Genomic DNA, 276,133 nt, shown 5'->3' on the forward strand with positions numbered 1-276,133 from the left:
AAGTATAGAGTAAGAATGGAATGCGACACTAAAGTGAAGAAGAGGTCCTATGGTGACTCATGACCCAAAAAGATCGGATTTGGGTCGCATTTGCCTGCAGTGTGAACGTAGCGTGTGTGCTCGCCACTTGTGGAACTATTTTTGTAGGCGGAGCAAAATGATTAAATAAACAAACAAATCATAATCTTCTCGCTTATTACTGTTAACTAATAAAATGTGCTTGTTGAACTGTATAAAAGCAATATCACACTCAAGGTCATGCTGTTGTGCTGAAATATCAACACTGCTGTGATTATCTATGACAGTGTTTTTTTTAAATGGAGGTAAGTGAACCCATAGGGGTACGCGATGGCACTACAGGGGGTACAGAGAGAGAGAGAATGGAAAATGAACAAAGAAAGCATTAAAAATATGGGGTTTATAATTTTCATTCCTAGCTAAAAATGATAATCATAATAATGATGATGAAAATTATCTCGATTAGAACATGAACTGAAAATACAAAAGTCAGTCTTGGTCCCACATAATGCGAGAGATTACGGAATTCATAAAAACTATAGAAATAAACCTATTTATGAGGCACTAAATACTGTTTCATTCCACTTATTACTCCGCCAAGCGTGGAGTGCAGAAGCGGCACAAAGCGCTGCTGCGCGCGAAACGGTTATGTTTTACCTTCCGTTTATTTGTCTGTCAGTCAGTCTGTTAGCAAGATAACTTGAAAAGATATGAACGGATTTGGATGAAATTTTCAGGAAACTTGATAAATGGGACAAGGAACAGGTAATTAAATTTTGGTGATATATATATATATATGTACATCCCATTCATTTTCCAATTCACACTGTGGAATTTCTTGTTGATGATGTCATAAGTTGTCTCAGAGACAACTCAATGTTGACAGGTAGTCATGGTAATCCTGAGTTTTACCATGTTACCGTGACTGGAACGTGTTAGCTGAGCTTGAGCTCCTTAGTGGAGGTCTGCACTCTCCGAGTGCTTTTCTAGTTTACACTGGGATTCTTCCAAATGTTTGTTAACACCAATTCATTCCATCATTGTGCTCTGCAGTTGTTGTTTTTTTAAAGTATTCCGAGCAAAATATTGTGTTCGGACAAAGGGGGTACTTGGACTCAGGTCTTCCGCCTTGTGCCTATGACTGAATCACACCAGTGCAGATATTTGTCTACCTTTTGAGCTTTGATATTATTTTATATTTACTTCCACACTCACCCCTTCCCTTTCTGTCTCAGACCTCCTCAGGACATGAAGGTCAGCGTGGCAGATAGGAGGGGTGTTTGATCGATAAGCACCACCCCCCTTACAGCTCACTGACAGCTCTTGTCAAGTATCCAGCAGGAGTCCCCCCCCCTCTTCTCCCATTACCCCCCTCACTTTAAAGGAAAACTGTCACTAACTGCCACTGTCACATAGCAGTCAGGTGTTTTCAACGCACTGATAGTGTGCCAAGGAATGTCAGCACGTGTGTGTGTTAGAGGAGGAGTTGTTGAAAGTCGGCCCACGTTGTGTGAGACAGTGTGTGTTTGTTGTGTGTGTTTGACCTTTCACAACCCAGTTGCTTCTTATCATTTTGATCCGAGCTAAGAAAAATATTTGGTTCTCTGACAGGTTTGTGTTGTTTAGTCAGCATGTGGAGGAGCATCCCTGAAGTGTGACGATAGAAGGTTTATGCTGAAGATGAAAGGAAAGAGGTCATCACTGGATGGGGGGGTTTATTCATGTTTAAGGAGCAGTTTTGTGTAGTGAAGGTTGTAGGAAAAGTTCTTTAAGCTGTGATTTCAGTGCCAACTTTTTGAAAATCAACCATGGAGCACGTGTAAGTCTTTACAAGAACATTCAGAGGTGGACTGGTTATCTGGCATACATGGCATCGTACCGGTGGGCCGTTGACCCGAAATGGGCTAGTCTGGTCCACTACATTTTTTTGTTGTTGTTTTGTACGAGCGAGTGTAGGCAGACATGGTAACAGGTGGCCAAAAATGGTCCAAAAGTGGCAAATATGTGTCAAGAAAAGAGTGAGCTTTTGGTCACTAAAATGGACCAAAAGCAGTCAAGAGTGGCCAAAAAATGGGCAAATAAAAAGGAACCAGGTGGTATGTAATGACAAAGTGTAGCAAACAATAGGGAAAAAAGGGATTTTTATTGGCAAAAGGGAGCAAAAGTCTGAAAAAAGTGTCAACATTTTTGAAAAGGGGCAAAAAATGGCCAAATTAAATAGGTAAAAAGAGGTTAAAAAGTTTTTTTGTCCCAGTCCACCCCGTGTACATTTATTTATTGATTAGTAACTTTTCTTACAAGAACACATTTTAACTGAGGTCCTTCACACACAGGATGGATTTGGAACTATTAGGGCTTTAAAATCTGCTTTCCGTCGATAAGGATACACATCTTTTGGTGCCCCAAATGGTTATTTAATGAGAAAATCCTGCTTCCTCTCTTCATGAGTAGAAAGACAGAAAAAAACACATTACGAAAAAGGAAACAAAATGCATATGTTGCCCATTTCCAACTGAGATTTGGTTAAAGACATTTGTGATTTTCCATGATTTGGAAAGTGGGAAGACATTAGAGTACCCTGAGAAAACACTCTCATTTTACTACTACTATTCAAGTGAATTATCTTCCAAGTTCTTGCAGCAGAAAAGCATCCCCATAGCATGATGCTGCCACCACCATGCTTCACAGTTGGTATAGCATTAACCAGGTGACAAGCAGTGCCTCGTCCTCAGATATTACGTCAGCAGTTTAGGCCAAAAAGTGTTTTATGAAGGAAGAACTGCCCACCAATAACTCCCTCTATTTATAAATAATCAAACTTAATCATGACCACAGTAAATTAACCTAACGCCAAATTTACCTAAACTTTAATGTCTTTGTGCTAATATTATTATTTCAAGAGCCTATTTTCTCAATGAATACATATTATTAGTTTAAAAGTACAATTAGACAAAGTAATCTATTAATGCATTAACAAAGCTGCTGGAGATGAAAAAAAAATTCATCAAATAGATATAGGCCTCATAGATCAATAAATCAAACATCATTTGCTCGAAAAAAAATGTTGAAATTGTTACTAAAAACTTTGTTTTGTTTTCCGTAATACTCTGATTATTGACATTGTCAGAAAAGTTTCACGCATTGTGTAGTGGGATGTAGAGTCCCATAGTCGGAGTGTTTTTACTTCATTCTTAGTGTGATTCCTTGCGTTGGCTCAAAAAAAACTCTGCTAAAGTGAGTTCCAAACACATTTCTAGTGTTTTCATGGACTGAAAGTTGTGGCAGGTTTACATGTCGAAATTGAATGTCTTCCAGAGGGAGGTGATATCACGGGGACTAGCGAGAACACTCTAGAACATAAATGGTGTCAAGGAAATCACTGTCCATTTTGTCTGGCAAAGAAACCTAAGATTAGAAACACTTCTTTCCATCCGTTTACGGGACTCCACATCCCACCATGCAATGTGTCAAACTTTTCCCTAAATGTCAATTAGAGTGTTTTACGGTGGAGTATAGAAAACTTAAAGGGCAATTTTAATCTTTTATGATATCTTTATCTGATTAAGATTCTAATTACCATCACTTTTAATATTGAAAACGATATTTGAATGACAAAATACTTAAAGTGGAGGTATTCCCTAAATCAGCACGTATGACTGTTTTTATTGTTAAAAAAGGATCTAAACCATAAACCTTTGATCAGTTGTGTGTAAAAACACTGAAATGAGTTAAACGGGTGGAAACACGCACTTCAAATGCTTCCCTAAAACCTCCTAAGAGAATCTGCTCATGTCGGTATGTCACCAAAGAAGAGGCACTTTCCAGTGACCCACATCACAGATGTCGGTGGTGGAGGAGACCTTTGTGCAAAGTCTGAGAAAAACTGTGTTTGTGTGTCCTACGCCGGCCATACGGCCTGCATTCTTCTGTGCTTAACACACATCGACGATCACGTCCTCAAGCTGAGATGCAGCAAAGCGGGCCGCCAGTTCTCAGAGCTGGTGTGTGAGTTTGTGAGATTGGAGGAGGGGGGGGGGTTTGGGGTGACGAGGAGATAGCATTGCTGACTGACACGTGAAGAGGAACTAAAAAATGGTCCCCTCAGGAATGCGACAATCTCTCAGTGTCCTATGTTGCCCCGCGTTGGACGGCAAATTGTTAAAAGCATTCCTGACAGTTGGGGTGAGGATGAAAAGAGGGTGAGAGGAGACGGTCTGGTGCTAAAAGGCAAATTTGTGGGTGAATTTTGAAGCCAATTTTGCAACATTGGAGCATAGAAATAATCTGGGACAAGACCAGTCCACTACATTATCATAGGACACCATGTAGAAGCCGATATTAAGTTAGTGATGTTCAACATGTGGCTCTTTATGTCTTAATTTCATTTATGGTTCCGCCAGAAAACCTTAAAAGGGGGAAACTTTTTAAACCCCTTTTTCAGCTATTTCCTTTGTCCCATTTTTGTCCCTTTTCAAAATGTTTTGGCCTTTATCCAAAAAATATCCCTTTTTTCCTATTTTTTGTCCATTTTTGCAAGTTCTTTTTGACACTTTCATCCTGTTTTTGTGCTTTCTTTCTTTTTTTCATCTAAATACCACTGGTTTCATTTTTTCTCTACATTTTTGCCTCTTTTTTATTCCACATTTTGCCTCTTTTTATTCCACATTTTTGCCCCTTTTCACTAATTGTTTGCCACATTTTGCCAATTTAAGCTACCCTTTGCCATTACATACCCCCTGGTTCCTCTTTATTTGCCATTTTTAGTCGCTCTTGACTGCTTTTGGCCCATTTTAGTAACTTTTCAGTCTTTTCTTGCCACGTTTGGACCATTTTTGGCCACTTGCTACCATGTTTGCCTCCACTTGCTTGTCAAAAAAAAACGTATTGGACCAAACTAGGGATGTCCCGATACAACTTTTTCACTTCCGATATGATGCCGATATTGCAGCCTTGGGTATCGGTCGATACAGATATTGATCCGATATGATATCGGCACAAATTATACATACTTTTATTACATATTTTGCCGTGTGGAATGTTAGAAAAAGCTTGATCAAGTGATGTTACTTAAACATAGAACAATAGTCAGCAACAGTAGGTTACTTTGTTGGAGTGTGAACCACAGTCACCTATGGATAGAAGTGCTGGAGCTGAAAATGTTATTGGAGCGCTTATATCTGTGATTTTAGATGCAGTCTGAAAAAATTCGATTTTCGTTTTTGGGCTGATATCGGACCGATATCCGATATCAATAACAGATCGGGACACCTCTAGACCAAATCAGCCCACTTCAAGTCAACGGCCCACTATTACAATGCCCCGTATGCCAGATGGCCAGTCCACCCATGTGTGTGGTGGATACCCTTTTATTTTTAATGTTGTCCTGTGAACATTTCAATAGCCAAGCTAACATTTGGCAAAGGACATGGGTTCAAAGGAAGGTTGGTGGTCCCACTGCTCTGACAGTCACATACAAGCCCCCCCACCCCCACCCCACCTCCACCATGCACACAACCATTACCAGCATTACCCTGAACCCACACACAGAGGCTCTGCAAGGTGGTGGTCACGCTATGAGGAAAGGTCCTGGTGGAGCAACAGGTTAAAGCGACCACACGACAAGGCCAAAAGGCCTCCGCTTACAACGTCTAATTGGTTCCACAGGTTGCAGACCACAGAAAAAAGTGTGTGTGGAGCAGAGGGGGACAGTGAAGAAAACGTAGGGTGGGGGAAGCACAGCCAGGATTGACAGATGTAAATAGAGGAAGGGGGAAAGACGCAGGGAGGAATTTTGGAGATGAGGAGCAAATGGGACAAAGCAGGAAAATAGAGAGGAGAAAAAAAGATTTTAAAGAAATACACAAAAGAGCAATGAAGAGAATAAAAGTGAAGGATTGGAGTGAGAACTCAGAGGAGACCATCTTTCCATCAGGAAACTTTATTACAGTGTATTTAACTGCAGCACTGAGGAGCTGAGGGACCATGACTCAATTCACAGAAGAAAGCATCAGAAGTTGTCAAAAAAGTTTCTTTGAACTTGTGAGTTCATAATGCAGACTGATCACTTAAAGCACATGTGTCAAACTCAAGGCCCGGGGACCAAATACGGCCCCCTAGAGCAGTGATTCTCTTTTTTCTGACTCCAAGTCCCCCCTTTTTTATGACTACATTTTGCTCAGAATACTATGAAAAACAACTGTAGAGCACAATGATGGAATTAATGAGTGTTAACAAAGATCTCTATTTGTAAATGAGTGAGTGATTTATTTCTATAATTTTTATCATTTCTACCACCAAGACCCTTGTATTTTCAGTTCATGTTCTAATCAAGATAATTTCCATCATCATTATTATGATTATTATTATTTTTTTACTAAAAAATAAATATAATCATATTTTTATTGTTATCGTTTGTTGATTTTCCACTTTCTCTCTCTCAAGTAGTGCAGTGTCATGGCGTACCCATATGTGAGAAACACTGCTTTAGAGCATCAACTGAGACTGAGATGTCAGAAGCTAATGGGGATCTTAATAAAATGAAATTAAAAAGTAAAGATTATCAAAACATTTTGTAAAAGACCAACCAAATGCAGTTGTAGATATATCAGCCCCTCCAAATTTAAAAAATGCAATTCAAATAATTAAGAGCAAAGTTTTCCACTTCTGATATCACATGACGGCAGTCATTTTTAATCTCATATTGTGGAAGAACTATCAATTTTTTCAAAAACTGGCAATTTTTTTTCAAATTAGTTCACAAAGTTTTCCCAAATTCCCAAAATCAGGGTCAATTTTGTGAACTTCCTTTAGTGACTGATATCTCACATACTTTATAATTTATACATAATTTATATGTGGAAGTGCAAACCAGGGCACATTAATGTTAAATTTGCTTTTTTTTTTCACCTAAAATCTGTGGCCCACTTGAGATTAAACTGGTCCATATTTGGCCCCTGAACTAACTTAAGTTCGACATCCCTGGATTAAAGTGTGTTAATGCTACAACACATAATTCAGTTGTAGCTATATTTCAGCCCCTCCAATTATACATTGATATAATAAATTTCCCATGCTTATATCACATGATTAGTCTTTTTTTTTTTTTTTTTTTAAATCTCAAATCGATGAAAAAAAACTATAGTTTTTTTCCAAATCCTGCAAATTATCTCATATTACTATACTATAATATACTAAATTAAATAACAATTCTTCATAATATCAAGGAACTGTAAGTACATTTAAGTTTTAGGTCACTAAATGTTTGGTTATTGCTGGTCTCTCATATACTTCGTGTAATTTATACCTGGAAGCACAAACTAGAGCACATTAATGTTGAAATTGTCAAAAATTTGTGGCCCACTTGAGATGAAACTGGTCTATATTTGGCTCCTGAACTGAAATAAGTTTGAGACCCCTGCTTTAGAAAATGTATACATAAATAGGAGCTTCCATTAACAGCTGATCAGCTGTCATACTTTATCAGTTGACTTTAAAACTGATACTGGACTAATGGATGATGGGAGGATAAATGGACTCAAAGTCAATAATATTTATCTTAATACAGCCATCAAAGCGCCACTGGACTGGCTAAAAATGTGGCACATTTATGACTTTATAATCTCTGTTTTATGCAGTTTTATTTCTTCAATTCATACAAATCCTGCAATCAACGTGACAAAGAACAAGTCAACCCCACAGCTGCAAATCACTGAATGAAACCTGCAAACTGCCATGCCATTGAGAGAGGGAAAGAAAAAAAAATCTGGAATGTTTCAGCAGATGAAGGAGTGACTTTGTGAGTCCTCTGAGTATTTATTTCTTTTCATACCTCGACAAGCTTTAGTCAGGATTATTGGTAGTTACGGAGCAGAAAATGATATTCCCAGAAAAAGCACCCTGTGTGCGGGGTACACAGCGGGAAGATCTACAAGTCATTTAATCTTGTTAGAACTCTGAAAATATTGTTTCTCTGAAGGAAGGCCGTTTGAAAAATGGCCGTCATGAGGGAGTGATAAGTCTTCATATGTTTTATAAAAACCCAAATCCCGTTAATGCCTTTGGCAAATCACTGAGGGACATTTTAACAAATACAATTTCATACCAATTAAGAAAACTGCGGGGGTCAATTGTAAAATATCATGTGCGTATTCTAGAAAACTGACCAAAAACATGCAATTACCTGAATCTGTTCCCATTTTATGAACATTTTTCTCATGCTCGTAAAGCCTCACACCTTCTGCTGTGCTCCCCGACACCCTCACCATCGTGTATAGTTCATTTTTTTATGGAGCAAGTCCACTTTTACATCTCCATGACATCTGTCCTAGACTGTCTAGACCATAGTAATAACATATATAAATTCCTTAAGTGAGTGGCATTTCAATTTGATGTAAAATGATCTGCACGGACGACATGAACAAGTTCAGTATCTATTTTAAAGGTAATCGCTTTAAGTTTTAATAAACATTATTTCTGAGATTTTGCAGCTAAATTGACAGACTATGAAAGAACCAAACGTATCAGTGAAGCTTCCCAAACAACAAACTGATCTGGTTGAATGTTTTATATCACTAATATTTTTCTGGCTCAACTCATGTACTGTATGTATCAGAGTTGAACTTATATTTTCTAATTGTCGTCAGATCTAAAGACTTAAAGGTAGGGTAGGTAATTTTTGAAAACTAGCATGATTTTGAAAGTAGCATCCTCCGAGTGCTCTTCTTTTACCCGCCCCCTCCATCCTGTGCTCCCTCTAAAGCCACGCCCCTCACAAACATGCACGAGCGCCGGTGCTTTTCCACTGTCTTTCTTTTTTTGCCCTTGTTAGCAAGGGCAAGCCGTCACCAGTACACGTGGAACGAGTCATTTCTCCGTCATTCTACGGTCAACTTGCAGCGTCAACGCTAACTCCGTTTTAAACTCTGTCACCGGTGACGTGCTTTGAGTGTGGGCTAGTGCACGCAAGAACGAGCAGGGAGACAGGGAGACGTGATTGGTTAGAAAAAAACGAACCGTCTTCCGTCATTGGTCGATGTTTTTACAGGCTTACAGATGCTACAGATGATGGATTTTCTTTGTTCCTTTTTCAGAGCACATAAGATCTTCATTTCTGTCAGGATATGAAGACAATTCAACAAAAAACTTAAAAAGTGTTTCTGGAGGAAATTACCTACCCTACCTTTAAGTTTAGGCGTCAAATATTGACAACAAATATTGGTGGACAACAGTCATTTAACTTCCATAGTTGCCCAGCTCTAGAGGTGAAAGTAATGTGTATAAGTACTCATGTTACTGTAGTTGAGTTGGTTTTATGGGTACTTGTATTTCTTTGAGTATATTTCCAAATCAGTAATTTTACCTGTACTTAATTACGTTTTGAAAGGACAGTAATTTGTTACATTTCTACACCCAACTGTTACTGAGCAATTTTTTTATTCAAATGCATCACATCATAGCTGACCAACCTGATTCATCGTAATGCACCGCGCCAAAACAGCAATGAATGCTGGTTATTTTTCCACTTTCTTGAGTTCAGGTTGGGGTTTCTACCTATTATGTTGTTACCCACATAGTGCATTTTACATGGCAGTGTTTTTAAGTTCATAAATGTAGCTATACTTAGAGCAAGAGAGTTTTTTATTTTTAATTTTTAATTGAATTCATTGGTGTTATTTTATAAAAAAATTAAAAAAAAAGAATTGTACATTTTGAGAAACCTTTTATTTTATACAGATGCCTTTGTGGAAAATATTTTAAGTTCCAATTGTCCAAAATTTGGTCTCTTCCTTTTTACGTTTATACATAAGATGTTTACTGTATGCAAGGGAATCGTGGCAAGATTTACAAACCTGATCTAACAAAAGATATCTACTGGACATTTATTGGTCATCACAATAAACAAAAGCACTCAGAAATGCAAACACCCACCAAGAGCCAAATCTGGATCAGTGATCCTGATCATGTACTATGATCATTTACACTGTAAAGGCTTGGAATACATTTCTATCCCCGTTAATAATGATACAGAAGGTCCAACTGGACATTTGTTTTGAGATCTCTGTGAAGATTAAGATTTAGGTGACCTCAGGAGAGTTATTTACAGCATGCAACACGTCGCTGCTTCAAAGCGAGCACTGCTGAATGCTTGTCCCCAGTGGGCTGTAACACCAAAAGCTACTTTATCTTAACCAACTGACAAGTGTACTGATGATATATATATATTTAATTTAATTTAATTCATTTGACAGGGACCATGTACAGGAGCATTAATCATAATATGAAAAGATGCTTTGTATCAGACTTTAGCTCTTGGAGCTAATTTCCATCTGCTATTTACGATATGTAAACTTACTTTGTCTTGAAATGACAGTTTGGAACTCGCTGCTACATTTACTTCATCTATACCAGGGGTGTCAAACTCATTTTAGTTCAGGGGCCAAATACAAAGGAGTTTGATCTCAAGTGGGCCACAGGTTTAAGGCAGTAAATCAAGTAATTTCCACATTATTGTGCCCCAGTTTGCACTTCTACGTATACATAAATATACTGAATATGTAAGAAACTGAAAATTTCTTAGATTTTGTGACCAATTTCTATTTAATTAAGGGAAATATTATGTAATACTTTGAATAAATTGAAGGATTCTGTAAGAATTTGGAGTTTAACAGTTTAAATCTAAAAATGAGGGCAACATTAGCACCAAGAGTGTTGAGTTTCATTTACACAATGATTTGTGTTTTTTTAATGTAATTTTTACTTTCTCCTGTGATAGAAGTGGATGCACCAAAGGGCCGGATTTGGCCCCCGGGCCATAAGTTTGACACATGTGATCTATACACTCTGTGTGCTGCTGTCTCCTTTTTTTTTTTTTTTTTTTTTTTTTGCGTCTGCACACTTCATAGACTCTTGATAAAATATCATTGCCACTAGTAGTTCAGTCATTGACGTGAATTCAACTTGAGATCAAGATGTAGTATTTCACTTTTGATTGTATCACAAATCATGGATGTCAATGATGAAATACTTTCCTTTAACTTCCTGATTTGCCTTTTTTTTTATGGGAGTTTAAAACCTAAATCTCAGATGAGCTCTGCGTTTGTGGGAAAGAGTTAAGCCTCCAGTTGTGTAGATAGTGAATCCTGCCGTCCCTACAGGCTCAGGATGGTAAAATAATTAAGGCTGCCTTTGAAGCGGACTAAACAAACACAACAGCACTCAACACCAGCCATGTCCCCTCTCCTCTGCCGCCTTGCCTAAAAGTGGCCTTTCCTTCTCTGTTGTCTCACTCTGCCATACTTAGACCCTCCTGTTAACCAGCCGCACTCTTGACCACATGTATATATATATATATATACAGAGGCGTAAAGAGTATTGATATACCCTACTCAAGTAGAAGTACTGTTACTTGATTGAACTTGTACTCAAGTACAAGTAAGTCCTACATAAAATACTCAAGTACAAGTAAAAAGTAGCTCAATTAAATAGTACTCAAAGTAAAAGTTATGAGTTACTTTCACCCCCCCCCCCCCCCCCCCCCCCCCCCACGTCTATTTTAGGCAGTGGCTATCCGTACGGTTGCCGTATCAATATACCGACATTCTATCCATATGCAGCACCCCTATTTGGCCAGTTTGGGTTACGTGACTAAGACTAAATCTTACCCTAACTCTAACTCTAACCCTAAAAATTGTTGCGATATTGGTTTATAACCTAACCCTAACACTAAACCTAATCCTAAAACGCTACATACGTGTACTTCGGAAACCGTAACATTAGCACCTGGGGCTTGTCCATATGGCAACCGTACAAATAGGCACTTTCTTTATTTTAGGTAATAAACCTTGCCACGGTTTTGCATACAGTAAACATCTCATGTATAAAATTAAAGAGGAAGAGACCAAATCTTGCACAATTAGAACTTAATTTATTTTCCACAAAGGCATCTGTATAAATAAAAGGTTTGTCAAAATGTACAATTCTTTTTTAAATAAAGTAACAGTAATGAATTCAATTTTTAGTATAGATAAAGTTATGAACAGTGCCATGCCAAATGTGACATGTGGGTAACAGCATTAACAGCTATAAACCACAACCTGAACCAAAGAAAGTTGCTGGGCGTTGATCAGAAATGACTAAAAACACATGTATTATGTTCAATGTTCAATGTGCCATGAAATGGAAATTAAAAAATAATCACAAAATATAATAACTTGCTCGGTTGGGTGTAGAAATGTAACAAATGACTTTACTTCTACAAGGTCTCCTGGGTGGGGGGGAGGAGGTGGAGGCGAAAAAAGAGCAGGGACGAGAACGTTTTTCACATCTTCACAGGTTGGCTTAGAACTTTAGTGGTGGGGGGTGGGGGGTGGGGGGGATGTTGCTGTTGAAATACTTATCTCAAATTCCAAAAGCATTCTGATATCCTCAAAGTCTTCTTCAGCAAACGTTTAAAAAGCTGCACCAAGAAAAAGAAATATAGATCTGATAGGAATTTCAGGTTTGGTTTGTTATGATAGAGCAAAAACGTATGAAAGAAAATAACGAGACAAAGTATTATTATGTAGAAATGTATAAAAACATAAACCACTTAGTAAATGTAAGAACTGGTTATCGCTATAATGTCTCCAGCCTAATTGTTGTCAACACTCATATCATGATGGATTATCTTATAAGTGGATGTCAATCATGTTGCACTTTGGACAAATTAAAGCACGTGTCAAACTCAAGGCCCGGGGGCTAAATCTGGCCCTTTAGAGCATCTAATTTGGGCCGCTCGAGAAAGTGAAAATGGTAGAAAAAAAAAACATGAAACATTTTGTAAATGACCAACTAATTCAGTTGTAGATATCTCAGCCACTCCAAATACAAAAACTCAATTAAAAGCACCAATATCGGCAGTTATTTTATATTTCAAATTACTGAAAGTACTCTCAATTTTTACAAAATCTGGCAAATTTTCCTCAAATTATTCCACAAAATTTTCCTGAATTCTTAAAATTCGGGAAATTTAAGTGAAGTTCAGAGACTGATATACTCACATACTTTATCAATTATATATTATTCATATGTGGAAGTGCAAATCAGGGCACATTAATGTTGAATTTGCTCTTTTTCACACCAAAAATCTGTTGCCCACTTATGGTCAAACTGGTCTGTATTTGGCCTCTGAACTAAAATGAGTTTGACACTCCTGGAATAAATTGTTCCATAACAAACTAGAGCCCTCGGAGAGCGCAGACCTCCACTAAGGTTGAAAGGTTATGAACAGATTTGGATGAAATGATCAGAAAATGTTGATAATGGGACAAGGAACAGGTGATTACATGTTGATGATGTTCTGGCGTTCCAAAAATGAGAAAGTACCAAAAAACTCGGAAAATAGGAGCCGTGCGTGAGCCTGCACCTTTAAGCGCGGTGGCTTATGGGTAATGTAGTCGTGGTAGGGAAGTCATTATGAAGTCAACCACTAGCTAACAAGCTAACTCAGTGAACTAAATGAGAACTAACCTGACATAACTGAGTCAAATTTTATTAAGATTGGTCATTCATGAACCGAGACATCATTTTTTGAAATTTCGCCAATGATGAGAGAATCTTTTTGATCCAGAGACAGTGTATTGATTAGGATCCCCTTTAAGATTTAATGGAATCTTCATTGGCGTACTGCTAACAGAGTAAAAACTAATAAATAAACAAATGCTGGTGAAAATGATATAAATATATAAATAAATAAATAAATATATTATATAATATACTTTGACGGAGCTAATAATACAAATATGGTAAGAATGTCCTATTATAATGCTGTATATAAAAAATGTTACATGACATTACATTATATTATATTATAGTATATTCTATTATCATAAAAAAAAGGAGAAAATAAATACATTTTAAAAGGAAAAAATACAAAAGTTAAATCCCTTATTAAACTTCTGCCACATATTGAATAAAAGTCTCGATTCCTCTGATTATATGGAAGTTTATAACACAGGTTTATGGCAAAACAAGATGTATACAGGTAAAAAAAAAACCTAACCTCTGGCCCTTATATAGACTATATTTATTTTAAAAAGAAAAAGGTATAAATCATAGTGCAGTGATGGAAATATGGAAACCAATTTGTCACTTCCACATTATCAAATGTTCAGTGTTCAATGTGCTTCCTGCTCGTATTTCCTCATACATTCCAACTGCAGAGTAACAGTAACTGCTCACTGAAAGCAATCTAAAGCATTCATCAACCACAGTCACAGCTCTGATACATCCCAGCAGCCTCGGCTCCATCCAAACAGTCAGTGTACATGTACAGACAACCATCAATAGGATCAGAAAGCCTCAAACAGAGAAGTTATAAAAACAGAAACGTAGCGTATTCCAGCAGCACCCGTAGGAATGGAACAGATTCCCACCATTTGCTTCATGATTTTATACCCCACCTCCTGGAGGAGTTTGAGAAATTTCAAAACCATCCCAGTGATCTCACCCTGGAGTGAACTAATGGTGATGAAGCATCAGGGACATGATGACGTTCACCTCCAAAACTCCAGCTTCTCTGTTTGATTTTTTAAGAGCTGAGGCTGAAAATCATTATTGCTGCACATGCCTAATTTCTCTATTGGTCACACGACAAGAACTAAAACAGGGTTTTGGCTTCGTCAGCAGCTGCACACAGCTAGTATTTAGCATTAGTAATGGTGGATTTGGACAGAATTTATAGCACAGATATTAGATTTGAAGTTATTCAGTTTTGAGTGTGTTGGTTTTGGTTTGATTATCTTGAAAATGCCACAACTACAAAATTACAATGAGTGAATATGAGGTAGGCTAAACAATGTACACTAGGGTTTCTCAAATGGGGGTACATGTACCCCTAGAGGTACGCAATGGCATTACATACTTGAGAGAGAGAAATTAACAAATAAAGTGTCAGTTTTGGTCCCACCCCAGGTGTGTGATGACCAGAAATGATAAAACTATAGAAATAAATCTATTCAGGAGCCACTAAATCAGGGTTTTTCAACCTTGGGGTTGGGATCCCATGTGGGGGTCGCCTGAAAGTTTTGAAAAATGTAAATATATTTTGACATTTTTATAATTATTATTATAATTATTATTATTATTATTATTATTAAAACAACACACAATCTTAAACAACTGTATTACTATACTTTCCCTTTGTGATCTGAGCTCAAACATGATCAAAACTAATTTTTTGAAGTCACCAGAAATTCTTGATATCAAAATGGGGTCACGATCCAAAAAAGGATGGGAACCACTGATAGTAAAAATGTTCTATATTGCCAATATACGATTTGTCGATAACACTTAATTTCGGTATTGAAATATGCATAAGCCCCCTCCTCCAATGGAATTTTTGTTCACAATATATATATATATATATATATATATATATATATATATACTTCAGTAATGGGAAAATTGCCATATTTATTTTTTACATGTCTCGAATAACAGCACATATCGGTTTTTCAATATTGGTGAAAAAACCAATGCTTTAAAATGATATTACATTTTATGTCAAAAATAAGCCTTGGGTATTCAGTCAATTTCTTTTTTGGTTGCTTTTTGATAAATTCTGTTGTAAAAACATGTTTTTAATTTCGTTTTTTTTTAAACCGAAATAAAAGCATTCATTCATTCAAATATCTGATGATTATATCAGAGGGCAGATAATATTGTTAACCTCTAGGAAAAAAAGTAATAAAGGAAGGATGTTAGCTGATAAAGAGGGTTAAATGAATTACAGAATGGATAATTATCAGACCACCATCTAAAAATAACAATAAACACATTTTTAACCAAATCTCCATTTATTCACTTTTATTTTAAAGTTTACGTTACCATTTTTAAGTGCATAATTTAGTGAACATCTATGAACATCTCAACAACACACTGTGATGGAGATGGTAACAAAACAAAAATTAAAAAAACACACATATATGACATTATAAGGTTGAATATTGATCAATAAGTGAATTTCCTGCAGAGCTCCTTAACTTTGTAAAATTCATAATTCCATCTTTCTTTTTTTAAAGAAGTCTGAAAAATATAAAGGGGACAATAAATTGGAAAGTATATTTAGAATTTTTTTATTTTTTTTTTTCATTGAATTTATTTATTTAGCACACATTAAACATGTATAAGATGTATGTATAAGAGCTCCACCCCTTTCGAAACACACAAACAATCTAAAAGTTCAGGTTAAAAATTCATGTCAATAAAATATGAATCAATCAAGGACATGAAGGGTTTTTTTGTTTTCATGCTGTTTCCCTGTTTCAAATCATCATGAAATTCTGGGGGGGAAAAAACATGTTGCCTACAAGAAAAACAGAATAACTACATTATGGTTGAGATAAAAACTTGATGGTCGCCAAGAAACAGCAAAATAAAGAAATAGCAGACGCAGAGAATGGTGGAAAGAAAGAGGGAGAGAGGAATGGGGAGGAATGATTCCCAATAGACCATTGAATTTCACGTTTTTTTTCTCCTTTCTTCTCTGCGTTTTTCATGGTCTTCTCACTCCCAGTTCAGCACAGCTGTTTCAGGGCTGGGGGCTTCTTTCTCCAGAGCCCAGATGAAAGAGCCGCCGTTAGCAGCCCTGCAGGTAGGGCTGGTAAAGCCATTGCTCTGTCTGTCCACCGCCCAACACATGAACGACAGAGAAAGAGGGTTGGGGTGGGAGGGTCGGAGGGTGTGGGGGTGGGGGATTATTGAGAATAGAGAGAAAAGCAGCAGAGTGCACAGATGACAGACATGCAGTAGAGATGGAGATGAAGCGATGTAGAGAGACGGAGGGAGGGGGGGCTACCTGGGCCTCTTCTCCACAGCCCCCTGATAGGAATGATGTCTGCTTTTATTGACTTTGTTAAACCATTTTCAATGCTACTTCTTATGTGTTTACAAGACAGTAAATCACGCTCCGTTCAGGGTGGGGGGCAACAGCCTGAAATACAGCTGAAACATCCACAGGAAGGAAGCCTGCTTTGACCAAAGCCCCGACTACTTAGCAGCTTTATGCTACACTGCCATAGACACACTTAGACACACACACACATCTTTCCACATGAGGGGTTTACAGGGGGATTGGGGAAGAGCAGAATGAGTAATTTAAGACCCATTGGATGATAAGATTGTTGTTGAGATTTTTTCAAAGCAAAGCAGAGCTGCTCCACTCAACACTTGTTAAGAGCTTCAGCAGAGAGGCTTATTTAGTGCCATGAGGAACGCCACTCAAGGTCATTACACAAACACATTCGAGTTATGGCAAAACTGGGTTCCCTTAATCACTTCTGCACTACGGGGTCATTCCCAGACTGATGTTTCATCCAGTTTAATAGACGATTGGGCGCCCTGCCTTGCTTAAACAAGAGGGTGAGTATGGGGTGCAGAATGTAAAAACGTGGTCACTGATTCATAGCAGACATATTTTAAACATTTAGCCTACTTTCCTCACATTGAGCTGATTTTTCTTTCATTTGAGTCAAATTCATGTAAAACACTATGTTCTATATTCTTGTTAAAAATGTGTACACATGACAAATCAAATTCTAAATGGTAAATCAAAATGCAAATGCTAAATTTAAATGTTAAATCTAAATGTTAAATCGGTCGCCAAGTGTAAAGCTAAATTTTTTGAAATTATACAACATGGGCAGGTCAGCACCTGTCGATCACGACATTTAGCTTTACACTTGGCGACCGATTAAACATTTAGATTTACATTTAACATTTACATTTAAATTTAAAATTTTCTCATGTGTACACATTTTTAACAATTATAGAACTTGCTGTTATACATGAATTTCTGTCTCAAATGAAAGAAAAATGAGCTAATTGTGAGGAAAGTGAGCTAAATGTTCAAAACATGTCAGCTATAAAACAGTGACTGAGTTTTTACATTCTGCACCCCATAGGTGAGTCCTTCAAATGGTGTTTAATGGCTTTTCTTTACACATTTTCTCACTATAACGATTTTCTCAGGCTCCACACATAGAAATCTATGCACACACACACACGCACACAGTGAGTAAACCATTGGTGTGACTGCACTGCTCGGTGAAAGGTCGACCGACACCCCCCACTCCACCCCATTACTTCATTTTATTAGCACAGTTGTAATTCTTCTTTGTCATTCCATGATAAAACTGTCATTCCTATGATGTGGATTAAAAAACTAAAAAAATCATCATTACCTGCATTTGCTTGGTTTTTCAGAATGAATAGGTGGGTCTGCTGGTGCCTATCCCAGCTGTCAATCGGCTCCAGGCAAGGGTTCACCATGGACAGGGCGCAAGTCCATCGCAGGGCAACACACAGACGACCACTCACAGTCACTATAGGCACAATAGAGACTCCAATCAACCATCATGTTTTTGGATGGTGGCACAGGGAGAACATGCAAACTCCACACAGAAAGGACCAAAGTACCCACCCCAGGGCAAGCCACAATATTAGCATCCAACATTAATTTGACAACAACTTTCAAGCAGTTGACACCAGAAATGTGAGGTCACACTGGCTTCTTCTTTATATTTCCACTCAGTGGAGGTGGCAGTTAGCATCTCTGTCTCCTAGTGCAGAGATCATGGGTTCAAGCTCCTCTGACTCCAATCTCTCTCTGTGAACTTTACCCTCTTTTCCCAGATATTGCAGTTTCCTCCAAAAAAGAGAAGTATAAATGTTAGTGGTAACTACCACCCTGTCCAACCTCTCACCCTAAGTTTGCAGGGATATGAACACAATTAGACTTACTTTGGGTTTTGCTTGAAGACATTTAATTTCTTCTTCTGAACTGAGGACGCCTTTTGGATTTGAGTTTAAACATCGTCAAGTCCAACTAAGACCTGTGGCTTTGCAAAGCTACTACAAATATTACCATGACCTGGAAGACTGAGAACCATCACTGACTTCTAAAAAGTGAACGTAAACAAGGTGTGGTCACAGTAAAGGATACACTTTCTGTACATGACACAGAGACCAACAAGCAGTCCAAAGCTCACTCATAACTCTAGCACACATGTAGTGGACTCTGGGAAGAAACCAGACTATTTAAAAGATACTCATGCATGATCACAAAACAACATGCATACTCACAGAGAGACCACAACCATAAATAATGTACTTCTAAAAACAGACCCTATAAAACAGCGTAATGATTCTTGTTCCTTCAAAACAGACAGAAACAAGTCGTAAGGATCTGTGTTGCAGATCCGAGCCAGCTCAAGTTAAGCTACTTACGCAATGACATGTTACAAGTGCATTGTGCAGTTGTGTGGTGGTACAATACTCCAAAAGGTGGTTGAAATGTTATTTTCCCTTAAAAACCTCTTAAGTTTGGGCAGCAGTGACAGCGTGACAGCAGTGATCAGATGGCAGTAGATGAACCACAGCACCTTGCTTCTCTTTCCACTCACATATACTCTACTTTTCCCTCTCTTCGTCTGTGGTGTCTACCTTTCCACTGACTCTGCCTCATGCAACAATGTGTGTGTTTCTGTCTCACATTAGCAAGAAGGAATAATACCTCCAACTAAATGGAAGTCTGCTCCTAGGCTTTTTCAGACATTCAGTCACTCCTTGTCTAAGAATAACCAGCAAGTCACTTTGCCAAAAGGCTCTTCTCGCTGATACTTCTTTTCTCACAGAGATGCCGTCTTTGTAGCTTTCTCCCAAACACCGAGGCCTTAGCGAGCCCAGATCCAAATGAGAAAAGCAGCGTTGAGAGACAAACAGACAGTCAAAGGAGAGAGGGCAAAACTTGGACCTGAGTCAACTCTTCCCAAAATCATTAAAAGGCCAGAAAAGCTCCTCGACAGAGAATCTGAGGAGTGAGGCAGCAGAGGGATCGGTATGTAGGAAAAGCAAAGCAAGAAACGATAGCTTTTGATCAGGTTTCACAAGAAACCTTTCATGTTCAGCCTGGAGAATTTTAGGCCAACCTGCCTGACAGCTCACCTTAACCAAACGTCACTTAGGCTTGCAGAGACAGAATTGTTTCTAAATTGTACATGGCTGCTGGAGACTGCTGCGAAATGTAAAAGAAGTATTGACTGTGCAGTCAGGGACCAAAGGTTTAAAAGCAGTGTTTGGAGAAGAGAGCGGGTATTACATATGGGGGGAAACACCTGAGGAATGCAGATAGAAACTAAGCTCTATATAAAGAATATACTTGTAATTAAAGTAACTCCTTCTTCATGAATAAATATTGGCTACAGATAATTAACAAACCAGTTGTTGACTAACAAATGAGCTAGTGTTGTACTCAAGATCACACTATCCAAGACCAAGACTTGCCCCAGACCAGAAAGCAACAAGACTTTTTTGAGTCAAGATAGAGTAAAGAGCAAGACTATAAAAATCTGTATTTCAAAAAACATGGCAGGGTTGAACAGTTAAAGAGCTTTCTGTCTTTAATTTTAGTTTTATTTTAAATACAGTTGACAAACCAAAACCAGGTATCTATCAACATACGACACTTAATGACAGCCTTCACGACACCTTATTCATGCTAATGACAGTGATATGTCATAATAATGACAGCGTAATGTCACCGTTACGTATAAAACTTCAAGTAAGCACATTATCAAACACAAGGCAACAAGTGATCATTAACACAAGCGTGCTGATGTGTCTGAACCTGGCCCAAGCCTGTCAGTATTGTCGGGTCCCATCTGGCTAGGGTCGGGTCTGACAGTCTTTGACTGTTTAGCGTTCATCAGAGTGACAACCTGGGGGTAAAAACTGTTGTTATGACGGTTTGTTTTGGCGTACAGTGATCTGTAACTCCTGCCGTGAGGGGAGGAGTTTGAACAGTTTATGTCCAGGGTGTGAGGGGTTTGCAGTGACGTAAGCCTCCCATTTCCGGACCCTGGACGGGTATAAGTCCTGGATGGGGGGAAGTTTGACACTGATTATCTTTTCTGTAGTCTTGATTGTCAGTTGCAGTCTGTCAGACTAGTTTGGTTGCAGATCCAAACCAGACAGTGATGGAGGTGCATAGAACAGACTGAATGATGGAGGTGTAGAACATGATCAACAGCTCCTGGAGCAGGTTTAACTTCCTCAACTGACGCAGGAAGTAGCTGTGCCTTCTTTCTAATTGTGGCTATCTGGGAGGTCCACTTCAGGTCCCGTGAGATTGTGGATCCCAGGAACCTGAAAGAGTCCACAGTAGACACTGTGCTGTTCAGAATGGTGAGTGTTGAAGTGAGGGGGGGCTTCTCCTGCAGTCCACTGTCACCTCCACAGTCTTGAGTGGGTTCAGCTCCAGAAGGTTCTGACTGCACCACAGAGCCAGCTGTTCCATCTCCCGTCTGAAGGCAGACTTGTCATCGTCCTGGATGAAACCAATGACGGTGGTGTCGTCTGCGAACTTCAAGTGTTTCACAGAAGGTTCCCCTTGAGGTGCAGTCGTTACTTACATACTGTAATTACCCTGAATAACTCCAAAAAAAAAATTGTAGCAATCTGGTGTGTGGTAGATTATGTGGTATATTTTTTTATCGGACTCCATCCTCATGATACTACTAGTAATCTCGACAATACATCTTATGACTTCTTAGTCTTGTGATTTCTTGTTGCTCGATATATGATCCCACCTTTAATAATTACATAATTACATGGCCCTCTTTGTACGCCGATAACCCTCTAATATGATTTCAAGATTCCCACAAGCATTTCATTTTGTATGAAAGACAGTAATAAAATATATGATGAGGAGACTATGTTCTATATTGTTGTCTATAACACAAAAAAAAAACTGGATAAACAATGCACATTGTACCATATATTCGCCTTCTAAAATTGAACTTTTAACTTGTTCGTTCACACACACAAAAGCTTGAATCTGATTGCCTTCCTGGTGAGCTAAAGCAGCTATTTGGTCTTTGAATTTACGTTAAAGACATGGCGAAGTCTGCTCGGTTTCTCTGTGTGAACAAAATGAAAAAAAAAGTTGGCACTCCACACTCAGAGCAGCTGTATGAGAGTAGAATATATAATTATAGGAATATGGTCCATCTCCTAGCTGTAAATCAGTCATTTTAACCAATGCAGGGGATTTAGAGGGTGAAAATGGACTGCCTTATTAGTTCCAGTGGGACACTGCATTAGGTGACTTTCCCACCTGGAACAATTCAGCGCGTTGTTCTGTAGAAGTTTGACCTTGATGAAGCAATGGTTGCACGCCCTGATATAAAACCACTAATTAAAACAATCAAGTTTTATTGGGACCACACAATGAACCATCAAAAGTGCTTGTTCTACCGTGTGAACTCACTCGTGTCCATTAGCGAGTTGTTTTAAAGAAAGCAAAGAAAACATAAAGTCACAGATGGTACGACTTTGCACATCTGAACCTGACGATTGACATTTACGACAAAAATTCTTCCTGCAGAACATTGTGATATGTTTGCTTAAGTGGTTGGGGACTACTAATGTTTTATTGGAACAAAAACATTTTAAGAGCATCTTAGCAAAAGATTTTGTGCCTTAAACCCATTCATGATCTTTTTAAACATAAACACACGTTATAATCATCCTCACATTGACCAAAATGTTTTATATTTTTGGATTTTGCAGTTTGTGCGTTTCTTTCAAAATCGGAAATCAGTAAATCCTGTTCAATGTACATCATCCAATTATAAGGCAGCTATATAATAAACAAGCTTTTTGTTCCAAACGACCCTTCCTCATTGCAACAGGACTAGAATTTATTTTTTAAAAGATAAAGTATTACCAAATGCACTGCACCACACCATCCGCCTTAAATAATGCACCTGAAAGAGTTAATTTTAACAGAAAATGTTGTTTTAGTCTTAAAATACAACTTAGTTCAAGATGACTAAAATATAGAGCACAAGTTTATTCTTTTTTTTTTTTCTTTTTTGCAAATTCAAATAACATTTTACAACTTCAAATGGGATGGTATTAGTAACTTTCAGCAAGTTCATTTCTCTTCTTTTTTTTAAAATAACATGTTGTAGTTTCATTTATTCAGCAAAACGTGATAGATCCTGACAGGGTCTTCACTTTAAATTTCCTAGAATTTGTTGCCAATTTCAAAGTTGAAACCAGAAGTTTACATACACTGTACAAAAAGACATAACACTTTTTTGAAGTGTTATGAAGTGTTACTAAACCTCTCCTGTTCCAGGTCAGTTAGGATTACCAAAATTAATTCATTTTGCTAAATGCCATAATAATGAGAGAGAATTTCTGAGAGAATTTTTTATTACTTTCTTTGAGATCAAAAGTTTACATACTGTACATGTCCTTAGGAGCATTGCTTTTGAACTGCATGACTTGGGTCAAACGTTTTGGGTTTCCTTCCACAAGCTTCTCACAGTATTCTGCTGGAATTCTGGCCCATTCCTCCTGACAGAACTGGTGTAAGTTAACTGAGTCAGGTTTGTCGGTCACCTCGCTCACACACCCCTTTTCAGATCTGCCCACAAGTTTTCCATGGGATTCAGATCAGGGCTTCATTATGGCCACTCCTAGACATTGACATTGTTGTCCTCAAGCCACTTTTTAACTATGTTGGCAGTATGCTAGGGTCATTGTCCATTTGGAAAACCCATTTGCGCCCAAGTTTTAGCTTCCTGGCTGATGTCTTGAGAAGATGCCCTAATTTTTCCACGTAATGTTCTTTCTTCATGATGCCGTCTATTTTATGAAGAGCTCCAGTTCCTGCTGCAGCAAAACAGCCCCACAACATGATGCAGCCACCTCCGTGCTTCACAGTTGATATGGTGTTCTCAGGTCTACAAACTTCCCCCGGTAATCATTATGGCCAAACAGCTGCACTTTAGTTTCATCAGACCACAGGACAAGTTTCCGGAAGTCAAGGTCTTTGTCTTGGTGTCTTTTTGCAAACTGTAATCTGACTTTTTTATGTTTCTTTAGGAATAATGGCTTCTTCCTCGCTGAGTAGCCTTTCAGCCCATGTCAGTGCAGTACTTGTTTCACTGTGGATAATGACACTTTCTTACCAGCTTCAGTCAGCATCTTCACAAGGTCTTTTTTTTCTGGGTTTTATTTTTTTTTTTTGGACCAAAACACGTTCATCTCTGGGACACGGAGCCCGTCTCCTTCCTGAGCGGTGTGATGGCTGGACATTCCCCTGATGTTTATACTTACATATAATTGTTTGAACAGATGAACATGGCACCTTCAAGCATCTGGAAATTGCACCCAAGGATGAACAAGACTTATGGAGCTCCATGATTCTCTCCCTGATTTCTTGGCAAATTTCTTTTGATTTTCTCATGATTTCAAACAAGGAAGCGGAGTGTTTGAGGTGTGGCCTTAAAATACTTCCCCAGGTGTGCCTTCAATTACCTCACATGTTGTCAGTTAACCAATCAGGAGCTTCCAAAGCCATGACATCATCAGCTGGGCTTCCCCATGTTGTTTAAAGACATAGTACTTTTTGTGTATGTAAACTTTTGACCTCAAAAAAAGTAATACAAAATTATCTCAGAAATTGTCATCTCATAATTGTGGTATTTAGCAAAATGAAATAATTTTGGTAATCCTAACTGACCTGAAAGAGGAGAGTTTTAGTCTGATTTAACTTCAGACGATATGAAAAAAAGTGTTGTGTGTCTTATTGCACAGTGTATGTAAACTTCTGGTTTCAACTGTAGTTATATAAGGGGAATATTATGACATAATTGGAGGAAAATTCAAACATTTTGTAAGAATTTTGAGTTTTTACAACTGTTTAACATAAAAAATTACTGCAGTCATGGAATATAAGTACTATAAGCCCCTGCAAATATTGTTGAGTTTCAGTTACACAATGATTCACGTTTTCTCTATAATTTTAACTTTCTCCTGCGGGCCGAATTGGATGCTCCAAATGTCCGAATTTGGCTCCCGGGCCATGAGTTTGACACATGTGAGTTAGAGTACCACATGCTTCCCAAAAAAACAAACCCGCTCTGTTCCAAAGTTGCAGAGCAGTGATGGTGAGTCTCAGAGCATTTGAAACCAAAGGCTTTAGAAGTTATGTGAAAACCATTCTGTGTTATGTGTTCACATGGAATACATATTACTTACACATGTTAGGATGAAGAAGTACAATGCTGGGTGTCCTGAGGGATCACCAAACAACCTCCAACCTGCAGCCAGAGAATCAGTTAATGTAACAGTAGATTCTCTTAAGTAGCTACATGCCAGGAGGTTTTTCCAAAGAGAACCTTCCTAAGTGCAGCATTTTTACATGAAATAATGAAATATTCCCACATGTATGCAGACTACATTGTGTTATTGTTTAAAATGACAAAATGTCATATGCAGAGGTGAAAGTAACTGATATGTGTAATTTTGTTGTCCGTTTGTGTATTTTTATTGTTGTTGTTGGTGTTTCTGTCATTTTTGTGAGTTTACTTTGGGGGCCGCACGAAAGTAAACCAAGGCCCTGCACGTGGTCCCTGGGGCGACTGTTGCCCATGTCTGCTTTAAAATGAGACAAATGGCCAATGCAATAACCATATTGAGATATTTACATTATTGTATAAAGAAAAGTGAGCTTTGCAGTCATTCTCCATTTGTATCCACTGTAACCTTTACAAGCAAAGAATAGGAATGACAAGAGGTCATTAGTATACTCATATGACTGTAAATCAGTTGCTTTTATGGGTACTTGTACTTTTTGAGTAGATTTCCAAATCAGTAATTTTACTTGTACTTACGTATTACATTTCTACGCCCAACTATTACCACGTAAATAACTTTTTTTTTTTGTTTTAAAATGATTAACAGATATTGTAAAACTACAAAAAATGAAATGATCAGTCATTGAATGCTGGTTATTTCCTCAGTTTTAGAGTTCATAAATTATAGCTAAACTTAGAGCCTGATCATTTTTCCATTTTGAATTGAATTCATTGGTGTTATTTTATCTTAAATAAAAAATAATTGCACATTTTGACAAACTTTTTTATATTACACAATTATAATTGTGCAAAATGTTATCTTTTCCTGACCAAAAATAAGGAACTAGTAACTTTTACTTTGAGTGCTGGTCATAAGCTTTTTACATGATTATTTACTACAACAACAAAAAGAGGCGCAGACTGGAAATCACAGCATGTTCTTTTATAATATGCGTAATTATGGAACCCATTAATGATTGTCATGTTTATGTGAGAATACAGTTGTATGCTAAGGGTCTTTATTTAAGGATTCCGTTTCAGTTTTGGCTCCAGCCGGAACGCTCCGCCTGCCCCTCGCAGGAGATTGACTTTCGCGCAAGTTAAAGTATTTAAATGTGCTGAGGGCCCCAGTCTGCTGATGCGTGTGGACTGGGGCCAGCCGCAACAAACACTTTGTGTGGGTGGGAAGGTTGACGTTGGATTTGGTCACTTATTATCAGCGCATCTAATTGCAAGAGCAGCAGCAGCAGCAGCGAAGCGGTGTCACTTTTATGCCCACTTTTTTCTTCTTCTTCTTCTATTTCTCACAATTTGAGGATCATTTCTGCTGGTGTCGTTTACGCCGATGCGTAAAAATCCGTGCGTAAAATCCATTATCTACATCAACTGCAATGTGAGAGCAAGTCACCGTGGAGGCTCCTCTTTTTTTTTTTTTTTTTTTTTTTTAATGATTTATTCCAAATAATGAGTGATGGAGGTGCTTTTGGTGACAGCGACACTTCTTCTTCTTCTTCATCCTGCTCTTGGATTAGCACCGCAACGCCTTTGAATCCACTCGAACATTTTTAATCCCATCAACAGGCAAAGAGAGCCGAGCCTGTGTGTAGAATATACGAGCACCGGACTGACAGATTTTGGATCTCTTCATTTTCCTCAGTATCACTTCCTTTTGTGCGACAAGAGAGGGATTTAAAAAAAAAAAAAAACTCATCTGAGATCTTCATCAGGAGGAACTTTTATATTTACCAGAGCTCCCAGTGAAGAACCAGTGGAGTATTCATGAAGCAATATTTGATCTATTACAAGATGAGGCTGAGAACATCGAGGTTAGGTTATCTGTAAGTAGACGCGTAAACACTGTTTGGCTGTAAATGCACCATTGATGACCAAAATAGACTTTCACTTTTTTTTTTTTTAAACTTGCTTGTGTTGCAGGTTACTCCAACTGGCGGCACTTTGCTTTTACGCACAGGTAATTTAACATTTTTACTTCATTAAAAATAATAATAGTAAAAATAATAATAATAATTACACTTTCATTACAAAAATCATCTGCCCTGCCACACACACACACACACACACACATATATATATATATATACACACACACATATATATATACACACACACACACACACACACACATATATATATATATATATATATATATATATATATATATATATATATATATATATATATATATATATATATATATATATATATATATATTATAGGCGCTTGTACAATCCAGCGTCTCCACTTCTGCAATAACAGTGAAAAGGCTTTTATTATGAGTGCTATGGCAATTGGCAACAATTCAAACATCTTGAAAAGAGGTAAGCTGTGGCCCTAAAGGTGATTGTTAAAACACATGTGGATGGAGAAGGGTTGAAATAGGAGGGGGCGAGAGGAGGAGAAGAAGTCAGGACGGGATGAAAGATCATCGGTGGTAAAAAAATAAATAAATAAATAATAATGAAAAATAAAATAAAATAATAAAACACAAAAGAGCCCCTTAAAAAATCTAATAAATATATGAATTGACAAGGAGTGATTAAATCAGTAATGTGAAACCTGGACAAAATAACAAAAAAAAAAAAAACAGTAAACTGTGATGCGTTCAATGTCATATCAGGTGATCTGTGTCTCCCTTTGTCCGGCAGGACTCTGTGCAGTCTGCCCCTAATTTCAAGCACCATGTCACTGAGCAGAGCCGGCTCTCGGACCGGATGAGCCGCAGACTGACGCGCACCTACCAGCTGTACAGCAGGACCAGCGGGAAACACGTCCAGGTTCTAGGCAACAAACGGGTCAACGCTAACGGGGACGACGGAGCGGTTCACGGTGAGAAATACAGTAGAAATACTGAAAAGCGACCGATTCCACAATAAAGGGCTCAGCTTTCATCACACATTGTCTGTAATTCACACTCCTGTCAGCATTAATGGACATTGATAACAAATAAACACATTTGAAAGTAATAGATTAAGTACTCACGTTACTGTAATACAGTAGCTTTTATGGGTACTTTTTAAAAATATATTTCTAAATTAGTCATTTTACTTGTACTTGGTACATTTTAAAATAAGTAAAGTCATTAGTTACATTTCTATACATATACCAACCGTTGGTAAATTATAGTTTTTTGTGATAATTTGTTTTATTTGCATTTCATGGCACATTGAACATAATCCATATGTTCTTAGTCGTGCCATTTCTGAGCGATTTTGAATTGAATTTATTTTTAAAAGAATTGCACATTTTGACAAATCTTTTCATTTCCTTTGTGGAAAATGAATTAAGTTCCAATTGTGCAAGATTTGGTCTCTTCCTTTTAAAGTTTATACATGAGATGTTTACTGTACATAAGGAAACTGTGGCAAGATTTAATACCAAAAATAAACTTGGGGGGTGAAAGTAACTAGTAACTTTTACTTTGAGTACTATTTAATTGAGCTACTTTTTACTTGTACTTGAGTATTTTATGTATTATATGACTCACTGCATTTCAGTCACGTAACAATACTTCACCTTGAGGATATATCAGTATTCTGTACACCTCTGCAAATAATTACCTTAAAAAATCCTTTTTAATATAAAACATATTTGTTTAATATACATTTATACATTTGTTTAATCATTGTACATTCCTCTTTTCTTTTTTGTCTTCATTTTTTACCAGTTTATCTCATTTGAAGCTGTACTTTTTTTTTTTTTTTTTTAAGTAAATTAAAAATAAAATTATAATATTATATGGACTCTTAGCATTTTCAACACTAATCTTATTAGGAATAATGCAGTGAATATTAAATCACAAAGACCAAGAGATAATGCATTAATATCTTAGTTGTGTTGGCTCTCAACTCCATCGTAAAATTCTAAAGATGTAAACGACTACTTCAAATATTGGTTACATTCTGTAAATTAAAACATGTCTTTATTTCTAAATATATTATTATTATGTAATTGAGAGGTTTTGATACATGTCTGGCAGATGTTTGGTAATATACACTGTAGGCTATGACTGTAATAGATTCTTTATGTGTTTATTGTAAAGCAGAGATAGGCAACTTTTGTCTCAGTGAGGTCACAAAAATGTGATCTTATGATCCGAGGGTCAAGATTATCAAATGTAATGTCAGCTGTTGGAGCAATGACTAATAAGGGCATTGTTAAAAGTTAAAAAAAACAATGGGTTTGGTTTATTTTTCTGACATTTTCTGTATTTTCGTTTGTCATATTGTGCATTCACTTTAAAGGCCACACAGAATTCGAGGACCCCATGCATGTTTCCCATGTTTGTTTTAAGGCATTCACAATCCCAACACAGCTGCCCAGTGTTGCTTTTTTAAAGAATTATGCAAAAACAAAACAACAACAACAACAACAACAAAAATAAAAACAACAACAAAAAATGTAACATTCTAGCAAAATGAAGTCATTCCATTGGCTGAATTTGTTGAGTCACACCTGGGATAAAATTCTAGATAACCAAATTGATTAAAACACACTGACAGCTATTCCAACTTGAGATTTCTTTATCTTCAAATGTTGAGAAAACATTTTTAAAGGCTAAAAGTGATGGGAATTGTTTGGGTTCAGCAGCGCGTGGTGCGATGCTGAAAAGCAGGATAAAATGATGTCGTTTTTGGCAGGCTACGCCAACATGCTGGAGCCAGGAGAAACAGTAGCAGCAATTGTAAACATTGTTAGTGGCATCAGTGTGGCCATCTTTTCAATGGCCTTATACAGAGGATTTATGTCCCCCTGAGTGCTGGTGGTCCAAACCTTGACACCTGTTATGATAGACTCAAGATGGGACTTTTCTTTTTTTCTTGCAGGGGAAAGCATCTTAAATTCTAAGGGATCTGTATTCCCTTCTTTAAAAATAGATTTTATGTCTGTCTGGCCATCTTTCTTTATTTACCATCCATCCATTTCTTGGTGCCTTCTTCTCAGAGCTTGGTTTTAACAGAAGGTTTCATTGCAATGTATGGCTCAATCATCTGCCTCTGTTATCCTCTTGAATGGTGAAAGTAACGGATTACATGTACTCACGTTACTGTAATTGAGTTGCTTTTATGGGTACTTGTACTTTTTTGAGTATATTCTAAATCATTAATTTTACTTGTACTTAAGTACGTTTTAACCGAAGTAAAGTCATTTGTTACATTTCTAAACCCAACCATTACTTTTTGTTTTAAAATGATCAACAGACATTGTGAAACTCCAAAAAATGAAATGACCAGACATGCATCACATCACCAATCAGAGTAAATAAATGCTTTGAATGAGTTCATATATGTATCTATCCTTGGAGCCTGATATATATATATATATATATATATATTTTTTTTTAAATTGAAGCCATTGGTGTTATTTTATTCAAAAAAGAATTGTACAATTTGACAAAACTTTTATTTTATAGATGCCTTTGTTGAGGGAAGTTCCAATTGTGCAATATTTGGTCTCTTCCTTTTTTAGGTTTATACATGAGATGTTTACTGTATGTAAGGGAATCGTGGCAAGATTTAACACCAAAAATAAACATGGACTGTGATAGTATAGTAACTTTTACTTTGAGCACTATTTAATTGAGCGACTTTTTACTTGTACTTGAGTAATTTCTGTATGACTTACTTGTACTTGTGAATAATTTCTATCAAGTAACAGTACTTCTACTTGAGTAGGATATATCAGTACTCTTTACACCTCTGCTGAATGCACTCTTGACATTTCTCCTGCTTTATGGTCTCACAGTCACATTCACAGAGAGGGAGTTCTTCATGACCAAAGCAGCTCCACGTTCTGAGTGGGTGTCACTGTTGAAACTGTAATCCGACTGATTCTCTGGGCTTGTGGCCGTGTCTCTGACTGCAGGGTTCTTCTCACTCTCCTTTCATTCACACCCCGAGCTGCATCACAGTGCAGCATTCACTTAAACAGTTGCCCTGTGCCAGACCCTAAACATTTGATGCCATTTTGCTTGCTCTTTGGTTAGAGAGTGACTGCTGAATGTTATAGTCTATGTTTGAGTTTCTTTCTTAATGCTTCACGAAAGTTCAGTGTTTGTTAAAGATGACATATTACGGGTCATTACCAGAGGTGTAAAGAGTACAATATATCATACTCAAGTAGAAGTAGTGGTACGTGATGTACTGAAGTACAATTAAATAGTACTCAAACTATAAAGTTATGAATTACTTTCACCCCCCACCTTTATTTTTGAAACAAAATCTTTGCAGCACAATTGGAACTTAATTTGTTTTCCACAAAGGTGTCTGTATAAAATAAAAGGTTTCTAAAAATGTATAATTCTTTTTTAAATTAAAAAACACCAATAAATTTAATTAAATAATAATAAAAAATTATCTCGCTCTAATAGGGCAGCTCGATTATAGAAAAAATGATAATCACAGTGATTTTAGCCGTAATTGAAATCACGATTATTCAAACGATTATTTGTCAACCAAAAAGTGATTTATTTTTTGTACAAAACAATGTAAAATATATTCCTTAAACATGAATAAAGTTATTCAAACACTAAAATCAAGTAACGTTCACTTTCGCGCAAAACAAATCAGTTTTTGCATGTGATGTCTTTGCTCTAGATCTTCATCATCAAACCCAATACAAGAGAATTTGACTTGCCTTGCTTGTTTACCAAGTGTTTACATATGTTTTTATGTTATTTAGCAAATAAAACATTTGTAAAATAAAATAAACACACACACATATATATATATATATAATAGTCATTTTTTCTTAATGTTATTTTTGTAATCGTTGGGTGTAATAATCAAAATCGTAATCTAATTTTGAGTAATTGCACAGCCCTATGCTCTAAGTATAGTTACGTTTATGAACTCTAAAACTGAGAAAATAACCGGCATTCAATGTTGTTTTGGCGTGGTGCATTATTCTGGTTGCTGTCTGGTCATTTCATTTTTTGTAGTTTCACAATGTCCGTTGATCATTTTAAAATAAAAAAAAATTATTTCCTCAGTACGGTTGGGTGTAGAAATGTAACGAATGACTTCACTTCTTTTAAAATGTACAAGTAAAATTACTGATTTAAACAAATACTCAAAAAAGTACAAGTACCCATAAAAGCAACTCAGTTACAGTAATGTAAGTACTTGTAATCCGTTACTTTCACCCCTGGTCATTACTATTATTTGCATGTAAAGATTACAGTGGATACAAATGGAGAACGACCGCAAAGTTCACTTTCCTTTATACGATAATGTAAATATCTCAATATGGTTATTGCATTGGACATTTGTCTCATTTTAAAGCAGACATGGGCAACAGTCGCCCCAGGGACCACGTGCAGGGCCTTGGTTTACTTTTGTGCGGCCCCCAAAGTAAACACACAAAAAAATGGCAGAAATATACCAACAACAACAGTAAAAATACACAAACGGACAACAAAATTACACGAATCAGTTACTTTCACCTCTGCTTATGACATTTTGTAATTTTAAACAATAACACAATTAAGTCTGCATTTTAAAGCAGACATGGGCAGCTGTCGGCCCAGGGGCCACATGCGGGCCCCTGGTTTACTTTCATGCAGCCCCCAAAGACAACTCACAAAAATGACAGAAATACCAACAACAACAATAAAAATACACAAAAAGACTAGAATATTACACTGAAAAGACTCCAAAATAACTAAATGATAACCAAAATACACAAAAAATGACTCCAAAAACACACACAAAAGGATAAAAAATATGCAAGACAACAGCAAAAATATACATAATAATAACAAAAATACATATAAATGTCTCTAAAAACACACAATGGGACAGAAAAACAAAATGGTTCCAAAAATACACAAAACCTTACTTATGACACACAAAATGACAGAAATGACAGAAATATACACCACAGCAAAAATAAATAAAAAGAATCTGAACATAAAAAAAACACAAAAATACACAAGAATGACTCAAAAAATGACAAGATGACCCACAAAAACACACAATTAGAGTGAAATACACAAAATGACTTTAAAAACACACAAAACCACAACAAAAACATTCAGAAACCCTTTGTTATTTCCTATATTAACGCTCAGATTGCTCATTATTCTAAATACTCAGATAAATGTTGATAATGTGGCCCTCGGATCAGACAATCACATTTTTGTGGCCGCCGCTGTGTGATAAAAGTTGCTCATCTCTGTTTTAAAGTCTAAAGTCGGCAGATTTGACCCAATGGATGTCTTTTTTATTTAGTTTTTCTGCCTAATAATAGGCCTACACTGTGGTAATGAAACCCTAACATGACATTGAGGTATTTTCTTCCTTAGTATTGCTGGTGGTTGGAAGTCAGCCAGTTTTAGCTTTCATGATAACGGGTTTTAGTACGACATTAAATGGTTCAATGACGTATAAGGATTCACTGCATTATATTTCATGAAATGACTGGTTTTCATGAATGTGATTATGGAAATAAAAATAGAAATACTTTGAAAACTTAGACTGGAATAGAAAACAGGAAATTGTACCAAATAGGGCAGAAAATACATCTAAATCGATTTAGAGTGATTTTAAAGATGTTTTCAAAACAGCAGTCATGGTCGGACAGTTGCATCACATGATATTTTGACACTTATAAAAAAACAGAATGCAAAAAAATGACAAGAAATAAAATTGAGTGACTGCATTTATCAGATATTTTGAACAAATAAACTTTTTCAACTGAAAGAAATGCAGTTGGATTGAAAATGTTGGCGTTTTATCATCATTGACGTTTATATAGGTATTAAAAAAAAATTCCGATGAAAATCTCATTTTAGGAACATTTTAAATACTTGTTGGGAGCAGGTTTGGTTTGATGGTGGTGTTTGAAAATGAAAATGAAAATGCTCGGTGAGCTCATTATATTTTGACAAAAGGGTTTTGTCTTCCTGTGTTTAGGGTTGAGTATTTTATTTTTTTTCAAATGAAATCAACATCCAAAAAAGATTGTAAATCCAAACCATTAATAATGATTATGAAAAGACTCGGCTCCAAAAACATGTTTACCCAGGTTAATGTTTGGTGATAATGCTTTGTCATTCAAACAAATGATAATCCATCCATCATGACAAAAATAAGCTGTGTTTAGTTGTTCAACATTACTTAACTGAATCTTTTCCCTGTGCAGCTAAACTGGAGGTGGAGACAGACTCCTTTGGAAGTCGTGTTCGCATTAAAGGAGTGAAGACGGGATACTACATATGCATGAACAAGAGAGGGAAGCTGATTGGCAAAGTAAGCTAAAATAGAATATTTGTATTTCCTGAAAAAAATGCAAGCGAGGATGCAGGTGCTGGCCCGTGTCATTGAACACGGCATTAGCATTAACCTGGCATTACTATTAGCCGAGTATTAGCTAGCATTAGCGTTAACCTAACATTAACATTAGCCAGCATTCGCATTAACCCTGCTATTTCAAAAGAATTAGAAATTGATGTTTATTTAGTTATTTTGGTTTTTATTTTATTTTTTGTTTGGTTTTTGATTGTCAATGTTGTGTATTGTGTTTTGATTCGTTTTTGTATATTTCGTCTTGAGGTGGTATTTCATTTTTGTCTTTTTAAAAAATAAACAATTAAAAACACACAAAAAATAGTCACATATTTAAATGTATACTATTAAAATATTTAACAAACACCGTATGGTCAGTTTACATTCAAATATCACGTCCCAGGAGATCTGTCGTAATGATTGCAAGTGAAGGAAGTGACGTAGTCTACGTGCATGCATTTAAAGGATCCGAAAAGATTAGGCCTGTGAAAGGATCAGGCACTGACACGAGCATTAACCCAATAAAAAAAAATAAAATAAAGTGAATGTAACCATGTCGGAAATAAACTGAATAAATGAATAAATAAATAATATTAGCATTAGCCTAGAATTAACATTAACATAAAATTAGCATTAGCCTAGCATTAACATTAGCCCAACTGTCACTACCTAATCCTTTCCCAGATTTCTTCAATCTTTGCGCGTAGACTACGTCAATTCCTTTAATAGTGCACATGTAAATATGTGACTGTTTCGCTCAAAACATAAATTTCTAATTCTTTTTAAATAGCAGGGTTTCAAACTTTTAAATAGTACATGAACTAAAATAAAATAGGCCGACCGGATGTAGACGCGTCTCGCGCATGCGTTGAAAGGATCTGAAAGGATTCGCTCCATGAAAAGATTAGCTAGTGATGCTAACATTAGCATTAGCCTAACATTAACTTAGCAATAGCATTAGCCAGCATTACCCTAACATTAGCATTTGTCTACCATATAATTAGCCTAGCATTAGCCATCAGACAGCTGAATATTTTAAAAGTTGAATGGTGGAAATCCGTTGAAGAATGGCTAAACAGCTGAAGTTAATAGTTGAAGCCATTAAATCTTAAAATGCTGAAATTCCAAATCAAAATGAATGGGCTAATTTTTGAACGAAAAAATTTATTGAAAAAAAAATGATAAAAGTTACAAATTATAAAAAATACAAGCATCCCTGGTTGAATTTTTGATACGTTTTGATATCTTCATTGTCAAGATCGGTCGAATGCAGAAGGAGTTGAAACGTGCTAAAATTCTGTGATGAAAGGAAAAATTACCTATAAATTGAAGTGATTTGTCTTTGCAGGCATTATATGTTCTGAAAGTGTATTTGATTAGAAATAAAAGTGCTTTTTCCTGCTTTCTTTTGGTTCCAGAGGAAAGGTCGAGGCAAAGACTGCATCTTCACCGAGATCGTCCTGGAGAACAACTACACTGCACTCCAGAACGCAAAGTACGAAGGCTGGTACATGGCCTTCACACGTAAGGGCCGCCCCCGGAAGGCCTCCAGGACCAAGCAGCACCAGAGGGAGGCCCACTTCATGAAGCGTCTTCCCAGGGGCCACTTGATAAGTGATAGAAGGCCTTTCGATGTCCTCCCTTTACCTGTGCACCCTTTCAACAAGCGGACTAAACATTCCCAACATAAGCGCGCAGGGGAACGCTGAGGCTCTGAACCACTGAGAGAGAACCAGCTCAGAAGAACCACTACGGGAACAAAATGTGCTCTACTCAAGTGTTACAGTCAAGTGCCCATACACTTTTTTTTGCCTCATTGATGGACTTGTAATGTAATTCATTGTACTGGATTGTATGTAAACTATGTGTCTATCTAATCTGCTAGTTATTTTCAATTCAGTCAGACTGTAGTAAGAATATTTTCTTATTAAATTGGGGGACATTTAAAGGACTGAATAGGCAAATAAATCTTGCTGAATGAAAAAAAAAAACTTTGGTTGAGAGTTAGCCAGCTCAGCAACAATGAATGTGTAAGAGTTGAAATACATGTAAGTCAATGAAGCTAGACGTGGCAGCTATCTGCAGTTACAGCATCAAAAGTCTCACTTGACATCATTTCCTGCCTTCTGGAGGCAATTTTTTTGAGAACGTGTAACGTAACTGTTTTTTTTTTTTTTGTTGTTGTATTTTTTACATATATGAATATATTTTTGCTGTAAAAATGTAAATTACTTCAAATGATGAAAAATATTTATTGTAGAGTGTTTATTAAAACCACTAAGGAATCAGTTTAAAAAGCTGTTTTCTTTTGTGGGGTTTGTTTTTTTGGATGAAAGCGGGTGCACAATGCCGGTATAGCCCTCAAAAACAGTTGCTTTTTTCCTTCAAACTGGAGACCCAGATAACTGAGGGGCAATATCTGTGACAGGCTACTGAATTCAATGTGCTCAGCAAGTGAGACTTTGGCCTGAATGGCCCGAGCTATGCATTAAAAGCGATGAGGTCAGCCCACCATTTTGGCCCAAACAAAGGTTACCACCATGTAGTTGCATTTCTCACGATCGCACACCGTAACCCTCTGATCAAATGGGTCCTTTGTGGAACCTCATATAAAAGGGCATGTTATACAATAGTGGGTTCGAAAAATAACACGAGGAGGGGTCAGTTATCAAAAAGAAGCCAGTCACACAGGGAGGGGTAAGGGTTTTTTTTTGGGGAGGGGAGGGGGTTGGGGTGTTGAAAAAGCATCGGGGTCTGTGTGGCAAACTGTGGCATCGACTGAAAGAGGGAGAATGGCTGGGAAGAGACGTTCGGGAATGAAAGGGAGGCAGAAAAGAAGCCCTCTTCCCAGGAGCAGTTGAGCATGACCGTCAGAGGCCAAATGGCAGGGGAGGAAGAAGACCCTGAACAGAGGGACTCAGCTGCTCCCACAAAGCACGAGCTGGATGTCCAATTTGTTCGTCGGCGTCTGCTGAGACAAGAATTTGTTGACAGCAGCTCAACTTCCAAATATTTCCATTTTCTTTTAATTAATGAAAGCTTCTGTTTCAACACAACAGTTCTATGTTAAGGTTTCATTTATTCAGACAACTTTCTGTCTTCTTGAGAAGACAAAACTAACTTTCTGGCATTATGACGCAGAAGTAAAAAACATCAAAGCAATCAGCAGACGCCTCTGAAAAAGACTGGCAGCTGATAGTCAAAACATGTCAGATCAAAATAAATTTCCTGAAAAAAAGTTGCCTGAATAAAATGAAACCCTAACATATTCAAAAAGAAGACAAAATGAACTTGCTGGAATTATTATGTGGAAGTCAAAAATTATCAAAGCAAACACCAGATGCCTCTGAAGAAGACTGGCAGTCAACACAACAGTTATATGTTAAGGTTTCATTTATTCATACAACTTTCTGTTTTCCTCAGAAGACAAAATGAACTTAATGGAATTATTACCCGGAAGTCAAGAAAATATCAAAGTGATCAGCAGACGCCTCTGAAAAAGACTAGCAGCTGATAGTCCAAACATCAGGAGATCAAAGTAAATTTCCTGAAAAAAGTGGTCTGAATAAATGAAACCTTAACATATTATTCAAAAATAAGACAAAATAAACTTGCTGGAATGCAATTAGCAGACACCTCTGAAGAAGACTGGCAGTTGACAATTGAAACATGTCACGAGATCAAAGTAAATTTCCTGAAAAAAAGGTGCCTGAATAAATGAAAGGCGTATTTAATTTATTCAGACAACTTTCTGTCTTTGTAAGAAGACAAAATGAACTTGATGGAATCATTACACAGAAGTCAAGAAAACATCAAAGCAATCAGCGAATGCCTCTGAATAAGACTGGCAGTTGACAGTTGAAACATGTCAGGAGTTTAGAGTAAATTTCCTGGATGAAAAAAAAGTCTGAAAAAATGAAACCTTAACATATTATTCAAAGAGAACATTCTGGAATTACCACAACAGTTCTCTTAATCTAAACCAATTTACACTTAATCTGACCTGAATTTACAAAACAACAGGGCAGGTACGTTTCAGAAATGTTTTCCACCGTCCCTGTTTTTTCCATCTATGAGAGGACAAAGCACAATGAGCCTGTGGGGGGTTTTTTCTCTGCCGTCTCCACTTGCTCTCTGAGTTCAAACAAGAAAGGAAAAAAAAGCTGAAAAATCACCAGGTTGAAACAAAACTGCATTAAAAAAAAAAGAAAGCCAAACTCTCATCTAAACAATTCTAACTCCTCAGAAAGTGTCCTTAAACTGAAGTCAGTGAAATGATCCCAATGAAAATACTTCCTTCTGTTTATGTCACACATTGTGTACAAATATCTCCATCGTTCCTCTGCTCAGATTCATCAGAGAAAGTCGAGACATGACTCACAACAGTTGCATCTATTTGTGTCCGACCACTGAGTCAGAGCGACCCTAGCTTGAAATGGGAAATGGTAACACTAGTTTCAGTAATGGCTTTCATGGTGGCCCACAGCATGTAAGGAACACGCGGGTATTCATTTAACACAAATGGGGATGTCCTCGTAACTCTGACCTCGAAGTGAACAGGAATGAACCGTTGTGTGTTTTTGAGTGTTTTACAAGGACATCAATGAAAGGAGGGTGGGCAGGTTATGTGACCCCAGCAAATAGCTCCAGAGTAGGTTGGAGGAGGAGGAAAAAAACATGTGCAAATTAGGGCTGGGCAATATGGACCAAAACTCACATCTCAATATTTTTTTCTAAAAATGGCGATGTAGGATATCTCGATATTTTTAACTCAATAAAGTCTTACCAGAAAGACAATTCTGGGTTAAATTTGCTGACAAAAAATGCCACACAGGCGTATTTATTAACAAACAGCTGCACAATATGTGCCACTTTTGGCTTTTTTTCCTATTAGAGACAGCATGTGTGAGTGAGTTCTGTAGTGTAGCGTGTTTAGGGGTAAAGTCTGGGTTAGGACACACTCAGAAATCCATCTAACTGAGCTTTTTATGATGTTCAGAGAAGTAAAGAAAGCAGAGACTCCTTAAACGAGTATTTTTTGAAGAAATCAGCTGTGGAATACAAATATAAATATAAAAAAATTGTAAAGGACACTGTTTAATTGTACCCTATGAATAATATTAAATACTTGTATGATGTGATTGGAATAAATCAAAACAAAAAAGACATATCACAATATAGACCAGTGTTTCTCAAATGGGGTATGATACTACATGGGGTACTTGAGAGAGTGGGAAATAGAAATAGAAAACTCGATATATTGTCAAGCTCTAGTACAAAAAAAGAGAAAGTTTTCACTTGTTTTTATATCATAAATGATTGTACATGGACATGTATTTAACTAAAAAGCTGTTCTGTGATTCTGTCACTGGGTTTTGCAGTCCATGTCGCCCTCAGCAGCTCCTTTCAGCCTCTTCAGCTCCTTCAGCAGCTCTTGCTCAAGGTTCAGGATCTCTTTGGGCTTCTTGTACTGTTCACGAGAGAAGAAGAACCATCACATGGAGAATTTAAGGAGAGCGTATTAGAAAGAAAGAAAAAAAAAAAAAAATAGTATTTTTTTTGCCAAAAAGAGAAAACTGCATTTGATATGAATTATAATAATGAAATAACTAACCCAGGGGTAACCAACACTGTTAGCCCGCATGGACCATGTGAGGAACCCTCAGAAGCTCTCGTCACCAATGGATTCAAACTCACAAAGATAAATACATACGTATGACAGATTTAGATATTACTTTGCAGAGTTAAATACCGCTGCACCTGATAAAGTTTTAGTATTAAATTAACTTTCTATAAATGTTTATTTTCACTGAAACATTGTGACAAATGTTTTTAAGTGTTGCAGATTTGGTGTATGGGTTGTGGTATGCTATATATAATATGATATATAACATGTATTTTTAAAAACGCAAGGTGTATTTTCATAAAATATAACATGAGTTTTACATTTTACAAATGATATACATATTGTTACATTTTATACGATTAGTTAAAGTTGTTTGTTAGGAGCCAGTAAAATAGGAAGATGATCATTTCCTATAAAATATAATGAAAATGAAACAATTGCATAAATTAGAAGAAATAAAAGCGTTGATGCATGTTGAAACTTCAACATTTTCTACCTTTTTATGCTACTGCTCTATCCTTCCTCATTATCTTAGCATCTAATTAAAGTGAAACCGTGAACATTTGGTATTTAAGCCCTTGGAACTGTTCAGTACCTATGAAGTAGCTCACAGTTTTAGAAAGGTTGGTGATCCTTGACCGAGGCTATTACGTAAAACAAAGCAGGTACAGAAAGATAAATGAATGAATGCAAATATAAGTATTGATTTTTATTTCAGTTCATTGAGTGACACTTACACTAATGATTAGGGTGTTGTTGGCATGAGAGAAACTCAGTGCAGAGTCTTCTAATGGGATGTGAGTTCGCTCCAGATCAGGAATAGTAAACTTCTTATAATACCTGAAGACACACAGACAGCCATGAGCAAAACAACAAAGGTTGCTATTACATTTTAAACAGCACCATCTACAGGGAAGGATTAAAGCCTACTTTCTCAAATGGGGGTACGTGTACCCCTAGGGGTATGCGATGGCACTACAGGGGGTACGTGACAGAGAGAGTGGAAAATTAAAAAATGAAAGCATTAAAATATAGGGTTGTATAATGTTTATTTCTAGTGAAAAAAATCATAATCATACTAAATATTACAAGCAACTCACAAAACAACGACAAAAACGCGCAAAAAATAAGAGAAAAATATACTGGATAAAAAAGAACAGACAAACAACAACAAAATACACAAATTGACACCTAAAACACACACATGCACGAAGAGAGAAATACACTTACTATTACCAGCAACACACACAACAACAACAACAACAAAGACACACTAAATGAAAGAAAAGTACACAAGATCACTACAAAATACACAAAAATCACAGAGAAACATACAAAATGACACCAAAAACACACACTGAAAGGTATTAATTCAAATAATACCAACAACAACACCACAAAAAGACAAAAAAACACAGAAAATAAGAGAAAAATATACAGAATAATAAAAAAGAACAAGAAACAACAACATACACAAAATAACAAAAACACACAAAATGATGATAGAAATGATCTTGACAAGAACATGAACTGTAAATACAAGGATCAGTCTTGGTCCCACATCAACTATAGCAGGGGTCTGCAACCTGTGGCTCTGGAGCCTCATGTGGCTATATATATTAGAATGAATTGTTATTTCTTACAGATGGTATTGATGATTAATGACATTAACTTCAAATAAAATTAGGACAAAAAAAAAAATCACATTGAGCAACAACTCAGGCATCTTCCTACTTCACCTCCTGTAACCTCTACAGACCATCAATTTTCCTTGCAATTAAGATAATTTAGCTAACAAAAAGATTATTCTGTAAGAAAATGAAGATTTTATTTGTGTGGGGATAGATTTATTTAATTGCAAACATGCCGGCTTACAATGCAAGCTGGATAGGTTGCAAGAAATTAGCAATTAGCATACTGTATGTTGACCGACATGATCATGTGTTATAAAATTCAAGTTTATTTTTGTCGCTTAACAATTTAATTAACTCGGAAAATTATTTGAACTGTATAGAAATTTATACACTGTATTGTCTTCATTGAGAATGGATTTTTTTTTGCTCTGGAAGGACTTTAATCCTGGCGAGATTAGGAAAAATGGCTCTTTTGAGAGTAAAGGTTGCAGACCCCTAAACTATAAACTTGAGCCTATAAAGTTTGGGAACCACTGAGTTAGAGCAATGACGCCATACACTTACTTTTTGTTGGAGGTTTTGATGATAATACACTTCTCGGACTGCTCCACAGACACACTGAAGACATCTTTGGGGTAGCAAAGGTTGCGTATTCTCCACTGAAAGCTAGTCTTTGTGTCTTTGCGCAAAAACAAAGGCTAAAAAACACGAAAAATCTGTATAAAAACATGAACATTCAATATTTAAGTGTTAAATTAAAAAACAAGCATACATTGGAAGAGTTTTCTTTCAATAACTCAGAGTCTAAAGATGAAGTAGAGCCTGTGATTGGCTCGCCGACCTCCACCTGCCACAGGCCCTGTCCACCAAGACTGCTTTTCTGTCGCCATTTCCGCACTGAAATATGCAAGATGTTACTTTAGATACAAACAACATGTGCCCTTTAGAGCAACCAATTTGGCCCACAGGAGACAGTAAAAATGACAGAGATCACATGAATTATTGTGTAAATTACCAAATAATTTAGTTATTTTTTCAGTTATAAGTGAGCCCTTTTAAATACACTAATTCAATGAAACTTCACAATATTTTATTTTATCATCACATGACTGCAGTCATTTTAAATCTGAAATTTTTCAAAGGACTCAATCGTCCTGAAATAATTTGTCATCATTTCCCAAAATTAAATAAAAATGAGTCACAATATAAATTAAATTTAAAAGAGAAAATCCTGTAGGGCCTGATATCTGTCACTTATTGCTTGGATATTGTCGGCGTATTTATATACTGTTTTTTTTTATACGTCAAAGTGCAACTTGGGGAAATTATTGTTGAAATTGCTTGTTTTCTCATCTACTTAAGATCAAACTACTTTATATTCGGCCCCTGAACTAAAATGAGTGTGACATTCCTGATGTTAAAGCAGAAATAAGTAACTTGCACTTAGAGCTCCTCTTAAAGGTTCCTTTTGGTTATGTCATTGTCATGAACACTCCGCACCCCACAGCTACATACGCACCTTTGTTCTACCAAGACAGTAGCAACCGATCACTGAAAAATCCTAATTCAACAGTGACACTAAGGGTGCTTTCACACGTATAGTCCCATGTGACCATGTGAACAGTATGAGGAAGAGAGACGAGTAAAATAAAATAATGATGTGGGATAAATACAGAAGGGAGTGTGGAAATGTGTGTGTTTGTGTGCTGACAAAGCAGCTCTGAAGATGGATAGATAGATAGATAGATGGCCATTTGTGTGTGTGCTGCCTGATGGAGTGCTGGGTTGCGAATGTGTGCGCGTGCCTGCTGCCGTGACGACAGTGTGTGTGATTGCTGCGTGTTGCTGCTGAGCTGTCACTGCATGGAGTTGCTCCGTTCCTCTGACAAAGGTCTTCTCTACCTTTTTTTTTGCTGGCTCCGCCCTGATATAAGTTGGATAAAAGTGAATTTGTAGACAACCGCGTGCATAATATAGCATTAGTTTGTATTGGGCTGCCGTAAAACAATACGTCTTGCCACCGGGTCGGAGGCTGGGAAATTTGCAAGTGCGTTTTTCTGGCCAGAGACAGCAGGGGGGGATGAAAGACCCCCCGTTCACCCCATAAACACTTGTATTACCCTCACAGGGACTATGAGAAGGATTTATTAAGGTGAAATAGTTACTTAGTTCTGCTTTAACCATTGCACCAACCCAGCTGTATATTAAAAAAAGAAGCTGCGCCTCTAACCAATAAGCTCATCTGTCTTTAGGTCATACTCCTCTGCCATTTCCTTTCCATCTGTGAAGAGGTAGTGGATCTTCCTTTTACCTGCAGTGAAGGTTTGGGAAATAGACACACACAAATGATAATAAAGTATATATCTATAGTATCTATTCATCTATCCATATATCTATCTATACAACAAGCACATTAATGGCTACCGATAGATTTCAAACTTTCAATTATAAATGTCATATTTTATTACATTCCAACAATCCATTTTTATTCCAGACCAGAGACAGAGCAGAATGCAAAAATAGACCAACAAACGCTCATTAAAACAAATGTTTCTGTATTTTACTTCGTATTTTCTTTACAAAGCATAGTTTTACACAGTGGTGGCGCCTGCTTGTTGCCTAGCAACGCTAACATTAGCATCAAAGCTAGCTGCTAAAGTAACTCGAGTTAAACAACCAGCACCGCGACATAAAGACAACAAGCTATCGCAGTAATTTTAACCCGAGAAGAACCCGTTAACCTGTAACACTCACCGTCATCTATCAGCGCAGTTTTCTTGGAAGATTTTAAGGCATCAATCCAGCTCTGAACAGCCATGTTTCCTGAGATGTTTCATCCACTCACGCTGCTTCCGGTCTCAATACGTCACGTAAACGTCAGAGTAACGAAATATTAATTCGTAGCAGAATTTAAAATATACTCCGAAAGCTAATTTTATTGTATTTCTTTAAAGGAAAAAAAAAAACTATGATAATGTGAAGTAATGCCTACGTGTATTTTCAAAAACAAAATGTACAACCCGGAAGTAAAACAATTGTACTCAAGCTTCCGGTAGGATCGTTTTCAACTGAGCAGGGGTAAGACCCAAACTCAAACAAATTAAACCGTTTATAATGAGCTAAACTCAAATATACTCTGTAAATCTTGCACCGGGTAGTGTTAGGTTTATACGGTAAAGGTTAACAGTGATTTAAAAACTAAATACTTTTATAATTAATTAATAATCGAAAGCTACAAATAACGAGCTAAGCTAATTCCAGAAAGCGGGTTATGTTCAAACTCTGAGTATATTCAGGCTCAAATGAGGGAAACTGTTTTTCCTGATTCTTGGAAGAGAGGTACGTTCAAATATGACGAGTATGTCAGTCACCATGGCAACATTCTCCGTGAACTGAACGTGGTCGCTGACAGGCAGGGGCGTAGCACCATATTTTGGGCCCTAGGTACAAATCATCTTGTTGGGCCCCTACTATGTTATGTACACTTAGTTTCACCCGGAAACTATACAAGTATTCTTACACTTTGTTTTTTTTTTTTTTTTTTTACCATTCAGTAGTCATGTTAGGCGACCCCACATGGGGTCCTAACCCCAAGATTGAAAAAAAAAAAACCTGCAATAACCTACTTACTAACCTACGACATACCTTTGCTACAATTTTATAGGCAGCTGCTAATTATTATAGATATTCTCGGATCGATTTAAAATGCATCCATATCGATTTATTTATTTATCTACCTTTATTTAACCAGGAGACCACTGCAGGAGACATTGTAACTGCACAAAGAAGTTGAAATATGGACATGTTGACCAGCTTGTGTTTAAAAAAAAAAAAAAAAATCTAAAAAGAAAGTACTAACTTTCTGCATTTATTTGTTGTTCTAGGCATATACTGTACCTCTGTTAAGTTGCACTAAAGTCACGTTGCATTAAAGTCAAAGTTGGCTTAAAAACCACAGGCAGATTGTATGTTATTTTTTTATTTTAAGTTGTTGGCACATGGCATGTTAAAGCCAATGTTTTGAGTGTAAAATATGCCAATAAAATAAATTTCATACATAATGTTCTCATGAAGGTGTACACATTTACAGATTAATTGTTTCTTAAATCATATATTTAAAAAAAATTGCAATAATTGCCTTGTGAAATATCTTGATACATCGATATATCACAATATTTTCTCGCACAATCGATAATTGATATGCTCGCGCTATCAAATTTTTTTATTTTTTTTAATTTTTTTTGTTTTGGAGATTTAAGATTTATTTTATTATTTTCAAAACCTTTTCTGCTTTTTCACTAAAATGTGCAGGTAGGTCTTCACAGAAATTTTGTCACTGTTTGTTGAAGGAATCAATATATTGTTTAGTGGAATATTGCACTATGATGGTGTCACTGGTAAGAAAGACCCTATTTATTGTTTACACAAAGCACTATTGGAGATAGTTATCATTTACATTGGTATGTTGACACTTATTTACAGAAATGTTACACTAAAATAGTGCCACTGTTCATAGGACACTTTTTCATATTTATTGTCTTTCAGAGATATAAAATAAAAAAATTATTTTTTCACTTAATCTTTTTCTTGTTATGTCATAGATTATCGTAGATTGATTTCTGACCAATATATTGATAATTGCAGTATTGTCATATCGTGAGAATCATTATCGTGAGGTTTGTATCGTTTATCGTATCGTGAGGTACCCAGAAGTTCCCAACCCTACAGGCAATACACACCCCTAATGCAGTGATTCTCAACTGGTGGGTCGGGACCCAAAAGTGGGTCGTTGACCTCTACTGGGTGGGTCGTGACCAGCCGGTCAAAAATAAATAAATTCTTGATATCTCTCATGTTGGACTTGTCTTTTACTTTGAAAGAACATGTTCTTTTGACAGGCATGCTGTGAAATGCATGTTGCACAGGAAAATATATGGATTCATGTTTAAAAAAGATTATATATGTGTGTTTACAACAACTATTTTTAAAAAACAAAATTTGGTTCTAAAAAGAAAGTGGGAAAATGTGGGTCAAAGGGTGAGAAATGTTGAGAATCCCTGCTCTAATGACTTACTTGTACTTGTACTTTGAGTATAATTTCAATCAAATAACTGCCTCCACTTAAGTATGATATATAAGTACTTTTTACACCTCTGCTCTTTTCTACCTCAGGCCAGCGGCTCCAGGTCTCTCCAGATGACATGGAGCCTCTTCATGGGATCAGGAAAGCTTTCCCCAAAGTGAAACGAGTCAAAGTTTTGCAGGGAGCGGAAACACTTCCACTGAAGAAGAAGAAAAAGGAGGAGGAGGAAGCTAAGGAACACAATGTCACAGGTGGTCTGTGTGTTTTGTTTATTAGATTGATGGATATACCGTTTTATGAGCTGCTGATGTCCTTCTCTTCTGGCTTAGGATACTTGTTCAAAGGTGTCACCGTCTACGTCCTGCCAGCTGGAATTGGAAACGCTCGATGCCAGATCTTCCAAACACAAATTCAGAGTAATGGAGGACAAACGGTGGCTTCTCTGTGTGAAAAGGTTACTCATGTGGTGGTTGATGACAACATGGATTGTGACAGGGCACTGCGTTTGCTGAAAGTGGATAGTATGCCCCCTGGAGTTGAACTGGTGAAATGCTCCTGGCTGAGTTTGTGCATCAGTGAGAAACAACTGGTGGAAACGGGCAGCTACAGCCTCCTTTTAACCAAAAGGTGGGAGATCTTACCTAACGCTGCATTTTGTCATCACATCAGTGCTTCAAAGCTGTGTCATCACTCTGTGAAATAATATCTGGCCTAGATACAAAAACACTACTTCTGAGCTTAATAATACAAGTAAAATTCATCCTGCCTTAAATCACTTTGTGTAAAGTATCCATTTAAAATAATGTCCTGTACCCCTTCAGACCTTTAACCTAAAGCCATGTACCCCCTACTCTGGCACACTTAAAAAACATAATCATGTAATGACAAATACAATGTAGCCCTACAGTGAAATTTGTCCATGAATTTTACCTATCTTGTTGATATGGAAGCCCATTTTTGCTCTCATATTTATGAGATAGAAAGTCATAATTATGAGATACAAACTGAGCATTTGCTGCAGTCTACCAACATTGGCTGTCATTCTTAATTACACTTTGAATAATAATTTATTAATTAAAAACATATTTTGGCTGTTTTTTCAGTTCTTACATTTCAACACATGGTACACAGTGTAGAAAATAGTGGAAGTAAAAAAATAAGTATTTATTGCAAAATGATTCTGTCACATTTCTGTATGTTTCTTTGCAAATTTGCATTAGAAATAAATTAAATTATGACTTTCTTTCTCATAATTATACATTTCTATCTCATAATTATGAATTTATTAACTCAATAATGACTTTCCATAGTGATTTTTTTTTTATTTTTTTAGTGTTGGAAACAGGCTTCCATAAGTTGGTGAATAAGATATAATAATTATTATCAGTAATAAACAAATCTCTTTTTAAAAAAATAAATAAATCTACCAATCATTAGTTGATTGAACATAAAGCAGTAATGCAACATATTCATCACCCTGAAACTGTGAAATACAACTTGCTACAACTTTGATGAGAAGGGTGAGGTTGAGATCTCTGCAATGTTTGGCTGAATTTGGGAAAGTCTGAGTCTTAAATCATTCTCCACACAAAGTCTTGTTCTGTATTTACTTTGTAATCCTTGTCACCACTAGAGGGTAATCTTAATGTGTAATTTGTGGCAATGTATGGAGGCTCCTGACTGCTAGTCGATTTATATTCAAGTTTCCAATGTTGTCACGCTGGTTCTTAATTATTTTTTTATTTTCACGTACCCCCTATGACAATTTGCATACCCCACTTTGGGAATATATATGTTTGGGAAGGGGTGTCAAATTCATTTTAATTCAGGGGTCAAATATGGAGCAGTTTGATCTGAAGTAGGCCACAGATTTTATGTGGGAAAACTAGTAATTTCAACATTATTGTGTCCTAGTTTATACAGAAAATACAAAATATGTAAGAAACCCACCATATCCAAGCAATAAGTGACAGATATCAGTCCCCACAGGGTCTTCACGTTTAATTTCCTAGATTTTGTGACCAATTTCTATTTGATTAAGGGAAATATTATGTCATAATTTCAGGAAAATTGAAGGATTTTGGAAAAAGTTTGAGTTTTTTCAACTGTTTAAACAATTAAAGATGACTTCCATCATGCGATATAAGCACCGGGAAAAATACGAGCCCCTGCAAATATTGTTCAATTTCATTTAAGCAATGATTCATGTTTTCTCTGTCATTTATACTTACTCCTGCGGGCCGAAGGATGCTACAAAGGGATGGATTTGGCCCACGGGCCACGAGTTTGACACATGTGCTAGGAGATCTAAATTGATTTGAGGAGTGAACATATGTGTTTGTGTACTGGGGACCTGTCAAGGGTTCAATGCTCGCGTGAATCAGACAGACGTGGGAATATGAAATTAGATAGAGTAATTTGATTAATAGATGTATTATTTACCGTCAAAGATCATTTCCAACATTTTTGATGTTATTCAGTTTGACACTGTTGTTTTTTTTTTCATTGAAGCAGAACTGAAAATGAACTCCTAAAGGAGGACTTGCAAAATGTTACAGCGGTTCCAGATGTTGTTTTTGAGGTTGGGAGTGAAATGACCAAACAAGAGGTAATAAACGCTGTACATTTAAACAACATTACAATCATATTCTTTCATTTTAACTCCTTCAGTCATTTTGGTGGAGGTTAAAATGGTCATTGGATTTTTCAACTCATACATCTATGGTATATTTCTCCCCCCAGACAATCACAGAAGGTAAGGGTGAGGTGCGAGATGAAGACGGTGTCTCTCAAAACGACCTGGAAGCTCTTCTCACAGGCCTGAACCCCAAAGAGGGGGGTCCTGCTGCCCCCACCATCGACGAGCCAGGTCCACACACTGCTCCTCAGAAGCCAGTTTCAGGAAAGTGGGTCTGCGCTCAGTCTTCTCAATCTAAAAGCAACAACTTCAACAAGCACATCACAGACAAACTGGAAGTGCTGGCCAAGGCCTACACACATCAGGGAGACAAGTGGAGAGCACTGGGTTACTCCAAAGCTGTCAACGCCCTCAAGAGTTACCACAAACCTGTCACTTCCTATCAGGTAACCTGATCCAGACGCCAGAAATATACCTGTAACAACACGGGTGATAGCTGTGGTTGTGACTGGGTTTAGTTTTTATCCTCATGAGTACAACTCTGTCCCACGGTTTCAGGAAGCCTGTCAGATCCCAGGAATAGGAAAACGCATGGCCGACAAAATTGATGAGATCATGGAGAGCGGTCACTTACGGAAGCTTGATCACATCGGGGAGGCCGTGCCTGTGCTGGAGCTGTTCACCAACATCTGGGGCGCAGGGGCCAAAACTGCACAGCTGTGGTATCAACAGGTAAAAATGTGGTAACACTTCATACATAAGGTTGATATTACACTGTCATGATTATGATATAACACCTGTCATTAGCCTGATAAAGGTGTCATGAAGGCTGTCGTTAAGTGTCGTTCTGTACCCTAACCCTAACCCTTCGTTACCCTAACCACAACCCCAAACCCTAACCCCACTAGATCCCTCCACCTAACCCCAAAAATGCCAACATAGCTCCAAAGGTTCCTGAGGAGAGCTCTTCTTCTCTGTTTCGTTGTCTACTACAATTCCGCAGAGTTGGAACTGTCGCCCCCTGCGGTCACGGATATTTTTGGGTCACAACTGTTTATATCCTCTTTCGGTAAAATCAACATCTTTAACTTTTCCTGGTTTTTTAGAGCAACTAAAAGCAGCACAAGTTGGCATTTTGACCGAAAAAGCTACTTAATGATCTAAAAAGCAGACTGAATGCAGTGGGTGCGTGTGATGTCATCAATCACATGATTTCAAGATGGTGGAACACAGGCTCTAGAACTGTAAAGTAGTCCCATTTTTTAAAAAAAAGATGAATATGGGGCATAAAAATGTGTTTGTTAGGAATAGATGGAGGATCCCTTTAAGGCCTCATGAGGACTTTAACTAAAAGAGAAAACACTTTTTACTTTACTGGAGAGAGTGGGAAATTCTAATATCAACCTTATTCCCAGGTGAGCGCCTATGGATTGAAATAATGTAAACGAGGAGCTTTTATTGTCAAAATACAAAAGATTAATTATCAAAACCAATTGTCTAAAAGCTGGAATTGAACCCGGTCCTATTAGGCTTCAAAGCTTTTCAGAGGGTTTAAAAGTTTTATAGCTTTTTATTTATTTATGGAAATCAGAACCAGAAATACTTCAATAAACCAAAGGGGGAAATTTCTTTTGTTACAGTGGCTGCAAGTAGAAATTATAACAAGGTTGAAAGTAAACATAGAGACCAAGACAATGATTATATAAACTCAAGAATAAGGATTAATTATTAAATAAGGATTAAATACGAATAATCAGGATTAAACAGGTGTGCAAATATAACGCAAAACAAGAAAACACGTGTAATCAGACGTCTACAAAGTAAAATAATGAATTTAGTTAATAATAATTAAATAATAATAATTTAGTTAATTAATTCATTAATTAATTAAACCAAACAAAATCTGTTCCAGGAAATGTTACAAATCGAAAGTATGGCATTAATTTACCTTCGTGCTTCATCCGTATTTTTTCAACACAATTATAGTAAATGATGGATTTTTAACGAATACAACTTTACAATGCATAAGGTAATCCAATATTGAATTCACAATTTTTTTTTTAAATGTTCCTTTTCTCTCAGGGTTTTCGTACTCTGGATGACATCCGCACTAAAGCCCATCTCACCCACACTCAGAAAATTGGACTTCAGCACTACGATGACTTCTTAGACCGAATGCCACGAGCGGAGGCTGCAGCTATTGAGAAAGTGGTAATGTATCCAGCCATCGTCTCGCAGTCTGTAAATAAAAAAAAAAATTATTCCAGATATTCCAGCCTTTCTTGTTGTACACTGTGGAAATGAATAAACCAGGCTTGAGTCGGATCAAATCATTTGACTGGAAGGAAATGAGAAAATTCAAGATTTTGCCACATTTTAGCTCTGCCAGAGAAATCTCTTCAGCACAGAGTGTTTTGTACATGAGTTGTTTTCATATTGAATTACGTGGATTTTCTTTTTCCTTCAAAGTTGCCAGTGAAAGACGGATAGCTAAAGCATGTGTGCGCTCCCTCAGGCTTTTAAAAATGATGTGGGATGCTTCGATATGCACACACAAAAGTTCTGTAAATGCACATGTTAACTATTTTCATGCTATGCCACGATCAGGTGAGGGATGCCACACAGGCCATAGACCCAGGACTGGTGGCGATGGCGTGCGGTTCCTACCGCCGTGGAAAGGCCACGTGTGGAGATGTGGATGTGCTCATAACGCACCCCAATGGCAAATCCCACAAAGGCGTGTTCAGCAAAGTGTTACAGCGCCTTCACGAAACTGGTGAGTCTCATCTTTTTAAAGGCGAGGCAAGGCTAATTTATTTTTCATTTATTTAATTTCATACACAAGGCAGTTCAGTATGCTTTACATGTAGAGAAAGTGCAACAGAAAACATTCAACAGCTTCAAAATCAATAAGAACATTAACATCAGCAGAAAAACATTAAATCAACAATATTATGATTAAAAATGTCCCTCAGTCATACGCAGTCGAGAAAAACTTGGATTTAAAAATGATTATAATATATTGTGGTTCAAAATATATCTGGTTTTCTATTTTGTCGATATAGAAAATGACAATATCGCCTATATCGAGATATATCTATATATATAATCTTAATTTTATTTATACAATCACATAGTAAAAATCACATCACACAAGTGTTTAATATTGTTCATAGAGTACAGTCAGACAGTGTCCTTCTTTACAATTCATATTTCTGAAATATATATATTTTAAAGCTTATTTTGTATTAAAATACTCTTTTCATGAGCCACTGCTTTTTCTACTTTTCAGAACAGCATAAAAAGCACAGTTAGATGATTTCTGAGTGCGTTCTAACCCAGATTTTCCCCTAAACAAGCCACACTACAGAACTCACTCACACGTGCTGTCCCTTAGAGGAGAAAAAGCCAAAAGTGACACATGTTGTGCAGCTGTTTGTAAATAAATGTGCCTGTGTAGCATTTTGCATTAGCAAATTTAACCCAGAATTGTCTTTCTGGTAAGACTTTATTGAGTTAAAAAATATTGAGATTGATGTTGTATATCGCCATTTTCAGAAAAAATGTCAAGTTATGACTAGTTTTGGTCCATATCGCCCAGCTCTAACTCCAGCCTGTTTCCTTTGAAGGGTTCCTAACGGACGACCTGGTGAGCCACGAGGAGAACGGAGAGCAGAAGAAGTACATGGGTGTTTGCCGCCTGCCAGGAGCAGAAAGCCACCGCCACCGCAGGCTGGACATCATCGTGGTGCCGTACGACGAGTTCGCCTGTGCTATCATGTATTTCACTGGATCGGCACATTTTAACCGCTCAATGAGAGCCCTCGCAAAAACCAAACAGATGAGCCTGTCGGAGCACTCGCTGAACAAGGACGTGGTGCGTCACGGTAGCGCAAAGGTGCACAATGGCACCCCACTCCACACACTGACGGAGAAGGATGTTTTCAGCTTGTTAGGAATACCGTTCAGACAGCCTCATGAAAGAGACTGGTGATGATCACGAGGTCATGTCTGATTTTTTTTAAACCTAATATTAATGAGTTTTAACTGAGCTGCTTTATGAATTTATGAGACACTACGGATCATGTTGGAGCTGTATTTAACCTGGAAAGATTACCTGATCAATGGATCTGTCAGGAATTAAGAACAGGTTCAATAATTTTGGTAAAACACTACATTTTGAATGTAAGTAATTGCGGTAAAAGCTCATTTTAAATTATACAACTTCCCAATATATTCTATAAAAAACATATTATTAATAATAAAACACTATTATGTCATTGATCTGTGCATGGTCTGCTTTATTTTGAAGACTTTTCCTGTTTATTAAGAATGGTTTGTCCTTTTAAAGCCTAAATCTGTCTGAATGTATAAACATGTTTTAATATAAAAGCCCTAATTCAATCAGTAACTATTGTCACGCCCACAAATTGAAAATAATGTTCATCATCTACAACATCCTTTTCATGTGAATTTCACAATAAAATAAAGAAAATACACTTTAAAGTTATTAGGTTGCATTATGACTCATTTATTTTTTATCAGTTGGTATTAGTAAATCTCCTTACATTTGTACATTTGATTTCATTGGTGACAAGCAGGGTTGGGGTCAATGATAATTGTAATTGATAATTACAATTATGCCATAATTATAGTTATAATTGTTATTCTAAAAATGTGTTGCTATTGTGTTTGTAATGAAATTGTAATTGAGTTCAGATAATTCACTTTGTAATTGTGATTGCCATGGAAATGTTATAAAAATTGTCAATGAGAATGTAACACAAAACTGAGGAACCATGTTACACTTCTTCACATATAGTTAACAATTATTAAAATATGTTTCATATCAAGCTTTCCCATATTTTAGTATTAAAAGATAAATAAATCTAGGGGTATACAGACACAAAAAAGGCTTAGATGGAATTGACTTTCTGAGGATAAAAAGAATAATTGTAATTGGGAAAAATGCTGGTCACCGTGATTGTAATTAACATGGGTAAATGAAAATGTAATTCTGACTGAAAAATGTAATTGACCCCAACCCTGCAAGACCCATGGTGTCCTGGCTAACAGAATCAGATGTTCCACAAGCACCCATCTGTATTCAAACTAGTTGTTCATCATGGTCATTGAAGAATACTTGGAGCAGAGGAAGGGAAACACATTCATTTCTTGACTATTCAACCTGATAAAAGTTTTTCTAAAAAAGAGAGAACCTATGTTGCAACTGCACACAGAGAACTCCAGAACTCAAACTCACACACTGGCAACCAACCAGGTTAAATAAAAAAAGGAAATGTTGCTGCAACCAGGCAGCTCATATGGGTCCTCAAGTGGCTATTGTTGGGTTACTGCTTCATACAAAACAAATGAAGCTACTTAGTGTTTTCATTTCTTCTTGCGTATGTCTTCAGAACCTCAGCTCTGTTGCAGCAAGCCATTCCAGCATCTCATCATCCTGGTTCATTGGGCCAAGGTCACCGTTTGGTGGCCGGTGTTTGGGGCAACTGGTCAACAGTCTGTAGGGGGTCTCCACAATCACAGTGGGCACTGTTTGCAAGGCCCAATCACTGCATTGATTCTCCGAAATGTCCCACACCTGTCCTCAGGCCGTTGAGGGTTGTCCACTGCTTTCGGGGTAGGTGCTTGCCAGGGACATATGTGGGGTCCTCAATGTAGCAGTGGAGCCTGGATGGTTCTGTTGCTCTCCACTGTTCCCGCCATCTTGCCTTGAACCAGGAAGCTCTTCTGGTGTCAGCTGGTGTAGTGCTGAGCAATTCCTGGGCATGTATGGCAAATGGCTGTGCGGTCTCTAAGTGATGATCCTGTGGAGTATAGTGGGATTCACTCATCTGTGCCTTCAGAGCGAGAGCCAGCATAGCTCCTTCTCGTCTGACCTCGGCTGAGGTTATTACAGCTAGGACAGGTAGTTGGTGGGTTGTGGTGGCTCAGGCATCCAGAGATCGTGCGAAGGGCATCTTTGAGGACAGTGTTGAGTTTTTAGGCCGGGCTACTGGACTCAAAATTGTTGTTGTATACATTATAGTTAAAATCACTACTCTTCTGCAATCCGTGAACGGATCAGGCTGAAATTTGGCAGGTATAATCTATGGATGTGTACACATCGACACTCAGAGTTTGATTTTTTATTTGGGGTCCAGGGCCCGAAAAAAAAAAGCCGATTTCTCATTTATTTGCGGGTAAAATATTACAACGGTTGGTGGTACTGAATCATTGACACATACCAATATATGAATGGGGCCCATTACGCTGTGTGTGCCACAGGGGCACCAGGGGACCCTGGTGGCCCCATTTTTCAAATGACTACTCCTCCGTTAATGCTTGTTGAATCGGGCTATAATTTGACATGGATATTCTATGAGCGGATGTCAAGAGTCTCTGGGAGACCTTTGTTTACTTGGTGAAACCGAGTCATTTGACTAAATTCTCGAGAACGTGGGACGTGCTATTGTTATCTTTCTGTTAGCGTCTCTTATGATAACGGGTTAGTTTGTCTTAAATCATTTGTCAAATACACTAAAAAAAATATTATCTTTCATCCAATTTGCTTTTCATCTCTTGTTTTCTTTGTGAGGCTTGCTTATCCATCAAACTATTAGTATGAATCTTTTTGGTCCGGGTGTCTGAGCCTTTTTCTCTCTGTATAACTCTAGATTTATCTGTTTTTAAATGGTAAAATGGTCTTCAAGTGAACTCACAGGTAGTGGAAAAAGTTCATATGAAACATATTTTAATCATTGTTAACTACAAAGAACTGTAACATGGTTCCGTAGTTTTGCGTTTCATTATATAGTAATTGACAGTTTTTTTTTAATAGAATTTCCATGCCAATTACAATTACAAAGTCAATTATCTGAACTTATATACAATTCAATTATGATTACAACAGAAAGAGGTTTTTCAATTACAGTTTTAATTATAATTACGTCATAAATTGTAATTAATGATCAATTACACAATTATAATTATAATTGAGCCCAACCCTGGTGGGAATCAAGTGGACTTCGACTTTTTTTTACGTTGACTATAATTACGCCATAATTGTAATTAATTATCAATTACGCGATTACAATTGTAATTGACCCCAACCCTGGTGTTGTCTACTGCCCTGTCTTTGTCCGTCTGTGAACGTGTTTCCCATGAAAGTGAGACGAGTCCACGGACGGAGATAAAAAAAAAAACACTTCGCAGTGGAGACGCACCGAACGCGGATTGGCTGTCCTCTCCCCGGTAGTTCCCCCAGCTGGCCAATCACCAATCAGTCCGCAAAACCAGTACTGATTCCCGCAGCTCAACGCACGTCACGTTGCACGCATGGATCGGGTCTGTCTGTCTGACCACGTCGCCACACCCAGCTGACCGAGGCGGTGTGCCCTATCCTTATAGCCGGAGGGGCGGCTTGTGTAACAGCTGTATCCGGCTGTGTGTCGGACCAGCCGCCTGCAGGAGCAGCAGCAGCACCGGGCCTGGCATGTCCGCTGAGCCGAGGAGGCGGCGCATACAGCGGCCTGTCAGGGCGGCGGGGGCTGACAACTAGTTGAGGATACTCAGCTTGAGTGCCTATGTTTTTATCGCAGCTGTAGCTACCACGGACGGAGGAATGAGAGGCGTTTGCTCGGGCTTCACAATGGGTCTGTTTCTGCACGCCGTCGGCTCCGTTACCCCCACCGAGTCCGCGGCAGACAGGGTAAGAAGAACCGCAGCTCCAGCTCCGGGTGCTACTAGCTTGGTTGCTGTTCACCCAAGTCACTCCAAACTGGCAATTCACGCATTTAAACACACCTTGTTCCACTTTTAATACACACGTTTATCATACTATTGGCTGTTTACTTGTTTTAACTTGCTTTGCCACTTAGGAAGTAGTTAGCAACGCTGCCAAGCTCGACTGTTAGCCATGGATGCTAACAGCCGGGCTCGCAGGGCCCGGTATCTCTGTTTATGGTCGAGAGTTGACATTTAGTCAGACGTGAGTGGTATAAACAAGGTGGAAAGTTTTTCATGTGAGACACAGGTCGACAAAATAATGCGGACTTACAGGAACAAGTTAATATTAGCTTGTGAAAAAACAACAACTTGGTAATGACACAGTGACACTATAAAGTTGAGTTTACTTCACCTGGGTCGAGGTAAACACTAAAAACACATGACCATGAACCTACATGTTATGTTTGTTAATCCGCAAACTGTGGTCATGTTTATCTTCATTTAACTACATTTTCAGCTGTGCCAGATTGTTTTTTTTTTTAGCACAGCAATGAATCCACAAGTGTAAATGTATATAATAAAGTATCTGTACATTTATATTTAGAAGCAATCAGACAGATATACAAGTAATTTAGCTTTCTTTAATAAAATAAAATAAAAAAGTTTTAGAAAATTCCAGTTTGTCTTCCTAGATGCATTAAAAGTAAAGGCGGTGGTGAAACAGGAAGTAAACATGTTGGTGACAACAACAAAGAGGCTTCAAAAGATGACTGTAAATGTACTTTAACTTTAAATGCAAAACAAATGGAAGATAATTTGTCATATCTGTGCAAAGCACAACTGAAGTGTACAATAGAAAAGTCCAAAGTCATCACTTTTAAAGATTTAAAAAAAAAAAAAAAAACTATTTAAGCCAATTAAAAAGCAACAAATAAACATTTGTCGTGCTAAACAGACACCTTTTCCTTGTACTTTTGATATTTCACTGGTTTAAAAAGACATTTTTATTCATTTAACAACAAGTGGCATTGTGTATTTATGTTATGTTTGCTACTTATTGTTGCTTTAATTTTCTTTTTCTTTCTTTCTTTTTTTTAAATTTTATTTATTTATTTATTTTTGCATTATTTCTCTAAAGTAGTGAATTGTCTTTTTTCCTCAGTGTTTTTGATAGAAAAAATAGCTCACATGCATGTCTTTGGACAATATCACACAATTACGCTATTTTTCACTGAAAACAGACAACTGGATGTGTAATAAGTGTTTTAGTAATTGTAGAATATGGCCAATTTCACTCATAATCCTGTTCCAAATGTCACGCTACATGATCACACAGCTGCCTGTGATTTCGTGCAAAATGAAATGAAAATATCTATGACACAGAATAAACCCTCACGCACATGTTATGGGACCATATCACCCGTTACAAAGGTATTTTCATTTTAACCCTATATAGAAGTTTTGGTATGACTTGTGGAAGTTTAATAGCCAGTAAAGTCATCTAAATAAGGACAGGTGATGGAACACAAATTAAATAGAAATATAACTAGAATGATGCAAAACTGGGTGCATTCTGAATCTGAAATGGAATTTAGTAATATAATAATCTAAACTCATGCTTGTTGACATTTTTAACTGATATTATTAATGTCCATCTTATTATTTGAATAAACAGTATATATATATATATATATATATATACAGTTTTGGTTAAAAGGTTTAAGTGTATAATTTTCATTGTCAGTGGTGTCTTTTGTCTATACAAGCATAAATGAGTATGCCTTTGGAGGGCAGACACAGTGACCTGTTTTGCTGGTTGACATTTTGTGAACACACTTTTGTTTCATTGAGATAGACAGAAAAATGTGCCTGAAGACAAACAAAAATATGAAAACAAATCCACACGGGTATTTTGTGTTTAAGTTTCTTTATGAAATGTTAAGATAATTTAATACAATATCAAAAATATCATAAAAGCAGTTGAAGTACAGAAAAACAAATATTTTCTAATAATAAAATGTAGGGGTGGGAATCTTTAGGCATCTCATGATTCGATTCAAGGGGCTTCGATATGATTCTAAATCAATTATTATTGTATTTTGATGCATGTTTTATTCACAAAATATCTGTTGTATTCACTGTATCTGTGTATAAAAATATATATTATTTGTAGTTAGAAAAAAAGAGATACATTATCCTTCATTATCCTTTATTACACTAATGGAAGAAGTATGTGAACTGAAAATGTACACGTTTTTGAAACAAAGGTAGGAGCAGCCTTCCTTGTAACATAACTTCAATTGAAAAAAAAAAATAAAAAAATGACGTATTACATTAGCTTCCAGTCGTTTGAGATAAAGTGTGTGGATATAAGATGTCCATGCGTCACATGTCACTGCTATCCTACCCACTTTCTGCAGTGCTGCTGTGACTTCTGTTTGGGTTGGTTGTAAAGCTTCAGGATGGCCGTATCATTAAAGTACCATCAAGAAGACATGGTATATCTTGGCTCCAAGTATGCAGCAGCAAACGAAAGTCATGGTTTTCCACGACTGAGTAAGGACGTAAATCCTTAGCAATAAATGTTGCAAACGACTTGTTAATCCACTTTACCTTTTCCGAAGAGGGTGGAAGCTTTGTTGTGACTTGTTCGATTGTTCTCTGGTTAGCAGAGGTACTTTTAGCCACAGCAGCAGCCGACTTTGCCTCCTCCTCCGGGTGAAAGCGTGCTATATGGCTTCTCATGTTTTTGTTGTGTTCCCAAAGTACTTAATTTTAGTGTAACAGAGCTTACATACAGCGTGGCTCTTGTCCAGTTCACTTCCACCGTGGACATTAAAGAAACATCAGATTTTAAGCTGCACGGGGCTGGTCTTAACTCCCACACGTCCATGCTTCCTTGTTGTGGTGCTCTCTTTAAAGTGTCCCTCTGGAAATGCGCTTCACGCCACAGTTCTGCAGCCTTTTTGTTCCGCCTTTTTGTGCAGACTTTTGCAATATAATCTGGATTGTACAATCCTATGAATAATTGACAGCATGAAATAGTTTGACATCAACAGATGAGATATGCTGGGTGCAGTTTAATAAACTTTCCTGGTGTGTTGTTGACACACACTGATGGACTCAAACTGTCACGTCTGGCTTTTCATTGTTCCTCAGAAAATAAGTTCAAAAAGCACATTTGGCTCTTGGTTATGTACCACAGGAGTAGTTCGGAAGCATGTGCCTCATGCTGGAGGATTAGTTGGTGTGGAGTTAACCAGGGTTAGGCGTCAGTTACATTTTTCAGTTACAAATACATTTTTGAATCACCCATGTTCAATTACGATTAGTGACCAGCATTTTTTCCAATCACAATTATTTTTGTATCCTCAGAAAGTCAATTACGTTCTCAATTGTGTGTGTCTGCCTGCATGTGTTACAATTTTCAAGGGGCGCTATTGAGTCATTTTGTACGGTGGCTGGGAAGTGTCAGGTGAATGCATTTACAGAAACGAACACAAACAGGTCACAACACGAATGCAAACCGGCCACAACGGAAGTGTTTCCGACGGACCGGTATTACAGACGGACGGGTATTATGATATGATAGCCTGATATGAAAAATATAAGAGTATCCTAATCAACTTTCACTTACTTTCATACGCATTTCGATGTCTTCTTCTTGTTCTTAACTGTTCTGGTGGGTTAAAAACATCTGCCAGAAACGTGTCCGTCTGTAATACCGGTCCGTCGGAAACACTTCCGTTGCGGAAACCCGGTGGCCGGGAAGTGTCAGGTGAATGCATTTAAAGAAATGAACACAAATGCAAAAAGGTCACCACGAATGCAAAATGGCCACAACGGAAGTGTTTCCGACGGACCGGTATTACAGACGGACACGTTTCTGGCGGATGTTTTTAACCCACCAGAACAGAGAAGAACAAGAAGAAGACATCGAAACGCGTATGAAAGTAAGTGAAAGTTGATTAGGATACTCATATATTTTTCATATCAGGCTATCATATCATAATACCAGTCCGACTGTAATACCTGTCCGTCGGAAACACTATCGTTGTGGCCGGTTTGCATTCATGTTGTGACCTGTTTGCATTTGTGTTCGTTTCTGTAAATGCATTCACCTGACACTTCCCAGCCACCGTAGTTTTGCCATTCACATGTGCAATTCCCCCAAAATATCACATTTTTCGCCAGTCCTGATATGTGTTCAAATTTTCATGAGTTTTTGAACGAGTTGAGGCCCGAAAAAAATGCAATCACTTTTTTTTGAAATAATAATACTGTAATTAAAAAAAACATGGTGCAGTACAATAGGGTGGTGCTCGGGCCCTAATAATCACAATTACTGAGCCTGAAATAACATATTAAAAATTTACCTTCCTCTTCTGTTAGCATCTCTTACGGGTTCTAAATCAGCTGTGAAATACACTAAAAACAAATATCTATCATCTAATTTATTTCCAAGCTACATTATTAGGCTTCGTAATCGATGAAAATGTTTTTTTCAATTTTTGGTGTGGGCATCTGATTCTTTTTTGTCTTACTACTATACCACTCGATTTTATTTGATTTTAAATGGTAAAACATTTTAAAGCTTGATATGAAACACATTTTAACAATTGTAAACTACACATGTATAGAACTGTACATAGAACTGTAACATGGTTCCATAGTTTTGTGTTAAATTATAATTTAATTTTCATGGCAATTACAACAAAAAGTCTATTATTTAAACTCAATTACAATTTAATTATAATTATGACAGGAACAGAGTTTTTTAAATTACAATTTTTACTCCACCATAATTGTAATGAATTAATATTTACGTAATGATAAATATAATTGACCCCAACCCTGGAGTTAACTATACTATAGTTGTTTTTTCTATTCCAAATACAGGCAAATGTACATTTCTCTGTGTCTTTAATGTTTGATTTAACTAGTAAAATGTCAAAGCTCAAGTCCTAGTTTAGCACACTTTCATTGTGTGGGTATAATGATAGAAACACTTCAACTTTTTAGTTTGTTTTGCTTTTACGCTGCACTCGAGCTGACCTAGATCAATGTTACACACAGCTACAAAAGCAGCTATTGTCTGGTGTGATGTGCACCGCACAGGAAGACACTGTACCGGCATGTCTGTCAAGTCCAATAATATTTTGAGCTCCACCATGAAGGACATGGTAACCTCTGCTAGCAGTAGCAGCATATCACCAACCTGTCCTTATTCAAACCCTAACTGATCGACATGCTTTTAAGTCTCCCTTACAGTTAAAAAAAAAAAAAAACCGTGAAATAACCCAAATTTCTAACACTGCATACATTATAGGTGGTTAATCAGTCTAATTTCCTGATTTGATTCTGATTATAGAATAGAAGAATCCTTTTTATTGTCATTGCACTAGGGCTGGGCGATTTTTGCCTAAAAAAAAAAAATCTCTTTTTTTTTTAAAGAAAAAATTGATTTTCGATATTTATTTTTTTTAATACACTTAAAAATGACTGCAGACATCAGATTTATTGTCAAAAGTGCAACTTTATTGCTGTGATTGTCGTCAAGAGTTAAAATGCATAGAACAATCCCAAAATTAAAAGTAAATGAGGTTCTGTCATTCAACTATTTCAAGTTTTAACTCAGGTTTAAGCAAAAGTGCAACAGCAACTTCACAGTAGCTTCAATTTTCTGATTAAGAAATCAGATAACTACATATTTTATAGCATATAACATTACAATTAAAAAAATAATAAACTGTTCCCTTAGCATCTCAGCATTGTGCGGATAAGAAAATAAACATGCCTGTGGCGCACACATAGCCTACTCAAAGAGTAAACACATGTAAACAGAGAGGGGGCTGGCTCACATCGGAACGCGAAAAAGGCCGAAAAAACTGTGGTGGGAAAAAAGAAAAATGTAAAAAAATAATTAAAAAAATTATTTATTTTTTTTTTCCCAGCCCTACATTGCACATTACTCAAGTCTTGATTCGCTTACAAACTGATTTTCCATTATTCACGATTTTTTGAATTTTTGCTAATTGTTGATTTTTCCATTTAAAAAAATTGAAGAATATTATTATTTTTTTTAATCACACTTAAATTTTATGATTTGATGTAACTTTTTTCTGTTTGAAGCTTATGAAAATACTTCTAAAACTCGCCCAATCAAAGTGAATGCAGAACTGTTTACGTAAACAAGGCCGCGGGTCACAACAGCAAACAGGTAAATATGATTTTGGCTCTTACATGACCCATAGACCTTTATCAATGTGACCTGGTTATGTTCCGTGATGCGCGTGCATAAAAGTAGAGGCGTGGCTTCTGGTACATTGGCAGAGGCAGTGAGAGGAAGTGAGGCTGTTTAGGGCGGGACATCGAGACATTTCTCAGAAACTCCGTATATCAGCTTTAAAGTGGCGAGGATGCACTAATTAGCCCAAACTTCATGGATTAACATTTCACTAATTAAGAGGGTGTGAGCTAAAATAAGTGAGTAGAAACCCTAAACAGATGAAGGAAAGTTCTTGGTTGATTTGACACAGCAAACTGAGGGAGAATAGTTTAGTTCACCTGTACTTGCTTATTTCACCAGGTTTTCATTAGTTTGGGTAATTATGATTTGATGTGATGTGCCACTGATATTAGAGGCAGTTGCCAGTTCTGTTGTAAACCTACCTGTGCAGACTAAAGAGTTCAGTGTTTCAACGTTGGCAGCTTAGATGCAAGAGAAGAAAATCAAGTTAATCTGGATTCTTTTCTCTGCCACTGTAAGATTGTTTTGAAAATTCATAACTGTGGGAAGATGTTGGATTTGAAAACAGCTGCTTTGTTTTAGGCCTTGACAATATATCAAGCTTCAAGATATATCTGGATTTCTATTTTAGTGACATGAAAAAAAATTACAATATTGCTTATAATGATACTTTTTAAATCTTATTTTGAATTAAAATACTTGTTTTAGGAGTCGCTGCGTCGTGTTGCGATTGCATTCTAACCCAGACCTTCATCTAAACAAGCCACACTACAGAACTCACTCACATGCTGTCCCTTAGAGGAGAAACAGACTAACGTGGCACATATTGATCAGCTGTTTGTTAATAAATGTACCTGTGTGGTAGGGGTGTTGAAAAAAATTTATACGGCGATATATTGCGATACTACGTCGCGCGATTCTCGGATCTATTCAAAATGCATCCATATCGATTTTTTTTTTTTTTTTGTTTAATTTTTTTTTTTTTTTTAAACCTTTATTTAACCAGGAACGTCTTTTCCACGCAGGAGACATTGTAACTGCACAAAGAAGTGAGCTCAAACGTGTTTTTTTTTTTTTTTCAATAAAACTTAAAAAGAAAGTACTAACTTTCTGCATTTATTTGTTGTTCTTGGCATATACCTCAGTTAAGTTGCACTAAAGTCAAAGTTGGTTTAAAAACCACAGGCAGATTGTATGTTGTTTTTTAATTTTAAGTTGTTGGCACATGGCATGTTAAAGCCAATGTTTCGAGTGTAAAATATGCCAATAAAATATATTTCATACATAATGTTCTCATGAAGGTGTACACATTTACAGATTACAAGTTGTTTCTGAAGTCATATATAACAAAATTGCAATAATTGGCTTATACTTTAATATTGGGATGTATCGTATCGTGACCTATGTATCGGGATAAGAATTGTATTGCCAGATGCCAGGCAATACACATCCCTAGTGTGTGGCATTTGACATCAGCAAACTTAACCCAGGCCCTTAACCATAACACATTTTTGCTACTAAACGTTACACACTCACAGAGCTGTTACACTAGTACGCTGGAAAGGTCCGCTCATTTTTAGGCTCTAATGGTCTTGAATAGATCTTAGTGGTCATGTAAATTTGGTAAAATATTTTGGAAACGTTTTGAAAAACAATTGTGAAAAAAGTGTGGGAAACCTGTTTGTTAGTTTAAAAAAAATTGAGATTTTTTTTTATCATATATTGCCATTTGTAGAAAAAATATCGAGATATGAGTTTTGGTTTATATCTACCAGCCCTGCTCTGCTTGTGGCAGATTGCCAGACTGTGAGATTGAGCAGTTGTTGAAATTGTGCAAATTGTCAAAGTAATTTGTAAGTCAGTGAAAACAGCTGAGGTCGTCATAAAACAAGCTGAGGAGGACGACATGAAGTGATCATCATGCAGAATAAAATGTCTGCGTCACGTTTGAAGAAAAACCTCTTGTTGATAAACGTGTGATGATCCATCGGGTTTTGGGCTGAGGCAACACTTTGACGTCAGCAGATTGTTTTTTGCTGACTTATTTATCACATTTATCATGACAGGTTGTTCCTGTCGTAACGTTCTGCACATTTTGGTTTCTCTTTCTCTGCTGCGCACTGAACCTTTTTATCACACATCAGCCCAGTTAGAAGCCTGCGCTTAGCTGCTGCTTGGAAAATTCCGTAAAGCAATTCTTCCCCCCAGTTTTGTGTGTGTGTGTGTGTGTGTGTGTGTGTGTGTGTGTGTGTGTGTGTGTGTGTGTGTGTGTGTGTGTGTGTGTGTGTGTGTGTGTGTGTGTGTGTGTGTGTGTGTGTGTGTGTGTGTGTGTGTGTGTGTGTGTGTGTGTGTGTGTGTGTGTGTGTGTGTGTGTGTGTGTGCGTACAAATTTTTGGAGTCACTGCTTTCTCTGCTTTTCAAAACAGCATGAAAATCACAGTTGGATGGATTTCTAATTGTGTCCTAGCCCAGATCTATCACTAAACAAGCCACACTACAGAACTCACTCACACGTGCTGTCCCTTAGAGAAAAGGCCAAACGTGACTCATATTGTGTAGCTGTGTCTTTTTGGAATTTTGTATCAACAAATTTAAGCCAGAATTGTCTCTGTGGTAAGACTATTTGAATGAAAGTGACCGTGATTTAAAATATTGAGATATGTGAGTCAACATCGTCCAGCCCTAACCTGAGATATTGCTGAGTTGTTTTGCTCCTCTTTACTCCTTCCATGTCTATCCTGAAGCTCCTGGTAATTTATGAACAACCTTCTCTAAAATTTTCAGAAACGTTGTCAGTTAAAACCCTGAATATAACTTCACGTTTTTCTTTTTTTTTGACTCTGTTCTCAACTGTCAACAATGATTTGTATCTATCTTGTATCTCCTCCTAATTTAACCTTTATTTATGCACTTTTCTAAGGATAAATGTGTCACTCGTGGGCTGTTTTGACCCTTAAATCTTGTAACAAACCCCTGGGGTGTTTACATAAATCCCTAATTGCTTTTTAAAGTCGAGCAGAGTTCTTTGCCAGATACCCTTTGACATTTTCATCTGTCTCTTCTGACCTCTGTCGAAGTTTGAAGTTGAAACTTTGTAACAGATCTGGGGCAGCGTCCTGGATGTTGTCCTGGCAGGGATTCAAAAAGTTAGCACTTGATATGGGCCTTAAAGACGCACCAACTTGTTTACTTCATTGTACATGATCTGCAATGTTACTGCTAATCCCTTTAGGATTGATTTAGTACTTGGTTTAATATAGCAGTTGTTTAACCGTGAAGGCTGATCAAACATTTCTGTTTACATCTTTTTATTATCTGTTCTTATTAACCAATAAATCTATTGATTCTACATTTCCTTTGTGGAGCATGATGATATCCAAGGCTTTGAATAATGTAATAATGAAATATGGGCTTTATTCTAATGCACTCGACTACTGTTGATGTAATGTAACTTGCAAATGCTCATTCAAAGCCGTTTTATTTTTCATCTTTACACTTAGTTGTAATTTTTAGCAGAGTTTAGCTTTTGTTTTTGTGATATGAAACACAGGTGTGTGTTTTGTACCAAGTGCCCGCACTGACTAATGCATTAAGCAGGTGAGCCCATTACAATAGGAGACTCTTTAGTCACCACGGATTAGGTTGTCATTAAACTCACCGCAGACGTTTTTTAGTATATCGCATACATCAGCCATGGGCAACTGGGTCTAATTTTGTGTGGGCCCTCAAAGTAAACGCACAGATCTACTTTACTTAGATATTTACAAAAAAAAAAGACACAAAATGACAACAAATATTCATAAAAATGACTCCAGAAACACAATTGACAACCAAAATCCATAACCTGACTCATAACACATAACACAACAACAAATGAAAATGACAGTGAAATACACAAAGCTAGGTATCGCCAGGTACCTCACGATACGATATATCGCGATGTTGTTTTTTTTACGATGTGTTATTGAAGAAATTCAGAATTTATCTACAGCGCTGAATCAATTTCACAGGAATTACAAAACATTGTCAATCAATCAAGTCTATCCTGCACAGTGGCTGTTCTTAAAACACACACTGTAAATTTGTAAATATCTACTCCTCACCTATTGTCTCATTGTATGTGTACTGCATTATCTCTGTATCGTGTGTGTGTGTGTATATATATATATATATATATATATATATATATATATATATATATATATATATATATATATATATATATATATATATATATATATTGTTTTTGTCATGTCTTGTATGTTGCAATTTAAAACAAATAAATGATATTTGGTGCCAGTGAATCGATAACGTATCGTAAGACGGAACCTCGTGATATACAGTCGTATCAATATTTTAACACACCACTACACAAACGACTTCAAAAACTCACAAAATTACCAAAAACAGACTGAAAATGGCAACTAATATTCACAAAATGACGACAAAAATGCACAAGACAAATAACAAAAGTCCACAAAAAAGGAGGAAAATACACAAAACTACCCCCAAAATAGCACAAAATTACACCGAAAACACACTACATGACAACAATCACACTCAAAGCATCAACAAAAGCCTTTGTTCTTTCCTGTATTAATGCACAGATTGGTCAGTTTTATAAATTCTGACATAAATGTTGATAATGTGGCCCTTGAATTGGATCAGGTGATCACATTTTTAAGGTTGCCCATCCATGGCATACGTCTTTAATTTTTAGTTGAATTATTTCCAATGTCTCTGAAGCATTAATGTCATAAAAATGTTCCGTTCTTTTCTTTTTTGATTTGAACCTTTATTGAACCAGGATAGTCTCATTGAGATTAAGAATCTGTTGTTGCAGAGTCTGCTGCAGTGCGAAGGTGTTAACAACCAGAGCTACACCTGTGAGTCTGGCCACTGCTGCGGGGAGTCGCAGTGCTGCAGTTACTACTATGAACTCTGGTGTAAGTCCCAGTTTTTTCTATTCTTTCTTCAATGCCACTGATTTTTGACTGCGTCATTGATCAACTCCTTTGTAATACATGTTGGATATGTTGCAAATAGACCCAAAGGTGCTACTCATCAGCCAGTAAATGGAATAACGTGTTTATGACGTGTTTATCTTTCTTTGCTCGGAACGGTCATTATTCTAAATGCTGATGTGAATTTTTAATAATGAAGCCCTTGGATCAGGCAATCACATTTTTGTGGCCGCCCACTGTGATAAATATTGAGATTAGACTTTTTATGGTTGCAGTCATTATTGCATTAAAGGGTTATTTGAGGTGATGGCCCAGTATGAACCTAAACATTATAGTAGACAGGGTTCTCACCAGGAATTTTTCACAGCGTAGGGGGATCACGTGGCGCGCATGTTATTGTAGTGGGTCTGGCATCAATCACCCCCCCCACCCCCCACCCACACGGAAAATTTTTAAATATATAAATCTCTGAGGGCCAAATTCTCTGAAGTAAAACTAAATCTTTGTTCCAGCCTTACTTTAAAGTAGGGCTGAACGATTTTTACCCTCAATAATGTGACTTAATATGCGATTATTTTTTCAAGGGCCTCTTGTCATGTATTTTTAAAAGAACACAAGCAATGAATCAATCTGTTTCATCATAAACCATTTAAGATTTATTTAAACTTTAAATAAATATAAAATATACATTTTAAAGCACAGATTACAAAATCTGTGGCTTTACCTCTTGAACATATCTAACTATAACTTCACGTTTCATGAAACATGTAAACATGTGGACTGCACTTCTTCATCTCTGAATTTAACAGGACAGGACAAGAAAAAAAAAAAATTAAAATCGCTGCCTTTGCGATTATAAAATCACATTTTATGATAATATCACAAATGCAATTAATCGTTCAGCCCTACTTTAAAGCCAAAACTTATTTGTTGAATTGATGAATGTAGTTGTTTACTCATGCTTTGTTTAGGTCCTCCACTAATAAATACTCACTGTGTAGACAAGAAATAACATCTTATTCAAAAGATTGATTCGAAGATGAGCTTTTCAAATTTAAATGGGGTTTTATGAGGGACCCGCAGTAATATCACGACTGTTATGGACACGCCCCCAACTCATCAATTGTTCTATTATTTTATTTAGTTGATTTTTTTTGTTTAGGTTAAAGAATGTCCATGTCAATTAAAATTACAAAGTCAATGATCTGAACTCAATAACAGTTCTATTATGATGACAACAGCACGGGATTTTTCAATTACAATTACAAATAAAATGATGTCATAATTGTAATTGTAACAGTATTACACGGTTAGAATTATAATTGAGCCCAACCCTGGTGCTAGTTTGGCTTCAACTCGAATATTTGTAAAATAAAACATTTTTGTATCTTACAAAGCCAACAAGATATGAGAGTGACTGGTTAAGATGAAATATTAAAGCTAGCATCATTAAACCTATTAAGTCTTTTAAAATGCTTTTGAACATTCCTCTTTTCAAGACAAAAACACACACACACACACACACACACACACACACACACACACACACACACACACACACACACACACAGGCCTGGGCTGATAACAGATTTTGCTGGACGATACAGTCCCACAAATTATTTTAGACCAAATTAACCACTAATGTAATGATAAAATCATATTAATGCAAGCATATCCTTTCAAATGCAATCAACTTGTATTTTTTTATCATTGTAATTGGAATAGCAAGAACTTTTAAATATTTTAAAGAAATAAAACAAACAATTAAAATAAAATGAACTCTCAGTCTCTGTTTGCAAAAAAATGCACTTTAATAAATATCACAAACAAAAACAATAAAATAGACCCTGTCTTTGTTAAGGAAAAAAACACCTCAAATTCAAAACCACACACAACCAAAGCAGTAAATAAAACAGTTTATCAAGTTTCTCTCAATTAACATTGAGGCCAGAGGTATATAGTTATATAGAGGTATTTATATGTATATAGTTGTACATTCCTTAACAGGTAACACTTCCAGTCCAGTTAGAACCTTTGTAAACAAAAATTCTAGTGGCCCCGCCCCCCCTGTTTCATTCTGTTCTGTTTTCATTCATTCTTAACCAAACAGAATGGACCAAATAGTTTCTAGTTTATTATTTATTCCGCTATGGAACAAACATGCAGGTGCTGAGGGTGAACCCCCTTATCATCCAGCCTGTTTGGAGGCGAAAGACGAGGAAAACTACACTTACACTTAGTTTGGTGTCCAAAGCTTACGTCTCCTCCGCTGGCGGACACCATGGGTAAGAGGCTCCGCTGCTTCATAGTCCACTGGGTGTAGCCGGCGTAGCAATCCGAAGCTAGTAGGTCCAGAGTTGCCCCATCTACTGGTCTATAACTGTTTGATTTACCTAAATCTAAGATTACCTGGCGGAGAAATGCTATTTAGAATAATTAAGCTGCAGGTTCACTGAGAAATTATTAGAACTGACTGAGTTATCTGCTGTTTAATATCTGTTGCTAACACTAGCCTCTGCAGCCGACAGGCACATTGCCAAATACATATGAATATGGAAATATACCGAAGTCGGCAAACTTATCGAGTTCATTTCCATTTACACACACACACACACACACACACACACACACACACACACACACAGGGTGTGAAATGTTTTTAGTTGTATCTCACTAAAAAGTGACTCTGATGGATAAATGCTAGTATTGCATAAAGTAGCTTATATGTGAGGTACAAACACGTATTTCTGTTTCATTCTTCCATCTGCTCATCAAACACCAACTGTGACTTTAGGGTGTCACACTGTATGATGTGCATTCCCATTCCAAAGCCAGTCAGATTTTCCTTTGCTATCCTAAAATTAAAGTTCCTCACTTATTTCTGTGATGATGTAAATTAATGTTTTTTTTTTTTTTATAAACCTTTATTTCTTTCATGAAGAGAAAGTGTCATGATGCAGTACACGGTGTTCCCAAATAGTCACTTTTGAATTGTATTTTTGTCAAATCTGATGTGATCTGATCTGGGGTTTCCCTTTACTAAGTTTTTACAATGTGTCTGTTCAACGGAGAACTTATGTTTGGGGTCCTGTCATCAAACATTTGTGTAAACCTGTGTGCTCTGAATAAGTGATAAGAATGGACTTAAACCTCTGATTGATGATTGATTTCATTCCCTGCCATAAATGGCTGAATGCAGACTAACCTTCATGTTATCCACAAGTATGTGAATGTTCCACTGTGCTTGGCAGCATTTGATCTGCAGTGGTCTGTTTAGGTTAGCAGCAGGCACTTTATGTTACATCATCACATAAGTGCTGAAAAACATGTTTTTCTCCTTGTCATAGGATTCATCTGCAGGCGTTTATTTTATATTAAAACCACACTTTTTTTGTGTGTGTTTGTGCGTCAGATGTTGTTCAACAATGGTGATTTTTCTTTTTTTAGTTTCTAATCTTCTTTGTTTTTGTGTGTTCTTCATCCTCAGGGTTCTGGTTGGTGTGGGCAATCATCTTCATCCTGTGCATCTGCTGCGTGTGTCACCACCGCCGCACCAAACATCGGCTGCAGCAGCAACAGCGGCAGCATGAGATCAACCTCATCGCGTATCACGAAGCACACAACTATCCCTCAGTGCCCTTTTACTTCAGTAAGACTTCCTGCTCCACTCTTTAATCATAAATCACATGTGTTGTTGTTTGTGTTTGTGTGTTCCTCCAGGCCACACAGCCCGATTGGGGAAAGTTACACACCATACAACAGAGATGGGCAACTTTTATCACAGCAGGGGCCACAAAAATGTGATTGTCAGATCTGAGGGTCACATGATTAACATTCATGTCAGCATTTAGGTTAGGCGTGTCAAACTCATTTTAGTTCAGGGGCCAAATACGGACCAGTTTGACCTTAAAGCTGATATATGGAGTTTCTGAGCAACGTCTCGATGTCCCACCCTAAACAGCCTCACTTCCTCCCACTGCCTCTGCCAATGTACCAGAAGCCACGCCTCTACTCTTACATTGTAAAACATAACAAGGTCGCATCAGGTTGGATTGATATAGGTCTATGGGTCAGGTAAGAGCCAAAATCATATTTACCTGTTTTGCTGTTGTGACCTGCGGCCTTGTTTACGTGCACAGTTCTGCATTCACTTTGATTGACAGTCTCAAAAACAGGAAGTGGAAGCCTATTGGCTGGGCGCACTCTGCGATCGTTTCTATTTGTATAGGGGTCTATAGGACGAAGGAGGGACTTATATACAACAATGTATATGAATGATCACGGGCAGTAGACCATAGTAAAAGACGAGTTAGGTATTTTTTCGCATTTCAAAAGAATCATACATTAACATAAATTTCTCAGAAACTCCGGAAGTCCCCTTTAAGTGGGCCACAGTCTTTTTAGGTAGCAAATTCAACATTAATGTGCCCTGATTTGCATTGCCACGTATAAATGATATATAACTAGTAATAAAGTATTCAAGTTTAGCAGTCCCTGCAAGATCTTCACTTAAATTTCCCTGATTTTGGAAATTTGGGGAAATTTCATGGACTAATTTGAGGAAAATTTGCCAGATTTTGAAAAAAAATGATTTCTTTCAACTATTTCAGATTAAAAATAACTGGCGCAATGTGATATAAGAACTGAAAAACAGCTCTGCAAATATTGTGGATTTTAATTGAAGTTTTGTATTTGGAGCTGCTGAAATATCTACAACTGAATTAGTTTTAATGTTTTTTTCTGTCATTTTTACTTTCTCGAAAGGGCCAAATTTGATGCTCTCATGGGCCAGATTTGGCCCCTGGGCTTTGAGTTTGACACATGTTATTTAGAATTATGACCAATCTGATCATCAATACAGGAAAGAACAGAGTTTCACTTCATTTTTTGTTGTTGCTGTTTTTGGAGTCATTTTTGTGCATCTGTGTTGTAGTTTTCTTTACTTTTCTGTTGTTTTGTGGTCTTGCATGTTTTTGAACTAATTTTGTATATACTGTATTTGTTGTCATTTTATAAATTGTTTTGTTATTTGCATTCAATTTGGCCCACAAGTAAAAATTAAAGAGAAAACATGAATGATCGCGTAAAGGAAACCCAACAATATTTGTAGGTGCTCACAGTTTTCCCGATCACATGCTTATATCGCATGATTGCAGTCATTTTTAATCTTGAACTGTTAAAAAAAAACTGAAAGTTCTTACTAAATCTTTCAATTTTCTTCAAATTATTACAAATATTTCCCTTAATGAAATATAAATTGGTCAGAAAATCTAGGAAATTTAAAGTGAAGATCCTGTTGGGAGTATGGGACTAAAGTGAAAAGATACAATTTTTATTTTATATCTCTGAAAGACAATAAAATGAAAGTGTCCTATGAACAGTGACATTATTTTAGTGCAACATTTCTGTAAATAAGTGTCAACATACCAATGTAAATGAATAACTATCTCCAATAGTGCTTTCTGTAAACAAAAAATAGGGTCTTTCTTACCAGTGACACCATCATAGTGCAATATTCCAGTAAACAATATATTGGTTTCTTCAACAAACAGTGACAACATTTCTGTGAAGACCTACCTGCACATTTTAGTGAAAAAGCAGAAAAGGTTTTGAAAAAATTAATAAAAAATCAATACTTAGCGCGAGCATATCGATAATTGATTGTGCGAAAAAATATTGCGATATATCGCCGTTTCGAAATACCGTTACATTCCTAGTTGGGACTGACATCTGTCACTTACTGCTTAGACATGATCTTACATATTTTGTATTTTATGTATATGTAGAAGTGTAAACTAGGGCACAATAATGTTGAAATTGCTCATTTTCCTGCATAATATCTGTGGCCCAGTCGAGATCAAACTGCTCTGTATTTGGCCCCTGAACTAAAATGAGTTTTAACACCCCTGGTTTAGAGATTACAGTGAGGTGATGATGAACCACCAGCTTATATTCTTCTAAAGCGTATTTATTGTTTGTTTTTCTAGGGTTTTTGCCAAACTACCTCCTCCCAGATTATGAAGAGGTGGTCAACCGGCCTCCAACCCCGCCCCCTCCTTACAGTGCCTTACACACTGGCCCTTCATCAGTGGTCACTAGTCCTCTGGCCTCTGAGCAGCAGGAGGGAACCTGTGCAGTTACCCAGTCTCCTTCAGTAACTCCCATTACTGACACGTTGTGTAGCAGAGCCAGCACTGAGGAGCCCCAGCCCCCCAGCTTAGACTTTAGCCCTAAGCCTGACAACAAGCCTGCGCAGGTGGCCCAGGATTCAGGCGTGATACTGTCAGAGGGCCACAATAGAGACTCACTAAGTCAGGAGAAAAGAGGGGAGGAAGACTCCTGCAAAGACCCTCTGCTGAAGGACCTGAGCCTGGAGGACAAAGAGCGGTTCCCCAGCGCACGCAGGAGAAGGTTCACGGGGGACTCTGGGATTGAGGTGTGCGTCTGCGGCACGCGGGGGGGCGGCAGCTGCAGCAGCGCTGGAGGAACCGGTCCAGACGGCAAAGAGCTGAGGGAGTTGGAGAGCCTCCTGGGGCGGGAGGAGGAGGAGCAGGACACAGACTTCTGCGACAGCTGCGGTTACAGAGCCTCCATCTGCGTGGAGGAGGAGCAGCAACAGGCCCCAAAACCGCTGGAGAGACGGGCTGGGCGGGGGCCCCAGACGGGGACGGCACCGGCACCGCCCCCCGCTCAGCACGTCAGCAGCAGCAGCAGCAGCAGCTCGCCCCACTCATCCGTCTGCCTCCTCCTCCACACAATCAACGAGCAGGAGGGCCCCGCCCACAACACCAGCATCACCGAGCCACAGGGCTGACACACATGCATACGTCGGATCGCTTTCTAACTCGATGTGTGTGTGTGTGTGGGTGGGGATAGCAGCTGACGCTCCACAACTCAATGGTGGCCTTAACCTGTGTATCCGATGTTTTGTTAGGGCAACACAAGCCCTCTGAACAGCCTGTGGCATTTGAGACGTATTCTGCTACACACACACACACACACATACACTCTCATAGCAACACAAGCTACAAACAGTCAAAGAGTCCATATCTGAAGCTGAGGATGACACTGTTTTTCCCCTCGCTAGGTGTAGGCCTGGGCAATAATTTGAGATTCATTTCTATTTTGGTGATATAGAAAATTACGATATCGCCTATAATAATATATTTTTTATTTTATAGCTTTTTTGTATTAAAATACTTGTTTTAGGAGTCAGTGCTTTTGCTGCTATTCAGAACAGCATTAAAATACATTTAAATTGATCACTGAGTGAGTTCTAACCCAGACCTTCCCCTAAACAAGCCACACTACAGAACTCACTCACACATGCTGTCCCTCAGAGGAGAAAAAGCCCAAAGTGGCAAATATTGTGCAATTGTTTGTAAATAAATGTGCCTGTGTGGCATTTTTAATCCAGAATTGTCTTTCTGGTCAGACTTTTTGAGTTAGAAGTATTGAGATCTATATTGGCATTTTGAGAAAAAATATTGAGATATGAGTTTTGGTTCATTTTGCCCAGCCCTAGCTCGGTGCTCACAGCGGTTTAGCCAAGCCTCCAAATGCCCAACAGGCTAAAAAAACCAAACCGAACCCTCATGGATTGTGTGGTAACTACGTTGTGTGTTTATGCAAAGCTGAACCTGAACCCCAGAACATGACTATGTGTGACATGTCGTTGCACTCTCCTGGTTCTGAAAAGTGCTCGTTGAAAGCCGCTCTGCCTTGTTTTCCCTTTGTGTCGCTCTCATCAGCGCCCACTAGTGTCAGGGAAGTGGAAGTGCATTAAGAAATCTTCATGTGAGTGTTTTGCACAAAAATCGACATAACTTTAATAATTGAAGATTTCAGAAAATAACAGAATTTAAATCATAGTGAAAGTTTGATTATGTTAGCCTTACATAGTACAACTAGTTTCTTATTGGTTTCTGGTTTCATGTGTGATAATAAGAATTGTGTTCATTATACTTAAAGGAAGACAATGGTTATTTTCTACGACTCATCTGTTGGAAATGGAGTTTTAGTCGACAATTCTTCTGAGCTTTGTTGAAACTGAGACACCCTTAAAAAAAAAAGGGAGTTTTAACCAAAAACACCCAAAGAATGTTCACTTTGTGAGAGTTTATTATTATTATGACCCAGATGGGCAACGTCAGACCTCAACACTTCAACGTCAGTTCACCATCACCAGCTTTACACTACGATCATCAACATGCATCAGCAGCTCAACCAGTAGCACAGTTAATGTTTAGCAGAAGTCTGTTTTTTTTCTTCTCTCTATTAAAGGTTTGTAACCTTCAGGGGGACGTATGAAACCTACATGTTGTTTTTAATTCTCTGTAGCCTTAAATGGTGTTTTAAGCACCTATAGTTATACTTGGCAAACCAAATATTGACACTAAAAGTATTTATGATCTGTTTTCAATGTTTGAATGTTTAATGGTAGAGGCTGAATGAATGGACACCCCATCGGCTAAATCACAAGTGTCGAACTCAAGGCCCGGGGGCCAAATCCGGCCCTTTAAAGCATCCAAATCGGCCAGCAGGGGAAAGTAAAAATGGCTGAGAAACAGTGTAAATGAGTTGGAGCCGCAGTATTTTGCTCGTGTGGCTATTGTTGAATTCAAACTTAATTTTTGTCATGCGTCACCGTTTGGGTCTGTGGTCATAATGTTACAGCGGAGAGATTTTAGCCAACTAAGCTAACATATGGACATGCAAAAGAAAAAATTAAAATTAGAAAAAAACGTTTGAGATCTCGCAAAAGTTTTATTATTTCTTTTTAACATTTTTTTTTTGTGTGTAATCCCTTTAAGACGGGAGCGTAAAACTCATTTTAGTTCAGGAGCCAAATACTGAGCAGTTTGATCTCAATTGGGCCACAGATTAAATGCAGGAAAACAAGTCATTTCAAGGTTATTGTTTCCTAGTTTGCACTTTTACGTATACATAAAATATTAAATATGTAAGAAATCAACATCCTTCAAAAAGTGACTGATATCAGTCCCAACAGGATATTCACTTTAAATTGCCTTAATTTTATGACCAATTTCTATTTCATTTAGGGAAATATGTAATAATTTGAGGTAAATTAAAGGATTTTGTAAGAATTTTGAGGTTTTTTTTTTTTTTTAACAGTTTAACATTAAAAATGACTGCAATCATGCAATAAAAACACCAGGAGTGGTGAGTTTCATTTATGCAATAATTCACGTTTTCTGTCATTTTTTTATTACGGATTTGGTCCCCGGGCCATTGGTTTGACACGTGCTTTAAGGCCTTTGTACTAATGAGTACAAAAAGCATTGAACATAAAAAGTCACATGTTGTCATCCTACAAAGGAATGTGGATCTACTTCATTATCTCAGATGATGGTAATTTTCTAATTCTATCATGAATATATTTAACAAACTGAACTATTAGTAAAATGAACCTGTTTATCCTGATTACCTGCATCATTATCATCTGTCTGCAAAGCACAAATGTTTCACATCCTAAAGCACCTGCAGCCAATGGTTGGAACTTCTTTCCCTGAATTCTTACAGCACAAGTATAATTTTTCATTTTAATTTCTTTTAAAGTCCATAAACACTCAGAGGTGTATTTTTTTTTTTTTTTTAATTCTGATTGTGTGAAAATCTTTTTGTGTTGTTGGGGAACATGTACAAAAATGTGCTATATTTTCACATTGGCTGTTTTGTTCTGGAAGTAATGAATCTGTATAAAGTCTAAAAACCACTTCATAGTTTCAGAGCTATATACAGTAAACTGTATAATATTGGTGAACCAAATACTGATTTGTATGAATGTTTTTCTTTTTTTGTTTTGTTTTTTTGTTCTTGACCCATTTTAGGTGTCACTACTTGGCCAAGAGACATAAAAAGATACTTAACGTCTCTTCATAGTGGCTGTGTGAATGGTATGTCAGACAAAGGAGGGGAGGGGGGGTTGCCAAAGACATTCTTTCTTACTTATAAATGTATATGCAGTGTTGCAAGTGACATTATAAATCCTCCGATCATAAGCCATTTATTCCAACCAAGATGGATGTATTTTAATTAAACATGCCAAAATCAGCCAAATTGCAGAGTCTGGACTGTTCTTCTTGATAAAAGCCATTATATTGTTATTTTAGGTGTTGTTGCACAATGGTTTTTAATATTTATAGATTAATAACGACATTACTGCACTGTCTCTCCTTGACTAGTGGATAAATAATTATGAATCCCTAATGTTGGGTGAGGGTCATTTCGTTTCACAAGTGGCCCACGCACGTCCGTCTACAAAAATTCTGAAATTTTTACCAATTGTTCCTTAATAAATAGGGACACTGCAAAATTTTAGCCTGATCGTATGAATACTTTTTGAAATATGGCCAATTCAGTGAGGGGGAGTATGTGTTGATATTTTTTTTTTTATTTTTTGCTTCCAATATCTCAGGAACGACATCCAATAGGAAGTTGACATTTGGCAAAGTAATAAAGCTCCACCTACTCTCTCAAGATATATAAACATATCTGCTATATACTCTATCTGGTGGACGTGCCAGCTTCTTAAAAATGGTAGAAAGTTTATCGGGTTCTGGTTCTAACATGTTTAGGCCTTCAGTAAACAACTTAGCATTTGACTATAGCTCCCTGTAATTTTATCAGCTTTGAGCTATGAACATAGACTGTTCACATCACTAATGATTAGACACATATACAGTATACAATGGTTTGGGTCTCTTGAAATCCAAGAAAAAATCCTTTTTTTGACAGATTTTCATTGGCCTGTAACTGTACGTCGGAATGCAAGTCAAAATCTCATCTATTTTTTATTTATCGTATAAAGATTACTCTTTTTTGAGATATAGAATAATTTCTGGTCATGCGACTTATTCATTTTAATTTTGGACCCCAACTTTCACCACTCGCATATATTGAAAATCCTTTAGGTCATTGTAGCTTGCCTCTGTGTCTAATAATCATGTATTGTTCATTAGTTTTTCCACTAGTAAAATAAAACATAACTATTGCATTAGAAAAACGTTTATTTTTCGAAATATAGTATTTATTATGAACATGATTCTCATCTTCTACATTTTCTCTTTATTGGGGGGTGTTTTTCTGACAAACTGACTTGTGGGTTTTAATGCAACAGATGAATATTCTCTTTAACTCTCCAAGAACTGCAATCAAAAATGGAAAATTGTAATTTTCATTCACAAATTTAAAAAAAAAAAAGTAAATATGTGTGCTACTTCATATTTATGTTTTTAAAAGGTTTATAATAAAAATAAATAAATTAATATTTTTTTAATTCCTCATGAATAAATTGCCTTAAATAAAAAGCACAATTTTTATTCATTTCAGCAGGTACATCCATTAACTGCTGCCCACTTTTTGGGTCCCGACCCACCAGTTGCGAACAAGATGTTATAGAGCAGGGGTGTCAAACTCATTTTAGTTCAAGGGCCAAATAGGGACCAGTTCAACCTTATGCAAACCATTTCAACAATAATAATAATCTGCCCAAATTTGCACTTCCAGTTCTAAGTTAGACATAAAGTATGGAAATCATCAACAATATCTAAGCAACAAGTGACAAATACTTAAATATCCTTTAATTTTTTTCAATTTTTTTGACCAATTTTTACCTAAATTTGGGAGATTTTGTGGAATAATTTGAGAAAAATTGCAAGATTTTGACAAAATGTAGAGTTCTTTCAACAACCATTTCCAACTGAATTATTTGGTCATTTACATAATGGTTAATCGTTTCATTCAGGCCGAATCGGATGCTCTGAAGTGCCGGATTTGGCCCCCGAGCCTTGAGTTTGACACATGGGTTATAGGTTTTTCAGTGTGTGCATTGCCTGATTGTAACCACAAGGCTGAAGGAAAAGGAATCTGAATATATCACACGTCAGATAAAAGAGCTTGTTAATGTTCATTGTATGTTAAACAGTGTAAAATGGATATTTATGCACAGCTTTCTACACAGGACTCGACCGTACAGAGGATCCTACAGGTGGAGAATGGTGTGTACCATGTGTTTGTCATTTATTGATCGTGGCATCATTGTCTTCTTATTGTTTGTCCTGCAATGAACTGACAAACTGGCCCATGTTTGTCTTGTTGGAACACTGAGTTATCCTACAGGTGCTGTGCAGCAGAAATAGCCATTTCTGGTCGTGGAGGGCTAAAGTACTGCATGTTAAAATATATATATATGTTAAAAAAACAAACAGTTTGACCACAAGGGGGCCCTGTATAATATTTATTACACAATGCAAAATGTGTTTGTGTGACTTCTCTTTTAGCTCCAGATGTGGGATTGAGACAGGGTTGGGGTCAATTACATTTTTCAGTTACAATTACATGTTTAATTACCCATGCCAATTACAATTCAATTATGATTACAGTAACCAGAGTTTTATCCAATTTTACAACTACATAATTATTTTTCATCCTCAGAAAGTCAATTAGGATTACCTTCTCAATTACTATAAAGTTCAATTACAATTAATCACAATGACTATCCATTTCATGAATACAATTCGCCAAACCCTGGTCTGAGATCTACTTTAAAGATACAGGACACATGTAGGGTAAATGTCCATGAGAAGTCTATGTATATAATGTCTATGACGCCAACTGTAAAGTTGCGTATGCTAAAATCAACAGCATCTTTTTGCATTTGCGTTGTGTTCAAAGGTTTTTCACCTTTCTTGTCACTGAAGACAATAAAAGTAAGAACGAGTGAAATCCTGTGTCTGGTCAAGTTTTTTCTTTTTTTCAAGTGTGGGGAAGCCATGACGTCATAACGACACTTGACGCATTTATTATTATTGTAATGTACAACTACACAAAAATAATTATATTTTAGTTTACTACTTTGCACTCATTTAATGATACAGAGGCAAACTCTATACCTGAAAAACAATTCTAAAAAAAAAAGAGAGAGATATCGCATTATTTCGCTGTTCCCGCGGTTGCGCATGCGGGAATCATATTAAGATTGTGACAAAGGCTGTAGGACAACATTAAAACTGAGAAAGTGGAGCGGTTTCTTGTACGATATAAAGGCTATTTTGCACAACATGAGTGCCTTCAGATTTTTACTTGTCCTTTGGTGTATCGTAGGTGTGCCTTGGGCACAAAAAGTTAGGGAACCACTGCTCTAATGCTATCGTAGAGTGAGGAGACCTGTCCAATATGGCGGCAACGTTTCATGCGTTCCAGCGCGTCATGAGGCGTCTACGTATATAACGTCTAGATCAGCGTCCCACACATATATATATATATATATTTTTTTTTTTTTGTAATTTATACAATTTACAATAGGTGGCAATATTATTTTTATTTATTTATTTATTTTTTTTTTTTTGGCGTTCCAGCCTCAAAGCACGTGGGACGTGATGTCACTCACTCACCCCCCCATGTCAACACATGCCGATAAAGTAGAACTACCTATGTCAGCACATGCTGATAAAGTAGAACTACCTATGTCAGCACATGCTGATAAAGTAGAATTACCCATGTCATCACATGCCGATTAAGTAGAATTACCCATGTCATCACATGCCCATGAAGTGGACCTACCTGTCAACACAATCAGAGACACTGTCAGCTCTCGGATAGCGAGTGTCTCTACGAGAAGAGTTCTGTTGTGTGAAAACAAAGTGAACAACAACAACAAGCAAATATCCTCAGTGAGCCATGGCTGTGGCGGTGAGTTTTATTGTTATATTATAACATTGAATGACTAGTTCAGTTCTATTCCTGAATCGACTTAGTAAAGACTGCTTGTTTACAATATTGTAAATTTAGTTACATATTCAGCTATATTCCTGATTTAAGTTAAAAAAAAAAAACCGTCTCGTATAGCTAAAAATGTTTTCCTATTATTTTTAAATTGAGCAAATAATGTTTCCGAGTATTCTTTGCACTGTGCCCCTGTACCCCTGGTTGGGAATCACTGTCTTACGCCATGTTTTTTTCTTCCTTGTTTCTAGATGAACTATGAGTTCCTTGAGAAGTGTGCGGCAGGTGGCCCACGGGCCACAGGCAAAGAATGGCTGGATTCAGTCTTTGCTCGCCTTCCGGACAATGTTAAAGAGAATTCTCTGATACCCAAACTCTGCGATGAAGTGTTCGAGGTCTTCTACATTGTCATGGTCGACCACACAGGTGAACTGTAACCTTATGTTTGATGGATCTGTTTCATGATGATGATTTGCATAGAATGTATTTCCTGTAGTTCATACAACCTTTTTTTGTGTGTTTGCTTTATGGCCTAGCTCAAAATAAATGCATAAATAAATGATTCTGTGCAAGAGTTTTAGGTGTTAACCTGTAAAATTTTTATGTTTTCCAGTGGATACTGCGTTCTCAGAGAAACAAATAGTCAAGGATGTAGATATTCCAATCGAGACTCATCCAGAGTAAGCCTCCACAGTGCATGATTAACACAATAACTGTACTGCATGAAAGTTATGGAAGTTTTTTTGAGTTTTTTTTTCTTCTTCTCATTCATTTTTTGCAGAGAGCTTGATTCTCCATCCTGGCACAAGAATTTACAGAGAAACAGCAAATCAGTTAAGCGAAATCTGCATATTCTGCGGCCAGAATTAAGGCCGATGTTGGCTTATGGCTACAAGACTTTCTCTTCGTTGGTTGTAGTGGAGCCATCAGTCCTCAGGTATGAGTCTGGCAAACGATTGACAGATAATGGAGTTGTTTTGATTTGTGAATTTTTTAGTGCATTGATTTGTTCCACTTCTGGTTATTGCAGATCATCTGAACCTGTGGGCTGTAAGAGTCTACAAAACAAAGCAAATGTCCAATGTAAAAAAACTGAAGATCACATCATTAAATCCTGGTTTCCACTCATTGTGCACTGGTTAACAAGTAAAAAAGCAGTGGAGAGAATAGAGAAAAACAAGCTGGACTCTTTCTATGCCAGTGCTACTACACTGATGTCCATTCAGGTGAGATGGTTACTTTAAAATTGTCTCTTTGAATGTTTATTTATTCTCTTTAGATACATTTTGCCTCTTTTGGCTGGTTTTAGTAAATTTCATCATAACCTCCGCCAGGGTTAGGGTCAATTACATTTTTTTAATTACAATTACGTCGTTAATGATCCATGTTCAATTACAGCTCAACTACAATTACGGTGACCGACATTTTTTTCCAATTACAATTGAAATTACAATGATAATTTTTCCCGTGAAAGTCAAATACAATTACATTCTCAAGTACTAATGTTAAATTACAATTAATTACAATTACTGAGCCTTTATTAAATATAACACTAAAAACATAACCTTCCTCTTGTGTTAGCTTCCTGTTAGCGTCTCTTATGCTAACAACTGACCGATCTTTATGGAAAATTACTCAGTTATCAAGTTGGATTCTCAATTATTCGACTTGCGCATTTCATTGTAATTAAAAAAAAAAAAAAAAAAAGAATTTCTTTATAGTTATTAATGGGGATATGCATTTATTCCAAGCCTTGAAAGTGTGATTGATCATGGTACCATGATCAGAATCACTGATTAAGATAACTGACAATATCTGGTAAAGAGGAGAATTGGAGCTTGGCGGAGGTTTGCGCGCTCCAAGTGTTTTCATTGAATATATTTAATTATTTAGAGGCTCACTGTAGCTAAATTATATTTAACATTTTTACCATTTACATCGAAGGTGATAAAGCTAAACATCATGTGATATATGTTTGTGTTTTTGTTTATGTTTAGTTGAAGGCTTTGCTTGAGAGGAGTGTAAGGAAGTTTGTGAGCATGTTCCATTCAGACAACAAAAGCTGCTTGCCAAACTTCAACATGGCTTTAACATTCGAGAACGAAAAGATGGATCTCAAGCCGACGTTACAAGATTTGGAAGATTCCATTTTGGAAATCCTTAATTCCATAACCAACACCCTACAGGTGAGTTTGAATCCTGCCGTTATTGTACATTTCTTTTGATGTTCATTTGTCTGACAGCTCTTACATTTATCCACAGAATGTACAAACCATTCAGGCGTGGTTGACAGAAACCCCAGATGTATTTGTTGATGCAAAGTTGAGTGATGTGTTTCTCCAGTGGGCTAAGTCCACCATAACGACAGCTGTGCGGGAAAACCTTGCAGAGCCGGAGAAACACCTCCACACTTTTGGTGAGGTTTGATATTACCTACATTGATATTGTCATGTTGTTATCCATCATGCGGAAATGATTTTTTCCGTTCATTAGTAAAAGTTTGTAATCTTTGGGGTTTTTGTGTTTTTAGTGGAGAAGTACACCATGCTTGTTGATGGAACAGCACAAGCTCGAATACAGACGTTGACGGAAGAGGAGCACTCTTTTGACGAGTATACAACGGTAAAGTATATCCTCCTGATACCAACCTGCATTTGTTATTTTTTCAGTGTAAACTACCTTATACTAACCTTGGGATTCTTCTTTTTAAAAGCTTTTAAAAGAGTTTCAGGCTTCATCACTGGAGATAACAAATATACCATCAAACACTAGCTTTATCATGGTTAATTTGAGCTGTGAAGATCTGAAAAATGGACTTGTCAAAAAAGTCAAAACCTATGTTGACAAACTTGTCAAGAAACTGGTCAACATGCACAGAGATGCGATTCTACAGTAAGTTGGTTATAAATACTTTACTTGTGGTACTTTTTAAACATTTTGAATTTGATTTCTAATCCCTATTTTTTTTTTTATCTGTATAGGATCCTCTCAGAATTTAAAACCTTTGCCGAAAATGCTGTAAAAGTACCAGAGAACACCAAGGACCTGGGTCTGTTGGTCGAATACATACAATCGGCTAGGACAAACACAACTAAAGAGCTTGATCAAAAAATAAAGGTAATAAGAACAAATGTTTATTACAAGAGATTTAAAATGTGTAAAGTGAATGAGGTTTGAGTATAACATTGTGATTTTCTAGGAATCCTGGAACAGATACACCTTCCTTCTGAAGGTCCATTATTTTGAAGAAGACGATTTGAAGCTTAACGTCAAAGTTTTTCTCGTGCGGGAGAAAATTTGTCAGGTGTTTGAACGGAGCGAAATGGTAAGGCCCTTTGGCTTTTTTGTCTGAAAGGAGTTTGAAAAGTTTGTTCTCGACAGAGTAATCTGAGCCGGCTTTTCTCTTTTATAGGTTATGCAATTGGCCAAGGAGACCCTAGAAGCTGAGGTCAGAGCTAAAAGGGAAAATGTAAACGAGAAGCTGGAGAAAATACGTGTGAAGATCAAGGAGTTTGCACTTTATTCTGATGTGGATGCCATGGATGAGGTACAGTGTGACTGACTGGTTGAGCTTATTTTGTTTCTCAATGATACATGATGCGTTGATTTCACAATATCTATAGATAGTTAGCATTGCTATGTTGGGAGAAAAATCCCTGGTTTTGTAAGAGAATATTTCAAGTAATTTGTTCATAAGTAGCAAGTATAATAAATCGTTGTTGTGTTGTTGTTTTTTTTCAGTATGTCAAAGAGGTCAGAAAAGTCCAGAAAGTTCTCACAGACGTTGAAGAGACTATCGATTCCATTAATGAAGACGAGGAATACTTTCAGTGGGAACTCACTACTTACCCAGAAGTTGAAGTTATCAAAGAAAGCAGCAGTCCTTACACGAAGCTGTTCATATTTGCCCAGAAATGGCAAACCAACCACACCAAGTCTGTATTCAGTTTCAAACACATTTTCTTTTTTAAATTCTTCAAATGCTGATATTTTTCTCATCTTCTCTGTGTACAGTTGGATGAATGATCCATTTTTGAGCCTGGATGGGACCGTCATTAAGGCAAACTTGGAGGAATTTCTTCGTGAAGTCTTCAAATTACAGAAGTTTTTTCAGCAGAAATCAAAGGAGAAAGATAGGGAACTTGCTGAAGGGGAAGATCCAAGTACACTGGAGAGTCCTGCACTAAAAATGTGCATGACTGTAATGGAGCAAATGCATAGTTTCCAGGTATTTGAACTTAAAAATTAACTGATTGAGGAAACTTTTCAATTCACGAAAAATGTGATTTGTTGATGTGAGAGAGAAAAAAAAAAACCCTAACATTTGTTTTTGTCAACAGGATAATATACCATTAGTGTCCATCTTATGTAACAAAGCACTCAGGGCTCATCACTGGAAACAGATGTCAGATGTGGTGGGCTATGACCTCACTCCTAGTGAAGATACAACACTCACAAAAGTCCTTGGACAAAATTTGACTAATTATCTGGAGATGTTTGAGCCAGTTAGTACTGCTGCTAACAAGGTGAGAATAACTACATGCTCTTTTAATCATTACTGGTTGTGATGTGCAGTTTTTATAATGTTGCATGTCTAATTTATCAATGTTTCTCAACAGGAATTTTCACTGGAGAAGGCCATTAAGACTATGATTGGTCTTTGGGATGATATTTCTTTCAATCTTCAACCTCATAGAGAGACAGGGGTGTACATCTTGACATCCACTGATGACATTCAAACAACGTTAGACGACCAGATTGTTAAGACTCAGACAATGAGGGGGTCCCCATATGTAACTGATATCAAGGTTAGACTTTAAATTCCTTTGCTTACCTCTTGATTAAATATTCAATGTACATTCCAGTTTGGCTTTTCCACTTGTGTGAAGTGTTGAATATTTGTATTGTTTTGTTTTGTGACCTTAGAGTTGGGAGAAGCGTCTACTTCTTATCCAGGAAATCCTTGATGAGTGGTTGGGGGTGCAGTCCCTGTGGCTTTACCTTGAGCCTATCTTCTCCTCCGAGGACATCATACAGCAAATTCCAAGAGAGGGACAACTTTTCCAAACTGTCGACAAAAACTGGAAGGAAATTATGGCACACTGTCTGGAAGATCCTAAGGTAGGAAACCACGTGGGCATAAAAAGGCAATGTATCAATTAATATTAGGGGTGGGATGAAATACAATATTTTGGAAAGGGGAAAAAGACTAAAAGTATAATGTTAATAGGACAAATGTTAACTATTTAGAATGCAAAAAGTGTCATTCTGCAATTAGACTGCAAAAAACTAAGACTGATAAGTCATGCCAGTCTCTTTGGACAGGTGTAGCATGGGGGGACAGGTTTATATCTTGTCACTTTTGTTTTTGTATTTTTGGATAAATTGCGAGTCACCAAAGTGTTTGTGATTACAGGTTCTCCAAGCAACCTCCCTGCCTGGACTTCTAGAAAAACTGCAGCAATCCAACCAACTCCTTGATGACATCATGAAAGGCTTGAACGCTTATCTAGAGGAGAAACGTCTAATCTTTCCTCGGTAATAATAAGAAAAAAGTGGACCTTTTTTTCTTGCCTCCCCACTGTTGGTACAATTTTGGATGGATCTAAAATGTTGTTTCTTTCTTCTTGCCAGGTTCTTCTTCTTGTCCAATGATGAAATGCTGGATATTCTGTCTCAAACCAAAGATCCAGAGCGTGTTCAGCCTCATCTAAAGAAATGCTTTGAAGGCATAGCCAAACTGAAGTTTGAAGAACCCGATATGGATATCCTGGTAAGGAAGTGATATGTTTTTTTGTTACTTTCAAAAACGGGTTTGATTTTTTGAAATTAACATTGGAAAGCCCATTTACAATTTAAAAAAAATCCTATACAGTTTAAATAAGTTTTGATTTCATTCAAATTTGGTGGATTGATGTCAAATTGTGACCTCTATCAAAATATGGAGTTTTGTACAGACCGATCCAGAATGTGGATTTGGCAGCAGGTTGAAGTTTGTAGATATCTTCATTCCACTAAAGTCTATCACGAGATACAGTTTGGTCAAGATCCAAATTTGAGAGTTAAAAAACCTTGTTGAATGTCCACTATCTTTGAAAGTCATTTCTACTGTTGTTTGTGGATTAACGGCTGTCAAGTCTGGTTTGAGAAAAGTTCCAACATTAACCTACAACAAATGTTCAAGTGTTTGTCATGCGATCTGCAGCTTTTGACACATTCGAAATTGGGCGTTTTCGAAAGTCTGAGCTGAGCGAGCGCTTTTGTTTGTTTGCTTTATTTTTCATTTAAAAAGTGTTCACTTAATGTGCTTAATCTAACTGTACAACATTTTGTTTTTTTTCTCAGGCCATGTATAGCAGTGAACAAGAAGAGATTGCACTCATAGAAACAATCTCTACAGCTGATGCCAAAGGAGCAGTGGAGAGGTGGCTCCTTGAAGTGGAGGATGTCATGATTCGCACTGTCAAACATAAAATACAGCAGTCATATGCTGTAAGTATAGTTATATCGTTGATAATATAACAACTGAAGTTAGTTACTCAGTGGCAGCTGAGTGATCTTATTTGTTTTTGTGTGCATAGGCCTATGATGACGAGACAAGGAGCCAGTGGGTAAAAGAATGGCCTGGGCAGGCGGTGCTGTGCACTTCACAGATTGCCTGGACTTCAGATGTTCATAATGCCATCAAAGATCATCCCACAGTGAGTACTCATTAACTTCTCATGAGTTATCTGTTTTTTTTAAAAACCTATAGAAGTGATTTTTAGGGACTTTTTTGTAATAAAAGCTGAGATATATTGCTTCGTTATGTCTTAACTTTCTCAAAAAATGAGTTAAAATCTTTATCCTTATAGTGTAAGTACAGCCTAAAACATAGACATATATATATATATATACATATATATATGATTAGGTATGAAGTAATGTAGTTTATTGATCCTAATCCCACTCTTCATCTTTTAGTCCAAGTATTTAAATGTAGCATTTTTAGTTGTAAAATGTCAGAGTGACGGCCCTTTATGGGTTGAACGCCAGCTTTTACAATTGAATTTAGCTATTGGCTGAGGTTAGATCAGTGACGTCATTAAGTGTCACTATTGGCCCCGCCCCTCCTAAAAAAGATGGGAGGAGGGACTAGATTTCTTCCTCTGACAGCCCTCAGTGAGCATTGATTGATTTCTCCATGCTGAACCGTGCAACGCTGTGGGGTCGGGGCTTCTGTAACTGGGCGTGTCTTAATCACTCTAGGAGTAACGCCCATAATCAAGGCATTTTTTGAATTTCCCACGAGTGGCAGATCAGCAAAAAAACTGGGGATGTACTTACACTTTAAGAATGAAGAATGCAGCAATTAAATACATTTTTTTTTTAATGTTAACCAAAAATATCTCTTTGTATGAGCACAGTAGCCTCCGCAAACTTAGAGTGATACATCTTTTGTTCATTACAGGGTTTAAAGAAATTCTCTGATAAACTCCAGAGTCAGCTGACTGACATTGTAGAGCTTGTGAGAGGTGAACTGCCCCAGCAGACCCGAATTACTTTGGGTGCACTGGTCACAATTGATGTCCATGCCAAAGATGTAGTCATGGAGCTCATCGAAAACGGTAGGCTACCTCCTGCTGACGGATTCATTTTGTGAATACATCATAACATTAGAGGGAATCCAGAAAAAATAACATTTGTGTTTATTTTTGACAGACATCTCACAAGAATCAGATTTCCAGTGGCTGGCCCAGCTTCGCTACTACTGGAATGATGAAAATAATGTTCGGGTTCGCATGATCAACTGCGATGTTAAATATGCCTATGAGTATTTGGGAAACTCACCACGTCTGGTCATCACACCTCTGACTGACAGATGTTACCGAACTCTGGTAAGGGAAAAAGAGGCAAAATCCTCCACAAAATACAATCACCTGAAGCTGTTTAATCTCTTGAGTAAAATAAAAACACACTCCCCTCTGTTTTGTCCTAGATTGGAGCCTTCCACTTGAATTTGGGTGGTGCGCCTGAGGGTCCAGCCGGAACGGGAAAGACTGAAACTACAAAAGATTTAGCAAAAGCTCTTGCTGTACAATGTGTGGTTTTCAACTGTTCAGATGGATTGGATCATGTTGCCATGGGAAAGGTAACAAATCATCCTTGAAACTGTTGTGTATTTAATGTTACAATGCCAAAATGTATGGAAATAATGATTCATGTTCTGATCTTTTTCAGTTTTTCAAGGGTTTGGCTGCATCCGGTGCATGGGCTTGCTTTGATGAGTTTAACCGTATTGAGCTTGAGGTGCTGTCTGTAGTGGCACAGCAGGTTCTCTGCTTACAGAACGCCATTGGGCTACACCTGGAAACTTGTAACTTTGAAGGAACTGAGCTAAAACTCAACCCTAACTGTTTTGTGTCCATCACAATGAATCCTGGCTACGCAGGACGTTCAGAACTGCCTGACAATCTGAAGGTATTTGTACACAGTAATAGACATTTGCTATATAACTGTATATAATGTTTGGTTTGTGTTGCATGTAATGCAAATCTTTTCAATGTCATCAGTTTTTGGGTAACTTCATTTTTTTTGTTCATGATTCTGTTCAGGTGTTGTTTCGTACTGTGGCTATGATGGTCCCTAACTATGCACTGATCGCCGAGATTTCGCTGTATTCGTGCGGCTTTCTCCACGCCAAATCGCTCTCAAAGAAGATCGTGATGACTTACAGACTGTGCTCCGAGCAGCTTTCCTCTCAGTTCCATTATGATTACGGCATGAGGGCTGTCAAAGCCGTGTTGGTGGCTGCCGGAAACCTCAAGCTCCAGTTTCCAGACGACGTTGAAGATACCTTGGTAAGTTCTCACATAGATGGATTTCAAGCACGTGTTAAACTCAAGACCCAGGGGCCAAATCTGACCTTTTAGAGGATAGAGAAAACGTTGAATAATTCAATGTCCTAATTTAGTTGTTAATATCCCAACCCCTCCAAATACACAAATTCAACAAAATGTCACAGTATTTGCAGGGCTCACAGTTTTCCTGTGCTTATATCCCATGGTGACCGTCATTTTTAATCACAAATTGTTAAAAGAACTCCCAATTTTTCCCAAATCCTGCACATTTTCTTCAAATAATTCCACAAAATGGTCTTCAAGTTAAATAAAACATGGTTTCATTATCAAGAAAATTTAAGTAAAGACCCTGCAGGGACTGATATATACATTCATAAATTCCATATTGATTATGCATGGAAGTATAAAGTAGGGCATAATTTTCCTTGCCTATAATCTGCTGCCCACTTGAGATCAAACTGGCCTGTATTTGACCCCTGAACTAAATTGAGTTTGACAACCATAAAGGGTGTTCTACTAATGATCCATGTATTGATGATAAAGCATTTATCTGTGGTTATTGTATTGACATTATTTTATAAACCCTCCAGATTCTGAGATCCATTACAGATGTCAATGAGCCGAAGTTTCTCTCCCATGACATCCCGCTCTTCAATGGCATCATCAGTGACTTGTTTCCTGATATCGAGCTGCCTAAGGCTAAATATGAGGTCAGAAACATTGTTGCATTACTTGTTATTTTACTTTTTTTTTTTCCAGCAAATTCACTTTGTCTTCTATTTAAAATTAATATTTTAAGGTTCCATTTATCCAGACAACTTTTTTTCAGGAAAATTACATTATCTCCTGACATGTCAAGAGATCTAAGTACATTTCCTGAAAAAAGTTGCCTCACACTATTAATATGATTTGTGTAAAGTTGATTTAATCCAGCGTCGCTCACAGATAGACCTTGTTTCTCTTCCTTACAGCTGCTTTTGGCCACTGTAAAAGAGTGTTGTAAAGATGACAACCTCGAGCCAACAGAGTATTTCCTAAAAAAGATCATCCAGTCCTACGAGATGATGAAAGTCAGACATGGGTATGATTTATTTTAATGACACATATTGAATCTCTTTAAGTCTGCTCGTGTTGAGTGTATGTATTAAGTGTCTGCATCTCTGTGTAATATTTCAGCTTCATGTTGGTCGGAGAACCCTTTTCTGGAAAGACCAAAGTCCTTCATATTCTGGCTGAAACTCTGACTCGTATGAAGGAAAACCATGATGAGGAAGAGAAGGTTATTTACAGGACAATAAATCCAAAGGCCGTTACCATGGGGCAGCTCTTTGGACAGTTTGACATGGTATCCCATGAGGTAAAGCCATGCTTTTCATTGTCTTTAGCATATGTTGATGAAGATGCATCAAATATTTGCCTGATTACTGTGAAATAAAATGTTTGCTCCATTTTTATTTTCAGTGGACTGATGGAGTCGTGGCCAACACCTTTCGTGAGTTTGCATCATCTCCCACAACGGACCGCAAATGGATTATATTCGATGGTCCAATCGATACACTTTGGATTGAGAGCATGAACACCGTACTGGACGATAATAAAAAGGTACACAATTCACACAAACAGTTATCAGTAGTTGTCCAGTTTTTGTTTTTTATGAAGTTGAATCAGAATCATTGTGGGTTTCTATTCTTCTACAGCTGTGCTTGATGAGCGGCGAGATCATTCAGATGTCCAATCAGATGAGTATGATTTTTGAGACCATGGATCTGTCCCAGGCTTCGGTGAGTTTCATCTTTGCAGTTGATATTCTTTGCTCTATAGCTCAACCATGTCATAATTAACATTTAGTCTCTCTAGAGCTGTAGAAGATTCAGATTTATTTGAATTTGTTCTTTTTGTTTTTCCTTCCCATTAAAGCCTGCTACTGTCAGCCGGTGCGGTATGATCTTTATGGAACCTTCCGAGTTGGGCTGGAAGCCTTTGGTGCGTTCTTCTATGAACACACTTCCTAAGATTCTTCAGAGCGTGGAGCACCGTGATCTGCTGATGGAACTCTTCAACTGGCTCCTGCCACCTTCGCTCAACATGCTGCGCAAAAACTGCATGGTATGTACGGCACATTTCTCACATTAAAGTCTGAACTGAAAGACAATTCAGAGTTAAATTTGCTAATGCAAAATGCCACACAGGCACCTTTATTACCAAAAAACTATATATATATATATATATATATATATATATATATATATATATATATATATATATATATATATATATATATATATATATATATATATATTGATATAAGCGATACTGTAATTTCCTGTATTGCCAAAATAGAAAACGCGATATATCTTGAATCTCGATATATCGCCCTGCTCTAATTACAAGATGACTTGAGTAACTTTGTGATGGTTTATTTCACAGGAAGTGGTTCCTACAACTGACAGTAACACAGCAGTGTCCCTTTGTCGCCTGTTTGAAATGGTTCTCATTGAACCTTTGAAAGGACATCCAGAAAAGAAAAATATCCGCACATGGATTATGGTAAGACAGCCTCATTTGAACTGTTTTTATAAGCCAAAACATTTAATTTCCATTAATGCATTCTTTTTCTTTGTTTTGTGCCTTTTTCAATGTCTAGGCCGCTTTTGCGTTTGGCTTGATATGGTCCGTAGGCGGCTGCTGTGACTCAAACAGCAGAAAGAAGTTCAGTGAGTTCTTCAGAACGTTGCTTTCAGGACAAAATACTGGACATCCCATTCCAGAAAAGATCAAAAAATGGGACTGCCCGATAGAACAGAGTGGTCTGGTGTATGACTACTTTTATGAGGTACTGTCATAATTTTTTTTTAAAAAAAAACACAAGTTCACTTGTTAAGATTTTTGTTAAAACAATTATTATTTTGTCTTCTACAGTTTAAAGGAAAGGGAAGATGGCTTCACTGGGATACTGCCATCAAAAATACCCAATGGAACAAAAACACCAAAGTGCAAGATATGATTGTTCCAACCATTGATACAGTGCGTTACACGTACATGATGGACCTTTGTATCAGATACGGAGTGTGAGTATTTATCAACACAAATATAAAGAGACTAACATTTCCATATGGTATTGTTGCATGTGTTTTGTGACCCACCAGAATGTTAACATTTAATCCAATCCTATGTGTCTTTCCACTGCTCAGGCCTGCGTTGTTTGTTGGTCCGACTGGTACTGGAAAGTCAGTGTATGTGAAAGACAAACTGATGAACAACCTGGATGAAGATCAGTACCTTCCCTCCTTTATGAACTTCTCCGCTCGGACGAGTGAAAATCAAACACAGGTGAGCATGTCTTTTTGTAGTTTTAAGATTATTTGCTGTGTTGGTAATTTTAAATTGTCAAATTTTCTCCTTTCTATATTTTCCTTCTCATATATCAACTCCTTTATCTACCAAGGTTGGGGTCAATTACATTTTTTTTAAAATTACAATTACATTCTCAATTACTAAAGTTCAATCACAATTACTGAGCCTTTAATTAATAATCCCATAAAATGTTTTTAGGGTCTTATGATAGCCTTATCTCAGGAAAAATTCCAAAATTAAAAAAGAAAAAAATTCCTTTGCCTCCAAAATGTGGGTGTTTTTTTAAAAAAACATTTTTGGTATTTTTTCATGCCTTACTGGATTTTTACACTAGTTTAATTGTGCTCAACATATTTGCACTATTTTTAGGGGTTTATTATAGCCTTATCTCAGATAAAAAAAATCTAAATTTTTCCATTTTTTATGCACTGGCCCTGACAGTTTTTATAGAATTTCCATGACAACTACAATTACAAAGTCAATTATCTGAACTCAATTATGATTACAACAATATATTTTTTCAAATACAATTGCAATTATATTTACATCTTACTTGTATTTAATTATCAATTACGTGATTACAATTATAATGTTATCTATTAATACTTTTTTTTACAACACAAAATGTCCATGTATTTGTAGTATAAAGTCAAAGCATTTTCATTCCAAATAATTTGGAATGAATTTATAGAAGACATTTTTGACAATGTTACTTAATAAATATTTGCTTTATTTTACAGTTCACCATATTGTCCAGGCTGGATAAGAGAAGGAAGGGAGTGTTCGGTCCGCCCGCTGGGAAGAAATGCCTCCTCTTTATAGATGACTTGAACATGCCTGCCATTGACACTTTTGGTGCACAGCCACCTGTGGAACTACTTCGGCAGTTCATCGACCATGGAAACTGGTACTTTAATAGCAGACCACATAATAGAAACCACACTAAAGTTTATGTTAAACCTTCTTGTATGTGTGTTTAATCCATACTGTTTTTCTATTATTCTTTTTACAGGTATGACCTAAAGGATACGTCTTCAATCGCCCTCATTGACCTACAGCTCATTGCTGCTATGGGACCCCCGGGTGGTGGAAGGAATGCTGTGACAATTCGCTTCCTGCGACATTTTAACATGTTCAGCATCAACGCTTTCAGTGATGATACAATGGTCCGTATTTTCTCCACCATTGTGTCAACCTATTTGGAAAACCACGAATTCTCTTCTGAATCCTGCATCCTTGGCAACCAAATTGTGTCTGCTACAATGGAAGTGAGTATCATTATCTTCTCTTTCATATTTATTGGCGTGTTGCAACCACGATATGAATAGGTGCATATCGCTGTGGGGTGCCAATTGTAAAGTAGTGCAATGTTAAATATTGAATCTTAATATTCATGTTAAATGTTAAATCTAAATCTAAATGTTGAATTTAAATTTTAAATCTAAATGTCACGAGATAAAGTAAATATTTAGCTAATAGGCAAATTTACCGGAAGTACCAACATAAAAGCTCATTCTGGTGAATTTGCATATTAGCTAAATATTTAGTTTCACCCATGACATTTAGATTGAACATTGAGATTTAGATTTAACATTTACAGGTAACAGTTAGGTTTAACATTTGACATTTAGATTTAACATTTTTCATTTAGATTTAGATTTAAGTATTAAGTATTAAGAAGTATTGCTGTAAATCTGGTCATAAGTAATGTAAAAATAAAAAATCACATACATTTTTTAAACATGGTTTCTTGATAAATGTTGCAAAAAGTTGCTGTTCATTTTGGCATGCACAACTTTACAATCGGCACCCCATGTATCACCACCTACTGTACTGGAGTGTGTACTCAATATAAAGAGTATCATTATTATGAACTGCAATGCTTGTAAAAAGCCTGTACACTCTTCTCCACATTACGTATGTTGATTGTTTGTATTTTTGCTCACAAGGTGTATAAGAAAGCGATGCTGCATTTGCTTCCAACTCCGGCCAAATCACACTACACTTTCAACTTGCGAGACTTCTCTCGAGTAATCCAAGGCTGCCTGCTGCTGAAGAAGGAATCCGTGGAAAACAAAAATACCATGATACGGCTGTTTGTCCACGAGGTCTTCCGTGTGTATTATGATCGTCTGGTAGATCAAGAGGATCAAGAATGGCTTTACAAGCAGATGAACAGCATCCTCAATGACCACTTCCAGGTGTCCTTTGAGCAGGTCTTCAGTGACTTGAAAACTGGCCCTACAGTAAGTTGAAGTTTCAGTATTCTTACCATAAGTTTGCAGGGAATTTCTTTTTTAGATTTGTGCAATTAACCTTTTTTTTTTGTAATAATAGTTGGTCGAGGACGACATGAAACAACTTATGTTTGGAGACTACATAAACCCAGACCTGGAAGGCGATCTCCGCTTGTACGCTGAGGTGGAATCCCTGGACACCTTGAAAGATGTTGTTGAAAAGTGCCTGGTAGAATATAATGGGATGCACAAGACTAAAATGGACCTCGTCATCTTTCGGTGAGTCGATCATCACTTTTTACAACAGTTGGTACTGTTATTACTCAAAAAACACAAACTTGGAAACTTTCGTAACACTTTATTTGAAGCTTCTTACATAAGGCCAACAATACGCTGTCATTAGCATGAATAAGGTGTCATGTAGGCTGTCATTAAGTGTTAAATTATGACACCTTAGGCTTAGGGTTAAGGTTAAGGTTAAGGTTCGGGCTAGGGTTAGGGTATGGGTAACAAACAACACTTAAAGACATCCTTTATGACACCTTATTCATGCTAATGTCATGTCATAACAATGACAGTGTAATGTCAGCCTTTATGTATAAAACTTCAAGTAAAGAGTTACCGAAACTTTTAAGAAATTAAGGAAAAAAAAACTTCAACGGGTTGTTTTTTGGTTGTTTTTGTAAATGTAAATATTTCTGTGTTTCTTTTCAATCTAATGTATTTACTCATTTATTCTGCATTACATAGCTACGTCCTGGAGCACTTGTCTCGTATCAGCCGTGTGTTGAAGCAGCCTGGAGGCAATGCCCTGCTTGTGGGAGTGGGAGGCAGTGGTCGCCAGTCCATCACACGTCTAGCCACATCCATGGCCAATATGAACTTGTTTCAGCCGGAAATCTCAAAAAGCTACGGCATGACTGAATGGCGAGATGATCTTAAGGTGAGCTAAAAAAAACCTTTAATTCCAATGAATTGTTTGTGTGTATGTTTTTTTTTTGTACAAGTTGTTTCTGACACCCACTTTTTGTGTTCTTTTTAGTCTACAAACAGAAATCAATCAAATTTAGTTTTTTCTTAATTTTCTCAATGTAATTAATTTCATTTGTAGTATAATTTTGGTAAAATTAGATGGGAATGGCCAAATGTAAAATTGGTCAACTAACTGCAATTTAAGACACTCCATCATAAAGGCTTAATGTGCTTACTTTATCCTAAATTACAGATGTTGTTGAAAAACGCTGGAGTCAAAGGAGAAAAGATGGTGTTCTTGATCACTGACACTCAGATCAAAGATGAAGCTTTCCTCGAAGATGTGGACAGTTTGTTGAACACTGGTGAAGTGCCCAATTTGTTTGCTCTTGATGAGAAACAAGAGATCATTGAGGTTGGTTATCAGATGTATCATTTGAATATCTCTTTTACACATTGTGTATTCTTTGCACATAACACAATGCTTTCTGTATCTCTCTTTAGGCTGTACGCCCCGCTGCACAGGGCGATAATAAGAATTTGGACTTGAGCAACTTGGCTGTGTTTGCCTTCTTTGTGGCGCGCTGCAGAGAGAATCTCCACATTGTCGTGGCATTCAGTCCAATTGGAGACGCTTTCCGAGTCCGCTTGCGTCAGTTTCCTTCTCTCATTAACTGTTGTACCATCGACTGGTTCCAGGTGAGATTGTGTATTGATCTTCTGAGATTTTTTTTATTATGTACACTTTAAGCTATTGCTTGAATGTGAAAATATCACATGAGCAAGTTACTTTTCAGCTTTCTTTGTTTCCAAAATATTGATGATAAATCTTTGATTTTAAATTATAACACTCTCTCTCCTCTTAATTTCTGCTCCGTGACAGCCTTGGCCAGAAGAAGCTCTCGAACAAGTCGCAACATCCTTTTTGGAGTCACAGGATTTGAGTGAAGACGAATTGCTTAAGATCATCCCAGTCTGCAAAACCTTTCACACCTCTGCCAAGGACCTCTCAGATAAGTACGTAAACGTCTATATCTGACACATGTTAAGATTAAGCCTATATGCAATCTCTTTAATTAATGTCGTTTTTATTTCAGATACCTTGCTGAACTGGGTCGTCATAACTACGTGACACCTACATCCTACCTGGAGCTGATTGCGGTTTTCCGTGAACTGCTCACCGAGAGAAGAGAAATGGTGATGAGTGCCAAAAAAAGATATACCAACGGCCTGGAAAAGCTCGACTTTGCAGCAGGACAGGTATTGAAACACGCATTTTATGACTGACATTTATTTGTATGGTTTTTTTTTGGTGTTCATTTTACAGTAATTATGTATTTTTGTAGGTTGGAAAGATGCAGGTAGAGCTGGAAGAACTAAAGCCGAAACTGAAAGTGGCTGAAGAGGAAACCTCCATAAGTATGGAGGTAAATATTTTTCATGCGCTAATTTTATTTTAACTTTAACATGCCATTGAATTAAAAAAAAACAATTATGTTAATGTATGCTTTTTGTAATACTACAGGAAATTAGAGGGGAGTCTAAGATAGTGGAGGCTAAGCGTAAGGTCGTGGGCGCTGATGAGGAGAAAGCCACTATAAAAGCCAATGAAGCCCAGGCTTTAAAAGATGAGTGTGAGGGTGACTTGGCTGAAGCCATCCCTGCATTTGAGTCTGCTCTGGCTGCATTAGACACTTTGAAGGCAAGTACCCACTAAGCAGCACATTGAATTTTTCCAACAATTGTTGAATTTTGTAGTCAGAGCATATGAATCATTAAATATATCTTTGATTTTAGCCATCTGATATCACAATCCTGAAAGCGATGAAAAGTCCCCCTGATGGTGTGAAGCTGGTGATGGAGGCTGTGTGTGTGATGAAACAAATCAAGCCGGAAAGGATGCAAACCGCAGACGGAGTGGTATTTTGAATAATAATTTTACCCATGTTATTTCTATAGTTAGGTGATACTGACATCTTAATAAAATATTTTCTTTCTTAAATTCTAGGTTGCTGACTACTGGGGTCCCAGCAAAAGGCTCCTAAATGATATGAACTTTTTACGAGACCTGAAAGAATTTGACAAGGACAAGATTCCCGTAAGTTTTGAAGAATTTGGGGTGTCCTTTTTTAAAGCACTTGCAACTTTTCCCTACTGATTACTTTTTGGAATTGCAGGAGTCTGTGATGAAAGAAATTCGTGCCAGGTTCATTTCGAAGAAAGAATCTATCTCCAAGAACGCAGCAAAATGTTCTTCAGCTGTAAAGGGCATCTGGAAATGGATTGTAGCAATGGAGCAGTATGACAGAGTGGCAAAGGTTGGTTATCATATATTTTACAAAGAATTGTCATAACAGAATGCAGACTTGGGATTTTAATTGGTTCTGTGCCCTTTCTAAAATAGGTTGTAGCTCCAAAGAAGGCCATACTCGCTGAAGCACAAGAGTCCCTGGGTGCTACTATGGCACTGCTGAATGAGAAAAGAAAAGAGTTGCAAGATGTTGAAGATAGCTTCGCTGTCCTTGAGAAAACCTTGAAAGAGAAAACAGACAAGAAGAAGGAGCTTGAAGACCAGAAAGAAATGTGTGACAAGAAACTCAGTAGATCTGAAACGCTACTCAGTGGTCTTGGTGGAGAGAAGACCAGGTAAGAAATAAGCCTGAAGACTGGCTTTTAATAATTAACAAAAAATAATAACATAATCACTGACGGCATTGAAATATGTGTTTAGATGGTCCAAGGCAGCAGTTGATCTCCAGGGCACGTATGATAACTTGACTGGAGATGTTTTGATATCTGCCGGTGTCATTGCCTACTTGGGAGCTTTCACAGTCGGGTTCCGACAAGAATGCTTCAATTCATGGACCGAACTCTGCAAAGTAAGTCCCACCCTCTTCAGTTTTTAGACCAATTCATGTATTCTTGAATTATCTCTTAATTTTCTAACATCATTCGTATCTCCAGTCCAAGGATATTCCAACATCAGAAGACTTCTCTCTCAGCAAGACCCTTGGCGATCCAATAAAGATCAGCGCTTGGAACATTGCTGGCCTTCCCAGTGACTCGTTCTCTATTGACAACGCGGTCATTGTCAGTAATTCCCGTCGATGGTGAGTTGACAATCCCACTAATGAGTTGCTCTAATTTTCTTAAAGAATGGTCCATTCAAAGGGTGAGCCACATTTTGATGTTTTTTTCTTTCTTGTAGGCCCTTGATGATTGACCCACAGGGTCAGGCAAACAAATGGGTGAAAAATTCAGAGAAGGACAACGACCTCAATGTAGTTAAGTTGTCAGATCCAAACTGCATGAGAACTCTAGAAAACTGCATTCAGTTTGGAACACCCTTGCTGCTGGAAGATGTTGAAGAAGAACTGGACCCTTCTCTGGAGCCACTCTTACTTAAACAAATATTCAATCAAGGTACAGTGAATTTTTTCAACCTAAGATTTTTTTTTTTCTTCTGTCGCACTTTGAAACTTGTTTTAAGTGAAAAGTGATTATGAATAAAATGTACTAAATATTGTTATTATTATTATCAGGTGGTATGGATTGCATCAAACTCGGGGAGAGCGTGATTGAGTACTCCAGTGGCTTTCGGTTCTACGTCACCACAAAGCTCCGAAACCCTCACTATCTACCTGAAGTGGCCACGAAAGTATCCCTGCTTAATTTCATGATTACCCCAGAGGGCTTGGAGGACCAGCTGCTTGGAATTGTGGTTGCCAAAGAAAGGTACGGTAGCGCTAGGCTTGGGGAGTAACGGATTACAAGTTACGGCGTTACGTAATCCGGATACAAAAAACATGTTACTGTAATCCGTGAGAGTATATTAAAAAACGTGTAATCAGATTACAGGTATTTTTTATGAAAACAGGGATTACTTTGGGGATTACATTTTCAAAGCAAACAGAATATACATCAGTGCATCACACATACAGTGCGTGTTTTAATTAGATAACATGTTTAATGTGACTCTCTTCCAGCAGGTCAGTCAGTTATAGGCCTGTACAACATTATTTAATGTATGAGTGGGGTCAGGTTGAACATTTTATTATTTAATTTTATAATGTGCATTGTGGGAATGTCCGCGCTATATATAAATATTTTCATATTTTTAATTGATTTCCTCTTTTAAGCGGTCTGTGGTTTAGGTCAATGATTCAACTGAATTGTTCATAACTAACAAGTAAATGGATTGATAATCTTACTTATTTAAACTACTGTGGGCTCTCTCAGTCTGTGTTAAATTAAAACATTTCCTTTAATGTAGTGTGACTGTAAAAGGTGTTTTTATATTTGTCTAAAATAATACAGTGAGCAGGTTACACGTATTTTATCCTTTTGTGTCTTTATTTTGCATGTTCGGTGTTGAAGTAATCCAAAAGTAATCAGTTACATTACTTTAATATAGTGGTACTTAGAGTAAGTTACTGATTCCAATTTTTTTTATCAGGTAACTTGTAATTGTACCAGATTACTTTTTTTTTTTTTAAAGTAACCGTTACTCCCATCCCTGGGTAGCACTCAAGAAACAAGAATTGCAAAAAGTACTTGAAACAAATCTGATTCTACTTGATTTCTTCTATAGACCGGAGCTGGAGGAAGAAAGAAATGCTCTAATTGTTCAGTCAGCCACCAATAAGAGGCAACTTAAAGAAATAGAGGACAAGATCCTGAAGACTCTGCAGTCCTCAGAGGGAAATATCCTGGAAGATGAGAGTGCCATCCAGATTTTAGACTCTGCAAAGAGCATGTCTAATGACATATCCAAGAAGCAAGAGGTCAGAATCAGAAGCAGATTATTTGTATTTGTATTTGTTATTGTTTATTGGTTACCCTGAGCTCATCGTGTTTTTCATTTTCTAGATTGCGGAGAAAACAGAGATTAAGATTGCAGAGTCTCGTGAGGGTTACAGAGCTATTGCAAAGCATTCTTCCATTCTGTTCTTCACCATTGCTGAGCTGACAAACATAGATCCCATGTACCAGTACTCGCTGACCTGGTTTGTCAACCTCTTCATCAACTCGATACAAGACAGGTGAGTTTTTTTTTTCTAAATGTTTATTCTTTTGTTTTTCCAGCTAAGTAGAGCAGATGAAATTACTGTTGTGGTAAAAATTTTAATGGAATCTTCCATGATGTACCATTCATTGAGAAAATTTTAAACTAACCATTAGCAAAGTGTGTCATCTCACCTGAATTGTCATCAATGTAGTAGTAACAGATGTATAGAAATACTCCATGGTATATAAGATACATTTCATAGATTAGAAGCACACTGTCTATGGGTGATCGGAAACCCTTCTGATCAATTGCCTTTCTGATACAAAATAGGAATATGATTGTTCTAAAGTCTGTCCTGCAATAGAAAGGGCTGTATACTGGTCAGTCATAACCAGCTAAATGTTGTTTAGGTAAGATTCTGTTCATCTGACGCTGTTTTTGTTTTTTAAACAGTCCCATGAGCAAAGATCTCGAGAAGAGGCTCAAGTCCCTCAATACCCACTTCACCTACAACCTGTACAGCAATGTCTGTCGTTCCCTGTTTGAAAAGGACAAACTCCTCTTCTCATTCCTCCTCTGCAGTAACCTGCTTTTGTAAGTATTGACCCTGTGACCATCAATACCATCCTCATACTGAAATGAACCTGAATCCACCTTACAAGCAACTTGTTTTTTTAATAGATGTGGCTGTATGAAAATTGTGAATTACATGGTGGTTTTTTTTCTTTTTTCTAGGGCAACGGAGTCAATCGAATACTCAGAATTTATGTTCTTGCTTACTGGAGGTGTCGGCCTAGAGAACACTGTTCCGAACCCTGATCCCAGTTGGTTGCAAGACAAGAGCTGGGATGAAATTTGCAGAGCGAGTGAACTGCCAGGGTTACAAGGATTAAGGTAACCTACCTATACAATAAAGCTGTTTTCATCCTCATTTTAATTTGCTTTGTGCAAAATAGTTTATTTATTATTGTTTTTTTTGTTTTTTTTGTTACAGGGAAGCTTTCGTCAATGCTCCTGGAGAGTTCATGCCTATTTATAATAGCAAAGAGCCTTGGACGATTGCTCCTCCGTCACCTTGGAATGAACAACTCAATGACTTGCAAAAGATGATCATTGTCCGTTGTCTCCGACCTGATAAAATAGTACCAACTGTGACGGAATACGTGAAGAATAATCTGGGCCAGAAGTTTGTCCAGCCTCCTCCCTTTGACCTGAGCAAGAGTTATTTGGATTCCGACTGTACCATCCCTCTTGTGTTTGTGCTCTCTCCTGGTGCTGATCCCATGGCCAGTAAGTCCTACCATCTTTAGTAGTACAAGTAGAACAAATAATGAAATCCATAAGAAAAACAGAAAATATATACTTTTTTTTTATTCTTACAGACCTGATCAAATTTGCCAATGACAAAGACATGGGTGGTTCCAAGTTCCAGTCCATCTCTTTGGGTCAGGGACAGGGGCCCATTGCTTCTGAGATGATTTCCAATGCCAAGCAGAAAGGGACATGGGTGTGCCTACAGAATTGTCATCTTGCTGTTTCATGGATGGGTACCCTGGAGAAAATATGTGAGGAGCTGAGTCCGGACACATGTCACAAAGACTTCCGACTCTGGCTCACAAGCTACCCCTCAGCCAAGGTTAGACACAATATAATTCACTCACATGTAACATTTCATAATTACATTTGTGTCTCATAATAACCATCTCTGATTGGTTTGAGACAAGGTTTTTGCAGAATTGCATTTTTTTTAGGGGTGAAAACGAGCAATTTCAAAATTATTGTGCCTGAGTTTACACTTCCATGTTTAAAAGACATATACAGTATGTATGTACAGTATGTAAGCAATAAGTCACAGATATCAATCCCAGCAGGATCTACACTTTAAACTTATTTGATTATTTTGACCAATTTTAGTTTAATTTGGGGAAACTTTGCTAAATAATTTGAGAAAAAAATTGCAGAAATGTAAAAGTTCTTTCAACAGCCAGTTATCTTCAAAATAATACAAAACATTTAGTGAAACTAGCAGGACACACATTTTCCCCATGCTTTATATCACATGATGGCAGTCATTTTTCATCTCAAATTGTAAAAACAATTCTCAATGCTTCCAAAATTCTGTATCTTTCTTAAAATTATTCCACAAAATGTCCCCAAATTACATAGAAATTGGCCACAAAATCCCAAAAATTAATTGAAAGTGAAGTTCCTGCAGGGACTGTTTGTCACTTATTAATTTGATATCATCAGTGCCATACATATTTTGTAATTTATTTATACATGGAAGTGCAAGCTAGAGCACAATTATGATTAAATTGCTCATTTTGTCACCTAAAATCTATGACTCACTTAAAATAAACTGCTCCTTATTTGGCCCCTGAACTAAAATGAGTTTGACACCCCTGCAAAAGGGGCCAGATTTGGCCCCCAATCCTTGAGTTTGACACTGTTATTGTGACACGTTTTTTTTTTTTTCTTTTCTTATTGACGCAGTTCCCAGTGGCCATACTGCAGAATTCGGTGAAAATGACAAATGAGCCTCCAACAGGACTACGACTCAACCTGCTCCAGTCTTATCAATCCGATCCTATCTCTGACCCAAGCTTCTTCAGTAGCTGTTCCAAAAAGGAAGTGGTGAGTCATAAATAAAAGCCATCTATGAGTTCATTCCGCAGGATGTAGTGAATGTGTTATATAGATATGTGTGATGTGTGGATTTTTTACTGACTGGCGTTTCTTTACCAGATTTGGGAGAAGCTCCTGTACGGGCTGTGTTTTCTTCCACGCTCTGTTCAGGAGAGGAAGAAATTTGGTCCCCTGGGCTGGAACATTGCTTACGGATTTAATGAGTCTGACCTTCACATCAGTATCAGACAGCTTCAGGTAAGATTTGGAGAAAAAAAAGTGCTTGTTTTTTTGTGTGTTCTTGTTCACAGGAATATAAGTTCACTGTATTTATGTCATTTCAGATGTTTGTCAGTGAATATCAAGAGGTACCCCTCGAGGCCATCACTTATTTGACCGGAGAGTGCAACTATGGTGGCCGTGTGGTGGATGACTGGGACAGACGCCTATTGATGACCATCTTAGCTGGCTTCTACAACAAGGAAATCCTCGAATCCTCCGACTACAGTTTCTCACCAAGTGGTCACTATGTTGTTCCTCCAAAGGCTTCCTACGACGACTACGTTGCCTTTATTGAGGTACAAACTCTCATGCAGGCAAATGTGTAACATTACAATTTAGCAGAAATCCTCCATTAGACTGATACTTAAACCACCTCCCTATTGCTTTTGTTCTAGAATCTGCCGGATATCCAGCATCCAGAGGTGTTTGGAATGCATGAAAATGTGGACATTTCCAAAGATCTTCAGCAAACAAAGCTGCTGTTTGATTCACTGCTACTCACCCAGGGTGGAGGATCTAAAATGGGTTCAAGCTCTGGGAGTGACAACACCCTGTTGGAAATCTCAAAAGACATCCTTTCAAAGGTAAAAAAAAAAAAAAAACCCAATAGCCTCAGCTCTTTATTGTAAATATTTTAAACACGTTTAAGGCTTCACTCTTAGTTTGGTGTTGGATGGCAGGTGTTTAAGCCAAATCCATTCAGAACAATTTTCTAAAAAATAACATTTGCTTGCTCTTTCCTACAGCTTCCAGATGATTTTGACCTCGACGCAGCACTCGAGAAATACCCTGTTCAATACGAAGAAAGTATGAATACAGTTCTTGTCCAAGAGATGGAGCGCTACAACGTGTATGTATAAATCCTTTGCAAAACAACTGGTCAAACAACACTTCATCATCCATTCAGTGCAACTCATTTGCTGTTTTTTTTTGTTCTCCCAGGTTGAGCAGCACGATTCGTTTGAGTCTCCAAAACCTGCAGAAGGCTGTCAAGGGTCTTGTGGTGATGGACGCAGTGTTGGAGGCAGTTGCAGGTAGTTTGTTGGTGGGAAAAGTCCCAGAGACGTGGGCCAAACGCTCCTACCCAAGCCTCAAGCCCTTGGGCGGTTACATCAACGACTTTCTCGCGAGGCTCAAGTTTTTACAAGTAAGGTTTTTTTGATGATATGCATTTCTCCTGCAATTGAACCAGTGCAACTTTGTTTATCATTATCTTTTACTGTGTGTGTGTGTGTGTGTGTGTTTGTACAGGATTGGTACGACAACGGTAAACCTGCAGTCTTTTGGCTGCCTGGATTTTTCTTCACTCAAGCCTTTCTAACTGGAGCCATGCAGAACTTCGCCAGGAAGCACCATATTGCCATCGATCAGCTCAGCTTTGGGTTTGAGGTCAGAGACATTCTGTGTCATGTAAATATATTGTTGTTGCAGCCCTGAGAATAGTGTGTGTTGACCTGTGTGTTTTGGTTGTCTGTACCAGGTTCTGCCTATCGATGACTCGGATACACCACCTGAAGACGGTGTTTACATCAAAGGCTTGTTTCTGGATGGAGCAAAGTGGGACAGAGAAAGGTAGATTTGCACTTCTGAAATATTTTATATATGAAATCATCATCTTCCTATTTTACCAGCCACTTTTTAACTAGTCATAAAATATGTACCTTTTTTTTTTTTTTTTTACAAATATACATTTGATTTCTGTAGGAAAAAAGTGTTTTTTGTGTTTAGTTACCATTTTCCAATGTGGAAGATTATCTGACATCAGATCAGATCAAAATACCTTTCAAACCACAAAATATTAATTGATTTTTTTCTTGAAGATTGTTATGATTGCATCATTTCTTTGCCAACACTGCCATTTGCAATCCCGGATGATTAACTACTTCTTTGTCACTTTTCTTTTCCTTTCCAGTGGAGTTCTCGCTGAGCAGGATCCCAAAGTTCTCTTCGACACTATACCAATCATCTGGCTGAAACCCTGTAAGTGTCACAACTTTCTGCCCTGTCCACTGCAGGAGTTTAAATATTTCAAACTTAATGAATCCCTAAAATGCATGTTTTAATCACTTTCTCGTCCACACAGTTGACAAAAACACCGTCACTGAGGCTCCTCAGAACCTCTACGAGTGTCCACTCTACAAGACGAGCGAGAGGAAGGGAACGCTCTCCACCACCGGTCACTCCACCAACTTCATCCTGTCCATGAAGCTGCCCACCGATCAGCCCCCCCAACACTGGGTCAAGCGGGGTGTGGCCATGCTCTGCCAGTGCGACGACTAGATTGATGTTTTTTGGTTGATGCTTGATTTACTGAGCAAATAAAGGTTTAACCCTAATCATGAAGTTTATGTCAAATTTGTATACATAGAATGAGTAAGCTTGCTTCAAATACACTAAATTACACAATTAAACTTTAAACAAAAAGTTAAGTTAATTGTAAAACTTTTGAATAAACCTACCAGACACTGAAGAAAACCTGCACAAATAGTGGTGAAAATTAATTTAATTTAATAAACCTGATTTTATTCCTATGCACCCATCGGTGCACTTTAAGATTTGTTTTAGATGGGGTACAGGAAGTAGGTGCAGAGGGTCATTAACACCACCCCAAAAGAAAGAAGGCCATCACTTGAGACCCCTCACACCCTGCCTACCCCAGGCTGTCAAACTGCTTTTTCCCCTGGGCCATACGGACTGCCAACATCCATGGACTCGGCCACGTATAACCCCCACCTCCCCCTACCTGCACTCCTGCAAAAAAAAAAAAAATACCAACAACACACAAAAAGATAAAATATACTGAATAATAAAAAAAAAAAAAAAAAAAAAAAAAAAAAAAAAAAAAAAGTGGCTTAGTGGTTAGCACGTCCGACTCACAGCAAGAAGGTCCTGGGTTCAAGCCCTGGGGTCCTTTCTGTGTGGAGTTTGCATGTTCTCCCCGTGCTGCGTGGGTTTCCTCCGGGTTCTCCGGCTTTCTCCTACAATCCAAAATTATGACTGTAAGGTTGATTAGGGTATCTAAATTGCCCATAGGAATGAATGAATGAGTGAGTGGTTGTCTGTCCTGTGTTGCCTTGTGATGGACTGACGCCCTGTCCAGGGTGTACCCCCCGCCCAGCGCCCTATGAGAGCCGGAGATTGGCACCGGCAGACCCCCGCGACCCTGATAAAACGGGAATAAGTGGGTATGAAGATGGATGGATATTACTTGCTTGCTGCTGGTACACACAAATCCATCTTGCCAAGCATGTTATTTGGTTCTTTTGACTTACAGAAAGAGGACAGAGATATAATATTTCTTATTAATATTTTATTTATTCTGTCTCAGAACCAGTTTTCCAAGGATTTCTTTCATAATTTAAATACTATACGACTTTATCAAGCACTCAGAAAATAATGAAGCTTCAAATAATACATAAACATCCATTCAATTCGATGCTGCAGGGCTGAAAATCTGATGATTTACACTATTATACTATTATGTAACAGTTTTTGTATATGCTGTTTAAGTTCTGGGCTTTTTTTCCCTCTATGAATATCTGTATTTGCTTTGATTATTATTATTATTTACAATACAAATCAGTACATGAAGTATTTGTGCCGCCAGGGGGAGCTGTTACCCTATAACAAAACACTCGTCTAACGTTTTTTTTTTTTGTTTTTTGTTTTTTTTTGTTTTTTAACTAATAATTAAACTCACCACATAAACACTTAAACATTTACACATGTAAGATTAAAAATATTTAATAAACGTCGTACGGTCTGTTTAAATTCAAATATCACGTCCCAGGAGCTCAGTGGTAAAGAGTTCAAGTGACGGAAGTGACGTAGGCTTCGCGCATGCGTTGAACAGATCTAATTTCCGTGTAGGATCGGGAAGTGACTAAAGTAAACCACAGCAGACAGTTGTTACTTTACATGTTGCAGCAATCGGACTCTGGACTTTTCTGTTTCTAGTTGTAAACCGATCACCATGGCGTCTGAACTGAGGTATGAGCAGAGTTTTTTTACATGTCACCATTTAGTCTGTGCTGTGCAAAAAGCTACATTACTGATTAATTGTAACACTAAAAGCAGAATAAGGCACATGTGTACAAAGTTCAACATCTCTAAGTTCAGCTCATGAAACATGTGATTTGCTATGGGGTGCTGATTGTAATGTTGCGCATGCTAAAATAAACAGCCAGATTTACAGCAATATTTGTGAAATTTGTGATCATTTTTTTTTTCATAAAAATATAATGTCAATTTTAAATTTAAATATAAATGTTGAATATTAAATCTACATCCATCTATTTTCAGACCCGCTTTGTCCTATTTCAGGATCACGGGGGTCTGCCGATACCTATCTCCGGCTCACACTGGACGTTAGGCCGGGGTACACCCTGGACAGGGGTCCAGTCCTTCACAGAAATCTAGATCTAAATGTTAAATCTAAATCCAAATTCTAAATATTCAATTTAAAGCCAAATGCTAAATATTAAATCTAAATCTAAATGCTAAATATTAAATCTAAATGTAAATGTTGAAGCTAAAAATGAAATCTAAATCTATATTAAATCTAAATGTTGAATCTAACTGTTAAATCTAAATCTAAATGTCACGCGTGAAACTAAATATTTAGCTAATTCACTGTTTAGATTAAGCATTTAACATTTATATTTAACATTTAAATTTGGCATTTATATTTACATTTAGCATTTAGATTTGGATTTGACATTTATATTTAAATTTGATATTTAACATTTAGATTTAACATTGACATATTTTTTAAGAGAAATATTCATCACAAATTTCACAAATGTTGCTGTAAATTTGGTCAAATAAGAAAATTCAAACATTTTGTAAAGGTGATTTGTTGCTAAATGTTGCAATGGGTTACTTTTTTTTTAGAATGCGCAGCTTTAAAATCGGCGCCCCATAATTTGCTGACTGACTATTTGTTATTATTATAGTATTAGTAACTGATCAGTTGTTGTTGTTGTTTTTAAGTGGATGTGCCAAAGACTTCTGTGATAGCACAGTTCACAAGGATGTGAAGGTAAATTGTCATCTTGCATCAACTGATTTTCATCATCATCATCAGTATCTCATCATTGCAGCGATTTCATCTACATTATTGATTCAAAACCTCTTCGTCATTGTGTTTCCATGGTAACAGCCAGTGTGTATGTGGCTGAAACGGGATAATGTCAGTATTGATTTAATTTCTAACTAAAATGATTATTCAATCACTGAAGCTAGAATGGAAAAAAAAAAAAATTGTCGCTGATAAATTTGAAATAAAGGACTTCCTGCACTGCCTTTTTACAACACAACATGACATGTTTGCAAATATTTCAAAAGACAAACTCATACATTTAGTTGTGTGCAACAGTGTGAATGCAGCACTGCCTGAATGATGGTCACAGCCAGGCTTTGGTTCAGGGACTTGTAGCACGCTTTCATGTTTCCGTACTTTATTTCATTTAAACTTTGACCCTAGATAATAATAATAAGAGTAAACAAGGGGTTCTAGCACTCAGCTTTGGCCTGTTTGCTTAGCTTTGTTTGCTTAAATAATCAACATTAAGTTCTAATCACCATATATACATATATATATATATATATATATCCTATTAAAACATTTCTGATTCTAATTCCAACAAGTTCATTTCGTCGTCTTTGATATCCTGACATCTTTCGACGGCCAAATGTCAGTTTTCCTCAGAGGCGTTAATCGCTCTGATGTGTTTTTAAGAGTTCTTTCTGAGACATTTTTACCATCCCACAACTGGAGAAATGTTTCTCTCAAAATAAAAGACAAGTCCAACATGAGAGACAAGTATTTATTTACTTTTGACCAGCTGTCCGCGACCCACTTTTTTGGTCCCAACCCACCAGTTCAGATTGCTGCTCTAAACCTTTATTTTTTATTATTATTATTTTTAAATAATTTTAAACTTTTGTCAATCACGTACAGTAAGCAAATTTCCGTGATGCACTTTGATCTACAATACAATTCAATTGTAAGATACGTGCAACATAAAAAAAAAAAAAAGTTTGATTGATTGAGATCAAAGTAAATATCCTGAAAGAACAAAGGAAACCTTAACAAACATAACATTCAGTTCTCTTTCACAAACATCAGGATTATTATGGAAAAAGCTGAAGAGCTCCTCAGACTTAAGACCAACGTCTGTATGGACTCCATCTCAGCCTGTTCCCGCCTTCATCCGCCAGCTCTGAAAAACGTCCATTCAGAAGTCTCTGACAGGTCAGTGTGCTGTGGTTGGACTTTTAACGTGTAGCGATTAGCAGGATTAGCTTAGCCGTGTTCTTCCGTCTCACAGGTACTACGGCTGTGGGCTGGTGGTGCCTGAGTGCTTGGAGGGCTGCAGCATCCTGGACCTGGGCAGGAAGTGGCAGTGGGAGGGACTGCTACATGCTGAGTCAGCTGGTGGGAGAGAAGGGGCATGTCACTGGGATTGATATGACTGAAGACCAGGTATGGGCAATATTGATCTGCTTATTGATTGGTTTATTCCAATTTAAGCTGAAAGGACATCAGTATAAACACAACAGAGGCTGCGTCCCAATACCAACACTACGCCCTACGGACTTCCACAAAGGGTGCACTTGGTTTATGTGTGTAAGGGAACATGTGTGCTGAAATGGTAGAATTAGGACAGTTGGCGGTTACGTCATCCGCCTGAGTCCGGACGTCACCATTAGGCTTTACTTTTCTGAATTTTTTATTTTTTTTTCAGTGATTTAAGCATTTGTTATTATTTTAAATTGATTTTATCTCTTATTATATTTATGATCTAAGTCAGGGGTTCTCAACCTTGGGGCCCGGACCCCATTTGGGGTCGCTTGACACTGAGGAGGGCGTTGCCAGATACCTCAAGAAACTAAGAACATTTTCTGAACAATTTGAACACATTGTTTATTTTTACCCTTTATCTGCAACTACACCAAAACTTGCCATATTTGAACTTATTTTAATCACTTTTTCTTGCCATATTTTGCTACTTAATCCCATTTTCTGTTACTTCTCCATCAAATTTCAATGTCTTTTCTTTTTTTCCACTTTCAAGACATTTTGGCCACTTATTTTTCACATAATGTTGCATGCTGACCCATTATTTGTCACTTTTAACCTCTTCACCATATTTCATGCTTCTTCTTTTTTTTTTTTTTAACCACATTCACAATTTTTCATGCCCATTTTCATTGCCAGTTAAACTCACAGTTCCTACTTTTAAATTGGATTACCCCCCCTCCCACCCCCCAATGTACCCCCCCCCCCCCCCCCCCCCCCCCCCCCCACACCTGCCCCATCTCTTCCACTTTGAACCCTTTTTACCACTTTCTCTAATTTGCAACTTTTAACCAATTTCTGTGGTTTTTAAAATCCCATTCACCACCCTTTTCACCATTTCACCATTTCACTGGGCGGCCTGTGTGTGTGAGAAGCATGTCCCTAAAAATAACAGTGTAACATAATTTCCCTTCAGGGATTAATAAAGGTAATTAAAATTAAAAAAAAATTTTGGGTCACTTTTAGCCCATTTTATTTCTGATTACAACAAGGATTTACATCTTTAAGATGACTATTTAATCCTTCCTGGATAACAATGGCTATTATTCAGATAAATAAATAAATGTGGTTATCACAGATTCATAGAACAATGGACCATCATTTTACTGATTTTATGGATGGACCCCTAAAATCTCTCCCCTTTATTCCCCCTCATTAGATGGCCCTGTAGCAGAAACGGTTGTGTTTTTTCTTTAAGGTGCACTTTAGGCTTAAAATTTTTCTCCATTGTGGAAAAAAATGCTTCTCTTTCAGTTCCTAAATCCATATTTGCACTTTAAAACATTTTACCATTTCACATTCAAATTCACAATACAGAATTGTCTTCATATTTTCAATTCAATTGTTCCAAAGATTTAGTTCTTGGCTTGTATATAATGAGTAATGCTCCAGATGTTGAGAACTGACTGGATAACCTTTCAAAAGAGACAAAAAAACATGGGCTCGTGCTACAATGACGTCAAAAGTTTGATTATTCCAACAATAAGGGAGTGGCACTGAGATTTATTATTATTTTTATTATTTATTGTTTTCAAACCATCCAGTCGAGTCCAGTGTCAGATTCTGGATAATGTTACGTTTCATTGGGCTGTTCGTCGATTTGTGATTTTTTATTTTTTTATTTTACTTCCAGCTGGAGGTCGCGCGGAGGTTCGTGGACTATCACATGAAAGAGTTTGGATACAAGAAGCCAAATGTTGATTATGTTCAGGGCTACATCGAGGCTTTGACGGAAGCGGGTCTTCAAAACAACTCGTTTGATATCATCATGTATGAAGTCCTCGCGTCTTTCTCTGTGTGGCTGCGTGTAAACTAAGTGTTTCCGTCCTCGTCCCTTTTGTTGTGCTCTAGTTCAAACTGTGTGGTGAATCTGTCTCCTGACAAGAGGCGCGTGCTGGCTGAAGCCTACAGCGTGTTAAAGGTACCACCATTTTTCTGTATTAACAGTCGCATCTGTTTGCTTGGTTTTTTTAAATGTTCATTACGCGTAAAATCAAAAGTGAATTTTATTCTAATATTGATATTTATATTGACTGACAATGTCAAATGTGACGAATTAGTGGGAAAAAAACAGATGTATTTGTTGTAGTGCTCAAGGAGTTATAACTAAACTCATATATGTTGTGTTAAGGGACATTCTATTAATAAGAAAAGCAATATTGATACCAACTATAACTGCCTATACTGTACATAAAAAATGCAAGAGAGATTGTATTACATCAGTGCCGACATAATGCATTGAACCAAAATAGCTTTGAATTCCTTTTGTTTTTTAATTGAATTCATTGGCGTTATTTTATTTAAAAAAAAAAAAAAAAATTTATACATCATGCTTGTTTGTGAGGGGATGAAATGTTAAAAATCCAAAATGACAACAAAAGCTTACAAAGATGACAACAAAAATACCACAAAACGACAAGAATATAGAACAGCAAAAACATTAAAAAAAAAAAAAAAAACTTACAAAATAGGAGAAAAACAAATGAAAATAATAACCAAAACACTCAAATGACAACCAAAAACTCAAAAATGACTCCCAAAACACACACAAAGCGCACACAAAAGACAAAAAAAATATATATATATATAAAAAAAGAATTGTACATTTTGACAAGGCTTTTATTTTATACAGATGCCTTTTAGGAAAATAAATGAAGTTCCACTGTGCCAAGATGTTGTTCTAACTTTTTAAGTTTATACATGAGATGTTTACTGTATGCAGGGAACCATAGGGGGTGAAAGTAACTAGTAACTTTGACTTTCAATACCATTTAATGAGCTACTTGTACTTGAGTATTTTATGCATGACTTACTTGTACTTGCGTACAATTTCAATCAAGTAACAGTACTTCTACTTGAGCAGGATATACAGTAATAGTACTCTTTACACCTCTGCCGAATAATATTGTGCTTTTTCACAATAATGATGATGGTGAAAATAACTACTGATATGATTCATTTCATTTATACTACATTTCCACCACCATAGGATGGTGGCGAGTTCTACTTCAGTGATGTGTACAGCAGTGGACGATTAACAGAAGAAATCAAGAACCACAAGGTTCTGTGGGGTACGTCACTTTAAGTGGTCCACGGATCAAACCAAGTATTGGACAGGGTTGGGGTCAATTACATTTTTCACCTGCTGTAATATACATGAAAAACAAATATCTATCATCTAATTTCTTTCCTATGTATTTGTTAACTTCCTAATCAATGAAAACAATGGTTTTACTATTTTGTGTGTCTGTGTACCCCTGGATTTATATTTTTTTTAAATGGTAAAATGTGGAAAAACTTGATATGAAATGCATTTTAATAATTGTTAACTCCATATGATTAGAACTGTACATAGAAGTATAACATGGTTCCCCCATAGGGCTGCACAATTAATCAAATTTTATTCGTGTTTACGATTTTGTTTGCCACTATTAAATTAACCTGATTGTCCGCAATATTTACATTTAAAATACGGGCTCTGCACTCTGTAATAGTGTATTTATTCAGTTACACATTGCTACATTTTAAATTCTTGGGTTAATTTTTTTTTTTAATCACAATTCCATTGTAAAGCTTAATTTTGCACTGTAAACAATACACATATTGTTTGTTTAAAAGTAATGTAATAAAAACACAGATTTTTCCCTAATATGATCAATAATTGTGATTATAATCGTAATTACAATATTGATTAAAAAAAAATCGCGATCATCATTTTGGCCGTAATCATGCAGCCCTAGTTCCCCAATTTTCTGTTCAAATATAATTGACATTTTTTATAGAATTTTCACGGCGACTACAATTACAAAGTCAATTATGTAAACTCAATTATAATTTAATTATGATTACAACAGCAACTGATTTTTAAAATTACAATTATAATTATGCCATAATTGTAATTGTTTATCAACTACACGATTACATACAATTATAATTGACCCTAACCCTGGTATGGGACCACCTTCAGAAGGCTATAGTTTGCTCTGTGTTGGCAGGTGAATGCATTGGGGGCGCTCTGTGGTGGAAGGATCTGCTGCAGCTGGCTGAGGAGGCGGGGTTTAGCCTCCCGAGGCTGGTCACCGCTCAGATCATCACCGTTGACAACAAGGAGCTGCAGGACATTCTGGGTTTGAATTTATGAGAATAAGAATAACACAATCAAAAGCAGGAAAACTGAAATCACATCACAGTAAAGACGCACAAGTTTATCATTCAAAACAAATGTATTATACCGGCACTCATTCAAAGCAAGGCTGCACTTGAACGAAATGTATCCAATCAGTGGCTGATGAAGAGAAAAACAGTAATTGTGGCATAGATATATTTTATTCCCCCCGTGGCTATTTATACAGAAATGTATGAATGGACTAGCAGTCTATTCATACGGAACGCCCCTCATTGGCCATTTTAGGTGACGTGATAGGTGCACCACGTGATTTAAAGTTTTATTTTAGCTCATATTTTTTTTTTTAGCTACCTTGCTAACTCTTTCATTTTAGCCCTAACCCAGGAATTACCCTAAAATGTTTATTTTTTTTCATATATGTATTTTTAAAGGTGGAATTTGCCATATTAAATATGTTAAAATGAAAAAATATATATGACAAAAGTGGGACTTGTGCCCACGTTAGAGGAAGGAAGAATCCTTGAGTGCGGCGCATTAGACCGCTCGGCCATCCTGACACGGTGAACAAACACAGGCACGTGACGCTTATGTAGAAAGGTCCGGAAAACGTACCCATAGTCCCAGAGGCTATTGATACGTTTCTGTATCAATAGACGCTTTGTATTTTATTTGTTCTCTACTTTTGGATGTTTAATTCACATTTCCTTTTGCCTTGTTTATTGTAATGCAGGTGACTACAAGTTTGTTTCTGCCACTTACCGCCTGTTCAAAGTCCCCAAAGTTAACCCCACCCACACCTGTCAGGTTATTTATAACGGACACATCAAAGGAGTGGAGGATCACTTTCCATTTGACCATCAGTACAAGTTTTAAGGTTGGTTCATCCTGCCCCTAAGAGGGGTGTGTGTTGCAGGGTTGGGGTCATTTGTAATTGTAGTTGAGTATTTGTAATTAAATACAATTATGACATAAATTATAATTGTATTTAAAAAACAATATGCTGCTGTTGTAATTGTTTATTTAATCACATTTGAGTTCAGATAATTGATTTTTATAATAATATTGGCATGGAAATTCTATAAAAACTGTACGCAAACCTTAGGAACCAGGTAACATTTTTATGGCTTACACAGTTAATAATTATTCAAATACATTTCATATCAAGTTTACTTGTCAGTTCTCTTCAGGATCATTTTAGCATTTAAAAATGCGAAATTTGAATCTAGGTGTATGGTGACAGAAAAAAGGCTTAAATATTAAATATTAAAACCAATATTTTCATGGATAAGGAAGCCTAAGAAGGCAACCAAGAGATGAGAAACAAATTAGATGATAAATCGTATTTTTTGTTTGTATTTTACAGCTGATTTAAGACATGGGTCAAAACTGACCCATTATCATAACAGAATGCTAACACAAGAGGAATGTTCCGTTTTATGGGGTTATTTAATAAATGCTCAGTAATTGTGATTAATTGTAATTGAGAATGTAATTATTATTTACTTTAAGTGGAAATAATAATGGTAATTTAATTTATAATTGGAAATTTTAATGTAATTGATCCCAACCCTGGTGTGTACATGACACATGACACCAGACATGAATGTGCTCCGTAGGCCAATGAGGTGGTGACGGTGGATGCAGAGATGGCCAGCATCCTCACTCATTCTAGATATGCTGAGAGCTTTCACGTGTCAACCTCCAGGTGGGTCCCTGTGAGCCATGTGGTGTCAAACCTGAGGTCAGTGTTACATGACATATACTTCTGTTTATTATTCATTGATTAAATATAATATATTTCAAAACGCTGTGCAACATTGGAAACATTACCATTTCCTAGTTTCCTGTTTTTTTTCTTTTTTTTTTTTTACAATGCTGCCACGTGGTCAAAATAAAATAATGACCAAGTCCCTGCATGGATCCTAGGGCTGCGGGATATGGATCGAAAGTCATATCTCAACATTGTTATCAAAATGGCGAAATCCGATAAAAATTTCCATAATTTTATTTCAATGAAGTCAGACCAGAAAAGTCATTTATTACCAAACAGCTGCACAATATGTGGCCACTTTTGCTTTTTCTCCTCTTAGGGACAGCACGTGTGAGTGAGTTCTGTAGTGTAGATCTGGGTTAGGACACACTCAGAAATCCATCTAACTGTGCTTTCATGCAGTTCTGGGAAGTAGTGAACGCAGCTGCTCTGAAATGAGTATTTTAAACAAATAAGTATAAATATATATTGATATGGGTGATATTGTAATTTTCTATATCGCCAAAATACAAAACTGATATATCTTGAATTGCCCAGCCCTAATCATCACATCTAAAAGAAGAATGAAGGGTAAATAGACTTAACTTACATAACTAAAACCTTTTCTAGCTTCTTTACTCACACTTTTATAGCTTTACGGTTTCTTTTCAAAACATGTTAAATAGTTTTCTTGATTCAATGTCAGTCCTGGAAACTTATAGGGAACAGCTCAATAGCTCTCATACATGGTCATTGTGGGTAATTGGCATCAAATATTCATAGTGGGGTTCCCACACCTCCTTGATGGAGTTAATAATTAAAAGTCACAACTTGTTTTCTTTTATAATTGAGAAAGCGACTTACTGGGTGGAGCGACTATCTGGAATTTTTCAGCCAGTCTTCAGCACTATCTAGCTTATTTAGCATATTGACATTTAGGGATGTCCCGATACACACTTTTTCACTTCCGACACGATACCAATATTGCAGTCTTGAGTATTGGCCAATACCGATATTGATCTGATACGATATCAGCACGAATCATACATACTTTTATTCCTTATTTTGTAGTGTGAAATGTTAGAAAAGACTCGATCAAGTGATGTTACTCAAACAGAGAACAATAGTCAGCAACAGTAGGGATGAGAAAAACTGACCCATTTATTATTAACCAATTGGTTACATACATTTTAACCTTCAACATAATATCTACAGTATTCTACAATTGAATAAATATTATATATATTTGAGATTTTAGATGCAATTCGATAAAATCCGATATCAGTTTTCTGGCTGATGTCGGACCAATATCCGATATCAATATTGGGTCAGGACACCCCTTTTGACATTTCCCACAGTGTGGCTGGGAACCAAGTGTTTACCTTATATACAGTATCTGACAATAATAGGGAACTGGCACAAAGTATCCAAACCACCACATTGAATTTCTTCATATCTGATACTGGTTTCTACCCAGTAAGGTAAAGCTGACGGATAGTTAATGGAGCAGGCTGGCAGTAGCTAGCCCATCTGTCCCTTTAAAACATTCAAATCGTCCCGTGGTGGAAAGTAAAAATGGCTGAGAAAACATGAATCATTGTATAAATTACCAAATAATTTAGTTGTAGATGTATCAGTAGGGTTGCAAAGGGGTGTAAAATATCGGGCAAATTTCCACAGAACTTAAATTCAGTAAATTTGGCAATGTTAAAATTTTTTTTAACTTTTCATGGGAATTACCTGTCATAGTTAATTTTTTAATTCACTGTATCATTTCCAAACATAAATATTGGCATTCATGCAAGAATAATACATTGTAAAAAAAAAAAACGTTTTTATTTAGAATTAGAACTTTACAATTATTCAAGTGAAGTCTCAGTGAATTTGTCGCAAATTTGCAGGGTTTTGCAGTTTCCTGTGCTTTTATAACACAATCAAAGTCATTTTTTGCTTCGACATTGTTTAAGAAATTCTAATTTTTTTCCAAAATCCTGCTCAATCATCAGATTATTTGACAAAATTTCCCCAAGTTAAATAAATATATTCACTACCTGTCACTTTCTGCTTGGATATTGTTCAGCAGTACCTTATATCCTCTACATACATACTTTTATATCATTTATACTTGGAAATGCAAAGTAGCACTAATGTTAAAATTGTTCGATTCCCCACCTCTGCGGCCCTCTTGAGATCCAACTTATCGTTATTTGTCCCCTGAACTAAAATGCGTTCGACACCCCTGAGCTAGCCAGTAAAAATGATCTTGAAAAGCTTTAAGTGGACTGATATGTAGACATGGAGCAGTGAGGAGGTGCAGGTGTTTTGTAGATGCACCAAGATCTAGTTGAACACCGTTCATGAGGGGGATATGGAGGGAACCAGAGTCCACCCCCAGGCACGTCTGATTGGCTGAGTTGATTGATTGAAGATTGGAAACTTGGAATCAACTTTTTTGAGCTTTTAACTTGTTACAATGTTAAGTCTTTATCAGAAACACCCCCAAAATATTATTGGGCTTCCTTCCTGCATCTCTGAGAAATCCTCACGAATCCTGCTCTCTGAGCTCTTCTGAAAAACGAGCGTTCAGACTTTATTGACGTCACTGAAGTCTGACCCGCCCCCTCCAGAAGCGCCTGCTGCTGATGATAGTACCAAATGCAAGTATATCCAATTGCAGCTGCGGATACAGTAAAAGCAACGCCCCCTACAAAACCACACCCACGCAAGCAATTTTTCAATGTGCTGAATCGTTCCATTTTTAGTATCAGTTATATCGCCTCGTATAGCCTTTGACATAATCTGATGTGTTTATGACACAATGCGACTCAGTGGTTTGACAAAACCAATGATAATCACCTTAAATGCACTATTCTGTAGTTAATAGAGATGAGGAGGAGAAAAAAAAGTGACTTGGCAGCTTAGCAACTCCTGTGTTTGAAGCAGCTGATCTCCGCTGCTCACACAGCCTAAAGCACTGAAACGGACTCACAATCACAATAGCCGCTTAAATAGCCATGTGTTTTACTGTAATGTGCTAGTTTTTGGCTGAAAACAATAACACCAGTGTGTGGATATCAAAAAGAAAATCGCTTTGGTGATCACTGTGTCAACAGACACACCTACTCATGAATATGCATAAGTAGGCTCCAAAACATCCTGTTTTTCAGAACTGCTCACTTTTCAGAACTCTGGAAAACATGCGATTTTGGGAAAATAAACCTCAAATACTATGTTGTTTTTAGAACAAATGGAGATGGGTGAAGAATAACATGATATAGGACCTTAAAAGAAGCTAGTGGCTAATAAAGATGATCATTTAAAGCAGCCTGACATGCGAATTATAGCCCGGAGTAAATAAACTGTGGATTTTTTCAAGAAAATAGTAACATTTCTTGGAAAGTGACCTAAACAGTTTTTTTTACTCATGGTCTGACAATTGACATGATCTCATCCAAACTTACAAATGCCTTATCTAAGGTCCAGCACTGGCTTAAAGACAACTATCTTGTGCTCAATACTAAAAAGACTATGAGCATGACATTCACAGAAAGACCAATATCACAAAACAGTCTCACAGTTTCTATAGCTGGAGAGGTACTTGAATGTTCAAGAGACACAGAAAAAGGTTGCTAACACAATAAAATGTAACCTCAAAAACTTTACACAAATCAGGCCCTTTATTATCGCCCTGCCACAAAGTGTGGAAGGGGGATATACAGTATTTTGAGCTCCGTCCTGTCTGTCAGTCCGAGTCAAAGGGGACAGCTTTTCTCAGAAACTGTTTAAGACAGGATAAACTAAATTCGGTGTGTGGCTTCAGGGTATCAATACCTTAATGGAGTTTGAAAAATTAGAAGTGCGCAATTATTTTTTCCGGAGTTATTGCCCTTGTTCTTTTTCTTTACTCTATTTGAGGTATTTTCAAAGGGGACAGCTTTTCTCAGAAATCTTCACAATACATCTAAGTTCTTAGATTAGGACATTTAGGAAAAGGTTGTGAGTTATAATGACAACCAGTCTGGTGGGGGATGTTGATGACTATGGTCTTCTTGTTTTCTACTACTGCGGCTAAATCATACCTTCATTGTACCGATCCTTTTTCACCGTCACTGTTTTACGGTTTGGTCATTTGTTGGACAAAACACAAATTTGATAACGGATGCACAAGTTAGATAGTTGTCCAATCACTGTTCGAGACTGTTCCACCTCTGAAAAATGGTTAAAAGCCAATCGGTCATGTGATCATCTATAGAAGTTTTTTTTCAATAAGAAGAATTGCAAATAATGCATATATTATGGTCCATATCCGTGTGTATACTATGTCTAATGTCTGTATCTTTTATTTATGTTCTTAAATCTATGAAGGACAATGGATGGTGAGGTACTCTCATGGCCAAATCTGGCACATTTACCATTAAGTATTGTTACTGGGGTCTTCATAATGTGCACTGTGCCTGTCCAAAATAAAGTAATATAATAACAGGTGGTGATAAAAAATACGACATCTCCGTCGTCAGAGCCTTCCGTCGCTCCATAGGCCCCCCCTAAAGTTGATCCCCCCATGCCCCACTAGAGGCCTGTAGGCTTCTGGGATCAACTTTTAAATGTGAGCCACACCCAGATCGCTGCCCTCCTGCTAACGGTCACACAGCATAATACACACATGTGAACAAAGCTGCACTCTCTCACCACTCACCTGCCCGCTCAAATAGTACATACACACACATACACACACACACACGCACATGCACTCCAACAAGGTCAAGCAGCTGTCTTGGAGTCATAACCAGACTGTGAAGTCATGCTGGGAAACCTTGAACAGGGAGGAATGTTCTCTTTTCAGCCAATGCAATGGCATCTTATCAAGCCCCTCTGGTCATTCTACACACTGGGATGTCCAAAGATCAAATAACATCATTTTACCTTTTGTTTAAACCAAATGCTAACCTGGTTTTCAAAGCTAACAGCGAAGGCTTTTGGTCCATTAATTGGAGAATAAACTGTCATTTTGCTAATGAATCATTTTTAATCGCTCTCCATTAAAGCGAATGTGGTCAGAAATGATTTTCTCTAATCAACAAATCTCATTGATAAAAGGCAGTAAAACACCTTTGCTCCTGTTATAAAAGGACAGTTCCAATCAAAGGTTAAACTCACTGAGCAGCCAGTATTAGACCAATGGGCTCAACACACATTTAAACATATTCAGAAAACTTTTTTTTTTTCATTGAAAGGTTTCATTGAAATGCAACATAGAATAATTCAAACTAAGTATTTTTCAGATGATTTTTTTTTATCCATATTTTTTTTCAATATCAGTGATAATTGATGTTATGTAACACCTCGGCTCATTTATTTATTTTTTTTTATGTTACCAGGCAGCCACCATAGATCCTTTTGAGCTGGCCCTCCGGTCAGGCCCCAGTTCAACCCACAGGAGGGTTGCTGCAGCACCAAGTCTTCAAAGTGCTGCAAATAAGCCTTCTCTGTCCATAGAATGATATGAAATCAATATTACACTGCAGTCCAACTATTTCTAATGACACTTTTAATCAGAAAAATATATGCGATGTTGATTTTCAAATCATATTTATGATCCTGTTTAAGCTAAACTCACTTAACTTGCATAATTTTGGTAATATGTTAAGGTTTCCTTTATTCAGACAACTTTTTTTCAAGCGATCAGCAGAAGCCTCTGAGGAAGACTGGCATTTGACAGTCGAAATATGTCAGGAGATCAAAGTAAACTTACTGAAAAAAACAAGTTGTCTGAATAAATCAAACCGTAACATATTATTCTAAAAGAAGACAAAATAAACTTGCTGGAAGTATTACGTGGAAGTCATGGAAAGCGATAGCCTCTGAGGAAGACTGGTTGATAGTCAAAACATGTCAGGAGATCAAAAGTAACATCTTGGAGAAAAAAAAGTTGTCTGAATATAATGAAACCTTAATGTTATTCAAAAATAAGACAAAATAAAATTGCTGGAATAATAACGTAATTTTGTGTTATACCTGAAATGTAAGCTTTGTGTTAAGCACTAATGAAACAAACCGATATAGATTGCTATGAATAATATTGGATATCCATAAATGTGTATTGATGAACCTTGGTAATTTTGTAATTTTTGTATGAGGTAACACACACTTGTACTTTGGAACAATAAAGATCACCAGTTGACTGAACGTTACATTGTTGTTCTGCATTCATCATTTTGTTTAGGGTGCAGATACTACAGCGCACCTCCTGAAGCAGATGTGTCAAACTCCATGGATTTTTAAAACATAGTTCATTATCACCCTTTTTCTTTTCCTGGATTATACTGAATAATGCATCAGCGTGTCAGTGGTGTTTGGCAGAAAAAGGTGGTCTGACAAAAATTGGTTGAAACCAATCAAAAAGAGTTGATCACAAATGTGTTTCATCATATTTGTGTGATTCCTGTGTGATATTCCCGCATTATCTAAACTTCGTTTCTGTCAAATTATTATCATTATTCATATTATTATGAATAATCATTTTCACATAATAATTCTTATAATCGAAGAATAGTTAATCACAAATGTTTTATCATATTTGTGTGACACCCGTGTGGTATTTCCACATTATGTATACTTTGTTTCTGTAAAATAGTTAAGGCCTTTTTCAAAAATTAATAATACTTATAATAATCAAAAATTGTTTCATCATATTGTGTGATACCCGTGTGATTTTCCTGCATTATGTGTAAATAATCTTCTATCAAATAATAAATAATAATTTTTCTTTTTTTTCTTCTTGGTTTATTTTTGGTTTAAAATATTTTTAAAAATCATTTCAAGATTTGTTTCTCTCGTTGATTTAAAATCTTTAAAATAAATTATATCATTTTTTTTTTTTTAATTATATTATATAGAATTTGTTTCTCGTTGGTTTGTTTGTTGCTTCTTTGCATCTCATCACGCTGCATGGCTGTCACGTGATTCGCCAAGGAGGCTGCGCACGCCCCGCCCCCTGGACCCGCAGACGCGTTGATTGGCCGAGACCCTCGCCCGTCTTGGGACTTCAAAGGAGGCACGAGTTGGCCCCTAACGCCTGCGCTGCGGAGGATCAGTGTCGAGCACGTGTGTGACCGAGCGGCTCCCGATGCACAATTCATGGGCAACCCTGGGCGGAGATGGAAGGCGGACTCCGACCGGCTCTGATTTTAACAGCCCTTTTCATTCAGGAGTCCAACCGAAACACCCCGCGCTGCAAAAATGGCGTCACTAAACCGGGTCCGAGCTTTGGCCATGATTTTTTTGACTGTCACTGGCTGCTGTGTCACACCGACAAGTGGCAAGGAGGGCTCCGAGGAGACGGTCATCATCGGGCTCCGGCTGGAGGACACGGATGATATTTCCTTCATGGATAAGGGCTTCCTGCGGGTGAGCGAGCGATCCAGGTGAAGTTGAGGGTTTACGGCAGAAACATCAACAACGAGACCTGGGCCAAGATCGCCTTCACGGTAACACGAGCGGAGCCGGCCGGTGGGCAGCACTGACAGCTCGGCGGAGGAGAACCAGAACCAGAACCCGATTCAGGAGGACTCCTCGGCTCACATCCCTGTGGTATCAGGACGTCAGATATAATCATATTGCCCAACATCATCCTGAGCAGAAAACATCCGGAATAGTTGAAATTGAGGTCAAACCTCTGCGAAAGGACAGAGAGAAGTAAAGCTTATTACCTCTGCATCGCCCACGAACACTCCACCGGCCGTGCCCGGGATGCACGACCCGTGACGGAGAACACCTGGATCTACCACGACGGGGATGACACCAAAGTGATAGTGGTGGAGGAGAAAAGTTCCTGCTGCCTTTCTGGCTCCAGGTCATCTTCATCTCCATGCTGCTGTGCCTCTCTGGTATGTTTCAGTGGTTTTAAACCCTGGGGCTCATGGCTCTGGACCCCATGGAGCTCCAGGTAAGTCCAGAACTGTGGCCAGAGAAGGACAAGAACTACGCCAAAAAAAAATCGAGCCTGTGAGGAGCCAGGGGAACTACCTGCTGTGCTCCCTGCTGCTGGGGAACGTGTTGGTGAACACCACCCTGACCATTCTCCTGGATGACATCGCAGGCTCGGGGTTGATCGCAGTGGTCATGCTCCCACCATTGGGATCGTCATCTTCGGAGAGATTGTCCCACAGGCCATCTGCTCCAGAACGGCTGGCCGTTGGTGCCAACCACCATTTTCCTCACCAAGTTCTTCATGCTCCTCACCTTCCCTGCCTCATACCCAGTGAGCAAGCTGCTGGACTACCTGCTCGGAAAGGAGATCGGAACCGTCTACAATCGGGAGAAGCTTCTGGTGATGCTACGTGTGACGGAACCCTACAATGACATTGTGAAGGAGGAGCTGAACATGATCCATGGAGCCCTGGAGCTCAGGACTAAGACCGTGGAGGATGTGATGACACCACTGAGGGATTGCTTCATGATCCCAGGAGATGCCACCCTAGAATTCAACACCATGTCGGAGATTATGAAGAGCGGCTACACGCGCATCCCTGTGTTTGAGGGAGAAAGGTCCAACATTGTGGATCTGCTCTTCGTCAAAGACCTGGCCTTTGTGGATCCAGATGATTGCACCCCCCTCAAAACCATCACTAAGTTTTATAGCCACCCATGCATTTTGTGTTCAATGACACCAAGCTGGACGCAATGTTGGAGGAGTTCAAAAAAGGTGAGACACATGCAGGTTCTCTCAAGCACTGATCATACTTTTAATAGCCTGTCCTTTCAATTCTCTTCACTTGTCCATGGATAAGGACAGGTGCGGAGTAGAGCTGGGCAATATATCGAGATTCCACGATATATCGATGTATTGGGTTTTTTTTTTTTTGGCGATAGAGAAAATTGGCCTATATCAATATATATATATATATATATATATATATATATATATATATATAATATATATATATATAGCTTATTTTGTATCAAAATACTTGTTTTAGGAGTTGCTGCTTTCCCTACTTTTTAGAATTGCATGAAAAGCTGAGTTAGATTGATTTACTGAGTGCCTAAACAAGCCACACAACAGAACTCACTCACACGTGCTGTCCCTTATTGGAGAAAAAGCCAAAAGTGGCACACATTGTGCCGCTGTTTGTTAATAATGTCTTTTGGTCAGACTTCATTTGAATTAAATGATCAGGATTTATATATTCTATCGCAATGTTTTGAGAAATAGTATCAAGATATGAGTTTTGGTCCATATCGCCCAGCCCTTGGTGAAAGTGTACTCATATATTCTACTCAAGTAGAAGTACTGTTACTTGATTGAAATTGTACTCACTACAAGTACAAGTAAGTTATACACAAAATACTCAAGTACAAAGTAGGGCTGGGCAATATATTGAGATCAAGATATATCAAGTTTTCTATATTTTGGTGATATAGAAAATTAAATATCACATATATTTATATATATATATATATATATATATATATATATATATATATATATTGTTATTGCTTATTTTGTATTTAAATACTCATTTTAGGAGTCACTGCTTTCTCTACTTCTCAAAACAGCATGAAAATCACAGTTAGATGGATTACTAATTGTGTCCGAGTCCAGATCTACTACCAAACATGTATCAGAAAATTTAACCCAGAATTGTTTGCTGGTCTGACTTAATTTGAATTAAAATTATCATGATTTATATCATATATCGCCATTTTTGAGAAGAAATATAGAGATATGAGTTTTGGTCCATATCGTCCAGCCCTAGTGCAGAGATGTTAAGAGAACTGATATATCCATTGTACTCAATTACAAGTAAGTTATACATAAAATACTCAAGTACAAGTAAAAAGTAGCTCAATGAAATAATTGAACAGTTACTAGTTATATTCCCACTTTTATTTTTGATCATAAGTATAATGGTCAGTTAATATTTTGTATTTTCTCAATGTTCGTTGATCATTTTAAAACAAAAAAAATAATATTTTACTCCGTAACGGTTGGGTGTTGAAATGTAACAAATTACTTTATTACTTCTTTTAAAATATACTTAAGTACAATTAAAATGACTGATTTAGAAATATACTCAAAGTTTAAGTATCCAGAAAAGTAGCTCATTTACAGTAATGTGAGTACTTGTAATCCGTTACTTTCACCTCTGGACAGGTGAACATGCGTATGTACAAAGGAATGATTCCAGAGTTCAGTTCAAATCTCACCTGAAATAGGTTGTGATTTGATTTGAATGTAAAAATGACAGAGGAAACATTAATTATTGTGTAAATGAAACTTAACAATTTTTGCAGGTGCTCAAAGATTCCCCGGTGCTTATATCGTATCATTGCAGTCATTTTTAATGTTAAAGTTGAAAAAAAAAAAAACTAAACTAAAAATTCTTACAAAATCCTTCAATTTTCTTCAAATTAATAAATAAAATTTCCCTTAATTTAATAGAAATTGATCACAAAATCTAGGAAATCTGAAGTGAAGGTCCTGTTGGGACACTTATTGCTTGGATATTGTTAGTTTCCTGCGTATTTTGTATTTTATGTATACATGGAAGTTCAAACTAGGGCACAATAATGTTGAAATTACAAATTTTTATTAAAACTGGGGGGGGGATATAAGTGTTGGGTTTTATTTTTTACTTCATTCAACAAACTAAAACAAGAATGGTGTTAAGTGAATCAGGGTGAGAATGAAGTCAAAAAACATTCCAATTACATTCCATTTACGGTACTCCATATCCCCCGATGCAATGTGTGAAAATTTCATCAAACTGGAGTGTTTACAGTGGAAATAAAAACAAACATTTCAGCTGTAATTTTCAACCTTTTTCGTTTTGTTTGGAGTAATGATTTATTGATCTATGAGGCCTTTACTTGATTTTGTCCAATGAAAGATTGCTGAGGGTAAAAGCTTTAACGCTCATAAACAGTATGGTTGTGCATTGCCATAATCTGACGATACGATACGATCGATATATCCCAATATTAAACAATACGATGTACATCGTGATATATCACAATATCAATAATTACAAATTTAAATTTACAAGTACAATTTGGTTGAAATGCAAATTATTTCATTTTTTTAAACTTGCAAGAACAAGTAAATAGTAACTAAAAAACAAGTGGTATGTTTATCAAACTGTCAAATTACATTCTTCAGAAACGTTTAACATTCTCTTCTACAACAGCTACAACTTATTCTGTTAAGTTTTTAAATTCTTTAAAAAAAGTACCCAACATGTTTTATGAAAATAAACTTTCAAGCTTCAAGGTAGTTTAACAATGTGGTTCACTGACACCAAGTGACGGGCGTTTACGTGCTATGCATATGTTAATGAAATGAAATGTTTCTTTTGTTAAAAAACCTATAAAAAAAATGATTTGGACATGTTTTGGATTGATACGATAATAGCGCTGTGAAATATGGTGATATACTGTATTGCCGAATCAATTTTTTCTTACTACCCTATTTATCAGCTTCTACAACAGATTCTGATTCTGTTAAGTTCTTAAACTCTTTTTTTTTTTTTTTTTTTAAAAGTAACCGCATACATCTATAAAAGTATGTTTTATGGAAATAAAGTGCATCAACTTCTAGGCTAAAATGCATTGAGGAGTGAGGTCGTCTAACAAGTTCCAAGTGAGTTCATTTTGTCTTCTTTTTTGTTTGTTTATTTATTTGAGAAACATAAAAAAACACATTTTATGTACAATACTATACTATAAGAATACTATACAAACATATACAGTGGATATACATACATATTTTTAAATCATTTATGTTAATTTGTAACAAAAGTAATGGAAAAATAAACCAGAATATTTGCTTTTTTCATCGTTATGTTTTTAAATATATGTTTAGGTTTTGATTATTAAGATTATTGATTAAGGGACACATCAAGGCATATCACCTCTGAGGAAGACTGGCAGTTGACAGTCGAAACATGTCAGGTCTGATGTGGTTCACTGACAGCTAGTGACAGGGCGTTTACGTGTTATGCGGTATGGTAAGCGCAATTACATTTATTTTTTTTTGACATTGATTCAGACATTTTTTTTGGGATCGATACGATAATTGCACGGTGAAATATCGCAAAATATATCGGCGAATCATTTTTTTCTTGCGCCCTTAATAAACAGTAAATCTGTATTCAAAGGAAGTTGGAAAGCAGCTCCATCAGGGCTCACTTCCTCCTGAATCAGAGGTGGAGGCTTGAACTTTATCTTCCTCCATCACTTCCATTTAGCCTTAATATTTTCAGAGGCAGTTTCACTGCTTCCCTTTTGTTTCAACCCCCCCCCCCCCCCCCCCTTCTCTCCCTCTCTGATTTGTAAATGCATTAGGACATGTGGGAATGGTGCAACAGCAGTGTGGAGGTTATCAGGTGGGGGCATCTTGTTTGAAAACCTGCTTAAGTCGCTCTCTGCCTCTCTTGTGCTCGCCTCTGACTGATGGTGGCAATAACTCCTTTTGTCCAGCCCTGGAATGCAGTCGTGTGGATAATGAATAACAACCTCTAACACCCTCAAGCTCCCTGTGTGTGTGTGTGTGTGTGTGTGTGTGTGTGTGTGTGTGTGTGTGTGTGTGTTGTGTGTGTTGTGTGTGTGTGTGTGTGTGTGTGTGTGTGTGTTGTGTGTGTGTGTGTGTGTGTGTGTGTGTGTGTGGTGTGTGTGTGTGTGTGTGTGTGTGTGTGTGTGTGTGTGGTGTTGTGTGTGCGCATGTTGTTTGAGAAAGACATTCACCGTACCTCACCCATGGCTTTATCTGAGGTTTTGCATATAGCCACCTTCTACTTGTTGTTGCCTCTTAGATATTCCGGGCAGTGTGTGGGGATCTACTTCATCCATACACACACACACACACACACACACACCTGTAAGCAGACGGCTGATCAATCGCTGAGGAAAATGTATGACGAAGGGCCCTGCGTGCACTTTTCGTATGTCACCTTTAAGAGGCTTATCAGAAATTATTGAGCTCTATTACCAGAAATTTGGCGTAGCTCTCCATGCTAAATGAGCATTACGTAACACGCACACTATTTGGAATGTTTGTTTGTTTTGAGTTTGACATGTGTCAAACTCAAGGCCCAGGGGCCAAATCGGGTCCTTTAGACCATCCAATTTGGATGGTCTAAAGGGCCGGGAAAAAAGACAGAAAAAACATGAATTTTTGTGTAGATTACCAAATAATTCACGTGTCGTTATCTCAGCCCTTCTAAATACACTAATTTAATGAAACTCCACAATATTTGGAGGATTGTAGTTTCCCCTTGCTTTTATCACATGACTGCAGTCATTTTCAATCTGAAATAGTTCAAACGACTACATTTTCCTGAAATTATTTCCCAAAAATAAATAAGAAGATACTCACAAAATCAATAAAGATTAAAAGAGAAAATGTCTTTATGTTGGAAAAAAAAAAAAAGAAATCCAATTCAACGTTGAAATATTTTAACAAGTTCTTTATCTCAATTTCACCATTTTTCCCTGTGTAGATGACTTTCCTGGCTATTAAGCATCCTAAAACCATTCTAAATAGACTAAATAGTTAATAAAGTGAACTATACTGTTATCAATTTGTTAACGTGAGTGTTACGCTGAAGTCATGCTGAATTACATCACGTTCACTACACTTTTGACCCTCAGCCACCACCAATGGAAATGTGTGATATGGTCCCAATCATTATTAGTAAAAACCTTTAATTACTGCCAACCTGCCAGTCACCCTCACGTTTAGCACGAAATCCCTCACAGGCTTGTGATTGCAGATGCTTCTGCCGTGACCTGTCACCAGTTAAAATGATCACCAGTTCAGCTTATGCACCGTCAGTTAAACCTGTCTTTGTACTAGTGCCTTTTCATAATTCAATGCAGTTATAAATAACGTGAAATACCTGTTCCTCAGCATTTGTTTCCATGAATCAGAGAAAATACTTTAGCTACCGTACTATTTAAAAAAAATCTAATTATCTACAGCGTAAATAAATGCATCCCTGTCAAAGTTCCAAAGCATCCCATTGAAGTTTTTTTTTTTTTTTAGTGATTAATTCTAACCAGGCAACTACATGTGAACAAGTCATTTGCCAGTTATTGCCTGCCTTTGCATGTTTTACCAATGATGGGCCAGTAACTTGTGTAAGAAGCACTGTCCGTTGTACGTGGTAAACTGGGATGAGTGTCCGCTGCTCCCCAACCAGGATCAGAACAAGCAGTCAATTTTATGTTAAAGTTGAAAAAAAACTCTGAATACTTACAAAATTCTTACATTTCTCTCAAATTGCTAAACAATATTTTCCTTAATTTATTAGAAATTGGTCACAAAATCTTGGAAATTTACTGTTGGGACTGATATCTGTCACTTATTGCTTGGATATTGTTAGTTTCCTACATATTTAGTATTTTATGTATACGTAGAAGTCTAAACTAAAGCACAATAATGTTGAAATTACTAATTTTCCCGCATAAAATCTGTGGCCTTCTTGAATCAAACTGCTCCGTATTTGGCCCCTGAACTAAAATGAGTTTTGGCACCCCTGGCTTGGGGATCATAATCACAGCAAAGGGGCCCCTACGCTCAGCAGCGCTGCGGGAACCTTGTATAAGATGTATGGATGTTTAAGTTTTGTTTAACTTTTACTTTTACCATGCATTTCTCTTTTGAGTGAAGGAAAATATGCCAAGTAGCAAACCATCAGCACAAGTCATTATTAAATGGTATGAAAGTTATATTTTTTGTTTGGATTGTGGACATCCTTAATACTTTATAACATTTACACATAGTGCACGTACACCCTGCTACAAATGTGCTTAGTCGTTCAATCCTAGGTTGTGTTCCCCTTGTTGGCCGTGCACCAGAGGGGCTTTTTGCGCCTTCAGCCCCTCCTGGAAGTCATAAGCGACTGTTGTAAGGGAGGGCTTTGGGGTCAAAGTTTGCCGTCACTCTGGCTTTGTGCACAGCGCACGCTCAGTATAAAGTGCTTTGAATTATAAGTCATTGTTAATTAATTTGACGCTGCATACTGGACCAGAGTCTGAAACATGCGGCTTGTGTCAGAGACTTAGCAGCTGGGGTTGAATGGCATGTTAATGTTCTGACATGACTTTTTCTTTTCCCAGTTGTGAAGTTTTCAGATTATCACATACTGACAGAGTTACATAACTCACTCTGAATATGGATCCTTAATTATCAAATGCCACCAAATGAAAACTAGTTGAATATTGGATTCATGCAGTGGTGCAGAGAAGCCACCGTTGGAATCATACAGGAACTTTTTTAATTGAGCCGGACACTTCTATGGAAAGTCTTGACTCTGCTCATTAATTGCTCTTAGTCTGTCGCTGTTACAGTCACCTTCACGCTGTGAGTGCTTGGAAAGCTGCGGGTCTACTGACTAATGAGTGAGTCAGGAATTCTGCCACCCTCCTGATTTTGAGTTATGTGTGATATCCCTAGAAGTGAAAGTCGGTCCCTTACTTACATCCAATTTTAGCAGATCTGCAAACGATGGAAGCAGGTAATGCGTGTATACCACATTGTGCATTTTACTGCCAACAGGAAAAACATCAACATTTGTATTTAAATTAGGGATGTCCCTGTACAACTGTTTAATTTCCGATATGATACCGATATTGCAGCCTTGCATATCGGCCAATACCGATATTGATCTGGTACGATATCAGCATAAATCATACATACTTTTATTACTTTTTTTTTAATATAAAAAAAATTATTACTTATTTTGTAGTGTGGAATGTTAGAAAATTATTGATTAAGTGATGTCACTCAAACAGAGAACAATAGTCAGCAACAGTAGGTATGAGAAAAACTCACCATTTATTATTATTACATACATTTTTAACCTTCAACATAATATCTACAGTATTCTACAATTGAATAAAAAAAATAAAAAATGAATTGAAAAAAAAAAATAAAAAATCGGAAAATCCGGAAATTTGAACCCGATATCCGATATTAGTTTTCAGGCTAATATCGGACCGATATTGTTATCTGATTGGGACACCCCTACTTTAAAAGTACAATGACTTTTTATTGAATTTATTTAGGTTATTTTTCAGGGTCCTATAATTTATTTTTGATTGATTTTATTCCATTGTAGAATACTGCAGATATTATGTTGAAGGTTAACATTTATGTAAATGTTATTAATAAATGGGTTCGTTTTTCTAACATTCCACACTACAAGTAAGTAATAAAAGTACGTATGTTTAGTACTGATATTGTATCGTATCGGTACCGGCAATACCAAAGGACGCAATATCGGTATCGTATCGGAAGTGAAAAAAAAAATCAAAATTATTATTATGTTTGTTTACTGACTTTTAAGCCCCTATTGTCTTGAGAATTTGTAGCTTTTGCAGGAAACTGTGTTGTCAGCAGTTTTCTAAGAAAGAGAAAGTGGTGAAACTAGCGTCTCAGCATTGCTTAAATAATATCTCTAAGGAAGGTTTTTTAGCACCTTGCTGGTTCCATTGGTCACGGTGGGTTTTAGGATCAACTTCTACACATCACAGGCTTTGGAGACATTGATACTGGAAATAATCACTCATCAAACACAAACTCAACTTTAACAGTGTCAAGTTGTCAATCAGGACACGAAAAGCTTTTTGGATAAATTAAATTTATCAATCCATCAAAAAATAATCATCAATGTCTCATTTTTAAGAAAAAAAAAATAAAACGTTATATATTTAGCAGACTGGTCTGGGAGATCTTACAATTGCACAGTGAGTGTTGTAACTAAGTAAGTTTAAAAGTGAAATAAATAAAAACAATTAAGGAAAAAAAAAAGAGTGTAAATTTAAATTTTGAAATATTAGTTGTTTTTATATATACAGTGCGGAAATGTTATTTTGCATTTATCATAAAGAAAAACGACTAATGGCATTTTTTAAATGTGAAAAACCATTATTACCACAAATATTTTGTCAACAAGAAGAAAAGAACAGAAATGTATGAGGTATTGAACAATGTGGGTGTCGTTGGGTGTAATTACATTCATAAGTGTAAGTACTTTCCATAGGTCGCTCGGTGTGACTTGAATAGTGGTCTGTGAGCTCTGCATCATTTGGTAAAAAGATGTTCCTCACATTGTGTTTCAGTGGTTCTCAAACGTTTTTGGCTCAAGAACCCCTTTCACTACTTTGAATCCAAGTACCCCCTTATGTCCAACTAGAAAAACTTGCTCAGATTTCTGTGAAAAAAGAACTATAGAGCATAATGATGGAATGAAACGAGTGATAACACACATTTTAAAGAATCTCATTTTGTAAAAAAAAAATGGGTTAAGGTTGGAAATAAACAGTATTTAGTGCCTCCTGAATAGATTAATTTCTATGTTTTTTTATCATTTACGGTCATCTCCCTCCTGATGTGACACCAAAATTTGTCATTTTGTGTTTTTGCTATTTCTTGTCTGTTTTTTTCTTATTCTGTATATTTTTCTCTTATTTTGTGTGTTTTTGTGTGTTTGTAGTATGTAAATTATTGTCTCTGAGTGTGTTTTTTTTTGTGTCGTTTTGGTTTGTTTCTTATGTCGTTTTGTATGTGTCTGTTATTTTTGTTTATTTTGTTGTGATCTTGTGTATTTTATCTCATTTAGTGTGTCTTTGTTGTCGTTTTGTGTGTTTCTGGTACTATTATCTCTTAGGACTTAGGGCATCGACTACGAAGCTAGATTAAGTATATCCGGAATATCTTTCCATTAGCGGGCTTCACTTAACCAAACATTCCCTGTCAGAGAGAAGCTGTCCTACGAAGGTCGATAACACACTCTCATTTAAAGCCAAGTGATTCAGCCTGGTTACGTGCGCATTCACATAAAAGGGGTGGAGATTGCAGCGTTGACCAATCACTACGATGGACAAACCTGGCAGAGTGACCTTTTTACATCAGAGGAACAGTTTATGAGCTGTGATGACAGCGAAGAGCAACACTGTTAGTGCAGCACCACCAGGAGGGATTAGTTAGGAGGCGGAGCTTTTATACTCGCTCAATTCTGATCCACTTCATATACCTGGTCCCGACCAGATTAGTCGTTCAGTATGATGATTGACTTCACCCGTCCGCGTATACGGAGACACAGGCTTCATCAGCTCACTGTACATCAGTCCATCAGATAGAAATCTATATCTTTCTTAAAGGATGTCATCGTAAATGAAAGGATTGCATGCATCCATTAATAATCTTTCTTTCTTAAACGCAGCTCTCAGATCTGCACCAACCAGGATCCAATGAGCCCGACCAGGTTAGTCCGTTCAGCCTAAGTTACCATGGGTGATTTAGCTCGTAAGACATTAGCAACTTTGTAGGACAGCACGCACTGATTAAATCCCGGAAGTTAGCGCGATAAGAGGTAATCTAGCTTTGTAGTATAGGCCCTAATGTGTGTTTTTAGTGTCATTTTGTTGATGTTTGTTATTATTCAGTATGTTTTTCTCTTTTTTTTGTGTGTATATGTTGTCGTTTGTGAGTTGCTGGTAATATTTAGTACGATTACCATTTTTAACTAAACAAACATTGTAAAACCTCATATTTGTAATGCTTTCATATGTTAATTTTCCACTCTCTCTCTCCCTCTCTCTCTCTCTCTCTCTCTCTCAAGTACCCCCTGTAGTGCCATCGCGTACCCATAGGGGTACATTGCCCCATTTCAGAAACACTGTTCTATGGCACCACTTCTAATTTCCTCCTTTTTAAAAATAAATAATGATTTACAATTCCTCATGTCTGATTAATGTTTTTCTTATTTACCTTTATATACAATACATCTATCTTCGACTTAAAAGTAACAATTGTAATCCGATAATGTGCAAAGGATTCTGTAACAAACATCTGGTACTGAACATGATGGTTTAATAATAATTGATGTTTTTTCCTGTAATATTTACTTGGGTTGGAAACTGTCCATGTTTTGCTCTCGATCTTGATTTTTGTGATAGATCATGGTGGTGATTAATGAGGTGGCGACCGTACACACAAACACGTGGCCTGCTGTGTTTATAAGGAGTTAGCGTGCGTGGTAAAACATGCCTGCATGACGATCTGGTTGACTTTTTGCTAATGTGGACATTGACTGGATTGAACTCTTTGAGTTTGTTGTGTTACAAGACTGGCTTTTGATTTGCCCTACATTCCTCAGATTCTGGCACAACATGGCTGTTAAGACCTGATTAGTACAACTAACTGTTGTGGAGTGTGAATCTAGACACAGTGCAAACCTAAAGCTGGTCTGATCTGGCATTACGACATTTCTTTACATTGGTTTTTGTCCTTGCAGCCTCATGCTACACAACTTTTTAACGTTTCCCACCAAACACAAGCGCACTCGTCTAACAAGACACCGATGAGCTGTTTGGGTTTTTTTTTTTTTTATGACAAATTGAACGATATCTGCAGATAAATACATAAGACTGATTCTACAACTCATTAGCTGTTGAGATTGAGAACATTATTGAATGCAATCTGCAGTGCGACCAGGTGAAATGGTGCACCAGGAAACAGAGGGAGATGGAGAAGGCTGTTGTTGCATTGAAGCTTCAAACCTTGTGTAGCTTCACTTTGAAGAACAAAGCGCCTGGAGTTCTTTCATGAAGGCTGTTTGATTGAAAGCCTCTGTGAACCACTAAAATTTTATGTTATAGTATTGTGATTGTAATGTCATTTCTATTTTTATAGCAGTGCTTTAAAACAACCACAGGTGGCCAAGTGCTTTAAAAAAAAAAAAAAAAAGATCAAACAGCAGTAAAAAACATAATATGACTCAACAAAAAAATCGCACAACTGATATTAGAAGCCATCCTAGATTAATGTTTTGGTTCTCATGTTGGAGAGACATTGGCCTTTAATGAGTTAATGAATTAAATTACAAATGTTAGGGAAGAAAAGGCTTAATTTGTACAAACATAACATAATGACAATTGAACTATATGAATGATTGAATTATAACGTATGAGACCAAATTTTACTTTCGGTCACTGCACGCACAGACAACAAAAAGAGCTTTTGTGTGTCAGTAAGCAGTATCAGGTTGTGAAACAGTTTGTGATTAAGTATAGAAATACAGTATTGTAGTAGATATTACAAGGGGTCGGATTGCATAAGTTTACTACTCCTTTTCTAACATGTACAGGCTTCTCGTGCAGGATTTTGTCACCATTTATTCTCTCTTTGTTTGGTAATTTTTTTTTTTTTTTACTATTATTATTATTATTATTATCTAATTGTGATAAATGCACTTCTGTTGTGTTCAGTTAAAAAAAAAAAAAATGTAATCAATAAAAAATCTATTAATTAAATCAACCATGTACCGTGGCTTAGACCTCAAAGCAGTGGTGTCATATCCAAGGCCTGCAGGCTGAATTTGGCCTTTTTATTTATTTATTTATTTATTTTTTCTCTTGTCTGCACATGCTGTCAAGGTCAACACTACAAGAGGTGTTGTCTTTAAAGACAGCAATGTATGTTTTGTTATTGCAATTAAATGAATGAATTTATTTTATTGCATAATTGTGATCATCACCAGCCCTCTCTAAGGAGGATAAGAAACACTTTGTTAAAGGGAGAGTATAAAAAGAGAGGGCAGTGTTACACCTAGGTCAGGGGGAAGGGAACAGGGAAGAGGGAGTCAGGGTAGGAAAATATGCAGTGTTACATCTAAGTGGAGGGGAAGGGAACAGGGAAGGGGAAGTCAGGGTAAGAAATGGAAAGGGTGGGGAAGAGTTAACTGCTTTATAGTGAGAGTGAGATGTGATGTTATAGTTGTGCTTATTGTGTTGTAACTTTAGCCTTTTAGAGTATCAATTTGGCCCGTGAGCTGATTGAGATCAAAGTTAAATCTACATTAAAACAGAAGTCCATTATTCTAGTTTAGTGCCATATTTGATTTGAAGTGGATTTCAAACAGGAATAACCCTTGGATTTTGATAAAGGAAATAACTACAAATGTATTAATACTGTGCCCTTATCATATATAAATATAAACTGCTTTTGGTGCAGAAAGAATTTCTTCTGTCACGATCACGGGAAACGTTACGATTTACTAAGAATTCTGCAAAAATAAGCAAACATTTTATCACAATAGTAGCCAATAAATTAAAGTGGTAGCTTGCTCCTAAAAGGCAACTGCAATGACCAACAAGCACAAGGTGGTTATTTGTTTGAGGTGGTCACTAAATTAACATTAAAATGAGGTAAAATGCCATTTTTAATCTACTGTATCTCATTTATATCTTTTTATAAAGGAATTAATATGGAGAGTTTTTTACTCCTTTACTCGATAAAAGTTTCAAGGGCCAGGATTTTACTTTGAAGTATCTCATTTAAATCTCAAGTCCCTGCAATAACTTGTAGCTGTGTTTTTTCACCTGTTGCGGTTTTTTCAAAGTATAATTTTTCTGCCAGCAGGAGGCAGTGTTGGCTTAGCTGTTTAAGGTATTAATGCCGTATCTCGCTCATTTTTAGTTCATTAAGTTTTACCTACGAAAAATACTTTTAGACCAATTAGAGCCATCTAAAGCCCAATGTGATTTCTCCTTGTAAGGTGGCATTGAGAGTTAGCATAGCGAGCTAGCAGCAGCCTGATTTAACTAAAGTAACAACCATAAAAGATGTATGGTTGGTTTGGCCGGTAATATGGTAATACCGTTTTACCGCAGTGTCATAAAATAGCTACAGTATCAGTTTCAATACCGTTCAAAAAAATAAAATAATGCAATGACATGATTTTATGTCCAGTCAAAAAAAGAAACCAACAACAATAAAGGTAAATACAGAAAATACATAACAATCAAAAATTAAAAGCTGGGGAGAAGGAGTGTCGAAGCAGAGGAGGTCTGTCGCTTTGATGCTGCTTCTCTCATCGGTTTTAAAAAACCATGGTCCTCCCGAGTCCGGATATGTGCGTCGTTCCCGGTAGAGTTTGAATTGCGTCCGCTGGAGACCCTGGAAGTTGGGGCTTGTCGTTCAGAGACCAAGGCTGCGTCCGAATAGTCCCTCCTATCTCCTTTCCTATCCACTTTGAATGACGTCACGGCCTTAAGGAATGGTGTTAGGAGAGGAGTTAGGAAAAGGTGATCACATTTGTTTTGACAGTCAGACGCCCTTACACTGGTTGATGTAATAATCTGACGTCTGCGAAGGTTAGTGACGTCTGCCGTGGTGAAAAAAACAACAAATTTCTGAAAATGGATTACTAAAAGCACATTTATAACACTTTCCACTGATAGAATTTCAAAAATCACACGGTTTGAATGTAAATCAAAGAAAAAGAGGCTACCAGGTTACGAGGAACAAAAGTGAAACTAAAAGAATGTCATAATGAGAATGGTTTCTCACACTCACCTTCCACTCAGAAATATGAATTATGTTGAATGAAATATAATGTGGCTAAAATGTCTCTGATCCTTTTTCTTGAACCACAGAGTGTTTCATGTCAGTTATAATCTGATAATATGTCTGCACATCATAAAATATGGGTTTTAGATTATTTAAAGTTGTTCAAGGCATATTGTTATTGCATTGGTATTTTACATGATCTCCATCCCTTGTTGGTCATCATGAGTTTCCGTAAGTGCTGAGGTGTTCGTGTCCCTTTTAATGTTGTCGCCGCAAGGAATTGTCTCCTTTGGTAAAGGATACATCAGTGTTTCCTAGGCTAAAGGTGGTTATAAAGGAAGCATTGAGCCTCCTTTCCTCAGCTTAAGGAGAACTTGAACGCTTTTTTATCATGGCCACCACTTAAACACTTGTGGTGGTAAAGGAACAGTGGATAGAAAAGGAGATAGGAGGGACTATTCAGACGCAGCCCCAGTCCCATCAATGGGAGAAGGAGCAGGAAACAGAGGATGTCTGTTGCTTTGATACCGCTTCTAACATCGGTTTTACAAAAGTGCTCAGATATGTGCATCATTCCCGCTGGAGACCCAAGTAGTCAGTGCTTTCGTGCACCAGGGGTCACCTGTGTGGAAGCGAGGGACTGCCCTGGCTTCCACACTGCTTCTGAGCAGCTTCCACCGGTTTTTAAAAGTGCTCGGATCGGCTGAAAGTAGCATCAGTGGAAAACTCTGGTCACCTCCTCGAGTCCAGATGTGTAATATTAATAATATAAACACTATTAAGATCTCTGGAATAACATTACAAAAGCTGTTAGGTTGGCAATATCAACAGAGTGAACGAGCTTGTTGACGTTTTTTATCCCTCACGACCCCCCCGGGTCCCGCATGCGCAGTTCCAGAGTGTGAAAAGGCTTATTGCACTGAGCCAATTCAAAGCAGCCTATACTGGAATACCGTCAACTTTCTAGGAAAATGTGTGCTGTTGTTTAAGAGAACATATTAAAAACAAACATGGGACTTTTTCCATTGATACAGTTTAATAACTATTCTTATGATGATCCAGTGGGCATCACATTAACATTTGGCTTAACATAGGGATGGGCAATATATTGAGATTTAAGATATATGGAGTTTTCCATTTGGTGATATAAAACAATATAAATAAATAATAAATAAAAGAATATTGCCTATATCAATATATTATTTGATTTTTATAGCTAATTTTGTATTAAAATGCTTGTTTTAGGAGTACAGCATGAAAAACACAGTTAGATGGATTTCTGAGTGTGTCCTAACCCAGACCCTCCTCTAAAAAAAGTTACAATAGAGAACTCATTCACACGTGCTGTCCATTATAGGAGAAAAAGTTAAAAGTGGCACAAATTGTGCAGCTGTTTGTTAATAAATGTGCCTATGTAGCATTTTGTATCAGTAAATTTAACCCAAATTGTCTTTCTGGTCAGATATCACATGTATTAACCTGAAAAGGAGGAGAACAAATCTGGCACAATTGTACTTAATTTATTTTCCACAAAGGCATCTGTATAAAATCAAAGGTTTGTCAAAATGTACAATTCTTTCAAAAAAAAAAATGACAACCTGTATCTGGATTTGTTGACATGTTTGTTCTTTTTACTAATTAAATATGACCTTGAGAAAAGGTCAATGTCACACATTGAAAATAAATGTTGTTCAATGGTACCAGTCTGAACACTGGTACTCAGTATGTCAATTTGTGGCCAAGTTATAGGAAAAGAGTATTTTTTTTTTGTTTTGGCTGAGCCTCGAGGTCTCACTTTGTTCTTGACCTTGAACAAAGGTCAAAGTCACTTATTGAAAGGAAATGTTGTTCAATGGTACTAGTGGCCAAGTTATAGGAAAAAAGGTATTTTTAAAGTTTTGTCGTACTGAGAGTGTGGAGGTCTCACTTTGGTACAATGTAGAACAATTTGGGACACTCTGAGACAATGTGGGACACTTTGATACAATGTGGGACATGCTGGGATAACGTGGGACACTCTGGGACAATTTGGGACATGTTGAGACATTGTGGGACACTGGGACAATGTAGGACAATTTGAGACAATGTGGGACACTGTAGGACAATTTGGGACACTCTTGGACAATGTAGGACAATTTGAGACACTCTGGGACAATTTAGGATAATTTGGGGCACTTGTGGACAATGTAGGACAATTTGAGACAATGTGGGACATGCTGTGACAATGTAGGACAATTTGGGACATTCTGGGCCAATTTGGGACACTCTTGGACAATGTAGGACAATTTGGGGCACTTGTGGACAATATAGGACAATTTCTTGACACTTTGGGACAATGTAGGACGATTCGGGACACTGTGGGACAATGTAGGACGATTCGGGACACTGTGGGACAATGTAGGACGATTCGGGACACTGTGGGACAATGTAGGACGATTCGGGACACTGTGGGACAATGTAGGACGATTCGGGACACTGTGGGACAATGTAGGATGATTCGGGACACTGTGGGACAATGTAGGACGATTCGGGACACTGTGGGACAATGTAGGACGATTCGGGACACTGTGGGACAATGTAGGACGATTCGGGACACTGTGGGACAATGTAGGACGATTCGGGACACTTTGGGACAATGTAGGACGATTCGGGACACTGTGGGACAATGTCAACAGTGGCCAAATTATAGGGAAAAAAGTATTTTTTGTTTTGGCTGAGCTTTGTCGTACTGAGAGCGTGGAGGTCTCACTTTGTTCACTTTTATTGGCCTTAAATATGACCTTGAGCAAAGGTCAAGGTCACACATTGAAAGGAAATGTTCAATGATACCAGTGGCCAAGTTATAGGGAAAAAAGTATATACATTTTTTTTTTGTGACATCATGACGTCACCAATCTTTTTACTGGCAGGTGGTACAGCTTCGGTCCAATGAAATAAAATACTCCACTTGAGTTTTTCAGAAATGTAAGCATCAAACTTGTACGATAAATGTTCGTAGAGATATGGAACATTTTTAATTTAAATACAATAAAAAGATCATGCTCTAAGTATAGCTACATGTATGAACTCTAAAACAGTGCCATGCCAAATGTGCCATGTTGATAACAACATAATAGTTGGAAACCCCAACCTGAACCGAAGAAAGTGGTAAAATAACTGACATTCAAACGCTATTATGGCGCAGTGCATTATGTTTAATCTGATTGGTCGGCTTTGATGTGATGCATTTGATTGTTGTCTGGTCGTTTAATTTTTTGTAAAAATAATAATTTACTCAGTAACGATTGGGTGTGGAAATGTCACAAATTCCTTCTTTTAAAATGTACTTACAGTAAGTACAAGTAAAATTACTGATGTCATTTTTCTCCCTACTATTGGTCAAAGTCAACATTGTAAACATTTTTAAAGCTGTGAACGTTTGTGTCTCTGAAGTTTAGTGACTCATATGACTTCTGGTATAGGCTCTGTTTCTAACGGCTTTGCTGGTTCTGTATTGTGTTGGTACCATAGCTAACCGTAGGTAATGGAGTTGCTTAGGACTTGTAGCTGTGCACTACAAAAGCTTTATGCAGTCGTCAATAGAAACACACTAACTTTGCTTGTTAATGAGCTGTTACCATAAACACGTCACATTCCTAGATCCAGGAAGGAAAGCTTGTTGCCCAAAACGTTAGCTAGCTTGTTGCTAACATTAATTGCCAAGGTGACATCATCAATTTCTTTGCTTTAAAGGAATCGTTACTAGTTTAATAAACCAAATAAAACATCCCCGTTCAATGATTTAAGGCTTTTTGCAGTTGTTGTCATTGCAGGAGATTTAATCTTTGGCTGCAGTTACACTGTAATGAAATGAATGACTGAAAATTGATTACTGTTGGTTTAAGATTGATATCTGAAAATGTCCAATAGAGCTAGACACAAGAAAGCTGTGGTCGCATTACGTAATGCCTTACAAAAAAAGATAGTTTAATCCTCCGTTTTGCTGTTTAATTACAGTGTGTGTATCCTATTACCAATATGTGATCGTTTCAAAATATTCTATCCTTAGTTTTTTTCTGTGCAGAGCGCCTGTCTGTGTCTCTTTTATGGAGAGGAAACATTTGTTTTGACTGCACTTATGTCTTAAGACATAATCAGGGTAATGTGGGTTTATTATGTCATCTGCAGAAAATGAAAGAAAATTGCTGCTATTAGTGTTGCCGTACAATCAGGAGGAGTGGAAAAAGACTGAAGATTATCACTGAGCATTTATGATTTATCCAAATTTGTGACGGTTCTAATGAAAAGTTGAGTTTGTCAAAGCAGAAAGGTCAATTTTTAACCCTTTCTTTGTCACAGGGTGGAGTTCTCTGACGTCAGAGGTGTAAAACTGTTAGTAATAAAAACTCATTTTAGTTCAGGGCCAAACACGGACCGAATTGAGTTTTATTTAATTTTGAAACATTTTGTGGAATAATTTGAGAAAATCGCAAGGTTTTGGGACCAATTAAGAGTTCTTTTAACAATTCAGGATTAAAACATGACTGCCATCATGTGATATACTGTAAGCATCAGACGACTATGAATATTTATTTAAATTTATTGAATATGTGTATTTATAGGACTGAGATATCTACATCTTTCAGGTTTTCTCTGTCATTTTTACTTCCTCTTGCGGGCCAGATTGGATGCTCTCAAGGGCCGGATTTGGCCCGCGGTCCTTGAGTTTGACATGTGCCTGACATGATTTGAGACTCTGATAGGGAGTAAAAGTCGGATTTGATTTGATTAATCATGGAAGATCCTTTCCACTGTCAAGTTATTGGACTTAAATCTCAGTTGAATTTGCTCTGCACATGTTGAATGAGTAATAGAAATAAAATAACTCATCAATACAGGAAATCCATGACTTACAAACAGGTTTAATTTAAAGAGGCTTTCCATAAGTCTGATAAGTATTAATAATACCATGATGTATATACTGTATATAACATATTAGTCTAGACAGTCAAACGCAGAGATTGGCAACACTTATCACTGCAGGAGCCACAAAAATTATGATTGTCTGTTTTGAGGGTCACATTATCAACATTCATGTCAGCATTTAGAATAATGACAAATCTCAGCATTAATGCAAGGGAGAACAAGGCGTTTGTGTGCATTTTTGGAGTCAATTTGTATATTTTTTTCCTGTTATTTTTGTGTTTTTGTTCTAGTCTTGTGTGTTTTTGAACTAATTTTGTGTATCTTTGTTGTTATTTTGTATATTATTTTCAAATATTTGTGTTTTTGTTCTAGTCTTGTGTGTTTTTGAACTAATTTTGTGTATCTTGTTGTTATTTTGTATATTATTTTCAAATATTTGTGTTTTTTGTTCTAGTCTTGTGTGTTTTGAACTAATTTTGTGTATCTTTGTTTGTTATTTTGTATATTATTGTCAAATATTTGTGTTTTTGTTGTTGTTGTTTTATATAGTTTTATGTAGTTATGTTATTTGTAGTCATCTTTTGTGTTTTTGGTGTCATTTTGTGCAATATGAAAACAGTTTTTATAAAATGATACTTTCAAAAAAAACTTTATTGCTGATCAAAAATTGTCAGAAAAAGTAAATAGTTATCATAATATACAGATATTATATTATTGATTAAATTCTGAGTCTAGGGATATAGTAATTGAGGCTTTATAATGGATTGTATAATGTATTCACTGTTATATAATAAATAATCTCTGTTTTATTTGTGTCAGACCAACATAAACGGAGTGTATTGGCTCGGCGTGGACAGAGAGCTGTGTGTGCTACTCTATGCTGCACACACTCAAGGAAGTTGAGCGACTGGGCCGAGCTCTGAGTCCCATCCCCCTCCTCCCACATTCCCCCCTATCCCTCTTCTCTCTCCATATTGTCCTCTTGCCCGTTTCTCTCAGTGTTATAAATTACAAACGACACAAACCTCCAGGCCTAATGCCCTGCTGTGGACGCCTTCCAAGCTGCACTTTTTAGGGAGCCAAGATTCTGGCTTCATTGATAACACCAGGCACACTGTCCGTCTGTCCATTTACTGGCATGGGAGGGGGGAAAGGCCCAGACTGGCCATGCACAAAGACACCAGGACTTCAGTTTACAATCTGAAGCCCGACAATCAGATGATGGAACAAACTTTTTACAGAGTCATGAATAAATTAAATATTCTTCATACTAATGCTGTGTGATATAACGATATATATCGTAGTACGATATAAAAAGAAAGTGTCTATTCTTAGGTTGCCGTATGGACAACCATCGGTGCTATTGGTACGTTTACCGAAGTACACGTACGTAGCGGGTTAGGATTAGGGTTTAGTCTTAGTCACATGACCTAAACTGGCCAATGACTGACCTTATCACATGACATAAACTGGCCGATGAGGGGCGCTGCGTACAGATAGAATGTCGGTATATTGTTACGGCAACTGTACGGATAGCTACTGCCATATAAAAACGCCTACCGTATGATATAACCCTCTATCGTTTATATCGCATTTTTAATGTGTGTGGTCTTGCTCCCACTCTATTGCTAAAATATCATGAAGCATGCTACTCACAGCAACTGTTCATGTGTGATATTGTATCAAATGATTATGGTGAGGGTTTAGTGTGTGTCAAATAGCTGTTTCTATTTCTGGAGGTTATGTTGTGCGACATTTGACATTTCCATCTCTTTGCTCACCTGTTTACAAGGTTAAAGGTATCTTCCATGTCAGAATTCAATTGCTGCTTCATTTTGCTAAAAAAAAAAAAAATAAGAACAAAATTGGCATTTTCATTTCAGGAGGTGAATTTTGTAAAAACAATAAATCCGCAATCACAAAAAACAGATGCCATACTTTTGACATTAATCAAAACTGAGCTTGTATTATTTCCTTTCTTTTCACAAGAAGTAAAACTGCACATTGTGCAAAACCAACTGGATTAATGTCACTCATGGGTGATTCATTTCTATTTTATATCATATTATCTGATGATACAAACCTTCAATAATTGGCTCCCTGAAAATGAAAGCTGAAACTGCTAAACTAATTTAGTTTTTAGTGGTGGTTTAAAATAAATAAATAAATAACACCTCAATATCTTTTTTCGCACATGAAAAAGCTTTTTTGAATTGCCAATCTGGCAACCTCAACCCAACCTCACAACAACCAAGGCAGATCTGACATAGTGTAAAGTTTTAGTTCAGTTTAGTTAGTTTCCCTTCTTTTTGTCTCTTCAGGATTGTCATTTTTATATTTTTCTTGTGAAAGGTAAAGCGCATTTTTTATGTACGCACAATGTCTTCATTTTGGCTGTGATTTGGTAGCTTTGAGCATTGGTGTGAAACCGTACTGCATGATGTTAGCGGCAGGATATTGTGTAATACCACAAAATGTATAAAAGTGAGTGCGACACAGCGTCCGTGGGATGTGTTGGACAAATAATAAAAGTCACGTGGGTTGTGTCTCTCAATTTACCAAACAAATTTACAAACATCAGGTAATTCCCTAAAAAAGTTGTTTTAAAAGTTGCAGATGCATCGAGTACTTAGCTCTTTCTAGCTTTAAGGATTTTGCTCCAGCTAATTGTTTTCATTGAGGTATTATTTATGAGTTTCAAAGCGCTCAGTGTTTCATGCCAAAATACGTGTTTTCCTGGCTCGTTTGATCGCAAGTGCATCAAATGTTTGGATGTCTATGTTGAATGTGAATGTTACTTTAAAGCTAACTGATGATCTGAAGCAGGGGTGTCAAATTCCTTTCAGTTCAAGGGCCAAATACGGAGCAGTTCGATCACGAGTGGGCCGGATTTTAGACAGGAAAACAAACAATTTCAACATCAATGTGCCCAAGTTTGCACTTCCAGTTATACATTAAACATAAAGTATAGAAATCATCAACACTATCCAAGCAATAACCGTATTGCATGATGTTAGCGGCCTCTAACAGCAGGATATTGTGCAATAACCACAAAATTTATAAAAGTGAGTGCAACACAGCATCTCTGGGATGTGTTGGACAAATAAATTCAAGTTGTGTGGGTTGTTGTGTCTCTCAAATTACCAAACAAACCTTAAAAACATCAGGTAATTCCCGTAGTTTCAGATGTTTCTTTGTCTGTCCATCTGTCAGTATTTACTACTGCTAGTAGAGCCCCACTATGGGTTGCAGGCCTCAGCCACTGCTCCAGCTGACCCTGGGCCTGCAGACCCAGATTCAGCTGCTAAACTTTAACCCCATCCACAGCCGATCCTTCAGCTTGAATTATTATTCCTGTCCTGTTTGCTCCCACTGCAGTTTCACTATTTTGCTGCACTAGTGGCTTTTCTGTGTGTAAAGTAAAATGTCATTTTCCTTTGCTTTAAAAGTTACTCTCTGTAAGTTTCTATTGTTATTTAATCTCAAGGAGCAGTTTTGATTTTTTTTTTAATCTCTGATTTACTTTTGAGAGAGAAATGATGGTTTGTCATGCAAGACAGTAATACAATAAAGCGGATTCGAACCAGTTACGGGTCCGTTTCTTTGACCGTTTCAAGCCACCACTGTTGATCATTATTGAGCAGAAACAACAGGGTTAGAGATTTGTCTTACTACAATTGTTAGTGCACAAATTCACTTCATAGTTTTTGTAAAAATGTGTGCTGTTGTATTCTTTCTTTCTGTTGATCAGAAGGATAGAGCTGGACGATATATCGAGATTCAAGATATATTAAGTTTTCTTTTTTGCCGATAGAGAAAATTACAATATCACCTATATCAACATATTGTTTATTTTATAGCTTTGTTTGTTTTAAATTATTTGTTTTAGGAGTCACTGCTTTTGGGATAAAAATGCTGCAGTCATTATGTCGTTGAGTGACTTTTGCCGTTTTTGCAACACAAGTATGCGAGTTAAGGGCACGTTAACCATCCTCCTGCGTCGACGTCTTACGATTCGGAGCTATGTTAATAGCGGTCGCCCAGCTCGTTCCTCTCCCCGTAACTGTGCATGCACCAGTTTTCTTCGGCGCTTCTGCCTTCATCACACCCGGATATCCCGCCCTAAACCACAACACTGCCTCATGATTGGTTCTAACCGTTTCGGTTCAGGTTCGAAAGGCAAAGGCGGGAGCAGTACAAGATGGATTCTGGTGTTTGTGAACACCAGAATTCATCTTGCAGGCAAGGTTATCATATATCGCCATTTCGCAAAAAAAAATATTGAGATATGAGTTTTGGTCCACTTCATCCATCCTTATTGAAGGTTCTACATTGCTGCTCCAGAAGTCCCATCAACAACTTTTTTAGTTCAAATACGAAACTGTTATTGCAACAACTTCAGTTATTAGCCGATAAAAACATTGATTCGATAAATTTTTCCCCGAATCATAAATACTTTTATTAGTGCTGGAATGGAGTCTGGAATGGACTGGCTTGTATCGGAGATATGCGCGTGCGTATTTGAAGTTATTAGACTGTGAACAGCAAAATGTTAGTTTCTAAATGTGATTAACAAGAAAAGTGAAGATGCAGGACGTTCATGCAGGCTCGCCAGCTTCCTTTCCCTCCTCTAAAGCTGTGTTCACAAAGCATGAGCTTGTTTTATCGAGTACTTAGCTCCTTCTAGCTTTAAGGATTTTGCTCCAGCTAATTGTTTTCATTGAGGTATTATTTATGAGTTTCAAAGCGCTCAGTGTTTCATGCCAAAATGCGTGTTTTCCTGGTGTTTTATTGGCTCGTTTGATCGCAAGTGCATCAAATGTTTGGATGTCTATGTTGAATGTGAATATTAAGTTAAAGCTAACTGATTATCTGAAGCAGGGGTGTCAAACGCAGGTTTTAGGTGGGAAAACGAACAATTTCAACATTAATGTGCCCAAGTTTGCACTTCCAGTTATACATTAAACATAAAATATGGAAATCATCAACAATATCCAAGCAATAAGTGACAGATACTTAAAGGTATAGAGGAGGATATTCCTGAAGTTAAGAAAAGAAACGCCCTCTCCACTTTTTGAAAAAATTGACATGCGCAACACTCTACCAGCTCACAAGAGGGAACGCCTATTAAACGTGTGCGAGAGAGCGTGCACAAGCCCAGTTTTCCTCGTGCACAGCTCTGTTGACAAGTTGGTGTCGCATCACTCATACAGAAGATTTGCACTTTCTGTGTCTCTGTAGCTCACGAGACACAAACACTTGAAAGTGCCTATGCGTAGCAAGGAAAAACTAGCTGGGGACGAGCATGTACGACGGCCTCACGTAAACATATCACCAGAATGATTGGCCAATAGGAGGACCAATAGTCTTGATGATCCACCTGGAATTTTAAGCCAAAATAACATCTCCTCCACAATACCTTTAAATGTCCTTTGATTTATTAATTTTTTGACCAATTTTTATTCCATTTGAGGAGATTTTGTGAAATAATTTGAGAAAAATTGCAGGATTTGGGGAAAAAAAATTAGAGTTCTTTTAACAACAATTTAGAACTCAAATATTTGGTAATTTACACAATGATTCATGTTTTTGCTGTCATTTACACTTTCTCCTGTGGACCAAATCACATCCTCTGAAGGGCCTGATTTGTCCCCTGGGCCTTGAGTTTGACACATGTAATAAATATTGATTAACCAAAAATAATGAGTGACACTGAGAAAAGACCTTAAATGGGCCAAAACTTTTGAGCTGAGAGATGATCAGTCAATGAGAGCCTCCATGGTGTTTATATAAATCACATCTCCCCTAACATTTATTCTGACTCATCAAAAATAGTTCCCCATTTTCCAGGATATGTGAGCATTCCTGCATAAGAATCCAGTCATTGATGTGTAACATGTTTAAGAACAGCACCTGACTACAGGCCCATTCATGCCTGCTGGTTTCTCATTGATGCTTCTTCTTATGACTGAGGCCCAAAGGAATCTCCACCCAGGGGAGCCTTGAAAAACAAACGCAGCCAGCTACGACAGCAAGCTGCTTCTCTGAATGAACAACAATGTCATTCCACCAGTGTGAGTGTGAGGCTGGACCGTGTGCATGTGTGTGTGTGGCTAGTAGCAGCAGAGTGAGCATTTAAGAGGTCCAAGCAGACCCAACTTGTCTGTATTACCTATTTTAATGTCATAAAATGCTGCTTTTAGAAAAATAGCGCAACTGGAATTCGGTAATCGTCATCACCCGTTTTTTCCATCGATACTTGTCCACGATCAAGTTGTCCCGTAAACAGACTAGTTTGCTCATGTATTTACAACAACCTGTTTTGGTCACCTTGTTTTGATGAGAAGAGTGTTTCTGCCCAAAAACAAAAATGCACTTTTGATATTTGGGGACCGGATTTTCGGTGCACCACTAAAAATAACCTCAATAAGTCCAATAAAAAACATTAGACTTTATATCAGAGATATAGGGGGTTACGTTCTAAAAATAACCTGCAATACGCGAAATCCGCAAAGTAGTCAGCTTCATTTTTTACAATTGTTATACATGTTTTAAGGCTGTAAAACCCCTCACCACACACTTTATACACTTTTCTCAGACATAAATAAACATTTCTCTCTTGTTTAAACACTCTCAAAGTTCAAACCTTATAGATTTTAAAACATAAACCTGTTTTCAAACAAACAGCGCTTCATAGTCACACTACTAGTGGTCAGACATTGATGCTGAACGCATTCAGTCTTTGTTGACGATGACGTCACGTCAACACGGATACCGGTCTGTTCACCCATTCAACCATGGAGTAGAAGCTGTGTGTGACCACCTGGAGCTGTATAACATGGCCTTTATAACCAGGACCGGACTAGGAAGGATTTGGTGTGGAGGAGAATTATTGAGGAGATGGTAGTAGCAGGTAAAAGTTCTCTCTGTAGCACTGAGCTAGCATAGCATTAGCGGCTAATCACACTGGCTTGTTCCACTGGTGGTTTATGTTTATGAGAGGAGAAAAAGGAGCACAGCTCCTCGCTTCAGCAGGCAGCGAAACTCACCGAGTTGGATGTGTCGCTGGTGGGTGAACGTAGCATTAGCCAATCAGGAAGCAGAACACAATGCACGTTCATACGCTGTAAAAAAAATGCATCCAAAATTGCACTGTAAAATAAATCCACGAAACACTGAGGCCGCGAAAGGTGAACCGCGTTATAGCGTGGGACTACTGTAATTTGATATCGATGTATTCAATAGTTGTTTTTTTTAAATATCGGACCGATATCCAATATCAAGATTGTGACTGTTATCTATGTTTACATATTTTATTGTTATACATCTATAAATGAATAACCAAGACTCAATATACCTAATTCATACTTATTTCATCATTCGTCTAATGACCTGCTTATTCCTACAGTCGGGTCCAGCTCTCAGTGGGTGCTATAGGCAGAGGTACACCCTTGATATGGTGCCAGTCTACTACTCGTGCAATTTAGAGACTCCAATTAACCTCACATACATGTTTTTGGATGGTGGGAGGAAACTAGAGTTGAGTACCCAGAGACAAAATTCCCATTGTAAGGCCTGAGAATTAGGAAGTTACACATGGGAGGTTGTTTAGCAACATATGACAGATGAATTATGTCATGTCTAGGAGTGAAAAAGCAGTGATGAAAGGGTCACTGAGCTCATGACAGAAAAGTGTGTGTGTTTGTGTGTGTGTTTGTACCCGCTGGACCACCCTGTGTCAGCATGTGGGAGAGACTGGACTTTCCATAGCCAACCATAAAATGGGAATATTTACTTTGTGGAGCTTTTCCATTTCATGCTACTTCCATGTTTGGTGATGGCCCTCACCTCTGAGGATAGAGCCACATCCATCTCAGTGTTAGCATTAGTCCAGCATTAGCATGTGTCTAGGATTAGCACTAACCTAGCTTTAGTATTCACCTAGGAATAGCAGTAACCTAGCAATAGCTTAATATTAGCAGTTAGGTTGAAAAAAGTTGAAATAGGTTAAAAAAGTTGAAATGGGTTGAAAAAGTTGAAATTGGTTGAAATTAGACGTAATGCCTATGCATCCTCATAAAAAGTTGGGCAAAAATAAACTTCAACTCTGATAACAAGTTTCAGGTTATCCAAGGTAATGCCAAAAATAAATGAAGTGAAATAAATGACAAAAATTAAAACAATATTTTGAGTTAGTGCTGTTGGGCAAGACGTCTGAATATTATGTAGGGTGAGGCGTGTGCGGCACACTGCTGTGTGTGTGTGTGAAGAGAAAGAGAGAGGGGTTAGTATTGATACTTTTTCAAATGAGTATTGTATCCATTTCATTATATATAGATATAACGATTTATTATCAATAAATTTTGGGATATCGGTGCTTTTGACAACCCTATACTAGTTTGTCACACTTTTGAAAAATTGAATCACACATTTTTTGATGGACAAATTGTGTGTAAATGCCCAAAATTATCCTAAAAGATGCATTTCTATATCATGTTGAGGCCCGATTAAAAAGAAAAAAGAAAAAAAAAAAAACAGGAAAAAAAGCGTCAATATTTAGGTAATTACAATTCTTTTTAGCAGCGTTTTTTTTTATTTCATATAGATAACAGTTTGAAAGCATCTACACCTCGCGCTGAAGTCATGTACCAAAAAAGGTGAATACACAATTGTGAGGCTGTGAAACGATCTTTTTTTTTTTTTTTTATTGGTATTTATTTTTGACAAGTGGAAAATAAACAGCAGCCTCTCTTCCCCTTTAAATAGCCATTATTCACAGTAAATCATATTTTCACATAAGTAATTAGTCAGAGTTGAGTTTTTCCTGACCAACATTTAATAGCTGTTGAAATAATCAAAATATCTATGAAACAAATATACGTACAGAAAGTAATTTCATTGTTGTCTCTTCCTGATATTTCAAGCTAAACTATGGAATGATGTTATTTTATTGCATGTGAATTCACTCTAAATGTTTTTATAAAGGAGGAAGCTGGAAATAGTCCACATGTCACCGGCATTAGGGGCAAGTCAATGGAAAAACAGGTCAGACGAGCTGGAAAATTGTCTTCTTTTTTTCCACTGGAGGTGGATTTAGAAGAAATACCATCCATTGGGTTCCCATCATCCTAACATTGCACTATATTTATTAGTGCTTAAATATTTGGAAAAATGGGAAGGGGGGAGTGTGATGAGTCCCTAAAACAGATACTGACCCCTCATACTTCTACCCCAATGCTCGGAGCCTTACGTCCCTATTTATAGCTGTAAACTGTGCTATGGAAAAATATGACAAAGCTACATTCCATAAATAAGCTGGGAATGGTTTAAAATGAGAAAGAAGTCTCTGAAGGACACAGTGGAGATTCTCAGGCTTGGCTTTGGAATGTTTGATGTGTAATTAGGTGAAGAAATGTTATTTATTGTTGTATTGGCCTGATGTCTTAATCAATAGATTGTAGGGATGTAACGATTAATCGTGAGGCAGTTAAAAATCGATTCATAGGTATCACGGTTCATATCGATTTTCTGAAAATTGAATCGCAGTACTTTTTTTTAAACAGCAGCCATATATTTATCCTTTTCTTGTCCAAATGCTGAGGCGGCGGGCGGAATCTGCTACTACTTTCTTGCTGGCCGCCATCTACTCTTAAACATGTTCATAAATGATTCCATACCCCTTTAGCACCGAAAGAATATCTGTAATATTACGTGAATATCTGTAAAAGTCACGGTTTTCTATTAGCTCTGTCTGCTAGCATAGCATCTCTTCTTCACTGCACAGAATAGCTGCATCCCAACCGACCACTGGGTCACCAGCGCTCACTGCTGGTCCAAACAAATATCTGACGTAAATACAGCACAGACTGTTTTTTTTTTTTAAAGTCCAATTGTTAAGGCACAAAATACATTTTCATTGCACTATTAAAAAGAAAATAACCATTATGCAGTTTTGCATTGTTTACTATAGAACCGGAATTTAAAATAATAGGCTTCTTCTTCATTTGCATTATTCCTTTATTTATTTTATTCAAGATTTATTTTCAGTTAAATTGCATTGTTTTGAATAGTTTATCAAGGGATTCTTTTGACAATGAAAAATAAAAGGAAAATAGTACAGTATTTTTTTTTTCCTCAAAAAAATAAAGGAATATTTTTCAGTCATCATTTGTCTAGTCCCATTTTATAAAATAAATCATGAGAGAATCGTATTGTGAACCCAGTATCGTGAATCGAATCGTATCTGGAGTTGAGTGAATCGTTACATCCCTAATAGATGGAGTGGGACCTCATCATACTGATGGTGTTGCTATGTGTAAATAATAAAGCAGGTCGTTTTGGGATTACAGATTAATTCTAGATTGGAGCCAGAAATTTGGTGGATAATATGCTGTGAATGTCCTCTGACAAAAATCAGCTCCTTTTATACACATACGGTACTTAAAACCTTGGTTTTCTAAACAACATATCTGCTGGGTTTTTTTCTTTACTGATTTTAAAATAATAAAATTCACTACAGGCACATGTGTCAAACTCATGGCCCGGGGGCCAAACCCGACTCTTTGGAGCATCCAAGTCGGCCCGCAGAAGAAAGTAAAAATGAAAGAGAAAACATGAATCGTTGTGTAAATGAATATTTGCAGGTGCTCAAAGTTTTCCTGATTTCCTTTATCACATGATTGCAGGCATTTTTAACGATAAACAGTTGTAAAAACACAAAATTGTTACAAAATCCTTAAATTCCTTAATATTTCACTTAATTAAATAGAAATCGGTCACTAGATCTAGAAAATTTAAAGTGAAGATCCTTTTGGGACTGATATTTCTCTTTTATTGCTTGGATATTGTCGGTATCTTACATATTTTGTACTTTATGTATACAGTCCCCTCCAAAAGTATTGGGATGGAAAGGTCAATTCCTTTGTTTTTGTTTTATACTGAAGACATTTGGGTTTCAGATCTAAACATGAATGTGAGACAAAAGTTCAGAATTCCAGCTTTTATTTCATGGTATTTACATCTAGATGTGTTAAATAACTGAGGACAGAGCACCTTTTGTTTGAACCCACCCATTTTTCAAGTGAGCAAAATTTTTGGACCAGACATTATTAAATTAACTTAAAGATTTGGTGGCATAACCCTTACCTGCAATAAATGCATCAAGCCTGCGACCCATTGACTTCACCAGACTGTAGCATTCTTCATCTGAAAAAATGCTTTTCCAGGCCTTTTACTGCAGCTTCTTTCAGTTCTTGTTTGTTTCTAGGAGTTTCTCTCTTCAGTCTCCTCTTCATGTGGTAAAATGCTCTATTGGGTTAAGGTCCGGTGATTGACTTGGCCAGTCTAAGACCTTCCACTTTATCCCCCTGATGAAGTCCCTTGTTGTGTTGGCAGTGTGTTTTGGATCATTGTCTTGTTGCATGATGAAGCTTCTCCTGATTAGTTTGGATGCATTTTTCTGTAAATTACCAGACAAAATGGTTTTGTAGACTTTAGAATTCATTCTGCTGCTACCATCATGAGTTCCATCATCAGTAAAGACTAGTGAGCCCATTCCAGAAGCATCCATGCAAGCCCAAGCCATGACATTACCTCCACCATGCTTTACAGATGATCTTGTGTGTTTTGCATCATAAGCAGATCCTTTCTTTCTCCATACTTTGGCCTTTCCATCACTTTGGTAGAGGTTCATCTTGGTCTCATTAGTTCATAAAACTTTGTCCCAAAACTTTTGTGGCTCATCTCTGTACTTCTTTGCAAAATCCAATCTGGCCTTCCGATGCTTTTTGCCGATGAGTGGTTTGCATCTTGAGATATGGCCTCTATATTTCTTGTCTCAAAGTCTTCTTTGAACAGTGGATTGTGATACCGTCACTGACTTGTTTTCCTGCATATAATCTGTGGCCCACTTGAAATCAATTTGACACATCTGCACTACGGACAGTATAACAAGGAAGCCAGCTAGAAGGAGATTGATGATGATGACATTCTGTATGATAACAGAACTTATAGTGCTTTAAAATAGTAACCGTTGGTAGTTCTTTAAAATAGTAACCATTGGTAGTGCTTAAAATCTATTGTTTCATTTGGTTTTCAGATATTTGTACAACTCATTTGCCATCATTTAATTCACAGACATTTAGTTGTGATGTTTTTATTCATTTTTAGCTGAAATCTTAAATGTATGGCCTCCGAATTTGAGTTTTCCATAAATTTTCCCTATTTGCATTTGATTTCCGTTTCATCGGCTTACCCCTAATTTGACGTCATCACCTGCTAAACTTCATTAAATCATACTAGAAATGCTAAGTAGGCATTAATTAAACTCATGTTAACGTTTACATTTTTCTATGCTTCATAACATGTGCATTTGTGTGCTGCTCATGCTTCTGTGCACAAAGCAATACACAACCACTTCAGTACATTAAAAAACAGAGGTGTAAGGCAAAACGAAGGGAAAAATTCAACTTGACGAATCACTTTGCAACTTTTAAAAGATGCAAAATATAATTTTTCATGAAGTTTGTGTACAGTTTTTTACAGCATGCCTCTGTTGTTACAGATCTATTGGTCTCTAAGTCATTCTTTGTGTTATTTGGTCTTGCTGAAATAACATGGGTAGTGGCCGTATCCATTAAGGAAATGACTCAAAAATCTTATCAAAGTTTTCAAGTGTTTGTGACTTGAATGACTGAAAAGCGTATCCAACCTGTCATTAAACTGGATGTTGTCTTCCCTCTTGGATATTAGAACCAAAGGTTTTGAAAAGCTGAAAATGTAGGTTATTTTTTGCTCATGCCCTAAGGTTTTTATTCTTAAGTTTTTTTAAAGTGATACGCAACCATTACATGAATGCGCTTTAGATGATCGGTTCAATGTCGAATTGGTTGCATCGTGTCATTGTTCTAAGATCGATAAGATTGATCAAATATTAGATTTTGTACACAATTATTGCAATACCTAACACTTGCCTGCAGTTACTGGGGGTGACCATGGTTCAGATGGTAGAGGAGTCGTCTTCTGATCAAGAGGTCGAGGGTTTCGATCCCAGTCTAAACCTGTCAATACCTCAAAGTGTCTTGGGCAAGACACTGAACCCTAAGTTGCTCCCATTGGTTGACCAGCACCTTGCATGGCAGCTCAGTCCCATTGGTGTATGAATGGGTCAATGAGTTGATATTACAAAGCGTTTTGGAACTACTTCAATGTAGGCATAAAAGCGCTATATACGTAAATCAAGTTCATTTTTACCATTTACTAGATTGGGCCTTCCTCACAGCAAGTGTAATTTTTGTTTTTGCTATAAATTAAGAGAAGGATTATTTTGCATGAAAAGAGTTGAAATATTCTCATAAGGTCTGACACAACATTAAGGCGTTAAACAGAAGTGGGAACTTTTCAAAACAAAACATCCGGAACTAAGTTCCAAATGGTCCACGGACTGGTCTTTTTGGGGGGTTTGGGAGGGCGCCATTCTCGCTCCCCCCCATCTTGACGTCACATGCCCCACAATTTGAGAAACACTGGTATAGAGTCAAAAAATGTTGACAATACAAGTTTAACACATAAATGTGTTTAAATCAGACATTATCACAAGAGTCACATAGTGGTAAATGTACGTATGTTAGCCCTTTATCAGTGACTGACATTGTCTTTAATGTCTCAACAAATGCATTATCTTTCCATGTTCAGGATGTGAATATTTTTGACTTCATGGGTGTTTAATTTTACACTATCGTTTTAACCTTTGTCTACATGTTTCTGAGGAATTATACAAAGCAATGATCTTCTCATCCAACGTGTCCTTCTTTGGAGCTTCTCCTCCACTATACCTCAATAAAATATGTAGTTCCACGACTCGTGTGTAAAACATTCAGAATAATAGAAAGGAGACAGTGGGGGCATGATTTTCCTTTGCACTGACTTCCATGGAATTTGTGAAATATTTATCCCGTTACATTGCAGCCCGTGGGACAGACTCAAGAATAAACACTGTTAAACTTTGTGTAAATATTGTATGCTTTTCTTTGTCATTTCTATGAAAAAGCCATTCTGGGACGTGAGTGTAATTTCAAGCTTGAACATTAGCCATGACTAATGCAGACTTAATCCCAGCTCAGATCAAATCAAGGATGATTTTGTGTGTGTGGGAATTAGGAATTGTAATAACAGAACTTGGTGTCTATTGTAATGTCACTGTTCTGATGCAAAACTTACTTTTTGTTCTGACTTTGGTTGGCAGATCACCAACTAATAATGGGACTGATTCATCACTTTGGCTGATGTGGATCAAGGGTTTTGTTCGAAAACGCACACTAATGTACTAATACTAAGTTTGATGTCAAAATTAGTATGTAGTGCATTCCAAATAGATAGTACGGATAGATTGAGTATGTGAGAAATACCCATACAGTATGTACACTATATGGGATATTTTTTAAGTATGCACTAGTCACATTAAACTGCCCCATATGGCGAAAACGTGAAATCATCTTTTCCATTCATTTTTAATGCTTTTGTGAATAGGGCTCTTGTTTTGAAGTTAACAAGGTGAAGTTTAGTCAGTTGCACAATGGAGGGTCTCCGAAAATCTCCGAGATGTAGGAATGAAATGTGTTTTCTGCAAGATTTATTGATCAAATGATCACATGTTGATTTTCTACTTGGTCACTTTCTCACTTAAAATGCTTTCAGAACTTTCAAAGGTGGAGAATCAACAGAGATATTTAGCCTCAGTGTTCTTCAGGTTTTTGTTGTTGTAGGTTCGAAATGCATCTTGGGACTGGTCATCATACTAATCTTCCTAACCATACTAATAGTGTATAGCAGACAATATACACTCATTGTGTGCAAAATATAATTTTTCATGAAGTTCTGTACAGTTTTTTACAGAATGCCACTGATGCCACTATTGGTCTCTAAGTTATTCTTCATGTTTATTGGTGTTGCTTGAATATCAGCGTTAGTGACGTGACTCTCAAAAGTCTTGGTATCAACGTTGTCAAGTTTGTGTGACTTGAATGACTGAAAAGCGTAACCAACCTATTATCAAAATGGATGTTGTCTTCCCTCTTGGATATTAAAACCAAAGGTTTTGAGAAGCTTGAAACGTAGGTTCTTTTCTGCTCATGCAGATGTTTCATTCCTAATTTTTTTCCTTTTAATGTGACATGAAAGTGGACATCGTCATCTTAGAAATCTCCTCCAATCAGCTTTCACACATCATGACACATCATGGTGGCGTCACATCAGGGCGACTTTTCATTATTCCGCTCCCATAGAAAGTCTAGGGAGAGATAAAATTTCAGTTTGACCTTTTAGTGCTTCGTTACGTGTCATCTATTTTTTTTTTTGAGTTGAGCAAAGGGGCCCCCGACTTTGTAATTTTGATCCTCTATGGAGTGTTGTCAGTCCTACAGTGTGTTTACACCAGCGTAGGGGCTTCTCTGTAGTATTTTCCTTTTTATATCAGTACCGTCGTTATAATTGTTGCACACTTGGTCACTAAAGGGACTCCCAGGTGTGCACGGGTTGTTTAAACTCTCTTTTTAATCTGCATTACCGAGAAACACATACGTCATCTGCACCTTCTATTTGATACAGGGCGTGTCCATAACAGTCCTAATATTACTGCAGGTCCCACATAATACCTCATTTAAATTTAAAAAGTTAGTCTTGGAATCAGCCTTTTGAATACAATGTTATTTCTTCTCTTTATTAGTGGATGACCTATACCAAGCAGGAGTAACTCTAACTACATTCATCATGACCCTTCACCAATTCAACAAATAACTTTTGCTTTAAAGTAAGGCAGTAACATAGATTTTTTTCTTTTAAAAAAAGAAACAACTTTAGCTTTACTTCACTGAATGTGGTCCTCAGTTATGATACGTTAACACACCAAACGTGTTGTGGGCGTCAAAATCATGTTACACGCGTGTAGTTGGACGCTTGTGCTCATTAAATACAGACCCTTGTCACCAACGTCGAAGATGCTTGGGACGCACGTCGAGGGGAGGGGCTTCTCTGTTGCCGGTGGTGTTAATACAATGGATGATGATGTGGCGATCAGTTACGTTCATAATTCAGCCACTGACTGTGAAGTGGTGGGGAACATTGTGTTGAGAAGGCGGTGTTTCTGGTTGGATGTATTTTGGTGTGACTCAGTGTGTGCACTGTGATGTCAGAGGGCTATAGAGAAGTGTGGGTGAATGGAGAATAAAGTTTGGAGTTCCTTGCTGAACACGTCGCCTCTGACTCCCGTTCATCGGCTCTACATTATCAAGAGAGTGGCTTGGCTTTATTTGTGCCTCGGCGCCGTTTCTGGATTCACCGGAGCTGTGCTCGGACAAGAGTCTCTTTCAACGCTACTTCCTTCACTCCCGTGCCCAGTTTGACGACCCGCTGACCCGCATCGGTGCTCGCATCTCCTACCAAGACCCCAACTACAGGCGCTCTATTCCAACAGAAGAGTCCCTTTTTCTTCTTCTCATTATTCTGAGTACGTCACAGTTGGGGAACGCTTCCAATTGGTCGACGCGCCGTGATATGCCCCAAAAGTTCGTCAAAAGCGTTCGCCGCGCAAAAGGCTTCAAAACGCGCTGCACAGGAGGCGCGAGACGCCCAGCGATACCTCCGACGCTCCCTCGAAGCGCTTCCACCATATAATGTGAACGTACACCTGCCGCTTTTGATGCTTTCGATGTGTTTGGTGTGAACGCGCCATTATAAATTTCGAAATTTACCGCAGCGGTGGCACCACGCAATCCCCCCACGCTGTGAAAAATTCCTGGTGAGAACCATGAACGTTATTGTGTGAGTTATGTAGATGGAACAATCCCTTGAATAATCATTCCGTCACAGTTTGTCAAACATGTCGACGTCCACAACTGTGGGTTTGAAGTGCTTTTTTATTACATCTGCAGCTTCTAAATCACCTCTCATTCCTACTAGCAAAGTAATTTACCCCAACACACAATAGATCTTATCTTAAACCAACAAGTCCTTGGTGTAATGTCTCCTTGTTGACATATCAGGAAATGTTACTTTGTAGTATTACTTTACAGCACTTTATATTGCAAAGACCAGGAATGTCTTCTCTCAGCTTTCATGATGTTTTGGGCAACTTGTTTGTTGATGGTGGTGTAAATTGAAAAAGGCCTGCTCTAACAGAGAGTGACATATCAGGCAGAGTTACTGCTCTGAAAACCTGCTTATAACCTGTGTTTATAAACTGCACATGTGGCTATTTGAGGACAGCTCTGAGCAAAAAGTGAGCATTGATCTGTTTGTCTGTGCTGTGCTGATCACTCCACTTGTGCTTCAGATTAATTGCATCTCAAGCATCTGTGAGGCCTGATTGCTTTAACCCATCAAAGCTCAGTTTGTCCTTGTTAAACCTTTTCTCTTCCGATGAAAGGTGAGGTTGCTCTGGTGTGACAGCTTTATAGATATTATTATTATTATATTAAATTGGCCACATTTACATGAGAGCTTTAATTCCCCTTTAATTCAGAATAAATGTTAAATCTTCTTTAAACTGATCTTGTAAACACTTAATTTGGAAAAAATCAAGGTGATTCCAAATTAAACCTAAATCTGAATTAGGTGGCTGGTTTATTTATTTATTCATTATTTTATTTCAGAATGAAATAATTCTGCTTGAAGTTAATTGCCGTCATTCTGCGCATGCTTGGCCGGTCACGATGACGTGTTTGTGACGACATAATCCAAGACTGGAAGGGGGATATAGGTTTGAGCTCCGTCCGTCCAAGTTAAAGGGGACAGCTTTTCTCAGAAATTGTTTAAGACAGGATTACCAAATTCGGTGTGTGGCTTCAGGGTATCAATACCTTGATGGAGTTCGAAAATGAGAAGCGTGCAGTTATTTTTTCCGGAGTTATTGCCCTTGTTCTATTTTTCTTTACTCTGTTCGAGGTATCTTCAAAGGGGATGCTTTTCTGAGAAATTGTTTAAGATAGGATAGCCAAATTCGGTGTGTGGCTTCAGGGTATCAATACCTTGATGGAGTTCGCAAATGAGAAGGGCGCAATTATTTTTGCTGGAGTTTTTGCCCTTGTTTAATTTTTTTTTTACTCTGTTCGAAGTATCTTCAAAGGGGACAGCTTTTCTTAGAAATCGTTTAAGATAGTTAGTAATTTCATATTCTCATGTGATAATATTTTCTTATGTATACATCTAAGTTCTTAGATTTAGGACATTTAGGGAAAGGTTGTGAGTTATAATGACAACCATTCTGGTGGGGGATGCTGATGACTGTCTTTTTGTTTAAAAAGTGTCTTAGAAGACATGGATATAATGAAAAGAGTGGAACGGAAGCATAAACATGCAGACGTTCACAAGGATTTATTACGCACATAATAAATAATCATCTGGGACATAAAGCCTTGCACCCAGACAGGTGATACTAAAACCCGTAAACATTTCAGAGACATACCGGAGACAGATTAAATGTGACCCCGTACTGCATTCACAGGCTGTAATATCACCACGTTTATCATTGTACTTGTTGTTAGAGCTACTATCTTTACCAGGGAGCAAATATTTATCCCTGGTTATTGTTTTCTGGAGTTCTACTGGGATTTATTTACCGGCGATTAGTTCCTACCTCTCTTCTCCTGCTCAGTGGACGAAAGTCAAACCATATGTTATTGTTGAGCGGTTTCTTCAAAACTACAATCAAATATAAAAGTGAAAACAACTCTTATTATGTAGTCTGTTCTGTTGTAACCAAAAATAAAAGGTTTGCTGTGTGTTTTTTCACTCCCTGTCCAATCAGAACCCTTCCCAACCCCCAGACCTAGAGCGTGAAGCAGAACACTTCAATTCTGAATGATTGAATAATTAATTCCAAATTTTAAAAAAAACATCACTTATCCGTGGCCAATGTAAGATTCCACTGATGTTTGGCACTCGAACAGAATCTGCAGTCTTTGTATTAGTGGACTGCTGTGTTTACATTATTAATACGTGTCTTTGGGGATGGTGCTCCACCCGTCTGTTGGGTGTAACCTGAGAAAGATTCTTGAAAGCATCACTTCTGTTTGACACACCATTTCCCATGTTCAGACTCTCTCCTTCTCTTCTTCTTCTTCTTCTTCCCGGCCATGTGCCAGAACGCTGTAGTGAGGAGGCGGTCAGTGGTCAGTGTGCGGCAGAGTGGTAAAACACTCGTGATCAGCATAAACACTCACTCACTCACTCACTCACTCACTCACTCACTCACTCACTCACTCACTGCACCAACAGGAGCTGAAACAGCATCTCAGCCCAGACTCAGTGAGGATGTACATGTGTTTACTGTAAAAAATAGATTTCCTTATGCATCACACATGTAGCTACACACACACACACACACACACACAGCAGCTCACTGACGTTCTCCATTATTTACACTTAGGTGTATCTGCATGCAAATGGCCCATTCTGAGACAATCTGATCACGCAGCGGAGGTTCGCCCGCTCTGTTCCTTCGCTCGGTGAGAATATCGCTGGGACCGAATGGAAACTTCATTTTACATGGGCTAATATTAGCCCAGGCCTCTGGAAAATTCCTTTTAAATGAACACAAGCTGAGAAAAGGAAAAGAATTTGTTTAGTGTTTTGCCTGACAGTCTTCTCTCTGCATACACAGCAGTTTGTCTCTTTTTTTTTTTTTACCGGTACAGCACACTGGAGGGTCCTGGGAACGTAGATTTGGAGGGAAGATGAGCCATGGAGGATGAAATGATTGACTGTTGGACACTCACTTCTGTCTTTTTGTATGAATGATTGAATGGTGTTTTTTCTTGTAAATGGGAACAAACTCTGCTTTGTCAAAGAACTCGTTGTGAAATGGTTTTATGCAGTGATTTATCACTTTACTGTATCATATCAAGTGTTGCAATGCAGTTTCCAGTTGCTCCAGAAAATATTGCAGTTGACCGGCATTTATTTATTTATTTGTTTGTGTGATAGTGGAATTACGTCAAAAGCAGATTTGAAGATAGCTAGACCTTACGTCATGGAAGAGTCCATTCAATTTAGGGGCGATCTGGATCAATATAGTGATTCTGAATCAGTATAAAAAATGGAAAAATCGCTATCTGTCATTATTGGAAAAAGTTCAAAAATTCTCAGTTCAAGTTTACTGATCTTTTTGAAATTTGGGTTGGCGTTTTCAATTACCTCACTCAGTTTCATCCACATTGCACATTTCATTGCAATTATTTATAAAAAAAAAACCCCAAAAAAACAGGGGTGTCCATACATTTGGACCGACTGTATGGTTGTTAATAGGGAAAGAAGTTTCTTCCAAGCTTTTAAAGTGTGAAGGATCATGATATCATGATCAGGATCACTAATCCAGATAATTGCCAATATCTGGCAAAGACGAGATTGGTTTATTCTAAATTAACACAACTCTACAATATTTGAGTGAGTCTTTTTCTTTTTTTTTTTGCCATTTCCCATTTCTCTGAATCGTTGTGTCCGACCCACTGAAGCAGCATTTTAAGGTTCCCAACACGTGGGTCGGGACCCTTCTTTGGGTCCCAACCCACATGCTAGGAACCCCTGACATGGACGTAACAAAGCTTGCGAAGGGAGTACCGTAATATCTGTGCTCACAATGATGTTTGCAGTTATTCTTTATCAGCAATTGTTTCTTTTTCTTCTTTTTTTTTTGGAAAATGATAAAAAAAATAAATAAAAATTGTCCCAGAAATATGTTTTAATTGTCTTTTAGAAATCTCAGAAATTACATCTTCCATTTTGAGAAAATTGGATTCAACTTCAAGAATTTTTGAACACAATAATCAGAAAAAAAGGCCACAAGACTCATAAGGGACTGAATTTTCTCTCTGCCTGAATTATAATTCGCTTATTTTAGTAATACAAAACCCATAACTTTTACACCCTTTGTGTGTGTGTGTGTGTGTGTGTGTGTGTGTGTGTGTGTGTGTGTGTGTTCTGCTAGGAAATTCCCACTTGGCCATAGTTCAGAGGGTGAACAATGAGGGTGAGGGGGACCCGTTCTACGAGGTTCTGGGTATCGTCACCCTGGAGGACATCATAGAGGAAATCATCAAGTCTGAGATCCTGGATGAGACGGACCTGTACAGTAAGTTCTGCTCATTAATCACATGCTCTGTAGTCTATGAGTGTCTACTTGTTACCTTTGGGGTTGATTCTAATAAAATCAAAGTTGGTTGCATGATGTAAAATGGTTTTAAAGGTAGCGTTCTTTGTATGTAATACTTCTATATTCATTTAAATGAAATTGGTTGGGAATGAACAATGACTGAAGGACTCAACTCTTTAGCATTAACTGTTTCCTTTAGTGGAGAAAATGCAATAGAGACATTGATTGACATCAGCATTTTAATCAGTGTTTCACTGAGCAGCCCTATGTTGATGATGATGATTTTGGTTAAAGCTGTTAAGGACTGTATTTTTTTTATAGGATAAAGACATAGTGTAGGCTTAGATCAGGGGTCTGCAACCTGCGGCTCTGGAGCCTAATGTGACTCTTTGACTCTTTTGCGATGGCTCTCTATAGCTTTAAAAAACTATTGAAATACATTTTATATATATATATATATATATATATTTTTTTTTTTTTACAGAGGTTATTAATGATTAATGACAAATAAAATCAAGATATAACAATTTGTTAACCTAAAATAAATCACGTCGTGCAATGACTCAGCACCTTCCTACTTCACCTCCTGCAACATCTACAGACCATCAACTTTCCTTGCACCTTAAGTTTTAAATCCCTGGTGAGATAACTAAACTAAACTAAACAAAAACACTATTCTGGAAGAATAATTGTGTGGGGACAGATTCATTTATCCACCAATGTGATGGTTAAATATGCATGATTTATGTGTGGCAAGAAATTAGCAATTGGCGTGTGTTGACCACATGCTCATGCGTTATCAAACTTTTTGTAGCTTTCCAAATACATGAACTAAAAAAAAAATGTTCTTTATATAACATTGTGGTAATGTAAACTGAGATGTGTAAGAATTTGAAGACGCAAGATACTGTTTTATTTCTTGATGTTAATTTATTTTATTTCATTTTAAACTGTTTTTAAGTTTCCATTTACATGATCAATATAAATCAAACATTATTATCTATAGTTTTAACTGCATAGAATTTAATACACTGTGTTAAGGTATTTTTTTTTGGCTCCATGAGAGCTTTAATCCAGGTGAGATGAGGCAAAATGGCTCCTTGTAGAGTAAAGGTTGCAGACCCCTGGTTTGTATCAATAAATCGAAGATCATTTACTTAAATAAAAGATGTCAAAAGTCCTCTCCATTTGCTGACATTTTTGGAAAAAAATGATGCATTGCATTGTGGGATGTGGAGTCCCATAGACGGGTGCATAGAGGAGTTTTTTTCTTCATTCTTACTGTTATTTCTTGTGTTTCTTCTCCAGACAAGGAGGACAGTGACTCACTTCACACCATTTTTGTTCTAGTTTGTTCTCGCTATATCACCTCACCTCACGAGACTTAACATTTTGGCCGGATTCTGATCTTTCTGCGTAAAAACCCAAAATAAACATCTGCCATTGTTTTGCCACAACTTTCAGTCAGGAAATGTGTTGGAAAGTCACTTTGTCAGAGTTTTTTTTGGGGCAAACACAAGAAATCTAAGAAGGAAGTAGAAACACGTCTATAGCTGGGTTTCCATTACAGATTTTTGCAAAATAAGAGCAATATTTCTAAATGTCGACAAAGCATAATAGCGCTTTTAACGTGTTTCCATTGAAGGTTGTTTTGGGCAGGAACCTCGTAACGCTCAAACCTCCTTATAACCGTCCGTATTTATTTGTTGTCTGCTGTCTAATGTGGCAGTAATAATGTTTTAAGTATAATGCTGAGAAATGTCTCGGTCTCCTCTTCTGTCCACACGTACCGCACCATGTTTTCTCGGAGAGAAGTGGTCATGTGACCAGGTCCGTCACCTTCTGTGATGTGTGATTGCGGGAAAAGTGTTTCCATTGCTCTTCCAAACGTACATTTCAAAACGTCTGAAAAACCTCCTCATGAAAGCGTAAAAACATTTTAGAGACATTTGAGTGTTTAGCCGAAATTCCGGTGTTTCCATGACCAGTTTTTGTTTGCGCTATTTAGATTTTGTGCATTACCAAGGGTTTGTGCATCCGTCTATGGGAATCAACATCCCACAATGCAATGTGCAAAACTTTTCCAATGAGAGAGTGTTTACAGCTGAGGTCCCTCGCAGGGAGGGCTGGGCGATATATCAAGATTCAAGATATATTGAGTTTTCTATTTGGTGATATAGAAAATTAAACAACCGTCTACATTTATATATATGTATTTTATAGCTTATGTTGTTTTAACATACTGGTTTTAGGAGTCGCTGCTTTCACTACTTCTCAGAACAGCATGAAAAGCACAGTTAGATGGATTTCTGAGTGCGTTTTAAGGTCAAAAATTGCACACATTGTGCAACTGCTTATTAATAAATGTGCCTCTGTGCCATTTTGCATCAGCAAATTTAACTCTTTCTGGTAAGACTTCATTTCAATTAAAATTATCAAGATTTATATTGTATGTCGCCATTTTCAGATATGAGTTTTGGTCCATATCGCCCAGCTCTACTAGAAGCTTTGAATATTTCTGATAGTTTGGAGTGTTGGACGTTTACACTTTTGACAGAAATAAATTCTTTGTTCTATCTTTACATTGTTTGTGTGCCCAGCTTTGTAAAACATGTTAACATTTGAGTTGTATTACATAACATCCAAAGCGCTGTCATCAGTGCATTTGTTGCACTGATACATATGGCTTCCAGTAACGCTAAGAATGTGGTGGGAATGTGGTAACATCGCAGCCCCCTATAGCTTTCCTGTATTTCTGAGAAAGACGCCACTGCTACGTTTCGGGAAAAAGAAATAAGCTCCGGGTAACTTAAGTTTAGTCACATTGTGACCCGGGACGACTAGCTGGGCGTGCGTGGAGTGTCGTGGAGCTGACCTTAAGCTGAGGCAGAAAAACCCTTTCAGTTGTGTCTCCTGCTCAGCTGTTCCTTGTTCCCTCCCTCAGCTGACAACAAGTCCAAGAAGAAAATCACCCATCGGGAGAGGAAGCAGGACTTCTCGGCCTTCAAGCTCACAGACAACGAAATGAAGGTTAAAATATCACCTCAGCTTCTGCTGGCTGCCCTGCGTTTCCTAGCAACAGGCAAGTGGGTTGCATTGCTGCTTGACCCCCCTCCCCCCCCTTCCCCCCGTGTGTGTGTGTGTGTGTGTGTAGAATTCAGTTGTGCAAGTACTCACAAGCGTGTTGGCATGCATGCACAAGTGTGTTTGTGTGTGTGAAGAGGTGGAAGGCCTCTTTGGAGAGCAGCGCTGGTTGTCTGCAGACTGGGGGGGACAACGTTTATTTGCTTGCATGTCATGCACGGGGGGGGTGGGGGGGGGTGTGGGGGGGTTACATGTCTAGATCATGGCTCCCCAGCTTTAACAACATCTCCCCATTTGCTTACGCTCTTTCCTCAGTGACATCACATCCAACATTTCTGACCTGTGATTACAGTTCTCACACACGCTGACATACTGTACATACATACTGGTTTCCAGGGTTGGGGTCAATTACATTTTGCAACATACAATTACGTTCTCAATTACTAAAGTTGAATTACAATTTTACAAACTTTCATTGGTAGCACTTTACTTGAAGTTTTATACATAAAGACTGACATTACGCTGTCATTATTATGACATGACACCATAAATAACCCCTAACACTGCCTAGTATATATATATATATATACATATTGATTTATTTTGGAATATGATTACTGTTGGATTTGGTGATTTGATGGATGGTGATAATAGTGATACATTTGTTTGGTTTCTTTAATGAATGGATTGGGTACCGACTCATATACCTTGTTTAAAAGTATGAAATAGCCACAAAGTGAGGAAAAGAAAATAAGATGCATAAAAAATTGGGATAATCGTTAATATTGTGATAATGGTTGATTAATCGAATATTAGCACCCTGAATCGTAATCTAATCAAATTGTGAGGCCCCTAAGGTGGCACACCCTATACCTAACCCTACTTGATCCCTCCACCTAACCCAATAAATGCCAACATAGCAGCCCAAAGGTGTCGTAATTTAGCAAACGATACTTAATGACACCCTTCACGACACCTTATTCATGCCGATAACAGATCATGACAGCGTAATGTCAGCCTTATGTACAAAACTTCCAGTAAAGTGTTTTATTCATATAGCTATAGTTATGATGATTGTATGCAATTTTGCATGCGTGTACGATGTCGTTTTATCATCTTTACATTTATATGTCAGTACATTGATTATAATATCTAATGTAAGAACCCAACTCGGGACAATAGTTGGAATTTAGCAATAGCTATAAACTGTTGGTACAAAACATCAGTTACATTCACAGTATTGTCTCTATTAAAACATATTACATATAAACATATTTTAATATTTGTTAACTACATACGTGTAAGCCATAGACCTGTTTTGCATGTATTGAAATTGCAATTGACAGTTTTTATTTCATTTCCATGGTAATTACAATTAAAAAGTCAATTATCATAACAAAATTACAATTCAATTATGATAACGTAAAGAGATTTAAAAAATTACAATTATGATTATAATCACGCCATGCATGCATGTAATTAATTATCAATTACGCAATTAGAATTATATTTGACCCCAACCCAGCTGGTTTCAAATGTGAAATATTTCAGTGTTACTAGAACAGTAGCATAGTGGGAGCGGTCGACTGCACGTCCATGCCCTTGGATTTGCTTCAGAACTTTGACCCAGCAGCTAAGCATTGGTTAAGTTCCTCCAAAGGCTATTAGGGAGTTTAGTTCCTGGTGGTGGAGCCAGGTGACACACATCACAGCTGCAGCTGTGTTAAAGGAGCTGATTGGCTCCGTCATGATTGAGAGACTTGGGTGAACGTCCATCCAAACTCTGTCCATTGCTGTCAGACTGTCTCATATCTTTTGTTTTCGTTGCTTAAGGTTGGTTGTCTTTACCTTTTTAAAAAATTAACAGTCCTATAGCACAATGGTTCCCAAACAGGGGCATATGTACCCCTGGGGGTACAGGTGCACATTGCAGGGGGTATCCTGGAAAGATTTAATAATTAATTTAAAGACAATCAGGAATTGTTAGCAGTTCCCTTTTTAGGCTATTTTTGGACAAAATCACAATAAACTAAAAAAAATACATTTTCTTTTAACGTATATGTTTTATTTGTTTTATGCCCCTAACTTTAACCATAACCCTACTAATCCACCTAACCCGAAAAATGCCAACATCGCTCCAAAGGTGTCGTCATTTAGCGAAAGATGTCATCATTTATTGAACGACACTTACAACCAGCCTTCATGACATGACACCTTATTCATACTAATAATGGATAATGACAGCGTAATGTCAGCCTTATGTTGAAAACTTCAAGTTCAGTGTTACAAAGTCTCTCCACACCGTTGTTATTGTTTTAAGCTAAAAAAAACTGCACATTACAGTAAAACACATGGCTATTTAAGCTATTAGCGAATAGTGCATTTTAAGGTGATAATCATTTGTTTTGTCCAACCGCTGTTTTGCATTGTTTCACAAACACGTCAGATCAAGTCAAAGGTGATACGAGGCGGTATAACTGATACTAAAAACGGAACTGCTCCGGGTTGACGTCGTTGCTGCCCACTGCTCCTCAGGGAGGGGTTAAATGCAGAGATGTAGCTTTACATACAGTATATGACAATATAGAATGTTATATCACATCAAATAATATAATTCCACGTCAGGTTGATCAATGCTAAATTAATCTTAAAAAAATGCATAAACTTATTTTTTTTTACATTTTAGTCGACTGTATCTGTAACAGAATAATTCCACGACATTTTTAATGTCATATAGCTGACTAAAACTATAGGCTATAACAGAGATAGTCCTGATGACTACATTTTGACTAAAACTAAGCTGCATTTTTTTTTTTTCCAAAGACCACGACTAAATCTGCAATTGACACGGATTGATTGGCTTCTTGATTCTTGTTTATATCTGTATTATATTTGTATTATTATTCATATTTTTATGACTCATATTATTATTGTTATTATTCTACTGTAATGTGTCCTTATTTATTTAACAGTCTTTTACTTTATTCTTTACATTATTTTTTTTCCCTTTGTTTCGTGTTTCTTCTTTTCATTCATAATATTTCTGGAGCCTCTGTAACAAATTAATTTCCCCCTGGGATAAATAATGTCTTTCTGATTCTGATGAAATTAGACACTCTTTTTTTTTTTTCCACAATTTTGCATCATTAATCTCTGCATCAACAGGTTGATGCTTCTACGTCTTTATACTAAACTAAACTCATTTTGGGTTCCCTGTCTGTCTGTGCAGAGGTGGAGCTGTTTGCACCCATGCAGATGTCTGAAAAGATCCTTCTGCGCTTGTTGAAGCACCCGGACGTCGTCCAGGAGCTGAAGTACGACGAGAAGAGCAAGCAGGCGGCGGAGCACTACCTCATCCACAGGAACAAACCCGTGGATCATTTCATCCTCATCTTACAGGTGTGTGTGTGTGTGTGTGTGTGCGTGTGCGTGTGACTTTCTGCCTGCTGGTGGCACAGTAGAAGTTCGTGTGATGTAACAGGATTACAACAAGGCTGACATCATGGTCTGCATTGCTTTTTAAATGGAAAAACACCATTCATTTCTGCCAGTACATTAGGCGACACACACCAGGGTTGGGGTCAATTACATTTTGCAATTACGTCTTCAATTATCCATGTTCATTTACAACTAAATTATGATTACAGTGACCTTTGGGTTTTTTTTTTTTTTTTTCAAATACAATTAAAATTACAAATATTAAGTTTCCCCTAAAAGTCAATTCCAATTATGTTCTCAATTACTGAAGTTCAAATTCAATTTAATCACAATTATAGAGCCTAAAAAATAACCCTATAACCGTCCTCATGTGTTAGCATCACTAATGATAACGGGTTAGTTTGACCCGTGTCTTAAATCAGCTGTAAAATACACTAAAAATATTATCTATCATCTGATTTGTTTTACATCTCTTGGTTACTTTGTAAGGCTTTCTTATCAATGAAAATATTAATATTAATGTTTTTGGTGTGGGCATCTGAGCCTTTTTTCTGTCAGTATATTTCTGTCTCCATTTATTTATTTAATCTTTTTTAAATGGTAAAATGATCCTCAAGAGAGCTGACAGGTAGTGGGAAAAACGTATCTGATATTTATCTCTATTTAATCATTTAACTACGAATGTAAGCCATAGAACTGTAACATGGTTCCCCAGGTTTACGTTTAATTAAATTGTAAATGACAGTTTTTATAGAATTTCTTATTCCAATGACAATTAGAAACAATTATAAGTATGCCATGATTGTAATTAATTACATTTATGACATAATAATGATTACAATTATTACACACCAATGCACAGTTCAGACTATTTGGGGGAAAATCCAAATGTTTGTGTACTTATTAAACATTAATTGTGACTGTTATTTGTTAGGGTTGTTAAGTTGGACCCATAAACAAACACAACACCCAAAGTGTGGGTCGACGTGAATTTATTTAACAAAAAGTGTCCTCTTGGACTGGACATGACGGGCTTGATCAAGGAAACGTGGAACACAGGATGAACTCGTAGAGCAGCGGGCAATTTAAGTTTGACAGAGACGGGGTTCACAATCTTCTCAATCTCGTATGGTCCCACATACCTCGGAGCCAGTTTCTTGCAGTCCACTTGGAGGGGCAGATCACGGGAAGAGAGCCACACCCTCTGTCCCGTTTGGTAGACCGGTGCTGCTACGAGCTGCAGAACGTGTGAGGGCAGAACGGACGGTATTCCAAACGGCTCGGCACCGACGAAGATGGGCCTGAACAGATGGGACAGCCACCTCCCGTTCTTGTGCAGGAAACAGAAGCGGCTGGAAACCAAGAGAAGCCATGAAAGGAGAGAGTCCAGTAGCAGAACTTGACATGGAATTGTGTGCATATTCAACCCAAGGAAGAAAAGTGGACCAAGCAGTAGGATGGCGGGCTGTCACACAACGAAGGGCAGTTTCGAGACATTGGTTTGCCCTCTCTGCCTGACCGTTTGACTGTGGATGAAAACCTGAGGAAAGGCTGGCTGATGCTCCAATGGCCTGACAGAATGCTCTCCATACTTGTGAAGAGAATTAAGGTCCACGATCCGATACGATGTCCACAGGGATCCCGTGTAAACGAAAAACATGTTGGACTAACAAGTTAGCCATCTCCAAGGCAGATGGGAGTTTGGGAAGAGGGACAAAATGGACTCCCTTGGAGAAACGATCGATAATGGTTAGGATAACTGAATTACCTTCGGATTGGGGCAGGCCGGTAACAAAGTCCACCGCAATATTAGACCAGGGTCGTGAGGGCACCGGAAGAGGATGCAGCAAACCGGCAGGAGGCAAGTGAGATGACTTGCTACAGGCACAGATATCACAAGCAGACACAAACTCACGGACGTCAGAACCCATAGAGGGCCACCAAAATCTCTGTTTAATGAAGGTCATAGTGCGTTGGATACCTGGGTGGCAGCAGAGCTTGGAGGAGTGGCCCCACTGGAGAACGAACTGAGGCTGGGACAAAAAGGCGATTAGGCGGACCCTGACCGGGATCCGGCTCCGAGCGTTGGGCCTCCATGACTGTGTCTTCAATCTCCCAGTGGGCAGCAGCAACCACACAGGAAGGGGGCAGTATGGTGCCTGGAACAGATTCAACAGGGTCAGAAGTGTAAAGCCGGGACAATGCATCAGGCTTGCCGTTCTTTGAGCCTGGTCGGTAGGTCAAAGTGAAGTTCAACCTGCTTAAAAAAAGGGCCCAACGTGCTTGGCGGGGGTTGAGCCTTTGTGCTGACCGGAGGTAAGAAAGGTTCTTGTGGTCAGTCCAAATGATAAAGGATTGCTGCGCCCCCTCCAACCAGTGTCTCCATTCTTGGAGGGCTGAAACTACAGCCAATAGCTCACGGTTACCTATGTCATAGTTTCTCTCCGCCTCAGAAAGCCTCTTCGAAAAAAAAGCACATGGGTGTAGCTTGTTGGTCTCAGCAGAGCGTTGGGACAGAATGGCACCCACACCTAGATCGGATGCATCCACCTCCACAACAAACTGTCGACTAAGGTCTGGATGGATGAGTACAGGTGCAGTGGTGAACCTCCGTTTGAGCAGGTCAAACGCACTCTGAGCATCAGAGGTCCAGGTGAAGGGAATGGAGCTCGAGGTAAGGCGAGTGAGCGGGGCGGCGACTCTGCTGAAATCCTTGATAAATCGCCTGTAAAAATTAGCAAAGCCCAAGAATCTTTGTAAGTTCTTTCGGGATGTGGGGGTAGGCCACTCAGCCACAGCCTGAATCTTGGCTGGATCCGCTCTCAATTTGCCCTGTTCGATAATGAAGCCCAGAAAACTAATAGTGGGTCTGTGAAACTCACACTTCTCCGCCTTGACAAATAATTTGTTCTCCAAAAGTCTTCTCAGAACAAGACGGACATGCTGAATGTGCTCCTGGATGTCCAGGGAGAATATGAGGATGTCATCGATGTATACAAAAATGAATTTGTTCAGCATGTCACGCAAAACGTCGTTGACCAGGGCCTGGAAGACAGCGGGAGCATTAGTAAGCCCGGAAGGCATTACCTGGTATTCAAAATGTCCCAATGGCGTATTGAAGGCAGTCTTCCATTCATCACCACTCCTGATACGCACCAGATGATAGGCGTTGCGTAGATCCAGCTTGGAAAAAACAGTGGCCCTGTGCAGAGGCTCAAAAGCAGAATCAATTAAAGGCAGTGGGTACTTGTTCTTTATCGTAACATCATTAAGCCCTCGGTAATCAATGCAAGGGCGCACGGTCTTATCCCTCTTTCCTACAAAGAAAAAGCCAGCAGCAACAGGTGAGGAGGAGGGCCGAATAAGACCGTTGGCTAATGAGTCATGAATGTATCTCTCCATAGCCTCCCGCTCAGGTCCAGACAGCTTGTATAAACGGCTAGAGGGTAAAGGAGCACCAGGGAGAAGATCAATAGCACAATCATATGGTCTGTGTGGAGGAAGTGAAAGTGCCTTATCTTTACAGAAAACCTCAGCCAAATCATGGTATTCAGATGGTACATTGGAAAGATCCGGGGGTTGTGTCACATTTGGGATATGGGTATGCACAGGAGAGATAGCTGAACGCAGACAGTTGGAGTGACAAAACACGCTCCAGGTAATTGAGCCCGTAGACCACTCAAACTGTGGATTATGCAAGGATAGCCATGGTATTCCAAGAACAATAGGAGCTAGAGGAGAAGGGAGAACATAGAGCCTAATAGTCTCCTTGTGATTTCCTGAAAGAATGAGCGTAATAGGGATTGTGCAATGAGTAACATGAACTATTAGATGCCCATCCACAGCCTTAATTGTCCTGGGTTTGTCTATGGGCTCGGTGGGAATGCCAGTCTGTTTCACAAAATCTACATCAACAAAATTCTCATCAGATCCGGAGTCTATTAAGGATATCACAGAAAATGGTTCACCATTGTACAAGACTGAAGATTGCAGCTGGATACGTTGTGGTGGGGGTTTCACGGAGGTGTTATGGCTCATCAGGACCCCCTGACTCACTGATGAGCCACATCTTTTGGCAGAAGGCTACATTGGCTCCGAACGTGATCCGAGCCCCCACAGTAGAAGCACAAACGGGACTGCAGGCGACGCTGACGTTTGGCAGGATCAAGACGCAGACGTCCAAGCTGCATTGGTTCCTCAGTGGTGGAAGATTGTGTCTTGCTTGATTCCATCTCAAACTTAGGGGAAGCGGGTGATTGGGGATGAAAACTACTGCGGGAACTTGACGCTCTCTCCCTACGTCTCTATCTCAAACGATTGCCCAGGCGAACAGCTAAAGAGATTAATGACTCCAAGTCTGAGCATTCGTCTCGAGCTGCCAGTTCATCCTAAACGCTCTCACATAGCCCATAAAAAAATGTCCCCTGAAGTGCTGTGTCGTCCCACCCACTAGCTGCTGCCTCAATCCTAAAGTTCAATGAATACTGTGCCACAGAGGAAGTTCCCTGCTTGAGAGAAAATAGGTGCTGTCTTCTCTCTTTACTTTGGATTGGATGGTCAAAAATATGTTTCATTTCGGTTATAAACTGCTGATACGACTACAAAATCTCAGATTCGCTGTTCCATATAGCTGTAGCCCATTCAGACGCCTTTCCGGATAGTAACCCAATTACATAAGCAATACGTGATCTATCAGAAGCATAGGTCTGGTGCTGCTGTTCGAAGACTAGATCACACTTTTACAAAAAGCTCCCACAGGAACCAAGTTCTCCAGAGTATGGTTGAGGTGTAGGAATATATGGCTCACGTGCTGTTCGGAGAGTAGCAGGTTGAGGTGAGTCAGAGGCCTGAGCAGGTGGATTAGAGGTGGTCGGTGTGGCAGCAGGTGAGGCCAATTGAGCAGTGACTTGGATCAGCTGGGTTTGCACTTGCGTTACTTGCGTGGAAAGTTCTCCTAACGCATCAATCACCTCCTTCAATCCCTGGTCATGGCGTCCAAGAGTCTGTCCATGCACAGTAAGGACCTTGACAATGGATGCTGGGTTGGTTGGATCCATAGTGGTTGGATTGTTCTGTTAGGGTTGTTAAGTTGGACCCATAAACAAACACAACACCCAAAGTGTGGGTCGACGTGAATTTATTTAACAAAAAGTGTCCTCTTGGCTTGGCTTGATCCTGGGAGTGGCTCCAGAGCAGGCTCGGGTACTAGAGGAATAAAAGTCCAGAATCAAAAATAAAACTTGGCAAAAGGCATAGACTTCAGGATATCTCTAGAGCAGAAGTACCGCAGCATAGACGGAACAATCCAACGATGAGTGGAGGTGAGTCTGAGGCTTTTGTATTGCAGTGATGAGTAATTGGAACCAGGTGTACCTGCTTGGAGTCCACGCCCCACCAGGACCAAGCCTAAAAGAAAAACAAAGAGCCACAAGAGGGAGACAAAAACAGGCACATATGGCCAAAAACATAACAGTTATTAGTATGAACTGAATGTGAACCTAAAGTGACCCACATACACAAAAGCAGTGCTGAGGTAATACGTGATAACTCAGGCCCGCACGGTGTTGATGAAATTCAAGGTTCTTACCAGGAATTTTTCACAGGTTGCCTCGTGAGTGCTGCCAGTGTGAGTAAGATTTAGAAATGTAGAACTCTCTGAGAGGCATTTTTGGGTTGGGTGGAGGGATCTAGTGGGGTTAGGTCAGTGCTTCTCAATTATTTTCTGTTACAGAAAATGGAATTGTATTTTAGCACCACTTACTTCCTCCTGCATGACAGAGACCATGTATTTAATGCTGCAGGCAGTATCAGCTCCTCTCCTATGGTGTGGGTTTTTTACACTGAGCATTCTGGTGTGCTACCTTATATCATATGATGCTAACAGTGCTCGCTGGTTTACTGAAGTAGCATTCACAAAGCGGGATGGTTGTTGGCAATATTCGGCACGTTTTCACGGAAAAAGCTGAAGTGGCTTATCAGCGTGAATGGGGTGTAACGTCTTTAATTGACGTTCCACTTCCTTTTTTCTGTTATCTGTACTTTACTTGAGTATTTATTTTTTTGGTGACTTTTTACTTTGACTTTCTAAAACAAATATATGTGCTTTCTACTCCTTACACTTTAAAAATGAGCTTGTTGCTTTTAAGAGCTCTGGGTTTAATTGAGCATTTTTTTTCTTGGCACATTTTATTTACAAATTGTATTTGTAATGAGTGCTAAATTCTCCAGGTGTTCAAAGGTAACAGATTTCACTTGTTTCCATGTACCAGTTTTCTACAAGTTCTTAAAAAAATTTAATATATGAAAGAGTTTGCTGGTTTAAAACCCCTGTCTTATTATTGAAGGGGCATTTGTTTTACTTTTTACTAGGGATGTAACGATTCACTCAACTCCCGATACGATTCTATTCACGATACTGGGTTCACGATACGATTCTCTCACGATTTATTTTACAAAATGGGACTGTAGACAATTTTTTTTTTGGGAAAAAAACTAGAAAATGCTGTACTATTTTCCTTTTATTTTTCATTGTCAAAAGAATTCCTTGATAAACTATTCAAAACAATGCAATTTAACTAAAAATAAATCTTGAATGAAATAAATAAAGGAATAATACAAATGAAAATGAAGCCTATTAATTAAAATTCTGGTTCTATAATAAACAATGCAAAACTGCATAATAGTTATTTTTCTTTTTAAAAGTGCAACTGAAAATGTATTTTGTGCCTTAACAATTGGACTTTAAAAAAAAAAAAAAAACCGTCATTGCACTGATTTACGTCATATTTGTTTGGACCAGCAGAGGGCGCTGGTAACCCAGTGGTCGGTTGGCATGCAGATATCTTGCAGTGAAGAAGAGAAGCTATGCTAGCAGACAGAGCTAATACAAAAACGTGACTTTTACAGATATTCAAGTAATATTACAGATATTCTTTCGGTGCTAAAGGGGTAATGAATCATTTATTAACATATTTAAGAGTAGAAGGCGGCCAGAAAGAAAGTATTAGCAGACTCCGCCCGCCGCCTACACTTGTGGATAGCGTCCTCTGCTGGTTAAAAAAAGTACTGCGATTAAATTTTCAGAAAACCGATATCAACCGTGATACCTATGAATCGATTTTTAACTGCCTTACGATTAATCGTTACATCCCTACTTGTTTCCATGTACCAGTTTTCTACAAGTTCTTTAAAAAAGTAATATATGAAAGAGTTTGCTGGTTTAAAACCCCTGTCTTATTATTGAAGGGGCATTTGTTTTACTTTTTACTGTTCTACCTAAGTACATTTAATAACATGTACTTTTTTACTTTTACCAAAGTAAGAGAGCAACGTCAATACTTTCCCTTTTACCAAAGTCATTTTTTATTGAAGTATCTATACTTTTATTTGAGTACTGAAAAGACGATACTTTTGCCACCTCTGGGTAGTGTTGGGGTTATTTTATTTGTTAGGGTAACGAAGGACACTTAATGACAGCCTTCATGACACCTTATTCATGCTAATGACATGTCATGTCATAATAATGACAGTAATGCCTCATGTATAACACTTTAAGTAAATTGTTACCATAAAAAAACAATATTTTAACACCAGAAGAAGAATAAGCGTGATGTTTATTTTGTGTGTGTGTGTGTGTGTGTGTGTGTTTCCTGCCTTTTTTGTATTTCCACGTGAACTCTTGGTGCTTCCTGCAGGGGAAAGTGGAGGTGGAGGCAGGGAAGGAGAAGATGAAGTTTGAAGCAGGACCGTTCTCCTTCTATGGGATGTTGGCTCTGACTGCATCACCTGGTAAGATCACCTGTGTTTGACTGTTTGTGAATGAGTAGAATGGAGGTACATTTTACTGGAACTCCAAAATCCACAGACAGGAAGGAATCAGATTTGTTTGATTGATCACAAACCTCTGCTTAGCGTTGGGGTCAATTACATTTTTAAATTACATTTACGTCTTCAATTATCCATGTTCAAGTGCAACCAAATCACGATTACTTTGACCAGCATTTTTTCAAGTTAATTTACAAATATTCACAATTCCTAAAGTTCAATTACAATTAATCTCAATTACTGAACCTTTAATAGTTCCCATAGAACGTAGCCTTCCTCTTGGGTTAGCTTTCTGTTAGCATCTCTTATTATTATTGGTCAGTTTTGACCCATGTGTTTAATCAGCTGTAAAATACACTAAAAAATATCATTTACCATCTCATTTGTTTTTTTCATCTCTTGTTTACCTTGTCAGGTTTCCTAATAAATAAAAAATATTGGTATTAATATTTTATTCAGCCTTTTTTTGTGTCAGTAAACCCTTAAATTGATCCTTAAGATCTTTAAGAGAACTATCAGGTAAACGTGATATGAAACATATTTTATTAATTGTTACCAAAGTAGACCTATGGTTCCCAAGTTTTCTGTTCAATTACATATTAAATATCAGTCTTTAGACAATTTCCACTCTAAATACAATTACAAAGTCAATTATCTGAACTCATTACAACAGCAACAAATTTTTAAAATTACGATTACAGTAACAATTATGTCATAGATGTAATTAATAATCAATTAGGCAATTACAATTATAATTGACAACAAATTATATTTTTCAATTACAATTCCATTTTCAATTATCCATGTTTAATTACTGTTCAATTGTAATAATGGTGACCAGCATTTTTCCATTTACAATTAAAATTCTATTTGTTATTTTTACCCTGAAACTTACAATTATAATTGATCCCAAATTACATTTTTCAATTACAATTGCGTCTTCAATTATCCATGTTCAACTACATTCATAAGTTTTCTGTTTTAATTACATTTTAAATGACAGGGTTTTTTTTTATTTTTATAGAACGTTCACGCCAAATACAATTACAAAGTCAATTATCTGAACTCAATTACAATTCAATTACAGTTAAAACAGCAATTGCCTAATTGATTAATGATCAATTAGGCAATTACACATTTAATTGACCCAAACCCTGCTGTTCATTCATTCATTCATTCATTCATAAATAAAAACAAGAGGACTTTCATTGGGTGGTGGGATTAGAGAGACCCCTACTGGTCAAACTGTGCTATAACATTTCTGTGGTGTGTGAGGCAATCCACCCTAAACCAATCAGAAACTTTGTAACTTTCTTTTCAGATGTAATTACAGGTTTAATCAAGCTGATTGATCTCCAAAATGTGATTGATTTTCCTCTCTCTTTCTTACTTCTTTTCTATTTTTTCTCTCTTTTTTCTTTCTAAAGTGCCTCTGTCCTTGTCTCGTACATTTGCCGTCAGTAGAGCTGAATCATTAGCAGGATCTCCAGGTACAGTTCTACTTTTTTTGCTTCTTTCTTTGCATGACTTTGTGAGCAAACAAGGCTTGATAGAAGCTTCAGTGTCTGTCCCTGAATGCAACACACACCAGTGTGTGTGTGTGTGTGTGCGTGTGTGTGTGTGTGTGTGTGTGTGTGTGTGTGTGTGTGTGACAAATCAGGAGCAAAAAAGAGAGAGAGAGGAGAAAGTCCTCGTCCTCTCACTTCATCAGTCAAGGGTCTGAATAGTTTTTGGGAGACTTGGAGGCCTGGGAGCTAAAGCAAGCTCCGCCCCCTTCGCCTCTAACCTTTAACTCTTCAAGTACATAAACAAGACTTAGAGCTACGGCCTCCTGCTGGACGCCACTGAGCACACATACTAGGACACATGTTTGGATGTGCAACAACACACACACACACACACGTGTGTTGGCATTTGCAGAATTTCCCAAATTAATTTGAAAAAATACAATTCTTAATATAATGCAATCAGTGTTTGGCTCAAGTACCCCTTTTCTCTTATTTCTGAATCCAAGTACCCCCCCTTTTGTCCGACTACAACGTTTTGCTTGAGCGTAATGATGGAATGAATGTGTGATAACGCACATTTTAAAGAATCTCATTTTGTAAAAAAGTAAGTAAATAATGTGTTTGTATAGCGCTTTTCTCAGACAACAGTCACAACGTGGTTCACAGTAGTAAAGTAAATAAGTATAATAGCATGTAATTAGTATTAAGTAGAATAAAACACAATGCTAGGCCAGGTTGGACTAGAATGTTTGCTGAAACTAGTAGGTTTGTAGGTGCTTTTTGAAAGCATCCACTGAGTCCAGAGAGCATAGGTCTGAAGGAAGTTCATTCCAAAGGCGGGTGGCGGTAGGTTTGAATGATCGGTCTCCCCGAGTTTTAAAATAAGTTTGTGGGACCATCAGCAGGTTCTGCCCAGACAACCTCAGCCTTCGAGTTGAGCAGTAGAGCTTGAATAAGTGGGTTCAAGAATTTCTGGCGACCCCAAAGTTATTTTTTTTCCTAGAAATAGTTTTTGATCATGTTTTTTTTTTAACTACATTTTAGTTGAATTAGATTCATATTCCACAAAGTGTAAGTATAGAAATACATGTGTTTAAGAGTGCATGTTTATTATTATTATTATTATTTTTATTACTGGTAAATGGTAAATGGACTAGATTTATATTGCGCCTTATATCCACACTGAAGCAGTCCCAAAGCGCTTTACATCGAACCCCCAACCTCTCGATCAGAAGACGACCCTCCACCACCTGAGCCACGGTCGCCTATTATTATTATTATTATTATTATTATTATTATTATTATTATTATTATAATAAAAAGAATAACTAAAACATTTCAAAAATCTATTTTAATTTGTCAGAAATTACAGGCGACCCCAGATGGGGTCCCAACCCCAAGGTTGAAAAACTTTGATTTAGTGCCTCCTTAATAAATGTATTTCTATAGTTTTTATCATTTCCAGTCATCTCACGTCTGGTGTGGGACCACGACTGACACTGTTAATTTCTCTCTCTCTGTCACCACGTACCCCCATTTGAGAACCCCTGATGTACATAATATGCAAATAGTTTAAGTGCCATAAAATACAGTGACTATACAAAATATGTATGAATTAATTTGTTGTTCTTTTAAAAAAACAAGTAATTGTTTGGGGGCTTGAGTCATGTGACCATCGACTTCCTTTCAGGGCTACGTTGTTGAGATTGTTTTTAATGTATTTATGAAATATTTTTCTGCTGCTTTGATTCTAGCATATTACTGTTAGTTTCATGTCACAGATGTTAGTTCTACCTCAGGTTTGTATTATACATTTTCAGTGAAATGGTCCCAAACTTTTGAGACTTTAGGTTGGTTCTTCTTCTGTTGTGCAATCTCTTCACAATGTAAATGGTGAAGCGACACTGCACCCAGCAGTTCATGTATGGTACTGCAGCAAAAAAAAAAGGAGAAAGAAGCCAACGGCCTGATTTTATCATGAATTTACAACATTAAACGTAGCGTCTACGCAAATATATATTCTTTCATTCTATTTTTCCTTTGGGCCCCCCCCCCGGCAAAAATCTCGAACTCCGCCTTTACACACACACACACACACACACATTCCGAGTGGATTATATACATTCCTGTCCGTGCGGTGGCATTAGAGTCGGCCAAGCGTTTCCACTATGTTACGTGTGATTTTCTTCAGGCTTCTTTTAAGAAGTGGAAAACATAATCTGACTTTAATGAGAAAGTTCACATTAAAAAAGCTGAACCAGCCGACTGTGTGTGTGTGTGTGTGTGTGTGTGTGTGTGTGTGTGTGTGTGTGTGTGTGTGTGTGTGTGTGTGTGTGTGTGTGTGTGTGTGTGTGTAGAAAGATGCAGAATCACTGCAGACGGCTGATGATCAGAACATGTGTTATACAACGCTGCTAGAATGAGGGTTCAACTTTTCAAGGAGGTTTCCATACATCACAGCAAGCAATTCAGTGGTTCTCAAACTGGGGGCCGTGACACCATGACGATGGTTTGGGGGGGGGGCCTTAAGCATGAAAAATAACAAATGCTTTATTTCTTTGCCCACACTGTGTAACTTTTGGCCACTAGGGGTGCTAGACCTGTAACTTTCACGTCAAGCGCCTCTAGTGGCCACAAGCGCTGCAGCACTGTCGCAAAAATCAACAAACAGTCAGTCGGGCCAGCCTCCCTTGTCTTTTGATTGTGTATGCAGACAGTAGTTGACTTGTGACTTTGGGATAAGGAATAAGGATTGGCTCTAAGGGCTGGGTCGGTCGGGCTGGGTTGCGAAGTGGGGCTGGGCTCGTGCCGCGAGGAGCAGCCGCCTCGCCCTCCTCTCCCTGCCGCCAAAGGCCCGGCGCTCGGCCCTCTTTGCCGCATCAGTAGCGCTCCCCCCCACTCCCTGGCCTCACCGTCGTAGTTGGCCCCCTTCGCGGAGGGTCAGCGTGGCAGCCTGGGTCGGGGCGGATTTTGAGTTTTTTGTAACTGTTAAATATTAAAAATGACAGCAATCATGCGATATAAGCACTGGGAAAACTGTGAGCTCCTGCAAATATTGTTGAGTTTCATTTACACAATGATTCATGTTTTCTCCCGGCATTTTGACTTTCTCCTGCGGGCCAAATTGGATGCTCCAAAGTGCCAGATTTGGCCCCCGGAGCCATTGATTTTGTGAGATAGACACATTCAGCGCTAGCATTAGCAGTGTAAGTCACATGGGACGTACACTTTATAAACCGTGTTCAGGTTTTCTGAGCAGAAACGTTCAAACTTCAGTTGATATGAAAAACAGCTTCTTGGTGACAAACTGGAGAAGTGGTTGCTGTCCTCTCAGAGATGTTTGACCCTCGTCTTCTTCTTACAGAGAATAAATCTCCGCCGCGGCCCTTTGGGCTGAGCCACTCAGAGCCTCTGAACAGAAGTGAGCGGATTGACGCCATCACTCCAACACTGGGCAGCAGCAACAACCAGCTCAACTCAATCCTGCACATCTACGTACCAGATTACTCCGTCAGAGCCTCCTCAGACCTGCAGTTTATAAAAGTGAGTGTTCATGCTTTATACCAGGGGTGTCAAACTCATTTTAGTTCAGGAGCCAAATACAGACCAGTTTGATCTCATGTGGGCTGCAGATTTTAGGCAAGAAAAAGAGCAATTTTAACATTAATGTGCCCTAGTTTAAATTTCCAGATATAAATTACATATAAAGTATATACAAAACCGACATTATTCACCATTAAGTAACCTTAAACTTAAATTAACTTATATTTCCTTGATATTATGAGCAATTGTTATTTAATTTAGTAGAATAATTTGAGGAAATTTGCAGGATTTTGGAAAAAAGACCATCAGAGGCAGTGCTTAAAGCACTGCATGTTCCCTTTGCGCATGCGCAGTTCGAATATGCATACCAACAATGTCACCTGTGACCTCTGGGTGACCCAAGAAAGTTCCGGAGTCACTCGAGGTTTGTTTCCTTTTTTTTCTCGCATGCCACACATACCGCTGTGTATACAGCTACAGAAGAAGCTCAAAGGAATAGCCTACAATGCTATCACTCTGTCGCTGGGAGCCTTGTGACTGTGTCACTTTCTCGCTTAACGCTCCTGTGGCGTCTCTTTTGGTTTGAGACCTGGTGCGATCTAACAACGCTCTAACTTCTCCCGATGCATGGTAACAATTTGTTCATAAGTTTTGATGAATGGTATTTAAGTTGTGATTTGTCAGGTAGACAGCGGTTGCACTCTTTTCTCCCGAGGATCACTTTACTTCAGTTTACTGGTAAGACGGTGACGGCAGTGTTACTTATTGCAACCCTTTTTCTGTTTGTTTATGACACCGTAGTGACCCGTAAATCCACTTTTGGAGTGAGGGCCCGGTTAGCCTGGTGTTAGCGCCACACTGCTCAATGCTAAAACGCATGTTTGTTGATCACACTCTGCTTGGTTAGACGGCGAGTCTGCCCTCTTCCCCGGGCTTCTTGGTCCTGCTATCTGTCTCTATTTCTCTTGACTGAAGGTTTAATGGTAGCCTTTGCTGGTGAAGGTAGCGTTCGCATCTCCTCTCCCAGTTTATGGTGTTGCACACTTCTCGACGCTAACACTTGTGTTTATTAATTCACCTCTGCTTGGTTGGGCAGTATGCGTGCCTCCTTCCCCTGGCTCTTCCCTCAACTTACACGGTTTGACTATTAAGCGGGAAAGCTAAATATCCTTGTGTTAAGCATAAGCGACTGGTGCTGTGCAACATGCTGTGTAGGTGGTGTTTGCACCCCCTTTGCTCCCACTGTTGTGCTACCTGTGGTTCCCTCCTTGAGGCCAGTGATGGCCGTGACCTCTGTCCAAGGTGCCTCGGTCCTGACCACCATAGAGAGGGCTTATCTGGCAACCCGTGTATGATTTGCAGTTACATGCCTCAAGCACTGAGGGTGTCTGAACCAGGTAGTCCCTGTTGTAGGGGATGACCCCTCTCTCCCCCCGGACAGCTGCCATCTTTTCAACCTAGGCGCTCGAGAAGCCGTCGTGTGTCTGCCACTGGGACTGACCTCCCCAGGAAAAAAGCAAAAGCTGAGCAGCAGCTTGCCTCAGAGGTGGACTGCTTACACGCAGAGCTGGCAGGGATGAGATCCCTCCTGCAGAATGGCACCCCGCCAAGGCTGCAGACAAGACGGAGCCACTGACCCCGCCCTTTCCGGTGCTTACCAGGGAGGACGATGTTATCGCTCTAGCAGCTTCATCCTCTCGCTTCCGGGAGTATGAAGGTGATCAGTTCTCCATGGTTACGGAGCCACGATCCCCATCCTCACTAAGCGAGATAGTGGATAGTGCGATGTAGGATATTATGTGTATGGCCTTGGAGTGTCTGCAATTCCCCAGCAGGCTCAATCAACTTCCGAGAGCGCCTTCGTCCGGCGCAGCCACCTGCATATGTCTTTTCGGTACCCCCGCGGTTGAGGCACTGGATAGGACTGTCAGAACGTGTGAAATGAGACAGCAGCTATCATGCCTGAATAGGAATATGCCTTCTACAGATAGACTGAGGGGTCCCTCCACTGTCCCTTGTTTCCGCCCTCCACCACAGGTTCACCCCAGGGGAAGTTACGGTCCCCAGCGACTTTCACGGAGACCAACAGTGGACTTTCGCACCCCTGCTCCCAGGCCACCCAGGTAAACCCAAGCTGAGGGTCCCCTCCGCCGTCCTTCCAGGCCCCCAAGGGGCCGGAGGGCCAGAGAATGAGGCCGTTGGGCCAGCCATCAGTTTTTTTCCCCCCCAGCAGCACTGGGCTGCTCATGCTTCGGACCAATGGGTGGTCTTCACCTTGACTCATGGGTACAAGCTTCAGTTTTGATGCCGGCCCCGTCTCCAGTCGGGTCAAAGCTACTGTCATCAGCTACCCGGCAAAAGCCTTAGCACTGGACCAGGAGCTGTCCGCCCTCCTGGTCAAGAAGACAATAGAGGAGGTAGATCCTCTGTCACACCCCGGAGGCTTCTACTCCACCTACTTCCTCGTGACAACAAAAACTTCTGGTTACAGGCCAATACTGAACCTGAGGGGACTCAATCTTTAAAAAAGTGTTACCGTTTTGCATGCTAACTACAACAGATGTCTTACAAACAGTAACCTGGGGCGAATGGTTCACATTCGTCGATATGAAAGACGCTTATTTTTATGTCCCTATTGCACCTCAGCACAGGCAATTTCTTTGCTTTGAACAGGATGTTGCCTTATGTCACTTTCCTGTAGCTTTTAGGCAAGCTGACATCCATGACAGCTGTGGTCCCACTGGGTCTGCTTTTATTGCTCCCCCTGCAGAGATGGCTGAAGGGCTTCCACCTGGACGCAAAGCGGCACCGTTACCGGAAGCTCAAGGTGTCACGACCGTGCCTCCTTGTCTTGGCCCCTTGGAGAGACAGGGATTTCCTTTTGAGAGGTGTCTCATTGGGCGTAGCCTCAGGCCGCCGCGAGATTGTCAAAATTGTCAAATTTAATGCGGCCCCCCAAAATCCTTCCAAAAACACACAAAATGGGAAAAAATACACATTACTCCGAAATGATTAAAAAAATATCAAATTAAATCCAAAAATACTTAGGACGACTGCAACTATACACAAAATAACAGAAAAATTTACAAAACAGAAATTCATTAAAAACATGCAAAACAACTAAATAATGCAAATAATGACTCAAATAACACACAAAACAAACACAAAAACACAAGAGAAAATAATACACAAAAAAATCTAATTTCATCCAAAAACACATAGAACGACTACAAATATGCATAAAATAACATCAAAAGAATTTGGCCGTATGCCCGTCATACGCTCAGATCTGAACGTACGAACGGTTGATAAATGAGGGCCACTGTCTTTTTGTGTGTCATTGAGGTTTACATCCTCTTCTGTGTTTCCTAGGTAACGCGCCAACAGTACCAGAACGCCGTTATGGCTTCACGGATGGACAAGACGCCTCAGTCGACTGACAGCGAGTTCACCAAGATTGAGCTGACGTTAACGGAGCTCCACGATGGAGTGGAAGCTGTCCCGCCCCTCGTCCTGACGTCAGCAGTGGGCACGGCGTGCTCCGCTCCCTGCGCCCCCTCCGTGGCCATCACGGTGGCTAACGAGACTTCCCACCTGCTCAGCCAGCAGCAGAACTGTGTGGGTTTGAGTCGGAGCAATCACAGCTCCCACAGCTCCCATAACGAGGGGGCCATCTAGCAGCTGTTGAGCCTGTCGCCAGTCGCACAGACTCAGGCGCACATGAGGGAAGGTGTGTGTGTGGGGGGGCAGTAACCAACACAGGATAGAAGTGCCCCCTACCTTTCACACCGCCTGCTGTGCTTCAGCCTGTTCAGGAACGTGGACCGGGACAAGCTTCTTTTTCTGGGACAATCTGACACTTCCATTGTGGTGACTTGGACACAGAGAACGTAATACACAGACACACACACACACACACACACACACACACACACACAGTAATCAGTTACGTCAACGACTGCACCAAAAACTGTTTTTTGGAAGGAAAACCCATAAAAACAATGAACCAAGAATGTTTTCCTGTATTTATTTATTTTTTAATATTGTTTGTACATAAGTGCGCATGTGCCGACACTGACAAACGAGCGTGCACGTGGGTCGTATCAGTGCAGCATATGCTACATCCTGGGGTGGGGGTGGGGGCATTCACTGAAGGAGGGTGAGGGTCTTTTACAGATATAATGTGTATATTGCAGTATTTTTACTATGATCCTAAATAAAGCCTGTGGTACATTTTATCTTTTTCACCTTTAAAAAATAAAATCACACTATTGCCTTTAAGAGAAAAATCGCAAAAATTAATTATTTTAACAAAAGTGCAATGAAATGCAATTTATTTAAGAGATGATTCTAAATGAGTGTGAGATGAGAGTATGTACTGTAAGTATGTACTGTATGTATGTACTGTATGTATATTTGCTATAAACGTTGCTAAACTGCAGCCATGGAAATGTAAAGCTGACCACTTTAGTGCCTCCTTCTCTCTGTCTCTGTCATGTTTGTGCCTCTTCGGACGTCACATGTCCACTGGTGTCCCCCCCACTGGGTGGCCACCATGCTTTCATGTCTCCCTCACAGTTGTTGGTGGTGGGCGGGGTTTGATGATGACAGGGGTGGAAGTGCCAGTTTTTGGCACCGTCTATGCATGTGGAGGTTTGGTGTCTTAATTTTGATCCATTTTATGCTTAATTAAACTTGGATGATTGCACAGTATTAATGACCTCATCTAACATGTTGAGCTTCGTCAACGTCACAGAAACAAACCTCGACATTAAAACATGTCTATGAACGACCTCTGGCCGCCTTGTGTTTGTCTTTATTGTTTGAGGATGAAGATGAGGATGTGCTTAGTCTGTTACATCAGGTTTGTCTCACTCCTCACCACCAGGTGGCAGTAATGAACTGATCTACTCCTTTTTCTAAACCCAGTTTGTGTCCATGTGCAGCTCAGGTAAAGTAATCCACAGAGGTGTTAAGAGTACTAATATATTCTACTCTCGTAGAAGTACTGTTACTTGATTCAAATTGTACTCATGTACAAGTAAGTTATATGTAAAATACTCAAGTACAAGTAAAAAGTTGCTAAATAAAATACAGTTTTTTTTTTTTTAATAGCTAAGTCGCTGTGGAAACACACTGAACTACACAATACCAACAACAAAGAGAGTTAAATAAAATGCATCTTATCTTTCAAGTTTGAATGATTTTTTCAGGTGAAGCAGTATTTTATAATAAAATAAGGTACTTGCAGTTCATGATGTTTGGTGACTGTGGTCAATGAATGTATTTAGTGTGAAACCAATGAAAAGTGATTAACAGTTTAGTTCACATGGACTGAGAGTTGAACAGGCTGTGTTAAGAGTTTTGACTTCAGTTTAGACCCTAGGTTCCCAAAGTGGGGTACCAGGGTACGCAACTTGTCATGGGGGTACTTGAATGAAAATGTAAAACAATGTGACAACATTGGAAACTAGAATATAAATAGAGCAGCTAATGCTAAGTTAAAGCTAATGCTAAGTGAATACTAATGTTAGGCTAATGCTATTGCGAGGTTAAAGTTAATGCTAGGCTAATGGTATTGCAAGGTTAATGTTGTTAAAGTTCATGCTAAGTGAATGCTAATGTTAGGTTAATGCTAGGTTAAAGCTAATGCTAAGTGATTGCTAATGTTAGACTAATGCTAAGTTAATGCTATTGCTAGGTTAAAGTTAATGTTTGGCTAGTGCTATTGCAAGGTTAATGCTAAGTAATTTGGCCCCCGGGCCATGAGTTTGACAGATGTGGTCTAGCAGAACGAAGAAAAAAGACCAAATTAGTAGAAACTATCTTTATTCTAAACTTTCATGTCATAGTCAAATACAGTCATAGGGATGGAGTTCCTGGGACCAATCACAGCCCAGTGAAACAGGAACTAATGCATACAAACTGAAGAAAACCACAGCTGATGGTTTTTGCTCCCGTTTGTGGAGAAATCTACAACCACAACATTGTTTTGTGGGGAAAAATTGGAACATGTGATATCAGGCAAATGCAAAGTTCAAAGTTACAGCTTTGTAAACCCCACAACCACTGAAGAAGAATATCCAGGTGGTGGGGGCATCACCAGGTTACATAGTAGTAGTGATGGTGCATGACGTCCATTTGCATTCCCCCACGATGTGTTGATGTGGTTTTTTTTTTTTCACAGAGTTGTGCTTAATCAGCTTTGTGTAAACGACACATCAGGGGGAAAAAAAAAAAAGCGATGCCGTGCTTCCCAAAATTGTTGCAAACAGAACAAAAATACTTCTGTTTTTCTTTTTACATGCATATGACAGTCTGTTATTACTCGTTAGCATTGCAGCTGCCTGGAGTCGCATATCCAGTCATTTCACATTCAAGAAACAACAAAAACAAATCAGCATAGAGAAAACAAATATTTCATTTGTAAAAAAAAAAAAAAAAAAAAAAAAAAACATTCTTAACATCTGCATCATATTTCCTAATGTCAGACATGATTTGATCAAATGATTTATTTTAACACGTTCACACGTTATCAAGTCTAAACCCATCGAAGAAGAAGAAGAAAAAATTAAAAAATAGTTGTGTTACTTCCCTTTGAGGCCTGCATCGAACATTTAAAAGACTCACAGCACATTTGAGGAAACAAAAACGTGTTGGAGTGGACAATAGGTTTCAAAGGGAATTTTCTTTCAAATGTATTTATCATTTGAGAACCGTTAATAAAAAAGTTAAAGAAATTAGAAATCTGGGTGAAATGTTCAAATCCTGATCTGAATCTTTATCTTAAACACTTTACATTACAGTGTTAAAAAGGCCTAATAATAGATGAAATCCCACCAAACGCAGACAACTGAAGCCCGTCCACTGAATAACTTCACTTGTTTGCATACTGAAGGCACTTCAATGCAAACAACGCACATCATTAACTAACCGCTTAGATATCGACTATATAAAATTCAATTTGAAATCTCAAAGAATACTGCATGTAATCTTGAAAGCATTCACCTCCTGGCTTATTTACAGGGAGACCACTGCAGGAAAGGGTTGCCATGGAGATAAAAGACACAAGATACTCCGTCCCACTTCCGCAGCTTCAGTCTGCGCCACGACAAACGTGTGCTCTCGACCAAACTTAAATCAAGGAGTCGTCGACGTATCGAATGATCCGACACCGGCTTGTGCTTCAGTTGGACTCATCGTTGTTTTCTACTTTAACGGAAACACAAAGTCTACGCTCAATAAAACAGATAGGGTTAATGTTGTTCCCAGTTTAAGTATGTGATTAAATTAAAGTGAAATGACAACCATGGTGGATTAAATTGTAAAGAAAGATGTTTCATCAATGAAAAGGTGCGACAAACTTTAGTAAAAAAAAAAGGTTAGAGTAAAAAACAACAACAAAAACAGGGCGTGGCGTTGTTTCTGTACAGCTGAGACGCAACTAAAGATAACCCTTTAATTTGAAGGACCAAGTGTGCATGTGCATATGTGTGTGTCTGCGTATGTCAGTGTGTGTGTGTACTTAGAGGATAATTACACACACGCACACACACACAGTGGAGATCGCTTTATAGGAACGTGGCTTTTGTTTTGCTTACTCCTCTTCCTCTTCCTCCTCCTCCTCCTCCTCCTCCTCCTCCTCCTCTTCCTCCTCCTCCTCTTCCTCCTCCTCCTCTTCATCGTCATCCTCGTCATGGCAGTGCGTGATCTCCTGGGGCGTCTGAGGGAAGAGGTTTGGAGGTTTGATCTCGCTGAAGGAGCGTGTCAGCTGGCTGCGTTTGCACTCCAGGTCCTTGCAGTCGCTGCAGTGGGTTCGGTTGCGCGTTGCCATCGGTGACTCGGCGTCGATGTCAACGTGGGCGTGTTCCACCGTTGACTCATGCGGCATCTAGTGAGGAGAAAAGATCTCATTTTAAAAACACAACCGGCAAACTAACCCTTGATGGAACACAGCTCTAGCACAGAGATGGAAACTTATTACAATAAGGAACACAAAAATACAGAAGCAAACTGCTTTCACTTGAAGAAAAAAACTTAAAAATCAGTTTTTCCTGATAATTTCGTTTTGTTTGTTTGTTTGTTTTTCTGTTTTTCAGAGTAATTTTTTCTGTTTTTCATGTTAATTTTTCTTTTGTTTTTTAGATAATTCTTTTTTCTGTTTTTCGGACAATTTTTTTTTTTCTTTTTCTGTTTTTGAGAAATTGTTTCTGTTTTCCATGCTAATTTTTCTTTTTCTGTTTTTCATGTTAATTTTTCTTTTGTTTTTTAGATAATTCTTTTTTCTGTTTTTCGGACAATTTTTTTTTTTCTTTTTCTGTTTTTGAGAAATTGTTTCTGTTTTCCATGCTAATTTTTCTTTTTCAGTTTTTCATAAATTTTTTTTTTCTTTTCCGACTAGTTTTTTTTTTTTCTATTATTGTGCTAATTTTTCTTTGTCCTCTGTTTTTCAGATAATTTTTCTTTCAGTTTTTTAAAGTAATTTTTCTTTCTCTTCTGTTTTTCAGAGTAAATTTTTCTGTTTATCAGAGTAATTTTATCTGTTTTTCGGTCTAGTTTTATTTCTGTTTTACGTGCAAAATATTTTTGGAATTATTTAGACACTTAAAAATCTCACAAGAACAACCGTAAAGTCCTCAGGTGCCTGTGTAAAGTTGATAAACTAATTTTAATGCCATGAATATTATGAACTATCTCCCAGTGTCTTAAAATAAGATGAAAGTACATTTTTAACAACTTAAACAAGCCGACCCTGTTTGTTCTCAATAAAGAAATAAATGCATCTGTTGTTTCAAATACCCTATAGGCTCAGAAAAAAAATGTCTGTAAAACAAGGGGAAAAATTTGCACAAAAAACTGAAAGAATTTTGTCCAAAAAACAAAACAAAAAAAATTGTCAGAAAAACAGAAATACATTAGCATGAACAGCAAAAAAATTACTCAGAAAAAGAATTAGCCCGAAAAACAAACCAGAAAAATAAATTATTCAGAAAAACCTGACTTTTTTTTTTGCTATATACAAAAATGTCATTGTCTATTCTGAGAATATCTCAGCATTAATACAGGAAACAACACAGGTTTTTGAGTTTTATTGTTAGTTTTTCTTTTCGTTTGCATGTTTTCGTATTACTATTATTCATTTTTTTGATATTGTTACAGATTGGCACAAAGACCACAGCTCATTGTGCCAATCGGGGAGATGTGCTGCACCTGCAGAGTTGATCAAGGCTGTGAGTCGTTAGTAATCAGCTGGACTAGAGTTTATATAAGGAGGGTTTTGTTCTCACCTCAGATGATGAGGGGAAGGGGACTTCTGTGCCATATGCTGACCTTCTTTAAAGATGGACTTTAACTGTGACTGTGTGAATAATTGATCCAAGTACTTCTTTGACACTATGTGGTGAATATCTCCCAGTTTTGTTGCTTCCAATTAGGGCTGGGCGATATATCGAATATACTCGATATATCGCAGCTTGTAGTCTGTGCGGTGTTGAAAATGACCATACCGTTAAACTCGCGGACTTTTTTTTTTTTTTTTTTTTAAATATCTTAGTGGCATTATGCACAAAAGGTGCACTTAAATTTAGTGTTGTTTTGAAATGTCATCTTAATGACAACATGCACAAAAGGGCACTATTTGTTTTTAAAATATTGTAGTGGCATTATGTACAAAAAGTGCACTTTCATTTTGTGTTTTGAAATGCCATGTGAGTTGCATCCTGCACTAATGTCTTGTTTTGAAATGTCTCTGTGACAATTTTGCACAGAACGTGCACTTTCTGTTGACAATTTTATGTTTGAGCCACTCACTGTTTAATAAATACAGTTATGTCAACTTTGACTTAGTTGTGATATCCCCTTTTTTGCATGAAAGTTTAAAATTGGCATATATTAATGCAGTATGATCAAGAATGTTTTAATGTAGACATATAGAATCATCATACTGGTGTGATTTTGTGCATCAAAGTGTTAATTCAAGGGTAATGCAAAATATCGAGATATATATCGTGTATCGTGACATGGCCTAAAAATATCGCGGTATTTATAAAAGGCCATATCGCCCAGCCCTACTTCCAATCAATCATTTTGATCAATTCAGTGGGTGACAGTGGACAGCAATCCCCCCTGTCACCTTTTAGAGAGCAGAGGTCCCTGGTTTTTTATTTTGGTGTGCAGTTTTACCTTCACCCATGAACGACCCTTTTTGATTAATTTTTGTTGTGCCGAGTTCAATAAACAATAAACACACCATAGACACCAGCATCACTACTAATGTATGGAAAATTAAATACTGACTCTTAATAAATTGGTCACTCTTCTAATATTTTACATTATGCGCTTTTATCCTGATTAACTTTTTATACTCATGCACTTTTATACTGATTAACTTTTTATTGTGACACTTTAACCGTACCTTATGTTGTTTTTATGATAACTGCATCTGTTTGGCTTCAATCTTTGAAGTGTACTTGAATGTTGTTGGGAGGGGCATGTGGAATTTTGTTGTACTTTGTGCAATGACAATAAAAAGACTATTCTATTGTGAGGGGGTGGAACTTAACAATTGGGGGCTTGTCCGGGATTAGTAAATTCTGATATAACCTGGTTTCACAGGTGTTTTTCAGTTGGTCGTTAGTGAATAAAAAAAATATATACACACATATATATAATATTTTTGATTGTCTGCACAAATAATGGTTCATGGTGGTTGAGTTGTCATTTTGGAGTAATTCTGTATGTTTTGTGTGTGCTATCTAGTTCATTCCCATTTCTTTTTACGCTTTGTGACTTTGTTTGTTGACAAATTTATACCTGAGAGGTTTTGTTTTTTTTTCTTTTTTTTTTTTTTGTCTTTTCTCCAAATAACTCTGACAAAGTTACTTTTCTGGTGTTTCCACAAACTGAAAGATGTGGCAAAACAATGACGGATGTTTATTCTGGGGTAATATTTTGTAAATTACATCCTCATTCAGTTGTAGGTTTCTCATTCCCTCCAAATACAAAAAAAATCATTAAAATCCACAATATTTAAAGAGCTCAGTTTTCCAGTTCTTATGTCACATGACGGCACTCAGTTTTAATTTCAAAATGTTGAAAGAACGCTTAATTTTTCCAAAATCTGTCAAATTTTCCTCAAATTATTCCACATAATCTTCACAAAACATCAAATCAGAGAAATGTAAGTGAAGATCCTGCAGGGATTGTTATACTCACACATTAATGTTGAATTTGCTCATTTTCCCCAAAAATAATCTGTGGGCCACTTAAACTCAAACTGGTCTGTATTTTGTTTGACACCCCTGACGTAAAGAATGCTTTTTAGTGAATGACATCACTGACACCAACAGGTTGCTCCACCCCAGCATGAAGTGAAATACCAGTAACAAGTTCTATTGTCTTCTGATGACAATAAGAAGGTTCTCAGTTTCTATAGAACCATAAAGTGATGTGACAATGTGACACTGACCAGCACGTGAGCAGCTCTGAAGAGGTAGCTGAAAGGGTAATAGAGCAGGTTGATGAAGGACGCAGCGTACAGGTCGGCGTAACGCATCACTTGTGAGGCGAACAGAGTCTGTCTGGAGCCGCTGCGGAAAAGACTTCCCATCATGCCGTAGCACATGTCCATGTCGTGTGTGACTTTCTATGAAAAAGAAACCAGCACTGAAACTGTATGATCAACATGACTATTGTAATCTCTATAAGGACAGTGACCTCAGTCAGGGTTGGGGTCAAACACAATTGTAATTAATTACAATTATGGGGTAATTATAATTGTAATGAAAATTTACAAAACCTGTTGCTGTTGTAATCATAACTGAAATGTGATTGGGTTTAGATAATTGGTTTTGTAATTGTGATTCTATTGGCAATTCTATGGAATTTCCTGGAAATTCTAAAAAAACCATCAAAATTTTACCATTTAAAATTAAATAGAAATCTAGTGGTATTTTGACAGAAACATGGCTCAGACGCCCACACCAAAAATATTAATACCAATATTATCATTGATTACTAATCCTAACAAGGAAACCAAGAGATGAGAAACGGATAATATTTGTTAGTGTATTTTACAGCTAAGACATGGGTCAAAACTGAACTGTTATCATTAGAGATGCTAACAGAACGCGAACACAAGAGGAAGGTTACGTTTTATGGGATTTATTAAAGGCTCAGTAATTGTAATTAATTGTAAATAAACATCAGCAATTGATAACGTAATGGTAATTGACTTTCAGGGGAAAATAATATTTGTAATTTTTTTTATTTAATTGGAAAAAATGCTGGTCAAAGTAATCGTAATTGAGTTGTAATTGAACACGTAATTGAAGACGTAATTGTAATTGACCCCTAACCCTGGACCTCAGTCATTAGAGATGCTAACAGGAAGCTAACAGAAGTGGAAGGTTAACATTTTGGGGGTTATTTATTTCAACCTCAGTCAGTGTGATTAATTGCAATTGAACATTAGTAATTGAGAATGTAATTATAATTGGCTTTCAGGGGGGAAATATTATTTTTAATGATAATTGGAAAAAAATTCTGGTCACCATAATCTTAATTGAGTTATAATTGAACATTGATGATTGAAGACTTGATTATAATTTAAAAAAAAAATTGTAATTGAGAACGTAATTGTAATTGACTTTCAGGGGAAAAATAATACTTGTCATTTTAATTCTTAAAATTTAAATGGAAAAAATGCTGATCAAAGTAATTGTAATTGAGTTGTAATTGAACATGGATAACTGAAGATGAAATTGTAATTTAGAAATGTAATTGAACCCCAACTCTGGACCTCAGTGAAGTGTCGTAACCTGAACCATTATCATTGGAGATGCTAACAGGAAGCTAACACAAGTGGAAGGTTAACATTTTAAGGTTATTTATTTCAGGCACAGTAATTGTGATTAATTGTAATTTAGAACATAATTGTAATTGACTATATAAGCCTATATAATGGTACCTTGACTCGTCTCTGCAGGGTGCTGATGTCAGGCCTCTCATTACTGCTGCTGTCCAAGTGTCTGTGGGAGACAGACCATGAGTACAGACAGAACATAAATCCATAGCAGCAACAGCAGCAGCTCAAAGTTCATTAGAGCCACAGTCGCTAATAAACATCAATGAACCCGTTTATCAAGAAGCCTCCCGGCCCAACCGTTTAGACTTCAGACTATTGTCCCGCATGGGCTCGCTCACATGCATGGAAGAGGGAAGTAATCAGTGCAGGAGGCTGTAAAGCAGGTCAAAAGTCTTACTTATAGAGTTCTGCCAGGAAAATGTCCAGACCCTGCAGTTCCTCAAATAAAGCTGAAAAACAGGAGGGGGAGGGGTTAATGTCTGTATATACAGGACAACAAACACACAGTCAAGTTCTCTATAGTTCACTCCTTCAGGGTTGGGGTCAATCATAATTGTAATTGATAACTAATTACAATTATGGCATAATTAGGGGGCTCCCAGTGCAACATGCTGTGGAACGCTATTGCTTTTAAAGTTGATTTAGTGGTAATTTTGCACTTTTTTTGTTCATGTAATACATTTTATTATTACATGTAATCTTTTTCTTTTTATTGTCTGTACTTTCATTGTCAAGTGTCTGAGTTTTTGGAAAAGTGCTATATAAAATAAAGATATTATTATATATATAATATTTTTATATGCACATATATATATAATTATTTACTTCACAAAATATGATTATACTTCTTTATTTTTAATCTTTGTGGTATCCAGTGTGGGCAACAAAGTAAGAATTTCATTGTTCTCTGTACTTTTCACATGATGAACACGTTCAAATAAATATATATATATATATATATATATATATGTTTTTATAGGATTTATTGAGGATATTTTTCAGTGTTTTATTCATGCCTACTGCAGCTGACTATTGCTCTCTGAGTAATATCACATTCCACACTACAATAGAAGCAATAAAAGTATGATTCATGCTGATATTGGATGGGTCAAAGCAGTAATACGGGTATTGTATCAAATGTTAAAGTGTTATGAGGACAGCCCTACTACATTGTAATGTTGATGTGTTGTGTTTTGTCCACACTCACAGCTCTTGTCGGTCCACACGTGCAGCTCCTGGGCCAGCTCTGGTATTACCAGGAAAGTTCTCCAGCCTTGGCGTTTCTTGGACTTGAGAATGTCTCCAAAGATGTGATCCCCGATGTACACGATGTCCTTCCCTTTGGCTCCCAGCAGGTCACACACAATGTCTGAGGAACCTGGTTGGGTGATGGCGTGTCATAAATCCTACATTCTGACTTTGCTCAGTTCTAAGAACAAGGTCCAGTGAAATGTGTGATTTGACTCTCACCTCCAGAGTAAACGATGCCGTGCTGCAAAGGTCCGGTGTAGGTTCCTATCTTTAGTCGGCCTGTGGTCTATAATCAAACAACATAATACTAGTTTAAGTTTAAGAGAGGAACTGTGGGAAATTATCCGAGATAAAAAGGAAAGAGATGAAGAAAAATCAAATGTAAAAGATGAGCACACTACTTTATAGTAATGTCAAAAAAGACACACAAAATAAACCTATACTGAGTGAAAATAAGACATTTAAAAGATGTTTGGTGTCATAATTTATTTTTATTCATATTTTTCTATTGAAGAATGCAAGATCCACATTTTTCAGCATTCACATTACAACAATCAACATCGTGAAAGTAAAGTAAAACAATGTGAATTAAATTAAAGAGAAAATAAACATTGGTACCTCTGATCTTCAATATTATATATATTAGGGTGCATCAAACCCCACATTAAAAAAATGTAGTTTACAAAATACAGTATTTATGTCCCCAATCTAAATGTGTTCCAATACCATAAAAACATAACCAGGCAAAATATTAGCCAATTATATCATTGTTTATGGGGTCCGCCAAGCCAATGGAAAAAAAACACCAATATCAGAAAATATGCATTATTTTGTTATTTTCCTAAAGAACATAAGAAAACACAAATTACAAATTAATTTAGAAATTACTGCTAGATCATCAGTTCATTATGCTAATTGTGTAAATGTGCCAATAGTGCCTTATTAAGCTTCATTATCCAAAACATACATATATACAATATATAATTTATTCCAGCAAAAAAATAAGACAAATGCTTTAATGTAAAAATCACTCATAATGGGGCATATGAAAAACTGTCAACCTTGATGTGGACCCCCTAAATATAAATGGTTTACCAAATATTTTGCAAGGCTTCCTATAATTAGACTAGGAACAGATTTTATTTATTTTTTTAACATTTTTAAAATTTAAACATACTTTAATAATAACTTCCCTAGTGACAGTACCACCACCTAATAATACTTATGGGAGCTAGAAAAGAAAATAAAGAAACAATACAAAAAGAATTCAAAAATATATATAACTAAATAAATAATGATACATTTAGAACAAAAAAAAACTTGCAGGAATTCACAATTAGATTTTGTTCAGTCTGCTGGTGGTAATGTCTGTGATAAGAAACTGGTTTAGTGAAGCTCCAACATGCCTTCAGCGTTCTCATGATGCTATTAATACTTTCTTCTCTTTATCTGTGTGAGTATGTACATGCCTGTGTGTGTGTGTGTGGACATGAGAGTTTCGCTCACTGTGTCGACTTGTCTGAGCACTGTACCCTCTCCGAAGAACATGGGTTTCCTGGCGTCCACCAGGATCAGATCAAAGTAGGACTTCCAAGGCCGGTGGGACGTCCCCGGCTGGTGTGGAAAACAAACACACAGACAAATAGAATGTGGAACAGACTCCAGACTCAAGAAGTAGTCCCCCCCAATGACGTTTCACATTTAGATGAAATGTAGAAAGGATGGAGGTGGTTGAGAGCAGGGGTTGGGGTCGATTACATTTTTAAATTACAATTACGTCTTCAACTATCCATGTTCAATTACAACTCAATTATGATTGCGATGACTGATATTTTGTTTCCCCTGAAAGTCAATTACAATTACGTTCTTAATTAATAAAGTTCAATTACAAATAATCACAAATACTGAAATACTAAATAATCCCATAAAACGTAACTTTCCTCTTGTGTTAGCTTCTTCTTAGCATCTCTTATACGGCTAAGTTTGACCCATGTATTAAATCAGCTGTAAAAAACTAAAAAAATATCATCTATCATTCAATTTGTTTCTCATATCTTGGTTACCTTGTTAGGCTTCCTAATCAATGAAAATATTGGTATTAATATTTTTGGTGTGGGCATCTGAGCCTTTTTTTCCTCTCAGTATAACCATATTTACATTTTTAAAATAGTAAAATGACCCTAAAGAGAACTGACAGGTAAACTTGAAATTTATTTTATTAATTGTTACCTATATGTAAGCCATAGAAATGTAACATGGTTCCACAGTTTTGTGTTTATTTGAATTGTAATTGACAGTTTTTATAGAATTTCCATGCCAATTACAATTCTGAAGTCAATTTTCTGAACTCAATTGCAATTCAATTACGATTACCACAGCAAGAAATTATTTCAGTCATGATTACAATTATAATTACATCATAATTGTAATGAATTACACAATTACAATTGACCCCAACCCTGGATGAGAGTTACCTTTGGGCCATGTGGGAAGTCAAACAGGTAGGTCATGATTTTCTGTGTGAAAGGAACACAAACGCATACAGTTGGTCTTGTTTTCACTTTATCAGCATCGAAAAGTGACAATTTTTACCCAATATGATCACATCAGCATTATTTTGAGAAGCAAAACTTACCTCTGTGTATTTATAGTCACTGTTGGTCGCTAAGAACACCTTGGCCACTTCGTTCATTCGGCTGAGAAGAAGAGGAAGCTTTCCCTGGTGGGGAAACAGAAAACAGCTTAACGCTTAAGAAGCAGTCTTTAGACACTCTGCTGAATGAGCGTGAACCACCTACATCTTTCACGACGTACTTCTCCAGGTTTTCAACGGTCTTCTCCTTCAAAGTGCCCTGTAACGTCAGACAGAAAAAGAGCGTAGACAATGTTAGTGGTAAACATTGGTAAACCTGTCATTTTTCTGTGGTTCAGCATTTTTATGATCATGTAAGAGTTTACTAAGCTGTAAAGCAGAAATGGTTGGTTATTTACCCTAAATCTGCTGAAAAATAGCATTTTTAATCAGATGAAGACGTAGTGTAGGCCTCATAGACCGAAAGATCCAAAAAAAAGAAAGATGCAAAAGGATGAAATTGCCGCTCAAAAGTTTGTTTTCAGTTTCACTATAAGCACTTGGTTTGTTGACATTGTCTGAAAAGTTTTGCGCATTGCATTGTGGGATGTGGAGTCCTGTAGACGGATATATTCAAGTGTTTTTACTAGGGGTGGGACTAGATTAAAAAGTAAAGTAATGAAATAGAGTATTTGTAATTAATCTTGATTAATCTAAATTAATTGCATAACAATATTTGACACAAGACGCAGTGTTTTTGTGCTTTATTTTTCAGTAATTAATTAATCGCAAGCTAGATAGCATACGGATGTGCATGGGCCACATCTTGCAACATATTTGGGCCAGTTTTAGCTGAATTATGCCAAGTAAGTAATAAGTAATGTTTTATTTCTATAGCAGCTTTCACAGACAGAGGTCACAAAGTGCTTTACATATCCACTCATTCACATTCACACACCAATGGGACAGAGCTGCCATGCAAAGCGCTGGTCAACCACTGGGAGCAACTTAGGGTTCAGTGTCTTGCCCAAGGACACTTCAACACATTTATTGATCTATGAGGCCTACACTCTAGATTTATCTGATGAAAAATGTTTGTCTCCGCAGCTATAAATCAAAGTTATAAATAATTGTTTGATGCTGTCAGTTATTTTTACTGTATTGTAAATTTGTAAATAGAGAGCAGTTGTTTCCTTAGTATTTTTTACTTTTATCTTATTTCATGTTCTTACACTGAAACGGTGTGAGTCTGAATGTAAGTGCGTGAGAGTTGATTACTATGCATTTTAAAGGGGACATATTAGAAAAAACCCACTTTTGCAGTGTTCACTGCCACACAAAATATGAAATAAACCCATCCAGTCCTTTGTTTGTGGTATGTGTAAGTCTTACAACACAGAGAAAAGTGCTCCATTTCAAATTTTCTACACTTGTGACATCATAAGCTAAATTGGGAATCAGTATAGCCAGATCAAATTGACAGTTTCCAGCCCAATAGCATCTTACAACCCGCCCATTCCAATAAAAACCAGCCCAAACACAAACCACAAATCTGGCAACACTGTCGGGAATTGTTTCGCCTTTGAGATGATCTGACATATTTGTGACAGAATTCAACGCAGCGGTTGGACAAAACCGTGGACTATCACCTTGAATCGACTAATCCTGTAATCACTAGAGGAAATGACAAGAAAGCAATGTAGCAGCTTTGGTAAGCATTTGAAGCAGCTGCTGCTTATGCTGCTGTTACCTATGATGCTGCTGCTGCTGTTGCTTATGGTGCTGCTGGTGCACACACTTCAAAAACAGTGTTCTTTTTTACTCACAATCACAATAGCTGCTAAAATGCTAAAATAGTGTTTGAATAGCAAAAAAAAAAAATTGCTAGTGATCAACTGTTGTGTGCAGTCAATCACTTTTCAGAGGGCTAAAACTCCAGAAAACAAGCGAGTTTGGGAAAATAAACCTCAAATACTATGTTTGTCAGGGCCCTATGGAGTTAATGCAGCTTCTTTAATTCCTGTGGTGACAGGTAACACAGGTAAAATTGTGAAATTAAAGAAAAGCAAAAAGCTTTATAGAGATAAAAATTTGACTCCTATAACATGTCATCCAAAAAGTCCACCAGTGTCTCCAGTAAAGTCTTTAAAATTAGCTCTTCTTAATGTTAGATCTCTTGTTAACAAGTCACTACTAATTAATGATATTGTTTTGACACATCACTTGGACTTTTTATTTCTCAATGAAACATGGTTGAATGATGGTATCAGTAATACTATTCTCAATGAAAGTGCACCACAAGACTTTATTTATTTAAATAAGTGTCGTACTTGCAGGAAAGGTGGTGGAGTTGCTGCCATTTTTAAATCAATATTTCAGTGCAAAGAAATAACATTTGGTGATTTTATCTCCTTTGAATATATGTCATTCTTACTGAAGGGTGATTCAAGAGTTCTGTTTTTAGTCGTTTATAGACCCCCAAAATATTCTGGAGAATTCATGGATGAGTTTGCTGAACTGCTGTCAGTTGTATGCACAGAATACAACTTTTTAATAATAACAGGTGACTTAAATATTCATGTAGACAATAACATGGACAATACTGCCAAAGAACTGTATGCTTTAATGGATACTTTTGGTCTTACACAACATGTGACTGGTCCGACACACACTCAAGGTCACACTTTGGATCTGGTTATCTCTAAAGGTGTTGATATCTCTGCTGTTGATGTAAGAGACTTAGCTCTATCTGATCATTTCTGTGTCTTTTTTGACCTAGAGACTGTAACATCTGTTCCCCCTAGTTATGTGTGTTTAAAGAAAAGGTACATAAATGAGAACACAAGTGCACAGTTTATGGAAGCCATAGCAATGACACCAACATTGAGTGCTGAGACAGTTGATGATCTTCTGGATGAGTATAATAGAAACGTCTGTAATGTCATAGATGTGGTGGCTCCAACCAAAACTAAGAGAAAATCAAACACACAGAAAACACCTTGGAGGAGGACTGAGATAATGCAGAATTTGAAATCTGACTGTAGAAGAGCTGAGCGTAAATGGAGATCAACAAAACTCCAAATTCATCTAGAACTGTACAAAATAAGTCTGCGAAAATTCAATGATGGCTTGTTCAAAGCAAGGCAGCAATACTTTTCTGAAATTATTGCCAAAAATGTCAACAACTCTCGCACGTTGTTTTCTGTAATTAAAAAGCTCACAACCCCCCCAGATCAGATAGCCCCTGAATTACTGTCAGCTGGAAAATGCAATGAATTTGCTGTATATTTCAACGAAAAAATACAATCAATAAGGTCAAACATCAGAACAAACCAGCAAAATCACAAAAAGCTTGAACAGCTTCAACCACTGAGGGATGAGTCAACTACAATGTTAGAGTTTATTACAGTGAACCCAAAAACAATAGAGGAGACTGTTCAGCAGCTGAATCCATCAACGTGTTGCCTTGACACAATACCCTCAAACTTCTTTAAAACTGTTGTAAAGTCAATTGTCACTGATTTGTGTCAGATAATTAACTGCTCATTCCAATCAGGCACCGTACCAAAATCCCTGAAAGTAGCTGCTGTGAAACCGCTGTTAAAAAAGAGAACACTGGATGCCTCTATACTGGCTAACTATAGACCAATCAGCAACCTTCCATTCATGGCCAAGATCATTGAGAAGGTGGTCTTCAACCAACTGAGTCAATTCTTAACATTCAACAAAATATTTGATAAATTTCAGTCAGGTTTTCGTTCTCATCACAGCACTGAAACTGCTCTTATCAAAGTGATCAATGACATAAGGTTGAACACTGATTCAGGAAAAGTATCTGTTCTCATTCTGTTGGATCTAAGTGCTGCATTTGACACTGTAGATCATACAATTTTGTTGCACAGATTGCAAACATGGGTTGGACTGAATGGAAAAGTAATGCAATGGTTTAAGTCATACTTGGAGGAGCGAAGCTATTTTGTAAGCATTGGAAACTTTGAATCTGACAGATTACCAATGTCCTGTGGGGTTCCTCAGGGATCTGTTCTTGGACCCCTTCTGTTTAACCTTTACATGCTTCCTTTAGGACAAATTTTACAGAACTGTAAGGTTGATTATCAGAGCTATGCAGATGACACACAACTATATCTATCACTGAACCCAGATGACCATGGTCCCATTGAGGTGTTGTGTGACTGTTTAGAAAAAGTAAACTGCTGGATGAGTGAAAACTTCCTTCAACTAAACCATGACAAGACGGAGGTGATTGTCTTTGGTAACAAGGAAAAGAGGACTGCTGTCAGCAATTATCTTGAGTCTCGATCTTTAAAAGCTAAAGACCAAGTCAAAAACCTTGGTGTTCTGATTGACTCAGATCTTACATTCAGCAGTCAGATCAAATCTATCACAAAAACAGCCTTCTACCACCTAAAGAACATCTCCAGAGTGAAAGGTTTAATGGCTCAGAAAGACCAGGAGAAACTGGTCCATGCTTTTATCTCCAGCAGACTGGACTATTGTAATGGTCTTCTGACAGGAATCCCCCAAAAGAGCATCAAACAGCTACAGCTGGTTCAGAACGCTGCAGCTCGGGTCTTAACCAGAACAAAGAGGTCAGAGCACATTACTCCAGTTTTAAAGTCTTTACACTGGCTCCCAGTCAGCCTCAGAATAGACTTTAAAGTTCTGCTGCTGGTGTATAAATCTGTGAATGGGTTTGGTCCAGAATACATCAGTGACATGTTAGTCAGGTATGAACCCAGCAGGTCTCTCAGATCTATGGACACAGATCAGATAGTGGAGCCCAGAGTTCACAGTAAACATGGTGATGCTGCTTTTAGTTGTTATGCTGCAAAGAAGTGGAACAAACTGCCAGCGGAGCTGAAGTCAGTATCTAATGTGAACATTTTTAAATCAAAGTTAAAGGCACTTTTTTTCTCTACTGCATATGATTGAGAGAGAGATTTTTTGTCATGTTGATGTAATTGATTTTACTGATGATTTTAAATGTTCTTATTGATTTAAATGTTCTTATTGATTTAAATGTTCTTATTGATTTTAAACAATTGAATGTTTTATCATGTAAAGCACATTGAGTTGCCTTGAGTATGAAATGCGCTATATAAATAAATTTGCCTTGCCTTGCCTTGCCTTGTTGGGGTTCTTAGAACAAATGGAGATGGGTGAAAAATAGCATATGTCCCCTTTAATTTCAATAAAAAGAAGGCAAAAGGGGTCATAATCTACGTGAATGTAGATAAAAGATAACATTTAAAATTAACTTTAATTACTTTGATAACATTTTTTGTCATATTGTATAAAGCAGTATTTCTTAAATGGGGGTATGCGATGGCGCTACAGGGGGTTCTTGAAAGAGAGAGAGTAGAAAATTAACAAATGAAAGCATTAAAAATATGGGGTTTTATCATGTTTATTTCTAGTTCAAAATTATCATCATAATAATGATGATGGAAATAATCTTGATTAGAACATTAACTGAAAATATAAGGGACAGCCTTGGTCCCACACCAAGAGGGAGATGACAGGAAATTATAAAAACTATTGGAATAAATCTATTCAGGAAGCACTACATACTGTTTCATTCCACTTATTTACAAAATGAGATTCTTTAAAATGTGTTATCACTCAATCATTCCATCAATATGCTGAATAGCAGGTTTTTCACAGTGTTCTGCGCCAATTGTCGTTGTCAGAGAAAGGGGGTACTTGGATTGAGGAATAAGAGAAAAGGGTACTTGAGCCAAAAAAGTTTGAGAACCACTGATATAAAGTATGAGCTTTCGTCAGTAGAATCTTTTTTTATTTACCTTGAAGTGGACCCAATCGACGGCGTCTCGCACATCCTGGAACATGCTCTTGTAGGACATGAAGAGGTCTCCGTCCTTGAAGCCTGTCTCACAGCTGGGGGAGTGGAACAAAGACACACAAGCACACAGCCACCGGACAGGCCGCATTTTTACCGAGGATTTTCAGAAACATGACATTTGTTCTTTTGTTTGCTTTTAAATGGGAAAGCCTTCCCTTGTTGGAGGGGTCCCCAGCCAAACAGGAAAGCATTCTCCCCCTAAAAGACCAACAACCAGGTTTCAGAGGACAAAGGACATGCAGCCATTCTAGATTACATCCTCAAAAAGATTTTAAATTACAGGCCGCTAAATTTCCTCATCTTAGGAGATTTCCTTGTCATTGTAAGATAATATTTTCTCTGTTGATTAAAAATGATTTCAGTAAGTTCATTTCATTTCTTTCTTAAGAGGAATCAATGCATTGTATTAATTTAAAAAGGAGGAACATCATTAGTGTGATTGCAAATACAACAATTCTTTGACTAGTCTTCCATTGATTCACCAATTAAAAATGATCAGCAGAGATTAGAGGTGAGAAACTGGTACCCTCCCATGCTTGAGGTCCTGTTCTGGAACCAGTGTTGCCCCGAAACGTGTTGTGACAGAAAATGTATTAGAAAGTTCCTCACCTTGAATACCTGTCACAGTTAGAGAAGAAATCCACAAGGCAGGCAAATAGGTAGGTTTCTGGAGAGAACAAAAACAGTGAATTCATTCTCCTTGTTACAAGATCACAAAGCATCTAATGTGTTGCATTTCAATCCAGCACATCAGTGCTTTGTTGTGGTTTTACTTGAAAGGTTTTACCATGTTCTGTTTGATAAGCTCAGGCCTTACCCGGGAGGTTGAAGAGTGTGTTAAGGATATAAAAACGTTCTGTGTCGCCTCTCTGGATGAACTTGTTGGGGTATCTTTCACGGATCTCAGGGCTTCAAGAAGAGAAAAATGCAAAGATTGTGGTTCCTACCAATTTCTCTGTGGATGTAAATGTATTTCTAAATTAAAGAGTAACTAAACCCCGAGGTTTTGGAAGTAGGGTGTTTAAGTTGGAAATTAAAAAATCGTCTTGGTTCTGGGTGGGACTCCAGGAGCAGATTATTTTACAAAATCTATAAAGAAGAATTGGTATCATGCAAACTTCAAGTAAAGTAAGGTTGACATTACATGGACATTATCTGTCATTAGCATGAATAAGGTGTCATTAAGTTGTGACACCTTTGGAGTTAGGTTGGCATTTTTTGAGTTAGGTAGGTTAGGGGTTTGGGTAATGAAAGGTTAGGGTAATTAACGACACTTAAAGGTCCTATGTCAAGCTATTTTTCACCCATCTCCATTTGTTCTAAGAACCCCAAAAACATAGTATTTGAGGTTTATTTTCCCAAACTCATTCCAGAATTTTAGCCTCTGAAAAGTGACTTTCTGAGCAACTCTACACAAACAGGCTGATTTGCATCCTACTTATGCATATTCATGAGTGGACGTATCTAAAGACGGGACACTGACTTCCTACTCGCCGCAAGGTGACATAGGGCCAGAGGACGGCCCACCCTCCTCCCACCCACTCCGTAGCCGAGGTCATACTGCTTTATAAATACAAGACAGAGCGTGGGGGCGTGGTGGTCACCGGTACATACATAGACTATAGAAAATACATACATAGCACGCTGAAATGCTCACCTTCGTGGGCGTGTTTGTTTACATGTTAATCACGGCAGAGAGCTTCCTGGAGGTGTGGCTTCTCTAGCTCAGTGCTGTGTCAAATTTGTCATCAAAGTGGGAACGCGTCATCAAATTGGAGCGAGGTGTTTGGACTCGCCCGGCAGTAAGAAAGGATTGATGGAATCAATGAAAAAAACACTTTGGGCATGTGTATGAAGCCCAAATAGCACTTTGACGATGTTTAAAGCACCGAAATTTGATTTAATTTAACATGGGCCCTTTAATGACAACCTTCATGACACCTAATTCATGCTAACGACAGGTGTGTCATAATAATGACAGATAATGTCAGCCTTTATGTATAAAAGTGTTAACGAACAATTTCTGCTACGTTAACAAGCGACTCAATAGTCACTATATCTTTTTATTCGCAATTCTCTCAATCCAACCTATACTCAAAAGAATGGGGGAGGGGCAGGGCCAACAGTGGTGGTTCGTGGCGTAAGAAGCCATCAAACCATTCTCGGCCAATAGCTAAATCGATTGTAATAGCAGTGTTTCAACCCATAGAGGGCAGTCACTCTTAAAGTTTTACAACAAAATATGCCAAATGATAATACTTTGAAAAATCGAGTTGGATCAACACAACTTCACACCAAATAAATTTGTTTTCAGCAGAAAAAAATGGTTTGGGGGTTTAGTTACTTTTTAGAAAGAGTAGCAAAAAGCTAAATAAAACCTCACCCTCGTAGGAAGTTGAAACCATGGACGCAGACCAGAATATTACCATAAGCATCCACCTTCAGCAGGTTTCCATACATGGTGTCAAACACAAGACCCCTAAAAGTGAGAATGAAACGTTTTGCCCAAAATAAACCATCAGATGTTTCCTGTGCTGTGGTATACTGAGATGTGTAATGTTTTATGAAGTGAGGTGATGTTTGTACCTGGTTGGAAATGTGGGGTCGTACACAAAGCTGAGCAGCTCCTGGGGATAACCGATGGAAACCAGACGCTCCACTGTGAGCTCAAAGCCCAGAGATTCATACTCGGGTGACTTGTACACTGGAAAAAAGATGCAAATCAAAGTTTTCAGTACAGCTGTTTAATAAAACACTGACTCAGACGACTTTATGCAGATCCACAGGATCAAATACAATGGTCTCATGTCGAAGATACATTAAAAGCAAAGATAGCAATAAAACAAAAATGTATCAATATATACATATACTTTTATTTATTTGTATTCATTATTATTATTTTTGCACTGTATCTTTCATCTGCACATTTAATTAGTGTAGTTTTTTGTTTTTTAATATGCCGTTCTAATTATACCTCTGGGTTTAATAAAGTATTTTCTGATTCTGACATACATATATATACAGTAGATATATTGTACTGTGTATATACAGTGTATATAAACACACATCATTTAACAAAGAACACTTCTTACAAACATATTTATAGTGCTTTACATAACTACCTAAAACATATTGTGACATTTTCTTTTTGAAAATAGTGTGTCACTCATTTTATCGACATTATTTTACAATTCAACCCCTAGAACAGACACATCTTTGTTTTAGTTCCAATCTTGCCTTTTGTGCAATAAATATCTTTAAATTTCATAAGTTTTGTTTTAACAAACAATGGATGTGTGTGGTCATAATATCCTGCTTTGTTTATTAATGGTCTTAAAAGTGGTGGAGTTCTACACAGTACGTCATATATGGAGGTATCAACGTACAATAAACTAGGAATTGTAATGACGTCAAGTTGGATTGAATTAATTTAGAAATTTCCTGTGTTTGCTGTCAAAGTGAATCACTGGGAAACATTTTACGAAACCACTGTTGTATGTGCACACAAAACCTGGTCTGTGGTTCATTACACAACAAAAGTTACACAATCACACCATGTGACTTCACTAAAGGCTTCTTTTTTGCCTCTGTTTTTGATAACAACATATACAAACCTCTCCTTTTTCTTTTTCACACACACGTCAAACAAACCCACCGCCCTCATCTCTCCTCACGACTAGCATTCGCCTGCTGGCTGTTAGCTCACAAAGCCCTCATGGAAAAAAGATCAGGCGTGAAAGTAAAAAATGGCTGGACTCTCGAAGGGGCAGCTCTGATGAGTACAGCTAAGACCAGTGGGCTGGTGGTTTCTTTCCCTACGCTACATAGTTACCCTGGGTCAGGCCGAAAGAGCGATGGGTGGATTGGAAGGACTGGATTGATGCTCAGCTAAGAACAGGCTAGCGGAGGATTTAAATGTGACCTGACACTGGGAGAAAAATGTCAGATGTTTTAAATACTAAGAGAGAGAGAAGTTGATAATAAAGCACACACACAGGGTAAAATGCCTGTGTGGAAAATCTGTGCCACTCTTCTTGATTTCAAGCATGTATACCAGTGGTTATCAAACTTTTTTGGCTTAATACCCCATTTCTCTTATTTCTGAATTCAGGAACCCCATTTGTCCAACTACAACATTTTGCTTAGAAAACAATTTATCATTTAAAAAAACTATAGAGAATAATGATGGAATGAACGAGTGATAACACAAATTTTTTTAAGAGTCGTAACATTTATAACATGGGAGCACAGGAGCAGGAGAACTGTGGTTGGCCACAAGGGCGGCGCCCCTTATTTAGATGATAATGCGACGATAACAATGGGTAAGAAGAAGAGGTAAAAAAGGCAAAAACCAAACTAGGCCCATTGTAGAGAGGGGCAGAGTTTGGGATCATGAAAAAACTTTTTAGCAACATTGCAGCAAGAACCAACAAACACAACAACATTCAATTTCAATACAACAGCACGTTAGCACAGGAAATTGGTCTTTAGGATAGGTATTTCACAGGTCAGCCAAAGTGTGACGCTGCCCTTACGGCACGCCTCTTACTGCTAACTGCTAGGAGGGAGGGAGGAAGGGTTGGAGCCAGAGAAGACGGTGACAAAGTCAGGATACGTAGTGATGTAAGAGGAGTGAAAGTGGTCGTCTAGATAAGCCTGTTTACTCAGAATCTGCTGCTGACTCTCACACAGTTTGTCTCAAATGCCAATGACGTGGGACGGCGTTGCCGTAGAGATGACCTCGAGAGTTCGTTGGCAGAGCTGGGTCCAGGTGTACATTTACTACATTTTAGTTTAAGTAGATTTATATTTCACAAAGTGAAAGTATAGAAATACAAGATTGTGTTATTTTAATAAAAAAAGAAAAATGTAAAAATATATTTGAATTTTTCCCAAATTTCAGCGACCCCCTTTAAACTCCAGGCGACCCCGTGTGGGTTCTCGATCCCAAGGTTTAAAAACACTGATTTAGTGGCACCTGAATAGACGTATTTCTATAGTTTTTATCACTTTATTTGTTAATTTTCTACTCTCTACTCAAGTACCCTGTGTAGTGCCATCACGTACCTCTAGGGGTACACGTACCCCCATTTGAGAAACCCTGATGTACACCATTAATTTTTGTAAAAGACTTACATGATTTATATTTACTCAAGAATAAGAACTATTATATAATTAAATTACGTATTGTGGGCTGAATCTTAATATGCAATGGAGTTTTATTTTTGCTCAATTATTAGTTTACTTTAATTTTTGTATTTCTATGTTGTGTGTATTTCAGTTAATGTTATGTATTGGGTATGCTTCGGTTATTGTGTTTTATTTTGGTTATATTGTAATTCTGTGTGAATATTATTTGTATATCTTATCTAATCTGTTTGTTGTACTTCATAACTGTCATGCATATATAGTCTGTGATGTGGACCCCAAGAAGAATAGCTACTGCTTTTGCAGTATAGCTAATGGGGAACTAATTAAAACAAACATAAAAGAAAAACTACACATATACGGGAATGGGGATACAGAGGACATGAAAATCATGGATTGAGTCCAGCTTTGTTCGTTTGTCGACCCTCCTGTGTAAGCATGGATCTGTTTCTGCATGGCAGTCACGTAACCTCCTACATTTCAACCCCTGTTGTGATCCCACACCAAACTGAGGGTTTGGGCCCTGTGCCCACAGCTGTAGTGCTCACCAGCTAAATTGCTTCAACTCTAAACCCCTACACCCCCCGCCCCCCTCCTTCTTTGCACACTTGTCATGTTCCTCTGCGAGCTCTGCGGGCCTACAAAGAAACCTATTTTAGGAGTTGTTTTCCCTCTGTCACCTTTGCTATCATCACCCTCTCTTTCTTCGGAATACTGAGGGGCTCTCTTGGCATGTTGTCCTTGTCACATTAGTTTTCCACTTCCCCTAACATGACATAACTTTGATCATATAAATCAATCACAAAGCACAGTTTCTTAAAAAAGTGAGTCAGACTTGTTTTCAAGAAGGATTAGGGAGTTGTTTTAGTACATAGCAGTCAGGAAGACTTACTTAACATAAGTATTAAACCTCTTCAACTAAACAGGGTGGAATATATGCTAATAACGTTTATTAATGACCTGTTCAAGGTAGTAGAAAATAATAAAATGACGCATAATGATTATGTAAATGATGATTCCGTATTAACAAATACCTAGAACTATAAATTGAACATAGGTTTTGGTGTTTTTCAGGAGTCCAACTGTTGGAAAACTTCCCCATCCCCCCTCCTCCTAACAAATCCTGAAAAAAAAACCCACATTCGAACACATGACACCCACCCCCTGCAGCATATCCTTTTCCAAGAAAATCTAGAAAACACAAAGTACTTTAAGATCTTTGAAGCTGGGAAAGTCGCTCAAAACAGTTAAGAAACATGATTTATCAAAGCCTCATTTAAAAGATGAGGTCACTGTAGGGTTTGAGTATTTTTTATTTTTTTTTTTATTTTTTTTTTTTTATTTTTTTTTCTCTTGTCTGCACATTCTGTCGAAGGTTAACACTACAAGAAGTGCAATCTTTTAACAGCAATGCATATTTTGTTATTGCAATTAAATAAATTTATTTATTTCATTGCATAATTGTGACCATCACCAGCCCTCCCTAGGGAAGGGTAAGAAATACTTTATTAAAGGGAGGATGTAAAAAAAGAGAGGGCAGTGTTACACCAAGGTGAGGGGTTGGAGAGGGGTGGGGAAGTTAACAGGGAAGAGGAATACAAGATAGGAAATGGAATGGGTGGGGAGTAGTCGATAGATTTCAAGTGATGCGATGTGAAATTGTGGTTGTGTATATTGTGCTTATTGTTGAGTTATCAAGCCAGTTTGGTGACCAGTGTGCGGCTTAGGAATAATGGTGGTGGCTGTGAGCAGAGGAAGAAGTGAGTGGAAATTCCATAGAACAGGTATTTGGGAACAACGTGTCTGTGGTTGAGCCCAGTATGAGTGTTATCCCACAGCCCAAGGCCAGTGCATCCATGACAAATGTATTTCCAAGAACCGCCACTGCAAAACCCACGAGCCGCCCCCGGGCCCCGGAAGCAGCCAGGCCAGCAGCAAGAGCGGGCAACCCGGGGGCCCCCGGCGACCACCACACGGCCAAGCAGCCCCCCGAACGCCCCCAAGATCCCAAACCGAGAGGCAACCATCGCCCCCCCCATACACACCCGAGAAAGCCCCAAGGAGCCAAGGACCCAGCGCACCACGCCACCAATCCAACCCCCAACCCCCAGACCCCCCACCCCATCACCCCCCACCCCCCCCACACCCCCGCGCCCAACCCCCCGAGGGGAGGGCCCAGAGAGCTCCCCGCCCGAGACCCCAGCGGAGGAGCCAAAGCCCACGCCCAGCAGACGACCAGAGCCACGCCGAACGGGCAGCCGGCGGGCACCCGCCGCCGGGCCCAGAGCCAGCAGGGACCCGACCCCAGGCCAGAGGGACCCGGAATGAACGCAGCACCAGGAGCAGCCCGCCCAGGGAGGACGACCACACCCCAAGCCGCATAAGGCACCAGGGGGCCGCCGGGAGTCTCCCCGTCGGCCCCCAGGCACCCCAACCTAGCCCCCCATGGCGCCCCAAATCACCTATTGTTGATGTCGCCCGCGCCACGGGCTTTAGTTTTTTATTTATTTATTTATTTTATTTTTTTAAAAGCCAGGGCCCCCTCCAAGGGCCAAGCCAGACCGCCTTGTGCATCCCCAGCACCCTGCCTCACGGGGCACTGCCCAAGCAGGGGCCGTACCATTAGGTATGCAAGGGCGCGGCACGCGGCACCCGCCCCGAAAGACCCCCGCCAGGACCGGCCCGGCCAGCCAGCCAATCACCCCGGGCCCCAGGAGCACCCCCCGGGACCAGGACCCCCCAAGGGCAAGTCCCCGGGCCAAGCCCCCCGGGTCGCACCCCCCACCCCCGCCCAGGACCCGGCCACAGCCCAGCAGGACCGCACAGCCCCGGACAGCCCAAGGCCAGCAGCCCAGGGCCCGCCGCCCCCCGGGCAGCGCCAGCCACGGAGCAGCGCCACCCACCGGCCCGCGAGCAACCGGCGATCCCCACCGCGGGGACGGAGGCACCCCAAAGGCACACATCAAGTGCGGAACCGCAGCCCCGAGCCAAAGATGCCCCGGACCCACCCACCAGTCCGCAGATGGCAGGACAGACCCACCAGGCGGCCGACAGCAACCTCCACCACCGGAACAGCTAGCGCCGCCCCCCAGTAAACAGCATCGCTCCGAGGCACCTAGCAACCCCGCCCCAACCCCGGTGAGGACACCAGCACAACCCCCCCACCACCCCCCCCCCCAACCGGCGAGGCAGGCCGCCCCAGGCCCGCACACCGCGGGGCCCGCCCCCAAGGCCACCAGCCGACGAAACAAGCACCAAGCCTCACCCAAGGGGAGGAAGCGTCCCCGCGCTCCACCAGGCCGACACCGCCCGGAAAGACCCCGCAAGGAGAGACCCCAGCAAAGCCCCCCCGAGACCCACCGCCACGCCCGACCACACCATCCTGATGTATTTTCACTCTATGTAGTGGCCCAGCCACCAACAGAGGGGCCAGGCCCCCACCGGAGAGGCCCAAATATGTGAGCCAACCCACCACCCTGTTATGGTGCCTCTCCATTCCCCAATGGAGAGGCACTTCCCTATCCCCTGTGTGAGTGTGTGTGTTCAGTGAATGTATGGGGTGTAATTAAAAGAAGGGGGATGGAGGGGAGCGGTGCTCCCCATCCTACCTCTGTGGATATACGTGTATGTGGTGTAATAGGCCGGAGGGTGTAAGTGAGGGTACACCCTCCGGGGGGTGGCATGTTGAGGTGTGATTAAAATTGGAGGGATTAGTAGGGTAACTAGAGGTGGGAGTGCCGCCCCCACGCCACTACATAGTGACACAGGTGGCGGCCCCCTCCACCCCCAGTCCCACCATCCAGCCCCCCAAGGGTTGGGTATGGGTGTGTGGTGCATATTGTGAATTGTGGTTTGAGTATTTTTTAAATAATGCCATTGGCTGATAACTCCTGTTTGCATACATGAAGGTCTGCTTTTGCAACCTTGCTATGTCCTTGACTCATGCATTTCTTCTGGGGTTCTTCCTTCCAAGCTCTTATCTCCCCTTCTTATGTTTCTCATGCTTTTGAGACAAACATACACACGCTCTTCGCCTCCGAGCTGAGCCGAGAGACGGCCTTACCGCGCTACTTTAATGGGATTGATGCAGGGTAATCTACTCCTGCTGCTCAGATTGCTTGGTAGGATGTTGTTTCTCAAGAGTTTGTGGACTAGGTCAACCTAAGCCAACATGTAGCACACGCACCCCTCACGTACAGCGTAAACAACCCACTACAAACTCCAGTTAAATGGGGTCATTCATACAACCAGGGGTTCTCTTTTTCTGGCCATATTTCCGCTACATTACTCCCATTTCTGCCACTTCATCAAATTTCAGGATTCAGTCATTTTCGGCACTTATAAACCCTATCCACCACTTTCCCACCTAATGTCGCATATGCTGACCCATTATTGTCCCTTTTACCTCCTCACCATATTTCCTGCTTATTTTTGTCAAATTTAACATTTAACACATTTACAATTTGTCATGCCCATTATTTTACCAGTTTAAACTAATTGTTCCTAATAATTGTTCCTAATAATTGTTCCAATATTGACACTTTAAACCCTTTTTGCCACCTTTTCTGTCCATTTTTGGCCACCCTAATTTTCACTTTTAACCAATTTCTGTGGTTTTTAAAATCCCATTTTGCCACCGTTTCCACCATTTTTGGTCACTTTTAACCCATTTTTGATTTCTGATTAAAACGAGGATTTACATCTTTAAGATGACTATATACTATGGCGCAAATAATAATAATAAACTTTCTAGATAACACTGGATATTATTCAGATCAATAAATACATGTGGTTAACACAGATTCATAGAACAATGGACTATAATTTTGCTGACTTTATGGATGGGGCCCAAAAAGCTCTCCCCTTTATTCCCCCTCATAGATGGCCCCATCTCAACATGACTGCTTTTCAATGTTCATGTCTGTTTTCAATCACCTTCAGGTTCTGTGGGGGTCCCCGGCCTCTGGCATCTTTATTTTAGGGGATGTGGGCTAAAAGGTTGAAAGAACTACTGATCTAAAGCATGTCAAACAACCATTATCTATATACAAGGCTGGAAACTTCTCCATCTATCTTTAACCATTATGGTGAAATGGAAGTGTTTTGTCACAGAATAATGCAGCTATCAAGCAGATTGGGAAAGAACTTAAACTAACTAAACTCCAGCCAAAAACCTGTGGAGAAACTAGGAAAAATCACTGTGTATCTTATACGCCACAAGGAGAACGCATGAAGCAATGATAACACATTCTCTATTAATCTAGTTAACAAAACCAGTGCGAACGTTTAACCCCACGATGGGTGAAAGGCGGGAAATCCAATATACAGCATGTTGCTATACAGTAAATTAAATAGCAGGAAAGCCTCAACATCGCTGAAATTCCAGGCCTCAAAGATCAAACTTCACACTTTAGTGTGATGATATTGCAATGAGATGCTGCATCTCACATGAATACCAGATATACGGCTTTGGTGGTTTATTGAAGATTTTAGACTGGGGTGTCAAACTCATTTTTGTTCAGGGGCAAAATACGGACCAGTTTGATGTCAAATGGGAAGATTATAGACGGGAAAAAGAGCAATTTCTGCATTTATGTGTACTTTCACATAGAAATGATATGTGAAGTATGTAAAGCAAAGACAATATCTTAGCAATAAATGAGACATCAGTCCCTGCAGGATCTCCACTTCAGAATATATTGTGACCAATTTTTATTTAATTTGAAGGGATTTTGTTAATTTGTGAATAATTCCAGCATTTTGGAAAAATTTAGAATTTTTTTCCAATAACTGAAATGAAATAAAAACTGTGCAGTACCAAATATTGTGGAATTTCATTAAATTTGTATATTTTGAGTGGCTGAGACATCTACTAACTGTATTAGTTGGTAATTTACAAAATGATTCACATTTCCTCTGTCATAATTAATCCTGCGGGCCAAATTGGATGCTCTTAAGGGCCGAATTGGGCCCCCAGGCCTTGGGTTTGACACATGTTTTCAGACACAAGCAAAATATAATTTTGTCAAAAAAAAATAATAATTTGAGACAGTCTCTCCTAAGGTTTAACAATTTGTCATTGGATTAGCTGCACTACGTCAGAAGGAAAAGTTGATGTTGATGGCATTATTATTGCATAACAAAAACCCAGAAACAGATCTTTGTAATTATGATTTTAAATACGCTGCAAAATTATATTGTTTATAATAGTATCCTCTCCCATATATAATACAATTATTACTTAGTTCTCCAGTAGCATGGAAGAGGGGCTTATTTATTATTATTTAGAGAAATATGAATATATGGCTTTGTGGATTATATACACAAATCTTTAAATCGTCTTTGAAGATAAATGGATAAATACATTTGGGAGGTTTTTGTCAGATTTGCATGTATTGACTCAGCTCTGGCAGCTCTTTAGACAGCATTTTGCACAGTTGAACACCTCCTAAAGACCCGCTCTACAGTGAACCAGGCTGCTGTGCACAAAGCGCAAACCATTGTGTAAAAGTGATGAAGTGCTTCAGCAGTTAAAACCTGAACGCCGTCCACAGACACACCACAGCCAAACATTAACACTTGGTTATGAGTGCTAATAAACAAAGTCTTGTCTACAGCTGAGTGGTGGGGAAAAGGGGGTGCAGAGCAGTGGAGGCCCCGCATTCTCAGGGGAGCTATCAATGTGAACTCAAAAATCAAAAGTGACCTACTTTCTTATATACTGTAAGTCACAGTAAAAGTATGTATAGATTAGGGGAGAAGGAAAACTGGAGTCACAGAACAAATTGGATATTTACATCATGCTATTAGTCAGTCGAGAAAGTAGTTGTCCACAAAAATTGACTTTAAAACAGCCAACTGGAAATGAGATGCAGATTAGCACAAAAAGTAAATTGTACATGATTAAAGATTGAGGATGCTTTCAGATCAGGACAGTAGGTGATCATTTTAACTACTTTATTTTGCTTGCAAAATATGAAAATTAAGACAAAATCCCAGCTCATTAATTGACCAATATACAGTGGGGCAAAAAAGTATTTAGTCAGCCACCAATTGTGCAAGTTCTTCCACTTAAAAAGATGAGAGGCTTGTAATTTTCATCATAGGTATACCTGAACTATGAGAGACAAAATGAGAAAAAAAAAAATACAGAAAATCCCATTGTAGCATTTTTAATGAATTTATTTGCAAATTATGGTGTAAAATGCTGGCTGGTGGCTGACTAAATGCTTTTTTGCCCCACTGTAATGTAATTAAATAAAGATAACCTTCTCTTCACAATCAAACAGCTGCATTATATAAATACTGGTACACTGTCTTAAAATAACTTTTAAGGGTTCATTGAGTATTCATCAGCTGTGTTCAAAATGACATACTCTATTAGCACACAGCACTGTCTCTAGGAAGTTTCATTGTTGTATGATTTCATTTCTTCTCGTGCTTCTTAAATTATTTTGTTGTAAAACATTGACAAACCTAATCAGAACCTCACCTCTCATTTTTTTCATCAATAAGTTGCTGATAATTTGCACTGAACCTCCCATTATTTACCATAAACCACTAAATGTCACGTGATATGTGATGACAGTGGGGACAGGTCCACTGCCGAGTCCATGGTGCAATTCTTTTATTGCAGCTTGTGCAGATGTTGAACTAGTGCTTATGTAATCCACCCACTAACACGTGTTGAGACAAAAGAGTTAATGATAATGTTATGGGGGATTGTCGTATACACAAGAATGCTGTAAGACAATCCTCTCACCCTATTGATATGTTTAATAGAGTTAGAACAGGTGTGTCAACTCGTTTTAGTTCAGGGACAAAATATAAAGTTGTTTGATCTTAAGTGGGCCACAGATTTTAGGTGGGAAAACGAGTAATTTCAACAAAATTATGTAAAGTTCCAAAAATATCCAAGCAATAAGTGACGGATATCAGTCATTGATTTTGTCACATAATTTCGGGAAATTATGAGAAGTAATTTCAGGAAAATGTAATTAGTTCTTTGAACAATTTGAGATTTCAAATGACTGCAGCCATGTGATCAAAGCATGGGAAAATTGTGATCCTCCAAATATTGTTTCATTACATTTGTGTATTTAGAAAGGCTGAGATATCTACAACTGAATTATTTGGTAATATTGTATATACAATAACGTGTTTTTTACTTTTTCCTGCGGGCCGAATTGGATGGTCTAAAGGGCTGGGTTTGGTCCCCGGGCCTTGAGTTTGACACAGGTGAGTTAGAAGGAGGTTCAATATTCAAATAAACCAAACCTGACGATATAAAAAAATAGTAAACAGTGAAATATTATATAAAAATTTGACCAAAAGGTAGAGCTGAAGATCTTTGCCCGAATCTAACGGACCAGGTTCGGGCCGGGTTCAGTCTTAATTTCTATCATTGTACACGGGCTTGGGCTTGTCTCGGGCGCTGTGTGGTAAATTAGCGGTCTAGTGATGTGTCTCAGTTAGCATGAGAAAGATGCACAAATGGATGCTGAGGAGCTAAATCGAATATTGGCCTCTGGAAAAAAAATACATTATGTTGAGCTGTGTGAATGTACAAATTATAATAATGTTGGACTGTAATGGCCCGCATTCTGTTGGGCTCGGGCCAGATCAGATTGAACTTTTGAGGCCCAATAACAACTCTACCATGAGGACAATTTTTAAACCAAATTTAGAATGTGCTGCATTTTTAGATTTTTAGATCGACTAAGTTTTTATCATTTTGGGGAAAGACCAAAGGTGTCAACTACTATACTGTATGTTCTGTAATTGATTGCTAAACAAGATTTGGTTTCTAAACAGTTGGGACCCGGCCAGCAGCACAGCATTAGCCCCAGTATTGCTGATGCGTTTCCGTCAGGTCTGATTTCAAAATAAAGCTCCAGTAAATGGTGTCATTAGTTTACATGGGCCAGTAATGAAATACATCTATTTAAACAGTTTTTCTGTTTTTTAAAACAAACCATTTATATCTTGTTATATTTGATAACCAAGGTTTGATTGCAGCAATGATCCCAAAATGAGTGTGAATTATAGTTACCTGCTAAAGTGTAATCCATGTCGAAGCCAAAGCACTTAATCTTCTCCATGGCCAAGCTTCTGTTGACAAAGACTCTGGAAAACATGTTGAGATGCACGTTTTAGCTTCAGAGTGCAATCATCAAAAACTGGATTAGCATGTTCAAGAGCAGAGGCTATTCTTGGAGGCAACATGTTTATTTAAAATCACATTGGCTTTACTCTGTAAGCCTCCAATATCCCAACCAGAGCCTCTAAAGAAAGCCAGTATTACACCGTCACATTTTATTCTCATTATTATGAGATGGACTTACAGTTTTGGAGTACTTTGTGTTCAAGTTCAAGCTTTTTCTGATTCTGATTTATGTTTTCATCAAAAATAATTCACTCCATCATCAACGTTGGGTATTTGGGCAAATAATAAAATGTCTCTTGAATCTTTATAAGAAAGTGTCATAAAACTCTACACAAAAACTCACAGCTTCAGAATATCTCTGTAAATACATAAATTTCCCATTGTTTTCTTTGTGTTCATATGAAGAATAATGTAACTTTTACATTCTAATTTAGTTTAATTGAGAGCAGCTGTCAGAATAAAATTCACAGCCACTCTGAGAAGATAAAATTCGACATCAAAGCTATCTGGGTTCTGTCAAAGCGTTACTCCCTTACAAAATAAAAGCATGAAGGAAGGTCCCTCTGAGACTGCTGCATCAGTAGTGCACTTTGCTCACTGTCTTCAGTCCACATTACATGGACTTTGATGACTGATTTACATTTAAATAGCTTCTTTACTAAGCTACTAATCCACCTTGTTCTAATCTTTCTAGCACTTTCCTTTAAAAATACATCTTTTGTGAAAATACAAAGTGGCTTCCATGACACTCGTTACATCGCCTGACAGAAAAGACAGCTACACACACTGCTGGATGGACCAACGTGACATATCTTTAACAGCTGTGATGGTGTTGAATACCTAACTGAGTTTCTAAAAGTTTCCAAACATTCAATCATGGCAAAAAATAAATAACCCGGGACTGGATGTAACTTAATCTGGAAACAATCAGAAACATCACAATGAAAAGACAGCAACAAGCGTAAGTAAACACACATGAGTGGCTCTATCTTGCCATCGTACCATGGTAGTCATTTCCTGTAAAAAGCCAAATACCTTGCAGCAGATCCATAGTGAGTAAGTTCCCATTTAGAGCTTAATAATCCAGGACACGATGGGCAGTACATTCTGTGCAACATTAAACCTCGGTTTGACTCTTGGTTGGTTCAACCTGTTCCGGCAGCTGTGGCCCACGAACAATAACCCCCCCTCTCTCTCTCTCTCTCTCTCTGCTTTCTTGTCATTCAAACAATTTCTGTCTTGTTGCAAAAACGATTGTGGCCATTCCGTGTCCTTCTCTGTTGTTGTGTGTAGTCAGACCGGGCGGTTGTTGTTGTGCCACATCATGTTTTGCGGGCTCTCAAAGACATCCAGAACAATCACAAGTCAGGTGGAATCAAGCAAGCCGGAGCCCAGAGCGACAAGCTGCCTGCATTACTCAGATCCAGTCCTATATAAACACGTGAGGGCGGGGGAAGTCCACAATGGGTTGAACTGCAAACAGCCGGAAACTGTTGATAACAATTCACTGGGATTTATGAATAATACAATATAGACAATAAAACATGAATCACAATCATGGTACTAATGTTATATTAAGTAAAATACAACAAATGGTAAATGGACTTGATTTATATAGCGCTTTATCACCACACTGAAGCAGTCTCAAAAGCGCTTTACACATCAGCTCATTCACCCAATCACTCTCACACACCAATGGGACAGGACTGCCATGCAAGTGATGAGGGTTGCAATACTACATTATCTACAGCAGTTACTCACAATTGGAGCCCATTTTTGGCTATCTTTGCCCTTTTTCTGCAACTACACCAAACTTGCCATATTTTAGCCTATTTTCATATTTTTTTCTTGCTATAGTTTTGCTCCTCCATCAAATTTAAATGCCTTTTATGCAAATGTTTTGTACATTACATTACAAAGGTTGATCTATTTGATGTACAGGACTGTGATTTATGTACAGCACTTTGATTGAATTTGCTCTATAAATAGATTTATTATAATAATACTTTTTTTTTTTTAAACTGGATTGACTTTCGGGGTTAAATAAATCTGAACCCGCAAATCAGTTATTTAGAGATGGATCATCACGTAAAAAAATGCTCCATTTGGAGTAAACCAGTCTGACACATTTGTTTACAAATTACGTCAAGCAATAGTGAGTAAATAAATTTTAAAAAAATTCACAGAAAGTGAAGCAAATACATTTATAATCCTTTTATTTGGGGTTTAAAAAAAAAAATCGTGAAAAATAAAAAAAGAATCTTCCAATGAGCGCTTAATGAAGGGTTAGTAATAAGGATGCACTAGCCAATTGATCAGTGCCAATTTCCCTTATTTTGGGGGCTCGGCGATCGGCCGATCTTTGCATATGAAACCGATCTTTTTCGCCAATCTTTTCTACCTCCACAAAAGTCTTAAAGTCAGCCACTGTCTCCTTCTGCTGTGAGATAACTGATAGACCCGCCCACCAGCTCATGTGTGCATGTGCCTGCGTGCGCATACCTCTGCTACACAGGAGTCAGGCTTGGTTAGCTTAGCATGTTGGCAGTTCGGCAGTAATACGCAAAAGAGAGCAAAGAATCGCAATTTGTTATTCCTGAAACGCAGAAATAAGTCCTGCTGGAGCTGCAAACAAAACGCTACCTTATTCACTTTCACATTAGAAACCACCACACTAGTATGTAGCATTTGAAGCTAGAAATCAAGCTAATGCTAAAGCTAAGCTAGCGGGGAAAAGAGCCAGTGGGCTGCTGTTAGTGCTTATGAGCAGTGAAAAGAGCAAATTGATGGAGTTCATGGCTTTGGACATGAATAAAAACCTTCCACTAATGAAAAAGTGACTGTAATAAATGAGAGAACAAACTAACCTGTACCATGTTCATAATGTCAATACATGTTGACTTTTGAAAATGTTACACATGATGCACTTTATTATTTTTGTAAAATAATTTAACTTTTAGGAGCTTTTATCCTTTTTCTTACATTTAAATATCCACAAAGCTGCTGCATTTGAACATTTTTTTTAATTTTTGCTCTACAAGGAAACTGAAAACAAGGAAACCACTTTATTGGTCGGCAGTGTAACCTGTTGGACACGTTTTAGTTTTTAAAGTGTGAAAAATAAAAGACTAAAGGAACTGATATAATTTAGTATTTTGGACTGCAATGTCCTAAACTTTTCATTTATATTTGAGATAACTATGTGCAGTTAAAACAAGTTTGTTATCGTTTCACAGGTATTGTTCAACGTTTTACAATGAAATAAGATTGGAATATTCAAGGTGTACGCTCTGTTTAAAAAAAAAAAAAACATCGGGATCGGACAAAAAATTATAATCGGTGCACCCCTAATTAGTAACCAATGATAGCCTGCGTTCCTTCTATTTTGTTTCTATGAGAACAGTTTAGACTTAATCACCCCTGAACAATCAAAACAAACACATTGGTTCTCTGTCAACATTCCTCCATCCTGAGCTGGCATAAGCCTTTAGAAGGTGACTTAAATTTAAATCTTTTCTATTTTTGTGGTACGTTGTCATCTGGAACGCAGCCTCATCCCGGCTACCAGTGGGAGGCTGTAAATGATAACGTGAGCTTGTATTGACAGTGGGAGGGAGGACTCTGATGCAGTCAGCCTTGACTTTGGTCCAGCTGACAATAAAATCACTACAAACGGCTTACGTACATGGACCCACATGGTGCCACCTTTAAGACAATCTCTGACTAAGTTGTCCTCCATCTGGGTGCACCAGAGCAGCAATCTGTCAGATTTCTTCAGCTGTGCTCTAATCTCTTGCTGACAGTGACTGGAGTCGTAGTGATAAAACCAGTAGTGAGCAAGGGTGGGTGGTCAGTGGTCAGCCCTCTGCTATGTGACGCACAGGCTTAGTCCGGCTCCTACTATGATGGATCGGCCTTTGTCTCTGAGATAAACAAAAGGTCACCCCTCGAATAACGAATGATTCAATAGCTGAGGAACATGTCGTGTGCACCTCGATTGAGCAAGATTTCTATTTGCTTTGCAAATATGTACAGAAGGGGAGGCAGCAGGTTATTTGACAGCCCACACGAAGGTAGCGGAAATTCACTGACATATGGCATTTATGGCAAACACGCTTTAGAGTTAAACATTAAACAACAGCCATCGAATCAACTCTGACATGATTTCCACCAGTGACGTGTAGGCAAGGTAGGCAGTACCTACCCAAGGGTGAATTGATATTTTGATTATTTGTTTTAATTATAATATAATTATAAATTATTTATTTTTCCATTTCCGATAGCCTACAGTACCTATAAGTTTGAAAGTGTCAGCATTTTGTGTTTTTCATAGCCCAAATGAGTAAACACCACTATTTCCTGGTACGGCAGGAAATAGTGTCTCCTTCTGTCTCACTCTGCTGTAAGGAGGAGCACATTGCTGCTCTGCCTCTGGCCCCATAGCGTGTTTTTATGTGTTTGCGCATTCACAGTCAGTTCCCCAAGATGAAAATCATTTACGTAACCGTAACTGTGCTATGCTAAATGCTATACGTAAGTTCACAGTGCATTAGTGAATTGATAAGCGTGGCTGCTGCTACGATCTCTAGCTAGTGGGCGGGATAACGCTACAGGCAGGATGACAGCGCTAGAGACAATACAGAAACTTTCTTTTGAGGTAAAAGGACAGCTTTTAAAAGATGGGAGACCTGAGTTACCAGACCTTCAGCAAAGGTAAGGTCAGAATTTTTTTTGTATTTACTACAGTGAATGGTACAAAAGGAAGGATTGGTTTTGTAGATATGCCTCACTGAGGCTGTTCTGAGTGGTTGTCATTTTCTCCGCGTTTCTGTGTTTCCAACACAAACAACGAATGCGTTGCCATGTCATGAGATATATCTTGTTGGGAGAGTATGGAGGCTGCTATTGAATAATTGTTTAAGTTTCTTTAATGGTGTTTTACAATGTTGATTTTGTTAGATTAACACTTGCCAGCAGAAACATATGGAATTGTCATTGGTGTTGATGTGGGTGGTCTCCCGTTGCAATACCCTGCCTACCCAACCCTAGTGCTCACGGCACGTCACTGATATCCACTGCTTCTTGCAACATTTATTAGGGCCACAGTTGCCTTAGATTAGAGTACATGTGAAAAACTCAAAGCCTGAGAGCCAAATCTGGTCCTTTAGACCAGAGGTTCTCAAATGTTTTAGGCTGAAGTCATTTCTCTTATTTTTGAAACCAAGTCCTCCTTTGTCCAACTACAACATTTTGCTTGGAAAACAATATAAAAACAACTACAGAACATAACGATGAAATCAATGACAGACAACACACATTTTAAATAATCTCATTTTGTAAATAAGTGGAAAGAAACAGTATTTAGTGTTCCCATCCTTTTTTGGATCGTGACCCCATTCAAGAATTTCTGGCGATCCCAAAGACATTATTTTTTCAAGAATTAGTTTTTGATCATGTTTGAGCTCAGATATGTATTCATTGATGTTTAAGATTGTGTGTGGTTTTAGTATTAAAAAAATAATAATTACAAAATTTTTTTAAATCTATCTAAATTTTTCAGAAATTTCAGGTGACCACACATAGGCTCCTGATCCGATTTAGTGGCTCCTGAATAGATTTATTTCTATAGTTTTTATCATTTCTCCCAAGTACCCCTTGTAGTGCCATTGAATACCCCGAGGGGTACACGTACCCCCATTTGAGAAACACAGCTTTAGAGAAGTGATTCTCAACTGATGGGTTGTGGACCTGTGCTGGGTGGGCCATGGACAGCTGGAAATATATATGATTTATGTCTAAAAAAAAAAAAAAACTAAATTTGAGTGGTTGATTTCTAAAAAAAAAAAAAAAGTAGGTCGTGAATTAATGACCGAGGCAAATATCTCAGTTGGTAAGTTGACACATCTTTATGAAACTTGACTCAGTTATGTCAGGTTAGTTCCTCTATTACCCCACCAAATTTCATTTGGATCAGATCTCGATTACACATTTCATCGCATTTTTTCAAAGAAATGGGGTGTAAATACATTTGGACCTACTGTATGGTTATTAATGGAGATACAAATGTCTTCCAAGCCTTTAAAGTGTGAACGATCATGGTAGAATGATCAGGATCACTGATCCAGATAACTGCTAATATCTGACAAAGAGGATATTTCGCATTTTGAGTGCTTTTGTTTTTATTCTGAAATTGTTGACAGAACAAATTTTCTTCAAAGTCCTCTAATTTTCCCTAAATTATTTCAGAACTTTTTTTTTTTAAATCGATATAAAATTGTTCACAAATTTAAGGATATTTAAAGTGAAGATCCTGCAGTGAGTGAAATTTGGCACTTAGTTCTGGATTTTGTCTGTGTATTACATACGTTACATATGTTATACATGGAAGTGCAAACTAGGGCACAATAATGTTGAAATTACTCATTTTTTCCAGCTTTATTCTACTGTCCACTTATAATCTAACTGCTCCGTATTTGGCCCCTGAAGTAAAAATGAGTTTGACACCCCTGCCTTGGAGCATTTCTATTCCAAAGTGCAGGAAAAAATTACATCCAGCCATGAGAAATAGCAAATTCCCTGTTTTTTTTTTCTATGGCAGAGATCTTGCTTTACTGTACTTTTTATTTTCTTTTTTTAATTTACTTTAAATATACACTTCCCTTATTATTCATGTACGGCTGGGCGATTTTGTCTAAAAAAAATATCTCCAATTTTTTAAAAGAAAAATTCGAGTTTCGATTCAATTTTTGATTTTTTTTTTCTTTCAATACACTTAAAAATGACTGCAGACATCATATATATTGTCAAAAGTGCAACTTTATTGCTGTGATTGTCCTCAAGACTTAAAATGCATAGAGCCTCATTTACTTTTCATTAAACAATTTCAAGCTTTAACTCAGGTTTAAGCAAAAGTGCAACAGCAACTTCACAGTAGCTTCAATTTTCTGATTAAGAAATCAGATAACTACATATTTTATAACGTATAACATTACAATTTAAAAAATAATAAACTCTTCTCTTAGTATCTCAGCATAGTGCGAATATAAAAAATGAAACATGCCTGTGGTGCACATATAGCGTACTCAAAGGGTAAACAAATGTAAACAAAGAGGGGGCTGGCTGACATCGCCCTACGGTAACCCACAAGGACGGAATGCGAAAAAGTCCAAGAAACTGTGGTGGGAAAAACAATTAAAAAATTTAAATTAAAAAAAAGAATTACAATTTTTCTCATCTACAAATTCTATGAATCGATTAAATCATTTTTTTTTTGCCCAGCCCTATATTCATGTTTACTTTAGTTTTTTGCTTTGTACAAAATTTGCAAAATTTTTATTTTGCAAATTTTTCTCAAATTTGCAAAATAAAAATCGTTTTTATCTACAAATTCGATCATTTTTTTTGCCCAGCCCTATATTCATGTTTAGTTTAGTATTTCTGGATATGATAAGCTGAATGTGTTTCTCACCTGTGATAGGGCTCCCTTCTGTATTTTTTCATTGCCAGCCCGTCCATATTGGCAGGCAAGTCTGCATAGTTCTGAAGTCTGTCACTCCATGAAGTCATCTTGAGACGCGATCAATGTCTAGAAAAGAGGTAAAACATAGGATGAATGTTTTTGCTTCAAGCGCGTCACATCAGCGTAAATCAGAGTAGAGGAAACCATTAAACCAATGTAAAGTCAGAGAAGGTCAGGATAATTTAATCATGAGAGAAATCCAATCACTGTAACTAAAGACAGGAGCTTTCTAAACTCTAAACGATGATCCTCACAATAGAATCATTATCAATCCGTTAAAAACTCTGCTTTGCCTTTATCTGAGTAGTTGACATAGCAGAGGGGTAAAGGGTGAAAGCAAAGAGGTGAATGAGGTTAAAACAACAATAAGAAAAGACTAAAGAGATTTCTGCTATTCGAGTCTTATTTGTTGATTTTGTTGATGTGAATGGACAAACATTCAATCTATTCCCTCCTGTAATCCTGTATTATTGACACATTAACAGGTTGCTATTGTGTCTGGGGAAGATAAGACAGATCAACGATTAGCCATCTATTAGCGGAGCCACAAGCAGTCAAATCAAGAAAAGATCTAAGTTTAGCTTCAGAGCAAACCAAACAAAAGCTTTGACTTGTTTACTTGGTTGAATGTGTTTTTTACTCAACTTTAGGAGCATACAAAAGTATTTCCAAGAAGCAATCTGTGATAATAAAGCAATGTTCACTCATAACAAATGAGGGATTACCTGTTAATAACAGTTATTATAATTTTGAGAGTGGAATTTGTGGATTATTTTTTAATTATTCTAAACAAATAAAATTCAATGGCAAATTATTCTTGTATAACACATTTTTATATATGATTTTTTTTAATTGATGACTACATTTTAGTCCTTTGTTACTATTTTCTTATTTGCTATTTTTGTTTTATCATATACAGTATATACAATTTTTTTGTAACAATTTGTAACTTTACTTACACTGTAAGAACAAATCATAGGATTTTGTTATTTATTTGACTAAATAAGCTATTTTACATGAGTTACTAATTCATTACCCATTTTAAGTGAATTGGTCATATTTGCCTTCACTTTATTCAATAGTTATTTTCTAAATATGGGCTTAATACTCACAACATAACCAGCAACCCATCAGGCACAATCCTGCTTCTCTAACAGGTTAAGTAGGTTTGGCTGTCAAAACTGCTCTTAAAATCTAAAATTTAGTAGTACAATTACCCTTGTAACTTTGTATCTATTACCTTTTGTATGTGACAAATTTATATTTTCTAGCAGTTTATAAAATAAACTTAAATATCCATCTATCTGTCCATTTTCTGATCTGTTTGCTTCTTTTTTCAGGGTCGCAGGGTTCTGCTGGTGCCTATCTCTAGCTGTCAATGGGCTCTAGGTGGGGTACACCCTGGACAGGGCGCCAGTCTATTACAGGGCAACACATACACACTGACAACCCACACGTAAATTCACTCCTAGGGCCATACAGAGACAACGATCATCATGAGCTGGAGCACCCAGAGGAAACCCAAGCAGCAAGAGGAGAACATGCAAACTCCGAAGTGTCCACCACAGGACTTGAACCCAGGACCACACCACTGTGTTACCTAAACTTAAATATTGCAACAAACATAAGCAAATTTCCTCAGCGAATATGTAAATAAATGTATGTATTGATTTTCACAGATTGTCGTCTGAATGCTTCCTGCATTCTTCCCACCGTGTGCATTAGTTGTTTTTATTTTTTTTTTAAAAGATACTTAATACCAGCAATCAGAGGCTGCTTTAACCATTCGATTTTATTGATTGTGATTGATGCTCCCAAAATGAATTGAAGTTTTGAGGATTTATGAAACTTTTTATTTTTAATCAGATTGACATTTGGCCTAATTCATTGAATAACAGCAACAAAAAGAGCATTAGCAGCAAGTAATACAGCAAAAACAACAACAAATAAGGTCATAAGATTGCAAAAGCATTTCCAAGAAGCAATCTGTGATCATGAAGCAGTGTGCTACACAAATAAGGGATTACCGGTTAATAACAGTTATTATCACTGCCTTAGTTTGAAGATGGAATTGGTGGATTATTTTTAACCATTGTAAACAAATAAGATGTTATAGCTTATAATAATAATAATAATAATTATTATTATTATTATTATTATTATTAATAGTGTACAAAGGCCCAAACAGGGACAGGAGTTGTAAATTAGCATTAGCTACACACTCTGTTAATGGTTCCCAATATTTTTGTCTTGTGTACCCCCATTTTATCATAACTAGGGTTGTGAAAAAAAATCGATTTCACGATATATCGCGTTTTTTTTGGGTGCCGATTTAAAAATATATATTTTTTTTTTATTGATTAAAAAAAAAAAAATTCTTCTGATATTTAATCAATATTTTTGTTATTGCATTTTTCACATTTTCGTGGACGTGTGTTTTCTACTGCTGGAGACATTGTCACTTCTCAGCGGAGCAGCCTAACTACTGGCCATGTTGACCAGCTCCTGTTCCTACATAAAAAACATTTTCTATTTTATTTTAATTGTTAAATCTACCCCCTGCAATGTGCTCCTGAACCACTGGCTCTATGTGCATCCCATCATTTGCAAACTTATTTTGTATCTATGTCGAGTTGCATTTTCCCTGTCAAATAAATAAATAAATAAATAAATAAATAAATACAATATAAGAGCTGACTGATTGTGGGATGTCTGTGGCTGGCAGACAGAGCCTAAAGTGGGATGTTTTATTTCTTCTCTCACAGCCTCTCAGTGGGTCTTTGGAGGGTCCATTGGGCTCTGCAGGCGGCTGTGGTTCTGCAGAGAACATGAGCAGAGCCATTGGTTCAGCTGCAGTGCAAACAGACAGTGGAGGAGGAGGAGGAGGAAAACAGAGCTGAGCTGGCTTTGTTTTCTCAGCTCCAGCAGAGCTGAACTCGACGTTTACTGCACTCTTAACGTCAGCTGTCACTAGCCTTCGTGGTGTTGTCAACACATTTGTTTATTGTTACAAATGTGACGAGCAAAAACACTGAACGGTGGACGTGTACGTGTAAAAAAAAAAACCACGTATAAGAATGTTTACATGACGGTGAAAGAATGAGTGTCCCGTACCAGCAGCTCAGCTATAGCTAGCTATAATAGCTCAATTACCTCATGCATGGGCCGCTGGCGACTTGTGGGAAAAGCCTTTCAAATGACTTAATGATTTTTTTTTTAGGATTTATATGGTTCCGATGCCCAACTGATTGACAAAGTGCGTAGGCAGATTACATTACTGTACTCACCTTACTGAAGCGCTGTCAGTTTGTGTGAGCATGCGCAGTAAGTCGTGAGAAAAGTCGGAGGCAAAGCGGGAGGTCTGTGTCAAAGAGCAGCCGAAGAAGAGCAGCCAGGGGATGAATGTCCGTTCTCTGTCCGCTGGAGTACTGTGTGTGTGTGTGTGACTGTATATATGTGTGTGTGTGACTGTATGTATGTGTGTGTGTGTCTACTACTCTTTATCTTTCCTCTTGTCTGTTCTCCGTGTCTCTCTTCCTCTTGCTGCCAGCCCTTGTTATAAGAAGGCTGGGGGCGGGGCTGTCTATAAAAGGCGGAGCTAACTGTCGTCGTGGCATGGGTACGTTAGCACTCACACATAATAACAAACAATACAGTACACCTATCAGGGTTGGGGTCAATTGCAATTATTTCAGTTACAATTACGTTTTCAATTACCCATGCTCAATTTCAATTCAATTATGATCACAGTGACCAGCATTTTTCCAATTACAATTGTTTTTATCCTCAGAATGTCAATTACAATTTCCTTCACAATTACTAAAGTTAAATTACAATTAATCACAATTACTGAGCATAAAAAAAAAAAAAACCTAACTAGAACTGCAAGCAGTTTTGAAAGGGGGCCAAACCTTCCCTCGCGACTCAGACCCCAGGTTTTGTGGAGCCCATGGAAGTACGTCGTCAGGAAGGATGACGGGCTTGGGCCGAGCGTCAGGACACAGGCCAAGGTGCCATTTGCAGTGTTGCAATAGTAATGGGTGTGGCCCAGCCCAGGTGATTCAGTGCTATTCAGGGAATCTGTGGATATCATCTGTGACGACGAACCGCTAGCCTGTAGCTCTCAACCAGCTGTTCGAAACAGGATTCATCCCTCTGGTGCGTTTTACGCCCTATTCGCATGAGATTAGTTTTACCTATAGGACCACATGCGATTTGTAAAATTCCCCCACAAATTACCTACTATATTTTGCTGAACTCCAAGGTCCTGTGATAATATTAATCCAATGCGAATAGGCCTCTGTTATTTGGACAGAAATGGGCGGGATCTGATGCGTGATTACGCATTGTTTTGTTTCTGGGACCCACGTTTATATACTTTTTGCCAATTTTAAGGTTTCTTCTTGCGTCCAGTGCCTACTTTTCTTCTTAGCATCCATCATGTTGAAAACAATGTTACGCAATACACATCGCGTTGACATCATATCCGGGAGATGTCCGTAAATTTCAGCAAAATCTCAGGCTTTGGTTATCCCGTGCAAACGTTGGGGGGGGGTCATTTATGTATTAATCTTTATATGCCCATATACAATCTCAGTACGATGCAATCCCAGTACGCGACACCGGCTATGCTCAGCATGTCTGTGCAGGCCCTCTCGGAACCCATAAGGAATGCTTTGTAACGACTGACATTAGAAAAAACTGATTTTACATGGGAGTCTATGAGAGCAGTCTGGGCGATTTTCTATTTAACTGAGATTGCCCAAAAGGGGCGGTACTTCATGGAGCACGGCCCTGCGCTGATTGGACAATGACAGAGAGAAGCTCAAACTGTCTGGAACTGTCACCGCCCTGTAACACTGTGGAAGAATATGACAGAAAAAAAATCACTCCTTTTTCCGCTTTGGTAGGGCGTCGTCCTGATCGCCCTTATGAAGAAACCGCCCATGGTTTTTCTGGTGTGGGCATCTGAGCCATTTTTGTCAGTATAACCCTTGATTTAAATTTTTTTTAAATGGTAAAATTTGGGAAAGCTTGATATGAAACATTTTAATAATTATAATTGAATAATTTACATAAGTGTAGAACTGTACATAAGTCTAACATTGTTCCTCAGTTTTGCTTTAAATTATATTTGACAATTTTAATAGAATTTTTGTGGCAATTACAAAGTCAGTTATCTGAAGAACTCAGTTACAATTGTGACAGCAACAGATTTTTTGAATTACAATTACAATTATAATTGTATATATATATATATATTTAGATTTAAATTATAATTACATCATAACTGTAATTAATTACCAATTACAGGATTACAATTATAATTGACCCCTACCCTGACACCTATCACCACTATTAGTATTTTATTACTATTGAATAACAATAATATTAATGAGGAGCAGAGTGAATTTAGCGCATTTCAATAACAAGTGCTTTACAGAGACTGCTTTTATCGGTTGATTTTTATTGATTGTTATCAATGCTCTCAAAAATAATTGATGTTTGGAGGATTTATTAAACTTTTTATTTTTCCCCCTTAATTAACATCAGATTTACATTTGGCCTAATTTATTGAACAACAAAAACAAAAAGTAATGAAAATAATAATAATAATTATTATTATTATTATTATTATTATTATTATTATTATTATTATTATTATTAATCATCATCATAGCAAAACACATTTGTGCGTATGCCTGTGATTTAAACAAAAATAAATCACAGGCATACGCATGTGTATATATATGTATATTTATATCTTAGGACTGTGATGATGGCATATAATGACGGTACAATAAATAGAAAGAGTGATGAATAGATGGATTGAACTAAATAAAAGAAACTGTAATATAAAAGATCTTACAGCAGAGGGCAGCAAACTACAGCCTATGTTGTTTCAGATACTGAATGCTTCCAAACGTTTTAGGCATACCTAAATTTATTAGGTAGGATTATGTTTCAAATGTACTTTGTTAAAAAAAAAAAAAAAAAAAAAAAACATGATTATAAAATCACTGTAGGACAGATTTCAACATAACGCCTTCCTCCTAATGTATGACAACGATGTTTCAACAGACGTCTTCTTCAATTTGCATCAATGAATTGATAAACTTAACACAAATAAATTACTTTCTGGTTATCGTTGTATTATTTTCATAGTTATTTTATTGATGCTTCATTTTTTAATATTTGGATCAGAACCCTCATCTCCTTTAGAATAAAAACAACAGTATAGAAAGTTATAGTATAAGAATAACAATAGTTGCTTTCATAATAAATTAACTGCTTTTGCTTGAGTGTATTTACTGTCACTGCGCCAATGCGGACGTATCCATCTGCCTCAAGGTGCCAGATGCATGCGCACATCTGGCCATGCCAAAATAATAACTGCAGCGTCATCCTGATGAAATCTAAAAATAAATAAATACATATAACATCTGAAATTATTCATTAGGTCACATTAAAAAATTAAAAAATAAAATATGCTGAGTCACGCATTAATAAAGAGTACTGATTTATATATTCTATTCAAGTAGAAGTACTGCATGTTACTTGATTGCAGTTGTACTCAAGTACATATGTCATACAAAAAATACTCAAGTACAAGTAAAAAGTAGCTCAATTAAATAGTACTCAAAGTAAAAGTTAATTTCAACCCCCCATGTTTATTTTTGGTAATAAATCTTGCTACGGTTCCCTTATACAGTAAACATCTCATGTATAAACTTAAAAAGAAAGAGACCAAATCTTGCATAATTGGAACTTAAATTATTTTCCACAAAGGCATCTGTAGAAAATAAACAGTTTGTCAAAATGTACAATTATTTTTCTTAAAAATAAAATAAAGAAGAAATTGGCTGGGAGTTGATCAGAAATGAATGGATATATGTATTATTACATATGGAATATATGTTCAGTGTGTCTATATAAACTGCTGATCTGGAATCATACAGGATTGTGGTTTAAGGTATTTTTGACAATAACAAACTCTTACCACAAGGTCAATTGATCATTTTAAAACAAATAATATTTACTCACTTAATAACGGTGTAGAAATGTAACAAAGTACTTCTTTTAAAACGTACTTAACTGCAAATAAAATTACTGATTTATGAATAAACTAAAAAAAAAAAAAAAAAAAGAAAAGTACAAGTACTCACAAAAGCATTTCAATTACAGTAACGTGAGTACTTGTAATTCGTTACTTTCACTCTGGGTATTCCCTCCTATATAAATGGGGCGCGCCCACCTCTCAGCTCAGTCTCTGTTCCAGCCACCATGAGCTACGGATCTGATGTATTTTCATCCTCATCCTACCGGAGGATTTTCGGGGAATCCCCCCGTTTTTCCTCCTCCCCGTCGCGCACCACGATGAGCGCCTCCTCCCGGGGTGGTGGCGGGTACCGCTCGTCCTCCCAGTCCAGGACCAGCGCCTCTTCCTTGGGCTCCTACAGCAGGAAGCCCGGCCGCTCCTTGGCACCTATGCCGCTGGAGACCTTCGACCTGACCCAGAGCAGCGTCCTCAACAATGAGTTCAAGATCGTCCGCACCAATGAGAAAGAGCAAATGCAAGGTCTCAACGACCGCTTCGCCATGTTCATTGAGAAGGTCCGCAACTTGGAGCAGCACAACAAAGTGTTGGAGACCGAGCTGGTGGCTCTGCGCCAGCGGCAGGCCGAGCCGTCCCGTCTGGCCGAGCTCTACCAGCAGGAGATCCGCGACCTGCGCGCACAGCTGGACGAGCTGAATGGAGAAAAGTCCCAGCTGGTGATCGAGAGGGACAGCATCGAAGACGACCTACTGAAGCTCAGGGGCAAGTACGAAGAGGAGTTCAGCGCCCGGGAGGACGCAGAGGCCAACCTCAAGGCCTTCAAGAAAGACGTGGACGACGCCACCATGGTGCGCCTGGACCTGGAGAAGAAAGTGGAGTCGCTCCTGGACGAGATCAACTTCCTCAGGAAAGTGCACGAGGAGGAGGTGGCCGAGCTCACGGACATGATCCACGCGGCTCAGGTGTCTGTGGAGATGGAGGTATCCAAGCCCGACCTCACCTCCGCCCTCAAGGAGATCCGCGGGCAGTACGAATCTATGGCGTCCAAGAACCTGCAGTCAGCGGAGGAGTGGTACAAGACCAAGTTCACTGACCTGTCCGAGCAAGCCAGCAAGAGCAACGAGGCCATCCGAGCCGGCAGGGAGGAGATAAACGAGTTCAGGAGGCAGCTGCAGTCCAGGACCATCGAGATAGAGAGTCTGAGGGGAACCAACGAGTCTCTGGAAAAGCAGCTGCGGGAGATGGAGGACAGGCACATTGTGGAGATCGGTAGCTACCAGGTAATGCAGAGGAATCATACTTAGATATAGAATATCTTCTTTTTAAAAAAAACAAAGATTAAAATGAAAGTGTGTGTGTGTGTGTGTGTGTGTGTGTGTGTGTGTGTGTGTGTGTGTGTGTGTGTGTGTGTGTCTCTGTCTATGGTGCTGAAACGGGCTCCCGCGGGACAACGAGCTCAGCTGCATCAGACAACGCCCACTTAATAACCCTTAATGCGCATTTACACTCACCATTTGCCTATACATACTAAAACACATTTTTTTTTTTTAAATAATTGTAATTAATGCAATTCCAATGGATTTTTTGTATTTTGTGCATTTTACATGTGGGCTTTTTTTTTTTTTTTTTTGTATGTCTGACTTTATTTTTATAGCAATGAATCATAGCCTTTTTTCTTCTTCTTTGCATTGGCTACAGGATGGCATGGCAGAACTAGAGAATGATCTGAGGGCCACCAAAACTGAGATGGCTCGTCATCTCAGGGAATACCAAGATCTGCTGAATGTCAAGATGGCACTGGATATTGAAATTGCTGCATACAGGTATAGATTTCCCTCTCATCACCACCAGTTTCCAGAAGTGAAAGTAACTGATATACAAGTACTCGCATTAATAATTGTTAATTGAGTTGCTTTTATGGGTACTTGTACTTTTGAGTATATTTCTAAATCAGTCATTTTACTTGTACTTTAGTACGTCTTAAAAGAAGTAAAGTACTTCATTACATTTATACACCCCAAATTTTACTGAGTAAATTCTTATTATTATTGCTTCGATCTTTACTAAATTTCACCCCAATTGTCGTGCTGAATATTTAGGGATTTTTAACAAACAATCCTACTAAGTATCTTTTAAAATGATCAACAGATATTGTAAATCTCCAAAAAATGAAATGACCAGACAACAACCAAATGCATCACATCATAGCCGACCAACCATTTTAAACATATTGAATGCTCGTTATTTTCTCAGTTTTAGAGTTCATAAATGTTTCTATACTTAGAAACTGATATTTTTAAAATTTTGATTAGAATTCATTGGTGTTGTTTTATTTGAAAAAAATGAATTGTACATTTTGACCAAATATATTATTTTATGTAGATTCCTTTGTGGAAAATAAATGAAGTCCCTCTTTCTTTTTAACATGAGATGTTTAGTGAAGCTTTATTATAATGACTTGTATTTGTACTTAAGTACACTTTCAATCAAGTAACAGTACTTCTACTTGAGTAGGACATATCAGTACTCTTTACACCAATCTCTGTCAGTTTGCTTTCTTTTTAAACAATATTAAAAAAAAACCTAATTTTTCCACCATCTGGTTCTGCTCAGGAAACTACTGGAAGGAGAGGAGACCCGCATTGGGTCAGGCATGACCTATTCGTCTCCATCCATTAGCTCCAGTGCTGGGCAGGGTGGCTACAGCTACCAAACCCGCATGTACTCCAGCTCTGGAAAGAGCTCCAAGAAGGAGGGTAAGGATGAAGACCAGCCCCAGCATCAGGTCAAGTCTGGAGGCAAGGTGACCCAAGTGTACGAGGAGACGGTTGTCACTACCAAGAAGATGGAGAAGCAGGATGATGTTCCCACCAATCCGAAAAGTTAAACCTACAGTATACTGTTTATTTAAACAAACCTCTAGCTTCTGACTTTGAGTGACTTCTAAGGGTCTGCGTTTGAAACTTGGGGTTACATCTGATCTGACATGTGTTGAATGTCTGCTAGCATGGTTGGGGCCAATTACATTATTCAGTTACAATTACATTTTCAATTACCCATGTTCAGTTACAACTCAGTGACCAGCATTTTGTCCAAAGTTAAATTACAATTGTTTTTTTAAATCTCAGAAAGTCAATTAAAATGACCTTATCAATTACTAAAGCCCAATTACAATTGATCACAATTAATGAGCCTGAAATAAATAACCTCATGAAGTTAACCTTCCTCGTGTGCTAGCTTTCTGTTAGCATCTCGTATATGATAACGGGTCCTAAATCAGCTGTAAAATACACTAAAAACAATTATCTATCATCTAATTTCTTTTCTATCGCTTGGTTACATTGTTAGGCTTCCTAATCAATGAAAATGAAAGGTTTTAATATTTTTGGTGTGGACATCTGTGTCTTTTTTGTGTTACTATACCACTCGATTTAAGAAATAACAATTTAATGGTATAAAATGTGGAAAAGCTTGATATGAAACATGTTTTAACTACATATGTGTAGAACTGTAACATGGTTCCCCAGTTTTGCGTTAAATTCTAATTGACTTTTTTTTGTCGAATTTTCACGGCAATTACAATTACAAAGTCAATTATCTGAACTCAATTCAAATGTAATTATGATTATGACAGCAACCGATTTCTTAAATTACAATTACAATCATAATTACATCATAATTGTAATTTTGATCAATTAAAATTGACCCCAACCCTGTCTGCTAGTGCTTTGAAACTAAAGGTTTGTTTCATATAAACATCATTCTGGGTGTCCTTGTCTCTCACAGGCATTCCTATAAAAACATATCCTTTTGAACTTTATGATAGAACTCACACACACAAGTCAACCGTATGCCCACCATTCCCGTGTCTATATCACTATCTCTACATCTGAAAATAGCAGTATCTTAGTTACTATCAGTAATAATATATCGTTATTAATTCGTCAACACACTAATGTCACTCGTACTGCTGCCACAGTTGTTACAGTAATCTGGAAAGTATCGGAAAGTTTGTCTCGGAGTGTATTACCATGTGGAAGAATTCACAAAGCTCACTAAATTGTATATACCAGATTAAAAACAACACTGATAAAATGGCCACAAAACATTATTCAACAGAGGAAAAGCACATACATTGGAAAAAAAACCCAGCCAAATAAATAACTGATAATGTCTCACGTTCCCTAACAATCTCTTAGGTAGATAAACCTATCCTTGCACAATATTTATTCATATTTTCAGCACCAGGAGTAAGAGTGCAGTCCAGTTCACTCTGCATGAAACTCCAAAATTGATGCTTTGAACCGATGTCAACCTGCTAGCTTGATCTAAATTAAAGTTGTTGTTAAAGCAAGCGAGCAAGTAAAAAGAAAAAAAAGTGCTATAGTCCAGTGTGTTTTGCATGGTGTATGTGGGTATCATGCTTGAAAGGAAGCCATTAGCTCATCGCTCAGCACATTTTCGTAGTTTGAAGAGATATAAGTTGGCCTCGGTCAACTTATACGTTATCGTCGATTCTGCACATGATCACACGCACACTTGCAACTATTACTGAAGGACTATTGTGTATTTGTGTTTGTTGACGAGAATCGAGACTAATGGTGTAAAATCTAATGGTGGTATTTAGGGTACACTGTAGATTTCATCTTTTGATGTATTAAAGAGTAACTAAACCATTACTTTCTCCTGACCTGCCACTGGGAGGGCAATTTCAAAAATATACTTTCATTAATGGCGGGGCTACTGGAGCAGTTAGGACACGCCCAGTCTATACTATAAAATCTCCAATGAACAATCTATGCTATGCTAACTAGCTACTCATTACTCAGTATACCTCTATATCTACTCTTCTCCCAATCCAACCTACTCACCACAGATTGTGGAGCCCACAGGAGGTAGTTTTTATAAAAAGGGCGGGGCTAACATTGTTTGTGATGCAAGATGGTTCTAGAAATCACATGGTCTTGCTCTCAGCCAATAGCAAAAATCAATTGTTATAGCTGGGTTTCAACCCATAGAGGGCAGTCACTCTGACATTTTACAACTAAAGAGGCCAAGTTGACTAACATGTTGAGAGTTGGACCAGGATCAATCAACAGCACGACTTCATACACAAATACATTTGTATTCAGAAGAAAAAAAGTGGTGTTTGTGGTTTAGTTACTCTTTAAGTCACTTAATTTGGCCAAACGAGAACGCAAAAGTGAAACAAAGGCTTAAAACATGGGGAAAGGATTCTTTATGTCAGTTTGAAAATCAACTTCTCAAATATGGTTTAGCACAAATGTATACATCTGTATCCTCTGTCCATGAGTTTGATTAAACACGCGCACAGACTGTTTAGCACAATAAATCACATTGCGTACTTGAACCTCCAGAACTAACACGATAGACTCAACCAAGCCAAGAAGTCACCTCACAACTCTCCAAACAAATCCAGCTGTACTTGAAACCCCGTTACCTCTATCTATCTATCTATCTATCTATCTATCTATCTATCTATCTATCTATCTATCTATCTATCTATCTATCTATCTATCTATCTATCTATCTATCTATCTATCTATCTATCTATCTATCTATCTATCTATCTATCTATCTATCTATCTATCTCTGTGTGTGTCTGAATGTGGCCATCACTGAACTTAACGCCTGTTGTAGTTTGATCCCACTCCTAGAAATCCTTCCGTACATGGGAGACTTATAGCTTGTGGTTCTCCTGCCTGTGCACATGTGCACTGCCAACTCTGACACAACAAGTGTAGAACTTGCAGTTTTCAGTGTGGTTTTTGATGTTCTACTGAAGCTTTTGAGAGGTTTCTTAGTACTGTATTGAGTGTGTTTGTTTTTCTATGCAGTGGCCTATCATAACTGGAGTTACAAATGTGAAGCAGATGTAGAAGTTCAGCATTGTTTTGGACAGAGAAGTAACTTCCTGAATGTTAGATGACCTCACAGATGAAAGCAACAGCATTTTATAGCAAACGCAGTGAGGGGTGTCCTGATACAAGTTTTTTTTTAGTCTTCCCATAAGATACTGATATTGCTGCCTTGAATGTTGTGCCATTACTGATGTTAGCACAAATTATACTTTTATTACTTATTTTGTAGTGTGGAACATTAAAAAAGGCTTGATCAAGTGATATTACTCAACAGAGAACAACAGTCACCAGCAGTAGCTTTGAATAAAATAAATAAATTAGAAGATCGTAGAAAATATGCCTAATAATTTCAATAAAAACAAGACATACATATTTTTAAAGGGCAAAATAAGACTAGTTTGATTTGAACATCAGCGCAATTTAAAAATAACCACAGTAAATCCAATAAAAACCTAATTATGTATCAGAGTTCTTATATTGGAGATTCTAGATGCAGGCTGAGATAATCAGACATTTGTTTTTTTCATTTTTTTGGATCGAGACATCCTTACACACAGTATCAGCAGAGGAATTTCTTGTGGATGCTAACGCCAAGTGTTTTCCTTACACTGTAAGCCAAATAAACTACGATGGGTGTCTGAAAGCATTGTCACTTCTTCTCCACTGCCAAACCTTTCTATATGTGCACACTCATGATGAAGCATTTTTTTTTTCTGAAGATGCAGCACGTCACCAATCCAAACCCCATCCAGACTTCAGCCGTACTGTTGAACAAACTGTAGGATTTTAAAATTGCCTTAATTCACCAGCAGCTTCTGGCCGTGTGTATGATTCTGTTCAATGGGTTGTTGAATCCTTATTATTCTCTCTTTTAGTATAGTATACTATCATCTTTTCCCATTACTGCCATCGCATAGGAACTAAATGTAGCTGACCTGATATTCTCTTTCCAGTTATTGCTACATCTGTATTGTTGTATACCACCGTGTGAATAAAGTCTTGACATTTAGGATGCACTTGATGTTATTGGTCTTTCTTTATGTGTGACAGACACTTTTGGAAAAAATCAGACTTAATCATAAAGCAAGAACAATCCTCCGCCAAGTGCCAAATACTGTATCCTCTTTGCTAAATATTAGCAGTTATCTGGATCATTGATCCTGATTATGGTACCATGATCATTCACACTTAAAAGGCTTGGAAGTAATGTTTATCCCCATTAATAGTGATACAGTATATCCAATTGTATGGAAAAAAAATGTATTTTCAAACTGATCCCGCATCAGTATATTGATATGGATCTCCCCTAATAATTTAGTGGAATTTAACATGGCGTAAGGTCAATTGTTGGTTCAAAATGTGTCAAAATCTGTGTCCTTGGTGGAGGTATGAACAAGCAGGCATGCAGTAACACCTGGATATATGATTTTTAGTTTCTATCAATACATTTCAACTTCAAAACATTTCATCTGCACTCCAAATCAATCAAATATATTATTTAGTTCTTACAATTTAAGGAAATTAGCACTTTTTTCTCAATAAATATGAACTAGGATCACATTTTTGAGCAAAGCAACGTAATCTTAAGCCCAAATATTTTCTCCTCGTGTCTCAGGGCCACACTGCAGATGTGCAGCACGGGTCGATTGCCTGCTGCAGTCCCTGCCACACCTGCACGCACCCACATCCATACCCACAGAGCCAGAAATGCAGACCTTGAACCTCCAGACCCCGATTAGCTCATCTCTAGTTTTAATCACAAGCTGGGTGGGACAATGTTGGTGCCACGTGTGCATGTGTGACGCAAGTTGCAGGTCTTCAAAGATTTATACCCCTGCAGTGCTGCTGAGTAAAAGGTGCGGTGGGGGCCCTGATGTGAAATGCCTCTGCGAAGATGAAACACACCCCCATTTATGCTTTTAAATTTAGAAAAAAACTGCTCCAACTTCATCTTTCTAGCACTATAAACACAGACCCTCAGGGGCTTTCCCATGCAGCCCATAAAGTATAAGGCATGGTAGTAGTGCCTTGTCAATGGTGAAATACCACCTACAAATGAAAAGCTCTTCCAATCTGGGATTCGTTTGAAATTTACTGCTGAAAGCTATTAGGGCATCTTCTTCAATCCCAATGCAATAAGTAGGCAGCACCTGATTTCTCAAGTGTGTGCTTAAGCAATTGTTGCACGCATGTTTGCAGTGATGTATAAGCAGCTCATTGTTAAAGAGAAAGAGCTTTAAAAAAACAACAACAGCTGAACAGACCCTGATAGTGCAGGGTCTGGTTTTCTGCAGGGATCTAACCTGTTAATCTAAAATGTTCTTTTGAAAGGTTCCTGCTATGAACAACCTTTGTTCAAATAATGAATTAGGTCAGTTATTCCCAAACAGGGGTATGTGTACCCCTAGGGGTACAGGAGCACATTGCAAGGCGTACTGGGAAAGATTTAACAATTAATTTAAGAAATAATCAGGAAATGTTCCTATAGTTCCTTTTTAGGCTAGATTTTGTTGTACAAATTCACCACAAACTATCAGTATTATTGCTCAATAAAATACTATATTTTCTTGTAATTTTTTTAAATGGGACCATTTTTATCACACTTCTGACAATAGAAGTCACTAATTAGCTACATTTTACACAGGGGACTGCATTAACTTCTATTGGAGTAATCACATAAAAGTTGCATTGGTATTTAAAAAAAAGAAAGAAAATTCACTTAAAATTTCACTTGTTTTTAATTTGTAGATCAAATGAAAAAGCATATGAAATTATGGAGAGGGTACTTGTGATATGAAAGGGGTACAGATGATTTGACAAAAATACAAAGTGGGTACACGGGACAAAAAAACATTGGGAACCTCTGATGGTGGAAATAGGACTTTTCCGTTAGCGATAAAAGCTGGTTATCGGAATAATTTATACTCATCAAAGTAGCCACAAGTACATCAAACGTGTTAATGTTAAACATATATATATATATAAATATATATATCTATATATAGCATGAAGTATATCTTTGAATAAACTATTAAAAATAAAGCAACTCAAAGAAGTCATTAAATATCATTACTTGTCGTGTAATTTCGTGTTATGTGAAAAGGTTGATTCATGTTCTATCCAGTGACAAGTCTGAGTGCAGAGCTGTGATGGTGATGGAAATGGGAAAGGGGGGCCGGGGGGGGGGGACTGGCTTGTCAGGGCCATAAATATCAGCTATTCTCAGCTCTGCAGACATATAGTGTGTGTGTGTGTGTGTGTGTGTGTGTGTGTGTGTGTGTGTGTGTGTGTGTGTGTGCACATGCAAATGCATATACAAATGTACAGTTACAGCCTAAAGCTGACAGGTGGTCACACACACACACACACACACACACACACACACACACACACACACACACACACACACACACACACACACACACACACACACACACACACACACACACACACGCTGATGCTGTTGCCTGGGCAGCAGCTGTTGCTAGCAGCTCGCTGTGCTGCAGACGCCTTTGGGAGTCTCTGCTCTGAGACAGGGTGAGGTCGCTCTCACTGCCTGAAATCATGAAGGGCACAGAAAGAGAAGATGGAATTAATTCATCCTGAAAAGGTGATTATACAAAGTGTAGACATGATTTGAATAGATCTAAAAATACCAGAAATAACTAGCAGTATCACAGATTTTTATATAAGGCTGACACTACGGTGTCATTATCTGTCATTAGCTTGAATAAGATGTCACGAAGGCTGCCATTAGGTGTCGTTCTCTGAGATGATGACACCTTTGGAGCTATGTTGGCATTTTTTGGGTTAGGTGGAGGGATCTAGTGGGGTTAGGGTAACCAAGGGTTAGGGTAACAGACAACACTTGATGATAGCTTTCATGACACATTATTCATGCTAATGACAGGTGTCATGTCATAATAATGACAGCATAATGCCAGCCTTATGTATAAAACTTCAAGTTAAGTGTTACCAAAAAAACGTTTAACTGCATCTTTAGGTTAGCCTGTTTTTCCTTATCATCAACAATAATATATTCTACTCGAGTAGAAGTACTGTTATTTGATTGAAATTGTACTCAAGTACAAGTACAAGTAAGTCATACATAAAATACTCAAGTACAAGTAAAACATAGCTCAATTAAATAGTACTCAAAGTAAAAGTTATAGTTACTTTCACCCCATGTATATTTTTGGTAATAAATCTTGCCACGGTTCCCTTGCATACAGTAAACATCTCATGTATAAACTAAAGAAGAGACCAAGTCTTGCACAACTGGCACAATCATATTGGTGTATATTTGTATATTATTATTATTATTATTATTGTTATTGTTATTATTGTTATTATTATTATTATTATTGTTGTTATTGTTATTGTTATTATTGTTATTATTGTTATTATTGTTATTATTATTATTATTGTTGTTATTATTGTTATTATTGTTATTATTATTATTATTATTATCCCTATTTTTTAACAGTCTTTTACTTAATTATACACGTATTTATTGTTTATTCTTTCCCTTGGTCTTTGTTAACGTTTTTATTCTTTTATTTGTGATGTGTTCTGTGGCTGTAACAAAAGCTGATGTTCTTCTTGGCAACAACCAAGCTTTCAGAAATCAAATATGAACTGTACGTATGTTACAAATGAAGACTTTTTCCCCACTCCACTTTTAGCTGAAAAATACTCAAATTGACTTTGTGAAATATGATTAATTTCCTCCTCATGAAGATTATTCATGGCAACGTGTAATGAATAGTTAAAAGGTGTGTATTTTTAGCCGACGGCTGACTTCATCAGTCATTGTAGAAAGAGAGGAGATGTGTGGTCACACGCAGCAGGTCTGAAGCTGCAATCTAAAGATCTAAAAACTTCGGCCTGAAGAAGATAATGGTCACAGATTATGGGGCGTCGTTTGTAAAATTTGCATATTAGATAAATATTTAGTTTCAACTGTGACATTTAGGTTTTTCATTTAGATGCAACATTTAACATTTAGATTTAACATTTAGATTTAGATTAAACATTTAACATTTTACATTTTACATTTAGCATTTAGCATTTAGATTTAGATTTAACATTTATATTTAAATGTAACATTTAGATTTAACATTCATATTTAAATGTAACATTTAGATTTAACATTTATATTTAAATGTAACATTTAGATTTAACATTTATATTTAAATGTAACATTTAGATTTAACATTTATATTTAAATGTAACATTTAGATTTAACATTTATATTTAAATGTAACATTTAGATTTAACATTTATATTTAAATGTAACATTTAGATTTAACATTTTGATTTTGATTAATTATTTAACATTTAGCATTTAGCATTTAGCATTTAGATTTAGATTAAACATTTAGATTTAATATTTAACATTTAGATTTCATATTTAACATTAAGATTTAGGTTCAACATTTAAATTTAGATTTAACATTATATATAAACATTATATTTTTATAAAAAAAAAATCACAAATTGCACAAATATTGATGTAAATCTGGTGAAAAGTAACATGAAAAAATTCACGTATGTTTTTTTAACATGGTTTGTTGCTAAATGTTGCACAAAAGTTGCTGTTTATTTTAGCATGTGCAACTTTACAATCGGCGCCCCATAACAGAGAGAACATGGTAGGTGATTTAAATGTTTTAAAAACTGTAGTTTACACAAAACATTTTTTATTCACATGGGTGGGGGTGAGCCATAGCTGTAGCTGCACTAGGTTAGGGTAAAGATAATGACGATATGACAATATCAAAAGAAACTAGGTTGAAGTAAAACTTAAATCATCTGTACTATATCGATAAACACTACATTTACAGAGCAGCTGTAGAAATGTTGGGTGACATAGAGAGCATCATAACTGCTTCAAACGGCGCAGTCATTAAGTCTGGGCTTTATTAATAGCTTTTGTTGAGCCTAATTAGGTCTCATCGGCATGCTTTAATTTCCTCTGCAGCAGAACACGTGTGAAACTCAGAGGTCCGACAGAACAACATCAAACCATTCATCTTCAGGTCCTGAGAAAGGAGCAGGACTTTGGTCACTGAATGCAACATAATTGAGAAACGCTTGACAGTAACACTGTCGCCCAGCTCCAACTCACCTGAATCTGATCATTTTGTCATCACGCAGCTCTACAGGAAGCTTGATGACAAGCTAACCTTTAAGATCAGGTGTGTTGGACAAGGGTAGCGTCTAAAACCCAAAAGTAAAAGCACTACATGACTCCAAAAACATGCAAAATGTCAGAAAATACACCAAAGGACAACAACAAATACAGAAATAAACTCCAAAACCATATGAAATGAGAAAAATATACACAAAATGACTCCAGTAACACTTAAAATGAGATAAGAAATACAAAATGACAACAAATATACACATGATGACAACAAGGATACACAAAATGACAAGAAAAATACACAAATCAGAGGATACCCAGAATTCAATTCAATTCAATTCAACTTTATTTGTATTGCGCAATTTACAGCAGACATCTCAATGCGCTTATCAAAATATAAATGAATGACAACAAAAACACACAAAATATGAGAAAAATACACAAACTGAGAACAAAAGTTCATAAAAATGACTCCAAAAACAAAGGACAGAAAATTATACAAAATGGGACCAAAAATACACAAAACAACAAAATGTGCCAAACTAAAACACACAAAATGACTCCAATAACACTTCAAATATACATAGCATTGCAGCAAAAATACACAAAGTGAAAACACAACTACACAAAATGAAAAAATATGTAGAATGTAAACAAAAACACACAAAATGTGAGAAAAAAATACAAATATTGAGAACAAAAACACAGATAAATGAGAGAAAATGATACAAAATGAGAACAAAATACAAACCCAGTGTTGTTTCCTGTATTAATACTCAGATTCATTATGTCATTATGCTGACATGGTGCACAACAACATGCTTCAGTGATGTCATCAGTTTCAGGTGCAGTGCACTGCAGCTCCTCCTGCTGCTTCCAGTCACGGTCACACACAGTACGTACAGTATATGATGTCTATGGGACAGGCAGCCAGTCACATAGAAGGGAGGGAGGGGCATATATATCAGAGCTAGGGTTCATACATCTATGGGGAGGGAGGGACATATATATCAGAGCTAGGGTTCATACATCTATGGGGAGGGAGGGACATATATATCAGAGCTAGTATTAATACATCTATGGGGAGGGAGGGACATATATATCAGAGCTAGTATTAATACATCTATGGGGAGGGAGGGACATATATATCAGAGCTAGTATTAATACATCTATGGGGAGAGAGGGACATATATATCAGAGCTAGTATTAATACATCTATGGGGAGAGAGGGACATATATATCAGAGCTAGTATTAATACATCTATGGGGAGGGAGGGACATATATATCAGAGCTAGTATTAATACATCTATGGGGAGGGAGGGACATATATATCAGAGCTAGTATTAATACATCTATGGGGAGGGAGGGACATATATATCAGAGCTAGTATTAATACATCTATGGGGAGGGAGGGACATATATATCAGAGCTAGTATTAATACATCTATGGGAGGGAGGGACATACATATCAGAGCTAGTATTAATACATCTATGGGGAGGGAGGGACATATATATCAGAGCTAGTATTAATACATCTATGGGGAGGGAGGGACATATATATCAGAGCTAGTATTAATACATCTATGGGGAGGGAGGGACATATATATCAGAGCTAGTATTAATACATCTATGGGGAGGGAGGGACATATATATCAGAGCTAGTATTAATACATCTATGGGGAGGGAGGGACATATATATCAGAGCTAGTATTAATACATCTATGGGGAGAGAGGGACATATATATCAGAGCTAGTATTAATACATCTATGGGGAGAGAGGGGTGAGAGCAAGAGAGAGAAAAACAAACATCCAACAACAGTGACACAAATGTAACTGATTTTTAGCCAACAATCACACGTTTTTAAGGATTTTTACAATTTTATCATTTATAAAGTATTAGTATAAAGTAAACTGTTTAAAGACCATTGTTTCAAATGCCAAAAAATTTCAAATAGGGCAAACATGAAACTATACAATATGACATTATTTTGACAAATTATATTTAAATTCTTATTCTTGTTTTTGAATTTCCTTCTGGGTTTGTGTGCATGTATAATGTATGTAAAGCCTCATTTTCAATGTTACACATATTTTAGAGTTGTTGTTTTCATTATTATATTTTTTTAATGCTTTATTATTAAAGTAAGTGCAAAATATAATCTTATAGGCAGAATCAGTGTGTGATACTGACAGGAATCTATTTTGTTGGAGAAAACATAGTAATTTCTTTACTGTTTTAAGGTTTCATTAAAACATTTCATAAAAGAATGCAAGTAATCCTCCGTCACTCATTTTCTGTATTTTTGAAACTTGTTCTCTTTTTATTATTTTTTGTTTCAGGCTGTAAATAATTGATTCTTCCTTCATGTGTATGACCACACTGAGGGTTATTGTTAAAGTGTGTATAACACTCATTTCACTCAGTGTGCAGTGGGGGGGGGGGGGGGGGTCACATCACATAACCTATAGAAAGGGTCACTTTCCTCTAGTGACAAATTTTCCCTTGTCCACAGAGAATTCAGTCTTCAAAGAACTAGCTGGGGGGGGGGAGAAACCAGATGCTGCCTGTACTCTGTATTACCAGGCAGAACAATAGTGGCAAATGCACCTAATAAACCATAAATATAGGTGGATTATCCACTCCTGGCTCAAGCCGTCCTTCTGATTACCACTCAGCAGTGACCCACCCCCAACAGAAAAAAAATAGCTTGTTCATCAGTGGATGTGTATCAATGTGTTTACATTAGGGCTTGACTCCTCCTCCTTTTGTCTCCCATCTTCGCTCTGTTTTCTTTGTCAACACCCAAACAAGCAAGTGTCATTGCAGCCCTCCCCATTTATTTACTGAATTACAGTGACATCAAATAGAGAAACCGCGTTTCAGGTCAGAGTGTGTCGGACACACACACACACACACACACACACACACACACACACACACACACACACACACACACACACACACACACACACACACACACACACACACACACACACACACACACACACACACACACACACACAAATGGCATCAAGGTCATTTGTTGGTGCAGACAAACTTACAGCGTCTAGGGGTGGGAACCTCTGGGTACCTTACAATACGCGATACAAAGCTCGCGATAATGATTATCTCACGATATGATGATACTGCAATTATCAATATATTGGTCAGAAATCAATCTACGATAATCTATGACATAACAAGAAATGAACTATGAACAGTGACACTATTTTAGTGCAACATTTCTGTAAATAAGTGTCAACATAACAATGTAAATGAATAACTATCTCCAATAGTGCTTTGTGTAAACAATAAATAGGGTCTTTTTTTACCAGTGACACCATCATAGTGCAATATTCCACTAAACAATATAATGGTTCTTTCAACAAACGGTGATAACAATTCTGTGAAGACCTACCTGCACATTTTAGTGAAAAAGCAGAAAAGGTTTTGAAAATTATAAAATAAATCTTAAATCCAAAAAGAAAGATAATTAAATCGACACTTAGCGAGAGCATATCGATCGTGCGAAATAATATCCTGATATATCGCCGTATCGACATATTGTCACACTCCTAATGCCATCAATTATGAGAATTTTCCAGCGGAACAATACGCAAGACATACATCCCACAATTACTGTGTTGAGCCAGATTTCACAAAATAAAATAATCTATGTTTTTACATCAGCTGAAAGTTTGGGAAACATTATGATTATAGTATTTTGTGTTTTATACTACTGTATTGTATTTTTAGGATGCATAGAAATTATGATTATTATTTGTGGTTTACAGTAATCATTCTATTTTTTGAAGGTCCTGAAGTACTGATGCACAAATGTTCCTACAGTAATCACTGTAAATCGCTGCACACCTGATTCAGTCTTGTTGCAATATATTACAGCATATGCAATAATTTAGAACCACCAAAGTGCAAAGATCTTATTTTGTAATGAAATACTGATTTACCTGACAAAAATCATTCAAACTTGAAAGATAAGATGTATTTTACGTAACGCTCTTTGTTGTTAGTATTTTGTAGTTCAGTGTGCTCGGAGTGACAGTGTGTGTGTGTGCGTTTCCACAGTGACACTATGTGCTAGTGTTGTGGTTGAATGAGCTTCTTTTGAGACGTGTATGAAGTGTTGAATGAGAGGAACTGTTGAGCTGAGATGCCTGATAGACATGCAGGCTGTGGTAAGAGTTTGAACCAATGCTTATTATGCAAATCTGTATTCTACGTTTGTGCATTCAGATAACTCTTTTTTTACATTGTGTTGTATTCTTCTGCATTTATGTGTAAATTGAGTGTTTGTTGTTGTTGCACGGCCTGGACAGTCTTTCACTGCACATTTGTATGAGCATTTGTTGTTGTTTGTACCAAGACAAATTCCTTGTACTGTCCTTAAAACTGTACATGGCCATTAAACACATTTCTGATTCTGATGTGACAAATAAAAATCTTGAATCTTGAAAAAAAAAAAAAAACTGTAATAACCACAAAGTAAATACACCCTCATTACAAAAGTACCTCAGTCACATTTTTGGCCATTTTGAGATGTATTTGTTAAGTTTGGACACTGATGAGGCTACAGTGCTATATGTTCATGTTGTCTGAAGTTTGATTTTTGAGTTAATTTCTATGGCTGAAATTATTTTGTTTTTACGATAAAATGTGTTTTTTTTATTTGCTTGGTGGTGCATCCCAAGATACGATACTTGAATCTGTTCAGCACCAACACTCACTACCCAAGACTGGATGTTCATGTCAAATCTAAAACATAAATTAAAGGAGTCCCAGTATCAACTATTTGGCTTAATTTTTCTGTTACTACTTCCTGTACCATAGGTTGCCAATGTTGCCTAATCAGAAATGTGTGGTTCCAAATGTTGGGGCGTGGCCTATTGTGTGCTCATCCTCTATCTTTCCCCTTCTGTCCTTAGACATTTTTTCCTTTTTTTGGTCTTTCTCACACTCTTCTCACATGCTTTGACTGCAGTGCAGCAGTTTTCACACATCGGCCATGCTTCAGATGTCAATACTGTAGTCATTGCATCAGTGACTCCACCCCTACCTCTCTGCTCTTCATCAACAACAGCAGCGAGATTCCCAGTAGCCATGCATGCCTTTGTGTGTGTGTGTGTGTGTGGTTGTGTGCACACACAAAGTGCTGACTGGAACCAATCCTACACCTGATACACTGTGTCACTGTACATCCATAAACAGTTATTGATTAAGCAGAAATCACACGTAAGCTTTCCATTATCCTGGTGCGACTGTATTTTAAATCCTAGGTCCTGTAACTCGATGGGCCTGCGGTACTTAAAGATAATGACTCATTCTTCTGACTGGTGAACTGTTGAAATATTTACCAACCCCAGTGAAGTGGATGGAGAGTGAAAAAAGCACTGTGTTGTGGTGGATGTGTGCGTGTGTGTCTCTCTGTGGGTTTGTGATGTGTTCATATGACAAAGGGAGGTGATTTATTAAATGTCCTATAATTAGTGACCGATCGATGGAGCAGAATCAGCTATTAATTAGAAGGCAGTTTGGAGGCTTGTGTGGTTACGAGGCTTTGTAGAGCCTCAGAGGACATTTAATACATTTTGTCTGAATATGTGAGCCATCCAACACACACATTATACTCCATTACTGTGTTTGGATTGTAATGGATCCAGGATTTGGTTGTGATAAATAAGTCTTTATTGTTGGCATGGGGTGATAGAAGGAATGTGTGTGTATATATATATATATATTTATATTTATCCTATTTATCCTTTATTCTCTATCTATCTTTTATTTATCCCTCATCCTTTATATTTATCATCATTATTATTATTATTATTATTATTATTATTATTATTATTATTATTATTATCATTATTATTATTATTATTATTATTATTATTATTATTATTATTATTATTATCATTATTATTATTATTGTTGTTGCTGGCTTGTTTCTTTGTTCTTTGTTTTCTTTGTTTTTTGTTTCACCGACGACCAAGTCAAATTCCTTGTACTGTCCTAAAAACTGTACTTGGCCATTAATTAATATATATATATATATATATATATATATATAATTAAATGTTGTTTTTCCGCAAAACAAGGATTCTTTCTTTTTAATGATACAAAGTAGTGATACACAATATTATATGCACGTTATCAGCTGATATTGGCTTTAAAATTAAGTATCAGACATGGACCATTCCGCCGATCTATATTAGCCAATGAAATAAAGGGCTTTGCTTCTTTAATTTTTTACTGAATTTACTGATTTACAACAGTTGATTTTTTCACCCTCATACAGTATATACATAGCTATGACACAGAATGCTTAAATCTTGTAGGAAAAAAAATGCAGTTTTTACCACCTAAATACAACATGTCAGTAGCCAGTTAGGTAGTAAAGGTTTTTTTCAGTAGCTGAGAATATTTTAACTGCTTAGTTTAAAAACAATTTACATGAATATATATAACATGTTTTGAGTTGAAGTATTTTCCCTATTTTGCACAAGGCATTACTACTGATTGTGAGGGTTGACCCCGCCCACACACTGGAGAGCTGTCACTCATTCAGCTCCAGGGTGTAACTTCCAGGCTCCACCCCTATGGCCTGAACCATGGCAGGCCAAGAGGGGACATCTGGGATGTCAATTTAAGTTGATATTATTTAGTTTATGCATAATTTGCTAATATTATTACTTGTCAATGTAATTTACATGCTAAGTCTTATTTGCTTATTATTTATATTTAACTCATTTACAGACCAATTTATGTATCTAATTATGTCTGTATTGTGTCAGTAGTCACCCCCTTCATGTTTGGTCTGAGCAGCCAGCTTAAATGCTGCCCCTGTGTGTCATTTGGGAGGTCTGTTGGGTTGTGTCATGTTCAGTGGGACTTGAGTTTGTTCTTTTTGTCAACATTTTGTTACTTTGACCTCATTTATTTCTTCACTTTTGACAATTTTTTGGCTAAACAAAAGCCGTAGACACTGACACTGATGTTACATGCTTTTTAGCTTTGTCTTATGTCTGCATTTGCCAGTGGGAATAAAAGAGTCTTCAGAATAATTCAGTTTGTTAATTCCACTACAGAGACTGGATGATCTCTGCAATTATGTGCAAGGAAAAAAGAATATTTGTATCGAACATCAGCCAAATGTGTTGTAAACTATTGGGATACCGTATACCGGTCAAAGATCAAACATCATGCATATCTAATAAAAACAATTTAAAAAAAAAGAGCTGTGAAAAACTTCATTCATCTTTATTTTTTTACTTAATATCACAAATTGGACTTTGAGCTGAGTATAGGTTTCTTCTGAGACTGCAAGAAGCCACCACTGTATCTGTTAAATAGTGGGAAAACAGACTTTCAGTTCAGGAGCCGTAACATCCTGTGATGTATTAAATATTTCCTAAATCAAACCAAAATGCACGGCTCTTTAAACTTTACATTTCAGAAGATTAAATTCTCAACAGCTAAATATCTCAGACCGAAATAAAAGACGATGCTAATGACTTACACAATGTTATCCGAAAAACAACATCAAAAAACAAAACTTATTAAAATGTAATGTCAAAATTAGAACTATTTTCAGATTGGATTGATTTTTTTTTTAGTTCTTTTTCTTATTTGATTATGATTATGTCTTTTCTGGGCTGCTTTATAGTATATCTCCATGCATGACTTTGTGGATATATGAGATTTAAAAAAAAAAATGCAAATATGCAATGTGTAAATTTACAATCACACGCACACCCGTCGGGCGTTTTGTTTTCACAGGTCAGTCGGTCTCCAAGGACACGCCTGTCATTTGTCTGCCCCGCCCTCCTCCCAGTGACACTGATGGTGGTAACAAAGGAGAATTTGGTCCATGCATCCTTTATATCATGGCTCAGGCACATACACTACAAAGATAACAAAGGCAATTTCTCCACTGTTGCTCTTTTGGATATATTTCTATTTGTTTGGCTGTGATAGTTTGGTTAAGACACTGCAGTATATTGAAGATAGAAGAAAATGAACTGACTATCTACCTTAAAAGGTCCATATAACCATGATTTAGACTTTAGATTGTGGTTTAATTGGAGTGACACTGACAGATTGAAAGATTTACCCAAAGCTTACTGTGCAGCGGGCGGATCTTTTGTCCTGGATGTCCTTCTGTCGGTGTGAGACACCCCACAAAGATCAGCTGTGATTGTCACGAGCCAGTCGTGCTGTAATTAAGTGCAAAATCACTAGATTCTAATGGCTAGAGAGAGCTAATACACAATCAATAAACTTACACCTGTCCAATTTTCAATGATTCAATTTCATTTTTCAAGTCGGTAAAAACACACATGGCTTCCTTGGTGGTCATGGACATTCACTGTGATCCAACTGTTTAATAGAAAGAACTAAAAGGATGTAAACATGTACATTTTACTTATTGATTGAGTCTTTTTTTTTTTATTATTGAAGCAGCTCTCAGTACAAAGGCTGTGACCTTTAACAAATTGGAGCCACCTCCTTTATCTTACTTTGACAGCTGATGTCAGTCACTGAGCGTGTGTGTGCGTGTGTGTGTGTGTGTGTGTGTGTGTGTGTGTGTGTGTGTGTGTGTGTGTGTGTGTGTGTGCGTGCGTGTGTGTGTGTGTGTGTGACCGTGAGGGAGGGAAAGATAATCTTTGGACACACTCAGTCGACCGCAGAGAGTGCTAATTTGGTCAGGAAAAGCCATTTGGAGCAGGTTTTGATCTAAAAAAAAACAAAAAAAAAACAAAAGGACTCCTCTGTCACACTATGTCACCATGTCACATCGCTAGAGAACAAACTGCAATCCTAGTTATTCAGAAACATAGAGATGTACAGATCTGTGTGTATTAAACAAAAGGTGCTGTGTCCCTGTAAGAAGCTGCCTAATGAGTTTTGGATGAGCCTGAATAATTTACAGTGATAAAGACACTGGTGTTCAACACTGTGTGTCGTGAGGCTGCTTAAGTGGCTGGTTTGATCTTAGCTGACAGAATAAAAGCGTGGGAGGCTAACAGAGAGAAGACACACTGAGTTAAAGACGAGAGGCTGTCACTAATACAGCTTTCTGTAAGCAAATGGTTATCTTAAAGGGCCCATGTTGAGCTAAATATATTTTTCTGTGCTTTAAACATCATAAAGTGCTATTAGGGCGTCATACACATGTCATACAAAGTGTTTTTTTTCATTGATTCCCTCAATCGTTAGTTAAAGGGTGATTTGCTCCATTCTTACTGCAGGGTGAGCCCAAACACCTCGCTCCAATTTGATGACGCGTTCCCACTTTGATGACGTATTTGACGAGGCACTGAGCCTGAGAAGCCGCGCCTCACGGAAGCTTTTTGCCGTGATTGACATGTAAACAGACACGCCCAAGAAAGTGAGCATGTCAGCGTCTTTCGCGCAGTGCTATGTACGTATTTTCTACAGTCTATGTATGTACCGGAGACCGCCCCGCCCCCACGCTCTGTCTGGTGTTTATAAAGCAGCATGAGCTCGGCTACGGAGTGGGTGGAAGGAGGAAGTCAGTGTCCCGTCTATAGACACGCCCACTCATGAATATGCATAAGTAGGCCGGAATTCAGCCTGTTTGTGTAGAGTTGCTCAGAAAGTGACTTTTCAGAGGCTAAAACTCTGGAAAACAGGCTTGTTTGGGAAACTAAATCTCAAATACTATGTTTTTTGGGTTCTTAGAACAAATGGAGGTGGTTGAAAAATAGCATGACATGGGACCTTTAAGGAGAGATCACATTATTCTTCTTCTTATTATTATCATATTATTTGCCCTGTTGTGGACTGGTGGTGACCAATCCTAGCCTAGCATGGAACAATGGACATGGCTGACACATGGGGCGGTCATGAAACTGTGACGTAGATGAATGAATCTATTATTCCGTGCATGTCAACAGGATTTCGTCCTGTTCTTTGTGCTGCTTGGAATTATTTTTGGTGACACTTCACATAAAGACATTATGACGCTGCCATTAGTAGGACATGACACCTATCATTAGCATGAATGAGTCATGAAGGCTGTCACTATGTGTCGTTTGTTACCCTAACAACTTATCTTAACCCTAACTCTACCTTTTTTTCTTTTTTTTAATTTTGGCGGTCTTCAAAAAAAAGTACAGAACAAACACTCAATTGTCCAATACCGATCCCATCACAACCAAACAAAACAAGATTCTCTACATAATATCACACACAAAAAATATATTACTATTTTCACAATATACATTCAATATATATTCTACACAAGTTGTATATATACAGTTTATACATTCACATCAAACATACATACACACATGTACACACATATACACACACATTAATGTATTTGACAAGTACATAATATTAATATTATACTATTTCATATTCACGACACAAATTTCATCATTAAAATTTAGAGAGGCAACATATAAATTAATAAAAACCTTTTGTTACGTTTAAGTATTAATGTATTTTATACCATGATATACATATTATACTGTATATTATTGCTGTCCGAGGTAAAAAAAAAAAAGGTAAAAAGCTTTTTAAACTGGTTTATGTTGGTGTTTTGTTTTTTTTCCTTCCTTTTAGGCTGTTCCATTAACCCCTGCTATAACAAATAATGATGGCATGATATCAACCTTTATGTATAAAGCTTCAAGTAAAGTGTTAGCGGAATGGAAATTTAAAAAAAACTATTTAAATTGGAAGTTAACCCAAACCCTGACCATTTCCCCCAGCCTTCAACATCAAAAGTACTTCACGGATTTGGACACAATTTTAACCAAAGAAAGACATTACGCCATGAAAGCTTCCATGAAGGTTTAGACTAGAGGGTATCTGGTAATCCTTCAAAAGGGGGGCCCAACAGAAAATGTTGGAAGACCACTGTTTTAAAGCATGAATGGTCATGGTAGCATGATTAGGACCCTTAATCCAGATAACGAAGAGAAAATTTGGCGGTTTGCGCTCTGAGCGCTCCTGTTTTGTATAATTTGAGTTCGTTGGATTGATTTGACAGCAGGCATGTTTTTTTCCCATCTGAAGCATTTTTCTTTGAAAGAAGCGCAAATAAAAGTTGCTTAAAAGCAGCACAAAAAACAATGAGTAAATTGTGTTGGAATGCAAAAAAACAATAGATGAATTAACATGAGATTTTCACAAGCCCCTGTGAGATCAGGTTATCCTGCAGCAGGAAGTGGGGTCCACATCAGAGTGGACACTCCACCTTCTCGGAGCTAACAAAGAGAGTCAGACAATCACATTCACCCTTTCAGTTTAAAGGCTCCAGTAAACACCTGGGCTGTGTTCGAAATATCATATTAATGTACTACTGATAGTAAGTATGACTTACAAAATGAGTATGTAGTGTGTTTCAATGAGATAGTATGGAAAGATTTGGTAACAGAGAATTAGACGGATGTACATTATCAGGACATTTTTTAAGTATGCAGGGTAGGTACACTAGTCATACTCAACCACCCCGTCATGCATTGCGAACGGAACATAAAATGGTCCTGGAACCAGCTTTAAGCTAAAAGTCAAACATCCCTTTCTAAAACAAAAGCATCTCTTCTTGTGTTCCATTAGTTTTTTTTTGTAAATCGGGCTCTTATTTTGAAGATAACCAGAAGTTTACTCAGTAGCACAATGGCGGGTCGCTGAAAATCTCCAAAATGTCGGCATGAAATGTGTTTTCCACGAGTTTTAAGGATCAAATGATCACATGTTGATATTGAACGTGGTCACTTTCTCAAAGGTGGAGAATCAACAGATATTTAGCCTCAGTGTGATTCAGGTTTTTATTGTTGTAGGTTTGACATGCATCTTGGGAAACTTGGAAGAATACTTCAGTGGGAATGGTTATCATCCTAACACTAGTATATTAGACAGTATATACTCATTGAGTGTGTAGTGTGTAGTACGTTAGTGTGATTTTGAGCATGCCATGCACTGCTAAATAGGAAGAAGATGCAAACTCTGCACAGGAAGTCAATTTTCTCAGTATTTAGGGCTAACATCTTTGGATGTTTTATTGCCAAATACACACATTTAACTGTCCAGATATGAAGATTCTGATTTCCAGACTTGCTTGAGGGTTCTGACTTCCCTTACCAAATCTGAGTCTGTCTGAAGCTGCTGCCACAGTCTCTAGTATTCAGTATTCAGAGCTCTAGATAGGTCAGTGCTGAATAATGCAGGTCCTCCACAATTCATCCTATACCAGCAACAGAAATGTGCAGCACCACATCTTTGCCTTCACACCCATCATTCCACTCGGATGGGCAAAAGGCTCTGAGATCCACGCACACACACATGCTCACCAGCTCTTATAGTTTAAAGAAAATAGCAGTCAGTGCAGAACGAGGAACTAAAGAATAACAGCAAAAAACTGACGCCGTAAACTTGTGTGGTTGATTGATCCTGACTAGAAATAGTTTTGCAACCCATGAGCATGAATACAATATGTTTGAACACGGTTGTGATGAAAATAGACTAAAGGCAGGATTTTAACTTCAGTTGCTCTTAAAATAAGTCTTCTGCCAGGTGTAAAATTATTTTATCAAAATTTCTTGCCAATTACAATTACAAAGTAAATGATCTGAACTCAATAACAATACGTCATAATTGTAATTAATTATTAATTATTAATTGTGCGATTAAGTTGAAGTTGTAAGAAACAATAGAAAAATAGTTCCCTTTTATTTTATGTCATTAATTTAGACACTTTTCTCCTCTTTGAACCTGCTGCACAAGGGTTAGGGTTAACCCTATCCATATACCGGCATTCTATCGATATGCAGCACCCCTTATTGGCCAGTTTAGGTCACGTGATAGGTGCACCACGTGACCTAAACTGGCCAATGAGACGCTACGCACATGTACTTCTGTTCGAACCGAACCGAACCTAAGTTACGAACTAACTAACCCTAACCGTAACCCTAAACCTAACCCTAACCCTAACCTACGTTACGGACTAACTAACCCTAACCCTACCCGTAACCCTAATCCTAACCCTAACCCTAACCCTAACCTACGTTACGGACTAACTAACCCTAACCCTACCCCCTAACCCTAATCCTAACCCTAATCCTAACCCTAACCCCTAACCCTAACCTACGTTACGGACTAACTAACCCTAACCCTAACCCTAACCCTACCCGTAACCCTAATCCTAACCCTAACCCTAACCCTAACCGTAACCGTAACCGTAACCGTAACCCTAACCTAACCCTAAGCGTAACCTTGACCGTAACCCCTAATCCCTAACCCCTAAACTACGTTACGGACTAACTAACTCTAACCGCCCCCAATGGTCACGTGACTTTGAGTAATGTCATCTTTCGTACAGATAGAATGCCGGTACATGGATACGTGTTACGTACTAGGAGACATTTCCTTCCACATTTATGACCTTGTGCTTCATGTCAGTGTACATCCATTTTTTTCCTCCTCTGCCCCACCCCGCCTCTCCTCGACCCACTTCCCATCCCACCCACTGTGCAGCTTTCCACATCCACATCTCTCTCTCCATCCATCCCTCCCTTCAGTTTCTTCTTCTTTCAGGTTTTTCTTTCTACCTCTGCTGAGAGCCACACCTCATGAATTATTTACTCACATCTCTCAGGAGTGTTTTTTGTGTGTGTGTGTTTTTTTTTTTTTGCTGCGTTTGCTCGACCATTTCAAAGTCAGACATGCAGCATTTCTCATCAACAAAATCTAGAGTTAAATTTAAATACACAGGTAATGTGAACGGGTGCACTAAAATATCACACTCACACTCATTGCTAGGTGTCAAGACACTTCAGGTCTAACAAAAGAAAAAAACATGTGAGACTGTCATGGTTTTGACAGCTTTTGGATAACTGTGGAAGGTGGAGAGGAAAGGATGGTTCTTGGAAGAAGCTTCAAACAAAAATACATTAAATTAAAAAAGGACTGCTGTAAGCTTTAAGAATTGTGCCACTCCCTGTTCTGCATACAGTCCCACAGCTCCTTCCCTCGCCTCCCACGAGCACACACATACACTGGTGTTACAGGCACGGCCTGTCACTTTAAGGGAGGTGTTGCATTGTGGGAGGCGGAGGCATAACCAGTTAGTTTACGTGTTGGTTAATGTAGTTTTTTCAGTCAGTAGTGAAGTTCTCTGTGCGCGCTCTCCCGAAGTACTGATATATCTTTCTACCACAAACACACATTCCCAAAGATTACACAATATAACCTTATTGTCTAATGATTTATATCTGTTTTATACCTGCACATACTGTAGGGCAGGGCGGTATATCGGTTCATACCGAATACCGGTATATATTTTCGTATGATATAAATTTTTACTATACCGCCGTACCGGTGTATTTAATTACACAACTTTCGGAGCGCTACGCTGCAAACAGTAGCGCTCTGGTGTTAGTCACGGTGTAAATCATACGTGTAAATGGATAAGAAAGACACAATTGAAAGCTCGGAAGCTGCATGTGAGCATGTGCCTGCGTGCGCATGCCTCTGCTACATTAGAACAACACTCACGGACACGGAGGCGCGGTTAGCTTAGCATGTCGGCAGTTCGGCAGTAATACACAAAAAAATAGAGCAAAGTATCGCAATTTGTAATTCCTATAAAGCAGAAATAAGTCCTGGTGGAGCTGCAAACAAAACGCTCCCTTATTCACCATAAGAAACCACCACAACACTGAGTACGCAACATTTAAAGCTAGAAATCGAGCTAATGCTAAAGCTAAGCTAGTGCGGCAAGGAGCCATTGGGCTGCTGTTGTAAACTTGTATTACTACTAGTGTGGAATTATTCTACAATATTCACTCATCATGACAGTAAAACTGACCATCCAAAGTCAATCTACTGTAGTAATTCCTCTCTCAATTAGTAGAAAATTCTGTGAACATTTGATTGTGCATGAAAAAAAAATACCGTTATATATTGTGAAACCGATAGAATATTGAAAAATACCATGATATACATTTTTGGTTATACCACCCACACATAAGCAAATCAAGCACCTCCAGTTATGGTTTAACCCAACCGTCATTTATAGTCATAGCGCCACCTATTGGTAAAAGGAAATCATAGGCATTATATTTGCACAGAACAGTGCAGGACAGTTTGTGATTTAATCCTTGAAAATAGTCAGCTACGTCTGAACACTTTAAAATGTCTGCCACACCTCGAAATGCAACACACCTCACCACGCGCCACGTCCCGACATGCGTGTGGTTGTGAGGGCCTGTTCATCACTGCTTGCAGTTTTAGTTGGTTTTGTAATTGTGATTTTATTGACATTTCGATGGAATATCAAGGAAATTTTACAAAAACATTACAATTTAACGAAACGCGAACTATAGGAACCAAGTTACAGTTCTATGGTATACACATATACGTAATTATTAACGTGTTTCATATCAACTTTTGAACTACCTGTCACTTCTCTTCTGGATCATTTTACCATTAAAAAAAAACTTAAAATCTAGGGGTATACTGACAGAAACATAGCTCAGAAGCCCACACCAAAAATATTAATACCAATATTTTCATGAGATTAGGAATACTAACATGGTAACCAAGAGATGAGAAGCAAAATAGATAATATTTGTTAGTGTATTTTACAGCTAAGACATGGGTCAAAACTGAACCATTATCATTATGCTAACAGAAAGCTAACACAAGAGGAAGGTTATGTTTTATGGGATTAATTAAAGAAAGTGTCTATTCGTACGGTCACCGATGTACACGTACGTAGCATCTTAGGGTTAGGTTAGGGTTAAGGTTAGTTTAAGTCACGTGACTGGCCAATGACTGATCTATCATGTGACGTGGTGCTGTGTACCGATAGAATGTTGGTATATTGATACGGCAACCTTATAGATAGCCGCTGCCTTAACTAAAGGCTCAATATTGTGATTAACTGTTAGTAATTAATTGGGCGACCGTGGCTGACGTGATACAGGGGTTGTCTTCTGATCGAGAGGTTGGGGGTTGAATCTCACTCAATATCTGTCAATGTGTTTTAGTGTCCATGGGCAAGACACTGAAACCTAAATTGCTCCCAGTGGTCGACGAGCGCTTTGCATGGCAGCTCAGTCCCATTGATGTGTGGATGGGTGTATGAGCTGATGTTGTAAAGTCTACTTCAGTGTGGGGACAAAGCACAATATAAATCAAGTCCATTTACCATTTAAATGAACATTAGCAATTGATAATGTAATTGTAATTGACTTTCTGTCATGGCCAGCTGTGCCAGTACACCACTCTATTACTGATTATCATATATTTTGTTTATGGCAAGAATGTGTTTAAAAACCAGAATGTTCACCAAGACGATGACAAAGGCTGTGGTAATATTCATCTCAAGCATCAAAATAACTTGATTCCTTTCATTGGTTCTTTTATGTCCTACTCCTATGCTGCTCTGGGGGTGCCACACCCTGAGATTCAAGGGAAAAAAGGGAGAAGGGATGGTGGAAGACTCCTCCAGTTTCCACACACACACACACCACACACACACACACACACACACACACACACACACACACACACACACACACACACACACACACACACACACACACACACACACACACACACACACACACACACACACACACACACACGTGCACATATGCACGAACAGACACACAAAGAAACTAAGCAACTAAGCAACAGAGGTGTGAAGGAAGAATGAGACGGACTGAACATGCATCTGTTCACCTCAACTGCCCATTTTATTTCAATAAGAAGAGGATGAAAAATCCTAAATCACTGAGTGAACACAAAGCAAGGTTTACACTTTATTTAAGCATAAAAAACATCTACAATTGTTTCTGCTGAATTGGCAGCTTCAGGTGCATCAGTGTGAAGGAGGAATGGAGTGGATCTGAACTGGGTTTTTAAATATTAATGCTGCTTTACTAGAAGTAAAAGAAAGAAAAAAAACCAACAACATTTCTAACCCCCATGATTGATCCATAAAAGAACCCCAGAAGACACCATCCATGCACCATACAGTGGGTGCTTATTAAAAACATAATGTGTTTATACAATAGAATATATGCAGCTTGAATCAAACACCAAAGGTTAAAGACACATCATCTTTTTCATTTGACAATATGTCAGTTCTAAAAAAAAAATGCAGTGACATTAATGGCTTAGTGAAAACGTAGAAGTCATCCTGCTTCATGATAAAGCTGCACTGAAGACCACACCTTCATCTGCTGATGCTCACACGTGTGTCTCCTCCACATCCCACCAACCAGCCACCAATCCAACCCCGCCCCCATCTCTCCTGCACAGGGGGTTGTGTAGCCGCAATGTTACACAACGCCCTTCTGCTTCCTCTGTGAACCCCTTCTTTTGTTCCACTGCTGACTGTAGACCAGTGCCTGCCATAGATAATCTCCTCCTGGTTCAAAAAGAAGACTAACTATAGGCTTTAGGAGTCCATTAGGTGATGAAAATGCATCTGTGCTCATTGTAGAACATAATTATTTGCAATTGTGGTAATATTCCATGTAAGAAACCAACCAAATATGTAATGAGAATGTGTAAACTCATATTTATAAGAGGGAATTAAGGGGGTTTCTAAAATGTGACCTCATCATGGTCAACATTCATGACACCAAAATACCATTGTAGGCATTTCCATTTTCTGTGAAATGAAAACAAATGATGTTCTGATCAAAAAGTTGCCAACTCAGCAGCAAACAAGTGTCATCAGAGAGTCGATGCAGAAGGAGGGAGTGTTATTGTGTACAGGAGGTCAACCTCAGCAGAATCCAAAGTGAACAGTGTGGGTAATTGTTTTTATTATTTTTCCGCCAACAAATGCATTATTTACATATATTCTAACTTTTGTTGGCAAATGCAAGGGATTTTTGCAGGAAAAGCACCTCATAACTCTGGGGGATGAAGAATGAACCTGTTTTTTTTGCCACTAGCATGGGGTTAAGTTAACAGTTACATATTTAACACACACTGGCCTAAAACAGGAATCTGTATTTTGACATATGCTGCTTGTTCTTTGCCTTAATATTTTTCCATGGTTTTATTCTATTCATGGCAACATCATTTAGTTTTTGTTAAGGATGTGCAAAGGTAAAGTCATTGATATGTTGAGTAAAACTGCCCCCATCTGGTAGAAAAGAGTACACATCAGCAGTACTCGCTTTACTGTAATTGAGTTGCTTTTATGGGATACTTATTAAATCAGTAATTTTACAAGTACTTAGTTTGTTTTAAAATAAATAATTTGTTAAATTACTTCACCCAACCATTCTATTATTATTATTATTATTATTATTATTATTATTATTATTATTATTATTGTTGTTGTTGTTGGTTGTTGTTGTTGTTTGTTGTTGTTCTTATTATTGTATAGTTATTATTATTATGTTTTTACAATGATCCACGTACATTTTATGAAACTACAAAAATGAATGACCACACAACAATCATGCATCACATCATAGTCGACCAATCAGATTAAACGTAATGCACTGCGCAAAAACAGCATTGAATGCTGTTATTTTCTCAGTTTTAGAGTTCATAAATGTAGCTACACTTAGAGCCTGAAATTTTTTCATTTTGAATTGAATTAGTGTTATTTATTAAAATAATAATAATAATTGACAATCTTTTATTTTCTACAGATTCCTTTGTGGGGGGGAAAAAGTTCCAATGTGCAAGATTTGGTCTTTTCCTTTTTAGGTTTATGCATGAGATGTTTACTGTATGCAAGGGAATTGATGATATTTTGGAATGAAAAAAAAAAAAAAAATCTTTTATTTGTGTATAATTCTGGACATATACTTACATTCTTACTCTGGGATTGGCCTTCTTAACGTTATAGGAATTGTTGAAAAAAGAAACATGTTCTGAGATTTTACAGTAAAATTCCTAAGTCTTGTCAATAATTAATAAAATAAGATGAAAAACACTTTTAAATACATGACAAAATAATCAGAAGTCTGTAGTTCATTTTTTTTTCTTATTCTTTTTTTGTAAGGGTAAATTACATAATTTAAAAATGAATAGATTTTCCAAATATACGTTTACAGGCAGGTATCTTTAATTTGTATGACGTAACTGACTTTATGAATTATGTGTATTTTCACAGATTTTAAATCACATGACAAAATTATAACAAAATTGCAAGAAAAACATAACAAAACAAGAACATTGTTTTGGTTTAAACAGATCTTTGTTATTGCTTTTTTAAAAAATTATTATAGCTAAGATGTTTAGTTTAAACAGCTGTCGTACAATGCAAAAATAGGATTAGACCAATCAGCGTACATTAATAAGCTCTAAAATAGCGTTCCTTTATTTTTCTAATCATTCCTTCCTTCAGTTTTGTCCTTTATGCAGATTTATATACTTTTGCACTTTTTTAACTTTAGATCTTGTTCATTTTCTATGTATAACAACTGTTGCTGTAATTCCCATTGTATAATACATATCTTATCTCTTATCTTAGAATACCATAGAATAGTAGATCAAATTCTGGATGCTCGTCTCTGTCCACCAGACAAATAAGATCTTACCAACCAAGTCATTTGAATGAGATATAAAAGTCACAACTGAGATTCAAGGTCATGGATATAAAAGTCATAAATGTTTAGAAGAAGAAAAAAAAAAATAATCAAATAGAAAAAATACGGAAGAAATGAGCGCATTTTCAGTCAGCGTGACCTCGTTTTGCTGCAGCCTGACTAAAGGGAGGGAAAGAAACGTCGCGGTTGAACGTTCTCATAAGAACTTTTTTTGTGACGGAACCTCAAACAGGAAATCAACTCGTAAATGCATGAGAAAACTTAACCTAGAAAAAAACAAAGGAAGAAAGAGATGATGTAGCCTCAGTGTGACTCACTTTGCCTGTTGTGTATCATTTATTATCACAGAAAATGTTTGTTTGTCTTATTTTTTACCCAAATTGTGACTTTTAAAGACAAAGCCAATGAATGTTTTTTATCAAAGATTCTCCACGACAAACAGAAAAGTGGACATAATGTAAGCTCTAAAACTAGACACTGGCAAACTGGTGGCCCCCAAAGTTTAAGATTTTATCACAAAAATTATAAAAGAACACACAGGCCCTGTACTACAAAGCTGGATAAGTATATCCGGGATACCTCTCCGTTAGCGGGCTTCACCTAACCAAACATTCTCTGTCACAGAGCAGTTTGTACTGCGAAAACAAGTTATGAACACGATCAGTTAACCCAGGTGATTTCAGCATGGCGACTCGCTCCTTCACATGAAAGGGGCGGAGATTGCCACCGTCTGACAACTACAATCACAGAAAAACTGTGTAGAGCAATTAATGTCACAATTGAGGAATAATTCTATAAAAATATTAAGAATTAAATCCATCATTCAGACCAAAAACAAACACTGCAGCAGCAGAAAAAGCAGGAAGGAACGAATGCAGGAAGCTGCCAACAGTTAATAACCCTACTCTTCCCAACCAGGTTTGGTGTTCAGCCTGAGTTACCATGGTGATTTAGCCCGGTAAGAAGTTAACCAGCATCGTAGTACACCACACACCGAATAAATCCTAGAAGTTAGCTCAATAAGAGGAAATCCAGCTTTGTAGTACAGGCCTCACAATGACAAGAGTAAAGCACAAAATCACAACAAAAAGAAACAGAATGACTTTAAAAACACATGAAATTGGAAAAAAAAACAACACAAAATGACAGAAGAATATACAAAATGAGAACAATGGAGAACAGTAATTCTCACACAAAATGCGACATAATATAAGGCGAAATGATGAACTTCACCTTGTGAAACAGAATTAGCTACAGAAACCCTCACCTTGTTTTGGGACAAAATCACACAATTCCAACATATTTTTCACAGTAAAACATGTGGTCTATTGTTCGCTTTAGCGATTGTAGCAAACTGCTGGATGTCAAAATTTGCACAAAATCTGGCGTGATTTGAGCGTGTGCTTGTTTCTGCGCATTTCTGCTGTGTATAAATACAGGTCCAGTTAGCTAAAGGCTAACCTAGAGCTGCTGAAACCCTGAAGACAGCACCACAATTTTATAGAAGGATAGCAAACACTCTCAATGTGACGGGACCAGGGTTGGGATCAATTACATTTTTCAGTTACAATCATGTTTTCAATTACCCATGTTCAACTACAATTCAATTACGATTACAGCGATAAGCTATTTTTCCAATTTCAAGCAAACTACAATTATTTTTCATCTTCAGCAAGTCAACTACAATTGCATTCTCAATTACTAAAGTTCAATTACAATTACATTCTCAATTACTAAAGTTCAATTACAATTACACTCTCAATTACTAAAGTTCAATTACAATTAATCGAAATTTCTGAGCCTGAAATAAATAACCTGATAAAAGTTAACCTTCTTCTTGTGTTAGCTTTCTGTTAGCATCTCTAATGATAACAGGACCAAAATCAGCTGTAAAATACACCAATAACAAATATCTCTCATCTAATTTCTATTATTTATTGTTGGTTATCTTGTTAGGCTTCCTAATCAATGAAAATATATTTTAATATTTTTAGTGTGGACGTCTGAGCTTTTTTCTGTCAGTATAGCCTTCGATTTATATATATATTTTAAATGGTAAAATGTGGGAAATCTTGATATGAAACACATTTGACTAATTATGAACTACATGTGTAGAACTGAAAGAAACACATTCCTGAAAAATAAACCAGGAACGAAGCATCCAGCAGCTTTTTTATTACCAACCATAAAAGGTCATTCTCACATTTACAACACATCAACAAATCTCTCATACTTTGTCCTTTAGCAGCTGTAAATGGCTCAGTTTCAGGAAAGAGGAACGGCTCTTTGTGGGAACAGGCTTTGTTGACATCTGGCATTTATTATTGTGCTTGTTTGCAGCGACAGAAGCTGCTGAGTTTCAAAAAGGAAGTAGTCAGACACACACAAACCCACACAGGTTTGAAGTGTCAGCACGAGAGGATGGAGATCAGGCGAGAGCACCAACACCACGTTTTTGACAGTTTTTTCATTAGTTAGAAACCAGATCTTTCCAAAGTGGGTGCTATTGGCTACAAACAACTGGTTCTGCTGATGATTCTGGACCCCTGGTCCAACTCTGTGTGGCCATGCCTGTGATTGTACTGGAAGCCAGAGACTTCACCAGTCCCATTTTCCTGGTACGGACATGGGCGCTCCTGTGCAGCTGCACCACCTTCAGTCTGGTGGCGTCTCTGGAACTTGAGGAAGCCAACCATCCCCCTCGCACGTTCTGGATCTTCTGCATGTTCACCTGGTGCTTCTTCTTCTCCCTCACCCTCTCCATTCACATCCTCAGTGTCATCCAGTTCCACAGCCTCCTGCCCGTGTCCTGGAAGAACCTGACGGTGAGCGTGGCGGTGTTGGGGGCTCTGATGAACCTCAGCAGCTCCGTGGTCTTCTGCTGGCTCCTCTTGGATCACCAACACGTGCGTCCTCGCCCCGTGGCAGCCGCCGTGTCTTCGTGTCTGACTGTCTGCGCGTACATTTCCGAGTCCATCGTGCTCAGCACACGGACACAGGAGCAGAGGGGCTACTTGAGCAGCACACCAGGCCTCCTGAAGCTGCTGCAGCTGTGGGGAGGGTGTCAGATGGTCCCTCTGGTTGTAGAGGTGGTCCGGGTGGCGCCTGATGAAGCACGCAATTGGTCCACTTGGGTTCCTGGTGTGTCCTACGGGGTCTGCATCCTCACTGTGGTGGTCACTCTGGTGGTGATACTGGGGGACTTGGTGGGACGATGTTTGCTGCCGTTTGACAGACTTCTGGCGGCGTTCAGCCTGACGGGGCTGATGCTCTACATGATAGCTACTGTGATCTGCTTCACTAAGGTGCTCGTACTCAAACAGGCCAAGCACAGTGTGCCTGCAGAGCTGGTCATCATGGAAACGGCCATCTGCAGCATGACTCTCTTAGCCTACACCGTGGACTTTGCTTTTTCTGTTAAACTGCTGTGTGACAGGAGTCACATGTGACAAACATCTCGCAATGTCAGGGTTGGAAAGCCACATTTTTTTTACTTTGTTATGCAGAATTGACAGTTACTGTAATTGAGTTGCCTTTATGGGTTCTTGTACTTTTTTGAGAATATTTCTAAATCAGTAACTTTACTTGTACTTAAGAGTAACTAAACCCCTGCTTGCTCCTGACCTGCCACGCCCAGTTTATACTATAAAACAATCTATGCCAGTGGTTCCCAATCTGTTTTTATTCCATTTACCCACTTTGCATTTTTGTCAAATCATGTGTAGCCCGTCTTCATATCATAACTACCCTCTCCATAAGTTCATATGCGTTTTCATTTGTGGAACAGTGGGCTCCCCTAAACCCCTCAATGTGTCTCAAACATTGGAGGCTTAATCTACAAATAATAGCAATGAGTGGAATTTAAAGTGGAATTTCGTTAAACTACAACTTTTATTTAACTACTTCAACAGTGAGTAAATAATCTCCTTTGTAAAAAAAAAAAAAAAAATGTAGCGAGTTATTGTTTCCTATTGTCTGTAGTGTTATAAAATGGCCTCTACGGCAAAAAATAATCCTGTTTATTGAGCAACTTTATTGTTAGTTTGTGGGGAATTTGTCCCCAAAAATTGTCTAAAAAGGAACTAGGGACATTTCCTGATTTTTTAAAAATTGATTATTACATTTTTCCGAGTACCCCCTACAATGTGCACCTGTACCCCTGTTTGGGAACCACTGATCAATGCTATATTAACTAGCTACTCATTACTCAATATACCTCACTATTCACTCTTCTCCCACTCCTACATACTCAGTACAGATTGTAGAGCCCACAGGTGCTAGTTTTTATAAAAGGGGCGGGGCTAATGTTGCTTGTTTGCGACGCAAGATGGTCCCATAATGTCACATGATCTTGTTCTCAACCAATAGCAAAAATCAATTGTAATACCCGGGTTTCAACCCATAGAGGGCAGTCGCTGACATTTTACAACAAAATACGCCATTTTGAAATGTTGAGCGTTGAACCAGGATCAATCAACAGCACTATTTCATACCCAAAAACATTTGTATTCAGCAGAAAAAAGTGCTTTTGGGGTTTAGTTACACTTTAATTAGGTTTTAAAAGAAGTCATTTGTAAAATTTCTACACCCAATCATTACTGAGTAAATTCTTTTTTTTTTTTTTTTGTTTTAAAATGATCAACGGATATTGTGACACTACAAAAAAAATAAAATGACCAGACAGCAATCAAATGCGTCACATCGTAGCCGACCAATCAGATTAAACGTAACATACGGCGCCAAAACAGCATTGAATGCTGGTTATTTTCCGAGATTTAGAGTTTATGAATGTTGCTATACTTAGAGCCTGAGAATTTTTTTAAAATTTTGATTTATGTTATTTAAAAAAAAAAAAAAGAATTGTACATTTTGACAAACATCTTATTTCATACAGATGCCTTTGTGGAAAATACATTGAACTCTGCTTGTGAAAGATTTCGTCTTCCTTTTTAAGTTCATACATGTGATGTTTACTGCATATGTTTGAGAGGAAGACTTTTTTGGTCATATTGTTGATGTAATGTGTTTGTTGATGATTTTAAATGATTTGACTGATGTTTTTTTTTTGACAAGATTTATTATCAAAAATCAACGTGGGGGTGAAAGTAACTACTTAGTAACTTTTATTTTGAGTACTATTTAATTGAGCTACTTTTTACTTGTACTTGAGTATTTCATGTATGACTTACTTGTACTTGTACTTGAGTACAATTTCAATCAAATAGCAGTACTTCAACCTGAGTAGGAAACATCAGTACTCTTTACACCTCTGCCATTATGAGTGATTTCAATAAAAGATGACACATGATCAATGTACGTATACTCAAATGTTTTCGAATTATATTTCCACATTTCCACTTGAGTGTGCATCAATGACGATGAGGACTGTCACGGCAAATTTTACTATATCAGAACAGTCTCTCACTTTGTTGGGGCCTTATACAGGATGTGGTTTGGTGCCCCCAGTTTGCCAAACCACATGGAGAAATTCTTTTGAAAAGTTCCACAAACTGCTACAACCTAATGCACTTTACCAGCTAAACACGCTACAGACATGACAACTCCGTGTAAGATTATACATCTTCTGCCTCTGTCTGTGATTAAAATTTGACTCAAAACACCAGCCATGGCTTATAATTGTGGTTTTTTAAATATTTTTTGAAAGAAATATTTTTATTTATATTTTATTTATATTTATATTTAAGATATTTCAATTTAAAAGATAAAGATACATAAATGTAATTATAATATATTATATTATTGACGTGTTTTTATCTTTTGAATGCTTTAAAAAAAAATTGTATTTCAGCAGTATTTGAACTAACTAAGTTTCATTCACATTTCTGAGACCCTTGAGCAAGGCATGTGCTCCTTGGTGCAAAAGGAAACCAAAAGACTGTATCTGGGTAAATAGGAGCAGTATTTTACTTTTGGATTTTGCAAATTATCGAGTTGGAACACCTGAAAACTTTAAGTTGACATGCTTTCATTTGGATTAATGCAAAGCTTAAATCAATGTAGTTAATCTAACTTATTTATTTAAATTCAAAGATCTTGACTTTATTCATGTGTTACCAATTGAAAGAATTCAATTAAATTGGTGCAACTTTAACATCTTTTTTCAGTTTATCTTTAGACAAGGACTCAGCTTTAGCGCCCTCTAGTGGCTCATGAGACCCCATGTAATTTCAAATCCCACCGACAGCACACGTGGGTAACTATACAATAAATAAAATATACGAATTATCAACAAAAATACTCCAACAAAACTGACAAAACAACAACGAAATAGATATACAAAATGTCTCCAACAACACGGTAACAAAAATGTACAAAAATGACAGCAAAATCTACAAATCCTTTGTTGTTTGATGTGCTAATGCTCATATTGGTCATTGTTCTAAATGCTGACATTAATGTTGATAATGCAGCCGTCAGATTGAATAAATCTAAGGATTTAAAAAAAAAAAAAAAAAAGTTATGTGATCAGAAGCGACTGAAAAGAAGTCCTTAACTGTTAACTTTTCTTTCTCATTCAACTTCATTGATTTTTGGGAACAAAATCACCAAATTTAGACTTTTTCTTTCTTTCTTTCTTTCTTTCTTTCTTTCTTTCTTTCTTTCTTTCTTTCTTTCTTTCTTTCTTTCTTTCTGCATGTACTTCGTTATAATAACCACTAGGTGGCCATATTTGCTTGCAACCAAAATTTCATACATCCAGCTAAAAAGTAACAATGACGTTTACAGTAACATATTTTAAATGTAACCTTTTGCTACATGTGTTACACACTCCTGCAAAACTTCTGCATCTCTTTGGGGTCAAACTTCAAATTTTGGGAATGACAAACTTTAATTAAATCAATAAGAAAAAAGAAAGAGAGAAAGAAAGAAATGATTATTTGTTACATTAGGTATTTATGAGAAAAACATCAAATGGTAAAGAGGCTTTTGGTTAATACCTTCACGCACGTTTAACGTTATAGTCTTTAAAAAACATTTTTTAATAAATTTGTCTGTCTGATAAATAAAGACTATACCTAATAATGTACATAGCACTGAGATGTGAAAGGTTAAAAAGTACAACATAGCAACGATACTGATTTATTAGAGACCTGAATCAAAATTAGGGTTAAAAACCCTGTAGACGATGATACATTTGGAATACAGACCCGAAAAAAAAAAAAATGGCCACTTTGTAAACGAGTACAACATTGTTTGCACAAATATAAGTTTTGTTCCTACAACATAAGTATATTTTTTGTAGAATATAATATTTTGTTTATACAATATACTTTATTATTTGT

General features: G+C 37.7%; 10 protein-coding genes across 15 annotated transcripts; 8 read left to right on the top strand and 2 right to left on the bottom strand.

Moving 5' to 3' along the window:
- The first annotated feature begins 26,783 nt into the window (after positions 1 to 26,783).
- On the top strand, positions 26,784 to 36,460 carry fgf8b (fibroblast growth factor 8b). Its single transcript, XM_028450798.1, has 5 exons — positions 26,784 to 27,043; positions 27,141 to 27,177; positions 27,872 to 28,052; positions 34,368 to 34,474; positions 35,929 to 36,460. The coding sequence occupies exons 1-5, from the start codon at positions 26,985 to 26,987 to the stop codon at positions 36,217 to 36,219; spliced, it is 675 nt and encodes a 224-aa protein (XP_028306599.1). The 5' UTR covers positions 26,784 to 26,984; the 3' UTR covers positions 36,220 to 36,460.
- Positions 36,461 to 39,797: 3,337 nt separating this feature from the next.
- Positions 39,798 to 44,964, bottom strand: dpcd (deleted in primary ciliary dyskinesia homolog (mouse)). The gene is made up of 6 exons (XM_028457501.1): positions 44,525 to 44,964; positions 44,001 to 44,081; positions 42,543 to 42,667; positions 42,335 to 42,468; positions 40,874 to 40,976; positions 39,798 to 39,980 (listed from the first exon to the last, which is right to left on the bottom strand). Exons 1-6 carry the CDS (start codon positions 44,586 to 44,588, stop codon positions 39,876 to 39,878), a joined length of 612 nt encoding a protein of 203 aa, XP_028313302.1. The 5' UTR covers positions 44,589 to 44,964; the 3' UTR covers positions 39,798 to 39,875.
- Positions 44,728 to 53,775, top strand: poll (polymerase (DNA directed), lambda). 3 transcript variants are annotated; one of them, XM_028457478.1, is made up of 9 exons: positions 44,758 to 44,848; positions 46,943 to 47,107; positions 47,183 to 47,480; positions 49,368 to 49,461; positions 49,596 to 49,937; positions 50,050 to 50,223; positions 51,574 to 51,702; positions 52,099 to 52,267; positions 53,121 to 53,775. In XM_028457478.1, the coding sequence occupies exons 2-9, from the start codon at positions 46,972 to 46,974 to the stop codon at positions 53,483 to 53,485; spliced, it is 1,707 nt and encodes a 568-aa protein (XP_028313279.1). In that variant the 5' UTR covers positions 44,758 to 44,848; positions 46,943 to 46,971; the 3' UTR covers positions 53,486 to 53,775. The 3 variants fall into 3 exon arrangements, with proteins under 3 accessions (XP_028313271.1, XP_028313279.1, XP_028313287.1); XM_028457486.1 differs by having other exon boundaries at positions 46,943 to 47,104; XM_028457470.1 differs by having other exon boundaries at positions 44,728 to 44,848; positions 46,943 to 47,480.
- Positions 53,776 to 56,790: 3,015 nt separating this feature from the next.
- wbp1lb (WW domain binding protein 1-like b) lies at positions 56,791 to 75,647 on the top strand. Its single transcript, XM_028461391.1, has 4 exons — positions 56,791 to 57,202; positions 68,313 to 68,415; positions 71,921 to 72,082; positions 74,421 to 75,647. Exons 1-4 carry the CDS (start codon positions 57,116 to 57,118, stop codon positions 75,245 to 75,247), a joined length of 1,179 nt encoding a protein of 392 aa, XP_028317192.1. The 5' UTR covers positions 56,791 to 57,115; the 3' UTR covers positions 75,248 to 75,647.
- Positions 75,648 to 81,987: 6,340 nt separating this feature from the next.
- LOC114463669 (dynein heavy chain 12, axonemal-like) lies at positions 81,988 to 107,833 on the top strand. Its single transcript, XM_028447371.1, has 71 exons — positions 81,988 to 82,146; positions 82,431 to 82,605; positions 82,793 to 82,859; positions 82,961 to 83,116; positions 83,210 to 83,405; positions 84,177 to 84,365; positions 84,442 to 84,595; positions 84,710 to 84,801; positions 84,893 to 85,071; positions 85,161 to 85,296; positions 85,379 to 85,504; positions 85,592 to 85,726; positions 85,921 to 86,114; positions 86,194 to 86,407; positions 86,520 to 86,705; positions 86,799 to 86,987; positions 87,106 to 87,300; positions 87,596 to 87,717; positions 87,814 to 87,952; positions 88,525 to 88,671; positions 88,761 to 88,880; positions 89,630 to 89,786; positions 89,881 to 90,056; positions 90,158 to 90,310; positions 90,400 to 90,639; positions 90,774 to 91,019; positions 91,610 to 91,729; positions 91,991 to 92,100; positions 92,196 to 92,376; positions 92,481 to 92,621; positions 92,717 to 92,800; positions 92,937 to 93,125; positions 93,447 to 93,566; positions 93,664 to 93,852; positions 93,939 to 94,087; positions 94,211 to 94,349; positions 95,114 to 95,280; positions 95,386 to 95,641; positions 96,323 to 96,619; positions 96,711 to 96,889; positions 97,361 to 97,553; positions 97,836 to 97,997; positions 98,087 to 98,281; positions 98,466 to 98,599; positions 98,680 to 98,842; positions 98,929 to 99,009; positions 99,108 to 99,284; positions 99,380 to 99,502; positions 99,591 to 99,680; positions 99,760 to 99,900; positions 99,987 to 100,228; positions 100,314 to 100,461; positions 100,547 to 100,692; positions 100,791 to 101,005; positions 101,125 to 101,317; positions 102,174 to 102,366; positions 102,452 to 102,624; positions 103,044 to 103,184; positions 103,326 to 103,484; positions 103,585 to 103,880; positions 103,973 to 104,226; positions 105,084 to 105,224; positions 105,336 to 105,473; positions 105,560 to 105,793; positions 105,893 to 106,081; positions 106,244 to 106,347; positions 106,440 to 106,644; positions 106,749 to 106,886; positions 106,978 to 107,069; positions 107,410 to 107,477; positions 107,581 to 107,833. The coding sequence occupies exons 1-71, from the start codon at positions 82,135 to 82,137 to the stop codon at positions 107,775 to 107,777; spliced, it is 11,541 nt and encodes a 3,846-aa protein (XP_028303172.1). The 5' UTR covers positions 81,988 to 82,134; the 3' UTR covers positions 107,778 to 107,833.
- A 1,398-nt stretch (positions 107,834 to 109,231) lies between these two features.
- Positions 109,232 to 123,435, top strand: as3mt (arsenite methyltransferase). Its single transcript, XM_028452473.1, is given in 17 exon segments — positions 109,232 to 109,487; positions 110,490 to 110,538; positions 111,628 to 111,640; positions 111,643 to 111,714; positions 111,717 to 111,753; positions 111,830 to 111,890; positions 111,892 to 111,984; positions 113,714 to 113,850; positions 113,932 to 114,001; positions 115,070 to 115,151; positions 116,076 to 116,207; positions 116,937 to 117,072; positions 117,804 to 117,891; positions 117,893 to 117,919; positions 117,921 to 117,951; positions 123,339 to 123,376; positions 123,379 to 123,435. Coding segments are annotated over 17 exon segments (1,140 nt in total). The 5' UTR covers positions 109,232 to 109,470.
- A 1,734-nt stretch (positions 123,436 to 125,169) lies between these two features.
- Positions 125,170 to 189,849, top strand: cnnm2b (cyclin and CBS domain divalent metal cation transport mediator 2b). The gene is given in 16 exon segments (XM_028446822.1): positions 125,170 to 125,379; positions 125,382 to 125,594; positions 125,597 to 125,640; positions 125,642 to 125,777; positions 125,780 to 125,943; positions 125,946 to 126,080; positions 126,083 to 126,137; positions 126,140 to 126,601; positions 126,604 to 126,660; positions 166,196 to 166,339; positions 169,305 to 169,442; positions 172,674 to 172,843; positions 180,577 to 180,670; positions 182,134 to 182,196; positions 185,579 to 185,757; positions 189,130 to 189,849. Coding segments are annotated over 16 exon segments (2,544 nt in total). The 5' UTR covers positions 125,170 to 125,195; the 3' UTR covers positions 189,436 to 189,849.
- A 1,720-nt stretch (positions 189,850 to 191,569) lies between these two features.
- nt5c2b (5'-nucleotidase, cytosolic IIb) lies at positions 191,570 to 233,712 on the bottom strand. Of its 4 annotated transcripts, none has more exons than XM_028459345.1 (18): positions 233,450 to 233,712; positions 230,112 to 230,228; positions 222,530 to 222,603; positions 210,916 to 211,033; positions 210,713 to 210,808; positions 209,147 to 209,238; positions 208,948 to 208,996; positions 208,271 to 208,364; positions 202,672 to 202,725; positions 202,509 to 202,592; positions 202,348 to 202,389; positions 201,380 to 201,487; positions 200,093 to 200,159; positions 199,830 to 200,000; positions 199,020 to 199,071; positions 198,725 to 198,785; positions 197,225 to 197,401; positions 191,570 to 193,648 (listed from the first exon to the last, which is right to left on the bottom strand). In XM_028459345.1, exons 2-18 carry the CDS (start codon positions 230,207 to 230,209, stop codon positions 193,355 to 193,357), a joined length of 1,731 nt encoding a protein of 576 aa, XP_028315146.1. In that variant the 5' UTR covers positions 230,210 to 230,228; positions 233,450 to 233,712; the 3' UTR covers positions 191,570 to 193,354. The 4 variants fall into 4 exon arrangements, with proteins under 4 accessions (XP_028315146.1, XP_028315136.1, XP_028315154.1 ...); XM_028459335.1 differs by having other exon boundaries at positions 208,939 to 208,996; XM_028459353.1 differs by lacking the exons at positions 230,112 to 230,228; positions 233,450 to 233,712 and adding an exon at positions 223,679 to 224,057 and having other exon boundaries at positions 208,939 to 208,996.
- Positions 233,713 to 237,416: 3,704 nt separating this feature from the next.
- On the top strand, positions 237,417 to 240,338 carry inab (internexin neuronal intermediate filament protein, alpha b). The gene is made up of 3 exons (XM_028459375.1): positions 237,417 to 238,499; positions 238,918 to 239,042; positions 239,833 to 240,338. Exons 1-3 carry the CDS (start codon positions 237,447 to 237,449, stop codon positions 240,104 to 240,106), a joined length of 1,452 nt encoding a protein of 483 aa, XP_028315176.1. The 5' UTR covers positions 237,417 to 237,446; the 3' UTR covers positions 240,107 to 240,338.
- Positions 240,339 to 271,140: 30,802 nt separating this feature from the next.
- LOC114468064 (myeloid-associated differentiation marker-like) lies at positions 271,141 to 272,765 on the top strand. The gene has a single exon (XM_028454723.1). It carries the CDS (start codon positions 271,397 to 271,399, stop codon positions 272,276 to 272,278), a length of 882 nt encoding a protein of 293 aa, XP_028310524.1. The 5' UTR covers positions 271,141 to 271,396; the 3' UTR covers positions 272,279 to 272,765.
- The last annotated feature ends 3,368 nt before the right edge of the window (positions 272,766 to 276,133 follow it).

Source organism: Gouania willdenowi, chromosome 1 (assembly GCF_900634775.1).
Source record: "Gouania willdenowi chromosome 1, fGouWil2.1, whole genome shotgun sequence".
Classification (NCBI taxonomy): Eukaryota; Metazoa; Chordata; class Actinopteri; order Blenniiformes; family Gobiesocidae; genus Gouania; species Gouania willdenowi.

What these genes read in the sequence shown, in the direction of transcription:
- fgf8b (XM_028450798.1), top strand. Translation starts at nt 26,985, where the DNA reads ATGAAGCAATATTTGATCTATTACAAGATGAGGCTGAGAACATCGAGG. An exon ending in CACTTTGCTTTTACGCACAG is followed by an intron (nt 27,178 to 27,871) that starts GTAATTTAACAT and finishes TTTGTCCGGCAG; the next exon opens with GACTCTGTGCAGTCTGCCCC. An exon ending in GGACGACGGAGCGGTTCACG is followed by an intron (nt 28,053 to 34,367) that starts GTGAGAAATACA and finishes TTCCCTGTGCAG; the next exon opens with CTAAACTGGAGGTGGAGACA.
- dpcd (XM_028457501.1), bottom strand. Translation starts at nt 44,588, where the DNA reads ATGGCTGTTCAGAGCTGGATTGATGCCTTAAAATCTTCCAAGAAAACT. An exon ending in ATCAAAACCTCCAACAAAAA is followed by an intron (nt 40,977 to 42,334) that starts GTAAGTGTATGG and finishes GTGTGTCTTCAG; the next exon opens with GTATTATAAGAAGTTTACTA. An exon ending in ACAACACCCTAATCATTAGT is followed by an intron (nt 39,981 to 40,873) that starts GTAAGTGTCACT and finishes TCTCGTGAACAG; the next exon opens with TACAAGAAGCCCAAAGAGAT.
- poll (XM_028457470.1), top strand. Translation starts at nt 46,972, where the DNA reads ATGGAGCCTCTTCATGGGATCAGGAAAGCTTTCCCCAAAGTGAAACGA. An exon ending in GTGAAATGACCAAACAAGAG is followed by an intron (nt 49,462 to 49,595) that starts GTAATAAACGCT and finishes TTCTCCCCCCAG; the next exon opens with ACAATCACAGAAGGTAAGGG. An exon ending in CTGCAGCTATTGAGAAAGTG is followed by an intron (nt 51,703 to 52,098) that starts GTAATGTATCCA and finishes TGCCACGATCAG; the next exon opens with GTGAGGGATGCCACACAGGC.
- wbp1lb (XM_028461391.1), top strand. Translation starts at nt 57,116, where the DNA reads ATGAGAGGCGTTTGCTCGGGCTTCACAATGGGTCTGTTTCTGCACGCC. An exon ending in CCGAGTCCGCGGCAGACAGG is followed by an intron (nt 57,203 to 68,312) that starts GTAAGAAGAACC and finishes CTGTTGTTGCAG; the next exon opens with AGTCTGCTGCAGTGCGAAGG. An exon ending in CTCAGTGCCCTTTTACTTCA is followed by an intron (nt 72,083 to 74,420) that starts GTAAGACTTCCT and finishes TTGTTTTTCTAG; the next exon opens with GGTTTTTGCCAAACTACCTC.
- LOC114463669 (XM_028447371.1), top strand. An exon ending in ACAGATGTTACCGAACTCTG is followed by an intron (nt 90,057 to 90,157) that starts GTAAGGGAAAAA and finishes GTTTTGTCCTAG; the next exon opens with ATTGGAGCCTTCCACTTGAA. An exon ending in CTTGGTGGAGAGAAGACCAG is followed by an intron (nt 100,229 to 100,313) that starts GTAAGAAATAAG and finishes ATATGTGTTTAG; the next exon opens with ATGGTCCAAGGCAGCAGTTG.
- nt5c2b (XM_028459335.1), bottom strand. Translation starts at nt 230,209, where the DNA reads ATGACTTCATGGAGTGACAGACTTCAGAACTATGCAGACTTGCCTGCC. An exon ending in CATGGATTACACTTTAGCAG is followed by an intron (nt 211,034 to 222,529) that starts GTAACTATAATT and finishes TCTTTTTTCCAG; the next exon opens with TGTACAAGTCACCCGAGTAT. An exon ending in TTCCTGGCAGAACTCTATAA is followed by an intron (nt 198,786 to 199,019) that starts GTAAGACTTTTG and finishes TGTCTCCCACAG; the next exon opens with ACACTTGGACAGCAGCAGTA.
- inab (XM_028459375.1), top strand. Translation starts at nt 237,447, where the DNA reads ATGAGCTACGGATCTGATGTATTTTCATCCTCATCCTACCGGAGGATT. An exon ending in TGGAGATCGGTAGCTACCAG is followed by an intron (nt 238,500 to 238,917) that starts GTAATGCAGAGG and finishes CATTGGCTACAG; the next exon opens with GATGGCATGGCAGAACTAGA. An exon ending in ATTGAAATTGCTGCATACAG is followed by an intron (nt 239,043 to 239,832) that starts GTATAGATTTCC and finishes GGTTCTGCTCAG; the next exon opens with GAAACTACTGGAAGGAGAGG.
- LOC114468064 (XM_028454723.1), top strand. Translation starts at nt 271,397, where the DNA reads ATGCCTGTGATTGTACTGGAAGCCAGAGACTTCACCAGTCCCATTTTC.